At 43.3% G+C, this 277,401-nt stretch overlaps 1 protein-coding gene, 3 long non-coding RNA genes and 3 pseudogenes across 5 annotated transcripts; 5 read left to right on the top strand and 2 right to left on the bottom strand.

Annotated features, from left to right (window-relative positions):
- Positions 1–7,212: 7,212 nt before the first annotated feature.
- On the top strand, positions 7,213–149,676 carry LOC116235174 (uncharacterized). Its single transcript, XM_090152028.1, has 7 exons — positions 7,213–7,272; positions 16,413–16,555; positions 18,584–18,683; positions 34,056–34,115; positions 131,755–131,997; positions 134,040–134,145; positions 147,148–149,676. Exons 4-6 carry the CDS (start codon positions 34,057–34,059, stop codon positions 134,107–134,109), a joined length of 372 nt encoding a protein of 123 aa, XP_090008154.1. The 5' UTR covers positions 7,213–7,272; positions 16,413–16,555; positions 18,584–18,683; position 34,056; the 3' UTR covers positions 134,110–134,145; positions 147,148–149,676.
- Positions 55,482–66,481, top strand: LOC149915594 (uncharacterized). The gene is made up of 3 exons (XR_016471991.1): positions 55,482–55,636; positions 62,328–62,378; positions 65,727–66,481. It is a non-coding gene; the product is annotated as an uncharacterized LOC149915594 (long non-coding RNA).
- A 143-nt stretch (positions 149,677–149,819) lies between the features above and the next one.
- LOC149915595 (uncharacterized) lies at positions 149,820–151,173 on the top strand (annotated as a pseudogene).
- Positions 151,174–152,874: 1,701 nt separating this feature from the next.
- Positions 152,875–155,829, bottom strand: LOC149915596 (uncharacterized; annotated as a pseudogene).
- A 1,559-nt stretch (positions 155,830–157,388) lies between these two features.
- On the bottom strand, positions 157,389–159,556 carry LOC149915597 (uncharacterized; annotated as a pseudogene).
- Positions 159,557–241,040: 81,484 nt separating this feature from the next.
- On the top strand, positions 241,041–253,537 carry LOC116235175 (uncharacterized). Its single transcript, XR_016471948.1, has 7 exons — positions 241,041–241,559; positions 241,674–241,772; positions 245,332–245,588; positions 247,117–247,262; positions 248,790–248,895; positions 251,617–251,805; positions 251,920–253,537. It is a non-coding gene; the product is annotated as an uncharacterized LOC116235175 (long non-coding RNA).
- A 1,790-nt stretch (positions 253,538–255,327) lies between these two features.
- LOC116235176 (uncharacterized) lies at positions 255,328–269,793 on the top strand. Of its 2 annotated transcripts, none has more exons than XR_016471880.1 (7): positions 255,328–255,405; positions 262,868–262,985; positions 264,426–264,486; positions 265,095–265,208; positions 265,533–265,610; positions 267,637–267,750; positions 268,523–269,793. It is a non-coding gene; the product is annotated as an uncharacterized LOC116235176 (long non-coding RNA). The 2 variants fall into 2 exon arrangements; XR_016471881.1 differs by having other exon boundaries at positions 269,262–269,793.
- The last annotated feature ends 7,608 nt before the right edge of the window (positions 269,794–277,401 follow it).

A 277,401-nucleotide genomic window follows, 5' to 3' on the forward strand; every position in this document is an offset into this window, starting at 1 on the left:
AGTTGGACAGGCCAGATGTGTTTGTGATGGACACCTTAACCAACACAGCTTCTTGGGCAGAGGCTGGTGGCACCATTTGTTCTTATACCGTGTTTCTGAATGTAACCCTAAAAAATATTCTGTGCTAACTTGTCCTGAATTTATAAGTAGTTTTGGATCTTTTCCATTTTTTATTTTACCAAATGTGCCAAATGTGAACGGTGACTTAAGATAGTCTCACATTTAGAGTTAACTGTTGTGTAACATAATGGGGAGTCGCTTTGAAAAAATATATATGTAGATCTTTTCTGTTACTTACTGAAACTGGAAATGGCACTAATGGGAAGAGCCAGTGTGCGTTCAGCTCAACACCGACTGTTCAGCTGGGACGTTCTATGTTGCAGAAAGACTTGCCTTGCTTCAGACTTGCTGATAAAAGCAGAGGAGTGCTGTCTGTATCAAGATTTATGTTATCTGTGCCCAGGTGATAGCATTGCTGAGCAAAAGCCAGCTCTCAGGATAATCCTCTGGGGCTGAACGTACAACATGTGTTCAAGTTACCACAAGCTATTTTCTTCCAGACAGTGCTTGTTTATTTGAACCATTTGGCAAATAAGAGCTTACAGTGAAAATCTGTGATTGCTTGAGGTTGGTTCATAAACTGAACTGGTTAGATTCATTAACGTATTTATTTTCATTATTGCTGACCATGTGTTAATCTGGAGAGAGCACTAGTGAAGATGATTGAGTTGTTAAGCGATGTAAAAGTTCTCACACAGTATGGTTAGTGTGTTCTGTTGTATCTACATTTGGTGCGGGGAGAAAAGCAAACTGGTGCTTCGGAGCTGCTGTGTTAAAGTGAGTTGCTGTCTGTTTAAAGGAAAGTCTTGTTTTTGACATCAAATTGTTTGTTGAATTTCAAGCTTTTTCTGACAGCTAACATCTTTGATGATGTTTTTTCATCAATAAGAAAGGTAGAATTTTTAATCCAGCATGAGAGACAGATAATAGCCTGATTGAGTCAGTCAGAACAATGACATGACCCTAAGTCTCTACATTCTTGAAAATTCTCTGCCCACCAATTTATGCACTATTTTTGACTGTAACTCTTATCTCTTATTGAAAAAGGGCAGAATGTCTTTTCTGCACAATGTGCCCATAGTTGGTAGTATGTGTTTTTCTTCTCCGTTTTCTGCAGAACATGAAAATTGTTTGCAGCCCGTTCTTAGTTTTTCCTTTATTTATTTATTTATTTGCTTTTATTTTTTTTTGAGAGAGAGAGAGCCCTGACACTCTTTGCGTGGAAGAGAAACTGAGAAGCAAAAATATGGATATTTTGCTATGGAGAAGGACGTGTGTAGGCTTTGTATGTTCCCTAGATGAATGGCCACAAATTCTTATTTATTGTAATGTGTACAGAAGGTGCCAGGAGCTATAAATTGTCTGCTGGACACAGCTAGAATAGCAGTACATGCCTTCCTCATATTCCTCCATGATGCGACTACTGTGTGGTTAGCTTTTTTGTTGTTGTTAAAGAGGACTGTTTTGTTCACAGGGGAATATCTGAAGCTTATTCACTGATATCTTTGCTCAAATTACCCCAGGTGTAAGCATTTCAGTGACTGCCTGACTGGCACCACTGCACTATTTCACCTACTGCCCTCTGAATCAGTAAATAAGAAATTATGAGTCGCCTCAGCAAATCTGATCCATAAGCCTTGTAGTCCAATATCCTGCCTCCATCAGTAGCCAACTTACTTCAGAAGAAACCCTACATGATACCCCGTAACTGTGGAATTGCGTTTTGCACATGAGGTATTTTTATCTCAGGCAGTTAATACTTGGCACGTGCCCAACATATTTTTTATCTTTTTGTTGTAACTTATTGTTTTGATTATTGATGCCAATGACTAATCCTTTTTGGACCTTTATAAATACTTATCTCGGTGTTATTTTATATGAAGCAATCAGCTCCATAGCCTGGCTGTGGGCTGCATAGGAAAAAGAATTTTGTTTTATTGGTTTTGAATTTGTTTTCATTCGTCTTTACCTGCTGTTCCTTTGTTTCTGCGTTAGAAGAGTAAAAAAGAACACATGCGCTCTGCTCTCTGCTGCTCACTCTGCCTGATCTTCTCACTAAATCAAATCTTTTCACCAATGTCATATGGAAGTTTTTCCCTCGATCTAAAACCCTTTCTTGTCCATTCTTAGGCTGCTTATTTCCGCTACATCTGGTTTTGAAATGGAGTGAGGAGTGAACATAGCCATCCAAGGAAGGGTGTGCCATCAATTTACTGAGCATTATTAATATTGTTATTTGCAGATTGTTACAAAAATTTACGTATTTTCAAAATTGCACTGAAGTCAGTGTGTTGGGGGCAGAATGAGAATTTCAAATACTGTGAAATTAATTGGAGATATTTGTCAGCTGTATCTTAGTGACCTCTGTTTGGATTGGCACCTTAGCTTGATATCACCAGGGAAATAGTCTACTTTTCCCTAAGGGTGAGCTGGATGCTGGGATGTATGATGGCAGAAATTAATCAGAAATAAGGGCAGAGACAAAAATAATTCTTTCTCTGCCTCTTAGACGCAAAAAAATCCCCGGACTGGATCCTCAGCTCAGTGCGTGGTGGCTGGCGGGGCGCCATGTTGTGCCACTGAGGGAATGGGCCGTTCGCCTCAGCGGTCCTCGCTGGGAGGAGTTCCAGTCACAGCACTGCCGGTGGTTCGGGCAGTGACAGAAACCTGGCTGCTCTTGGCCGGAGGGAGTGTGGGATTTGTGAAACTTGAGGAGGGTTATGGCAAAAGTTGCCCTGAGATTGCTGATTCCATTCCTGCTTTTTGTTTTGTTTTAGTTGGCTTGCGAGGATTGTTTTCGCTCTTTGCCAGGTGCAGAGTTGAATGGCAGGCCACACTCTAAAGCTCTTCTTTCACAAATCCACCCACGCTACAGATTTCTGTGTTCATCACGTTCTGTGACATGTAGCTCTTGGAAAGATGCAACTTGGAAATAATATCTTTAAATCTGAGTGTGCTTGGACTAGTAAAAGATAGATTTCCAACTGCCCAGAGAGGGCAGAAGGAGAAAGCTGTCGGAAGGTAATGAACAATCTTAAATTCCCTTAGAGTAGGCCTGAACCCAGTCCTATGAATTTAGAAGATTCAGAAGAAAACATCTGAAATGATGCTCATATTTAAAATAAAGGTGAGATGCGGTGCCAAATGAAGATATCTGCTGGGTTTTCAGTCAGAATTTGAGTTCCTCACAACTGTGTGTCTTGGTCCTGGCATTCAGTCTGTGTGCTTGCCTTTGTCTGGCTGCCTTTCCCTCCAGCCTTTCATGTTTGTGATGGATCTGCTTCCAGTGATGTCTTTCTGTCTGCAGTCAGCAGTCAAACCCAACTCACAATATCCCAAGTGAAGTTCCTATCTGAGTTCATCAGAAACATGCACAGTGAACTGAAATGCGAACAGTTGATTTTCTACCAAGAAACACCTTGCTGATAAAGGAAACAGAAAAAAAAACAAACAAAAAAAATATAAAAAGAGCTGAAGATGTTCTATTTGGTTTAATAAAAGTCTGCCTTAACTGTCCAGATTTGGAATATGTCTCTGGGGCCCTATGGGACCTGATCTTCTCTTTCACACTTAATTTCACTACGTAGAATTCATTGGCTTTGCAGCGACTTGCTTAGAATTTGCACTGACGGAGAAGAAAATGAGCAGTTATTTTCAGGGGAAAATATGAAATTCAAGGCAAAATTCAGAAAATGGGGGGTAAAAGGAAGAGCATAGTTCAGAGGATTTCTTGGTGTTTGAAACAAGACCCATTCAGACTGCAGTGATCGTAAATTATTACCATTTAGTTACTACTACCATTACTCAAGATGAGGAAAATCAGCAGACATATACTGGAAACTGGATTGAATCCAGCGTGTTCTTATATTAAAAAAAAACAACAAAAAAGAATTGCAGAAACCACAATTTACATGAGGCATGGTCCTCCATAGGTTATTTTGGCACAGATACTAATGCTGCCCTTACTTCTGTTTTATCTTCATGGTGACTGTCTCCAAATAACAGAAGAGACAGGCAAGGGAGGCTATGCTTCATTCAGCAGTGTTTATTTGTGGCATTAACTATATATCTTAAACTGTTAAGATTGTTCTGTTTCAGCCTTTCTTATAATCTACTAAAAAATCGCCTAGTAGGAGTCTTTTAATGTTACCCTTTTGACTGGAGCTCTCTGATTTTGATTATGCATTGCACTGAGGGTGAAATTTGGGTTAAAGATAATTGTAAATATGGTATTGATATTAAATGATGTTTTCCCAACATTGCAATAATGCTTGTTTTGTTTGCTAGAGAGTTTATTACTTTTTGATCAATAGCATGTGAGATTTGTGAGGGAAATTAGCATAGTGAATAACAATTAGGAGAAAAATCAATGGCATTCAGACAAATAAGTGACTTGAAAAAGTCCCAAAGGCACACATACACTCACACAGATTCTTTAAAGTGTAATACATCTCATTTTGAATTCTAGAAGAGGAGAGAGCTATTTGGACCAGAACTGAAACTGATGGCAGTATAATTGAACTACTGTGGGACTATTTGTTGCTATTTATTGTTTCTAATGGCTTGAATGTACGAGTGTTTCATTCACTGGCTCTGCGAACTTTCTTTGACTTCTGTCATGTTTTTTCTCTGTTCTCTGCTGGCCTTCTTTCTTCTGTCTCTTAATATACTTAGAGGACAATGCCATGGTTACCCACACTGTATTTCTTTGTGTTGCCTAATATGCTTGCTTTTCTCCTACAGAGAGTAGGTTCTGTTTCTCTTGCAAGAACCAGGAGGGCTTCAGATGAGACAGGAATGAAAAAGTTCAAGATAAACAGATGGAACTTATTCTTTAAAAAAGATTTAAGCTATGCGACTCTTTGCCATAGCATGCAAAGCTTATAGATTATTTAATGGAAGAAAAATCCATCTAGGTCAGTTAAATTCAGTAAAATCTTTCTGGCTTAGGAAGTCCTGGTACTGGACATAGGATCTCAGAAAGTATTTCAGCTCTCTAGATATGTGCATTCAAGTACATGTGTCTCAGTGCACCCTTCTCTTGCAATCCTGTTCAGGAATCAATGTTTAGAATAATGACTCTGCTTTCCTCTGAATTGAGCTGGTTAATAACTATTGCTGGGGAAATCAATCAGATCTATGATATCTTATTACTTACGCTAATTTAATCACAAGAAATGGGTCATTGCTTCAGTTCAGAGGGCAAAATGAGTGTGAGTGGATGTGTGACTGTATAGAAGTGGGAGCGGAGGAAGGGAGACTTCATGATGTCACATAAGGAATAGAAATGGAGTGGGCACTCCTAAGGCTGTAGGATGGACAATACGGAGAAAAACCACACCCATTCTCTATAGCTTCTGGAAATCTGTAGATTATCAATCTGTAATGTTGCTTTCATATTCCAAAGAATCTGCTAGGAGATAAAGAGAGCTTTTCATTTTCTCATCTCTGTTTTCTCTCTCTGCCCAGGTTAAAAGAAGGTAGTCATCAAGAGAAGCAAGCAAAATGGAAAGGTGTGTGACTTCTATCAGGGAATTTGGAGCCCATTTCAAGTTATTGCATCCTCAAGAGAAAGGTAAATGCAAAGGAACTGTTCATGTGTTCAGTGTGTAAAATTCAAAAAGAAGGAAATGGCATCTAAGCAAGCTTAATGTACAACATGTGTAAATTCAGCCTTGCAAAGATTGTCATAACATTTTCAAGCTCTTGTCCAAATTCTGCTTGCTTTCCTGTATACGTAATTATGTTAGGTAAAACCCTTCTCACACCCTCTTGTTTGTAGTGAGGAGTACATTTTGTCAGTCACAAGAGAAAGCAGATAAATAGACATTTCTACACACTGAATTGTATTCTACTGTAAATATTTTCTGCAAAGATCTTTCATTCAGAAGAAAATTGGAAGTATGTTTTCTAGCTGTTGAGTTCCAGAAGCTAAACAAATGCCAAATACATTAACTGTAGCTATTGTAGAAAGTCATATGTCTTGCATGATTTAGGCATTTTTGATTAGGTACTTCTTTTACGCATCTTGAGTTCTTGCCACATAGAGAGCTGTTGATTTTACTCAGATCCTGTTGGTTTTGTATGGTTTCTCCTCCAGTACAGAGGAGATAGATAAGACTATTTACAAACTCTGAAACCTAACAGCTTTCCTGGATTGAAACCTTTCCAATGTTCCAGTATATTTTAAAGAGCAATCCATGCTGGAGGAAAGGCAGTGAATATGAAGTGTGTGGCAAAATGTTAAATAGAATATAGCTTTGTGGGGACAAAACCAGATGTGTTTTTAAAACGGGTCATGCTGAATCCTTTAAGGAATTGCTTTCTCTGAGCTAGTGAAATTGCTGTTAGAGTTGTTCCCATGCTAGAGGGAAGAAAAAAAAAATTAAAAACTGACCCATCACATTAGAAACATGTCAGGCTGTTACTAAATCCACCGTGCAAACAGCCCTACTTTCCTGACAAATAGATCTTGAACACTATTAGAAAAATAGAAAACACCAGTGCTAATTGCTGCACTAACATTATCTAATTCACTTTATTAACTAGGTAATGAACTGAAGCCATCATGGTCTAATTGAAATAAATAAATACATTAAAACTGTGAATTAAAGTAACTGCATTTTGATGGTTCTGGGTTATTCATATTACTTGAAAATGTTATTTTTAATCCATACACTGCTGGGTGCATCTCCTTGTGCCCCAGGGATAGTAGAAAGTATGGTATTGGCCTCTATTTTTGTACCCCATTTACTTCACATTCACACTGCTTCCAGATGATTTTTTCCTAGCAAGATCTGGTAACTTTAAAAAACAATAATAAAAAAGAATGAGGGAAACTTCAAATAACATTAAAATGAGCACCAAAGTATAGGACTCTAGTGTTAGGCATCTCTACAGTGCCTTTGACGTATGTTAAAAGATTTTCAGGAATAGTCATGCTTATCCAAACTCAGCTTCTGCTGACCTTGATGGGGATTCTACCACAAACTTAGGAACAAGTTGGCTGATGCAGAACTCTTTTAACATGTCTACCATGAGCTTATTTTTCATCAGCTGCAGCATTTGATGCATTAATATGAAATACAAAGGTAAACTGCAGTCATGAAAGGCTCCCTGATAAAGGACTGTGTTTTTTCCATCCAACACACTGCGTGATCCTTCAGTGCTACTCTTGTGCATCTGCTGCTTGGGGATCCATGTCAACTACAGGTTTGTTCATTGTGTTGTGGTAGGCAGCTGAAAAATATACTAACTTTGATCTTCTGGGGGGTCAAATTCTGCAGTTGCTACAGAGATGCTTTTTCATCAGGAAGAGGGCGGGAAGTGGCCTCAGTGGTTGTAAATGGGAGGAGAGTGCTTTCAAGGCTCTCTTTGTGAAGCTGTATTCTGAACTACGGCTCAGAACTTTGTCTCTGTGGTCTCTTTCTCTTCTAACAACATTGTATGGCTTTACTTCATCCCCTTCTTATTCAGCTAGTGATCAGCTGGGCAGGTAGTAGACATAACTTCTGTTCTTCTCCACTCTTCTATTTTCATCCAAAAGTGCTGTTCTGCTTACAGCAGGATATGCAAGCACACGTAATCTCATCTTATTTTCGTTGGCACAGGTTGAAAGCTAAAGAAATTTTAACTGTTCTGGGTTTACAGCCATTTAAACAGAGATGTAACTTACCCCTCTACAAGAGTAAGTGGCTGTTTGTTGGTTTTAGCCTGTAGTTATTGATAGCCTCCTGCTTTTGTGGAAGGAGTTGCAGGGCACAAGTCAGGATCCCTGCAGCACCTGGGAATGCTGTGCTGTACTTGGAAGGTGAAGGAGTAAGTTCCCACACTACACAAATGGATTAATGCTGGTTTTAATTTCTTCTTTTCTCTTTTGGCTGAAAACGAGGGCGGTTATATGTTTGGCAATTAGCAGAAAGGAGAATAGCCAAGTGTTCAAAAATGATATATAAAAAAGTAGGATCCTGGAATAAGCACATTACTTCTGTGTGAAACAAAAACATAAAACTGCACCCCTGGGAAAGCCTTAGTCTATAACCTACTACACTCCTGAGATATTCCAGTGCCTCTATTAAGTTTATTAATGAGGGCTGTGAGATCTTAACAGGAATGCTGGCACTGCCATTCTGCTCTGTTGCTTTACAGTTTGGGGGAAAGATTAATAATATAGATGATGAATTGTAGGGCAGGAGTCTGTGGAAGTTTGAGAGCAGAGAAGAGTTTCTTTTTTTTTTTTTTTTAATACATTCTAATTAATTCTGTATCACCTGTTATATGGCAGACTCCTGATATCTGCAGTGTCAGAAATCAGGGCCTGATCCCACTTCCCACTGAAATCGATGTGAGTATTGTCATTGATGGAGCAGCTAAGCAAGTAACTTGCAAGAATTCATTTATTCAACAAATCTGGCTGCTGCTTCTGCTTATCTCTATTGATTGTACTCATGTCCAATCAGGTTTGCAGCATTAGCTGCATTACTTTACAATAACAGCGTAATTCACTTGGGGCATGTTCTTACCCAGTCCTAGAATCCACACAAAGATTAACAAAAGGTGCATCCCATGCAAGCTTTTTCAGGGGCAGATGCCTTTTTAGGTAGTCATATGACTCAAGAAACTATGTTCTCTTTTTGCAGTTGCCAGAATAAAAGCAGAATGGTGACTCGTGAAATTATTGCTGGTGTGATACAGAGAAGATGCAGCAGTGTATATAAAACTTTGGGCTTGGGAAACCTTATTTCAGATTCCAGTTCCTCTCACAAGCTTCTCTTCTGTCTGTCTGTCAGATGGGCCTCGGGCAGCCATTCCTTACAGGCTGCGATGCTGGTGCACAGATCTGCTGGTGCAGCAGTGCTGGTTGGCATTTGGGTGAGGACTTGGGCAGGCAGCCTGGGAAAATGTGTGTCCTGCCCTACTGTGCTGCTGTCACCTCATACCTCTGACCACCAAGAGGAGAACCAAGAATAGGGCTGAGGCTGCTGTGGGCAGCTCTGCTCCCTGTGTGCGCCAGCCTGGTGGGATGCATGCTCTGAAAAGGGGGAAGGAATGTGATTTTCCATTTTCTAAGTGGGCGTTGTAAGCCACAAACACTAAAAAAAAGCAAATATTTAAACATCTTCAGTAAAACCTTTTCAAAAACATGGAGTTCTGACCTGGACCTATGGGGAGCTGAGCGTGCCCAGCGAAGAGCCCGGCACTGTTGCTTCTCCATGGGGACCAGGCTGTGTCCCACTTCTGTCACTTGATGGGGACACAACAGCAGGTTGGTTGTGTACGAAACATGAGCAGCTGGATGCGCTGCAAGGGCAGGAGATTTGTGAAATCAGTGCAGAACATCCTTTGCTCTGCTATGGAGGTGCTCTCCAGACCCTTGTGTGGATCCTTCTTGGGAGGAAGTGGTTTTAGAAGGAACATGTATGACTTTAATTCTGGTTTGTAAATAAACCATCAAAGGGAAACGTCTGCAGGAGCGATTTAGCCAAGCTTAGCACAACACATCCTTTTGCTGCAGACTCTTGCCTTGTTCATGGGTCTGAAATCCTTGATGACTATTGCTTGTTTTAATTTCCTTTCTATTTTGCTGATGTCCAGAAGCTTTTGTTTCCTAAATTCCTTCTCCATTTTCTATAACTTATGATCACAGACAGAGAAAGCGGCTTACTTATTAACCACTTGTAAATGTGGTGTAAATATTAATCTCCTAGACATTTATTTTTCATGATGTCATTCAGATCTTCCTCTGTTTAGAGTTCATTTTATGCCCCAGCAACTTATATGATGGATTGTAAGCATCATTCCTCTGCATCTTACTGGAGAGATAGTGATTGTGAACAGTTTGACGTGTGAAGAAATCCAGAGTTCCTTCCAGGTGATGGTCTTTAGCTTCATAGCAGTAACTGATCTGGAGGAGTTACCTCTGGATACATCAAATATTTGAGTTCTGAGGGTCAAATCTGTGTGAAGTGGTGAGAAAGCAAGTTGTGTGGGCATGCAGTACGACCTGTGCCAGCATTGAGTAGATATCAAACCATGGCTGTCTGGGTGATTATTTTTTGGATTATCTACTGGACCATCAGCAGGCAGAACAAGTCTGAATCTAATCTACCTTGGCACACTGCTTGCTGGAGGAAGAGAGGAGGAGCTGGTCACTGTTCCTGAGATAGCTAGAAGCTTTTGTTCTCTCTGTGAATTTCTCTACCAGGCATCACCCTCCCTGGATGCCAGCCTTCCCTTCCCTATAAGGCCATGTTTGATAAAAAATGTGCTTGACTGGGCAGCAGATCACGGGGAATAGCTGCTTCTTTGTTACTTTCCTGTGTTGTCTTGAGAGGTGTGTGTGTTGAAGTTATCAAACCTTTTACTTTTAATCCACAGCTCACTTTTGCTGATACTGTCGTAATTCCTTCCCTTTCAACTGTATCCCCCTCCTTTTTTATCTGAAGAAAAGCAGAGCTAAGACATGATTTAGGACCAGTCAAACCTCTGTGGCTTCCTTTTGCGTAAGGAACCTGAGTGCAAGATTCTGTGCGAACTTCTTTCTGTTTATGTATATGAACTCATTATGGAGGCCTCAGTCCTCCAAAGAGCTCTGTGTATAAGCCAATGAAACACCAGAGTTCTGCAGAGGGCAGAGCTCATAATATAAATATGGCTTACAGCCTTGCCTGAAAACCATATTGCCTTAAACATACTGTTATATGGCAAGTCCTGAGTCCTCTGCAGATGCAGTTATATGAGGTTGCTTTCTAAAGATGTGTTTATTCTGCATTCATACTGGCATAATAATAATCTATATAATAAAATAATCTTCATACAAGTATAAATCTGTCTTCACTGTGATTTTTATCAGTATAATTTCACTGGTTAAAAAAAAAGAAGAAATAAAACACCATAAAACTAAATGCAGTATCCATCCTTAGCCTTGGATGTGGTGCTCGGGGACATGATTTAGCAGAGGGTTTTTAGTTAAGGTAGTATGGTTAGGTTGTGGTTGGACTCGATGATCTTTAACTTCTTTTCCAACGTGAGCAATTCTATGATTCTTTGTTTTTACCAGTAAGGTCTAAATATAGATAGAGACTGAATGCCAACAGTGCTTCACAGTTAATTCCCAAGTTACATTTTGGTGTAATAAAAGCAGTTGTTCAATAGGATTTATAAACAGTAGTAAGTTTCGTTGCCTTCTGGCTGGTTCCTGGAGTCACTTCTCCACTATCAGCAGAAAAATGAATGAGAAGCATCATGTAATGGGAGCAGGGCATCTCTGCTGCAGACTACCACCCTGTGCCATGTCTCCTGGTGGCACAGGAGGAAGCAGTTGACAGCTCCACTTTCTGCCTTGTGCTCTTGCAGAAGCTTGTTAGATAAGCAGTAAGTGGCTGAACACTGACAAAGAATAGTAATCAATAATTAATAGTTATAGTATTGTAGTTTAATTGCAGTCACAAATAGGTAACTGGTGATGGGACAGGTAAGTATTTATTCCTCAAGTTGTTATGTAGTGCTTTTTTTTTTTTTTTTTGATATTTTGCAAAGACTGTTGCAGATACATCTTTTCATTTATGAATTTCATTTACGAATGCAGTGTGTGAGCAGAAAGACAAACGTGTCTGGAGAGATCTCTGGGCAGAGGGCTTTGGGTCAGGCTGATGGAGGAAGGCTGGGCTCAGCTCTAGCACAGAACTGGAGTTGAGCAGAAACTGAATCCCCACCAAAGCTAGGCCTATCTTCAGAAAACTCACTGAAATTCATAATAAGAATATACACTAGGAGGAAAACATACTTCCTTCCTCTTTATTCTCCCTTCCTTTTTTAACTTCTCTCTCCATTCTCCCCAGTTCAGTTTCATTTCATGAGTTCTACTCAAGAGGAACTGAGCGGATTAGATGAATTCTGCTGGGGAGGGATTGCTGGTTTGGTGTGCGATTGCTACTTCAGTGTGCCAATTATGAGCACATTTACAATATGAAGAGAAGAGAGAGAGCTGGTAGACTGGAAGACCAGAACTGCTTTCAGATCAATAGATGAGCTGACATTGAGGCTAGAGGACTGATAGAAGCAGTGGAAAGGATAGACATATTTGGCAGCTTTCTGAAGGCATTCAATAGCAACACAGAGATGGAGCTGATAAATCAATAGCTCTTTGGGGAGATTAGATTGATATTTTAAATGTATATGGAACTGTCCTAGCCAGGAAGACTGAACAAGCACTGGAAGAACAGATAAGCAGAGAAACATTAATTAATATTTCTGTATTGTTTTTGTGTGTGCGTAGTTTTTTTTTTAAGGAACTATATGCAGTTTGAAGCTGCTTTCTTTTTTGCAGCTGGGAGGCTGGATCGGATGGAAGCCTGAATTGCACTATTACTCTGGAATTCCTCAGGCTGGAGTGGGTTAAGTTAGCATTAATGAATAAATTATTGTTATAATGAAAAAGCACTTAACACAGAGGCTGTTGGTTGGCAGAGGGACAGGACTGGGACAGCTCTGCAGCGCTGCCAGGGCTGGAGGGGAGGTCAGCCTGGGCTCACCATGTGTGTTATCTATGTGTGGGTGTTCTGGAGAGGTTAAGGATGCAAAGGAAGGCATTATAGCAACTTTCAAACCATGTGATCAACAAGACTTAGAATCTAAATTATGCTTTATTGCAAACAAGGGTGCTTTTGTCAGATTTCAGTGGGAGCGAAGCTGTGCCCTTTATGCTGGTTTTGTCCTGCTTTGGGCCAATCAGACTCTTTTCTCATGCCACCAATTATATCAGCTGTCATAAATTAGAGACAAAATGCTGTAAAGTGTTTTTAATCATTCTGGCATTCCTGGGGTGAGCTGCAACTTCTGCTCTGTGCTGCTCAGTGTTGGGTTCTCCCACAGTGCCCCTCCGTCTTCCCTAAAAACCTACTAAAAGTTCAACTTGACAGGTTATTTTTGTATGTGATACTGTTGTGTTCACCAGATGTTGTGAAGCTAAATTAAAGGATATCACGTACTAATGGAATTTCCTAGAAGTGTACAAGTGAATTATTATGGCTGGAAAAACTTAGGCTATTTAATATATATTTCCATAGAGGCACGAGGGAAGGACTGCGATGAATAAAGTAAATGTATAATGATAAGGGAGGTAAAGGATGTCCTTGGTTTGCCTTCCCTTAGTTTGAATTTGATAGAAATTGGATCAACCCAAAGATAACTCAGCTACTTTTGCCTGTCCCACTTGTCTTGGTTTGTCTGGTGCTGCTTCCTTGGACTCACTGGACTCCCCTGTCTAACAGGGACCTGTTATGTGCTGACATATTTTTAGAATAATTTTATTTAAAGAAAAAAAAAAAAGATTGCTAAGAGAAAACCAGTTCCATGACAGCAGGGTTAGAGTGATCTTGTCTTTAGCAGCAAATACTACTTTATTATATTTGCATGTAAATAGATGCCAGATAAGTGTTTCAGATGAAGAGAGCGTTTCAAAGTCATTTGCTTTCTGGAAAATAGAATAGCTCAGCAGGACTTGGAAGGCTCTGAACTTGAGATGCATTATGTTCAATGTTGATAAAATTGATCTTTGCAAGTTTATAACCCCTCAGAGTTACCCTGGAACATGGCTGCCTTCTGCAATGCCTCTTGCTGATTGCTGTTAAATTGCAGTATGGTGTAATTAAGAGGAATGGGGGAATGAGTGCTTATAGGGCTGACAAAATGGATTTCTTCACTCAGGAAATCAGTGCATTAGTAAAGAAACTGGAATATCACTTTCTCCACTAGATATTTGTGGTTGGACATTTGATCTTCCTCCTTTTGACACAAATACTTGTTTCTCCTTACATATACCATGATTGCTGAAATCATGATCATGTATTAACATGAGACTGGGCTCAGGACCAGTTGATTACGTACCTGAATTATTCCCCAGGCACTCCCAAAAGCTGTGAGGCCAGCCAGGCTGTGCTGGCTCCGCTGTGCTGGGTTATGGACCTTCCCCTGCAGCTGGCAGAGGGTCTGGTCTGGCGCTTAAAGATCTGGGTGGACCTTTAAGTGTACCTGTAAACTAGATGACTGTCAGTGCTATGTAATGTGTGCGCCTTGGGCTCCCAATGGCTTGAGCAATCAGCATGATAGCCCACACCCAAAACAAAAGGCTCTGATAGGAAATGTTGGATTAGACCAGAGTGTTTTCAGGCCAGAATATTGGTATGTATAAAATAGTTATTTTCCTTGGTGATCTTGTCATTCCCAAGTGTGAAATATGAACCATCAACTGGCTTCAGTCATCTCACAAAAAATGCAAAGAGATTGTAAAAGTTATGGGCAAATGTGAACCTAATCCAAAGAAGTTTGGAACCAGACCTGCTCAGATTGGGAAATCAAAAGCAAGCAAAGGAACAGAAGAGCAATGCGACACCCACCACCAAAACAGAAACTCCCAAACACCATGAAACGTAAGTAAGCCTGGGGAGAAAACACTGCAGTGCCTTAACCAAAGTGTTTTGCATTGCTCCAGGGCAGAGTTGAAGTCAAGATACTTTAAGTGTACGTCCAACCATAATTCGTCTGGATTTCTTTTTAGCCGTTTAATTTTCATAAGACTGATTTTTAAATGATTTCAGTATGTCAGTAATTATCCAATTTTAATTCTAATTTCATTTCAGTTTAACTTTTCAGTAGGAATATGTGTGTGTACCTGTAGCATATATGCACATGCTTGAGCAGGTTGTGTGCACATGATGACATGCAGTGTGACCTCAAACCTGGGGGCTGTTCTTGCTTCTCCTCCTGCTGTGTCACTTTGCAAACATCCTTGCCTTCTACATGCCCTCTTGTGCTTCTCTTTTGCGATGGCCATAGTTTTGGGAGAGGCTTGCAATTCTTTTCTATTCATGCATTAGTACTGGGGGTAGTTGGTTGATGGAGCTGGTGACTTTTGGCACTGCCCAACACAGAGTGTGGGGGAACTTTAGGGAGCTTTCAGCTGCAGGCTTATGTTAATAATTAGCAAATTTGTGAGCACTGGAGTTAAAAGGACATCTGCATTGGCTTAAACTGATGCTGAAGCTTGACAGGACTAAATACACTCCTTGTGTAGTGCTCTTCTGGACTGTGTGTTTGACCTTTCAATATTTAAAGGGAGCTGATAAGCAGGAGGGAGAGCTTTTTACTTGGTCTTATAGTGATAGGACAAGTGGGAATGGCTTTACACAAAGAGGGTTGAATTTATGTCTGATGTAAGGAAGAAATTCTTTACTCAGAGACCCTGGCGCTGCTGCCCAGAGCTGTGGGAGCCCTATCCCTGAAGTGCCCAAGGCCATGGATGGGACCTGGGCAGCCTGAACTAGGGGTCAGCCAGTGCACAGCAGGGGTTGGGACTGGGTTTGCTTTAAGGTCCCTTCCAACCCAACCATTCTGTGATCTCTTCTGCAGTTTAGCCACTGATGGCCACATGCTGGGTGTCCCAGCCCTGGACATCGCACCCTCCTCTTGCACTGCTGCCCACCAATGTGCTGTGGAGCAGCCCCACGGGTTTCATCACTTTTCCTAACAGTGACAGGTGCCTGTCTGCTGGCTTCTCAGCACTTCAGCTTTCCTGATATCTGAAGCAATAGATGACACATCTGTCATAATTGTGCGTTAATTGGAAAGCACGCTTCTTGCCCTGCAGTCCATGTGGCTATCGATGTCGGCTCACCGTGCTGCTGTTCCCCAGGGGCACTGCAGCCATGGGGAAGCAGAGCTGCTTCCAGAGAGCCTAGCAGCTGTGCCCTGTCTGCCTGTTGAAAAGCAATCTCCCTTAACAATGAGCTAAAAAATGCACGCTACTGTATAGACATCACAGGCTTACCCTCACTGAGCAGCGTGTTTGTGTATCTTGTGGCTGCCACATACAGGACCTTAGCCATCCATCAATATCATCACTTTAAGAGGAGAAAAAAAACAGCAGAGACATGTTCCAAATGGTTTCACACTAAAAGGAAGCGTCAGACTTTGTGTTTGGCACGGTGTGCTGGAAGTTCCCATGCTGGGCAGCACCTCTCCCCGTGGATGGGCAGGACAAGTTGCCTTTGGGACGTAATGCCTTTGATTAAAATTGGCAATTCTGAAGCTCCTGCTGGCCCCAAGGCAGCTTGGTGACATGTGACTGCGTGTGACAACACAAATGTGGAAGCCTGTCATTCAGCCTCCAGCCTGTTGTAGTGTCAGTGCAAGCCTTGCCAAAAGTAGTTCTCCTAGCAACACTTACAGTAAAATACCCTCTTGTCCTGCAACCTTTGCTTTAATTAAATGAAAATGGATCAAGCAAAATCAGAGGTTTTCTTTTGTTGATTAAACTGTGATTTATTTAGCAAATATCCTCCATCTGTTTACAGAAAATGTTGGCTTCTGACTCGTAACTACGTGGACCAACTGCAACCACAGGCTGTGCCAGTGCTCCTGAAACCAGACCGAGTTCTGTGCTGTGCTGCTGCATCTCCTCCCACACCTGCCATCCTCTGGGCAGTGCTGAAGCAGGGTGAGCTGCAGAACAGAGTCTTAATGAAAATATAAAATGAATATCTAATAATAGGGCAATTTAATTGAGCAATTCCAAATGGCTGAAGCAGATTTATATCAGCACATTGATTAGTTGCTGGAGACATGCAGAATCCTGATGGGCCCCGGCCAGAGGAGCTCTCTGCTTGATGTAAAACTCCTGTTGAGTTTTACACAGATTTCTTTTAGTGCTCCCATTTCCTCTCAAAGAAAATCTTCAGGTATCAAAAGTCTGAGGCCTGTGGTCAAGGCCTATCTGGCATCTATAGTATTTGAGACATATCTAGGAAATTCTGACTTAAGGAGGGCAAAGAAAAAAGGCGCACAAGCAGAGGTGAGAGAGAGTGAAATTGCGCTTCCCTCTTTAGATTTTCCTTGTGAAGCCCAGATTCTAAGAAGACAAAGGTTATCAGGCTAAACCTAAAGAGTAACTAGAGATGAAAAGTGTGAATGTCAGTGCAGACCTTTTAGAGCCCTCAGTTTTCTGTTTATAGGGATGTACTGGCATGGAAATAGTGAGCATAGCTAATAGTTCACTACAAGTTGTTATTTGCAAAGATTGGGGCATACTGTTGGAAAAGATACAGTTTTAGAAGTCAGAATAATTATAGGATCTGCAGGTAAAGGCCACTGTACTGAAATCATTTCCAGAAGAAAATGCAGGGCAGCCCTTAGGTACTAGGAAGAAAATTGGGCTCCCTAATGCATGGAATGCTTGTTTATAGCACGTGTTGATCTCTAAAGATTACTTCTTTGTTTCAGCTGCTCATACAGTGAATCTAGCTGAGGCTTTGCAAAGCTCTTCCTGTGCAACAGTGTTGAATCCAGTCTCATACTAAATCAGAGTTCTTACAGGTGTTTTGATCTTATAGGAGCAAATGAATTGCCAGATGTGAAACAGGAAAATAAAGAAGTTTTCAGACTTTATCAACACTTTGATCAACACCTAAACCCACTTTGAAGCACATATATCCTGCCCAACTCAATGAGACCAGAGCTAGAATACAACCAAAGGAATTGCACAGAAATCTTGAAGGAAAGTTTGATAATGCAAAACTGTAGATTATCTTGGACTAGCCTTTGCTGATGTAATCATATGTGCATACTGAAGGGTGCATACAAAGCTGTTGCTTTTCCTCTTTATTAAAGCCATAGGCTGTATTTTTCAAGCTCTCAAAGCTGTTTTTCAGGCTGGATTTGAGTGCAGGCACCTGAACTTCCTGTGAGTTCAGACATGCAGGGATGTGTGCTGGCTTAAATCACGTGGCAGGAATGGCTGTCTGCTTCCCTGGGCTTTCTGGTAGCTTTGGGCTTCAGCTCTGGGCTGCAGCTGAATAAGTACCTCCAAGCAGTGTCTTTTGAGCATCACCGCTCCTGCTGTGTGGTACCACTGCACTTCCCTCCCCACCCAGCTGCTCAGCAGATCATGGTTCAGCTGCAACTGACATATGGGGTGATAGAGCAGAAAAAAAGATAGTAGTGTGCTCTGTGCATTCATGAGATGGCGGTACCACTGCAGGGAACTGTGGTCTCCAGATGTCACAGGCAGCTTTGAAAATTCCAACTTCTGAGATGCTGGAATTTGGATCATAATATACTTTTCAAGGCCCCCTCTTCCCCTGACCCGTGCTTAGTGTGTTGGAATCTTGGACTAAACTGTATGCAGCAGCCCATCCTTCTGTGTATGGGATACCTAATGTCATGGGTTCCTTGGACCCCAGTGGTGTCACCTGGGATAAGAAACAATTGCAGCTTTCTAATGCAATGACTTTGATTTTGGATTGTAGTTATCTTGTTTTTTGTCTTTCTCATCAGTACCACTAGAATTTCAGATTCTCTCACTCAGCTGTTGGATAAAACTTTGAAAAGAAAGGAAAAAAAGATCATAAAGTTCACACAGAACTTTTACTGTGAACTTATTTGACCTTTGAAAAATAGATTCATAACTTTTCTAAAAAATATTTTCCATTTTTACTCTGCTTTCTTCCTGGTTCTGCCTGGGAACAAGAAGCAGGAAGCACCATAAATCTTGTGAAGAAGCCTTCTGGCAAGCTTCCTAGCCCGGCTCTGCTGAGCGCTGAGTTTTGGATCATTTGGATAAACTTCGTGTAAGTAGCCAAGCTCATGTGCTTCCCCAGCCTGTATGCAAACTCCAAATCCCAAGAAGCCAACGTATTGCTTAGTCTAGGCAGGCTGCACTCTGCCCTTTCCTGCCCAGCTTTCTTTCACATATAAAGCACATTTTGAGAGCTGCTTTGTTTTTTTGGATGAACTTGGTGGTAATGTGACTTACGGTCTTACAGCCAACTATAACATATGTAGGCGTCCTTTACATTGCTTTGCTAATACATCCTAATCCTGTCTGGTGATACCGTGTGCTGTTCAGAGCTTGTATTAATTCTGAGCGTAGCTTAGCAGTTTCACTAAAACACCATCATGGGGTTTAGTTTGAAGCTTGCAATTTGTTCCTTGTTGCAACAGAACAAGCAGGTTTGGACCCCAGAGAGAAGGAGCTCGTGAGACTTGACCTAGGAGCAGATTTTCCAGTTCCTTCCCTTCTGACCTCAGGGTGGCACAGGGCCTTGTGCCAGGCCTGCTATAGAATTATGAAATCATTAAGGTTGGAAAAGACCACTAAGATAACTTAGTTCAACCATCGACCCATCCCCATCACGCCCTCTAACTGTGTCCCTCAGTGCCACACCTCCAGAGATGATGACTCCCCTACCTTCCTGGTGAAGACATGCTTCCTAATTTCCAGCCAGAACCTCCCCTCGTGCAACTTGAGGCCATCACCTCTCATCCTATTGCTGTTACCTGGGAGCAGGTACCTGCCTCACAATCTCCTTTCAGGGACTTGCAGACAGCAATAAGGTCTTCCCTGAGCCTCCTCTTCTCCAGACTGAGCCATCCCAGTTCCCTCAGCTGCTCCCCATCAGATCCCATAGTCCTCCGGTCCTTTCACAGCTTCATTGCCCCTCTCTAGACATGCTTCAGGACCTCAGTGTCTTTCCTGCAGCAAGGGTCCTAGAAGGCTGCGGTATGCTGGGACCAGGGCAGTGCCAGCAGGTAGGCAGGCATGTGTTTGGAAAGCCCATGTGGGCTCAGTGGGGTGCTGTTCTGGCAGGCTTTGGGTCCTATAGTCCGAGGAGGAGCGTGGTATGGGTGAGGGCAGCACGGTGCTGGCTGTCAGCAGGGCCTGCTGCTGTCACACCTTGACTTGTTGAGCAGAACACAGCATGGGGATCACAAAGCTGTCATTACAAAGCATTAGCATGAGAAAAGGAGCGCTCCTCATGTTTTGGCATGTCACACCCGAGTGACAGGGAGCACAAATACAGTCAGGCATGCAGAACAGTGCGAGTCAGCGTTGGCTTTGACAATGTTGGGCACCAAGGCTGTCACTCCTTTGACACAGCCCCTCCCTCCCCCTGCCCACGCTGCCATTCGCAACAGCAGCTCGCCCACTGCTTTTCTTTCTGCACAATGTGTCAATAATTACTTGTCAGGCCTCTGCTTATAGACCTGGGATGGTGAATAAACGCTTATTATGCCTGAAAAATGTTGCAAGCTTTACCGTAAATCTTATGTTACAAATGCACACAATAGGGGCTATTGGCACAGAGGCAAACACTCGCATTAACATGGGAAGTCATGCTGCCGAGAATGGAGTTTGACAAACTAACTTGCAGCACAGGAGTTTGTTGACCTTTTCTTTGCCTCCCTGGCAATAGGAGTAGGATTCTGTGTATTAAAATGTTGGATGAGTAGGAGATGAGAGGGGAGACCAAGCATCTCCCTGTTAGGGCTCCGAGAGAGAGGATGCTCTGAATCTGTGAGCACTTCAGAGCTGGTGTTATTGGCTATCATCCTTCCAACACACCGGAGCTAGGCAAACATTTGAAAGCTAAATTTAACTGTATTTTAATTCAGCAGCCCGTGGGCTTCTGCATGTGCCTGCTTACCCAGTAGAGGCCCAAAACAAAGCGTTATTTTGGGCTGGCACATTCATGGCATGCCCCTGCAAATTGCAGCTCTTGAGCTGTTTTACTGATCTGACTTTAAGATGGCTTCTTCTGTGGACTGAAGGTTTGATTTTGAGGTACTGGAATGAATTGTCTAAAGGTATTTGCCAAATGTGCAGGTGCCATCAATTGAGCATAAAGTCAGAATGTGTGACAGAAATTTTAGAGAAGTGATAATTAGGGCCTGAATTTAAATACGAAGTAACCAGAGGCTTACAACAAAAATCTGTCCTCTCAATGTTGTTAGCAGAGACAGGTGAACTTCTCTAGAGCTGGGTTCTGCCTGTCCGTGATCTAAGCAACTCCCTGCAGCATCCCATTGTTTTCCTTGTATTTGTAAGATTTTTCATGGTTCTCTATCCAGCTCATCTTTAAAATGTTCTTGTTTAGTTCCTGCATCTAGTGACTGAACATATCTCATACCTGTTTAACCCTTTCATGTTTTCAATATTTTTCATTCCACAGCTGTTTTCTATATTTATAAACCTCCTTCCACTTTTTTACTCATTGTGGCAATGAAAGCTTAATTTCATTTTTGCCAACCACTTTGCTGTAAGCCTTCAGTCTTAGATACCCTGTCTGGATCTAGCAATCAGAGTTTTGAAATGGGAGAAAATAATACTTTTAAAGAAACACTGTTTAAATCACAACATTACTTGGGAAGTAGAAACACATTTATTTCTGTCATAGTGTTCAGAAAGAAGATCAGCTTATTTAAAAAAAAAAAAAAACCAGCAACTTTTGGATTGCTTTTAGGAAATCCTAAAGCATGGAGTAAATTTGAGCTATATTGTTTAAGCAGTGAGAAAGCTCTTTGGCAAACAAAAATGCAGGTTGTATATGTGAACTGGGGATTTACACACTTGTTGTGTAAAGCCCTGTGCACCAACCACAATCAAAATTTGACATAATGAATTTTCATCCCTTTTACCTTACATAGATGTTGCCAGCTTTCTTTTAGATTATGCTGATATCAGTTTGAGATAATTGCATTACTGGGTGCCCAAATTGCTGCTGAGCTCACCTGGTGTGAGTTTTAAACCACCTGTCTGTATTTCAGTAAACCTGATTGATACCTGTTGTTTTTTTGGCCCATTGTGCCAGCCTCCAACTTTATGGAAAATTGAGAAGATCTTAATAAGTTAATTATTTATTCATAGGCAGATTGACAGCGTTCTTTCTCTCTACTGCAGAAATAATAATAATAAAAAGCCCTGGAGAAGAGCATTGAAACTGTTCAAGTGAGTGATGCTTTCAGCGTTAAGGATGGGGAGGGAGCAGGATTTGATTTAACTCTAATTGCAGGGGAAATTTGAAGAGGCAGAACTTGATGGGAAGCGATGGCACTTTGGCCTGCAAGAGAAAACCGAGCCCATCTCTCAAATAAGTAAATAAATAGCTTCTTGGGTTTGTCCCAAATATAAGTGCTCCGGAATTCAGTCTCACGTTAAACAATTCCAACTGAAAGGGCTCCAGTTCTTGAGCTCTGCAAATGTTTATCCCTGCTGGAGGGATCGAGATGCTGACAATTTAAACTGGGAAGTGTTCGTTCCCTACCTTTCTCCCTGAGGCTGGTTCCAAAGTGAATCTGCTACCATGAGGGAAATTAGAAGAAACAGCTTTGTTTTTTGTTTTTAATTTTTTTTTTTTCTCCTCATTCTACAATTTCTGAGTTCAGATTTGATTGCTGGTTTGTTTCAGGGCTGTATTCTGTAATAGAAAACCTGTTCTTATAGCTTAGCAAACAGAGCCTGCATTGTAGTACTGATGTCTACGAGCAGAGGACAGCGATGGGCTGGTTCATGATTTTGGGCCAGCTTAGCTATTCCAGCGAGGCACTGAGTTACGAGTAGTTATACCAAGGAGAATTCCAGATTGTAGTTTTGTCACTGCTTATATGGCATGGCCTTTTCCACCCCAAATAAACATAGTATAAAACCTCAGTAGTTGCCTAATAGCCTCTGCCTCCTGTAGAGGATCCTGAGATTTTTCATGTGAATTTGTGAGTGGAAATTGGGTACAACAATAGTTCTGGTAATTGCGTGTGTAGTGGCATGCTTTGTCTATGGCTCCATGAAATGACCTCTGGAAATATTACACTTGTGAGTTGAATCTCAGCATTCACTCGGAGTTCTGCTTTTAAAAAAGAACCTCATCATTTACTCTTGGCCTCATTTTGCCTTTTTAAATCTCTGGAAGCTAAGATTTTTAAGTGATGTGTCACTGTCTTCATAACAGCAACAGCCTTCATATTCAAACTGTTGTGAGATACTTTATTTTTTCTAAATCATAAGTCATAATATATCATAATATCATAATAAATATCAAAATATCATAATAAATAAGTCAGCATAGCCAGAAAGTGTTATCCTGTCATCAGACCTGGCCTTATGGTGTTGGGGCTCATATTCATTAATGGGAGATACTGAGATGGGGCAAAATAAAGTTGATTGATAGAACCTTGGTAAGAGATGTAGTCTGTGGAGAGACTGACACTTTGTTTCTGGAATTCTGACGTGAGATGCTCCATCAAGATAGTGAGTGGTGTAGAAGCAGGTCTCTAATAACTGATAGGAACTGCTTAAGGCTGCTAGGCGTCACAGACACAAGGAGATGATCAGCTTGGGGACAGTATTTTGGGGTAGCTGGATTGCCCAATGGCTGTCATCTGTCTACTTTCATTCACTTTGGAGCTTTGATTTGCAGATTTGTTCACATCTGCTCTCCCACCCTCAATACAGAGGCAGGCAATTCAGCCGTTTCAGATCCATGTCTAGAATGGGGTCTGGGTATACCACCAGCTGAGGGCTGTGGTTGAGATGCTGTGGTTCATGGCGCCCATGAACAATGCTGACATCATCCCACAGAGGACAAGTATCTCCCTGGAAATCCAGGCAGATGCGTCAGTGTGTGGGGTCAGGTGTCCATTGTATGTACCAGTGGAGTCTGGGCTTGGCCTTTCTATATGCTCCCAGGAGTTTCTCTATGAATTAAAGTAGGTGACAGACTAAGTGCAGATAAAGACGGGAAGAAATCCCTGTTCTTATTTTTCATAAGCATGCCGTGAGTCAGCAGCACATGATGTGTCCTTCAAGGTTACGTCTGCGGTGAGGACAGCGAGCAGAGCGGGCAGCTGGGCTGGGTTGGCTGGGCTGGGCAACATCCCTGCCCTTATCTTGGGCTGATTAGGGCTCCTCAGGGAGGCTGATGACCTTCTTCTCCCTTTCACAGAGGGTGGGTTTTGTTTTGAAAACATCCTATTCTGTGGAGCTGTCAGTTGGAGACAATTTTATAAACCTTTCTTCTCAAAGTGTACTACCAGCAGAAGGCTGTTTATTTATCTAACGTACAATAGTGACGAATCTGATAACTATGGAGTGCATTAACCTCTCTGCTTCTGAGATGTTATGTGTTTTGTTGTTTGTTTTTTGAGTTTATTTGTCTGAATCAGAGCTAACCACTGTGAAACTGAAAACCTCAGGTTTAAGTGCAGCCTGGTATGAACTGCTGCTCTCCAGTCTCTTGTACTGACATACCAGGGCTGAAGGGCAAATGTATGTGTGGTTACTTCTGATTACAGTTCTGCTCCTTTAACAGTTGAAGACAAAATATATAGTTTTAACTGGTTTGTGCATACCAGACCTAATTCCTATGATTTCTGTTAGGAGTGGAAGCTATGCTCTTTTTGGGCTAAGTTATCTGCTAATGTAGTCCCTCTGCAAATAAACTTTCCAACAGAATGCTTCTATCTCAGCCTCGTCTGACGCTGAGTTTTAAGCATCTCTTTCAAGAGTGGTCCTTAGATTTCCTTGCACCTTCTCAGCAGTCTGATACAGGAATGGGACAAGGTCCCGTGAGATATGGTTTCTTTCTTTCTTTCTGAGGGTTGCTGTTGTTTTTTTTTAAGGCTGGCCTTCTTGGTCCTCTAATTTCAGAAATGCAGCTTGGAGTTCTTGCTTTGACAGCTGCACTGTGCGTTCCTCTGTTTTGCAGTGGTGGTTGATGGTTTTAAGTGGCTCATCCTTGGTCTTTGAGTCTATAACCACTTGTTTTTGTGGGCTTGGATTGTTTCTGCATGAAAAAGACCTTCAGCACGTGTCTCCTAACTCGTGGGTAAGTGCTTCTGAGTTTGGACTGTGACATAAAAACATGCTATTGATGTTACTAGTGCCTCCTCCCATGCCATGTGTTTGGTTAAACAGAGCTGTAGTTGTTGCTTTGCACTAACCACAGTGCTGTGGTGCCTGTTAAAGAGCACCAAGGAGCAATTTCTCTGTAGGGCTTCTTGTGGTGCTTTGGGCCTGCGGTCCCTGGTAACAGGTCTGGAACTGTTCAGGTAAGATAAGTGCATAGATGTAATTTGTGTGGATTGCTTTTTCAGCTGGATGCCAACATCCTGGTGTGAGTGAAAGTAAATATCGGCTCTCCAATTTTTCATTTACTCTTGGACAACCAGACCAGTGGGTTAGAAGAAACCAGTGGTGTGATTGGCCCTAATTTTAATAAGACTTTTGACAGTGGATCTAAATATCAAAGTAGAGAAAAGTGGTCAAGATTAAGCGATTATAAAATAGATATGTGGTTGTGGGTGTGGCAGACATTAATGATTTAACAAGGTTTGATGTCAGACTTGGAGGACATATCAAAGGGTGATTTTGTAGCTGACTGTCCTGCGCTCACATATGGTCAACATTGTTAGTGGGATCTTGGATAATGCGCTAAAAATATGAAGTATGAGATTTGCAAATAGGAGTGAGCTGGGAAGGGCTGCAGATGTTCTTTAGCATGATGCTGGAATTCAGAACTTTCTGATAAGTAGAAGAGAGATTTAGAAACAAAGAAGCTGAATTCCAGTAAAGCCAAATGCAAAGTGTTGTGCTGAGGCCTGGCAAGTCAATGAGAGGGAAGAAAAGGATGTGGAATTTGTAGAAGTTCCCAGGCCAAAATTGAGTCAAGTATGATTACGAAGTGAGCATCATCTTGTGGTACGTATTTGTGAGACTACCATCCGCTTATCTTAGGAGGTGGTTACATTTACTTTATGTAAGAACTTATATAAAGAAAGCATTGATTTTTTTTTTTCTGTCAGAATGTGTTTGAATTTAATTACTGCAAAGTTGCGCGTTGATTTATGTAACATATTAGGAAAAATCAAATGATGAAAGTTATGAAGCACTGAAAGATGAACCCAAGGAGTCTTAGAATTTCCTTCACTATGCATTTTAAGCAACAAATTAGATTGAAATCATTCAGGAATAGTCCTGAAATATTTATCCAACTTGCGTAAGGGATAGAACTTGCTGACCTTCTGAGTTTTTCTTTTCTGTGATAAAATGTCTCAAAAATCAATTCCTGCTATTTTGCCTACAGGAAACTCAACTTTTAAAATTCTCATGTACATTAAGTGGTTTTGTTGCCATTTAAATCTGGTTATTTTTTTGCTCTTACATGTTTTGTTTGATTTTCACCTAATGCTTGTGGATGTGTGTTAGCTTTGAGACATGCATGGAGCTGGATGGAGAATGATGTTTTCATTCATTGAAAATACAAAGATTTCTAGAGCGTTTCTATCTACTTGAAAGGAAGGAGACTATTTTTATCGAATACATTCCATAAAATTTGGGAAAGGTCGATGCAATATATTCATTTTGGTATGTTTGACATGTTTTGATACCTACCAGTAATAACACAGGGAAAGACTGATATGGAATTAAGAGGGAGGAGGAAAATATGAATGTCATTTTTAGAAGTTTAGGTTCACGTCATCAGTTCTGAACAAACACAACAAAGCTTCTACTCAGAGCAGTGCTGATCATCGCTCGGACAGCAGTGTAAGTGTGAGAGCTGAGGTTGGAGCACGCAGCTGGCATGTAGAAGCAGAGCAAACCACTTCAGGCCATGTTGCTGTTTGTGCCAGTGCCCCTGCTTTTGATGTGGCTGCCACATGTGCACAGCCTTGCCAGGACTGAATTAGGCAAACATTTCATTAGAAAGAAAATTGTCAGCCGCTACTTTTACGTGATTCCAAGAACAAATCTTTCTCTCCACCCCACCCCCTCCCCCAGTACAGCTATTTGGTGGGAGCAGAGGTTTCTGGATAGAAATCTGAACATTGCTTGATCATGTGAATAACTGGTACTGGCAAAATACATTTGAAAGAATTTGCACCTTGACAGCAGCAGCATGGATAGTGAGATCAGGACTTCTTGAGACCCCAGTGAGAGTGCTGGGTTCTCATCTTCTTGACAGATAGACAGGTTTCTTGGTATTTTGATAACGTTGTCAGAGCTTGGGATAGCTGTAGGACAAGAAAATAAATTAGTTCCTGACTTTGTGTGAGTCATTACTGGGTATCCATGTTAGAATTACACTTTCTCACCCTCCTAGTAGGATACATGACCTCATATGCCCACAGGAGGCTATCTGTTGGATTTGTTCCATTTTGTGTAATTTTGAAATTCATGAAGGTTCATTGGAAGGATTAATTATGTATAAGGCATGTGTCTGCATGTTCTTTTCATCTGCGAATGTTATCCTGCATGCAGTTATTAAGGGTCTGATTGGACTGAACGTTTTGACAAGAATTCAGTGACAAAAGGGGCCCATTAGTCTTTGAAGTCATGGGCCAAGGAAGAGGAATGCAAGTAACATCAGTAATGACCTCATTTAACTCATGACAGAGTACAAGATAATCACGAAAGGTCATTGTAATAGCTGTGCTGTGCTCTGTGCTGCAGTGCCCGTGGTGCAGCCAGTCTGTATTGCAGCTTTAATGCTTGCTGAGATCTTCTTATGTTCAAGTACAGGAAGGATGGGCAGAACAAGACAAAAACCAGAAGGATCTTTCCCTCTCTCACATACTTAAAAGTGAATTAGCAAAGAGCTAGAAACAGTGAAAGACATCTATTTTCATGGAAAATTGCATTTTTGACTAAAAGAACTATCTTGCTTAAAAAAAAAAAAAAGAAAGAAAGATTGTATAGAAAATATGTTATTTTCATCACAGCTACAGAGCAAAACTACTTCGTTTTTTAGTTGAAACTGAAAATCTGTGGGGAGAAACACTCCATTCAAAATTGCCAAGGAAGAAAAATACATTTTACATTATTAGAACATTTCTGTGAACCTCTAATGCAATTATCCAGTTAGTTTTATGAGAAGCACACAGAGTATCCAACAACCAACTTTGGAAACACGTCTCCTTTCTTCCTAACAGTTACACCACAAGTAAATAGAATTTTGGGAAAGAAAAGAAACAAGGAAAACAAAATAAAATTGACTACCTGTTTCACACTCTTTACTTTTAGTTTGCCCTTTTATGACCCAGCGTAATCTTAGTTTTTTGAATAGACTTACCTGAAAGTACAAAAATATCATAAAATAGACCATTCTCCCAGTACTTTTGTTGTAATGGGGGAGAGGAATCACTGGGAATCCCTTGGAAGGAACCTCTGAGATAGCAGCAATCCCTGCAGTCCTCGGAGATCTGAGTATTTTACAAAAGGCTTGGTTTTGTTGCTCTGGTGGCTCAGCAATAACTCCATAGTGCATGGGCAATGTAAGCAGTTTGCATTAGATGTTTGTAGGCTGTTTTCTCTCTTTTGTTTTCCTTCATAGCTGTGTCTTGTCAACAGTTAATTCGTATGGTTTCACTGGAACTCTGTGGATATCTTCTGCTCTGGATGACTCGCCAGCCGTACGTATAGGTCTCTTATATGAAATGTTTGGAATGGAGAACACTTTGCCATCAGCACAAGAACGGATGCTAGTTCCTTTGTTTAGCCCTTGCTGGAAATTTTTTTGGACAGATGCAGTCCATGAGGGCCTGATTTCCACAAACAGCTCTACGTTCTGCCATCAGCTTATTTCCCTCCCGTACAAAACTGGCTTTGTGTTTGTGTTTTAATAAGCAAGCCTTCTAACGGCCAGAGTTGCGTGCACAGTCAATTATACACGGATGCATTTACAGAAGACAGCAAATCTAAATCCATTCAGACCTGGGATTCATTGGAATTGGGATACATCCACATTGTGACTACATCAAATCTACTAATTCCCACTTAAGAAATAAGTAAACCATCCCATTATACTCAAAAGTATGCCGAGCTTAAGAAACCAGCCCAAGCACAAAGATGTATGTGAAGCCTGGTTTGCACTTATGCACAGCTGTCAAAGTTATTTGGAAGTTGGTGTGCTTTTCTGATTTCTTCATGCTGTTTGATATGACTTAAAGTGCCAACGGCAGCAATCCCTTTGTGCTCAGTGCTCTCCATTGATCACATCAGCAGCAATGATTCAGCTTTGAGATACTGCTTTGGGGTGCACTGATCACAGGGTAAAGCACAGTGTGGTCTTTTCAGGCTAATTCTTCCTGTCGGTGCTTCATTGTCCTCATCAAGAGCTCTTGAAAGGGATATTTCTCATCCTGACCCCTGAAATGTTAAGCAAAGCTACAAGTTTTAACTGCACAGGTTTGCTTGAATCTCCAAACAGTTGGCTTTGTTTCACAATAGCTGGGTGTTTGAAAACATTCAAGTGTGTAGAAATACTATTACACCAATTTCAACGTCCACAGTCAGGCCTTGCAGTTGTTTTCTTGCAACACGTGTCTCATGGTGTTGTTTTTTACTGGAAGCCAAACAAGAGGGGCTAGTGGAAAACATGTGACTCTATCTGTTATTTACATCCCCTTCCAACCCGCCAGCCAACACAGCTCGAACATGAAAGTCACTGCAGAGCAGCAGCCTATAAATATTCAGAAAAATACAAGCAGGGCAGAAACATTGCAAAAACCTTTGCCTAACAGTTCACAGACCCTAAGAGCTGGGACTAACCGCTGCTGGCTGGGGACACGGGCTGCAGTCAAACAAAGACTGATTGTAATTTTGTGGTTGGACATGAATGTTTTGCACAACACTGATTGAGGCCACTTTGAAAACTGGGCCAGGATTGTAAAATAACTTATTTACTGCAGTATGCATTGTATTTGAAAACACAGCAAACTCTTGCAGGTTCTGACTGGGCTTTTGCTGGAGACCTTATGGCTGAAGAAACCTCTGCTGGCTATGTGGAGCCATGTGGGACCTTGTTTATTTTATTTGTTGCCTTTGATTTGGTGAGGCAAAGTGGATTAAACATGAAGCAAGGCATTGGCTATCTTGTTTTAGTTCTCATCCCAGTTTTTCCATTGATTTCTCTCCATGGCCTTTGGCAAGTCACTTTAACCCTTTGGCCCTTTGATTTCTTACCTGAAGAACAGCATAAGAGTGCCCTACTGAGAGAGCTTGGTGTGACGACTAGTGAATTAATGATAGTGAATTAATAATTGTAAAGCTTTTACTACGTGAAAAGCCTCATGTTAGTGGTAATTGGTACAGGAATCTCATGAGTCTGTGCATTACTGTCTATGTGTGTCAGCTTCCACTGGTCTGCTTTGGAGCCTCGAGTGAACACAAGCTTGAGCTTGGGGGTTGAACTTGTGACCTACAGCACCAGCACTGTGATGACCTTGTGCCTGAGGCAGAATGCTATGGGTTGGGGTGTGCTGGTGATGGCAGATGCAGATGGGCTTTCTTTGAGCTTTCCACAAGGACATCATTGCCTGATGTCCATTGATTGCCATGGGGCTCCATGAGCATGAGCTCTCTGTGAGCTGCTCTACAAACCAGGTACTGCTCATACAGTTGTCAGGCAGCTGGCTGCTCCTGGAATGAGGTGAAAGCCATGTTCTCCTATGAGTAGAAACTCAGGCAGCTCAGGAACAGCTCCTGGTGAGGCTAGTGAAGGGGGAAGGCAAGGGCATGTACTCTTTGCTCATGGGAAGAAGGCCTAAAGCATCTCCCTAGGCTTCAGCGTGGGAAACGCAAAATAATTTGTGAGTAGGTGGGTTTGCTTCCTTGCCTGAAGTTGTTGGTCAGTCTTTTCATTAAGCAATTTGTTTGACTGCATCCATCCTTTCTGTTAACGTCTCACGCAGCAGATCCAGCACCTGCCTGCCCCAGAGATGGGACTTGGAGGAGTCTCTGCCTGTGGAGGCTGAGCCCCAGCAGTGGGACTGCTGCTCCTCATTGCCGTGTGGGACCTGCTGGCTGGGTAAGCTGGGCAGACCCTGCTCCAGCCACTGCCTGTAGTTACTTCTCTGGTTGTGTTGGGCTCTGAGGGAGACCTAATTAAAATAGTTGCTTCGGTAAGAAAAAGCAAGTCTGACTACATTTTAGTGGCAGAAGCAAGAAGTAGGTAAAAAACAGGTGTGGGGAGATGCAAGTCATGTAGGTAATTTACTATAACAAATTTGCTTTGAGATGTAACTCTGGCTTCTCACCTGTTTAGGGCCTAAGAGCGACAAATCTGCTCTGCTTGATTTGCCTCCATATATTTATATGTCGTCTGTGTGACTTCCACACAGAACAAGCCATGATAGAAATCTTTCATTTAATTAAAATTGATTTTAAAATTCCCTTGATCAATAATGAGTTAAAATTCATCCCAGCAGTGATGGGAACAGCAAACCTTCTGAGAAAAGCTTTCAGGCCAGTGGTTTTGGCTCTGGAGACTGGGTCTTGCCTGAAATTATCCCATTCTTGGCTCCAGGCTCCATGGTGCTTGGCACAGGGTGGTTTACCCTATAGCCCAGCTTGTCAGCCACCCATATGGAAAGCCGAGACATTCAGGCTAAAGGTCTCTTTCTTATTTTGCCTTTTTCAGTACAGATGCTTTCAACATCGAACTCTTTATACTGTCTGTAGCCATCAGGTCGGTAGTACCTCCTATGCTTCAAAATGAAATGAGCATTTTGTGGAAAATGACCCAATATTTCTTCTTTGATTCCTACACCATAGGCTATGTGATGTTTTTGAAGTGATCACTCAGATGGCAACATGGGCTAAGTTATTAGTGCAGCTGTGATTAACAGCTACATTTAAAATATTGCAAAAGGGCCCTTTTGCATCTAAGCTTTATTCCCAAGCAGAAGGAATACCAAAGCAAGTATGTATAATATAAAATATCCCTGTGTGTGTAACCTTTCCTTACAGAAATTTGAGAGATTAATAAAGATTGGCTTCAAATGGTGGTTAAGGTCTGTTGTTCACACTCCAGGGTGCTTCCTCATTAATTGTCTCAAGCCTTTGCTGAGAGATACTGTAGCAAAAGTGCTGTGATCAAGGAAAATTAAGAGGCTGGAGCACTCACTTGGTGCTGCTCCTCCCCTGAGAGTTGGTGCCATACCAGCATTTGATGAGAACTTTGTTCCTCATCGGGCAATGGGGTCACCCTGCTTGAGTTCCTTTGAAACTGCATTGACTTGAAACAGCAAATTGATACAGAGGATCTGATGGCAGGATTGGGGCTGTTATTAGCTCTGGACTAGAGTAAACACAGAAGGTAACACCGAAGGGTTTAAAAATTAAAATAATACATTGTCAATTCTGTAACTAAGGTGTAAATAATAGCGGTTCACATCAGTAAACAGATGAAAACTGAGGTGCTGTAAAGAGTGCCTTGAACAGAAGTAGCAGAATATTGGTCCAGACAGATGCAGTTGTGCCAAAGAGGAAGGAAACGAAATGGTGCGTGTATTATAGAGGACTGGTGTGATCCCTGACTTGATGGGTGTGTTACCATTTTAGTCCCTAGTTAGGGAAAGTTGGTTATTGAATTGTTAGTTCATTTTGTATTGAAAATACTGTGAAAGGTTTTGCTGTCCTTTGCTGTCTTTTAGAAATATAGAATACCAAAGGATGCCACTATGATAAAATGTTTTTGGAAGCAGAGACACAGAAACCACCCCCCAGGCATTGGGAAATGCATATACAAAGCAGCATAGAATGTAATTATCACTCAGTTTACATTAATTCTATGACATTGAAAGTGTTGAGTAAAATTTGCAGACACTGTTGTGATAGTGGAAGTCTTTCTGCTCCTTAAAGGAAAATTTAGACAGCATCTTCATGTTAGTAGGAGAGGTAATAGTTTCTTACATCCCTTGAGAGAGATAATAAATACTTTGAAAAGGTCTTTAGCTTATATGTCCATCTAGAGTCTGCCCTTGAATGATGATAAATAATAATATTTATTGCAGCCTATTACAACCACTGAAGCACTTCTGTCAGAAGGTCTCAGTTGCACCCTGCAGTCATTCATTACTGGAGCCACGCAGTCGCACAGTACCTGACAGTGCAGCTCAGTGTGCTCACAGCACCTGTGTGACAGCAGACCGAGCCGAGCCACAGCGATGCTGAGCCACCTGCTCAGTGCTGCTGCAAGCTGATGGCACTGGGAGCAGCCTACCAGTCTTTTGGCTCCTGTGCTCTCACCTGCAGACAGCACTGCTCTGCTTGCAAAATTCCTTTGGTTTTCTTTTTTTCTTTTTTTTTTTTTCTTTTACACTATCACACTTCTACAGGGCCAGTAAAGCACCCCAAACTTAGTCATTTTACTTTATGATGAGAAACACTTTCACAGCTCTGCTTGGTAATAGAATGAGATGCTTGATGCTTTTCCAATCAAGCGTGTTGTGAGCATCTCTCTTAGTTTCCTTGAGGATCTAGGATGCAATGCAGGAGAATCCCACAGATGGGATTTTGGGCCACCTTGCATCCCGCTACCTGTATTTCAATTCTGTGCTGTGAGATGACTGCAACTCTTGCTTTATAGTTTCCTATTCTCCCTTTTCCCCCTTTTTCTCATCCCCAGAACCCTGAAAAATATGGTAAGTAATGCGATCTGACTTGATTTCTTTTGCTCATCTGCTGGAATTAGTGAGAAGAGCCTCTGAAACAATCACTAGGATGAAGCAGAAATGTCTTTTATCTGTATTAAAAATAAAATTCAGCAGTTGTCCAAATTGTTGCTTTCCTGGTTCCTTCTGAGGGAGCATCTTCTGATTGCACAGTACTCGCTTATTTCTTGTGGGAGGAAGAGAAGGATAAAAAAAGGAAGAAGGACAGGAAAAAAAACTAATGAGTTTTTTGTCTTTCCTGGTACAGAGTATTGCACAGTGGAATTTAATGCTGTGAGATCCTTGCTAATAGTGTAGTTCCAGTGACTGTGCAATGAGATGTCAAAATGTTAATATAGTCATCAAGCTCCATGATGCTCTTTCAGAAAGAAGGTTTAGATCAGAGGAGCGGTTCCTTGCTCGGAGTTTAAAGGTGCTTTTGTTTCCATGAAGGCATTTTGGAGCCTCTGCCTTCCTTCTTAAAGACGTAGTTGGGGGAACATCTGCCAACTTAAACAACCCCCCTTTCCCCTCCTCTCCCATGCACCTGCTCTTTGTTTCTCTGCTGTTCCATCCTTGTAATGGTCCCATTGCCTTCATTGCCACAAGGGAGCTGGGTGTGGAAAGCCAAGGTAGTTTAAGAGAAATGGCAAACTCACAAATATAATTGCTCAAATTTTAATTTCGGTCAGTATGCCAATATGTACGTACTGAAAAAAAGCATTCATCTATTTCAGGATGAGGAATGGCCAGTGCCTGGGTGTCATAATGTTGGGCAGAGCAGGACGTGGAGCTCGGTAAGTCCCACGTGGCAGCAGAGACTTGTGAGTGAACAGCAGCCTTTGGGGAGAGGTGTGGTCCTGTTTACTTACAGCTGTAACTTCATCACTGAAGGCAATGTTAAGCTTCCTAGGAAATTTAATTAGAAGGTATGAGTTTTGTTCTAATGAAAACACAGTTTGTGTGAGCTATGGAGGAATGGGCATTATTCTGTGCATTTACCTGTATTTTGATTGGAGATGAAAAAGGATAATGCTTCCCAGAAGAAAATCTGACCAAGCACAGGACTATGCTGAAGACACTTTAGGGCTTATGCTTTGTGTTTTCTGCAACAATTATCTGTTATATGGAAAATTCAGTTTTAAGAAAGTCCACAAAATTGTCCAGAGAGAGAGAGAGAGATTCCACTGGTTTCAGTCATCAAACAGTTGGCTTTGATGGAGGACTTTGCTCTCCTTGTCTTATGATGCCTTCCTCTGCCCTCTTACACATGAGCTCTGTGTTTTTAGTTTGTAGGTCTGAAGGCAGCATGGACAGCTTGGCAGATCCTTTTGTTTGGTGATTGTGGTGTGTCTGATATGCTGGAATATGGCTCACAGAGCTCACCTACTTCTGAGGAAGCAAGTATAGGCAACAATTTGAGAAAGCTGAAGGAACAGAAAAGTGGCAAAACAAGAAGCAGCTGCTGTTCTCGTGCATCCTTTTCTGTGGTGTTGGTGGGTCCCTGCGACACACCTTGTGTGATCTGTTACCCTCTGGATTTCTCCTGTGGTTGCGTTTTGTCTCTTCCTCTCAGGACCCTTTTGACCATCTGTGGCTTGCGGAGAATATGAAAGCTCCTTCCTGTGTCCAAGATCAATAGCTTTAAAAAGAGAGTACAAGAAGCCACTAATCATCTTTTCCACCCGGCATTAATTTCTGAAGTGCTTCAGCGAGTTCGCTTTGAAGTTCTGTTATTTATTTATTTTTAACAAGTGTCCAGAACACAAGGGCCCACCCACATGTCCTGCAACAGGCGATGGCTCCTCCAGTGCTGTTTGGATGTGGGTGGGCCACGGCACTTTTTGGAAAGCTCTCCCAAATCCTGGAAATAAGATTTCAAAAGCCAATTGAGAAGTTTCCCCATGTGCCCTGGCTGCAGTGGAAAGTGGTGCTGCTTTCCCGTCTGAATCTTGGATTAAGAAAAGAAGGAAAAAGGAGGGAGGGGGGGATGGGGTGGAACTCAATAGCAACTCTACGGGCTTAAATGTGGTTCAATTCCTCCGCTCTGCTGCAGCTGAATAGGAGGAGACTGACTAAGGGAAGCTGTGTCCTTACAGCCTCCTCTTTGCATGAGTAAATAAGACATTCCAGCACTGCAGAGGCAGAACTAGTGGAAATATATATATTTAAGTTACTAAGTCATCCACACACCTACCTGGTCTCTCTTCCTGTTTCTGCTGCACCCCATGGCAACACCGAGGGCTGCTATTACCACAGCATTGCACAAGCCAGGATTACACATACAGCATGGGAATGGTTCCTCTGGAACTCTGAAGCAACACAAACATTGGTCCTTTGCAAATAGCAAAAAAAAAAAAAAAAAAGCTGTACTGCAAAATGGGTGATGTGGTATTGGCTCACTCAGGGGTGAACCTGCCAGCATGCTGGAGTGGGTAAGTACATGAGCCTCGACATTGCTTCCAGTTGTATTTGGCCAGGATTGTCTAATCCATCCTTGGCACTCAGAGATGTTCACTTGTACACACGCCACAGATGACTGAACTGTAATTGGCTGTTGCTCAGTTTGTAGGTACAGATAAAAGCAACATGCATATGTTTTGACCTTCGTACAGGTACATTTCTAATAGTCAGGCTTTGAAAATGGGTTACTCCGTGAGTAGATATCGAATATATATGCCAACCCTGTAAGTCTGTTACTGAGTATTAGGTAAGGAAGGAAGGCATCTGTTGCTGGGAGATCCCTCTTTGAAAACAGAGCATAGCTATCCTTTATTTATACACTGGATTTACTTATTTTTTGTTCATGCACATCTCTGTCAAACCCACTTCTGGCTGCCACAGAAGTGCTGAGGCACTGTGAGAAACTCTGTTTTTCCTGTTTTGCAGCACTAGTTTGGGTGGAACCAAAGTATAACGAGGAAGCTTGAGCTGGCAAAGTTTCTTGCCCAAATGCATCAACATGAATTTCTGGGCATCTGTGCTCAATGTGAAGCACCTGCTCATGTAAGGTATGTTCTGTAAAGATTGGATGGTGGCCCGATTAGAAAAGAAGAATTCCCACATTAGAGAAAAATTACCTGTTGAAGGCACAACAGTGATTGAGGAAATCTGAGGCTCGGCAGTACGGCAGAATAACAGAGCTAGGAGGAAAGGCTGTACAGCAGGGAGAGAGATGTCCACAAGAAATTAAAAGGTTGTGTAGTGATTGCAGTAAACTGCTAACATGCAGCACAGAGGAAAGTGGTTCCCTTTGTGTTTCTGGAAATGCAAAATGCATTTCAGGCTGTCTCTCGAGGGTGAAGCACTTATAAAGCAGTTGAATGATGACAGTGGATTTCAGTGAAGCTAAAACTGAATAGGGACAGCTGTAGACATTTCCATAAAGGGAATCTCCCAGGAAGTAGTCTGTTAGGGAATCCAAGCTTTGTGTTAGTAAACACTAGATGCAGTGCTGCTTAATCTTACTGGGGATGTGTTTTCCTCAAATTGAGTATAAAAATTATGCTCCCTTTATTCCATTTTCCTCTGTTTCTCTCTCCTCCTTCACATGTACAGTTGTTTCTGTTGTATTTTTGAAGGCAGCTTTCCATCTACTGGTGTGGGATGAAGTCTGTTCTCTGGGCACTTGATGTCTCAGGGTTCCATAGCTGATGCTTGTGCCTCTGGTGTCTCCTTCCTTGTGGCTGGCCAATGGGACGATGACCAATACCATGATTGGGTGCATACACACAAACTGTGGTTTTGAAGTCCTTGTACGAGTTGGACAGATGGCAAAAGACAGCTTTGATTGAATTAAAATCAATATAGAAGCATTTCCAGAATTTTTCACATTGAAAAAAACACAAAATCTTAGTTCTCATACGAGGTTTCCTTGTGCTGAACATTCAGTGTGAGACAGTTCCTGACACGATGGCCCAATCTCTGCCCAGGATTACGCAGCTGATGTGATGTGAATTTGGCTGATACTAAAAAAAAAACAAAAAACAAAACTTAAGGTGGAGTTCTGGCCCAAGGAAGACAGTGGTAGCATTGCTAAGTCAAGGCTTGGCCAGTCACTGAGGTTCCTTATGGATTCATTGCTCAGGAGAAGATGATTCATAAATCAGCTGTCAGTACATTCAGCACCATCAACTCCAATTACTTTGCCCTCTCCTGCTTTCAACCCAAGCATGTGATTTTTCTGTCGTAATTTAGAATTGGGGAAAATATTTGGTTTTGGGGCCATGACCTTGTCTTACCAACTAAGCTTCATTCTGATTCAGATACATACAGATGAGTTATAACCCTCTAAAGCCCACCAAGTCCCCCTTGTAAAGAACACAGCCATTCAGTTATTGAGAGGGAGAGCAGAAGAGGCATGCTGGCCAATCCATTTACTCCCCACTTTGTTGTGTGCAGTGCAGCTATTCCTTAAGGTATCTCCTGCACAAGGGAATTCATTGTTAGTTGTATGCTTACTGCAAAGGCATTTTTGTGCCTGTTGCAGCAGCTCCTGGCAAAGAATATGGGGTACAAGTGCCTGTGCTGACATCAGAAGTTGCTCAGCCTGTTGGGGATTGTACTTTTCTTGCCATCTTCTTTCATCGTCCTGTTTCTTTGTGTTCTGTGGATGAAGCTGGGGCCTTGGTGCATGTAGTAAGGGCAGGGTTTCACCACGCCCTCAGAAAGGATGTACAGCTGTCTCACTGAATCGTAGCCATCGTACTAAGCTGCACAAATGGCTTAAAGCTGTGTGGCAAGGGAGGATTTCAGGCCCTTCAAATCTCACCCCTACCCCCAAAGAAATTAATGATATTATTGAAGAGTTTGGATGAGAAAATAACGCTAGAGAAATTTGCTGTGAAAAGCTATGAATGTGAAAATGTAAGAGTTTTTCCCTATGCTTGTTTTGTGTCTTCATCTTGTGTCCAGCAATGCTATTTTGGATGCATGTAGGAAACAGCTCTTTTTTTTTTTTTTTTCTTTTCCCTGTAACAATATTTCCTTCTTGTTTGCAAACAGAAAGGAAATAAAGGGAGGGCTACACCACTGTAAGGGGTAGATGTTGGAGTGTTAGTGCTGCCATGTGTACAGCTCTGTCTCTTGTTTGTGGCTAACTGAAGTGCACTGGGTGCAATCTCTGCAAGGCAGCGTCTGCCTTGGCACAAGAGCTCCCTAATGTTCATGAAACTTATAAAGCACATGAAGATACATTCTTCTCCTCCTGTCCCCCCCTTCTGTTGAAACCTGAAGGTGTTGACTGGTGGCTCACTGTAGCACTTAGGAGTTCCCACCCATTCACACCTCTGCTTGTCTGCTGTCCCCACCTACTCTCACACTTCTGTTGCTGTAATGGCGTGTTGCAGAAATAAATTGTGTCTCACAATGCATGTGTAGAAAGAACAAGGGGGTATTTAAAAGCTGAGAAACAGGAGAACTAGGATGGAAGTGGAGAGGAGGGAAGTGCTTTTGACACGCTGAACTGGTAGCATATTATGTACCATATTATAATTCAAGCTAGATGCTTGCTGCTGCACCATGGCAATTATAACATTCATTTGGATGCTGGAAGTTAAATTTGGCAGGGAGGGATCGGGCAGCCCAGGGGTTGGGGTGCTGTTAGACGCTTGGGGAGATCCGGATTCCCTGTCTTGCTGTAGGATCTGTGTGCAGAAGGAGTGTGGGTTGTGGCTACGTCTGAAATGTGCATCCTCAAAAATCCCACTCAGCACTTTGGAGATTTTCGTGCTAGAGGAGGGAGACTTTCTAACCGAGAGAATGGAGTTCTGTGTTTCAGCCTCAGTGCAGCTCTCCTGTAGCTCCATGTCTCTTTGGGAACGTTGTGCCCCTTGACCCTGCTCCGAGGCTGCGCTTTGCATTCCTGGCACCGTTGGCACTGCGCTGCTCTGCATTCCAGGTCAGAGCTCTTCAGAACCTAATTCTGCTGGAGACAGTGCAGGACATCATTATTTTCTTTCCTTTTTCATTAAATTTCTGTGAGCCCGGGATTTGAAATGATGGCTTGCCCTTAAAGAGCTGGTTGCACTTGACAAGTGTGTGGCAGTGCCTCATTAATTACCAGCAGCACAACCTCTGTTAGGTGGAATATTTGTTCAGCGCACGTAATTATCTCTCTGTCGTTCTCTCTCTTGTATTGATTCATGTGGAAAAATATGATTAAAACATGAACATCTACAAATGATTCAGAATAACAAGAGAGGAAAGGCCGTTGGTTGTTTTTTTTTTTTTTTTGCTCTGACTATGGCAGATTACTGTAATTACAGCTGAATGGTGATACACTTCTGCACCAGGCTGCACGCTCTTCACAGCCCCAATGGACTGTTCACATGGAGGGATGCTTCAAAGAAATCCCCTCCTAAGGATGTTTCCTTGACCCATTCAGAACCCATACCTTGGCACTCGTGCATGTAAGCTCTGGTAGAGGGTCGTGTGAGTAGGGGACAGGGAAAGAAGCACCGAGCCTTCAGACATCTGTTGTAGTGTTTGGGCCAGGAGCGGTGGGAGGCTGTGCCAGTTGGGCAGCCGCTCTGCAGATTGCAGTCGGTTTGCTTTCGGTGCCAGCGTTAATAATGTGGGCTTCCCGCTGCGGGGTGGCACTGCCAGCTTCCTAATTAGAGCCCAGTGAAAGTAGCAAAAGGTGAAGTGGTCACTCCTTCCCTCCCCACATCTTCTTCTCTTCTCCGTGGATTTATGCTGCCTTCTTCATTCGTTCAGCCACAGAGTGCAGCGGGGAAGAGCAGGGCAGGGCTCTCTGTGTGCTCTCGCCTTGATCTCGAATAAAACAAGTGGAAATTGTGATCTGCGGAGCCCCTCAGGAAGGCCTGACTGGCTGTGCTGTGTGCGGAGATGACAGAACCAATTTCACACCTCATCCATTGCACGCAGTGGGCTCGCTCGCTGTTTGCTCGCACAGCTGCTGCAGGCTGCGGGGACGGCACTGCTTCCCTCCTCACTTTGGGTAGGGGCTGCATTGGAAGGGCTGGTTCAGAGGCCAGGAACACTTGAAGTGCACTTTATCAGCAGTTCTTGCTTCTTCTTAATGCTGTAAATACTCATCCAGAGGTCTCGTTTGATCTCAGTAACTTCAGGCCACGTTTTGCTCAGTTCTGGATCAACTGGCTGATGTGGGCGTACCCAAAAAGGCTTTGGCAGCTGTGGCAGGGAAACAAATGTAAAATCACCGGACTGCTGGCCTGTTGCCTCTGGTGTGGGTGTCTGTGCCATGTCCTCTGGGCACAGGCAGGAGGAGCAGCTCCAGGCAGTGCAGGGTGCCACAAAGGAAGGGTGGCATGTCTGATGGAAACTGGAAGAGCAGTTTTCAGGATAAGGGCTATCTTTTCTTCTATTTACTTTCCTAAGCAGAGGCCTTATGGAAGTTTATTACAGGTCTGTTTCTTGGCTAACTGAGGAGGAAATGGGATTTGTTATATGAAAAAACAAGTAGGCAAAATGCAACCTGCAGAGTTCAGCAGGATCCATAGACCTGAGCCTGAGGTCACTGTCACCAGAGCCCTCGTGATCAACTTGCAGCACTTTTTTTCCTTGACAAGAAACAGGGCATTCAGCTTTTGCTTGCAAGGTTTAGAATTGCAGACCTGGAACGTGGGCTGCACAAAGTTGCTTATGAATCAGAACTGAGGAAAGGAGTCCCATGAACTCTCACCAGCTGAAATTACTGACATTTCCTTGGCTTTTTCTATAATTTGCTGTTAGAAAACCTGTGATCAAGTTTTAGCCTGTGAGCCAGAAGCAGCCAACTATCAGCAGCCTCTCTCACTGCCTGATTAAAGGAAGTCCTTTAAACTGCCCTGCTTTTTGATCGGCAGTGCAGTGTGCTGTATATCCCCGTGATTGCACAGTGCAAAACAGTGAGGCTTCTGCCAGAGGTGTTTAACACAACTGCACTGCCCACTGCAAACAGCCCTTGGTGAACTGACCTGCACAGGGGAAGGGACGTTGTCTTTTTTGATGTCCACAAAATACTTACCCTGAGCTGGTGAATAACTTCTAGCTTCATCGTGGCAGTTCTTTCCTATTTGAGTCCTATGAAACAAAACAATGCCAACACTCATTTTGGCTATCTATTAATAAGAACATAATATTTACAATAAATATTAAGGAAAATTGCTGTAACATATGTACAAATATGTTTGAGAAAGATTTGAAAAGCTGAAAAAGCTCCAGGTTCCAGACAGGGTGAGGGGGAGAAGGAAAGAATATTCTTCCAAGAGACAGCAAATGTGCATCTTTTTGTTTGGTAATATGGTATCCACATAATGTGTCTGAAATGGCCACAGTTAAGGTTCATGCTACATTAGGAAAGCAAAGTGGTTTACATTGAAACTTAATAGAAGTCAATTGTGTTTGAAACATCTGATGCAGAAATAAAACACCTTATGTTTTATGGAAGCTAGGAGCTGCATATTTGGCGCTGGCTCTCTCTAAACACGTGTGCTCTCTCTATCAGTTTGAGATGATCCAGGCCTGGCTGCTGCCCAGCTCTGCTCCTGCTCCAACCAGAATTACGCAGGACGTGCTGCACTCCCTGCACAGGGCTGCACGTGTTCCCTCCTGAATCACATATTAACGTGTGGAGTTGGCATCATTGCAGTCCTTCACCTTTCCAAGAGAACGTCTTTAATGATGGGTATCGCTTTCTTTATCAATGTGATCCTTTCTTTGCTTGAGAAAAGCTTGCTTTTTCCCCCGTGTTTTTGCTGTTGCTTGATTGAATATGGTTCCTGATGCAGGCTGCACATTCTTGAAGTTCACAGCAGAGCACAGCCCATAGGATTGCTGTCGCTGTGTGCTATCCATTTATCTAGGCAACAGGGAAGCGCGGGTTCACTGACCAAACAACTTTATTTCATAGATAGGTACGGTCATGAACTGATCCTCTGCTTGAACTAAGTTTTCATGTGAGCATGTTCCAATATCTGTTTCTGCTTCTTCTAAATTACGTGCTTATTTTCCCGTGCCTTATGCGTCTCCTCAACAAGCACAGATTTTATGTAGCGTGGGATTCAAACTGAAATGTGAGCCTCTGTTCTTTGCTGGGTCAGGTGTATGCAGATATTTGCTCATCCAGAGTGCAGGGGGCCTAAAGACAGGGAGCCGACCTGTGAAGTGTAATCCAGAATTTACAAACACAACTGCATTTCTGCACCTTCTTCCTTCTGAGGGTCTACAGTGACCAGCTGCTGCAGTGTCCCCGATGGAAGACCAGTTAGAGTTCGGATCTTGCAATAAGATTGTTTTGTTCCTCCCAGGCCAAATCTGCAGCAAAACTGAACATCGTAGCCAGAACTCCAGATACAGAGTATTGTGCTGTATGGTACTTAACACCTCTTCTCTTTAAGTACACAAAGGATGCAAGAGGCAGATAAAATGACATTATCCATTCACATATTGCATTCAGACTAAGTTACCCAGTAACTTGAATGTGTTTTGTCCTTGACAGGTAAGCTGATCTGTGAAAATTTATAGGAAAAAGGTGAGAAAACATGGGCTTGTTGGCTGCAGTTAAGGTTATATGCATTTAGTCTCTCTCTTTTTTTGTTCACAATAATTATTTACTTTTTGAGTATAAATCCAACATTTGATGCAAAATTAAACTGAACCATTTTGTTCAATAAATTATGGTTTCTTGTTTACTGACAGAAGGTGAACCCTTCACTTGCATGTTAATCTGTTCTGTACACCTAGTGCTGCTAAGATGAAGTGATAGTTTCTGTGCTTTCAGTATAATTTTGTTAGCTATTAGGAACAGAATTAGTATAGGGCTTCTGAAATTCACATATTCTACATAATTATGTGAGCTCCTGGTTTTGTTTCCAATTAATTGTGTGTTACTGGAAACCAGGATTTGTCTGAAGATAGAGTTCTTATAGTTCATATACCAGTATGTTAAAGTGCAGTTCCTCTTATTGGTGAATAGGAACTGGTCAATTTTCTGTTATTCTATATTAAGCCAGTTTTGTAAATAGGAGAACAATATGTTCTGTGAAATAGCCTCAAATGTGTGGAAAATAATCCCAGAGGAGGATGTGATAAAGTAATGAACTTAGTGCCAAAATGTTTAACTCTGCTCCCACTTCATCTTTCCTAAGGGATTAATTTCCATGGAACTGATGCTATAAGTCACCTTCCCTCACCACGCTTTGTTTGTGTTGGCACTCCTGCAAGTTTTCCTTTTTGTTTTTCAAACTTCAGGTGAGTGGTGATGTGTGATGATGACATGAAGGCAATCTGGTTAGCTATGCTGAGGCTGGGAGGAAAGGAAGTCTGCCTGTAAGGAGGAACGGGCATTGTGCATCCTTCTACTGAGAGTAAGGAAATAGACTGCTCCAGAAAGAATGGAGTGCTGAGCTCAGAAGTGGGAGGGGGCTCAGGTGCAGAGCTGTGTTTTGAAGGTCAGATCTCTCCGAAGAAGTTTCAGAGATACAAAAATCTGTGCTATGAAATTGCTTGCTGGTTTTAGCTGTGGCTGCTCCAAGCTTTAATTTTTTTTTTTTTTTTTAATTTTTTTTGTTTTTAATAGAAGAGTGATTTGATCTGACGCATTCATCTTTCCCCGTTTCTGTCCTTACTTGCCCATCTCTTTCCATCTATTTTCTTTTGCAAGAGCAACTCCAAAATAAACAGGGAAACGAAATAATAGTGGCCCTCCCCCCAAGTTAATGCAAGCTGAAAGCTATTTGTTTCCAGAGGATAGTGCAGTAAAAGCAAGCTTTCCTACATCAACGTTAGCATCATCCTAATAATCAGAAGGTGATGCAGCTAAGTGTCAGTCTTAACCTGCGTTTTATCAGTAGTTTTGCTAAAGCCAGAGTTCTTGGCAATCTAGAATGAGCTGAATGTATGGTCCTCCTTGATAGAGGAAAACATGCAGGAAGTTGATCAGAAATCGTGGTTTAAAACTCGGAAAGAAGGCACATGACTATTATTTTAAAATTGAGTTTAAAATTTTCAGATGAGCTCCATCCTTGAAAGTTGTGAGTCCTGATTTTTGAATGCTGACATTTAGCAATTCTGGAGGAATCTGAAATGGAAAGCTCTGCCCCATAGGAACCCTAACACCCCAATTCTGTGTGCTGCTTAAGGTAAAAGTGAGAGTTAATGGTGACCTGTGCCAAAGCCAGAGGGAATGACGTTCCCTGGACAGCCTGTGCATTCCCCAGGGCAGGAATCCTTCCTCTCTGTGCTGCTTGGCCATATGGCCAGCTTATGTCTCAGTTCGTGTCCCTGGGGGGTTCTGACTGGGGGGAGATGTGATGGCCCTGCAGCTGGCCAGCATCAGTGCTGCTGTCAGCAGCCACCAGCCTGGAGCACACGCTGCTCCCATGTGCACATAGAGCCAAAGCCCTGCATGGGTCCCTGGCCCAATTTGCTGAAGACAGTCGGCCTCTCTGAGCAGTGAGCTGTTGTCTCTACTCTCCTTAATCATACTGACATGGCTGATAATTACAGATACATTTCATGTACGATGTCTATGGAATTCATACAGCGGTGCAGACCTTACTGTTTCCTGACTCTTTTAAGTTCTCTGAACTGGCTTTGCATTCATCTAGAACAGTCTATCTTTACCCTTCATCACTGCAGTTACAGTGTGGCAGGAAATCCTTTCTTTTGGGCTCAATCATCACTGTCTCCTTCTTCCTCTCCTAGCCCCACACTTGAGCAATCCTGTTCCTTGATTGCTATCTGAATTGTCCTTATCGTATGCCAAACACTGAAAGAGCTGCAAGGCATCATTTCCTGTGGGGCAGTGCCAGGCACATAACATATGCTAGACATCCACAGGCAGATGGGGTTGGTTAGGGCCAGTGAAGCATGAAGAAATGGGAGCTTTGGTAGGAAGAGGCTACAACAGAACTCCACAAACTGGTTGGATGCCATATCCCAAACAACATTAACAGCTCATTAACATTCCCTGCAGGGCTGGCAGGTCAGCACAGGAGGTCAAAAAAATTAAGAACTATTTTCTTAAGGAAACAGAAGGCAAAGAGGGTTAGATACATACAGCTGGTGTAGGACACAATGTATGGATTGGCCTGAGAGAAGGCAAAGGGGAATGCTTCATCTCAGTCTCTGCCTGCTTAACTAGGACCTGCCATCTGTCCATTTTCTACCTGGGATTCTCCCCATGCTGAACTGAAACTTGCTTTATTATTCAAAAGCAAACTTGCCCAATGGCACAAGATGTTGGGAGGCAGCTGATTCGTGACCTAGCCAAAGACATCGGGAGGAGGGAGAGAGGTTTTCCTTTGAACCAGGCTCTGTAAGCATATGGTAGGCCTTGTACTTCAGGACGTGATCCATATGCTGCTCTTCAGTGCCCATATGCTTTCTATATTTTCTGTATTTATTTATTTTAATCAGGATTGAGTCTGTGATCTTGATTTTCCTTTTGCTGCTGGCTGTAATTACATTTGGTTGTGCTACCGGAGGTAAGGCAACGAGGTTAAAAATGAACACCAGGGCGTTCAGTTGTGTCCTTGTAACGTTGTCTTGTTCTGTGCATTTCGTGAAGAGAATTGTATTCTGGGTTAATGATCTATAATGCTGTTACTTTGAATTTCTTCTTTTTGTTGCAGCTCAGAAGTGGAGTTTCATTGAGTCAGGGTCAAAGGAGGTAGGAGCTCCAGTGATAATCTTCTCCAGACACGAGCTGATGCTCACAGTTTCTTGTAGAGTTAGAAGCTTTAGATCAGTGTGTGCTTATAAAAATGGCAAGAATTATAAAGCAGCTCTGGTCTCTTCTCTAACCGAATGGCAGAATGTGATCCAAGATAGCCACGACTTATTCATACAGGAAAGTGCCATCGCTATTTTATCCACTAATATGAGATGCTTTGGGTTCAGTAGGGTAGCATTTTGTTGGCTCAACCCTTCCTGGCACATAAGCTACGAGGTGGTGGCAGCAGAGGTGGCTCCTAGGATGTAGAATGGAGCAAGCACCCGACCTGAGCACCCCGTGGTGAGTGCAGCCCAAGGCATGGCCAGCCCAGCCCAGGATGCGTTGATGTGCAACAGGAGTATTCAGAAAAATGTGAGCGTGTAGTCCAAAAGGAAGAGCTTAATTACTGCAAATCCATTCCTCAGCCTGTGAGAAGTCTCGTTTTCGTGCTGCTGGAAGGCCGAAGCTGAAAACAGAAAGTCGTATCTCACAGCCAAAGGGTGCTCAGTTATTTTAACCACATACTTTTTGTTTTCTCTTAAACACACTAATCTAATTAATGGTGAAATCTGATTTTTTTTTTTAATTTTCTCTCTCTCTCTCTTTTTTTTAATCTTTATAGAAAAATAACTGCTGACAAAAAATAACTCCTGTTCTGATTTTGTGGTACTGTGACAGGGGGCATTGGGGTTTTGGTGTATATTTTTTTGTGGGAAAGAGTGCTTTGTGGTATGAGTCTAGTGTTAATGAAACCATACCCTTCTGAGGATTCACACCAGTAATTAAATGCATATTCCTCAGTTTTTGTTGCATACAAATAGCAAATGAGCAGATTGGGTATTTCCTGCATGAATTGATAACATCTGCGTATTACTGGGAGATCAGTGGGGAATACTCAAGCCCTTTATCACTGTATAGTAACTCACATTAAGATTATTTGGAATCAAGGACCATTTTGTATGAGCAAAAGCTATGTCCTGGCTTCTTCAAGCCTTTATCATTGATGTGTTTTAAGCCACAAAACTCTTAGATGCTGAGAAGATCTTTTAATGTCAAGGAATGGTGACAAGGCGAGGGCTTTCTTGCAAGAGCTATCTCAAATATCTTCATCTAGATCTGATGCTGAGAAGTTTTCAGGTAAAAAAAGTTAGCAGAATTCATCCATAAATAGTTTTCAGTTTTATATTTTTCCGAATATTGTATTTGGAGAATTGGAAGCATCAGAATACTGCAAAGGGAATATGGGTTTTCTGATCTCAAAGGAAGAGTGCTTTATTGAGAATTTGGAGAGCCTCTTCCAGAACGAAGCTTTGGAAAAGCTGCTCAGGAGCTTCCGATGAAGGTCTCTTGGTAGAAAATTGAGTTTTTGAAGATCAAAGATTTTTATAAGGGAGGTGTAACCAAGTTTTTTATAGGAGAGGGGACCCATGCAGCATCAAACTCCATCTAGACATCTGGACTTCACTGTTAATGGAATCAAAATTGGTTCTAACAGAGAATATTGAAATACTTCTTATTAGCAAAACAAAGTATTTCTACACTCTCCAGTTGTTTTGGAACTTCATGTTCTGCCCTTTCTTCTTGATGGATATTTCATTTTTGTCTCAATTAGGAAAGAAAATCAAATGAAGAAATGCTGGAGTTTCCATAGCACATGAATTCCAGTGTTTAATAAACTCCAGTTAGGAAAGATAGCCTTTTAACAGAAAGCATAGGAAGGGTCATATTTCAGATCTTCTGACATTCAGTCATTTTTTCCACTTTAGAACTTTCACTTATTAATAGAAGTAGTTCTTTATTCCCTGTAACATTTTTCTGAGGTGGGGAGTAGAAACCAAATCTTGTAGATTATCATGAGATAATTCACTTGTTGATTCCTTTCTGTCATAAATAGCTGGGGAATGCCTCAACATCAAGTGTTTTTTCCAACCTGGGGAACAGGGCTCTGCTTTTTTAATCTGTAAGAGCCTCAGGCTGTTGTCAAACCAATTGCTAATCCTGATGGTTATCATTGCTTAAATGATGGTCTTCCTTATGGGTCTGAAAAGAGCATCCTTACCTTGCAGAATACTGTGGGAAAATTTACATTTTAACCCTCCTGGAGAAGTCATGGAAAGTACCTGTGTTATTTCAGGGCAAGACTTGGGTGGGATTTTCCAAGCTTGAGTAGACAATAGAAGGCAAAACCGGTCTTGGCTGAGTTTTGTGAAACCATCTCAGGCAAGATGTGTCCTTGATACAAAGGAGAAAATAAACAAGGTCGTGAATGTTTGCTTGAATGTGTTGCTCACATGCTGAGCAAACTGTCTTATTGGCCATGAAGTAAATCAGCACTGTGGGCTCCAGGTAAACTGACACAGAAACACCTGCATTGTGCAGCTTCAGAAAATCCATCTTTCTTGTCTGCTCTGAAGAGCCCAACTGGGTGAGATGTGGGGAAGGCCCGAGATCCAGACCCCATCTCTCAGAATGGGAAATGCTGGCATTTTCTGTTTGGTCTCCTAGGGAAATTTCAGTGCTTCTGTCATTTTCTCTTCCTTCACCATTTAAATGATAAGAACCAAATGGATCTGAAAATGTCTCCTGCAACTTACAACGCTGAGCTTTGATTCACACTTCCTTTAATTCACTGCTGTGAAAAATGGGCTGGCATCCTACTGTGAATTTAAACACTCCCAACCAAGGAATAAATGGATCCCATGGCTCATTTATCTTTCAGCTATTAATTAATAGTGGTTAATTGTAGTTATGAACTGCAGCATTCCAGTCTCCAGCATCCATACATTTTATTTAATATATTCTGATTAAGGTGGAGTCAGCGAGTTGGAGAATAATTAAAACAGCTCCTTGCCATCAGCTTCTTACAAAACTTCAGCTTCCTCAGGATTTCTTTCCTACAAGAGCTGTAACATGACTACATTTATCTCTTTAGAGGGTTGTTGAGTGACTGTAGCACAACAAGCTCCATGGATAGATGCTGCCCTGGTGTTGTACACCAACTTCTTTGTATCTCTCCCAGCATTGCAGCAGTAGAGTAACACTGCACATCTGTACCCTTGTTCTAGAACCATAGGATGAGAACAGTTTCAACTTTTACTTCTGTTCCTTCTTTGTTCAAAGGCAGTATGAATAGGAAAACCTAATGGCAAAGTGAAAGATATGGAGATAATGTAATGACTATTTCCTCTTAGTGATCTTTTTCTGAAACCTTTTGGTACCCAGAAAGGATAGGCCATAGAGCTAGAATAGTTGTTTGCTTAGATGAACAGCATTTTCTAAAATCACAATGCTTATTTCCTTTTTCTGGACATGTTTAAGTAATATTTTTGTGTTCGATTGAGATTTTATTTATTGGTATTACAGCAAATAGATTTTAAGCTGGTGACGATACAGAACGCCATTTAGTTGTATGTATTAGAGAGCCTTTGTTTCAAAGTTGATTTCTGAAGTTTTACTTTGGGTGTGGACCTGTATTTGAGGCACTCTAATGCTAGGCAGAGCGGGGACCATCTGACAGGTGTGTGGGCACATACACTGCAGGCTGCAAGGGCTTTTCCCTGTGAGACTTTGTCTTGAAGGCAGCGATTGTTTGTTTAGGAGAAAACCATATCCACTCTGTTCCCAGTGGCATCCTGCAATGTACTCGCAGCGCAGAAAAAACGATGACTCTAAAATTGATTTGATGATAAAGCTTCCCCCATCCCTCCTAAATGCTTGTGGCTGAGCTCTGGCAGGGAGATGTCCTGTTGGAAACTGAACTTCGTTCATCTGTACTCTGGTGGGAACCCTGTGTTCAAGATAAACATGCTAGTGCTCTTTGAAGTCCTTTGCTCATCAAAAGCACAGTTACTTTGTTTGTATTATGTTTGATACTCCCGTGAGATGCAGCTCAATTTATGGTATAAAATCTTGGCTGAAAGAAGGCAGTTTTGAGAGAAAAAAAAATCTACACTGCTGGGAAGGTGGGAATATTGCCCTCAGAGTCCATCATATCTTTCTTATCATATTATTAACAAATTTTACTCATACTGTTTCCATAGCTCTTCTGAAATACCTTCCTCACTCCTTCTCCCCTTCTCCCCCCCCAGTTCATCTCTCCAATATTTTTTAAAGTATTCTGATGATAAGTTGCATTGAAAATATCTTGAGATTTTAAACTGAACCCAGAGACTGTGGTCCCGTGATGAGGAGCTCGTTGCCTTTGTTTGGACCCTTGTCAGCCATTGTAGGAGTAGGAACCCCTGTGTGGGAGCAATCCTTCTCTCCTTTCTCTGCATCCCATAGGATAGAAGCTACTGACATATTTTTGACAGCAGTTTTTAGAGTTCTGTTTCTTTCTAGATCTGAAGATATCCCTATACATGATTTCTGAGCTTATGCAGCATGTGAAGGTGAAGTCACATTGCAATAAGAGCATCAGGAGGCACTACTGAAGCGTTATGACAGGATGGCAGCATCCTCCCCTACATGTTCCAGGACATGCACAAATGCTAATGACTGAAAGTATTTGAAATATATTTAGATCAAACTCATGTGGTTCATTTCACTTTTGTGCCAGGATCAGAAAATGTTCCAGCTTTCAGAAACCGAGTTTCAACTGGGAAAACTAAGTGTGTCCCCTACCTTTCTTGGTCTCATGGATCCAATATGGTTTCACTAAGCTTGTGTTTTGGAAACACAATATCCTGCACCTGTAGTGTGCTTGTTCTCACATGCAGAGACTCCTTTCACAGGCTTATAGCTGCTGTTCTCAGTTTTTTTATTCCATTTTACCTGCAGCCTTCTAGGAGTACTCTCGTGTAAGCTGTAATGGCTGAATTGCAAGGACACCGTTTTCTGAGATTTAGAATGTAATGCTCACAGCTTCAATAGATGTTGAGTGCCAGCAATTTTTTTTGCTAGTGGCAGTCTGAAATTTAGACCTATTTTTATCACAATTTTGAAAAATAAAGCTTCAGAAATAACTCCTAGGAGTGAACTGCAGTGAAATGTGAATTTGTGTGTTTTGTGCAGGTTTAATCACATGGTTTGAGCGTGTCAAATCTGTATCAGCAGTTTGTAGCAAGAAGTGTACAGTATTCATATGTCGGTTCATATATTTGCATTAGAAATTAATACAAAGGAATTCTAAGCAGTTGTAGTTGAGTTGAGGCAAGTTTGTCATGATTTGCTAAATACTCAACAAGATAGGAAAAGAATAGGACTTTCTTAATGTTGTGCTTGCTTATTCTTTGAGGGAAGTGTTACATTCCTCTCCTGTCTTTCTAGTCCATATTAATGGTAATTGATACCTCTGAAGAAGTACTGATAAATTAAATATAATTTTAAGCTTCTCCAGTGCCTCCTGGGAATCCTGAAGTAATTTGCTTTTAGTAAAGAATTAAAGAATGCTGCCGTTATGAAAATGGCCATCGTTGTAACAATGATAATTTTTTAAAAGGTAGGAGAACTAAATCACAGAACAGCTAAGCCCAGGGTTTTCAGAGCACTTTAAGGACATTTTTGTGGTTGCTTGCTTTGGAATTGCTTAATGTAGTCATCTAAAATTCAAGGCTCCTAAAATCACCCCATGGAATCACTGCATCACTATGTGGATTTTGCCCAAGATCACGGTGGGAGTCTGTAGTGATGCTGGGCCCAGAATCTCCATGCTGGTTCTGACCTTGCTTAAGTTGATCTTAAATCTTCTGTAGCTATTAATGTCAGTAGATTTACTTTTGATACAATATTACTGTCACTGAGATGAACATTCAGATTCCCAGTCTTTTCATCCTGTGCTTTAGCTCAGCAGAAAATAATTCTTTCTCTATGTGCTATTTTTTTGGATAGGCCTTTAAAAAAGTAAAATTAAGTGCTCATCTCAGTCTCTTCTCTTGACAGAAGTGAGCTGGTAATCTCATAGGGAGTTTTGTCTTCTGGTTGTGTCAGAAGTGTCTCAGGAGCAGTGTTTCAGTGCTGCCCATTCTGCTTTCATTCACAGTGCCATTAAGCATGAAATAAAATTTACATTGGATAGTTTAGACTTAAGGAAGATACTCTATTTGATTTGTTCAGCAGTTATTTGATAACGTTCATGTTTTTAAAATAGTGCTGCATAGGCTGGAGACACAATCACAAATGATTTTAATGTTTTTTTGTGTATCTAACACTTAATGCCAAAGGAAGAGCTTTGGCAGCCAGCAAAAGCAGCCAGCATTTTTCATTACACATAAATCTGTTTTACCTTTCTCATTTTATCTTTAATTTCATGTGCGTACCTCAGTAGTGATGCTACAAAGAGGTCAAGTTCAGCTGTGTACAGATTTAAAATTTTACCTGATTGTTCAGGAGATCATCCCTTTTCAGGGAGACTGGACTTACTGCTGACCCTAACCACCAGTTACTCAGTTATGGTCTCCATCATTGTTGGAAATAGGCTTCAATGAAGAATGCCTCTTCTCCAGCACTCGGGTTTTGTCTGTGCCTCTTCATTCTGATCCAGTTTGAGGGAACTGTGAGAATATTGCTTTTGCAAACAAACCTCACCAGTGATTTAAATGAAGGTGGTACTTTAAGCTCCTTCCAAGGGAAGTCTCTACATCCTCAACAAGGACCTCCTGAGTCTTGCTTTATCCTCGGGTATTAATGTCGACAGGCAACTGGCTATGAGAACAATCTCATATTCTGCTAATGGGAGACAGTGCTGGACAGCCTGGCTCATTCCTTGAGGTTATGTATGGCCTGGTTTGTGCTTGGATCTCAGCTTATTTCATTTTGTGTGTCATCTTGGAGGCACTTGGCAATGAAATTAAGAGATGATGGGAAAAAGTTCACATAAAAGAACAAATGAATGTTTCCTATGTCCTGCCCATAAAGTCTGGTTTTGGACAGTGCATCTCCTGAAGTCTGTACCATATGTAAGTACTCTTTCATGCTGATTGTTCTCTAGTGTCATAACCTGGAGAACAAATACAGTGTTGAGTGGATCTTTTTTTCTCTTTCTTTTTGCCTGGTATTTCTCTGTTTCTACATGCTGTTTTTATTTGCATGTGACATCAAGCAGACCTTTCAGTCCTGTACCTTCAATGAAAACCAGGAGTCACCTTTGTATCGATAAACACTGAGTTCAATCAGAAGGCAGTAAGGGAAAAGCATTGCCTGTGATTGGGCAGCTTATAAAACACAGAGCAGTGAGGGGCTTGGGGGCCTGCTAAGGCCAAAGAAGGAATTTTGACCTGATTTGGTACCAAGGCCTGTCTGGTGCCCATGGACCTGCCATTGAGGTCTGGCCTCCTGCCTCTCATGCTGCAGCTTTAGGGTGCTTGGGTATTCTGATGCTGTGTAAATGGAGCAGAAAGGTGGAACATGCAGTCCTGCATTGTTCCTGGCTGTCCTGTCCTGCCTTCCTCTTTACTATCAGTTAATTTAGCTAATTTCTTCCATCCTAATTTGCTCCCTTCTGTCTTACAGCTTTCACAACTTGTTTGCAACCCCCTCACAGTCGCTGTATTCTTTTTTTTGTATTAGACTGTTTGTTTAGGCTGAAAGCTGCTAAGAGAAGGTTTGCAACTGTGTTTTCATGCTGTCTAGCACAAATAAAGCCTGACCACTGTTTATTTTCCAAATGCACTGCAATGAAAACTATTGATGTTGCATGCATTAATCAAAGAAGTTACAAAACAGTTATAACTGAGTCCCTTCCTTGGTTTGTTGCACCCCAGGACTCTCTGAATGTACAAGGGAACGTAAAGACGTTGCCTGCAGCAACTCCAACACGTGGCATATGAATTGCTGCCCCAAAGGGACCGCTTCACCTGCTCACTGCTCCTTGCTCCTTCCTGCCAGCAGCTCCACATAAAGCTTGGACTCGTGGCTCCAATCAAGCGAGCACCCAAATTCCTAGAGGTACCATTTTGCAGCAATGTGAGCCTAATTGTTTCTAGATTGAATATTTTCATGGGATATCAGTCTCAGTGTTCCCGGAATTAGCATGCTCACTGAAGGATTGAAGATGCTTATCGGGCCCGACAGCTTTAGTGTCAGCGGGATCGTCGACAGCTCTGCGAAACTTAGCTGGGCTGGCGACAATATTTATTTATGTGGAATGGAGACATATGGCCAGAATCATCCGCTCCCTTTCCTCAGTAATTAAAACATCTGGGAGCACAAAAGGGCTGTGAGAAGTTAAAAAAAAAAAAAACAACCAACCCTCTCTCTGCTAAATAAAACAGGAGCGCGGTGCCTTTACATAATTGCCAAGACTTTCTTTTGCTGTAGTGGCAGGGTCTCTGGAGGACCAACCGTCTCTAATGTTTTTTGAATGTGTGACGGTCAATAGAAGCACAACTGAACTGAGCACAGCGCTCAAACTTTTTATTAATACTGTATCTTGCTTTATTTTCCAAAGGACAGATTTTAATGCTCCTGAGAGGAATTGGGGATTATTTAAAGAGTAGCAAAAGCATACTGAAGTCATCAGCTGTTTTACAGACCGTGATTACACATTGATAGCTTCTCCGTCTGGAGTATGCTGTAGATATATCTTTGATAAAACACTATTTCACTGAGAGCTTTGAGGTTCAAATTCAGACCAGGGCAGTATGATGACAGCTGTTATCATTTGATGGATACTCAGTTCATTGTGCAAAGCGTGTTTAATGCAGCTTTATGCAGTTTTCAGAGATTAGGTGTCCTATACAGAACCATCACAAAATGAAGTAATTTTCTAACTTCATGGCTCTTTCCAAATCCCTGGTGGAGCTGTACCTTCTCAGCCATGCAGGGCTGGATTTTAGAGGAGGGATTTTATTTTTGATATATGACTCATCTGAATCTGTCATCTGCAGAGATGGGTGGACATTTGGAGAGTTACTGTTGTTTTATGATACACAGGGCTCACACTGTGCTGCCTTGCAGAGGCTTTACTTGTATTGTTGTCCTCTAATTATTTTATTTTAAGCCAAGTAGGATCATGATGTGAGTGATCTTCATCTGCCTGCATAGCCTCCCATCGGTTTTTTGCAGGCAGCAGTGCATTTACCTCTACAGAATCTCCTGTGGGAAGACTGAGAAACTGAGGCAAAGAAATGGGATAGGATTTTCCCATGATCATCTAAAAAAGTCTGTGGCTAACCTGGAAATTGAATAGAGCTCCTCTGAGACTCCTACTGCAACAGCTCTCTGTGTTTTGAAGGCACAGCCAAGCAGAGCTCCCAGCAAGGAGCCTGCCTGGAGGGTCATAACGATTTTTTATGATCTGAAAATCTGTTGAAGTAAAAAAAAAAAATTGCTGCCATCTAGGAATGATACAACAGCACATTTCTGTGAAAAAGGCTCATTTGTCAGTCCCAGTCTGTGAGGTCTGCACCTGTGTGTGTTAAGCAGTTTGGGCTGAGAAAGGACTGGGCTGGTAACAAGGTGATTAGTGGATTCACCTGCTACAGGAGCTGGGCTTTATGTCTCTTCCGTGGCCTTCCTAGGCCTCAGGGGAGGGTAGCTGCTTCTTACCTATTTGTTATTGGGCATCTTCTGTGATCAAAAGCGTTTTTGAGAATTTGTGGTACTAGGGTACCTTTGCCTCCAGTACCTGGGGAAGGATTTAACAGTGTTGGAGCAGCATCTCGTGACTTTGGCACCTGGAGAGCCTGGTACTCTGAGGTAAGAACCTTCTGCAGGCAGCCGTGGGGCTGCAGCTTGGTGCTGTATCTCCTGTCTCACTTCTGGCTGTGTTTGGCTGTGCCCAAAGGGACTTCAGCTTGCTGGTGCCTTCTCTTGTGGGGCAAAATAGAATGTGGCCTAGGGTTTGGGAAATGGGCTGTGCTGTAGGTACATGATGGCTCTGGCTTTAAGAAAGGAGTTGGGGAGTTGTAAGGAAGGACATCAAATGAAATGCTAATGCAGGAAGGTGGGTAAAATGGTGGAAGAAGAGCAGCAAGGATGAAAAAAACATGAAGTTCCTTACTGGAGAAAACATGGGAACCCAGGAGCTAACTGCTGCTGATTTGCTCTTGACACTCACACTTCCAGCAGCACCCAAATAAACTAAACTGAGGGCCATTGGCAGTGATCTCCATAGTAGTTTTAATATAGTGCTGGAAGCCTTTGCAGCGCAGCACACCTGCACTAATTTAGCTCTTTGTCAATAAAATTAGCTCTCATGGAGTGCTGCAGCATTTCCAGTAACTGAATTGGCTTCTTGACCTGGCTGGGTCAGGCTGTGCTGCATTGCGCTTTGGGCAGTGCTGCTTGACTCAGGAGTGAGGCAGATATAAGCAGGGCAAAGCAGGGGTGTTCTCTATCCGTGTCTTTGTCTTTTCACTCCTTCTCCAGGTACTTTATGGGTTCCCCCAGCTGCAGGTGGTTAGCCCTGCCTTACTGGGGACTGTTACGTTTAGCAGAATGCCTCAGATATTGACAACAGAAGATTTTCTTCTAAAGAAAATTTATACTAATAGAGGTTGACTTCAATGTATTTGTATGACATGCAGTTGAAGTCTTGGAAATGTCTAGCTCAAAGATTCAATTAAACCTGGTCTTGTTACAGCTGTACTTCCTAATTAAAGTATTTGACGTCCATGCAGATATAAATATTTATGGTTGGTAAAACCCATCTTGAACAGCAAAATAATTTATTCTGACAACATGGGGAACGTGAATGCTCCCCATGTGATGACTTTATTATCAGTGCTAATAGCTGGAGGTTCGGCAGGTGTTGTTTTACAAACTGGAGGAAGCCACAGACGTGTTGGAAGAAGGCTGGAGCCGTGCAGGCAGTGGGAGGGGAGCAGAAGTCTGCAGGCAATGCCTTGTATCCGATTCCACCCAGTTTCTTTGGCTCAGAAATCTGAGCTAGATTCTCAAAGACACCGATGTCCCTTTCTCCATGCCCGTGTGCCCTAAGGACCCTGACTGATTTTACCTTTGGGAGCTGCATGTAAGTATTTTGTCTTGGTGGTTCCACGTTGCTGCCTCTCCCATGGTGACCAATGCATGTTCTACTTCCATGTTTCCTGGCTTCCTAACAAACACATGAACTACCCAGTCCCTAATAAATTCCAGTGTTATCAACCCCAGTCTAGTACAGACAAGCACTTAACAAAATATTTAGGAGCTGTGTTTGCTGCTTGCTTTGGAAGATGTAGCTGCTGGCGTGAGTGGAGTTCTTAATTTATAGCATTATTTAATTTGCCCTGGAGACTTGGGTTTCTAAACTGTCTTAATTCTGTGGTTTAGGCCCTCTTGAATGGCATGATGGGGGTGATGATGATTTAGTGGTGTTCTAGCTGGTGTAAACAAGGGATCTTGGATTCAGAAAGACCCCAGTGCTCAAACGCAAAACAAATCTCAGGAGGATTTGAAACTAAGTTATATACAAGATTAGGAGTTTCTGCTTTTCATCTTTATCAGCCTTTGTTTAACCCCTAATCTTCATTTTCCTCTATGTCTTTCTGCTAGAAATGGAAATGGGGAGGAAAAAAAAGGGGGAAAAAAAAAAAAAGCAAACAACCAAGCCCAAAGCAGGAGACATCCCATAGAACAGAAAATATTCACAATTATTTATTTAGCAGCGGGCATTTCTTTTTTAAGCAGTCAATAATCATTCAGGTCCCTGCCTCCACGCAGGGTCATAAATAGTGCAACAGAGTTGGTGCCAGGTGAACATCTACATAATTTTTCCATTTACCTCCCTTTATTCTGGTGATTTGCCAGGATCTCAGAAACCCAACTCTCAGTCCCCATCCTCACCTTCGCTTCTGTGGACGTTCAGGGAGCTGCCACACATTTCTTCCCTGCCTTGGTTGCTCTGCAACAGGATTCCAACCTCGTGTCCACTGCTGGTCCCTGCAGGAGACTGCATGGCCTGGGGCTGCAGCAGGTGCTGCTTCTGCGTGGTCGTGGAGAGGAACAGGGGAGGCTTTTCAGCTCTACGTTTGCACGAACACGGTTAATAGACCCCTGTGGAGATGTTTATCAGAGTGTGAGTGGTGGGATGGAGAAACCCACGCAGGCTCACCGCAGACTGCGTTTACAGGACTTGTTACTTGGGAGAGAAGCCCTATTTACGCTCCTGTGTAGCTGGTTAGTGTTAACATTGTTCCTGTGAGCATAGGGGGAATTGTAGTAAATCTTCCAAGAATGGAGAGCTAGTTTCATCTTGTTTGACACATTGTTTCCTGATAAGAGCTGCTGGGAAAATGCTTCAGTTTTCTTGTCAGACTGAGCTCGCTGAGTTGCCGGGAGAGACTCAAAATCCATTGGGTCCTAAAAGAGAAATTCAAGCAGCTGGGCTCAGGGGGAGCAAGCAGTGAGCTGTGAAATGGCTGGGCACTGAAATACAGGCAAACGTGGCTGAATGGGGAAGTTAAATGGCTTTGGCTCTGCCTCACAAAGAAAGATGGAACTTTTCCATTTTCTCTATGGTTCCTGGTGTGTGCCTGTTCCTGGTTCCCCTGCTTGGGCTGCAGTACACATGTGGAGCTGAGCTGCTCAGTCATGGCTGAGATGATGGGTAGCAGCCATAAACCCTTGCAGTTCCCCTGGGGAGCAGTGGAGAGTCCTGGTGGCTCCAGTGAGGCTGTGTAGGTCAAGGCCAGGCAGAAACAGAACACAAGGGATCGTCTTCTGTTGGCTTCAGTAGCCTGTGTTCTCCAGAGCTTAGTCCTGCTAAAAATCTGTTCCTGATGTTGTAGTTGGTGTTCCCATGCATCCCAGAGTCCCCGATAATCCCACTGATGCTTCTTGGAATCACAGTTTGCATTATAAATAACTGTGTTTTGAAAGAGCTTGAGCGTGTGTGCCAGCAAACGTGGAGGCCTGTGTTCTGAAACCACATGGCATGCCAAGTGCAGATAAAAGATAAGTCTTTATTTATTTATTTTATGAAGTCAAACCTAGCTTCGTTCTTGGTGGAAAACCCACACTAAAATTTTATGTCAACCTATGTCACAAACCACAGACTGTGCGTGGGCTCCACATCATTTGATTGCTAGCTTTTGCCTAAGGTTTCTTCAGGCTTCAAATTCAAGGGTTGCAAGCTCACATAAAATAAAACAGACTTCCCATGAACCACGGTGAACTGAAGCCACTTATTTTCAGCAAGACTCATGCTGGATTTTGTTCAGCCCTGAACTTCACTGACTCCAGCAGAGGTAGAACATTTGCTGTAAAACCATTGTGGGTGTTTATTCTTAGCAGTGCTGAAAATCTATCTGCTTGCAAAGGTATCTAGTGAGGATTTATTTGGCCACTTGAACTGAAAAGTATTTCTTGTGTATCCAGCAAGGAAAAACAACAACCATGAAAAACAAAAACAAACAAAACAAAAAAACCCACAAAAGCCAGGGATGCAGAGAGTGGAATATTATACCAATGTATCTGCTTAAATAGAAAATATACCTGTATACCTGACTTCTAAAATTTTTTTTTTCAGTCTGAAGTTCTTGCAAGTAATGACTTGTAGAAGAGCAGGCTTGTGACAGACACACACTGTGACAAACTTTTAAAAAATAAATGCTCCTGGTTTTCTGAGCAGCTGTTTAAAACTAGATACGTGTCAAAAATGACCCCAGTGATGTCAGCTCAGCCTTTTGCATTTTTCACCACTTGTCCCTGGGCAAACTCCAATCCCTTGCCTTGCAAAAGATGTATTCCTTCTACAAATTAAAGCAGTTAAACAAAACGGGAGCTTGAATAAAAGAAGTTTATAAATTAGCTATGAAGTTCTGTAAACATGTTTGCTCCTTTTTTGACTTTTTTTTTCTGGTATTTAATTGCAGCTCTAAATGTTTAATTTGAAGATTTCAAGAGCAGACCTAGCTGAGTATTCTGATGGGGCTGCAGCAGTACAGCCTCCTGTCTGTAACATGGACAGTGCTCCCAGAAAGAGCAGCTCAGATTCCCCCAAAGACATCTGTGTCGAATTGATGATGAGCTTGGCTGGCATCTTAGAAAGATCTTGAGCTGACAAGATTAACCCTCAAATGCCGTGGGAGGCAAAGGGCATGCCATTTGAAAAGAGGGGCACACACACGACTTGGCAGCTGGAAAAAGTTGCCAGACTCAGCTAAATGCAAGCCTTCTATCCCGAGTGGTAAGCTCAAAACAGGGGGAGAGGATGCAGTTTATTCTGTGGCTTTCAGTATTTTTTTTTTCTTTGTGGGTGTATGTATTTGCTATGGCAGTGGCCTCTGTGGAGGTTCTGACAGGAGTTATGGGCTGTGTCACATCTTTCTATGCTGTGCCTTGGGAAATTCTAAACATCATCTTATGAGGGCCTTAGTGCTCCTGTTCCCAATTGGAGAAATTCTCCATAGCAGAACTCGATGCCGTATTGGTGGATACTGTGTGCATCTAGAAAATACACCAGCATGTGAAAAATCTTGATGTTTTCCTGGAGAAAACCCACTGACGTGAATGGTGAGCACCCTGAAAGTGAAGGGACATCAGTTGGCTGCATGTGGGATTGTGCAAACTGCTGCTACCTGGTGCCAGCCACTAGCAAAATGGAATGGAAGGAGCCACTGCTTGCATGGCACGTGCTGTGGTCACTGCAGCAAGATTTATTTGCGCTGGAGGAAGAGCTGACCTTCATAAACTGTAAACAGTCCTTGACAGAAATATGTACCTATGGCCTTGTCAGCTCTCAGAGGTTTTCTCGGTGTTGTTCTCCTGGTGAATATGTTGGCAAACTTCCTCTAGCAGATCTAGCAAAATTTTGTCCTTCCTGGCCTTCAGTTCCAGCCCTCTCCATCACAGTGAGAGTGATGTTGGTTAGAATTTGCAGGCCGCTGTGTTTGGGTGGTTGTGTTCTCTGCATGGGAATGACTTGGTGTATGTCATAACAACCATTGAAAGGTAGTTGACTGTCCGGTGAATCTAGCTTCTGTTCCCAATGCGTGCAAGTATTTCTAGAGACATGCCAAAAAAATGTGATATTCTGACTTCCCTCTCTTAAGCATACTTTTAGACCATATCAAGATGTAGATTGAGGCAAAGTTTTGAGTTTTGTCTGATGATATTCCCATGTCTTGGTGTGAGAAAAGCCCTCTGAACACAAATGGAAACTGTGCAAATTGTGTTTTGCTAGTAGTGTTAATAAGGGCGTTACAAGTCACCATGTTTTTCCTTGTTTTCTGGGAATTAATGTGTGCTCAAAATGTTACAAGGGATAAAAATAGATATCTAATAGTGGATAAACACTGAGGTGTTTGTTTTCTTTTTTTTTTTTAATTCCAAAAAATGAGCAATAAATTTTCTAGGAATAGTCATCGAAAATGTAGAATAAATAAAAAAAAAAAAATTACTCTCTGTTAGACAGAAGCTGATGGACCTCGAGGCACTTTATTAACAGTTAAGGAATGTGGCTCCCACATACAGCTGTGATTGATATGAGTGTCTCTGTGTACTGATATGAAATACTAATGGAGGCTTCAGTGCAAGAGTTAGGGCTCTCCTGGGGATTTATCATGTTGCTTTAGACTGGTGAGAGGCAGAAGTTAGCAGAAAGTTGCAAGGGCTGCTGCGTTTTCTTCCCTACTGTATATTCTCATTTAAGAGACACCAATTCTATCGTAGGGAATGAAGAGGAGGAAATGGAGGCCAAAAATAATACACTTTTATGGAAAAAATGCATTTGAAAAACTTGGAGGCCATCTGAAGGCCAGGTGGGGGCTTCTAAAAGTAGAAACCCACAAAGTTTACAAGTTCTGGTTGGGGTTGCAGGCTGAGATCAGGTTCCTAGGACCCTAAGTGAGGGTTAGGGTGGGGTAATGCAGCGTTGCTGCTGAGCCCTCCAGCAACACGGGTGGTGCTTGGGGGAACCGCGGCCATGATGGAGATCTGGGAGATGAGCAGCAGCATTTAAGATAAATGCTTCCTATCAGCCTATTTATTAGGATCGTAAATATAGGTGATATGCGTGTTAGCCTTTGATCTGATGCTGAGTGCAGACGTCCATCCTTGGTTTCGGCTGTCATTAATACCTTCAAGTTCTAAAGTGGCGCGGGCTGGAGTGGTTTACAGCAAGTGAATTAGATCAATTAATTTCCAAAGCAAACCTAATGGGCATTTTAGAAGAGGATTTAATGTCTCATTTACTCTCTATAGCTATCTTGTTAAATGCCAATTAAGTATCTAAATATTTCTTACAACGTTAATGAATTACAGTATAATAAGTAATAAATGATCGCCGGTTCTTGCTAACATGCTGAAGTCTCCTGTTAAGTTCAGTTCAGAAAGAGAACATTTTTCTAGCACAACTTGATTGTGCCAGTAAAACAATTAATTAATAATTAGGTAATGTTTTAGTGATGTGGTAGCTAACTGCATACAGACTTCTTTTGTGCAACAGGGTACTGCCAAGAAGTGCAAGTCGGATGACCATTAAGGGCCATATATTTGGGTAAGTTCTTTAAATTCCTAAATCGTGCAAACGCTTCAGTTTCTTCCCGTTAGCTGCTTGTGTAATTAACGCAGTTTTCACACATAATTGCACAGCTAAGTGGGAAATCTGGCCATGCGTTTGTTCAAACTGAGGCAGACAGCCTCGTGGATTATAAGAGTGCAGAGGTATGATTTCCTTCTCCAGATGTATTTCGTGTCCTCCAAAACCACCTGTGACTTTTTCATTTGCATTGAACCATAACTGAATGTATATGAGCTTGCAGGCACAAATAAAATACTCGCAGGTGATTTTTTTCTCTCTCTATATATACTTGGGCTCTATCCTTTCCTTCTATTATTTGTGAACCATATGCAAACATCAAGGAGGTGATTTTTAATCAGTCCTTTCCGTTATCTTCAAAGAGAAAGAGGTTTTCCTTGCTTTTCTAGACAAACTGGTTTATGCTGTGATTAAAAAATGCACGGAACTGCAACAAGATCATACAAAAAGGGTCAGGTAGGCTGATGCAAAGGATGAACTTGCACCTGCCGCGAGTCCTCAAGGTTCTGTGTGGCCTCTGCAGCCCTGGGCCATGGTGAGCTCCCAGGGCTGTGCTGGTGTGCCAGGCAATGAGATGCTTGTGGGGCAGTAAGTGTTCATATGGGCATCCTTGCATCATTGTGGTCCTATGTGCAATTTGCTCTTGCAAAAGCTGGCTGGTGGGGTTTTTTGTGCTTTCTTCCCAGATTAGAGGTTCTTAAGAGTATTCTTTAGGTGTTATTTCTAAACTGCATCTCCTATGCTTTATTATATGGAACTCAAAGGTTTTTTAGGATTCTTTCTCTCTTTTTTTTTAAAGCAGTGTCCACCTCTATTTGTTAGCAATTAGTTTATTCTTAAAAGAAGGGAGGAAAACAGAAGAGCAGCACACAAGCACTCAAACTGTGCTGCTCCCTAAGTGCTTTTCTTCCAATTTATGAAACAAACAAAACAAAAAAATACCCTCCGAAGTTAAACTAATATGAAACAGCCCCAGCATTTGAACTTGTCGCACGAAGCTGGTTTAAATTTTAATGTGAGCTCTGGAGTAGATTTGTGTAAGGCAAGGTAAAGCAAAGCCCATGAAATATTGATTCTGTACATTTTCTTATGAATTTTTATACTCCAATTTAGTAAATTTTTCATCTCGCCTGCACTTAGAGGTTGCCTATAAAGTCGTTACTACCAATTGTATTAACTGTTGTAAATAAATCATCTTGGTTTGGGCTATTTGTATGAACATGGGCCGACAGGACCCGGTTTTGTTTGAGCTGTGGCATTTCATGGCCTTAGTCTGAAAGGGCTAAAAAGGGATTATCAAAATTTAAAATCTGTCATAGCACAGCAGCGGAGATGCAAAACGCATGAGCAGCTGTCAGAGGAAACATCTTCCTCCTGTGTTTCCCACCTGTATCAGATAAAGAAACCTGGAGAACTCTCCACCAGCAAGGCTGTTGTCTGTTCCATACCTGAGAAACTGGCAGCTGGCATTCTGGCTTGCAGTCCTTAGACTTGCAGATCGATCCACTGAAGATGTGAATAAGAAAGATTCGTTTCACTTGAGGTATAGCCTGGCTTTGCAAAACCAATTTATATAAAATGTCATCTGAAATGGGAGATTAAAACGTCTGATTTCAGAGAAAATCCCTTAACTAAAGATTATTCATGTGGCAATTCCAGATGTTTTAGTCACAGTTCTCTCTTTTACCTTTAGTTTTGTCTTGTCCTCAAATTAATATTTTCCGTCAAACCTAGTTTAGATGTTAATGCTGCCTCCACGTCTCTAATTATAACCTATTAAGTGGGTATGTAGGCAAGGTTCAAGTACAGTGAGATGTGGGCTCTCTACACCTGCTGTGAGAAGTCTCAAAACAACTTCTAAGATATTACGTGATGTTCTCTACCAAGAGAACAGTGAGGTGCTGGAGCAGGCTGCCTGGAGAGGCTGTGGATGCTCCATCCCTGGAGGTGTTCAAGGCCAGCCTGGTCCAGCATTAGATATGAAGGTTGGTGGCCCTGCCTATGGCAGGGGGGCTGGAGCTTCGTGATGCTTGAAGTCCCTTCCAACCCAAGCCATTCTGTGATTCAACTGGATAAATATAACATTTTCTGTTCTATGTGGTTTTCCATTGGAAAGGTTGACAACTGTTAATAGAAAGCACAATACACGAGGAACTCAGGATGTGTTTAGATGCTCTTCTTTATTAATGAACTAATCTCTGAGGAATGCATTTTTTAATATTTCTTATTTGTGTTTGTAAGCCTTTCTTTCTGTGAAGACTGACTCAGCAAGTTGCAGTGACCTTCACGTTAAGGTTGGTCAGGTCTGAACTCCATTGCAGACATAAGGGCAGGCTGTGCACTGCGGTGTTGTGTGGCTGCTTGGACCTCGGGTATCAGCTTCATTGGAGGAGGACCTGGCCTGAGACTGGTTATCTGCACGTGCTTACATCCCTTGGTCTTGAGTGGTGCTCAAGTGAGTGCTTACAGCCAAATGCACGCCTCAGTGTTGTGCTGAAGATGGATGACATGAAGGTGGCTTACTATGCTTGATGTATAAATAAGAGCAGATGGTTTTTCCAGATTCCAGTTAGTGATAATTAAACTCTTAATTTATTATTTTATTCAGAATAAATCTCCATTAATTTTCTGTTTCTGTAAGTATCCTGAAACAATGATTTTTGAAAAGCTGTCACGAGTAATTTGGCTGCGTTGAAGTTGGCCGTATGGTAATGTGATCACAGTGCACACTGGGTGCCCTTTTTCTGCTCCTATGTTGGTTATGTGTAACTCCTCGATCAATTTTTAGTTTGCCTATGAGTACAGGTTGTAAGTTCCTTTCCATAGTGCTGTAGGCGTAATTATTTCAGGAAACAATCCTGTTTGTAAAATCACTTCTCAGGTGTTTGGACACACCAGTGAGACAGCTCACAACTGAAGGAAATTCATTGAGAAATGTTAAAATGAGTCACAAATGTCCCAATAGCCCCTGACTTTCCTGTTCTAACTCTGTCCTGCTCAGAAACCAGCCGTGCTCCATTGTTTTGTGTGTTGCTTCGAGGTTACTTTGTTCAGAATGCTCAAAGCTTTGTTTTTTTGGTTTTTTTTTTAATGATATTATAAATAGCAGTAGTATTGAAACAGAGACTCGAATGTTTTTGAAGCGAGCAGCACCTCGTTTGTTAAATGGCTTTCTGCAGTAATCACCTCAGCTACGGTTTGATTTGCAGTGTGTTGCAGAAGCTGACCTTTCCACTGTCTGTATATTTTAAGTGTTTGTGTAAACAGAAAGGATCCAGCTAATTACCGAGCCTTCCTCCCATTCAGCAGCACGATGTCCGGCCTCCTCTGATTGTGAAAGCGATAGCAGGAGGGCACTCGGAGACAGGAAGGAGCTTGCAGAAAGGGAAAACGGCTGTGGGAGGCACGCGGGAGCACACGGAAATAAGGAAAAGTGAAATGGAGCAGGACATGAGCAGCTCCTTGTGCTGGGAGCTCAGGAAGCCGTGAAGGGATACGTGTGATTGCAGAGCTGGATTGGCTGTGCTGAGGTTGCTGGGGCTGTGTCACCAACAGGCTGAGCTCTGCAAGTTCTTGCTGAGCGCTGGGTTCAGGTTTGTGCTGGGGATGGACCCAGAGCTTCTCCTAACTGCCTGCACTCTGTGTCCCAGAGCTTTGCAGAGTTACAAGCCAATAAAAAGCTGTGGGTCCGCTGCCCACGCACAGGTTGTCCTCTTGTTAAGGTCTGTGAAAGCTGCCACTCCCTTACCTTGATGGCACGTTGCTGTCAGTTTGTGTTTATGATCCATTCTGTGATCGACATGCAGAGAGCAGGACTGGCTGGAGGTTCCCAAGGGACGCAGTGGGATTGACAGCAACCCTTCAGGAGCTGGTTGGTGTCTGCATTTCCTTGGCATACGATGTCAAGACTGAAAAGGAAGATGAAATGTAGAAAACAAAGATGCTTTTTTCTTTCATTCTTTGCATATTTAACACCTTTTTTGGTGTTGATTATTCTTGATTTCCGTGCTAGTCAACTTTGCTATAAACACGGTGTTGCTGGGGTGATGGTGTTTTGCTGCTTTGGGGTGGGTGCTGCCTATCTAGAGGTATAACCTCTGTGGAAGTTCAGAGGCAGCTCTCCCCTGAACCTATATATTATTGATTCTTATTTATTTATTTATTATTTCAAAGGTGCAAGTAAAATCCTGCAGTTGGATTGGAACTGACAGTAATTCAATCAGTTACGTGTGAAAGCCTTTTGAGGGCAGCTAAAAACCAATATTACATGCATTTTAGTTATTTAGACATTAACGTAGATAGCCAAAGTCACATATTCAGAATTTGTTTGAAAGGCATTTGATCATACTGATATTCTGAATCTAGAACCATTACTTTTAATAGTTGCTAAATGCATCACTTTCAAGTATTGTATGTGCAAACACTAGGGTATAGATGCACCTTTTTAATCTGAAAATAGCATTGGAAAAGAAAAGACTTGAATGCAGGGAGGAGACCTTGCATATATTCGACTAAATTGTGAACAAAGTGGATGTTGGAAGTTGTCAATAAAGCTGTAATATTGCCCAGCTTAATAACACAAATTCAGTATAAATGAAACACAGGTATTGCTCTGTGATCATGTAGGGACCTGTTGTATGGGCCTTAGCTAAGGAGATAGCCTGATGTCTTTAAGTGCTTTTAATATTAATATACAGTTCTTATCCACTAGGGAGGCAGAAGTATAGAAAACTTTGATAGAAAAAGGCTTGTTTTTTAAATGCACTTCATTTTGCATTTGTGGTACAAATGGAAGCGTGGATTTGTAACCACTGCTTTGCACTCATAAGTGAAATAGTGAACGTTTAGATACAAACTCCCAACTTAGGCATCAGGGTTGGCATGTATCTGCTTATTTGCTGAGCTCCCTCAGCACCTCATAACTCACCCTGAGCAGACTTGAATGTCGGGTGCTGGGAAGCTCAGAAGGGAGCAAGGTCGGCCCCAAGGGCCTGGCGTTTTAGGAAAGTAGAGCAAATTAAGTTCACCCTTCAACCAGAATCTGCCACTTCTGTAAACCTGTAGCCCCCAGATGTCTGCCAAGCGGGACCCAGAAATATTCAGTATATATTTCTCCGGAAAGCAGGCAGTGTCAAGAAATGCAATTTTGTTAGATGACCGCATTAGCCTTGAACTTTTCAGACAAGTCTAAATGAAGAGAGAGTTTATTCTGGCTTCCACAAACTGATGGGAGCCCTGTGGGGCGTAGGTTCAAATTTTTAAATGTTCACATCAAATCGGATAATGGTATCCACCCCCCCTCAAAAGATCAACGGGTGGAGAAGAAAAGAACATACCAATAAGCACATGCAATCCTTCAGAGTTCATTATACAGCAAGTGTGTTTCAAAGGACCTTGAGAGCATGTTTCCAGGGGAGGGGCGAGGTCGATGCTCGGATGGGAGAAGCCAATTGAAATCAATGGGAATTGATTTAGACTCCGGGGGCACTGTGTTAAAATCTCCAGCCTTACGATGTAGCTTCATGAATATTAACAGGCGTGGGATCGATACGCAGCTGATTTTCAGATGTACAGCTGGCTCCTTTTCGTCTGTAGATTAAAGGAACAGCAATCTTTCTTTTAGATAAGATTGAGAATTCCAGAAAATGACTTGTGACTTTAAATCCCGTTCTCCAGAGCTATTTGATAAGCTCTACGATGTTTTCCTGCTTCCTAAGTGTGCTTTTTCCTAATGGCACTTATCTGTGGTGTCTGTTGCGAGGATTTCTTCCAAAGCAATGAAGAAGAGCGGGTTGCTTTTGGGACGCCGATTCCTCGGCAGCTCTCCAAATGCACATAAAGCCTGGACTTTGGGGCTGCCACACAGGATGGCTCTCCGTGCTCCCACCTGCCAGCAGATGGCTGCCACTCTCCTGCACAAGGAAGGGCTCCGCTACACGTTATCACAGTCGCAGGGCTGCAGAATGCTGTGCTTGTGATACAACAGCCCTCCCTCGGGGCCAGCAAACCACCCATCTGAAAGCCCAGATGGCTGAGAGCTCTGCTGGGCTTGGAGGCAGCAGCCTGCACTGTGTGATGGTGCTCTGAGCCACTCCTCCCAGCCCAAGATGCTGCAAAAGTGAAATCAGGTTCAGAAAGTTCTGCGGGAACAGAGGATGCACATTATTTGAAACATCCTGAACGGTGTTGTTTGTTTGTTTTTTCAAAGAGCAGGTCAGGATCTGGACTTGTCAGCTTGTCCTGACTTCCTCAAGGAGTTGAACAATGCCCTGGGTCCCAGTGGCTTGCTGAACCTCAGGGAGTGTTTCAGGCTCCTCTCTATAACAAAAGTTTCCACATTCAGGCTGTGTACCAACAAAGACTTATATCTTGTTTGTTTTGTTTAAAAAACAAGCAAAGAATCCTCAAGGTGCCACATAACTTACATAAACCCCAGATCTTTACCTAATGGAGAGGGATTTTGGTTAGTCTCTGATACATTTGTTTTTGCAGTGTTTCTGTGCTGTGTCTCCCCAGGACTCAGCAGAGCAGTGCCCTGGGCACAGCCTTGTTGCATGGCCAGCACTGTGCCAAATGCTGCTAGTGGAAAGCAATTCTGGGGGGTTTTGTGGACTCATGGATTACAGGCACTGAGAAATGTGAGAGAGGAGGGGAAAAACCCTCCTGTCAAGAGAGATTCCGGGCAGTCCAGTGTTATTTGGGAGCAGCTGCTGTCACTCTGACTGTGAAGATGCACCGCAGCCCAAAGTCTTCCGTGGGGAATACTGCCATGGTGCCAAAAGTGTTGCTTTGGTAAGGGTCTCTGGCAGGTCAGGTGTTTTAGTTATAGCTATAATAATTAAGCCTCTGAGCTGTTGAGGGTCTTCTTCAATGCAGTGAAGTTCTGTTATGTGTGCTGCTTAAATAGTGCTTGGGAGGCTGTCACATCCCAGCTGAGCCTTTGGATGGATGCGTGAGGAGTCGGGAGCATCCGCTGCCCCCCCCCCTTCCCCTCCTTTTTATCTAGTGAGGATGTATGAAGCTGTAGCCTAATATGTAGTATGAATTTACCTGCAAGGTGCCTGGGAGGTGATGCTCACTGCTCTGCTCCAGGAGCGTCAATTTTGCCTTAATCGGAATTCTTCGTATATTGTGAAATACTTGTGGAAAGCTGGCTGTGTCTGAGGACTACTAGATTTAGTGCTGTTCCCTGTGACTTGAAGTAGGATCTGTCAAACAGTGTATCAGAGAATCATTGGAAGTGTTTGTTTTATTCCAGTTTTATTACTATGGCTGGCGGTGAGGATGTACACGAAGGAGGCAGACACATGTTATCAGACATCAGATACTGGAGTGAGTTACTGGTGTTCAGCAGTTCATCACAGAGCCTGGTGGTTTTATGCCCTTTGGTAACATAAACTATGAATTCCCTGCAACAAGGTTTGCTTCCAGCCACTTCACTGCATCCCCATGCTGAGCAGCTCCTGGGTCCCCTAAAACCAGTGGCTATTGCCAAAGAGCTCAGGCTCCCCAGTGCTGAGGTCTAGTGTTTGCTTGTGCCTCTGAGTGCACCTGTGCCTTTGCACACCGTTCCCTTTGAATTAAGGGAGAGCTGTTTTGTGGACAGCTTGCTTATATTGCTTTATCACTAAACTCTGCACAACTGCGCTTTGGAGGTTGAGCTGATGCTGGCACTGAAGGAAAAAAGCTTGAAAGCTCAGAAATAACACTACAAAAATGTATGTTCCTAAAGGCCCGCACAGCAGTGCTGCAGAGCAGTTTCTGAAAAATAAAAAGTGGGGAAAAACAATGTGAACAATGCAATACAAAACGGGGTAAACTTTAGAGATTTTCGTATTTCTATACATTATTCATGGCAGACAGTGAAAGGCAGCTTGGCTTCTCGCGTGCTTTTGGTGGCCAGTTGGAAGTGGTGAAAATGTTTGTAACTTCTATTGTGTTCTTTTCTAATTAGGCAAGGCAAATAGTTGGAGGAGCAAGGACAGAATTAATCACGGGCTCTTGCTCATCACAGCTGTGCTCTGAATGCCTGACAGAACCACTTTATGGCATATAATTCAACGTATAGAAAAAAAGTATGACAAAAGACGTAGTTTTGAAAGCATTTTTAGTGGTGATCATGTGTGGTTTTTTTTCCAAAGTCCTGAGCACAAGTGATTACAATTGAACTGAATGGGAACTGAGATGCTTTGGAAAGGGAAATTCTTGCTGGCAGTTTTAAAGAGGAGATCTGAATCTGGATTACAGCTTTTTATGTAATTTGGATATAATTTTCATGTCTAATTTGGTGGCTGTATAAGCATTTTGAGTTTTCTGCAGGCAGTTGGTTACCTAAGCACCCAACCATCTCTCTGAGTATAAAAACCTAGAAATCAGCTGATTCTGAGGGTACAAGTCTTCCCAGTGTATCAGTATTAAAGCTAGAAGCTGTATTTATATTCTACGTGAACTACACGTATGTTTGATGAACGATTTGGTGACAGCAGCTGTCATGTGTAACATCTCTTACTAACTTCAAAACGTGTGTTGTTTCGTGTTTGCCTTTTCAAGGAACATTAACCAGTTTGTTTATTGCTTTGATTTTTGTTTTGTTTAACAAAATCTGTAGTACTTCTGCTGCGCTACTTTTTTTTATTTTTCATGCCCTCCCACTTTTGCTTTGGTGAGAGTCTCCCAGCTTGAGAACGAAGATGCTCTTTGAGTTGAAAACTGCTGATTAAGGAGTCAAGGGTGCAGCTGAAAGTGGCTTCTCAATCCCTTATCTGAGCTTTAATAATGATTCATATCCATTTTCACTTGCAAATAGATGTTTGTCAGCCTTGTGCCTATGAGTACAGAATAAGTAATGGACGAGCAGGAATCCTATGTAGACGTGCAGACCCCCTTCATTTGCAGGGCCAGGTTGTGTCCACACTTGAAAGCGATGAAAAGCAGACCTGTAAGCATATTACTGAGACATAACTGTGAATGTAAACGTCAGTTTAGAAAAGGTCGAGTGTGAAAGAAAGAGTACGGCTCCATTACATCATTATTACATTGCAGTGATGATGTCTGGGATGCACACTGCGGTGTGAAAACTGAATTGAATGGAAAAGCAGCTCCTTTAGCTCTCAGTTTATCCTTTGTTAGAAAGACATGTGTAGCTTTCCGCTCTAGCTTGCTGTGACACCTGACTGTTATAAACTCCTGCCAACTGGGGCTGAAAAGCCAAAAGCATTGCAGCTACACAGATTAAGATTTCAGAGGGATTAGGTGAGGGGATGGCTGTGTAGGTGATCCATGAAAACAAACCCGCTCTTTTGTAATCTTTTGTAGTTGTCCCATACGATGTAGCAGTAGCACGTGGTGGTTGTTGGATCAGAACATACTTCTGGCTATTGATTTCTAAAGCAGCAGGTTTTATGGAGAAAATTCTTCTTGGCTTGTTTATTTGTATTATAATTTACAGTTACTGGTGTGTTACTAGCAGACAGATGGCTTTCTCTTCCAGTGCTTGGTATCCCAGGCACCTGCGTTGGGGAGGATTTCAAAGAGTTAGAAACAATTGCTCATGGAAAGCAACATTCTGCTGTTTACTGGTAGCCTTACTTACTTCAATGCAGCAAATCAAAGTTTTACTGGGTTCAGAAATGCCAAAGCAGCACATTCTGTACTCCTCAAAAAAAACACCAGCGTCTGGAAGTGAAGAACATCTGCATCCCAAGCAGGCCAATTAGGAAGAAGACACGAGTGATGCTGATGCTCTTGGTCTATTTTTGGTCACTCTCTACGTGATCAGGAAAAACAGTGAATGCTTATGGATTTGATTAACTCTTTGCATGCCTTTTCCAAATCATCTTATTTTCAGCAGGGAAAGGTTGATGAGTAAAGCTTGCTCATGTGAACCTACAAAAATGTCTAGGAATACTGAGCAAATAAACCATCACTAGTAGTATTCTTGATATATAGCCCCAATATTCTGCAATCTAATGACTATAAGGCACTGCACCCTCCCTACAGAAGCCAAGAAATGGCCAAGGTGTTTTAAGCATGTGATGTTTGCATATTTCAAGCTTGAATTTTCATATCTGTAATTTTTATTTTTGAATTTGATTCATGTCATCTTGCATGGCGTTGTCTTTTAGAACTGAAATGACAGTAAGATGAAAGGTGTATATTTCAAAATAGTTTGAAACCTTCAGTGGAAAAAGGATTGCTTGGAGGTTAGCTTTCTAGTGTCACTCTTTTGGAAGCAATCGTGAATCTTTGCATTACTTGATGGTTTTCTCTGTATACATCAGTGACTGATGCTATATCTAAGTGACTTGTAGAGACAGCAGAAGCCACTGCCCTTGTTTGTGAAATGTGGATGGAGGTTGAGAAGGCTTGGCTTGAGAATCCATGTGACTTCACAGTCAAGTGCAGGACATAAGGACCATCTTGCTGCTTGCCCTTTCTCTCCCTCCAGAGGCTGGGTGTTGTCAGTGCGTGGTGCCCAGCACAGCCTGACAGCAGGGCAGCAATGGCCACGTGCACATCCTGTCCTTATAGCCTGATTCAGACTGTTTGAAAGAAGGCAGAAATTCACATGGGTTCTGATAGAGCTCAGATGAAGCCTGGTGGTTGTGAGGGCTGTGCACCTGCTCGAGCTGCAGTCTGGAGCCGTACCTTTGTCTTTGAAGTCTGTTTATAAATATTTTAGTGGTGTTTCCTCTACAGCATTTAGTGTCCCAGGTGTGGGTGTCTGTAAGCTTCTCATGCTGTACCTGTGGAGCACTGATAATGGGACAGTTATCTTTTTGGGGTGGAGTGAAATCTGTGTTTACTCATATTTGCCATTTCAGTGGAATCCTTCCAATGCTATTTATGAGACCTTGAACAGACCCTGAGATAACAGCACCGCTCGCTGCAGCACACCGGCACCATTCGGTTAATCCTTCACACTGGAGTCCTGTTGCTGCTGTGGTGTAAGAGCTGTGACCTTTTAAAGGTCACTTAAGATAGTTGGCTGAGTATGAGCCAGCAGCATGCCCAGGTGGCCAAGAAGGCCAATGGCATCCAGGCCAAGAAAGGCCAGTGGTGTCAGGAATGGTGTGGTGAGCAGGACTGGGGAAGTCATCCTGCCCCTGTACTCGGGGGCTGTATGAGGCCTCACCTCGAGTGCTGTGTTCAGTTTTGGGCACCCCTGTACAGAAAAGACGTTGAGATGCTGGAGCAGGTCCAAAGAAGGGCAACAAGGCTTGTGAAGGGCTTGGAGAATATGGCCTATGAGGAGAAACTGAAGGAACTGTTAAGTCTGGGGAAGTGGAGGCTGAGGGGAGACCTTATTGCTCTCTTCAAATACCTGAAAGGTGATTGCAGCAGAGCAGGGTTGATCTCTTCTCACTGGTGACAGAATGAGGGGAAATGGCCTCAAGTTATGCCCTGTAAGTTTTCTTTGTGCTGTTGTTTAAGCTTTGACTTGAATGGTGGTGCATTTTCTAAAGATAGCCATTGGGTAGCCCCAAAACTAAAATCACAGGTTTTTAATGCTATCATACTGAAGTGACATTCTTGAAGTTCCAGGCACGTTCAGCACTCCAGATTTTTTGAGATTAAGTATATTTAGTACTTATCCTGTAGATTTTATGGGTTTCTTGCTTAGTGTGATTGACCAATAGGCTGTTTGCATGAGATTATACATGTCTGTAGCTAACACCAAGCCAGTGATATTGCTCAAACTTCATTGGAAATGCTGAACCCTACTGATATTGCTGAAACTTGGATTTAGGTCTTGGATAACCAGATGATGATTGGGCATCAGGTGGTTCAAATGCCTTTACTTTAGAACTGGTTCCTTTTACATGCATATCCGAATATCTTTCAAAATTTAGATCAGCCTGAGGTTTTCCCCCATGCAAAAAGTGAATCCTGCCCTTTGCAAGCTTGAGTTGTTGATTTCAGAGAGCTGTGCCAGTTTGTGATTCCTCTTAAATGCTTGCTATTTCTGTACAATTCCCTCAGGTGTACGATGGTTTATTCTGTTTCATTAACATTTGGAAAGGATTTGAGGAATTGCAAGGTTTGGTCACTACAGTAAAAAGATAATAATGCTCTTGGGAGAAGCTAAATGTAGAAATTGCATGTGAAAAGCTGCATGTCCATCCTTGGAGGCTGTAACAGCCTTTCTCTGTGGGGTGCTATAAAGTTTTAACTGCCCTAATCAGCAGGGATCATCGCCACCACTCAGGAATGGCTCTCCTGGATGATAACACTGGAAGCTTGCAGTCATTCGTGGCCGTGTCTGTGTATCATTTTCTAAGCATGAAACCGTGCCCAAGTCCAAACTCATCGTATGTTGAAATAGTTTGGAGGGAAGGCTGCCATGAGATGAGCACTGGCTGGACTCGCATTGGGCAGGGAAGGCTTAAATTCACGTTACGTATTTTCTTGCGTGCAAGCATAGCTACAAAGCCACTTTTTTATTCCACCAGCTACATAATGCTGTGCAGTAGTGTCCTGCTGCCAGAGCAGACTCATTAACCAGTTTAATTTAAAAAAGAAATAAAAGCAATTAGCAGCTGGGCAGCAGAAGCTGTGGGCAGCTGCTCTATAACCTGCTGGCACCAGGACAGGTGTGTGCTGTGACAGCACCAGGACTCTCTGTGCTTCTGTGAGGACTCTGTGGCACAGTGCATGAGAACTAGCTGACACGTGCTGATACAGCTCCTGCATTTCAGCTGTGTGTTAGCCAAGGTGCAAGGTGTTCTGGCTAATTTGGCAGGGGTGGGACAGCAGTTGTGTGTGTTTGACTACGACGTGTGCCACGTCACCCAGTGCTCTAGGTGTGTTTATGCAAGACTTCAGAAGAGGCTGCAGTGATTCCTATGTCATAAGTTGCTGGCAGTGTTTTGCCCCCAAAGACCTTTCATTGTTGCTTGCAGCCATGGGAAATTACAGTTAAGAGGCTGCTACCGCTGCAGCCTCGGTTGACAGCAAGAATAAAATAGCAGACCCAGAATAAAATAGCGCGTGGCCTGCAGCGTGCAGTGCGCTCAGCATCGCTGCCTGCAGAGCAGCTGAAGTGCAGGAATGCTGCTGTGGGGATATTGAAGAGGTCTCTGTCTTTTCTGAACTTGCTCTTGAGGGTCCCTATAGGTTAACGCTGTCCTGCATGCATTGTCCAGCATTTTGGGTTGAGAGGACGTGATTTTCTCTCAAGTCTTTGAAAACTCCTTTTACTTTGAAATCTAAAATGTTGTTCATGATGCAGCCTTTTCTTGGGAGCACAGTTGCCCTGCTCAAATTAAAATAAAAAAAAAAGCTTTATTCTTTCTTCTAGTGACAAGCTGATTGTGAAGGAGGCACAGAGATGCTTAACACCTTGTTGTCACCATAGACTGAGAATGGGAGCTGCATTCTGCATCCCTCCCTCCTCTCTGCCCTTCTCTCCTCACCCCACCTCCTCACACTGCACTGTACATGTGTTTATTCTTAGACATGGATGTAAACCTATCTATCCCTTATTTTGCATCCTTCGAGTATTATTATAATCAGGCCGGTTTATTAAGAATTAATGCCCTGTTCGTGAACTGAGAATAATGGAATGGCCGCATTTCCTCTTGTGCTGGACTGTGATTTACTAATAGGAGCTTCTAGGGAAAGGATCATAAAAGAGTGAGGCCCCCACCTCTGGATTAATATTTAATCAGGTGTTAAGAGAGCTTGTGCTGGATCCCAGAGTCACTAGCAGAAACCTGCAGGGGAAATGAGAGGGTCCTACTTCTTAAAGGGGCAATGCAGTTATAACTAAAGCCTCGATCTGAAGCCCATGGATGTAAATGAAAAGGTCCTGTTGATTTCAAGACCTTTGGATCTGGCCTAGAGGGAAGTAAAAGTGATCGTTTTTGCATGTGAGACAGAAAAAAAAAAAATAAGAGATGTTCCTATTTTTTTAAATATATATTACAAAGATATCAAACAAGATGAACATGCAGTGGTCTGAATTCAAAATGAACAGGATGGAAAAGATCTGCTAAAGACATGCGTTAAACTAGCTGAGGTTCCAAACTTTATGAGCAGTTGGAATATGAGTTTATGTGGCTTATTTCTCCCATTTGTGCATAGATGAGCTAAGCAGAGCAGTGTGGCAGTTGAGTCGTTCTAAGTCTTAAGCAGTTTGTAGACAGTAGATCGAACACTTATTTTTTAAGCAAGCACGGCCCTGTCCCCTCTGGTATGCAGTCAGAACCTGCCTCTCTGCAGCAGGGGCAAGCCAGGGGCTGCTTGCACGAGTGCCTTTGTGGGTCAGAGCCTCACAGCACCCAGAGCAGAAGGTGCTGGCAGCCCATCTGGTGGTGCATTTTGTGAACGTAAGTTCTGCACTTGAGTGCCATCCTCAATTGCTGTGCCTAATGCCCTTACTTGGTTATGGTAGACGTGCCTAGCTTGGCAATACCAGGGCTGAAAACAATTTTACTGTCTTGGAGCAGTGCTGGGAGTGTCTTACGAAGGATCACCCAGCCGAGCTGATTTGTGATCTCACGTCATCTTTTTAGAACTGAGCCTTCAATCTGCTCAGCATGCATGGCAGTGTGTGAAAGTTACAGGAAGGTGGCACGCAGCCGCTCGGTGTGGCTTAACAGGGACATCTTCTATTTCAGTGCAGGCTGCCACATCCTTGGTCGCTGTGTTTTGATTGATCTGAGTTTGCATCTGCTCTGCTCCTATGGTGGTTTTACATCAGTGCTGAAGCACGGGCAGGGCAGTGATTGGGGCTGGTTTGCATCAATAGATCTTCATCTGTTCGCTGGGTGCGCTCGCTGGGTGCCCTGTGCAATATAACATTGAATGGTAACGTGGCACATTACATCTGGTTCATTTAGAAAATCTGCTGGCATTTCCGTATTGATTTTTGCCTTTTTGCCTTCAAAAAGATCCTAAAACGTAAGCAGACAGTTGAAATGTTTGCCTGAGTAGTAAATCCTATGAGAAGTCTTAGATTGGATGCTTCAAATTGAGACCTGTAACTACAGAAGAATATTTCCACCTTGAATTTACACTGAAGAAAGGTGATCCAATTCTACCCTACAGTCTCCAAAGATACATGCAGGCTATATGGTTTTTTCTTTTTCTTTTTTTTTTTTCCTGTGGTTATTTTAGCATCTTGAGGTCTTTGCAATTACCTCAGGCTCCATAGAAGTCAAGATTTCTGGCTTTTGTGTTTTGAAGTATTGCAGGGTGCTCAATATCTTTGAGGATCAATAGCACAGGAATTAAGAAGGGCACCTCAAAGCAGAGATGGATGCAGAACTGTGCCTGCTGGATCATGGCTGGGTTCCTCAACCACAGGGCTAAAGAGCTGCCTGATAATGATTGCTCCCAGAGAAAAGGCTTTCCCTGAGAATCTCTATCCAACACCACCTAATAGGCAAGGCTTATTTCAGAGTTTTATTCCAGCTCATTTAAGTTTAGGGACCTTCCGCGTGGCTCATTAATCTCAAGGAAAAATGCAGATGAGAGAGGTTCAGTGGGTGTGCAGCCACTCCAGATGAGCCTGGAAGAGGTCTTTTCGTTCCTCCTGCTGGCTGAAGGTCAGGAGCCAGGGCTGGATTAAAGCTCTTTGGCAGAGCGGTGCCCAATTACACTGCATTCTGTAAGGGCTGCGAGACCATTACCATGGGGTGGGAAGAGCTGGACATGTCTGTAATTTGGTGGGATATGAGAAATGGATGGGGAGAACTGAGTAGTGTTTGAAATGGAGTAGGGAAAAGGGGCTTTTGCTTTTAATGAAGCAGTCACGGCTGCTTTGTGATTCAGCCCACTGCCTTCTCTTGAAAATAGTATAGAAATGTCCATTAGTGGCATGCAGCACTGCAATAAAACTTATGAAAATTATTTATTGCTACATCAAGCCGTATAATTCGTTCTTATAAAGCAAGATGTAGCAGAAATGGGGTAAAGGCCAAGCATTTAGCATTTAGTTCCCAAATACTAAGGCCTTACCTAATGTAAAATGTATCCCTTGCAATTAAGAGTAGAAGATAATGAAGTTCATGACAGTCCTTATTTTTTTCTCCAGCTGTTTGGCAGTCCAGGGCTGGCCACAAAGCAAGTACTCTCCAACTCATGCAAATTTCAGCTTTGCAGCACATTTTCCTACTTTTCCTGTGTTCAGATCATGAGGTATCCTTGCCAGTAAGATCTGGGCCCTGGAACTTGGTTTGCTGGCTGCAGGTGAGAGAAGTTGCTTCTTGCAGGGAGTTTGTTGTCTGTATGCAGGCTGGGAACGTCTCCCATCGGCCAGTCCTTGTGCCCTCCATGTGTGAGCATCAGGGCAATGGCTGCTTCCACTTGGAAAGCTTCCTCTTGCTGTGGTCAGTGGGAGTTTTGCCACTGACTGGTTACAGTCTGGATTACAGCCCTCATGTTCATGGAGAGATATTGATTATGAGCGGCAGAAAACATAACAAGGTGTTTTATCAGAAAAACAAGCACGAATGTGCAAATAAAAGCACAGAGATAATAAAGGTCAAAGCTGTTTAATGGGCCTCCGTAAAGTTAGGTTCTACTTAAATCCTAATTATCTCCTGTTTGGGGCATTTCAGTGGGATTTAAGAAATAGGCATGCAGAGAACCTCTGGGTCGAAATTCAACCTTCACAGAGGAAATAGGAGGAGGTTAGTTTACATTAGGCATCTGTGTATTTTGTTCCCAAAGTAGCACTTAGGAAAATGGCCGCAAACAGCACACGCTGTGTTACAGCCAGCAATTTAATCTGCAGGCACGAATAGATGAAATCCGTGATGGGATGGAGAGTATTGCTGTGAGTGTTGGATGGGGGCACTTGGGAGAGCCAGAAGGCAGAGCAACAAGTGGCAGTTCAAACCTCTGAGTTTACCACAGCATCACGTATTTGACACGATGGATGTTTTTCTTGGGTTTCTTGTATTTCAGATGCTTTAATTGTCGTGGAAACAATGAGGCTGCGTTAGCATGGGTGGAGCTGAGTGGTGCTGTTACAATGCAGGGGAAAAAAAATCAATTTATTCTGTGGCTTGCAATTTATTTCATGGTTGGTGAAATGTCATTTTATGTGATGATTATGTTACCAAGTATGCGGTATACTGTCTCTGTGTCTAATATAAACAACTGCTGTATATGGGTTACATGTGTGGCTCTAATGTGATCGTGTGGCATGGCTCTGAGATTGTATTGCATTGGTCACATTACTCACCAATTCAGACTTTCCTTTTGGTCAAAATCCTAATATCTAAGCAGGTCATTGCAAATGAATGTGAGCAAAGCCCATACATGGCAGGTCTGTTGTCATACGTTCTACGGAGGGCACATTTGGGTGTCCACTGAGTTCTTAAAAGCACTTCTGGAATTCCACCTGGAAGGGTTGACTTCTGCGTTGTCAGAAGTCCCATGGAAGAAACGGATGAAAAAAACAAGGTGACTGCTTTATAAAGCAACGCTCTGGAGGTTCTTAATGCACTTGCCTGGTGTTTCTCTGTGTCATCTCAAGATCTTTTGGCAGTACAGATGTAAGCTGCTTATGCCTTCCTGAAAGCAAACAAGAAATTTGCTCTGCCTGGTAGCACATCTAGGCTGCGAGAGGCTGGACCATGCCTGGACTAATGCTTCCATCCTTCAAGTGCTTTTTGAGTTTGTACCACAGAAAATATACTTCCAGAATTGCGAACCTCGAAAGCAGAAGTGCTCATTCAGCTCATTTCTGCCCCATTGCCAGGATCCTAGTGATGAATTTGAAGCTGCATTTGAAGCTGCAGTGTCAAAGGCAGGTGGAATGGCTCAGTGCTTACTTGGCCAAAGGCATTAAAAGTGCCTTGAGCACTGACAGGACTTCATGTGCTAACAAGGATTCCTGCCCCTGCCCTGGCATGGTGTCTGCAGGCCAGCAGGTAAAAGATGGCCCTGATGGGAGCTCTGGGTTGGGTGTGCTGAGTAGCCCAGCACAGTCAGAACAATTGATGCTCTGTTCTTGGTTCGTTGTGGGGGAAGGAGAAGGAATTGATAGGACAGCTGCTCCTTCCTGGCAGGCAGATAAGTTTGCTGTCTTGAGATGGCATTTCAGTCTTGCCTCTTACTCGTGTTCCCTGCCCCCATTCTCCCTTCAGCTTTAATATCTGGGTTTGTCTGATTTTTAAACTGGGTTATTTGAATGTCAAACTTTCAATAACACTTTAATAGAGGTGTCCATTAACCCATGCTAAATTACAGCAGAACATCTCTGGAAATACATGTGACATCCACATGAATACCAAATGAATTCATTAGGATCAGTGCTATTACAATGAATACCAAATGAAACCCACAATGATGGGGACATCATCTTTCTGTGAATAATCGACAGCGTTCCTTTGGCACTACTCAAACACATCAGCTGTTTGTTTCTGCTGATGAGAGGTGGCAGCCTAGGTTTTGGTTAGATAAACAAATGATGACACCAATAATCACTTAGTTGGTGGCTGTAATGCCTGGTAATCACATCCCGCTATCGTGCACCCGAGAAGCAGAGCTGCAGTTTTTATGCATAATGAATCCCAAACACTTCATAAAAGGTGATAACTTTTCTTTGACCACCGAATACATTATTTATAAAAGAGCTCCGTTCCCTTCCCCCTCTCACTCTTGGAGATCTTTTAAATATTTTTTTTTATCATGTAGAATACACTGGTAGCTCTTCTTAGACTATGAGGCCTCTCTTCTTATACATAATTTATAAAACAATTTACAAGTGATTTATTTTTAGCAATAAGATAAAACATGGAGTGAAGGGTTTTGCCAACAGAGATGCAGACAGTTTGGGAGTAATGCTTGTGGAGGAGCCTGGGGTCAAGTGAAATTTATTTTTCTGTTTTCCCCAGAGGTGAACCTTAAGGAGACTGCTTTTGTGCTCATTTACATCGAGTCTCAGAGCACGCTGCCTCCTAAAATTATGTGCAGTTGTATGGCACCATGTTCTGGATGGCCTTGAAAAATATCCCTTAAATGAACATGCAGGCAGGTAGGGCTTGTTGATGGATACAACAGGAGTGTTTCTTTCAGGTGCTGCCTGTCTGTGTGGGTTTCTGCCTGACTTTTCCTGGCTGGAACCCTGCTGGGTGATGGAGCTGCCATAGATGGACACTCAAGTCCTGGTGTGTGATGCACACCTCGGTGGCAAGAGGAGGGACTGTGCTATCTGCTGGTTCCCAGGAGATGGCAGTGTTTAAGAGCAGTAGCAGAGCATCTGGCACGTCGTTAACCTCCTGTCCTTGCACCAAGCTTGGTCCTCAGCATCAGTAATGCAGGGGTGTCCTGATGGTGGGCATGGGAGGAGAAGTGCAGGCTGACCCACGGATAACAGTGGGCTGTGTTACAACAGAAGCTCTTGTATCAGCTGTAGTGGTGCTTGGGAGGAGTTGGCTATTGTTTTGGGCTAGTGTGTAGCACGATGTTGCCAGATGTAGCTCTCTTCTGTCCCAGCCAGGTCTTGTTTCCTTTCAGCTGAGGTTTCAAAAAAGGAAGTTCATTTCTAAGGGAACTTTGTCCTGGAGAGCTGGTAACCACCATAGCACAGACTGCAGTCAGCATCAGTGACTGTCTCTGCTTATTGAATAACCACTGAACGAGGCTCTCACCTTCTGCCTTTCCCAGATCCTTCAGAGGTGTCACAGCCAGTTCCCAGTGGCTGTGCAGGATCACAAAGCTTCCAGCTGGGCCACCAATGGGTGGCCTTTGGAGCTGAAGCTACGGGGTTTTGCAGCCATTTGTAACTGCGGGATGTGCTGCCTGGTCAGCAAGCTGGTTCTCTGCTGGAGCACTCAGACCTTTGTAGTGTCATTTTGTGTAATACAGTAATTACACAGGCTGTGTAATACAGTAGAGAAGTGTCCAAGTGTCTGGTCTCCATGTAACAAACTGAGCTGGTTCTGGCTGTTGGTGTTTGTGTGATGGAGCTGAGTTGGGGGGGAATATGTTGCCTCTGCAGGCTTTCATTAGGATCAAGGTATCAACATCTGAGGGAACGTCCTCCTGGAAGGTCACTTGGGAGGGTAAGCACATTGCTGAAGTGAAGGTGTTTTCACTTCACTTATCTGGAGTTCAGTTCAGCATCCAGACACTGGAACACTTGTGACATAAGGTGAGAGTTCAGGGATTGGGGCTGTTTTGGAGTCAGGATGAAAAAGCCTGAGCCGGAGGCTGGGTATGCAGCCTGGATTACTGTGACCTGCCATGCTGCAGGGTTCTGCTTGTGCTGTCTGCTCCTGGGCTATCGATGGGGCCTCTCTGTGCAATCCCAGCCTTGAAACTGCTCAGCCTCTCAGCTCCTGGGGAACTAATTCACCAGTAAACTATTTGTTTTAAATTAATGTCTACGAAGTTGACTCCGTGAACAGCCTGGGCTTTGATTAGGTGGGACGGGGTACATACACCCTGGAAAACTGTAAATGCGGGCGCTGCTTGCCTGTGCATCCAGAATGCAACAGAGCTGTCAGATAACACATGAGAGATGGTTAATAATAAATTAAAAACATCGCAGCCACGGGGAAACTGCATCTCTCCCCTCCCCCTGAACTCCCCCTCTCTTTTGCTTTTTTCTACCCCATGGGCTTAATCAGCATCAAAGAGTAACAAATCCAATAAAATGTTTCCCTGAGCCAGGAACCAGCCTGAACTGGATACACGCACCAGCCGCGCTCCCCCCGACCGCCAGCCCCTTCTCAGAACAGCTGACAGCCGAGGTGAGGGAGAACAAAGACGGATGGGAATGGCAAATCAGAGGCACCCCCATCCCTCGTCTGGTGTTGGCAAGCCCTGATGGTCTTCCTGCGCTTTTAGGCTTCCAGCTCAGAAAGCTTTTCCATCAACCAACTTGGTTTCTATCCCGCTAAGATCAGAGATTTACAGGGAGGGGAAAAGGGGAGAGCGCTTATTCACCTCCACTTATTCCTCCTTTTTGAAGTTGAATTCAAGCAAAAGAAACTCCTGTCAGATTGCAGTGGGGTGGAGTGGTGCACCATGCATGGCTGCCCTGCTCCCCACACACCTCAAAGGGGTTTGCGTGGCCACCGGTGAGCCGTGCTGGGGGGATCCATCCTCCCTGTGCTGCCCCTCAGGCTCTCCCTGCATGGGAGCATCATCACTGCAAAGGCTGTTGTGGCTGTATCTGAAGTCGATGGGCTGATGCTGCATTTCCATAGCCAAAGGTTCAGCCAAGGTACCCGCCTGCCTATCACTTGTGTGTGGATGCCCCAGTAATGCTGATTGTACCGAGGGATTAGGAAAAAAAAATTAAATTAAATTAAAAAAAGATTGCCAGGAAGAAGTAAGGAGAACACAGTATCAGCAAGTTCTTCGTTCTGTGCTGCTCTGTGTGGATCAGTGCTTGGGGTATGCCTGTGGCCCTGCAGGCTGTAAATCTAAGTACTTCCTACTTATTGATACTGGGAGTGCATCATCTCCGTAGCCTTGGAGAGATGGTTGCCATCATTTCTGTCTCGGAGATGAAAACTGGAGCATAAAGGAAGAAATGTGCATGCATAAAAGCCTGTGGCAGAGTTAAGAAATGAATACCTATAACTCAAAGTGTTCTTCATCAGTTCGTAGCCAGAAGAACATCCTTGCCTTTGGCCTGACTGTGGGAGCTGCAGTGCTTCCAGGTGAGTTCAGGCATCACGTCTACTCTGTGCTGGATCCAGCTTTCCAAAGCTGCTCTGTTCTGCTACATCATAATTGGATATAAGGAGAAAGTTTTTTACAGTAAGGGTGGTGAGGCGCTGGCACAGGCTGCCCGGAGATGAGGTGGGTGCTCGGATCAGGCTGGGGGGCTCTGAGCACCTGATGGAGCTGTGGGTGTCCCTGTGCATTGGGGGGGAGGGGGGTGAACTAGATGGCCTTTAAATGTTTCTTCCACCTGAAACAATTCTATGATTCCATAATGATGATAGAGGTGGGGATTTCAAGTAGCTGGCAGTCAGCTTCATCCCCCAGCATCACCTGAGCAGTGAGCATTTTGTATATCAGAAAGTTTGCCTTAGTTTTCCATACGAGATAAATTGGCCACACGTTTTGCCTTTAAATGAGAACCTACAAACCTGCTCCTGTTCAGTGTACATCACAAGAAAGACCCCTTGGCTTTTTTAGTCAGAATGGATATTCCCAATTGCTGCTTGTTCTGTAAATGTCGTTAGGCACGCTGTGGGTGCCAGCACCTTGTCTCCAAAAAGGTAGCTGGTGTGCAAGTGATATCTGCTTGGTTTGGATGGGTTGGGTTTAGGATGGGTGAGGAACTTGTGGCTCCTGTGTTGCTGCGATCACATCCATAGCACAAACAGTGTTAGTCAGGAAGAGGACTGCAGGAGGCTGAGGTGGTGCTGCTGAAATGATCCTACCATGGTACCAGGAGCTGATTACCTGCCTGCAGAGCACAGCACCTTGGGTGCACTTTCTCAGCTAGAGATGAAGTCTCTCTGCCAGGAGCTGCGCTGCGTACGTCCTGTGAGCTTGTCAGGCTTTAATGAACAGATTCAGAAGCTACCAAAGAATTCCTATGGAAGTACATATGACACCCATGTTACAGTCATAATTAATTAACCAATCAATTATCATGATGGATGCTTTTTTAATGAATCGGTTGCATATAATTTTCAGTTCCTATGGTTTTCATTGGAAGCGTGTGAATCATGGCAGATTCTTTGGGTTGCTGAGGAATGTTGGATGCTAATTCGAGACCCGAGCATCTTTACCCGAGGTGAGCCAGGTCCTGAGCGATCAGATCCAGATGCAAGGATGGAGATCTATCCTGGAGGTCAGAGGCTCTTCAGATTTGGAAACAGTGCCAGCACAAGGTAACAGTTGGCCCAGAGAATGGAAGGAACAGATCTGAAATGGCCCAGGATGGGATTTGGAGAGCTTCAAATGCAGATTTCACTGCTAATCCTGTATGTACTGGGAAAAAAAAAAGGTAAAATAATAAAAATAATACATAGAACTGTTTATGAAACATTGAACCAGTGTTTTGCATTTTTCTTTTTCTGATATTAGTCTAGGATTTCTGTAGATCAGTATAAGTAGGTTTGACTCTGGTGATTCTCTGCTTAGGAGAACTGGGTGCCTGAATGCATTTATCTGAGGGACTGAGGCTTAAATCTGCAAAGGCTACTTCTGCATGTCTGTCCAGGCCTGGGTTTGGTGCTCATTTTGTTCGTGTGCTTGGGTGGCTCTGCCCTCTGAGTGCTTCCAGCGGGATCAGCAGAAGTGCATTACTGAGCTCCCTGGGTGCTCCTGGGATCAGCCAGGAGGAGTGCTGAGTGTTTTGGTGTTCTGTACAACTATGCTAAAGATCCCCAGAGCTGAAGCTGCAACAAGGACCTGCAAGGGATTGTTTCCCATGCCCAGCTGTGCTGTGGAGCAGCAGTGGGAGCTTTTCTTCTGTGGGAAGCAGTGGATGCCTGATGTGGCCAGGGATTTTATTTTTTAATGAAGAGAGAGCTTAAAAAGAAGCAAGGAGGATTGATGTGAATTCTTAGGGGAGGGGGAAAACCTGAACCAGTTTGAGGTTGTTGACAGACTGTGTTTGAGGGTGTTGTACTTCAATAAGGAGAGTCAACATGGCAAAAAGAAACAAAAACAAAAAAACAAAAAAAAAACCACCTAAAACAGTTAGAAAATATTAAGTAATACACGGTGTCAAACTCGAGCATGAGATAGTTTGATAGTATACATAAGCACATAAGCATCAATGTAGGGATTGATGTGTGTAATGTGCCTATTACAAATGGTTTATTACACTTGCAGCTAAGAAATGCACGGATATCCTCTTGCATCCCTTGCATGAGGGAACCTGCTGATGATGGGATGGAATTGGTACATCTTACTATAACATTCCTACTCACTGTGTTAGTGTAGCAGGTTGGAACACAGTGAGAAGAGATGTCTTTTATGAGCTTTATGCCATGGGTGGAAGAGAGCAGTGGTAACCTTTTTTGTAAACACAGCCATAATAGTTCAGGTAGTAGGTTTGCCTTTAAGGTTTATTATATTTTGCAATCTAAGAAGCACACTTTTGGCAAATGTGAGCCTAATATTTGTTTTCTAAAGGTATGGATAGGTGCCTGTTGATTTTTGGAGCCCTGGAAATCTTTATCTTCTGACAGGATGTGGGCACTCAATTTGTGTAACCAATACAAAAGCTTGTGAGTAGTGTAGATGTGACTATCTTAAAAAATGTGGGGAAATATTTGTGGGATATCCTTTGGAGTCTTTATACTGTTTTACTGGCAATCGCATGAATTTTATATCTGTCATGAAATCTCCTGACATTTCCACCAATGTGTTGCAAGGAGGTCATTAGAACAATTACTGAGATGTGGGAAAAGAAGTAGCATTCCGTAGCATCAATTGCCAGCACTGCCATCTCTAAGCAATTAAAAACCATGAGAGCAAAAATTTGACATTTTCTTGGACTTTGTATCCATAGGGTGCACCCGTGCTCTTCTTTTTGAGGTTTTCTGCATTGCTATACTTCTAGATTTATGTTCTTTGAAGGGATAAAGCAGTTTGGGAAAATTGGAGTCAATTGGAAAAAAAAAAAGAATCTCAAGGAAACGTTTTTTTGATCCGTCGGAACTCGGCAACTTTAAATATACTTAAATTTTAATAGGAACTATTTAATGTGAAAAACTTCCCCTGTGAAACAACTTTTTGTTAGAAATCAGCTCACTTTATGATATTGCTATCACTGTTTTTTGGTTTTTTTTTTATATTTATGGACAGAGTCAGGTTCAGTGCAGTTATAGCAGTTGCCTGAGTCCCTGGTCTGGTGGAGGTGGAGGAGAGAGCATTTGGGGATTTCTTCTCCAGAAAAGATGCGGTGGCACAGCTGCCCATGGAGTGATGGGGTCACCATCCCTGGAGGTGTTCAAGAGCTGTGGAGATGTGGCACTGAGGGATGTGGGCATGGTGGCGTGAGTTGGGGTTGGACTTGGTGATCTGATAAGTCTTTTCTAATCTTTATGACTCTGTGATCCTGATGCAGGGCACTGGAACTGGGGGGGAAATGGCACTTGGGACACCTAGCTTCAGCCTGATGTATTGCCAGTGACTCACAGGTTTCACACATTGGGTTCTGAGGTCTTTAAATGCCAAGTGGCTGCAACAGATTTGAACATGAGTGCTACCCTTCTCAGCACTGAGTAGTGACTGGAGAATCGCTGAGAAGCTGCTTCACCTTGGCTTGGCAATGGTGGGCAATGCTGGAGCCAGTAAAAACTTCGTCAGGCCTGGGCTGTAGTGACCAAGGCTGTTTCACTCACTGCAGTCCTCTAGGAAGGTGTGCAGGCATCTGAGAGAGCGTAACTCATTCTAGAAATGACATATTTCAATATTGAAGCTGAATTTCAATTCCGTGACATAGAGCTGATTTCTGACTCCAGATGGAAAAAATTCCCAAACTCAAATAGTTGAATGGAGCTGATATCTGGTTTCCTGACCAGCTCTATTTCTCATGCAGCAATAAGCTGAAGTTCTTGAGAAAATCGCCCAGCATTGAAAGTACTGAGGAGCGGGGCGTGCTGAGCTGGGCTGCTCTCCCACCATCAGTAAGGCACGTAGGGTTATTTCCCCAGAGGCTCCTGCAGAGCCTGCTGGCAGTGTGGCTGTTAATAAAATGGGGAAAATATTGGTGAGTTTTGTCTGAGATCTGCTTTGAGTTTGTAGAAACACCTTTCAGTCTCCCTGGATCCAAGTATGTGATTTATTTCCTTTAAGTCCTAAATAAAGCAGAAGACAAAGCAGACCTGACTTTCCTTACTCAAGCAAGGAATTTCAGTTTGTTACGCTGCTGGATCTGCTTTGTAACTTCCATCATGGGCTGTACAACATGGATGAGTTCTCCGAGCAGCAAGAGCACGTGTTTATGGCCATACGTTTGTTTGATATGTGTGCCCACCCTCTTAAGCTCATGTGGGGAGCACCAGAACTGATGTTCTGTGCAAATAACAGAACTGCATCTGGATTGCACAGAATGGGGTCTGCGGTGGGTCTTGTACAACCAGCTGGGATGTGTGGCATGAGGGCTCTGATGCACCTGCAGTTCATACAGTAAGTCCCTATGGACTGGTCCTTAGCATCCCACGGACCCTGGACACATCTCTGCTGCTGGAGAGGTGATGGCTTGCTCTTTCCCAAACAAAGCACAGTGATGTTTCCTGTAATTTGAAACAAAGAGACAACTTGCTGCTTTGTAATCCGTGGGTGGGGGAGGCACCGTTGAGTCAGGAAGCCCCCAGAGGGTGCTGGCTTTACTGGTTTCAGCTGTGAAATCAAAACATATGCATGACTCAGTCCAGTGGTTAAGTTCTGCTCACTTTGAGGCCCTGGCTTTGATTAAATTCATGTGTCATTTTCAAAGGTCCATGTTTAGCTTGGTTTTTAGATCATGCTTGCATAATTAGTTTATTTAAACTATGTCTCATGTTAAATCAGATTTTGCCTGTGGACTTAAGTACAACTATGTAATAAGATATACCTATTAAACAGATGTTTAATCTTAATGACTATGTTCTTGACAATCAATTGAAATTGAACATCTAATAACTACACTGCAACTAGACATATCTCTTTGCGTTTAATAAGATGCTGTAGTAATATAATTATAGTAATATAGGATATTATAAATAACATTCATGGCAGTACACCAATGTTTGTATAACGCACATAATATATATAAAGCCATGTGAGAAGTCGGGAGGCTTTAGCTCAGCTCATCATTTCCCTGATGGGAGAGAACAAAAAACCCTAAGTGTTATCCTCTTACAGAGGAAACAATTTGTGTTGGCACCACGGCGTGTCCTGCAGCAGCACCGTGTCTGTGGGTCACCATCCCACAGAGCTCCTCGCCCACACCATCATGGCCAGAGCACATCGCACAGCAAAGCACTGAGCTTCCCATGGAAGTCGTAGAATGGCTTTGGTTGGGGAGGAGCTTAAAGATCATCTAGTTTGAACTGCTATAAGGATGGGTTTTGTTTGTGTGTGCAGGGACTGTTGGGTATTTTTGTCGGACTCGATAGAAGAGAAGGGAATTAAGGAAAAATAAAAAGGAAAAGCAAATTGAGGTATGGAAATATTGGTTGGGGGGAAAACCCCAACCAACTCCTTATTTCCTTTTTGCTTCTGTGTTACTTCTGCAGCTTCACACCCATGTCTCTGATACGCAATTGTAACCATACCAATACGTGAGCATTTTCACTACCATAGCCAACAGAACAGCTGACCGTCCCACCAATTCCATCTGACATTCCTGACTTTGCATTCTGTTGTTAAGACAAGTGCAATGATTTGGTTTCTATCCTTTTATCTTGTGTCTATCAGTATGCACTTATGACATTTAAACATAAAACCAAATAACAGGTTCGTAACATTCTTTCCAGAATTACCAAATGTATGTTGAGTAGCTTATTGAAAAAAATTAAGTATTTTGGTAGATATGCAGTATTTTAGGACTTTTTTCATGTAGGCCCTGGTTCAAGGAGGCGTTTAAGCCTTTCAGTAAATCTGTTGCACATGTGTTCAGTATTAAGTGCATGCTAACTAGAAATAAGCTGATTAGCTTTTGTCTTATGGTTGGACCTAGGATTCATTGGACTCTATAGAAAAATTTCCATTGAATCCAATGAGCCCTGAGCTAAGCAGTTAAAAAAGCGTGGAGGAAAGGCAGGAAGAGAAAGTGGGAAACAGGTTGCCTAAAATTAGACTTTGGATTAATTGGTGTCTTTTGGCCTATTAAACATGTACAGAGTGGAGCTCTTGTTGATGCAAATTACAAACATGTTTCAGAATCTGTTTTATAGGACACGTACAGTGAAGTGATGGACTGGTAACATCTGAAAGACGTATTGTTGATGGTAAACATTGGCTCGGTGTTCTGGTCTCCAGCATTGCTCACTGAAATATTGAGGTCCCTTCGAGGCTCCCAGATTCCTCTTTATAAAACAGCCTGGTTTCCATGGGCATCTCTTTGCGAGTGCAATATAATTTCCAGACACCTTTCCATGTTAATATTTGTTAATATTGCTGTTTCCAACTTAATACTAAAAACAAATGCACAAAGGAGAAGGAAACGTGCATGCGTGCTTGTGTTCTCCCCTTGTCCTCAACTATGCCAAAGACCAGGCAAAAAGTAACCCCCTCCCTGCCCAAAGCCAACACTTTAAAAATAAAATAAATGCTTTGTCTATTACCCGTGCCAAGTTTGTGGTGTAAAGCTGGTGAATTCCCCAAAGCAAAGCTCTGATTTTGGTGCTGCCTGGTGTTACTGAAGGAAGGCTCTAGATAGCACTGCACAGGATAAAATAAGGGCCAGAACTTTTCAAGAGATTATTTTTACTGCTAACTTTGTTACTTCTACTTTACCACCTATTTAGGCTGAGAGAGGGTCATGCTCTGTGTTGTGTTACATCTTTTCTTTCATTGTCTTGTATTTTTTTTCTACGCCCCTTTATTGGAGGCAGCGATTGCAAACACATTCAACTTGATATTCAACTCACATGTTAAGTTAACAAGTAGTTCAAAGATTAATTACCATGAAACTTGCAGTTCATAGATTCTATTATGATACAGCTCAAGCAAAGAGAACAGGGGAAAATACAGCTGATTAGCCCATGATTGTGTTAGCATGCGCTGATGGCATTTGATTGGTCATCGCTACATGATGCAAGAACTGCTGCACGGTTGTGTTTTGCCATCTGCATTAATTTTCATGTAGCTGATGAGTTTCTAGGAGCTGGAAGTATCGTGGCAGCGTGTTGGGTTATTACAGTTTGAAAGTATTGCTGACTGAATGGATAAGATGAATCGCCGCATTGCTGGGGCAGTGGGATGAGGATGCCCTGCGTTGGCCCAACAGGAGCACAGCTGAGTGGCATCTATGGCACCTGGGCCTTGGGAGCATCCTGGTGCTGGTGTCAGCACCTTGTCACACTGCAGCACCTGCAGAGAGGAGCTCAGCTCGGCTGGAGCTCCTGTCCCAGCGTCTCTCTGGCAACAGCAGCTCCGTGTTTCAGATTTGCAGGGTGAGAGCTGTCAGAGATGTGATTAGAATTTGCTTGCCACTCTGTTCTCACCTCGAGCAACTGTTCCCCTTGTTTTAGACTCAGTTGATCAGGACTAAATAAAAAGCACGGGGAGAACCTGCTTGTCACTTCTTGAATGTCTCAGCCCGTCTGTGGACTTCGCCTGAATCCCCGGGCGAGCGGGAGCTCCGGCTGCTGTGAATCCCCCACGTCTGCGCTTTGCTGGCTAACAAGGGAGGGCAATGTACGTAGGACAGAACAGGTTTCTATTCAGCCGTGGAGAAAGCACTTGTGAATGTTGCAGGAAATGAGATCTTAAGTCAGTGCATAAAACAATCTAATCCATCACAGCCCCCAGAATGGCCCCTCATAACTCAGGGGCTGTCATACCCCTTTGTGTGCACGAAGGCGGTTGTGGAAGAAGTGACGAACTGCGCACACATTCTGCTAAATCCGTTCTGGCAGCTGAGGTAATATATTTTCAATGCCAAGTCACATAATTTTACTTTAGCTCATTTGACTCTAGGCTACAAAGCTATTCCAGAAAACAAAGGGATGGTGTTTGAATAATGAATAATAATGAATTTAATTCTGTGGGCCTTGTGCTGGGCTGAAGCCTTTAGGAGGTTAAACGCAGATAAAGTAAAGGAAGGCAAATTTTTAACTGACAAAAGTGTTGTTTTGCTCTGGTCATCTTGACTTCATTAGGCATTGGTACCTGTGGATTAACGGAGCTGGCATCTGAGTTTAGAACTGATCCATTCTCGAGTATGATTTACAGACTTGCACCTACAAAATAGCTTATAGTTGCCCTCAGCAGCTCTGTTTCTGCCTTCTGCTTTTTGCTGTTGTTGGTTGGTTACTTGTTTTCCTTGTCTTGTTTACTTTTCCTCTTGTTTTTGGTAGTTGCAGACCTTCCAGGTAATTGCAGGGAAACCTGAGCACATCCTTGCAGCTGTGGCAGTTATACATGTGCTCTTCTTCTGTGTCACTGAGCATCCTCAGCTGATAATTCAGCTGCTTTGCAGGAAGTCAGTAAGGCAGTGCAGTAGCCCTGGTGCTGTTTGATGCTTTTGCTATTAGTTTAACATGAATGACAGGTGGATAGGCAAGGAGGGGGATTCCTCTTGCAGAGAAATCCTGGAAAGCAGCTTCAAGGAAGACTTTGGTATTTGTTAATTTGCCACAGGAAATTAAGCATCATGGTGGCATTAAAGACTCCTCAGCTCTGGGTGCTTAATTCTACTTCATCCCTTTGAAAATCCCCCTTATTTAACATTTTAAGGGAGCACGAATTTGTTTAGTAACTGTTCTGCTTGTTCGTGGAGTAGCTTTCAGGCTCATAAACTCATGCAGGCAGATTCAGAAATGCAGAAAAGTGCTGTAGGTGCTTGTGGGGAAGTCTTGCTCCACGTAAAGAGGAAGCTGTTGGATGCACACATAGGGCTGTACAAACCTTGGTGGCTCTTACGCAGCACATGTGCATGTTTGTGCTCAATGGGAGATGCTGGTCCAGCTCAGGTTCTGCAGGATGGATGTCCTCAGAGCCCTGAAGGGCCTGATCCTGCAAGGTAAGTACATGTACAGGTTCTGCTCTGAGGGGAGAGAGATGAGATCTAGCCTTTCCTGTGCTCTTCCTTTGCAATGTGATGCTTCAGAAATCAGAGGGTTGCTAAAGATTGAATGTCACTTACTGAGTCATGGTTGGTGAGAATAGGGTGAATGAGGAAGGGGAAGTCACCTTTAGAGACAATTTGTAAGTAGTAAGCATTTAAAGGGAAGAAATCATGAGGCTTGGTAGGCGGAGTGTAGATTTACAGAGAGCTCTTCATGGGAAGGAAGTAGATAACTGAGTTTTCTGACCCTGTTTATGAAGAAATAGAGCTATGTGTGGGATGCATGTTCTTTGTCTGTGCCTGTGTGTGGCAGTACTTTTTTAATTTGGAGAATGGGAAAATGAAGCTGATGATAACCTGAAATAAGAGCGTTGTTCAGGCACCATGTGCATGGGACTTGGAGCAGCCTCCAGAGGAGGTCTGGACACTGAGGTCTGCAGGGCTGTGTGCCACCTCCTGGGACAGTTTGCACATTCTAAGCCATCTGGCATACAGGAGTAAATGAGCAGCAGAAAAGATAAGTAAACAGGATTTTAACTGTTTTTTTTTTTTCTTGGTTGTGATGCTATGAGAGCAGAGGAAAGGATTTTTAATTCCTGAAATTGATTAATTTCTGATTACATCTAATATAAAGTTCAGCAGTAAATGTAACATTCCCATCATTCAGGAAGCCAGTTTCCCATTTCCTTTGCTCACAAAGCTGTGCACGTGTTGTCTCCCATCTCTGACTGTGGTGAGAAAAGTGACGACTGTGTCCCTGCCCAGGGCAGCTGTGTTTTCAGGCTGTGTGATCCTCCCTTGTTCGTTGCAACCAGGAATGCAAGGTAGCAAAGACTTGACAGCTCAGGAGGTTAGTCTAAACTGGTGTATTGCCACTAGAGCCAGAGAGACTCTGTCTGGTGTAAAGAAATGGCAGCTCATGGCATGGGATGTGGAGGTGAGCAGCAGGGGTGGGTTGAGGTGTCAGGTCCCTTGCTGGTAGTGGTGCAGCTGGGGAGCAGCCCATAACCAGCAGGGAGTCTGGATATCCCTGGGAGAAGGTATGGTGGGTTTAGTGCAGAATGTTCTTTGATATCCCTGTCTCAACCCACAGCAGTGAGTCACAGGTGTTACCTCATAATGCTTAAACCAAAATTTTGCTACGGTGAGGAAAATAGCATTAGTCTCAATTTGAGTGCGGTGCTTTAATGCTCAGCTCCCATCAAACAAAGCAGCCATACCCATCCTACCTCTGTGTCCTTGCCCCATTTTGCAGGTCGCTGGCATTTATGAGAAGAGTTGAACTGACTGAGGGAGACTCCTGCAAAAAGACTTAATTCTATGCCAGTTCAACCCCTTGAATCCAAGAAAGGAAACTTAATTAGACTGCTGTAGATTAAGGTTCTTAAAACGTGATTTCCATCTTTGAAGATGAAAGACTGTAAGTAAGGTATAGTGAGAAAAAGGTACAAGGTTTCGAAGAGCTTCTACCATTGTTATTAGAGGCAGTGTGAAGTATTCTCCTATCCTAGCCCATTGTTTGTCAGAGCTTAAACTTCTTCCAGAGAAGGAGCAACTGTAAAGCTTTTTGGAGCTGCTTGGTGTTGACATTCTGGTTTCTGAAAGGTACATAATACCTTTTTAACATTGTGAATAGATCCAGAAACGTTTAAGTTCAAGAAAAGGGATGGACTTGGGGGCTGGGAACTGCACTGATGCTCTCAAGAGCTGTGACGGTTCCTCGTGTGTGCGTAAGCTGCAGTTTGTTTTTGTGCATTTGATCTCGTTTCCCAAAAGTATTTCCCAAGCTGTCCTCATTCAGAGGCTATGGGAAGGAACCTTCTGACTGAAATGGAATCCCTCATTCAATAGGAAGTAGAATTATTATTACTTTATTTTTTTGGTAAGCTGTTTCCTGGCAAGGTTTCCCTGTGACATTTGCTGGGAGGGCAACTCATTAATTTGAATCCAGGCACCAGCAGGAGCTAATCTGGATGACACTAGATCATGCTTGGCATTTATTTCCACATTGGTTAGGTGCCATGTGAAATATTTCCAGTGTTGACCCATGTTTCCAGCTTTGGAAGCACTGCTGGAAAGTGCAGTTATGCTAGAAGAGTTGTCTGATTTATTTTTCTTTTTTTTTAACTTTTTTTTTCATATTAACAGTCCAATGGAAATGTTAACTGTTCACAGAAAGCTCAGGTGCGAGCATAATTTCACACCTGTGTCAGTACTGAAAGGAGCTGGCACGCAATTGCTTTCCCTGTTATTTATGACGTTTATTGTGGAAGCACTTAGCTCTCAGGTGAGAGCTATGCCCGTGTCTGTATGCAGCTCAACCTGCTCTGGGGCTTCCCAAGGACCGTGACGTGGTCTGTGTCCAAGTGTGAGGGACTCCTGTGGGAAGCCAAGCGAGCTGTGCTCCGGGGGAATTCTGCTGGCACTCCACATAGCATAACCAAGGTTTAAATACTGAGCAGGGAAATGTTGGATTGTTCTGTGTTCATGTCAGGAAATCGCTCCTGCGCTGCTTCCCATGGGCAGTGGCTGAGCTTATAATCCACTTCCATGCTGGTATGAGATCTCGTGATGGGAGAAAGCTCACAAATCATAGCATCGTAGAGACGGAAGGGACCTTTAAAGGCCATCTGGTGCAACTCCCCTGCAATGAGCAGGGACACTACAGCTCTACCAGGTTGCCCAGAGCCTGGTCCAGCCTGGCCCGGAATGTCTCCAGGGTCGAGGCATCAACCACATCTCTTGGCAACCTGTGCCAGTGCCTTACCACCCTCATTGCAAAAGACTTTTTCCTTATATCTAACCTAATTCTACCCGCTTTAAGCTTGAAACCATTTCCCCCTGTCCTGTTATCACAGACTCTACTAAAAAGTCTATCCCCCTCTTTCCTGTAGCTCCCCTTCAGATACTGAAGGAATGGTGTGGTCCTGTACCGATTTCATACTTATTCTGGTACAGTGCTGGTCAATTCTTTTCAAGGAATATAATGTCAAATGTTTTGTATTCTAATTTCTATTCAGACAAATCATTAAGAGGATTATCAGCAATTAGCAGGGATGATAAAGGAAGAGATGGGGAAATAAATGGCTGTAGCAAAATAAAATAATAATAAAAAATCCTATCTGGTCAAGTTAATGTGTTGAAATGCAGAAGTGGATTATGAGGATGGGATCTTTCTGGGAGTAAGATTTGCTATTGGTTCTATCCATTTTACATTACCTAGCACACGTAACTTCTTTGTGCTACTGCATTATAAGTAATGAATGGGCCCAAGAAGGAAATACCAGAGCAAGAACAGCCAGGAGGCTGAGGCAGTTACCAGAGCTCTGAATTGTTCTGATAGGTGAGCAATGACAAAAGACAGCTTCTCACTGTTACATCTGCTTACGGATGAGACTGATGAACACAACATCCAGAGCAGAGAGGGGAGAGGAGGAGCAGGGAGAGTAGTGCTGGTGCCTAGCAGGTGATACTGGCTTCTATGGCTGTGCAATTGATGTAGCAGGAGGTCAGAGAAGCAGAAACAAAGTTTTTGGAAATGCAAACTTTTCCCTGTGCCCTTTGTGATGACAGCAATGACACTGAGTGACTTGGGAGTGTGCAGCACAATCAGAAGTGAAGTGGGAACATAGGAGCAGCTGTGAGCTCCCTTCCTTACAAGTCCTTGATCTTCAGCTTCTGAGCTCCCTGGTCCCTGTCCTCTCTGAGAGCCAGGAGAAATTTCTTCACCATGGCTTGGGGCTGAAGGAGAAAAGATGATACTACAGAAAACTTCCCTGAAGCAGCAAGGGCAGAGAAGGCCCTCACATGCAATGGACATTCATAAGTCAATTTTAAAGCAGTCATTTTCAGCCCCTGAATTTTTATCTGTGTCACTATCAAACCTAGGATGAGGTTTTCATTCCATTTCGTGAAGTACCATAAGGGAAATATTGGGATCCCATGGTGTTGTTGCATCCCAGGATAATTTCTGGGGTAGGGTGTTAGGAGTGCCTGACTGCCAGTCCTGGGATTTGGGAGTTCAGCCCCCATGGCTTGAGATGCTCAGCCCAAAGTATGGTCAAGATTTTGAGTGACAAGGTGAGTTTAAAATGTGCTAACTCTGCACTTATTTCGTTTTGAAAAGCCCTGGAGTATGTGTATAAAATAATCTGCTTTTGCTCATAAAAAGAGAACCATGGAAACTGGTTTCCCCTGGAATTACTCCTGTTCCAAACTCAGCACTAGGTAAAATCAGTCAACTGTTGATGCTGACAACTCCTGTGATGGTAAATCCAAACTTCCCCATCATCCTTTCTGCCAGTACTGGTTATCTCAGACCTTATCTAACGCTATTTGAGAGCAGTGGGACTTTAGTTTACCATTTCAGAATCCAGGTGAGATCCATGTTAGCTGCTGGTCACGCTGGTACCTGCACAATCTATCATTAAAATGAGAACTTGCATTTGATTAAGAATATCTAATAAATTGCTTGCGTGTTTAAATAGCCCACTTGTAGAGGCTTCTTGTCCCATGATGATAGTTACTGGATGTCCTCAGTAATTGCACTGCAAGATGTTTCACTCTAAGGAAATAATTTCAGCCTGTATTTGTTTTCTTTTTTAACTTTAAAGAGCCTCTTTGTCTTCTCTGTGGTCAGCGCAGCCCATTTGTAACTGCCTGCTACAAACAGAGATCTGTGTGTGCTTATCTCCTTTTCTTTGTTTTTCTCCACCAAACTGTAAGGAAACCCCAAAGTTTGTTCAGATTAGGGATCAAACATTGAATTTCTATTTCTTTCCTTGCAAATTCCTGGGGGGGGGGGGGGGGGGGGAATCAATATGCTAACACTGTTGCATCAAGCTTTCACATCTCTGCAGACATCAATAAGTGGCCGTTCTCCTCTTCTTAGCTTTTGGAGCCAAGTTTCAGGTTTCAAACAGATGGGTGTAAAATCAGAGGTATTTCATAAGAAGTTCTCTGTGCTTACACCACTTGCTCAGGCTGGATCAGGCCGTGAAATCAATGCAGGATCAGCATTTAGATTTCTGTTGACTATTAATTTAGTGATTAGTTCAGTTAGGAGTGGGGTATCTGTGCCTTCATAGCTACTCTCAAGGGAAATTAAAACAATTTTGTGAGGTTGTATGCTGTCCTGTATGTATGGCTTTTCCTGTCTGGTAAATGTATATGAAATAGTATCAGCTATCTCACCAATTTAATACAAAATAAAATCCTTTCAAGCCAGAGTAATGTTCTCTGCTTTGTATTTGAAAAAGAAAATAACAACAAATGAATCCCATGATATGCTGTGATTTGCAATAAGGCTGATCAATGTGATCTCCCTCCACAAACTGCAGAACGTACCCATCACATTCTTTTGAGTAATACTGTTGTTTTGCCTTGAAGTGCACTGCTGTTGTTCCTGGTGTTAAGTATGGCATCTTAAGTCTTTTTAATGGAAAGAAACTAAATGAAAATTGATTGATAAAAGCTCCATCAAGGTGTTTATTGTTTTTGCCCAGGGGTAAAGCAGAAACTTTTGAAAGCTGTGTCGTTTCTATTAGATACTGTTTTTGAAAGTGCATGGGCAATGGAGACGCGAGCATAAAGGTGGGAAATTGCTTTTAATCATTAATAACTTGCACAGGGCACTTGTAGTACAAGGCAGCGTGTCCACCTTCGTGCTGGATAACGATGATTTGTTGCAATAAGCAGCGTAGAAAGGCGTAGTGGAACATTGTGCGTGCAGTCCTAGCGCTGAGGTTGGCACCATGGCAGCTTTGAGCGTATGCAAATGGAAGAGAAAATACCTGATTAACAGCTGCAGTGTGCTCCAGCCGTGTGAGAGCCCAGAGGGGATGTGGCTTGGCAGTACTTGGCTGCAGAGCCAGAACTGGGTTCTGGAGCCTGATGCAGTGAGTTGCAGTGTGTTTCCCACAAGGATGTAGCTGAATTTTTCTTCTCGTTCTGTTCTGTTCTCGCTGGTTGAGGGCACACAGATTTCTTGTTTGAAGTTTTTGTTTTGTCTTGCTTGTGTGATATAGATAGCTTGGAAATGGCACTCGTCCTGAGATTTCTTCTGGAGGCCCACTGGGACGTAGCCACCAGGGCTGGATGGGAAGCAGCACAGGTTTCTTCTTTCATTTTTTTCTAGGGGGAAAAATGAATTTCAATAGGAAAATTTCCTATTGAATGCCACGTGCCTGGTGTTTTGTTTATGTGTTTTTGGAATATTCCATTATTAATCAGTTAAATAATTTTATTTCTTTATTTATAATTTTTAAAAAGGCAAGAAGTTGAGATCTAGCAAGGATACTTACAGTCAGAACTCAGTTTAACAAATACAGTAATCTAGGAATGTTAGTGTAATTTGTTTCCATATACTAGTTATAATCCAAATATATAAATAGATGTATTTCTTTTACACATAAAGAAGAAACTTTTAAATTGAGGAAAGTTCAAACACAGTGGTGACAAAATCCATGTAACCATGTCACTGTGTGTGAAAGTGGTGTGTGCGTTTGTAATCTCATTTTATTTGTTTTGCAACTTTTCAGTCTTGGTATTTCTTATTTGTAGGCAGTTTCTGTAGCCCTCGCTGTGCCTATGTGCTGTTTAAAAAGTAAAAAAGGCAGGGGGACGTACAGTACTTTGTAGCTGTGTCAAACAGAACGACTTTCATGATGGCATATCAGGTAATTACTTGTGAAATAGAAGTTTGGAAGCATAATTGCTCAGTGTGTACAAACACTTGTAGAGGCCATGCACAAATTAAGCAGGCAGAAATGCACAGTTGAGATTAAACTCTTCCAAGGTCAAGCCCCACAAATACACTGTATATCAGCTGTGCTAAGAGCTGGCAATGGGACTTGAACTAAACATATGACAAACATATGGAAGATAGATTCCTTTGTTTTGTATGCTTAAAAAATGGATCATACTCGACATGCTACTGCCTTTGAGGGCTGTAAGATAAAACGTGGCAAGGTTCAATGGCTTTGAGACAGGAATCCTGGGTACAGCCCAGATGGAGGCTTGATTGCAAATGCTGCTCTTGTCTTTGAACGTTAATGGCCCTGAAGAGCTGAAATTCCTTTTAGGCTTTTTTCCCACCTCCTTTAGCACAATATGAGCACAAACAATTTCCACTTGTTTTTGTCTTTGCGCCAACCTGCAGTTTAAGCCACGAGAAAAATGTGTTTCAGGAGCAGCTGGCATTGGTTGAACGCAATGCTGCATCCCTGTGTGATGATGAACATCTCCAGGGAGGAGGTGTGGGACAGACAGGGTATGAGGGGAAGGTGCTGGACTTTGGCATCCATGGGAATTGTCCTCGTGGTGAGGAGCAGCATGCAGCTCACACTGCAACCAAGGGGACCTTATGGCTGTCTGCAGCCTTTGTAGGGGCTCAGAGTCAGTCAGGTTGGAAAAGACTCCTAAAGTCATCCAGTCCAACTCTTGGCCCATCCCCACCATGTCCCTCAGTGCCACATCTCCACAGTTCCTGAGCACCTCCAGGGATGGTAACCCCACCACCTCCCTGGGCAGCTGTGCCACTGCATCACCGCTCTTTCTGAGAAGATTTTTTCCTAATATCCAACCTACAGGGCCCTCCTGTCCCTCCCTTGTGCATTTTTATTTCCTCAACTGTGATCCAGAGCTAAGCTAATTCAGACAGGAAAAAAAAAAATTTAAGGTTCTCTATTTGAATTGATTTTGCTCTGTCACAGGGTGCCAAAGAACTGGGGGCAGTGGGACCTCCCTTCTGGAGACAGGGCTGAACCACACGCTGCTGGTATCCCTCAAGTCTCAGTTCTCCTTCCTGCTGACCTGGTGCTTGGAGCCTGGAAGGTGCACAGAGGCTTTAAATGTAGCTTTTCCCTTCCTTCTCACAGTCTTGCACCAAATAAGGAATGGATAAATTGGCTCAAAAAGCTTTTATTTTTTCCTGCTCACTTTCTGTTATTTGTTGTTTTTCTTTTAAAGTAGACTTCCAGGCCGAATGTATTTTTCCTGTGGGAGTAAATGCTCTGCTCTGTCTGCGTTTTTTATCTCTGCAGTTGACAATAATAAAAATTCCAAACAACTTCCCCCGCATTCCCTGCTTTGCTGTTGTCATGTTTTCTGCTGGTTGACAAAGTCACCTCCGTGGCCTTAATATTTGGGAACGTTTGTTTTGCAAAGTGCTGGGAGCTGCCTGGCTTGTTGATGTTTTCAAAAGCTTTCACAAAAGCTGTTGAAACACTGCATGCAGCACCGTAAGAATTTAGGAATTTTCCACTCCTACTCCCCAACTGCTTTTTCGATGAGTGTTTGTGTTTTCTCTGAAGCACCCTGCAAACACCTCCTGTCAATGGGGTTTGGGAGAGTCATGCGATCTTCCTGTCAGTGCAATCTGCTCTTAATGATCACAGGGTCGGTAAGGTTGGAAGACACCTCTCAGATCACCCAGTACAACCATTAACCCGTCCCCACTTACCATGTCCCATCCACCCCTTCCTTGAACACCTCCATGGACGGTGATGCATCCATGGAAAGAATGGAGGATCTGGTTTGGAATTTAGATTTTCTTTTCCATGTTTCAGCAAAGGAGGCTTAGGAGATGCAGGCAGGAGATAACTGTGGTTTTCCCGGGCCTTACCTACCTATTTGGAAACCACCTATTATTATTATTATTTATTCCTTACAAAACTATTGGATCAATGTTAATCTTAAATCAGTTTGCACAAGGATTTTGCTCTTTCTGCGCGGTTTGTAGCTTTTGTATCTCTGGGTTTATCTGAATAATCACAAAAACCAACAGAAACCAATGACCCATAACAAGATTCACTTTGCTCTTTATGTTCTTACCCTGTGTACAATTTGGAAATGTCTGTTTTTCAATGGAGCTGTGATTGAAAGCCATTTAGGATGTTCAGGGGCACACAGAATACGAGCAGAAAGCTGATGTTACTTCTTCATTTCCAGTGAAGTCAGCGTTTTTCCTTGTATCCAAACGCTGCAGTTTCAAGTTTCCTTTGATGGCTGCACTGCTTGGTTTTTTACGGTATAAGTAAGTAAATAAGGACAAATATGTTATTTTAAATTAGGACTGGGACCTTACCTGGGTCATGCCCTGCTGGGGGAGAGCTGGGAGGTGGGCTCCACTATGCTGCAAAGGAATGGAGTGTGAGCTCACAGCTTCCCTGTCCTCAGGGATTCTCTCTCTTCGTACATTTAGGCTCAGAAAAATCCCCAGTCACGTGTCAACGCTGTTCTTACTGCCTTGATTTGTGTTAATGAAGAATGAATTAACGGGATGATGAAACAGATATTTAATTTTTCTCTTATATTCAATTTCTTTTATATTTTGTTCAGCTTACATCAGGAAGAAAAGTTCACTTGGTAAAACTCCTTTAATTTTTAAAACCATTTCATTTCGGAACGGAATACATCGATTCCATAAATGGGTAGTTACACTAATTATTAGATGTTGGCTTAGTGCTTATAGATTCCTGTGAGTGTGTGCCTGCCATATGCCGAAGGCAGGCTGGTTAGTATTATTTATTCCAGCCTGGATTTGTAGAAAGACTTTTGTGCGTGAATAATGATATATATATATATTCACACTGAATAATTCTTCAGTTTCCCATCAGTTTTTGGAACCTGCTTTGAAAAGCTGTGTTTGCCTGTTGTGCCTTTAATCTCTATTCATTGAGTTTAATAGCCTAACTCCGGGTTATGATCAGGTTGGTGGCTGTGGCCTTCAAGAGCAGCTCTTGGTCCTTTGGATGAGTCACACCATGCTTTGTAGCACAAGGAGTTGAGTGAGAAGGGTGTGTAGCAAGCAAGAACTGGAGGACAGGCCATCTTCATAGTGATGATCACTATCAATGTGTAATTTACCCAGTTAGTTGGTTCGATTAAACAGGTTCAGTGGCCTCTTATTGTCCTTCTGTGTTTTAAAGTGTTTATGTCTTGAATGATTGAAAGATGTATTGTCTGACATGACAGCTTTCTGTGCGTGTGGCTCCCTCTAATTTCAATCCAGTGACTGACAGAAGGTAGGAGCAGGTCTTTTTGATGTAGCATAGGGAATTAGTTCCTGATTTGACATCCTAATTGGATGAGGATTTCTTATTATATTAAGGAATTTTCATCCTAAATTCCTCAGCAAAACAGCATTGGTTTGTTGCAACAGGAAGATAAAAACATGAAGATGTCAAGATGAATCAAAGGAGAACTGTTTAATGTGCTTTTCTGTGCTGTGATCGTTGCATCCAGATGCTAATTTTTTCCCCTTTCCTCTTATTACCTCCAACCCTCTGCCTCTGTTCTCTGAAGTGGCTTCAGAGCTTCTTTTTAAAGACTTTCAAACAGCGCCAGTTGAAATATATTTAGCGTGAAATTTAGCGTTCATGGGGAAAGTTGACAATCTCTATATTTTCACTACAAAACAAAAAAATCTGTTTTGATTTTTGAATCTTCCCCTCTTTTTCCAGTGGGATGAGTGGCATTTAATGGGATGAAAATATAAAAATAAAAAAAATAACGTGAGTGAAGATGGTAAATGGATTGGGGTAAGAGGAAAGAGAAGAAAGGGATGCTGGAGGAGCTAAGGAAAGATGCTGCACGGAGACACCTTCACCCTGCTCGGCTCAGCGAAATCTGGCTTAGTAGCATCACTTCCTTCTTGCTGGGCTGGTTAGACCTTGATGCTTGAGCTGGCACGCTCAGGAATTACGTCCTTAGCCTTGAAGGTGCAATCCATGTACTTACTGTGGTGCAGCAGCAGTGGTCTCAGTGGGAGTTCGGGCTGGTGGGATGCAGGAGGAGGGGAAACACGCTCACTGCACTGGTACCTAACTGTGTGAGGAGGTGAAGTGAACTCATTATTTCTACAGAGATTTTGCTTTAGGGAGAAAGTAAGTGTGGCTGGTGGAAGGAGCTGGATATTTCATCATATTTCTGTTGGTTTGAGAAATAGGCAATTTAGTGATGATGACACTGTTTGTTTTTAAAATGAAATGGTCTGTAGTTATCTCTAGAGATGATAATCCCCTGCTGGTTTAGTGCTTCCTTGATTTTGTTCATATAAATCTGGAGAATGAGGCATGGCACGGCTTCGTCAGCTCCCCCACGCCGCCTCCAAGGAACGCCGCTTCGCAGTGTGGTTGCTAAAATGATTCTGCAAAGTTTTGCTCTGTGTGAGTTTGGTTGGTTTGTTTGTTTTCCTGGAGTTTAATGTAGCAATTCTTCTGTCATTGATTTTAGCTTTTTATTGAAAGCTAATTTCTTTTGACCCTCTGGTTATCGCAGCACAGAAGCCCTTCTGTCATGTCTGTGTGTCGGGGTGTTTTAGCACAAGGGAGATCAGAATGGCTCCTGCCCTCTGCTGCCCAGCACCCCGGTACTGAATGACCACTGTGCAAAGTGCATGTGTGTGGGTGGAAGTGATTTCATAGCTTTCCTTTGCAATTTGCCCAAATGCAGAAGGCCACTTCTGACTGCAGGGTAAGATTCAGGATCTGTAGGCTATGTTCTTTTTGCAGATGGGGTCTGGGCAAAGCAGCTTCTGATGGCTGAACTGACAGTTGTTCCTTTCAAGGAGCAGCTTTGCCTTGTATCTACTTCTTAAACTTATTTCACCCAAAGATCTGGAAGTACTTTTCAATGGTTTACATTCATTATTTTCATTTTGACCGCATAAAAAATTGGAATTGGAGAGAAGCTAAGTATGAAATAGTGTTGTTTATAATGGCACTAGGATTTAAGTCAAGTTTCCCTGTTGCCCAGTGTGGTATAGCTCCTTTGAAGTGATTATGTGAGATTTTTGCCTCTCGATTACTCCATTCTTCTGAAATCAGTATCAGTTGAGTGTGCTGTTAAGAAATAATGGGTAGATCTGCTTTTCCAAAGAGTGATTTTACTTTGATTCCTACCATTTCATGAAAAACAAAATCTACATCTGTGTTTGCTGATGGCTTGGATGTACCTTTGTAATACTGGCAGCTGGAGACTTAGCAAAGGGTAACGGGTGTTACCTTAGCAGAACACATGCAGGAGCCCTCTCTCTCTGTTGGAGACCCTCTGGAACTGGATTTGTAGAGTCCAATTGAATCCTCTTCTCCAAATGATGCCATTCTGTATGGCAGCTTGTCATTGGAACAAGCATTTTCTTCAAATACCAAGTTAGCTAAAGTGCAATGGGCGGATGGATGTGAGGAGGCAACCTCCCAGGAGTCAGATGTGTGATCCTCCCGGAGTGTGACAGCCACGGAGGGGTTAATCATCCCCACTGCATGTGAAATGACAACAAGCTCTTGGCAGCTTTCCCCATTCTTTATATAACACTTCCAAGCGCTGAAGCTTGTATCCTCCTAGTAATGCTTTTAATTTGTGCTCTGTTGGGGAGAGGCCAAGATTTAATCGAAATCATTAGAATGTCTTTGCTTGAAGTAGCTGAGGGCTTGTAGTGAGCTGGAGGAGGTTACTGCAGAATAATTAAAAGAAATACATGAGGTCGTCGTTGGTGTCTGAGCAATTCCAGACACCAGGTTCAAGGGGGAAAGGTTGAGTTTAATGACAACTCCTCTTAACTTAAGTAGGATGCTTGCACGGCCGCGTAGTTTTAATAATTAAACTTTGCCTTTTTCTTTTCCCACACACCTACCCAAGTGGACTTTGTGTCTGCTGTTATGCAGCACAGTGAAGCCGGGCTGAACCAAAGCCTGGAAGCCAGAATTCTGAGAGGTCTGGGGCTTGGGGGCTCTGCCATGTAGATCCAAACCTGAATGCTGTAGTTTACCTTTTATCTCTAAAAAGGAATGAATCCAAATGTGCCTGTGAGTATGTGTGTGAACAAGTGTGCCATTTTACTGCTCCTGTGGAGGTCTGGTCCTGAATTTGTTGGCTGTTTGTTTAAATGAGAGTACAGTAAGTGCAGGTGCTGGTGTTTTCCGTCTGCCATGGATGTCTCTGTATGATTGTAGTCCTGTATGGGCCTGACAGGCAAAGCCCTGCTGTAGGTGTTGCTCAGGTAATTTGGGGGCACGATACATCTCCTAACTGCCTACTGCAAATTACCACAGGCAGTTTTTCTCTTTGGCCGTAGGTTAAACAAAGTACTGAAAGAAAACTTCTGAAGTAATTAATTTCATATCTCTTGCCCTCTCCAGTCCTGGCAGCATATAAACAGAGCAAGAGCAGACTGGCAAGTGATGAATTTTTGTGGGAAACTGTCTTTTTTTTGAATGACTTTTTCTGCCTGCATTTCAATACATCCTCTTAGAGCAGAGTAGGTTCAAATAATGAACTAATGGTGAACGTTAAAGATTTAGGGAATTGGCTGTGAACTTTTGACCCTGGGAATATAAGGAGGTTTGCTTTTCAGGAGAATTAGTCTGGCTGGGCTAATGGGTGCCAATAAGGGCTGTAAGCAGTGTGTCAGGGACCAAATCTTTTAATTAACCGCTGAGTGAAAAGTAGTTTGGGAAATGCAATAAGTCAGATTCAGGTCAGATCAAGCAGAATAATATGTGGGCAATGATGAAATTAACATACCAGGAAATACAAGCTGAAAATCTCCAAACTTTCCATATTAAACCGATAGAAAATGGAGTTTGCTTTGCTTGCTTCGAGAAAACATTGCACCTAGTTGTAATCATTCTAGCAAGGCTTCAGCCATTCTGACCAATGCTGTCTGTAGATCTCAAGGTGCAGCAGGAGGCACAACATGGTCCTGTTTTACAAAGCCCTGCTGCCTGTATCACCAGCTGGCCCAGGAGCATCAGCTCCACTCTGACACCCCTGCTCAGGGCTCTGCTGTCTGCAGGGTTACAGCAAGGGTCAGGCTGGTGGCATGCTGCTGCCCTGGTCCTCCATGACCAGTGGCAGTGTCTCTGAGCTTTTGTTGTCAGTACCAGTGACCACTGACACAGCACAGATGTGTGTATTGTTCTGGTAGATAGAAGGGTTCCATTTCAGTTAGAACTCATTAACAAAATCAGTAGGATCATAACTGCACCTTGAGTGTTTAAAAGGTGACTAACACTGCATCATTGTAGGGTAAGGTTTAAATTATTAATTTAGTTCACCCCTAATAGGATTTTAATCCTATTCTGATTGTTCTCTGTGCACATAAAGTATAATTTTGAAGAAGGTCTATGCCTTACAGTTTGGTCCACAGGGCTTTTAAATTAATAGGAGCAAACGCAAACTGAGCTTAGTGGGCTTCAAATCAATCAGTTCTGCATCATTTGCATCAGCTCTAAGGCTTAAATATGCTTTGGAAATCTTGACTGTGGGCTGACAGTTTCCTAAGAATGTCTATCAACGATATCAATGTGATAGCTGGTCTAATAAACAGCTTCTTCACACTAACTTATACTGCTGCAATACAGAATAGTGTGGGGTTACAGAAGATCAGAAGCAACTTTTGTACTCCCTGTTGCTTTTTCTCTTTGCTTTCCCACTGGCTTGATAGCTGCAATATTTAGGTAGAACAATATTTTCTTCTTTCATGGTTGTTCCAAGATGCAGTTCTTGCCAAAACTGAAAGGGCTAAATTGGCATTCACTGACTTAAAATCAGTCCTGCTGTCAACTGCGATGTATGCTTAATTGTTCTCTCTGCACGTTGTTGGGTTGGAATGGTTTCAAACAATCTACCAATCACGAGCGCACACACACACAAAGTTCATTAGAAAATCAATTTTTGCTTAATTGAAGTTCCTTCTTCCAAATAGGAATGAAGTGAGATTTATAACCTCAGATTCACTGACTGCATAATGGTGGCACATGAGCTTGTCAAGCCCTGCTGTTGGTGGCTGTGTTGTGGACAGTGTTTGCTTTATCCACCCGCTGGGGGTGACACTGTGGGCACTGCAGAGCACGTGGGCAGGTATTTCACACAAGGGTTCCCAATCCTGTCTCTCCTCAAGGCAATGAGAGCTTTGTCCCCACCTTCAGTAGGGTCACAGTTTCACTTCAGCTCTTTTAGAAACTTGATGCCTGATTTTTATTTATTTATTTTTTTCTGTTGCAAGTTGAGCAAATCTTCCAAATGATAACATTCAGTTGTGGCAGGTGAGGAAAGCACAGGATAAAGGAGAACTAGGACAGGAACACCAGAATTCTTATGGTTGCAATTCCCTCCTTCCCAGCTTCACCTGCTGTGCTGAGCAGAGGCAGCATTGTTCTCCTCGAACTTCAGAATGAGAAGATGGAGTCACAGTGTAAATATGAAGCAGTAGCTAAAAGTGAATTTACCAAAGTTCAATAAACATAAAAATGATGAATTTAGATGTCATGTAATTAACTCAGAATTACACGAGCAATAACCGAGTAATTACACCTTTAATAATGCATTAAACTTGTCAGGAATACTTAGTCATTCAACTAGAATATAACAAGATAGCCTATGGCAAGTTACAGTAATTAGATATCACTACTGAAAACATTGACAGTTCCTAATTGATACCTTTTATTATAAAGTTAAATGCCAAACATTTCATTTGAGTGAATTAAGGAATAATATTATCTGTGTTGAAGACCACACCGCCTGCTCTCGTAAGCAGCAAGCAGGTATGAGAAAGCAGTGACAACAGAACTGCAAGGAAAATAGTGCAGAGTGGCTTAAATCCATCAATCACACATTTCGTTCAGGTTCCCACTCCTGGGATTTAAGTTGCAGCCAAAGAGGGTCTCTGCTCCCAGGCAGATTTGGCAGGAGGAAGGGAGGTGGGAGAGAGAATTTAGTGAAATGGGTAAAGACAAAAGCAGTGGCAGCACGTGGAGTTGGTGAGTTGTCAGTGTGAAGTGTGCTGCAGCCTCTGGGTGAGCACAGGGAAAGTAAATGGGCTTAGGAGTTGGTAAATGAGCTACAGAAGCAGGACTCAGGCTTGCTAATGGCTGTGTCAGATTGTTTAGATGAGAGAGTTTTGTATTGAGAAGAGAACAGCTTTGGGACTGCGTGTTCGCTCGCTGCTTCTAAAATCTGGGAGATATTGCTGCCCGTTCCATGTTCCGTCTACAAGGCTGGCAAATATTTTTATTTGTGTTTTTGTAACCACACTAAAAACTACATTTAGTCTAGGAAAACTGGAAAAGAATGTTAAAAATAAAAACAATAATATTAATCCTCTGGGTCAACCTCAAATGTATTCCTTCTGAAATCAAATGTTCCATGTGATTGTGGGTTTTTTGTTACTGCTGTTTATGTGTTTGGTCTGACTTCACAAATATTTTTGTTTTACTAAACTTCATTCTTTTAGCAAATTTCTTAGGTCAGGAATTATGCAACCCTATTCCAGCCATGTGCTGGAATGCTTAGTGGGACCATCTGTGCTTTAAAACAAGGTGAGTGAATGCTGGTGCTGTCTTTATGAAGCAGTTCAGGTCAGATGAAATGATGACATCTTTTATCTTTTTTTTTTTTTCATCTGTGTAATTACAAGTCTCATCAGGCTGCTGAGTTATGTCTCATTGTCAATAAGATCTCTGTTGACTGCAGTTTATATAAATACTTGGGTCAATCTGTAAGATACGAGACCAGAGTCCAAAGGGCTGTATCTTACTCCACAGATGCAAGCTCTCTGGCCTTTTTTTGCTACTTACTGCCTAAAATGTAAGCATTAACTCCCCATTAATCCCAGCCTCTAAGTGGTTAATTCCCCCTGCACCTTTAGTGCTACTCCTCTGCTCTGTTGCATGGTGGCTCTGCCAAGCCCTTCTCTCCAGATGCACCAGATTATTCACAAAAATTGAACTCTTGCATTTATGTTTACACGATTCTCAGCCAGTTGCATGGCAACTGGAATTGCCTTTACTTTTATGCATATTAAAACTCAACAGATACCCTTTCAATAATTAATTGGTAACAAATGTAGAGGCTATCACTGCTTAGGGCTTTATCCTTTGGTTACACTGGATACAAGAGCCCTGTCTTTCTGTGTTGGGGAGATGGGAGATTTAATGGGAGATGCTGTGCACTATTCTTAGAAATACCAACATGCTTGAGGAGCAGCCTGTCCTAAACAGCACCAGGGCCAGCCAGGTGTGTGCTTGCAATGTGCAGACTAGAAACAGTGCATCTCTTAGAGCAGACTACAGAACGTACTGAGGTACAAAGCAACACTTTGTTAGTTCACCTTAGATGCCTCTGATGCTTTTTGACACTCTTTCTGTGCACTGCATCCCTCCTTTACTCTCCTGGCTTCCTGCTCCAGTGTGCAGTTTTCCCCTTAGAACATGTCAGAATCAGAACAACAAGGCTGTGGTTTGATATCACTCTGCAGGACTCGCTGCTCTGGTTGCTGATTGTAAAATGAAGGATTTCCATTACACACAGAGAACTGAGTATTTGTTAACATGGTAAATACTTCTCTTCCTTCACACTTTTTAACGTGGGCTGGTCCAGCAATGAAGTTGTCATATTTAGATTTCCTTGTTTAACCCATATTGCTTTGGTTGGCAGAGCTGCCCTGCCCTGTGCCTTCAGGCTTCTCATAGTGAAATGGGATTCCAAAACCTGCAGTGGCTGGGGCTGGCCACCATGTCTTCCTTACTGGGAGTATGAACAGGACTTATCACAGAATCACAGAATGCCCAGGTTGGAACAGACCTCAAGGATCATGAATCTCCAACCCCCCTGCAGGTTGGAGCCACCAACCTCTACTTTTAATACTAGCCCAGGCTGCCCAGGGTCCCATCCAGCCTGGCCTTGAACACCTCCAGGGATGGATGGGGCATCCACAACTTCTTTGGGCAGCTGTTTCAGCACCTCACCACTCTCCCTGTAAAGAACTTATCCTAAGGGAAAGCATCAAGGGAAGTAAACCTGTGTTCTGAATGGTTTTTATATTTGTTTTAACACAAGATGGAGTAAGAGGTTTCTTTAGTCTCCAGAAGTCAGTCTCCCTATAACTCCTTGAACTGGGTGGAAACAGATTCTCATGCTTTGCAGGAAAGCTGTGTAAAGCCTGTTTGGCCTTCCTGCTGTTAGCACTAGCTTCACGTGGGTGCTCCTGCACCCGCGTCCATTACTCAGGAGCATGCTGTGCTGCTTGTCCCCTTTCCTTCAGTGTATCTGGAGCTTAAATGTCTCTGTTTTGTCTCTATTGCATTTCTGCTTATGGATATGCATGTGATGAGCAGATGCACAGCAATGTTTGCCCTTACCCCGAATGCAGGAGCAACATGTTCAAGGTATGTTTTTGATGTTTCTCTACTGTCACCACTAGTATAATAGATTGTCAGTCACATTCTGTTTTCATATGAATAAAAGCATGTGTGTATTTATACATATACACACCTTGATATACTTATGATGTACAAATGCGTTTTGCTGCTATGGAGGCTGTACTATAGAACATGGTCAAAGTTAATCTCTTGAAGCAAGGGATTCTCAGCAGCTGTGATGGGCACTTGCTCATCACAGTTCCCAGTGGTTTGTGTGGTTCCTCAGGTCAGTGCACAGTTACCATGGCTGCAGGATGCAATCACGGTAGGTCATATAGATGAAGGATCCTATTGATCATTCATTTTTGCACACACCATTACGTGCACTCACATACAATACACACTTCTGACAGTAAGGCTTGAGGCATAATTGGTTGCCAATGGAGCTTCACCATGTTGGCTGTGTGCATTTGGTTTCCCTTACATTTTACATTTTAGAGAGGCAATCATGCTGATTCTCAGCATCCTTCTTAGGGCTTTGAATTTTCTTCTAGATGCTTCTCTCTCTGGATTGTTCTTGTGGTACCTACAATAGATGGCATGTCTAACCTTTCAGATATGCTGGCTGTGTTCTGCTTTATCTGTCCAAAAGGGGGAATTGGGTATTTCTCAGAAGTCTTCCTGGATTTCTTCCTGCAAACAAGAGTCTGGGTGTTTGCTGAAAGCCTGAGACAAGAAGTGTGTGCAGCAGATCTGTCAAAGCAGTTGATGGGTGTACTGCTGCACAAGCTGCTGGCAAAAATGAAGTGAATCCGTTGTGGAGATCTAAAGATTACTCTGTGTATGGAGGATTGTTAGTACTGATCGCACGGATGGGTGGGTGTAAGATGGTACCAGGGTGATACCTGGGCTGTCCGTGGTGTTCTTGACCTTGCTGCTGAGCAGAGGAGGCACCTGTGTTCTCCCAGCCTGCCAACTAATGAAGTGACAATGGGGTGTGATAACTCACCAGCCAGTGCTGGATTATATAGTCACTGCAGCCCATTAACACTTCGTAAAAATCTTGTATGGCTTAGATTCACTGAACCTGAAAGGCATTAGAATAAAGACTGAAAAGCTGAAGACCATATGAAATCAAGAGTTCCTGGGATAGCAAAGCTAGAGACTTTCAGAGGATTTTTGAGCCAGCTTGAGACTAGGGAAGCAGTGTATTTCTAAACAATTTTCTGTACATATGCCCAATATGTCGTATGTGGGAGTTTCCATGAAGGCTGCTGCATGGGTGTCAAAGAATCACGAAGGTTGGAAAAGGCCTCAAAGGCTGTCAAGTCCAACCATCCACCTACCAACAGTATTGCCCACTAAACCATTTCCCTAAGCACCCCATTGCCATGTTTCTTGAACACTTCCAGGGGTGGTGACTCCACCACTTCCCTGGACAGCCTGTTCTAGTGCCAACTACTCTTTCAGAGAAGTTTTTCCTAAAATATCCAATCCAAATCTTCCCTGATGCAACTTGAAGCCATTCTCTCTTGTCTGATTGCTCTACCCAGAAGTGGCCAAGCTCTGCCTTGCCACAGACTCATTTCAGGGAGTTGAAGAGAGCAATGTCTCCTCTGAGCCTCCTCTACTCCTGACTGTGAACAATCCATGCTCAATCCTGCAAGGATCTGAACCTCTCCTTCATTTCCACTGAACATCCTGTAAATTCCTCTTCTAGGGTGACAGACGCAGGGTGCAGTTAACTGAAGACAGGCTGATCTGACGTGTTTGTTGTTGCTGAAAGGAGAAATAGGTTTCCAGTGTACCAAGGGGTTTGGTTTCAGTCCATGCCAGTTAGCTGCAAAGAATTAAAGGATCAACATCAGAAAGAAAACAAGCTGAAGAGAGTAAGACATAAGTAAAGGATGAAGATGTTTTAAGACACTCTGCAATTTCTATCATTGCAATCATGAAAACAGTATATAGAAGAGTCTCTCCAGAGCTATGGAAGTTACTTAGATTGCAGAAGATACCCTTTGCTGTTACTTGCAGTGGATGAGTTGTGGAGCATGGCGAAGCTTCTATAGTTTTTTGTCATATATTAACTATATTCTAGCTGCTGCATAAATTATCCTTCAGTGGTGTGCACTGTGTAATAACCTAGACAGATGGATACACCTTAACTATTATCTTTCCCAAATGGTGCAGGAGCACTGGAGCGGTGCATTACACCATAACTGCAGGCAATCACTACGGAGATGTTTAGTCTGGAAGGATCCACAGAATGTATTTCTCACACCGCCTACTTGCTGCAAAGCATTCTCCAATGACTTATTTAAGACCTAATGAAAAAGACCAAAAGGCTATAATACACTAGAAGAAGAGAGCAGAAGAAATCAAAGTCATCAGCGGTGTCCTGAGGTTTGGGAACAGCAGGTGACTTGCAGGAACTCCCAGGTAATTCTAAGATGAGTGTCAGTAGATGTGTAGGTGTGCCCTTCTTCACGTCTTGTTTCTATCTACAGCCAGTGAATCAGGGGGAAGCAATAAAAACCCTCAGGGTCTTTGTATGCGTTAAAAGAGGAAAAAGGGTCTTTGTCTTTGCAGCAAACTAGTGGAAGCCCTGAAATACGGGATTAACACAATATGAGTAGCATTTTGTCTTTACTGAGAGTATTAACAGCCTGTGACAAGAAGAGGGAAAATGAAGTTAAGACGACCTTGCTGTTTTATAACTAAGTCCAGCTATCTCTGTTTCAGATAGCAGTGGGAGTTTTCAGTGTCCACCAAAATCTGAATTTCAGTCTTTGTCTTCTTAAAGCCCTGACACAGCACTTTGACTCAGCGTCGTTTTGCTTTCAATTACATTATGCACAAACTGGCTTAAATGCTTTGGACTCTCCAGTCTGATTCCAAGGGAGATAGAAAATGGCAAAATTTAGAACATGGAACCAAAAGGTGCAGTAATCCCCTAACGTCCTTAGTGCCAAGATGTGTTTCAAGTCTGGCTCATATGCAAAAGATCTTCTTCCCCTTTTATAGTTCACTTAATCTGGAGTGTTTTTGATAGAAACCAGCAAAATATCCTGGAATTACCTAACGTGCTCCAAGTGATTGTCCGATGGTTTGTGTAGCGTTCCCATGCAGAGGTTATATAAAAATGTTCTGTTGCTATGTGAACCAGAGGTTTGTTTTGATGTAGCATCAATACTCAGGAGGGGAGAGAGGGGTGGGGGAGGGAAGAAAAGACAAGACACTGGCAAAGTGCCAGCCTCTGGAGTTTTTTTGCGATGATAAATGGTTTGCAAGGAGTCAGCATGACCTGCCAAGTAAACCCAAATGCTCTCAAAGAGCCGTGAGCTTCAGATACTGCTGACAGACAAGTACTCCTTATCAGCTTCTTTGTTTAAACATGCATGCAGTGTGCACACACGTAGGATATCTGCTATAGCAAGAGATGAGGCATGCCAGCAACGTGGGTTGTACAGGCAGATAATGTCTACCCAGATGTCCAGGTCTGATTTTTTTTTTTTCCCCTTGATTTCTATGGAAACCTTCCATTCTGCTGGAAGCCTAGATTACAGTAGATACCTCTTGCTGTTGCTTGCAATGGATGGGCTGTGGAGCGTGGTGAAGGCCTCATAGGTTTCTAAGGGAGGAATTCCCATTTCAGATTTTTCAGGTTCAGAGGGCCATGTTTCTGTTGTAGGCGGTTCAGAGGTAGAGCTTCTCTTTGGTTGGTTTGATTTTTATTTTGTTATAATTCTTGTTTTCCATTGTATTTTACTCAGGAGAAAAGTTTGGGAATGATAGTCTTGATGTATCTATTCTTTTAGCCACCTTGCCCTATAAAAGTGTCAGTCTTGTTCTGAGGGCAGGTTTTGATGTGAGCTTGATGGTGATTTGGGCACTGCTTGAGCACCACTTAGAAATCCTGATGGAGTTTATGAAATCTGTCTGCAGCTCTTCCCCTATGGCATATCAAGCATTCATTTGCTACAGAGGCTGTAATGCACATAAGCTGCAGGAAACAATTACAGGACAATCAAAGATATAACTAACGTGGAGCAAGTGTTCCCTAGCAGAGCAAGCTGAGGGAACTGACCAAGCTGAAGAAAAATGTTTTTCTACCATCACCCTCAGAGGACAGTTTTGAAGCAATCATAGATCTTCAGGAAATATTCCTATATAGGAGGACATATTAGAAAAATCTCGTCTATAAACTGATGTTTAAACCTAAACAAAATGAGAAAACAGAACCAAAGCCAAATAAACAAATAAAAACTAAAAAAAAAAAAAAAGCAGAAACTAAGACAGATTGAGGAATTAAAGATGTAAACCAGTGAGAAAAGATTAAGGGATTGAATTGTGACTCTTCCTCTGTTTGGGTGAGCTGGATGAATCATGTCTCCTATCCTGTGTATACAAAGGGGAGCGGGAGAGAGAATAACAAGGATGTTAGGATGTATAAGTAGTCACAAGACATTTGAAAATGAAAATATTTTCGTAGTAGTAGCTGCGAGTGGAGTGGATTAGATTGGTACTTTGGTGAATAGGGTGAGTTCAGTGATCTGCAGGTTTGGAGCTGTGAAGATACTCTTGGAAATTGGTGCTGGCAGTGAGGCTGGTGGAGACATTTCGTAGTGGATTAAGGGGAGCGGAAGAAAACTGGAGACATACTGTGCTTGTGTGCTCTTGTATAGCTCCGGGTGAGCTGGAGAGTACGTGCTGTGCAATTGGGAAGAAGCACTGATGTGGGCTTCAGGAACTTTGTGCCTGAGGTTAGTAACTCACCATGCTAGTAGGGCTGATTCTCATGATGCTGCTCCAGCTGGTCTCTTTTTGCATTGGAATTAGCTTCTTTTGTGTTAGCGTAGGGTTTTCCGTGCTGCTCTTCGCTGGAAGGTGTTGTAGAGCCCTGAGAGCTTGACCTTGAGCTTATTTGATCAAACTGAATCCTCTGTGGTTCATATAAAGCACATGGAGTTAATGGAACAATATGTTGTGGTAAGCAGAATGCAGACATGAGAGGCTTGCAGCCCATACCTGGCTTTCAGCTTGATCGACTTTGTCGTGACACTTTCTTTATCGCTTGGTGCATCTGTAAAATGAGAAGAGGTGGCAGGAGATATCAGTTTTCTGCTATGATTGGAGAAAAATGGGAATCAGATGTTGAAATGGAGAGTCTAGGAGATAGCTTGACACCAGTGGGTGAGGCTCCCTGAGATAAGGTTGGCTGACGGGGTAACTAATTGCTCCCTCTCTCACTTGTTATTATGGCCACAAGTGCGAAGACCCAACATCTGCCATACGTGTTTGATTTTGTGAGTGGGCAGAAAATGAAACCCGTGCCAAGAAGCAGCCTGGAGGCAGGCACATCCTAGAGTGAGGAGCTTCAGAAAGGGATTTGAGAATTCCCCATGGCACAGCTTCCCCGTCCTGCTGCTGTTGATGCACTATGGGCTGTTTTCCCCCAGTTTCCGTGAGACCAAAGAAATAAAATATTGCTCTGTCGAAACTGAAGTGCCTCTGGGTAGCAGATGAGGAGGGGTTTGGAGTTTCTATCTTTTATTGTTTTAATTTTATTTTATTTTTTGCTTTTTCCATTCTGTGTTTGCACTTTAAGAAATTGTCATTGAGTAGGGGGTGGATAAAAAAAAGGCAAACAAAAGTTGACTTTTGTTAAACGACTGAGACTTGGCAGTTGTGTGGAGGTCATGGTGCTCAGTCAGTGTCAGCCTCCATTCCCCAGAGTTGTATCCTGTAATGTATTTATTTATCATTACAGACGGCCAAAATTTTTTTTTCCCTTTCAGTTTGTTCTGTCCAAGGCCGCAGGGTTCCGACAGAGATCAACAGTGTTCCCGCAGTGATGAAGCAGCTCGTCAAAAGCTGAATTAGATGTTAAATCTTTCTGAAGTGGGGAGGAGGTGGAAGGAGGGGAATCACATTGTGCTAAGAATTTATCATGTGTTGTTTCCTGTGAGATAATGTATAGGAGAAGATTTGTTATGGTGCAAGTTTCAAACTGCTGTTTCAGGGCTACAGTGTCTGCCAAGCTTATGATGTATCTGATCTTTTTTGAAAGTCTTTCTTTCCCTTTTCTACCTTTTGGTAAGCAGTACGTCTTGGAGGTAGGTAAAAACTTAAGATACTCTACCTACTGATGTATGTTCAGGTAAGCACCAAAATTTGCATGGATAAGAAGAAGGAACAGAAATCTGATGGATTAGACTATGAGACTCAGTGGGGCTCCAGCCTCTGGACAGAGAGCAAGACACTTGTGTTTCCTCCCAGCTTTGCCATTGAGTACGTTAGACAAATTCTGTAGGCACATCATTTTGTAGAAGCTACAACAAATCTTGGTACAGGAGGAAATTAGGCCTTACTTTTCAAGGGTGCTGCATAACCCGAGCATTTCTTAGAGCCAAGCAGAGCAGCAGCTCTGGTAGCACTTATGATAGTGTTTGCTGAGGGTTTCTCTATCACATTGCCCTTTTCACAGCAGGTCACTGTCTTGAGCTTGCCTGCTTGTGACATGGTAGAAGTGCTCTTTGTGTTCACTTTTGTTCTTTCACTGTGCTCCTCTTTTCCTTTAAGAAGAAGTTTAAATGAATCTCTCATTCACTTATGCTTCTTGATATAATTGTATTTACTACCTGTTGTTGAACAGAGCTCTCAACTTTGTACAGACCAACTCAACTCATGTACCTTCTTCATGGATTATAAAATGAACCTTTTTTCTGCCTAATTGATGGGAGAGAAGTGTCAGAACAATTTTCTCTCTCATTCAGTGAGTAAATATGCTGGTAGAAGAACCTTTTGGATAAAATAGCTCTGTTCCCATTCTTTAATAAAATGTCAAATGCAATGATAGATGAAGTGGCAGTGCTGAAGTTTACTCAACGTTGTTTTGCTCTCAGTATCTAGGTCAAGATATTTCTGGTTTGCTTGGAATGGACAAATTTCCGCACATCTTAAATAACACTGTTAATATTAAAGTGGTTTGGTTATCAGGCAGGAAGGAAGCTTATTGATCAGCAGGATAAGTACTGTGGGCATATGAGCCATCTTTTCCTGCCTAGCTTTGATGAATCTGAAGACCGGCGGTGTGTGTGGGAAGGAAGCAGAGCTGCTGGGGCTTACAACAGACCTGTCTCTCCCTTACCTACTTGCATAGTCTTCTTTTCTAGAGGCATCCAAATAACCTTTAATATATTTTTTCCTTAAAGTGATCTTGGAAGTAAGTGTTCTGCAGATGAGGGAGGTTTACTGGGAAACTCTGTGCTGACTGCATTCTGTTCTTGTCTTTGGACTTAAACCCAATCTACTTCTTGCTGAGTGTTAGCTTGGCCTCTGGCGTGAGCCAACGTGCTTGGCAGGTGCTGGTTCCCAGCTGAGTGTCCCTGTGGGGAAAAGACATGACTGGTTCAAGGCAGTAAGCTCAGAAATCAGATACCAAACGTGTCATGGATGAGAGATGTCTTTGGCACTTCAGCCACTAACTTCATCCAGGGTTTGGGACCTCAGTCAGGTTGCTTGATCTTAGCGCAGGAGGCAGAGCTCAAATTCATCTCTTCCAGGAAAAAAAAAGTTCTGATTTCTCAAGGTCCTCTTAAATGAAGCTTTTGTCTCTCCTTCCTGCTTGAGGTTTGCCCTATTGCCAAAGAACCTGGAGGTAACTTGTTTTTTGCTTGAGCTAAAAGGTGCATCATTTGTAAGAACTTTCTAAGAATTGCTTATATTTTTCACAGCTACAGAGAAACAGCTGACAGACAGTAGTAGGAATCCATAAATGTGAGCTGAATAAGATGAAAGATAAAATCACAGTGTTTCTTCCGCCCATTCATTGAATGAAACTTGAAGGCTTTTTGTGAAGTAGCGAGATTTAACAAGAAGAGTGGAGAGCACCTCCAAGAACAGTGGTAAGAACCACGTAATGACAGCATCCTCCTTGGAAATGAGAGGCGTTTGTTTGGAGTCCTCTGATCGAGGAGTGGAGCTTCTGTAGGAGCTGCTGAGTAACACGGTGCAGCAGCAGCGGCAGCTGCGTGGTGTGGGTTGGCTGCTGTAGGAGCACGGCCCCAAGGGATTTGGGTAGAGGAAAGGCTGGTCTGTTGGCTCTGGCGGGGCTGGACGTGACCGTGGTGTGCAGCCCAGCCTCAGCAGATGCTGAGGTGTGTAGGGAGCGCTACTGCTGGAAACAAAGATGTAAAAAGAGCTTGGCATGAAGCACATCGCCTCTTTGAGTGCAGGCGCCTGAGGGGCAAGTTGCACAAGGTGGCTGATCTGATCTGACAGCTCTCTGCTGCCAAAAAGAGGGAAGTCTCTCCTTACCACCCAGCTCTTGTCAGCTCTTTGCTGAACCAGTTCCTCGCACCGACTGCAGCAGCAGCGAGCTGTTGGATCAGCTATCTCATGGGGCTTCATCCTGTCAGGTGTTTGCTGAAGTTCACAATGAAGCAGAAAATTGAATTCTTGCACCTGGGGCACTGTGCTAGCACCTTCTCTGCCAAGCAGTTTTACTTCCTGCAGGTTCCTGTTTACTTTTCCTGGACAGTCTGGAGGAAACAAGAAGAGCAGTGGTTCCAAGAGGTGATGTGCTCAGAGGGGTGAGACTTGCTACCACATTGCATCTCCCTGGCACAAAGGACATGCTGGCAGTGTTCCCTGACTTTCTTGAGCTCTTGTGTTGCCTGCTAAGTGTGTATAAATGGAAGAATGAACACAGAATAACAAATAACATTTCAGTTTTCAATTTTTTTTTTTGTAGAAGACCTGTGTTTCAGGCTGGAAAAAGCCCCGGCAGCCTGCTCAGCTGGGAGTGCTGCTGAGGAGCTTTTCCTGCTTCTTTATTTGCTCTGTGCTCCTTGGTGCTGCATCGAGTCTTCCAGACTGAGTTTCAGGGAGCACCTAATCCTCGTTCTGACACTGCAGGTCACATAGCAAACCTCCCTGGTAAAGCAATGTATCTGTCACAATAATATGCTTCCAGTTCACAAAAAAGAAATCCAATAGAAAAGTGACATGATAAAAAATAAGCTGCGTTAAACAAAGACGTTTTCTGTGTATCACACCGAAATATGGTGTATTTCATAACGTGGCAGAGCACACTTCATCGGAATTCTAGGGAAGAAGCAGACCTGCTAAAAGAATAACATTTTGGTGCCAGGGAAGTTATACATTTAATAGATCTCTGCTGTATTTTGCAGAGAGATTTGCAGCTACATTCATCCTTGGCTAAAATGTAATGGCAACATGTTGTAGGAGCCAGTTCTCCTTAGGGCTTCATACTGCAGCAGTGGAGCTATAAATGATGTTATTGAAGTGGTAAGTGTCAGAAGGCAAGCGGGATGTAATTTCAATTGGGAGGTGCTTTTGATTAATCAGCCTCTTTAGAAGCAGAGCTGTCCAGGAGAAAATAATCCAGTCAGGTTGCTTTGTAGGCACTTGGAGGGGAGGAAGTGTGTGCTGTTGCCTGGCTGCAGTGGATCCTGCTTCTTCCCCAGACCCACTACGGCTGGAGCAGGACCTCAGGGAGCGCTCCTTTTCCTGCATGCAGCCTCCCCTAAGCACTGTGGTGTGGAGCAGCACGAAGGCTGGCAGCTGCTGCTGTGACACGTGCCTCATGGAGGGGCTAAGTGGATGGATGGGATGGGGATTGCTGCTTCCTTGCTCAACCTGTCTTTGCTGGCACTTCTTGCCCAAGACAAAGCTCAGCACACTGTTAAAACTGGAAACTTTTCCTTACATTTCCATTAGAGGAAGAAATGAATGTGATGTTTTTTGATAGGAGCACAAGTGTGTTTGCACAGAGGGTTTGGAAAACAAGGTACATGTCAGAGAATGACTGTCCCTTTCTACAAGTACTTCTTTTCTGCAACTTTCCGAAGAGCAAAGAGATGATCTTCAAGTTACTTTCATGTTTGCTTTGGAAGGGTGCTTCCTATAGCAGCTCTGGGATCAGCTCTGGGAGCACAAGTTGCAATTACAGGTCTCTGTATGAGGAGAGAAGGCGTGCCTCCTGTTCCTGCCATGTCTCCTCACCTGCCTATCCCCACTGTAATAGCAGAGTGAGAGGGCAGGGGATGGCTGGGCAGGATGGTGAATGGAGCTCTTGGCTGGCACCAGGAGGCACGGTGCCAGCAGCAGGATTGTTTTCTCTTCCCTTTCCCATTTCTGGAGTTGTAAACAACTGTTTTCTGACCGTGCCAGGAGAAACTCTTGGAGTGCAACCGCTGTGCAACGTGCAAAATTGAGAGGTGTCCCTGGGTGTATGTGCAGAGTGTGGAGGAGAGCATGAGGCAGTGGTGGGATGTGCAGAACAGCTTGCAGAGCATCATCCATGTGCGTGGAGTGATGAGTGGAAGTTTTCACCATCAGCACTTAACACTGGTGCTCCAGGACCTGCACTGTGCCTGTGGACTCGAGGGGGAGGCTGAAATAGATTCTTGGCATGAGATCTTGGATCGTAGATCCGCTTTGCTTAATAGAGCGCTCTGTCTCCCTAGTGATACCACTGCAGCTGCAAGCCACAGAGGCATTTTGGCTGAAGTCCTCTCGGTTTGAAGTGGAGAATACAGGATAGGTCTCCTTGGCAGCAGTATGAATGCTCTCTTTCCCTCCTGCCTGGGAGAGTCCAATTCCGCTGACCTGAGGGACACATCTCTTCATGTCCCAGGCTTTGGAGAAGAGTGAAATAGTGTGTGCAAAAGTTTTCAGTTTACACAGAAAGATTTGAGGTATCTGGCCGGAGTCTCTTTTGTGCCTTCTTTGGCTTTTGGAAGTTGCTGAGTTTATTTTTGTCTGTGTGAGTTGGCCTGTTTTTTTAATATATGGCAGAGGTGGCTAGAATCCTGGATAGGCACTTTTTTATATTTCATATAAACCTAAACAAATACATTAAATAAAGGTCCTTTCACCTCTAGGTTGGTGGTTCAAATCCAGTCGTGCCTGGGAACAGAACTGTTCAAGCAGTAAAAATAAAACGTATCCTGATTTATGGATAGAAGTGTCAAGTTTTGACTTGTTCTGATTACTGGCATCACGTTATTTGTGAACATTCGGACAACTGCCAGAAATTCATGAAACACGTTTGTGAATCCCAGAAGTTTCATAAACTTCAGCCTTGAGTGATTATTTGCTTTCTGGTGAATAAGTGGGTTGGCTAAAGCGGTATAAAAAGAACAGCTAAGTAATATTCAGGTCCCATAATAATAATAACGAGATCCAAAAGCTCTGTTTCTGTTACAAAGAAAAGGGTGGCAGTTCTGCCTCCGCTTTACATCAGCGCAGTGCCATCTGCTGTGCTACTCTAAGGACCTGGTGGTACTGGTTTGAGGAGACCCAAGAAAGAAGAGTTTTCCTTTCAAATCCCACATTGTTTTCTGGGCCAGCAGTTGAAAGATTATTTTTTTTTGTTTGTTTTGCTTAGAAGTTGAGTTGTTGTACTGGAGAAGCCTTAACAGCCACGTTTAGGTAGTGCTTACAGGGTATGGGAAGTGGGGGAAAAGTGAGGCTGACCCTGCCACACCTTTTCAGCATTCCTAAGCTTCTGTGAATGCCCACTGCGTGGGACCCTTGACCAAAAGCTATGGCACTATGTATTTCAGAGCTACTTTGTGACCACCTGTAAATGACTCTTTATATACTTCTTACATTCTTTTCTTTCCTCTTCTGGACTCTTTGTATTCTCTTACTTCTTGCTCTCTGCCTGCAGAAAGTAAAATCCAGAGAAGGCTTTTTATAGCTGTGCTGTCCCAGCACACAGTGCTCATGTGGGTAGATGGCTGGCGGAGAGAACATGGCGTGGTTTGCTTCTGCTGCCAGTTTGCATCAGTGTGACTTCAGGACGTTACTTGTAATTTCTATTGGTATTATAAATAATAAATCAGGTCCACAAATTATTTGCTAAAGGTTCCAACAGATGCGATGTAATTAACAGACTGTAATCATTAAGTTTTGGAGAGAGGGTGACATATCAATTTTATAATTGCTTTGCATCTTAGAAATACGTCCAAGTAGTGATGCCTCCAGAGGGATCTGTGCAGGGTGATTGTACTTTTTGCATGCTATTTTATATACATTCTCCTTTGCTTTCTAAGTATTAACATGTGTAAATCCCTTTGGCATGCACAGATACGTGCACTTGAGTTGTGCATCTGTAGCATTTATTTGTATGTGGAAGAAAGCATATGTAGAACAGTGTGCACTGTGCTATGCTTGCAGTAAAGTCCTGCAGACATTTGACCTTGTGAAGGATCTCAAATCTGCAATTCAGTGATTCAGTTCCCTTTGCCTTAAAAAGAATGGCATGGTGGCTTTGAGTAATCATAATATTTTAGGAAAGAAACCTTTGAGGCGTATTACCCTTCTTTAATCTAGTAATATGTAAACCACAGAGATGGAGAAACTGGTTTAGGTGAAAGAATACAGGTGCAGCTCAATGAAGTAGGTACTGAGCTGATAGCCAAGCCTGCAGTGAGCTCACCCCCTCATACCAGAGACTGTTCTTCCTACCTCCAGAAAGAGCAAAGCTGTGGCTGCAGCACGGCACCACAACTGCTGTAGGTCCAATCTGTTACACAGACTTGTCCAACAGGCTGTGTTTAGCTCACGGGGCGTTGGAGCAGGAGGAAGGCTGCAGTTCTGTGATGCTGCTTCCCTGGAGAAGTGTGGGTTGTGGCCCGAAGGGGTGAGACTTGGCTGGCTCAAGGCAGTCATTGTAATTGCTGCTGGTAATATGAATATGCCCACGTGAGTTGGAGAGTGGTAGAAAAATGAAGAAAAGATCTGGGAAGAACTGCTTTTCCTATATATTTTGGGAGAACATCTGACGTTTTTGTCCATCAGCACCTAATTTCTGCAAATAATTATTTTGAGTGCGTGAAGGTAACACGCATAGCAGTGTTTGAAAGCACTTCCTTTCAATGTTAGGTAAAACCCAGGAATTTCTAGCAGAGATGGAGATGAGAACTTTGTGGCAAGCTGTCAGGTTTTCTACCTCTATGTAGCTGTCCATGACTGTTGGTTTAAAAAAAAAATAAAAGAGGTGGTGGGAGGGGAATGAGAATATACTGCTTTTTTCACTCAGGCAAATGTGCTCACCGTGATTTATTTATTTATTTGTTCTCCTATTTTGGATAAATCAGGAGTTTCATTTTGCTTTTTTTGGCTGCTCTCAGTTAGGCTTCCTACCATCCTATTGCTTCACTTAGGGACTGGAAATTGGAATCTGAACTGACTGCGTGGTGCTTAAGGAGGTGAATAATGACTTGGAGAAGACCTTGTGTGCATCTTTTGATCTTTGGGCTTCAGATACCCCTTCACCCATAATTAACTTGTGTGTTGACTGATCACCTGAGTGATCTAGGGAGACTCAGTATGTCACTGGAAACCAGGAAACTATTATTCTATGGCAAAACAGCAATCAAGCCAACGCGTCTATGATACAAATCAGATACCTGCAAGAACAAGTCACGTAATGGTAAGCTGTACTGGAGATGGATGATATCCTAAATCATTATCTTCAATAACATCAATTATGTTTAAAGGCTGAGGAAGGCCCCAGTGCCTTCGTGGCAGCTGCCGCATTCCAGGTAGCAGCAGCAGCAACAACAAAAATTAAAATTAGAGCTTGAATTTCAGGAGGGGCAGTGTGATAGACTCAGCTAGCTGATAAATCAAGACCGTTGGTGGATTAGATGGAGTGGAATGGTAATGGTTATCATTCTGTTGTATAAAATGTGCAGCTTAAGGTATGTAGATCATTTAAAATATATATGAATTTGAAATCAGCCAAAATATATGGCAAGCATTTTTCTTCTTAGAATTATGGTGTTTTTTAGAATGTAAGTGCTTTTCAGGACGAATTTTAGCATGTTTTGCATTCAAATGACATCCAGTATATGGACGAAGCCCTTGCGTGCGCTGCCTCTGAGAGTGGAGGGAATCATTGGATTTATAGGTTCTTCTGCACGATCTGTCAAAGTTAGCCTCTCTGCATAATGCAGGACATGAAATAGGAAAGGGTTTCATTGCACAACTTTCCATAAGAGAGATGGTGTTTACTGTCTGACATCACAGCGTGTAAACAGACACAAAACAAGTCTGTATTCAGGAACAACAACAACAAAAAAAAAATAGAAAAAAGAAAGGAACTCCATCTGGGAAGGGATTAACTTAATAACATTTTCTGTAATCTTTTTATCAGCACTTCTGTGGCCAGTTTATGATAATAAACAGGCAAAAAAATCTTCTTTGAGATGGAAGTAAATTTCAGACTGATATGAGTGATGCACCTCATAACCAGTTATAATTAGAAGGGAGGCTTCTTACACCCCTGTTTCTCTATAAATCATAGCAGATATTATGCCAACTTGTGCAACAGCTACGAAATGGGGAAACTCTTGAAGATCTTTCATTGGTATTTCATCCTCAGAAAAGATGTTTAACAAAAGTTCATATAATTTTTTGAGATTTTGCTTAAAAATGGGGAAACAGCCCCAATGTCTTGAAGAAAAAAAGAAAATTTTCATTTAGTAATAAGTATTATTATTTTTTTTAATAATCCCAGTGTGCATAAAATGAATAGTTGTGTATTTTGGTAGAAAGGAAAGCGTTCTTTGTTAGAAGAGCAGATTAAAAAAGACAAAACAGCAACTCACACATGAACTAGTCTGTGGCTTCATATTGAGCAAAACGTTATATATGAAATCAGAAATGTAAGGCAGTCACTAGCAAGGTGTGTGTTTTTCTTTCCTCTCCTGAGACAAAGTCAGCTTTGACATGGCCTTGTTCTCGTTCAGTTAATTCCAGAGGAGACCTTGGAAAGGGGATGCAGCCATACAGAAGAAGGCCTTGCTGGCTTGATGCCTAAAAAGAAAGCAGAAAACAAATAGAAAGATTCCTTGAGTCTTTTTCTTGTGTTAGATTCTATTTCCTATGATATTTTATTATATTTTCGATTGAAAATGGATGGGCTTATTTACAAAATGTGTTTTCTGATGAAAAACTACCATCCTTTCAGGACTGTTGGTATGGTAGGGCTGTAGCTGCCTTTATTGATCCTAATTTAAAGCTGTAATTGCAAATAAAAACATCATTATATCCCCCAGCTACCTTAATTGAAAGGATTGATTCACAGGAGCAAAGCATGATAAGAACTTTCTACATGGGCCAACTGCTTATGGACAATTTAACACCTTCATTTCAGCATAGCCTGGGTTGGTTCTTGCATAGATGTGTGTTTTGGGGCATGGGGAAAAACCTCTACTCTTCAAGTAGCTGCCTCCCTTCTTGTGCTCCCCCTGAAATAAGGCAAGGCACCCTTCAAGGATGTGACTTAATTGGACTCACTTTGCAGGAATTAATCTGCAGGACAGAAAATATTTTTATAATTCTGATTAAGATCAATAGGAAAAAAAAAAACCTCTACAATTGGCTGTAAGAAAGTGAAGAGCCATTAGTCAAGGGAATGAATTCTGGTGGGCAGGGTTCAAATATGTGGAGCAAATTCTGATCCTTTAAAATAAGTATTTTTAAAGAATTAAACAAGCCTCTTCTTTGTTTGATGAAACTGTCAACTGTTTTGTCTTCCAGAAGTAAACTAACAAATGAAGGGAGTCTCAAATGATCCCTCAGTCTTATGACCTTGTGGTCACTGTCCAAAATACCAGCAGAAGTATTCCATGCTGTAGAGCTAAGAAGAAAAGCAGACACTCAGCAGGGTTACCCCAGTGTCTTTCCAAGTAATCCCTTATTTTTGCAAAACATTTCTACATGGGAAAGTTGATCACTGGACAGAAGCACTGAAAATGGTGTGGTCAGTCCTTTTTGTTGGCACCAGTATTGGTCGCTGAGTACTTGATGCAGTTGACAGACCTTTGCAGGGCTGCTCTGCATGTCTGAATGTGGAACTGGTGCCTGAGGCTGAAAATTGATACATAGTCTTGGTCTCTAACTCCAGAATGGGTCGCACCGTTTGGTAAGGAAGCAGATAGCTGCTATCAGCTGGTCTGGGGAAGATGAGGAGCTAGATAAGGTCCGGAAAACTGTTCTTTGGAATCCTTACATGAATGTTGTGAAAAGGTGCTTGGATCAACATGTGAGTTCATTGCATATACTGAAGGAGCAGACTGGAGATGTAACCTTGAATCTGAATTCTTTCCGTGAAGCAGAGTTGGGATGTGGCTCTTCCCTTACCCTGCAGACAAGACTGTCTGCACCTAACTTATCCTAGAAAGCAAACAGACTTCTCTTAAGAAATATCTCAGACTCTTTTTGTCTTCAAAGAGGGAAAATGTGTTGCAATAATACAGAACCATCATGCTTTCTCTGGTTACAGCTGAGTGCCGCTACATCAGCGGCAGGATATGTACAAATTAAACTGTAACAATGTACCAAGGAGAGGCACGGCAATATCATAAAAATTATCCACAGTACAATATGACTAATGTTGTGTGAAATGCATTCATTGGCAAAATGATGTCTAGGTGTATCTTAAGGAGTTATGCTGATGGAGATAATGGCTGTAGTACATAGATAAAGGAAGGAGAGAGGAGTGAAAGACAAAAGGTTGCAGCAAGGGCAGGGAGGCTGTTTGGCTGGGGAGGGCTCCCAGGGAGGCGGGTTTGAACATGGGAGAGCCAAGTCTCTGTGGAATGCAGGGCTGAGATGTAGCTCTTCTTGCACACCCTGCCTGAAGGTGAGCTTGCTGTTTCAGGCACACACGTGTTCCTGCATTCCCTTGTGTTTTTTGCACTCACACGTTTCCCTCTTCTAAAAACACAAGCTGTGTGTGTTAGACATTCTTCAGCAATGTTTCGAGAAATTTCCTTTGTTTTGCCTTTCTAGGTACAAAAGCAAACAAAAATCCCAAAGTGAAAGGACTGATATTTTATTAACATCTGAAATCAAGAAGCCAGCTCAAACTTAGCAGGAGAGGGGTTGCCTAGAGCAAACACTTCATTCATTAAGGTGCATTCAAAAGTTGTCAGCTCCTTTCTTAGCCTGAGACTCTTTTTAAAATGAGCAAATGCTTTATCTGAATAAGGAACTCAAGTATTGGTAAATAAATTTGATTTTACTCTCTGTTTAGCATAGATTTGGAAAAAAAATATATCTCTGCAGTGACCCATTGTACTTACTGACAGGTCTTTACCTGGTACACAAATATTTTTAAGGGAACTGAGGGGATACCCAAATAAGTCTTTTTTTTAATAGCAAGGTCCTCTTTCCCAGACAGACTGAGGTGCTTCCCGAGTGTCTCTTATAAACCTCTCTAAATAGTTGTTAAAACCAGAACACTGGACAGCAAAGGGAATGTGAGCTGAAGTGGGTCTCTGTGTCCTGCATTGCTGGAGTGCAGTCTGGTCTCTGCTATGGTCAGAAATCCTCACGTTACTAGAAAATGAAGGGCATTTATAGCATTCTCAATTAGTTTGCTACTTGTTCAGCTATCAACTGATGGTTAAGGCCAAAATCATGTAAATTTCTTGTTTCTGATGTGTAACACCCATATTGGCTGTTTTATTTAATTTTATTTTTTCTTTGTGTGCAAGAATGGGAGATTCCAGCCAAGAAGGTTGGAATCCAAATATTCTCAAATTCTTGAGATATCCAGAAGTAGGAGTTCACTTTTTCCCCTTTCAAAGACAAAATCCCACAGGATTTTCCTCTCCATGAGAGGAAAAACTCTGTGTAGATGTTAGGCGTGCTGGGCCGTGTGCTGCCGTTGCACTCCTGCTGAGGAGGGGAAGCTGTTTTAAAATCAATACCTTCAGCCCCAGGTGTGATTGGATTTGGGGGTTCTTTGTAGACCTCATAAAGAGCTCTGCCTCCAACCAGCTGCCCCTGCCCCCCACCAGGCACACACCAGGAGCTCCCTGTGAGGCCGCCATCACCCTGCTCAGCACCGGGCCTAGCCAGGCGTACCCCACGGCCAGGGATTTTCTCCCTTTCCACGCCACAGTTTTCTGTTTTTAAAGGTTAGTGATGCTTCCACACAGACAAATTTCTTTCTGTCCCTCTCTGTTTGGGAAATAAATGTCATCTGTTTTCTCTCTGCAAGAGAAAGCAAGTTTCTCCTTAGCTGTGACAGGAGGGTGTGCAGCAATACAGACAGCTCAACCTTGAAAAGAAGGAGAGGCACTCAGGGAGATGGGCTGGTTTATATCTCAGCTGATTCTCTTCTTTCTCTCTTCTGTATCCCCCTAATAGCTTGACAGGAGAAATATAGGGAAGATACAGCCATCTGATTAACAGTGCTGGGGCTGGGGGCCGGGGGGATGACAGGGAGAGAAGCACGGGGTGGCTACCAGCCAACTTCCAGCGAGAAGCAGAATATCTGGCTGCCTCTAATCTCCAGAGGAAAATTAAGTTACAAAAACCTTTAGTGGAAACTTTGCATATGTTCAGTACCATTGCTATGCCTCACAGAAAAAAAAAAAAAATCAAAACAACAACAAAAAAACCCTAATCTATTATTTGGTTTATAGTTATAGAAATAAAGGCATAAGCTTTCCCACCAGGAATGAGGAAAAAAAATTGCCTTAAAATCCAAAGACAAAACCCCATAAAACCCCCAGAACATTTGTGCTATCAGAGCTGTTGAGAAATTCTCCTTTTCGCGTTGATGGATGATGGTGTGTGAATTGCATGTCTGAACGTCTTCCCATGTGAGCAGGGTGTATTTTTGCCCTTGCCTAGGGAAAGCCCTTTGTGTTTGTGCAGCCACTTTATGTTGGAGCAGCCCAGGGCAGGGGGGGGCTTCAGGTTTGCTTTGGGTAGACCCCAGTGCTTGGGGCAGGGGTTCAGGATCCTCTGCCAGGGAGCCGAGGCCCTTACTTTACATGAGCTCTTCTCATCCTGGTGTTCATCAAGTACGTGCATGCTACACAGGCAAGAGGGATTACTCCCCTGCTTTGATGCCTGTCATCATGTTGATGGAAAATAGAATTTGATTTAAAAATATTAGTAAAATAGCGTACATATTAAGTGAGCAACAAGTCAGGGCCCACGTGTCGGAGATCAATAGCCTATTTATTGAGTGCAACACCTGAAGCAGTCATGGTAACCACAAGGAAAGTAATTCTTGGGCCTTTTTTTTTGAGAATCTAATGTCAGGTTCATGAGGTACGTGTGAGGAGAGATTTCTTTCATGTTGAAACATTGATTAAAGGTCTGAGAGCACAGCGTGGTTCAGTAGCATGCACTCCTGACCACCTGCACTTTGCTGCTTGCTCAGGCTGGTAGGACACGGCCTGTTTGCTCAGGGAGGAGATAGAAGAGATGCGTTTTGCAATGTTCTCCTCTCCCTGGTTGCAAGCAAGCTTGCTTTCAACCTATATGCCAACAAACCTTTTCTCATGTGATTTGCTCAGCAGCTTCATCTGAAAAAAACATTTTCCATGTGGGGAAACATAAGAGCTGTGTTTACATGCTGTTTCCCTTCTAAGAGCTTTATTTCTCTTCAGCCTCGGGGACCTCAGCACCAGCCAGAACTCAATATGGGGCTGAAATTGTATGCTGGCCATCCCTGCAGCAGGCTAAGGGTGTTTGCGTAAGCATGCATGTGTGTGTGAAAACAGATGTGTGCTGTCCAGAATAAATGAGGCTATTCACAGTGTCACAAATGAACAATTTATGTCCAGCCTTAGTAATTAGTCAGACCAAGAAGTAAGGTGGGACAGCATTAAAAACGCATGGTTTTGTTTACTTTAAAAAAAGCAACGGGGAGTTCCACATGATGGGCAATGATTCTGAGAACGCATAATTAAAGAGAAACAATCTTTGATATTTATCTGGTTGCAGTTTATCCTCATTTTGTTGTGCTCCCCTTCCTCTGTCTTGAAAAACAGAGCTGCTGCTTGCTTTTTTGGGAGGGTGATGTGGGGGCAGGAGGAACTCCATAGTGTTTGCCGCCAGGCTCTCGTACCTTGCCAGGAGTTAAGGTCCTTTGTGCAGAAGTGCACAAATTATGAGCAGCCCAAAGCTTTGAGGTATCTGGAAGCAGGCTCTTTCGACCTTTTTAACTGCAGGTCTCTGGCATGCATTGAGTGCAGCAGGTCTTGTTCTGCGGGTCACCATAATGGTTGGACCCTCTGAACTGATATAAAAAGCAGGGAGGCTTTTTCTGGCTTGAGCTTCTTTGGTGAAGTTGGCTTACGAGTGCTTTCTTATGTGTGTATGAGGGTGAGAGCTAGAAGGTGGGATGGAATGGTTGGGAGTTCTTTAATGAATGTTCTAATGAGACAAAAGATGACATTTAAGTATGTGGTTTGCTTCATTGCAAAATTTTGGCAGTAGATGGGGCCCTTACAGTAATAAAATGCTATGGAGTTGGGAAGCCCTTGGGAGATTGTGCCCTGATGCACGAGATTGGTGCTGCCTCCTGGACGATGAGCTCCAACTTGACAAAGGCACTTTCTTGTTTCTGTGTAACTGGCATGAAAAGAAAAGAAGGGGAAAAAAAAGCAAGGCAAAGCATTGTATGTTCCTCTGTGCCCACTTCTCACTCCAGTTTGTCCTACTGCATTCCTTTCCTTCTGTCTAGAAAGCTGCAAACCCCAATTTTCACTTTGACTGGGCAGCGTGGCTCTCCTTCAATGACTGCAGACAGGACACCAGCTGTGAGCAAGGACGGGCAGGAAGGAAGCAAACTCTGGTGTCGGATGGGGACACAACCAGAGCCTCGGCCTTCTGCTGCCATGCTGTGGATTGAGCGTTTCATTCACGCAAATGCACATTTCCTGGCAGTGCTGGGGCTGGCCTGGAATCCAGACCTGGTCTGCTCAAGGTAGAGCCATTACCCTAAAGTGCTTTTATTGATCTGTTGACTTTCTGTCTCCCTCCTTCTCTTTTTCTCTTCACCCTGCCAGACTCCTAAAGACTGATATCTTGTCTCATAAACCAAGATATTTTAAGGAGTAAACAATGATTTTGAAGTCAGATTAAACAAACTGTACTTGACTAGTGTGAAACCAAATATCCTTTGAATGATGTCTGAAGTAGGACCTGTCTCCTTTTACAAGCAAGCCTTCTTCCCCCCCACCCCACTCCCCCACCTCAGCTCTTTCCCCTCTCTGCATGTTCTGATGATCTTGAAAAATCTGGAAAAAAATGAGATTAATTTCGGGGCAAGTACACATATTCTTTGTGGCATCCCATTCCCTGCTGTAGCAGTGCCATATTGTTGTACTTTACTTTTTGTTGGTTAAAGAAAGCTACAGTAATAAATCTATATACATGCTTTGAAATCTAGTGGTATTAAAGGCTGAGATTTACAGAGAGTCCTAAAAGGCTTAGTAGTTGATGCCCATAGAAAGCTCCCCTCCCTCCCCCAAAAAAAGCTGCCTGCCTTACTGGAAATTTCAGGCCAAGGGTGTGAGCATGCAGTATATTACAGTCACCTAAGCTACAAATCCATTTGAGTTGAAGATAAAGGGAGAAAGAAAAACACTGGAGAAGATGCCTACAATCCTGTGTATTAATGAATACTAGGAGAGACAGGTGGAAGTGGTTTGATTTATTTGGATTTGCTATTTCAATGTTCGCAGTTTTTCAGGTTTCTAGAGAGTTGTCTTTCTTTCCTAATAACGTCGCTCATTAACTAATTGGTTAATGTGTGAGCGTTTGCTTAATGGTCTGAAAAGTATGCAGGTAAACACAGAGCAGTTACAAAAGGCTAAATAGAAATGCATTCAACTTTTTACATCTAAAATGTACAGGAAAGCTGTAGATGAATACATCCCCATTCATGAGTGTAGTATTTGGAGGATGAAGAGGTTATCAGTACTTTATAGTCAAGTAAATATAACAATGCAGAAAACCTTTGACAGAAAATAGCCTTTTAATTTTGAAGTGTGGAAACAATATAAATAAAACCATATTGGAGGAAAAAAGGTGGGAATTTGTGTTGTTCAACATTGTGCAACTTCAGAGAGCAGTAGTAGAGAAGATCATGGGTCGCAACTGGTGCTTCAGTCAGTAATCAGTGGAAAGAGTTTGCAAGCAATCTGCTAGCTGAAAGGCCTTCCTTATCTAAGAATTTGGGGAAAAAAGTCAAAGCCTGCTTACAAAATACTGAAGGGTTAAAAAAAAAAATTTGTCCTCAGTTTCTCAGCCCATGGGATGGCCCTGTTGTGCATTGAAGACAAGGGACCTTGATTGGTTTGTAATGAAAAGCAGTTAACAGTTCACTGTGTTGCAGATGATTTAGCTAATTGCAATACTATGTCAGTAACAGTAAACTTTCTCTGCAAGGGAATGGGAGTCCTGGGGATAGAGAATCTTGAGAGATTGAGGCTTGGCAAGCTCCCCTCAGTCATTTACTTTGTTGGAGAAACTACAGCAGGACCGCAGCTTCAGCTCATGTACTGAGCTGCATGGCTTGGGAGTCGGCCCGTGAGCTTAGTATCACACAGTGAGCTGGTGGGTAGGAGCCAGAATTGTCTTTCCTGCCAGACAATAGTTCACAGTGATGCTGCTGATGAAGAAAACATAATTCAGTATATTTCAAGTTAGAGCCAAATTTGCAATTTTTTGTCAAAAGCCACAAATTAGGACTCACAGATTTTAAGGCAGCACATTTGGTCAGTTCTATGGAAATCTTGATCAAAGCACAGACAGCTTGTATGTTGCTAACTTCTGCTGGTGGCTCATGAATATAGGTAGACTGAGAAGTTTGATTCTGTGTTTCAAAACGTAATTACTAAGTGAAACTACCTGAATAAACAGGTTTCGGGGCCAGAAAATGTTCTTAATCATGCCTGTCTGCTAAGAGATCTAATAAAGATGATGCTGATGTTAATTATAACAAGCACATATGTCTTTATGCAGAGCAAGGTCGATCTGTGGACTGCTCTTCTGGAAGATGCCATCAGGAGAAGGCATGGAATTGTATGCCTAAAACAGATGAAGATGATTTTCTCAACACTGCATCCAAGTAAGTGCTGTAAGTAGTATGCAAGTTAGACAAAGTATGCAGAAAATCACATTTCAAGACACAAAGGATGTCTGAGCAGAATTATGCAGAACTATCTCAAACAGCAATGCTGAGTACCAACAAATGCATCTTGTAATGCAGCCCTGCTGAGCCTGAGCCAGCATGAAGGCAGCTGGGCAAGGGAGCTGCTCTGCTCTGCAAAACCCTGTACTGGGAGCAATCCTCTCCTTTCTAGGCTCTAACACTTCATGTCAGAGATGTTTCCTATACGTTAGGACACTGTGTTTGGTATTTTCACTTACACAGGATTAAAGACAGTCCCAGTGAAAGGGATGATCTACTAGTTAGATGAACTGAGCAGCTGTACGCTTGGTCTGTGGGACATGAAATAGGAGAAAGAAGGAGGGAAAACCTTGTCTGGTAATGTGGGTAGAAGAGAGAGACAGGAGGTATCCCACATACTGCTTAGCCTGCCTTGAGTATAATTGCCAGTGGAGTGGTTGCGAGTTGCTCGGTGTGAATCCCACAGCAGCCTGCTGTAATTAAGCATCCTGCAATGAGAGGAAGGATGAGTGCTGCAAGAAGCTCATCAGCAGCTCTGCAGCACCTCTCCGTGCACCCTGCAGATGCCCTTTGGAAATCTTTGCATGTTTTGTGTTTGTTTCAGAGCCAGGAACATATGTTGGCAAATGCAGAGGTGTTAAGTGTTGGCCAACCTATCCCAACATGCTCTACAAGGTACTGAAGGGAATATTATTCTTAAGTGGATGATGAGCTCACTTCAGAGGCTGTTAAGTTAAAGCTTATTACCCTCATTAAGAGATGTGTGTAATGTGGTTTCAGGCTTCTGATACAGGAAAAACAACATTTTCCAAGTGTATTGTTGTCCCCCCTGTTATGCTTGGAAATGAATTCAGTTTCTATTTTCCATTGGGTCAAATTTAGCTTGGAGATAAGATTTCTTCATAAAGTTTAGGGGTCGAGGTTGCTTCTGTGAAGGCAGAGGGCTGATTCTGAGACAGGGTGCTTGGACAGAGGCAGGAACGCTTTTTGTGTGGACAGATGGAAAGCAAGGAGTGGGGTACAGAGATGGGGGCTTAAGCAGTGGAGATTTATCAGGTATTGTTAGCTCTAGCTTAGGACTGGCTCTGCAGGACTGGACAAGTTTGCTTAAAGAGAAGTGAATGTCTTTGCCGTGTGCTCCTCATCATCTCAATTGTGCTTTTCCTTTATCAGGGGTACCACAGCTCCTCCTAATGATGGAGCATTGGCTCTCTAGGCTGCTTTAATCTCTAGCTGTCTTTGGAAGGTCAGGTCAGGAGAGGTTTGAGGTCCTCAGACCTGAAGCGAAGCCCTCCCTGCTTCAGACAGGGCTGCAATTGAAACCAGCTGATCCCAAGTCCCTTGCAAACATTTCCATTTCAAACCACTGAAGTTTTATGTCTTTCTAGTAAATTTTTTTCTTAAGCCTTATAAATCTCATAAAGATCTGGAACAGCTAGTAAATTTGGCCATTCAGATGCACGTTTTCCAGTAAAGAGGATAATGATTGAAGATTGTTTCTGATGCCACCTCCCCTCTCCACCCCCTGAACTGTAGAAGTTCATCTCCCAGCAGCTAACTGCTGCTTGCACGCAAATTGGATCGTAATATGAAAGGCAACACGCATGGGTCCCATGTGCATCATTTGTGGTGCTGGGAAAATGGTAGTGGTCAGTGTTTTGGCAGGGATCAAGGAGTTGCTGCACTTCTGCTAGTTTTATCCGTCTGTGTATATAACCTGAGCCAAATTATTTGTCCTAATCTCAAAATAGGAGAAACAGGTTGGTGCTTGCCTGCTCAAAAGGTTGGGAAATCTTGCTCAGTTCAGGCTAGACTGCATGCTTTCACAAGAAGGATGATGGGAAGCTGCAAAACTCTGGGCTGGGGACTCCCCCTCCCAAAGCTGCCCCTCACGTGTCAGACACAAGGAGTGTGTGATTCTGCCAACAGGACCACAACCTCAGCAGTTTCCATTGACCAGCTCCAACCAACTTTTCCTGTGTTGGTGCCCATGAGGAATGTGTGGCTGCAGTGGTCTCGGGTCCCTGAGACAATCCAGAGAGAAATCTTCTGCGTCTTCCCCATGGCATTGGTGGCAAGTCTATCCTGGTCTCTGAGGCTTGAAAGAACATGAACCCAAGGGCATTATAAACCTGAGATTTCTCAGACCCTCATTGGAAATGCCAGGCAAAAGTGCTGAAGACACATGGAAAAACATACTGTAGAAGAAGAAAATTGGGGGGTTGGAACTAGATGATCTTAAAGGTCCCTTTCAACCCAAACCATTCTGTGATTCTGTGTGATTCTGTGAGCATATTTTCTCTTTTATTTGTTGTCTCTCAAATCCAAACAAGCTTGCTTCCTTTCCTGTAATGCTGTTTTTGATAATCTTATGCCAAAGGCACTGAATCTGTTCTTGTTGCTGTCAATAGCAAGATGCCTGTTGCTTTTAATGGCTCAGCTCTTAAAACACCGCATCCCAGTTGTCTGGCTGTGAGCAATCCCAAGATACTGAAATGACAGTATGGAACCTTTTTCCTCTCCGAATGTTTCTCTGCAAAGCTTGACCATTTTGGCTGGGGTAAAACATGTGTCTATCTGGGATTCTTTCCAAGGATGAGATTTTGACAGCTGTGCTCATGTTGGCAAAAATCCTGACATCTTGCGCTCCGTTGAAATAGCAGATTCTTAGTGGAGAGGGGTGGGAATCCGATTTCATAGATGAACACTTGTGAATTGGAGGCTGCGAGCCTGGCTTAGCTCTTTTCACTTGGGGAAAGAGGTTCAGCCCATCCACTGGGAACAGGGCGGAGCCTTTCTTTCTTTGCATCCCCACCTGTGGGCACAGATGGCTGCTGGGCAGTGGGGCTGATAGGAGCCCTCTGTGCCTCTGCCAACTCTGTGCAGCAGTTTGGGACATGCCTTGGACTGCACCCATGGAAGTGGGTGTCAACCCTTTTTGTGTGCACGCCTGGTGATTTTAATTTACGTATTAGATGCTTGGGCATGGCTGGTGGGTGGTGTTAGCATGCTCTCAATGGAAATTCACCTTTGTGGCTGCGATCAAAGCTTGGCCTGTTGTTGATGCCAGTTAGTTCATGAAAAAACAAGGCCTTGGTGTAGCTTGAAATAGCCTGTTCGCTTTTGTTTTTTATTATTATTGCTACTGTGATGATTAGGTGGGGTTTTTTTTGTTGGATTTTTATTTTTATTTTTATTTTTTTGTAAAATCTCCGTCTTGACCTGGTGAGAGATTCCTCATAAAAGCTATAAGTATTCTAAGCCAATATATTTCTGCGGTAAGCTTCATTCTGATGAGCTGTCATTTATTTCTGATGAGAATCCACTTATTTGGAGACTGTAATTCCTATTTCCTCCACAAACAGGGAATGGTGGCACAGAAAAATCGTGTCACAGGGTCCCCCAGGAGCTTCAGCCAAGCATAGACCAGAGCAGGTTTGGTGTGAGGGCGTACTTTCTAATGGCCAGTTAGTTCCTTTATATTTTACCAAGAAAAATAATTAAACAAACTAAAAATACATGCTAGGGTTTAAAACCATGTCAACCAAAACTTTCCCTTGCTGGTGTTTCACTGAAAATAAGGAAAAATTATTTTTTAATACACAAATAGGACAGTAAGTAACAAGAATACCCCAAACCAAACATACCCCCTGATGACTGCAATTTGAATAACTTTGTTGAGGAAAAATCACACCAAATCAAGCATTTATGGCTTTAGTCTGTGGCAAATGGGATGTCTTCTCTGTTACTTTGACTTTCAAGGAAGAGCAGCTAAACAAGCTTAAATTATATACTTATGGAGCATTAAGTAACATATATGTACATCAGAAGTCACTTGGTGGTCTTTTTGTATGCTTTTAAGCACCCAAGCTTATTTTCAGGATTTGTCATGCTTCAGACCCTGTTACATGGCAGATGAGTCAGATTTGAAATGGTTAAATTTGGGGCAATCCTAGAAGGAGAAATCCTGCACGTGCTGAGAGCCTGCATGCTCTGCTGTGATGGCAATCAGACATGCAGACGAGTTGGAGGAGCAATGAGAAATTAATATTTATCTGCATGCAGCCTCACCATGTGAGCTGAGTGACCAGAGAAATGTCCAGTAACTACAAAGTTATTATATGGAAAAAACTGTAGCCCCTTCTACTTTCCTTATGCGAGATGGGGTTTAAAACTATAAAGGAGGATGTGTTACATGGGCCCTTTCAAACTCCTGCCTTAATGACAAGGTCTCCCATTCATTTTTCAAGAACTAGGGCAAATATCAGTACTTCTGTGAGTACTGTGCTGCCACGTGTAGAATGCTTCTAAAACTTGTATTAACAGGATTAAAACTAACATGTCCATCTCTATGCTGAGCAATGCCAGTTGCATGGCTACCATAAATTAAAGTGAAATTCCAACTTTAAGTTGTCTTGTAGTTCTGCAGCATATGTTTACTTGGGAATAGCATAAGGCAGATGTCTTCATCTTTGCTGATTCTTAACAGGTCATGGGCCTTGACTTTAAATAACTGAAAGCCTTTAAAATAATTTTTAAACATGCTTATCCCCTTTGACAGACCTTAGCCTTTAGTTGGCCTTAACCAGAAACATGCAGGATAACGTGATTTGAAAACCGACCATCCTAAACCACACAAGAGCTTGAAATATATAGTGTGATCATTACCTGGAACCAGTGAAGAGGTTGGAATAATCATTGCTCGTGTTTACACTACAGTATCTCAGTGGGTTATGTTCAGTCCCTTAATGCTAATGATTAAAAACCTAGTAGAAACACATAGTAATTAGAGAGAGCACTTATTTCTGGAAGCCAATTTTGAAAGCACGGGGATGGCTTTGAAGTGGGACTGGACACAGCAGCTGCTGACAAAACATTGTGAGAGTTGGGAGCGTTATGCAGCAGGTAGCTGGTAACTGTACGTATGATAACCCGTCTGTTCTGCAGAGTGCAATATCTGCTTTCTGTCCACCTTCTAATTGGCATCTTGGACTTCAGTGAGACTTCTACAGCTTGCAAAAGGATCCCATTGATTGTGTGAAGGATTGTGTGAATGCTTTTATTTTTTTAGTTTGTGTAAGGTTGAGCTTTGGTTTCTTCATGGAGGACTTTTTGCAGGAAGTTAAGGAGGGGCACTGGGTCAGGCTCTGTGCCCTGCCAGTGTTTTAACGTGCCTTCCAACATAAAAGAGTTCTTGAGGAGCATGCTGTAATCCTCATGCTCTAGGAGTGTTTCTGTGGGTGAGGATAGGGGTGTGTGTAGTGGAATGTATTCATTTGGTTTTCTCATTTAAACAAACAAAAATACTCTCATTATAATAAGAGGAGGAGCAATAAGGTTTGTGCCATAAAATTGTTTGCTGGAGAAGTTGTCCTGTTTTCCATTACTTAATTTCAGCTGAGAAGGAGAAAATAGCTACTTTCTTGGATGTACTTTTATGAGCACTAGAGATGATCCTTCTCTGGAGGGAGCAATTCAGCAGCATTTAAAGAAAGTGGAGGTAGGAATAGGCACTCCTCAGCATTCCTTAGCACTCCTTTGAGGTTCACAGGGACTCGTTTGGGTCACTGTCCCTCTTATTTCTACACTGAATCTCACTGCTTTGCTCTGTAAACACAAATTCAACGTTTATCCCCATACTGACACTGTGGAGACCTCCCAGCTTACACCTGGTGCCTTCCATTTCAGCAGTGCTCCTGTCCCCATGGTGTGTCCCCTTGCAGATGACCAGCTGTCAGCTAATATTCATTGTGGATCTTAATCACTTCCCACAAGCCTGCTCTTTCTTAAACACCACTGACAACATTCTGATCCTGACTGTCACTCAGCCATGGACGTTACCGTTGGCTCAGATGTCTCTCTTGGTTCATGCCTCCAGGCTGTGTCTAACTCTTGCCACTTGTTCCCATATAACCTCTCTAAATACTGCCATTTGTGTCCCCCCTTGTGGCTCACACGCTCGTTTCAGGCTGTCATTGCTGTGCGTCTCAATTCCTGTGACAACACGGCTAATGCTGGCCTTGACAAATCCAATCTCACCCTGTTCATGCACGTTCTTTCTGCTGCAGAGAACATTTGCCTTGCCTGCCTGCCACCCTTCTCTCTACAGCTCTCTTGCAAGTCTGCATTTTATCATACCAAGCATGATCTGCTTGTCTTCACTCTCAAGGTCTTTATGGCCTTTCTTCACGCAATGTAATATTTTCCTTTTGTGGTTAAGATATCAGTTATGGCCCCTGACAGGTTCACTATGCCACTCTCTGCTGCCCAGTTTTCAAACTTTCAAAGCACCCTCGTGTGTTTCTCTGTGCTGTTAAGGAAGTTCCATTGCACTCTTTCCACTTTCAAACTTTTCTCAGATGCCTGTAAAACCTTTACAGCAGTGAAGCTGTTGTGCTGAGCCCCATGATGTCTGTGCTAACTTCCATGGTTTCCATGGGGCTCCCTTAGCCTCTAATTCATCTGTTGGCTTTTGGCTTTAAGGTTGCCTGATTGGGAGCCATCTGCCTGTTCTGGCTTTGCATGCTGTTAGTTGCTGTGGGATGCTGTCCCACAAACAGAATCTACGCTGCAGTAATAGAAAACTGTAAAAATAGACAAAAAAAAAAAAAAAAAAGCAGCACCATGTGTTTCTTGTCACCAGCCTGTCATTACCCTTGTGACACTGAACAAGCACTGATCCTACCGAACGTTGAAAGTTTTTAGCTTGCTTATGGGAAAATGTGGAGGAATGGAGTCTTGTTTCTATTCTGTGCCACTTGCACAGGGCCCTTTGGTCCATTCAAGTGAGAGGAATAGGTTTAAAAAGCAGGATGCCAGAAGAGTGATACCAGAATTTATGCAATTTCAGTTTTGTGCCTCCTGCCCACTCTGGTGTAGTCAGAGATGCTGCTGATTGGTGGGTCATCAGGGGAGAGCAGGCTCCTGAAGCTCTGAGCTCTAAGCCACTGTGAACAGTGGCTTCAATCCTTTTATTTTGCCCTTGAAAAAAAAAATTAAAAAATAAAAAATCAGATGCTGAAATGTCAGTCTGCAGTGCCTGGCTGACAGACAATTTTATTTATTTTTTTCTGGTGAAAAGTAGGAACTCTGGTGAAAACCAAAGCAAAAAAAAAACGTAGCCCTGTGTCAGGAATAAAGGTCACTGCCTCTGCAGCAGCCAAGTGTGCAGCCCAAGGGCAGTCAACATCTTGAGCCTTCCACCGTGGCTTTGGGACCTTTTACAAAAGCTGGGCACGTTTCCAGCACCGAGCTGTACGAAGGACAGTTGACCCATTTTGCACCTGGGGCATCTCAGCTTTATTTCAGTTTCACATAAGGCTTTGTCTAGGTTTATTTTATTTAATGGGCTTTTTTTTTTTTTTTCCTGGTTTTACTGTCACAGGAAATTCTCACTGTTCTATTACTTTTTTCCTGTTGGAACCGGCCTTAAAATAAAATGAATAAATAAATACATATGCATACACATAAAAACATGCAGACAGGAAAGCTATTCAGATCTGGAGAGACCTTGATAACGCTGCTGATGAGGTTGCCAGAGTTTGCCTGAGTTGGAGCTCAAACAATTCCCCACCACCTCCTCAGCGCCTGGGAACTTGGGCTGTGGAAGCTGTCAAGCTTCTAATTCTGACTACAGGTGTTTGGTTTGAAAGACACCGCATGGCACGTTGCAATCTCATTTCGGAAAAGGCTAATTAAATAAAAATACAGATGTGTTACAGTCCCAGTTCCTGAAATCCAAAACGTCTATTGGTTTAAATAGAAATAACCTCTCTAAAGGGATGCTTTCCATTTGTCTTCTTAAATATTATCTAGTATCAGTGATTTAACTAAAGGGTGTTCCAGCTGCCAACATTTGTTCTAAACCATCTCTTCACAGCAGGAATGTTCTGTTTTCACAAAAACAAGGCAGGAGTGCTTAAACTGCTGCTGTTGCTCCATATATTCAAATCTTCTGCTAGTGTTTACTCATTGTGTGTTGTGTTCAGTCATTCAGCGCTCAGCACCATCTCCTTACAGTACTCTGTATTGTCAAAATCATGCCTGTGGTGCAGAGCAGTAGCTAGCCCTGGTCAGCTTGGTCGGAACAAATTGTGTAGTTGCTCAAGTCTCTGGACTCCTTAACATGACAGCTGTAAATACCTGTATATTCTGGACAAACTGGATGAAAACCTTATTTTGAAAAAGGTTAGCTAGCTTTATTATGGACTGTTTGGGAATAGTGATGATAGTAGTAATGATAACAATAAGCTAACTGTGAAATTCATCTGCTCTCAGTTTAGCAAAACATTGAATCCCATACTCAACTTTTTAAGCATGTGTTCCTGAACATTCCTGTTCAGCAGGGTTAAGCGTACGCCATAGCTCCTTGCTTTTTAACTGCTCCATTCCAGCAGGTGCTCTTACTGATGTGTATTTGAGGTGTGCTGCTATTTCTGGTTTGGACTTGACAGAATAAGCCTTTAGAACTAGCAAATGCTGAAGAATGGCTGATATGTTAATCATTCCATATGATTCTGGGGCTTGCTGAGTGGTGTTAACCTCTTTGTTTATTATGCATTTTGCAAGCTGGTTTGTCTGTCTTTCCCACTGTTTAACCCCTTTTCCACAGTACTGCCTCACAGGGAGCAGACTGAGCTGTGTGGGGTCTCTGGTGGCCTTGAAGGAACAGTATGAATGTGGCTTTGCTGTTCAGCCCGGGAACTTTCTTGAGTCTTTCCAGTAATGCCTTCAGTGTCTCTTAAAGGCTGAGCTCTTCTGAGTTTGCTTTTTCTTTGGGCTCTATTAAAAAAAAAATAAAAACAAAAATCCAGCACATTTCTTCTTTCTACAGATGAAAACCCACACATTTCTTGTCTTTGTAGTGTGGTGGATGACATAGATGCTATGGTCCGGCCTCCAAAATCAACAGAAATTTAGTACTCTACCCTTTCTGTTCTTTCATGACTTTCAAGTCATTTTAAGCCTTTTTGAGGCCTGAACCACAGGTTTTGAGCACTGAGATGGAATTCTTTGAGCTCCTGAAGACAAGTTTAGAGGGAGTTTGTACACTCATCCTTCCTTGCTGTGTACTGAGCCTTATGACAACACTCCATGAGAAACACTCCGGGCTTTAAGGACCATGGCATTTAAAATGTTAGTCAAAGAGCAGGAACTGCAACAAGTTTGGTGATCTTAGAGCACATTTTGCAGCTTCCACCTTGAGATTATAAAGCCCCAGTGCAGCACCCAGCCCCTTATGTGAAACATAAAACAGCCTGGGTCAGAGGGGACCTTGAGGGCCACCCAGTCCCAATCCCACGTGGCCCTGAACACCTCCAGGGATGGGGTACTCACACTGCTCTGGGCAGCCTGTGCTGGAGCCTCACCACCCTCCAAGTAAAGAATTTCCGTATATCCAACCTTAATCTCCCCTCTTTTAGTTTAAAACCATTCCCCCTTGTCCTATCACAATCAGATAGTGTAAAAGAGTTGCTCTCCCAGCAGTTTATAATCTCCTATCAAGTAGCAGAAGGCCACAGAAGGTTCCCTGGAGCCTTCTCTTTTCCAGGCTGGACAAGCCCAACTATCTCAGCCTTTCATCACAGAAGTGCTCCAGCCCTCTGTGTACATGGCTAAAGCTGTAGGTTCAGGCCTCAGGCTGCCACGGGATTTCCTGGGGCTGCCGTGGTGTGAAAGCAGCAGGGATGGGATGGGGAGCCATGCAGCCCCACGGGCAGTGCAAAAGCAACAGCAAGCAGAGGTTCCCTATGTGCCTCTAACAGTATCAGCTTTCCATCTGGATTCAGTGGTTATTATTAAATGCCTACAAAATGAGTGAGAATCCTGCCATTGTCTCAACTGGTCTTTGAACTGGGCGCTCCTAAGCAGGAGATACACTATTCTTCTTTTGTTCTGTATTCCCATGATGCTTTTTTAAAAAAAGAAACTGAAATGTGGCAATGCTAGTTTTACCCTGAACGTCAGAGTTGGAAGGGATGCTTAGAGGAGATTAAAGTCCCAGGTTTTGCAGTTGCTATAGTAAGTTACGACTGTACATCAGCAGCAGTAAGCAGAACACAACACACTAGCTAGTTCTATTCAAGTACCTGGGGCCCCAACTGAAATTTAATAAGCAAACATAAGATTTTAGTGCTTTGGAATGGAAACTTTATGGTAACCTCTTTCTGCAGACCCTTTTTAAATGATGTATCACTTGTACTGTTTGTGCAGTGCACCTTAGATGCTGAATCCAGCCTGCTGTTGTGCCATCAGCACTACCCCTTCCCAGGGTCAGACAGCATCCATGCAGAGCTGTGCCTGGTTCTTGCAGAGGAATGGCACACAAGGCTGAAGCTAGGTGAATTTTTTCTGCTAAATGCAATTTTGAGTTGGGATATCTTCCCTGCAGCCCCCGTTCACGTGGCTTCTGATGCTGACAGGTAAGACAAGTGGGGAAATCTGCATTGGAGATTTTTTTAAAATCAGGGATATTTACATAGAGGAGATCCTGGCTTTGATGATGGGACCAAAAGGGCATGACTTCTCCAAGTGCTGGATGTTCTTAATCTGTAAGTCATTCTTCAGTTCTCAAAATACAGAAGATTTCTATGAAATCCTCTGAATTCATTATCGTTTTTATTCCTCTCCCTCCCCCCCCCCCCCCAAGGCAAAAATTCATTTATTGCTGAAGGCGTTGCCTGTCAGAGCATGTCTGAGTCACCAGAGAGGATGCAGAACTATCTGGTGGGAAATCAGAAAAAAGATCCTAATTTTAAATATCCATTGCCCCTGTTTCCTGTGCAGCAGTAGGTGAGAAATGTGTGCTCTCCTCTGTTCGTTGCTGGCTTGTGTTTCACTGTATCTGGTATTCAGAGCTTCTTCATTGTGATGGCTCATGGAGACTTGTCATAAGCTGTTCCTTGTCTCTCTCCAAGCATGAAAATCAAGTCTTGGGAGTTGTGCTTAGAATCAGATCGTATCAGTAGCTGTTGGCAGGAATTCACTGAGATACCAAAGAGAGCTTTACTTTTTCCCCAGTTCCCTACCACTCTTTCCCATTGGTAACAGCTGGTACAGTGCATTTATTCCAGTTTACTCAATACTTCCAACATCCCTTGCTGTCTTTAGGAGATGAGGAGGCTGACTAGCACTTACTAAGCGCTCAGCATCTTAAACATGGTTTTAATGTTGTACCTAGGTTATCTGTATAAGAGTTGGTTGTGGCACTCCTGGGGTACCTTCTGATGCTTTTTCTGATTTGGAGCCCAACATGAGGCTCTCATTCTGCATATTCAGGTATGGATACTGAGGACAGAAATTGCATCTACTTTTTCAGACTCTCTTATCACACTTCTATTTATTTCAGTTTGCTCCTTTCTCTTTTGCAAATGGCAGATAAATCTTGTCAGTTTTTTTTTTTTTTTTTTTTTTTTTTTTGGCTTTGCAGCATTTTCTTTTCATTTATATCTCCAGTAATGTGCAAATCTAATGGTTTGCTATTTCTGCTAAGTGTATTTATTTCCAAGCTCTTGAATTCTTGTGCTTTTTTTTTTTTTTTTTTTGGTTGAGTAAGAAAAGAGACAAATTTCCAGCAGTCAAAAAATAAATCATCCTCAGTTCAAGAAAAAACAGAACCCTTTCTAATCATTGATATAAAAAGTAATTGTTGCGTGTGAGTTCCTTGTCAAGATTGGAAGGCTGACCAGTAGGTCCCCAAGAAGCCTCTAATGATGTGTCTGCTGGATTGGAGTTGTATCGCAGGTGAGCAGAACAATACATGAGCCCTTAAAGTTGAGTGAATGCAGATGACACTTTTATTCATTCTCAGCCAGATTGCTTGGTATTGTATCCTTTCTGTGAAAAATGACACTCTGGCAACAGGCCACTGACTGCAGAGCAACTTGGCATGTGTCTCCTGTTTGTCTCAGCCTGAGATGAACATCACCAGAGATGCCAGACTGCTAGCCACAAGCTGAGAGTGTTAGAGAATGTCTTCCTTTAAACACATCTCTGCCATTTTTAGAGAAAAATACTTGAAGGAGGAGGGACGTTTCCTGTCTGTTTGGCTCCTTGGTGGCACCAGTGGTAGTGGTTTTCTCTCCCTCTGCGTAAGCTGTCCTAGCTGAGACCAATTGGTAAGCTTGGTGCAGTTTATCTAGCCCCAAACATGAATTATTTTTCAAGGCTTCTCATTTTCTGCTTCCCATTTTCCTTTTATTTTATTGTATCTTAAGGGGAGTTTTTGAAAGCCCTCAAGGGACCAGGAAGACAAAACTGTTCAACTTCCAGTTGCATCTGAGCCACTATAGCTATTGCAGTGGGCACCAACATGGCCAGAAACACCTTGGGATGTTTCATATGGAAACTCCATGGTGTTTAACTGTGAGCTTTCACAAGATGGCTGGGTACACCATGAACATAATTCACAGCTCAGTCTGGCACTGTGTTGTAACTGATGTCTTGGTATGAAAACCTGTGTGGCCACAGGGGATTTTCGCCTTTATCCAATAATCTACATCATAAATAATCTTTCCAGGCTCCTTGTTGAACCCTTCTATGAAAAATAGTTTGAAGAGAGAAACTGGAGGAAGATTTTCCTCTTCAAAGAACAGTTAAACTATTAATTTTGTAGGATGTCTAGATATTATACAATTTCAATGTTTTTTATTTCATCCAAGCAGTAAATATACAACAGCCACTGCTCTGGACTGGGAAACAGTGGACTGAAAAACTGGAGTTTTTGTTCTGCTATCTGTGCTATCTGGGTGCTATCTGTGCCTGCCTCTATGGGGTGGGTATTTCCCTGATCAAATAGTTGCGTTTTTCTGAAGTTAGGGCAGTATCTTTTCTTTCAGCATTGATGCAGCATGACATGTACAGTAGGACCTGTCATAATCCATGAAGTCAGTTCTGTTTCAATGTTAATAAGTCCTTAATCAAGCCGTTTGTTTCCTTCAGGATGTCACATTTAGCAGCGGATTGTGAAATGCTTGAGAACGGGAATTATAGGAGCATTATTTAATGCTAAGTGTTACCCACATCATATCTGAAGCTTGAACATGCCAGGAAAACATCCTTCACACACTGCAAATAATCTATCCGAGCTTTCAGGATCAATCATGAATTGGCTGGGTACGTACACTATTTTTCTTTGTGTGGCATAATATTATACACCATATTCAGTAACACATTCTCACATTGCTTATCTATTTTCTATGGCTGGTGCTTTTGCTTTATATAATGATACTGCACAGTGTTTGACCAATCACTTTAAATCAAGATTTGCACTTTAAATCCAACAGAAAATCACCAAAATTTAAAACCAGTAGTCCCTCATGCTCGTCTATTTGTGCTATATAAGGAGAAAGAAGATGCTCAAGCCAAGCAGCTGCTGGTGGGTTTTAAAGTGGGAAGCTATCCAGAGAGACCAGATTTATGATTTTCATCTCCTGTTCTTGATGCTGTCTTCAAGAGGAGCAGAATTAAGGGCTAAAATTGTACCTTTAATATCTAATTCCCAGAATTCTTTTTCGTTTCTGAAGAAATAAATAACACCATAGTGAACTCATGGCAAATATTTTCCCAATGCATTTCTCTTCTGTATTTAAATTACATTTAATGATATGCCACTTTGTCTTATGAACTTGTTTGTCTGCAAACAGATGTGATACATACTGTCAGCAATGATTTATTAACAAAAAAAGAAAAAAGAAACTAGAAAAATAGCAACACAACCTTACCCGAGCACTATATACACTACATATGTATCTATAGAGCAATGTCATTTAGTCCGAAGTTTCTGCAGAGTGAAACATGGAACAGTTATGGGTTTTCATAACTTAGGGAACAGTTTACATTGGTATCATAAAGCTGTGTTGTTGTTATGCCCTTCTTGTGAACCGGAATCCTAGTGGTTGGTGTTGTGTAGACACAGGAGGAAGAGACCTGGTTGCATCTGTGAGGACAGTGTTTTTGTTTGGGTTTTTCCACACTTTCTGTTGTGAAGTAGTAAAGAAAGGTGAGGAAAGAAAATAGGAATTATGGAATATTTCTCCAGATTTTGTTTCCACAAGTTCTATCCAAATTAAAACAGCTTGGTTTCAACCAACTGATCAGAATTGGAGTTTCGAGAATTTGTGTTTGTCGCAGAAATGTTGTGCTCTCCTAAAAGCTATTTTTCTCTATGAAATGCTTTCTTTGAATTTAGTCCAAGTCATAATGAATGCTGGAGCAATTAAAGTATCAGCCACTATAAGGAGTCCTGGGAGCAAAGGAGACAGACAGGATCAGAGCTTAAGCTACGGAAATACATTTGTGCAAAATAAAGGGTTGATAAACCTCAGTTGCAAACAAAATAGTTTACATATACTAAGCTCCCAATACTAAACATCTCCTTTGCCCTCTCCCACTAAACAACAACAACAAAATTAGATATTCAAACTTTATATCTGAAGAAAGAAAGAAAACAGTATTTCTGTTTGAGTTTAAAAACCATTTGAATGTGGTGCACAGGGACATGATTGTTAAGGGTTAGGGTGCTATGGTTAGGTCATGGTTGGATTCGATGACATTTAAGGTCTTTTCCAACCTGAGTGATTCTGTGATTCTATTTTTAATTTTTTGGCAGGTGTTCATGAATTTATAATAACAGAAAAATAACACAGCATGGACAGGTTTGTGGGAAAGGTGCTGTGAAAATATAGATCATGACTTTATAAACTGTCTTAATTATTAAACCTTCAGATTTTAGGCAGGTTTATGTTCATTTCCATGCATCATAATGTGGATGGTCTGGGCTTTTAAGCAAAGTGTTTGTGTCTAGGACTGAATCATACCTTCATATTCTGCAATCAATTAAGTTGTTTTCATTTCATTCTTGTAATTGTTGACTTCTTTTTGGGGGGATGGGGAGAAGGGGGAGAAACAGAAAAGCCTTTTAAAATATTTTTCATTAGCACATACTATTAAGTGGATAAGTACCCTAAGTATATTCTAATTTAATTTAGATTTCACAGCAATTACATGCCAGTTTGTTATTAAGAAAATATTTATTGAAGTTGAACTCAGTGATAGATACATATCTATCAGATCACTGTTAAACCCCATTAAATAGTGTTTTAATTGCAATTTGTTTTTAATTACTGCTCATTAAGCATATTATTAACTCTAAATTGCACACTTATGAAAGACTGGTTTACAAATATAAATGTTTTAGCCTCTTAATCGTAGAACTATAGAATGGCTTGGGATGGAAAGAACCTAAAAGATGGAAGTTTTTAGGAGGAACCAGCAGGCAAACTATTAATGCGACAGCAAACCACCCGTGTGTGGAGCACAAATGATTGCTGTACTCAACTCCCCACATGAGACATGTTAAAAGTCTTCTTTATGAGGGGAACACATTAGGTTAGGATGTGAGGGACCTGGAGGGCCCTGGAGTGCAGACGAGGGGCGGGAAGAGAGACTGAGAAGGCAAGAGAAACAGAGAAGCTGTGCTGCCCCTTCCCCACCAAGACAGGAATCCTTCTTGCTAAGCACTGCCCCTCCACTGCTTGGTGAAAAACACCCAGCAGAGCATTTACTTTGCTAGCACTGCTATCAAACACCAGCACGGTCGCAGTACAGCACTGATCAATGGCAACACCAAATGCATTCCATTGGTGGCTTCCATCAATATTTATTTGTCACTGCTTGTGAACATGTCCCACTGAAAGTCCTTGGATGGACTCGGGCAGGCAAATGCCAAAAATAGGAACGCCGCAACAACCGGGCAGCAAACCTCCACCTGTCTGTGCTCTTGTGATGGCATCGCGGAGTCACACTCAGCCCATGACCTCACAATGGCCGGGTGCCTATAAATACCCAGCGGGCCCAGCCCGCATTGAGTCTTGCTGGCGACTCTCGAGGTGTGCGCGTCTTCCTGTGGGAGCACGAGACACTGAGACCTTGCCAGTGCGTGAGACAGCAGTCTTGCGAGTTTATATTGTGAGTGGAGGCGCGGAGACTGCCGACTGCTCTGCAAGAGGCAGCCTCCAGCAAATCCATCCTTGGGGCTCCCACTCCATCCTTGGAGCCCCACAGCGCCAGGGCAGCCGCAGCCATGAGCCGGGAGGCGGCTCCCAACCGGAGGCGCAAGGCGTGGGTCTGGCCGGTGGAGGCCCGCGAGGAGCGGTGCCCCATCTGCCTCGACCAAATAGTGGACACCATCCGCGCCCTGCCCTGCAGGCACATCTTCTGCAGGGTCTGCATCCAGCAGTGGGCCGCCAACAGCGCCCACTGCCCCCTGTGCCGCCAGAGGATCCTGAGCAAACAGTGCCTGGACTGGCGCCCCTCGGGTCGCCCCCCGACCCGCCGGCACCCGGGAAGGCTGCAGCGCACCAGGGAGCGGCAGGAGACAAGATCGGCCCACCGCTCCCGCAGCGTCCCAGCACGGCGCAGCCGCTCCAGGTCCCCCCGCCCGCTGGTGCGCAGCTCCTCCTGGCACGGGGAGCCCAACCAGCGCAGCCGCTTCGAGGAGCCACCGCGGGAGGACGAGGACCGCGAATGGCTCAGGCGGGCGGCGCGGGAGCGGCAGATGGGCGCCGGAGAGCACGCGCGGCACCCCGACTTGTGAGCGGGCGGCCCGACCTCAGCCGGGAACGGCACGGGGACGGAAAGAGCGGGCGGGGAGAGGCTGAGGCACCGCACGGCTCTTCCGCCTCAGCTCCGGCCGACCGTCGCTTCCCCGCGCTGCCGGAGAAGACCACCGGCAGCTCGAGCTCATCCTTCCGTCCCCCGCTCATCAGCCTCGGTCAGCCCACAGTGCCCGGCTTTGGGCCGCCGCTACCACCGAGCCGGGCACTGCACAGAGCCCAGCAAACAGCGCCGAGTGCCGGAAGAACACAACACCTCCGCTACGACGACAGCTGGGATGGCCCTCCTGCCACAGAGAGGGCGCGGGGGGAGCTGGGCACTGACAATAAACATCCACACACCCTGAAATGAGCAGTTGTTGCGCCTCTTTCTTTCTGGAAGCTAAACTGTAAGCCTGGAATCCCAGTGCAAAACAGGGATGGGGAACAAGGAAGAGGTCGGCTGGTGAAACCGCTGACTTCCAGAACCCTGAGAGCCCGAGCTGTGTGACTGCGTGGCAGCACGCACCAGGGGGGCAGAGGGCTTAAATGGTACAATGGAGTACCATAGTGAAGATAGAGCAGGTTAGGTGTGCCCATGGCTTTGTGCAACAGCACACAGACAGCTGCCCCTTGGAAGCAAGGCAGTTGTGTCAGTCAGGAGTGTGCTGACGTGGCTTATGTTCCTCTCAGAAAACAGTCTGAGGTGCTACTGTAAGCCATAACCTGGATGTACGAGATGAGCATTTAACCCAACACAGCGAGCACGAGGCCTGGCATCTGTTTTCTTTGGACAACTAAGAAAAACTTGGACATGATGTTACTCCAACCTTGATTTTAATCATCGATCAGTAACAGCATTTCCAAACACCTCCCCTCAGTGTTTTCCTCCAGAAAGTAAGAAAAATCGCCTTCCCTTGCGTAAATCTGGTCACTGCTGTTGCTACTACACTTGGAAGATGCATAATGTGAGTGCCACCCTACACACACTTTAGACTAAGCAAACCTCCCTGGGTTTTACTGCCAACAAGAAACACTACAGCGCGACCAACTTCTCACGCTGCATTCAGTGGCAGTAATTCCCACCATGGCTGTACACAGCTTACCTTTGGCATTCCAACCCGCAGGCACGCAGCCCAGCCCATCCTGCAGCCATCCCCTGCCATCACGGCACTGACTCTGCCCCACAGGCGGCTCATTACTGCTTGTAAGGCTCACCTGCCCATGCAGGCATTCAGTCTGTACCCAGCTATGCTTACAGACCAATCTCATGCCTCTTGCTTCTGGATTCTAAGTCTTCCAGTACTTAAAGGGAGCTTAACAGGAGGGAGAGCAACTGTTCACACTGTCAGGCAGAGACAGGACAAGTGGGAACAGTTTTAAGCAAAACAAAGGGAGATTTAGGTTCCAGGCAAAGAGAAATCTCTTTACTCAGGGGGCGGTGAGGCCCTGGCACTGCTGCCCACAGAAGTGTGGGTGCCCCGTCCCCACAGGCATTCAAGGCCAAGTTGGATGGAGCCTGTGATGCCTGAGCTGCCGCGTGGAAACCCTGGCCGTGGCAAAGGGCTGGAACGGAGTGGGTTAAGGTCCTTCCCAACCTAAGCCGTTGTGTGAGTCTAAGACACAGAGAGATGCAGCAGTGCTGAGAATCGTTACCAGGGAAGTCTGCTGGGGAGGGAAACCTTAAAGTTTCAGACTACTAATATGCAGTGATTCACGGCAGAGATCAGGCTACAGGAGTGAAATGCCAGTTGGTGACGTGAGGCAGGGACCTGAGGTAGGTAATGAAGCTAAGAGACAGGGCTGCAAGCTGAATGACCACATTCAGATGGCAGCATGAGATGCTTACATGCCAGCAGGGCCATCAGCAACTGTAGGCATTTGGGATACAGTTGTAACTGTGCTGTGAAACAACTTCAGCTGCACCTGGAAAATGACTCGGGGCAATCTGCAAACAGTGCAAGGCTGAGATACCCGTGCCCCTCTGCACCTCTACAGATCTGCTGCTCTGCCTGAATTTGGAAGAACTGCAGCCACCCTGCAGGCTCTTCACAGGGGTCACAGGTGGGTCCAGTCCCAGAGAAGAGCCTCAAGAAGGATCTGGGTGCCAGAACACAGCGTACCCTCACACGGCCGCCGAGGATCCCAAAGTGGGAGGAGCGGCTGATGCAGCAGAAGGCCGTGCAGCCGTCCAGAGGGATCCGGGCGGGCTGGAGAAACGGCTTGAGGGGAATCTCAAGGATTGCAGCAAGGGGAAGTGCAAAGTCCTGCCCTCGGGGAGGAACAACCGAGGCACCAGGGCACGTGAGGAGTGACCAGCTGGAAAGCAGCCCTGCAGAGAAGCCCCTTGGCCACCAATGCTTTCCAAAGCACACCTGGAGGCGGCTTTGGCAAAGGATGTAAAGACTGACAAAGGCTTCCTTCCTCAAGGACATTGGCCAGAAAAGGGAGAGGAAAGCAAACATTCACCCCCAACCAACCCACAAATAAGACAAGAGAACTAATGACAAACAACTGACATGGAGGTGGAAGAAGTTAATACTAAACTTCATACCCCTAAGGAGCATAACACACCCTAATAGGAACATGCTATGATGTTCATGGCTCTCCATGACCCAAGACATGTTAAAAGTTACCCCAAAAGGGAACAGATTAGGTTAGGATGTAAGGGAAAGTCCTGGAGGGTGCAGAGGAGGGGCGGGAAGAGAGAGATTAAGGAGACAAGAGAAACAGAGAAGCTGTGCTGCTCCTTCCCCACCAAGACAGGGATCCCTTCTTGCTAAGCACTGCCCCTCCACTGCTTGGTGAAAAACACCCAGGAGAGCATTTACTTTGCTAGCACTGCTATCAAACACCAGCACGGTCGCATTACAGCACTGATCAATGGCAACACCAAATCCATTCCATTGGTGGCTTCCATCAATCGTTTATTTGTCACTGCTTGTGAAAATGTCCCAGTGAAAGTCCTTGGATGGACTGGGGCAGGTAAATGCCAAAAATAGGAACGCCGCAACAACCGGGCAGCAAACCTCCACCTGTCTGTGCTCTTGTGATGGCATCGCGGAGTCACACTCAGCCCATGACCTCACAATGGCCGGGTGCCTATAAATACCCAGCGGGCCCAGCCCGCATTGAGTCTTGCTGGCGACTCTCGAGGTGTGCGCGTCTTCCTGTGGGAGCACGAGACACTGAGACCTTGCCAGTGCGTGAGACAGCTGAGTCTTGCGAGTTTATATTGTGAGTGGAGGCGCGGAGACTGCCGACTGCTCTGCAAGAGGCAGCCTCCAGCAAATCCATCCTTGGGGCTCCCACTCCATCCTTGGAGCCCCACAGCGCCAGGGCAGCCGCAGCCATGAGCCGGGAGGCGGCTCCCAACCGGAGGCGCAAGGCGTGGGTCTGGCCGGTGGAGGCCCGCGAGGAGCGGTGCCCCATCTGCCTCGACCAGATTGTGGACACCATCCGCGCCCTGCCCTGCAGGCACATCTTCTGCAGGGTCTGCATCCAGCAGTGGGCCGCCAACAGCGCCCACTGCCCCCTGTGCCGCCAGAGGATCCTGAGCAAGCAGTGCCTGGACTGGCGCCCCTCGGGTCGCCCCCCGACCCGCCGGCACCCGGGAAGGCTGCAGCGCACCAGGGAGCGGCAGGAGACAAGATCGGCCCACCGCTCCCGCAGCGTCCCAGCACGGCGCAGCCGCTCCAGGTCCCCCCGCCCGCTGGTGCGCAGCTCCTCCTGGCACGGGGAGCCCAACCAGCGCAGCCGCTTCGAGGAGCCACTGCGGGAGGACGAGGACCGCGAATGGCTCAGGCGGGCGGCGCGGGAGCGGCAGATGGGCGCCGGAGAGCACGCGCGGCACCCCGACTTGTGAGCGGGCGGCCCGACCTCAGCCGGGAACGGCACGGGGACGGAAAGAGCGGGCGGGGAGAGGCTGAGGCACCGCACGGCTCTTCCGCCTCAGCTCCGGCCGACCGTCGCTTCCCCGCGCTGCCGGAGAAGACCACCGGCAGCTCGAGCTCATCCTTCCGTCCCCCGCTCATCAGCCTCGGTCGGCCCACAGTGCCCGGCTTTGGGCCGCCGCTACCACCGAGCCGGGCACTGCACAGAGCCCAGCAAACAGCGCCGAGTGCCGGAAGAACACAACACCTCCGCTACGACGACAGCTGGGATGGCCCTCCTGCCACAGAGAGGGCGCGGGGGGAGCTGGGCACTGACAATAAACATCCACACACCCTGAAATGAGCAGTTGTTGCGTCTCTTTCTTTCTGGAAGCTAAACTGTAAGCCTGGAATCCCAGTGCAAAACAGGGACGGGGAACGAGGAAGAGGTCAGCTGGTGAAACCGCTGACTTCCAGAACCCTGAGAGCCCGAGCTGTGTGACTGCGTGGCAGCACACACCAGGGGGGCAGAGGGCTTAAATGGTACAATGGAGTACCACAGTGAAGATAGAGCAGGTTAGGTGTGCCCATGGCTTTGTGCAACAGCACACGGACAGCTGCCCCTTGGAAGCAAGGCAGTTGTGTCAGTCAGGAGCGTGCTGACGTGGCTTATGTACCTCTCAGAAAACAGTCTGAGGTGCTACTGTAAGCCATAACCTGGATGTACGAGATGAGCATTTAACCCAACACAGTGAGCACGAGGCCTGGCATCTGGTTTCTTTGGACAACTAAGAAAAACTTGGACATGATGTTACTCCAACCTTGATTTTAATCATCGATCAGTAACAGCATTTCCAAACACCTCCCCTCAGTGTTTGCCTCCAGAAAGTAAGAAAAATCGCCTTCCCTTGCATAAATCTGGTCACTGCTGTTGCTACTACACTTGGAAGATGCATAATGTGAGTGCCACCCTACACACACTTTAGACTAAGCAAACCTCCCTGGGTTTTACTGCCAACAAGAAACACTACAGCGCGACCAACTTCTCACGCTGCATTCAGTGGCAGTAATTCCCACCATGGCTGTACACAGCTTACCTTTGGCATTCCAACCCGCAGGCACGCAGCCCAGCCCATCCTGCAGCCATCCCCTGCCATCACGGCACTGACTCTGCCCCACAGGCGGCTCATTACTGCTTGTAAGGCTCACCTGCCCATGCAGGCATTCAGTCTGTTCCCAGCTATGCTTACAGACCAATCTCATGCCTCTTGCTTCTGGATTCTAAGTCTTCCAGTACTTAAAGGGAGCTTAACAGGAGGGAGAGCAACTGTTCACACTGTCAGGCAGAGACAGGACAAGTGGGAACAGTTTTAAGCAAAACAAAGGGAGATTTAGGTTCCAGGCAAAGAGAAATCTCTTTACTCAGGGGGCGGTGAGGCCCTGGCACTGCTGCCCACAGAAGTGTGGGTGCCCCGTCCCCACAGGCATTCAAGGCCAAGTTGGATGGAGCCTGTGATGCCTGAGCTGCCGCGTGGAAACCCTGGCCGTGGCAAAGGGCTGGAACGGAGTGGGTTAAGGTCCTTCCCAACCTAAGCCGTTGTGTGAGTCTAAGACACAGAGAGATGCAGCAGTGCTGAGAATCGTTACCAGGGAAGTCTGCTGGGGAGGGAAACCTTAAAGTTTCAGACTACTAATATGCAGTGATTCACGGCAGAGATCAGGCTACAGGAGTGAAATGCCAGTTGGTGACGTGAGGCAGGGACCTGAGGTAGGTAATGAAGCTAAGAGACAGGGCTGCAAGCTGAATGACCACATTCAGATGGCAGCATGAGATGCTTACATGCCAGCAGGGCCATCAGCAACTGTAGGCATTTGGGATACAGTTGTAACTGTGCTGTGAAACAACTTCAGCTGCACCTGGAAAATGACTCGGGGCAATCTGCAAACAGTGCAAGGCTGAGATACCCGTGCCCCTCTGCACCTCTACAGATCTGCTGCTCTGCCTGAATTTGGAAGAACTGCAGCCACCCTGCAGGCTCTTCACAGGGGTCACAGGTGGGTCCAGTCCCAGAGAAGAGCCTCAAGAAGGATCTGGGTGCCGGAACACAGCGTACCCTCACACGGCCGCCGAGGATCCCAAACTGGGAGGAGCGGCTGATGCAGCAGAAGGCCGTGCAGCCGTCCAGAGGGATCCGGGCGGGCTGGAGAAACGGCTTGAGGGGAATCCCAAGGATTGCAGCAAGGGGAAGTGCAAAGTCCTGCCCTCGGGGAGGAACAACCGAGGCACCAGGGCACATGAGGAGTGACCAGCTGGAAAGCAGCCCTGCAGAGAAGCCCCTTGGCCACCAACGCTCTCCAAAGCACACCTGGAGGCGGCTTTGGCAAAGGATGTAAAGACTGACAAAGGTTTCCTTCCTCAAGGACATTGGCCAGAAAAGGGAGAGGAAAGCAAACATTCACCCCCAACCAACCCACAAATAAGACAAGAGAACTAATGACAAACAACTGACATGGAGGTGGAAGAAGTTAATACTAAACTTCATACCCCTAAGGAGCATAACACACCCTAATAGGAACATGCTATGATGTTCATGGCTCTCCATGACCCAAGACATGTTAAAAGTTACCCCAAAAGGGAACAGATTAGGTTAGGATGTAAGGGAAAGTCCTGGAGGGTGCAGAGGAGGGGCGGGAAGAGAGAGATTAAGGAGACAAGAGAAACAGAGAAGCTCTGCTGCTCCTTCCCCACCAAGACAGGGATCCCTTCTTGCTAAGCACTGCCCCTCCACTGCTTGGTGAAAAACACCCAGCAGAGCATTTACTTTGCTAGCACTGCTATCAAACACCAGCACGGTCGCAGTACAGCACTGATCAATGGCAACACCAAATCCATTCCATTGGTGGCTTCCATCAATCGTTTATTTGTCACTGCTTGTGAACATGTCCCACTGAAAGTCCTTGGATGGACTGGGGCAGGAAAATGCCAAAAATAGGAACGCCGCAACAACCGGGCAGCAAACCTCCACCTGTCTGTGCTCTTGTGATGGCATCGCGGAGTCACACTCAGCCCATGACCTCACAATGGCCGGGTGCCTATAAATACCCAGCGGGCCCAGCCCGCATTGAGTCTTGCTGGCGACTCTCGAGGTGTGCGCGTCTTCCTGTGGGAGCACGAGACACTGAGACCTTGCCAGTGCGTGAGACAGCAGTCTTGCGAGTTTATATTGTGAGTGGAGGCGCGGAGACTGCCGACTGCTCTGCAAGAGGCAGCCTCCAGCAAATCCATCTTTGGGGCTCCCACTCCATCCTTGGAGCCCCACAGCGCCAGGGCAGCCGCAGCCATGAGCCGGGAGGCGGCTCCCAACCGGAGGCGCAAGGCGTGGGTCTGGCCGGTGGAGGCCCGCGAGGAGCGGTGCCCCATCTGCCTCGACCACATCGTGGACACCATCCGCGCCCTGCCCTGCAGGCACATCTTCTGCAGGGAGTGCATCCAGCAGTGGGCCGCCAACAGCGCCCACTGCCCCCTGTGCCGCCAGAGGATCCTGAGCAAGCAGTGCCTGGACTGGCGCCCCTCGGGTCGCCCCCCGACCCGCCGGCACCCGGGAAGGCTGCAGCGCACCAGGGAGCGGCAGGAGACAAGATCGGCCCACCGCTCCCGCAGCGTCCCAGCACGGCGCAGCCGCTCCAGGTCCCCCCGCCCGCTGGTGCGCAGCTCCTCCTGGCACGGGGAGCCCAACCAGCGCAGCCGCTTCGAGGAGCCACCGCGGGAGGACGAGGACCGCGAATGGCTCAGGCGGGCGGCGCGGGAGCGGCAGATGGGCGCCGGAGAGCACGCGCGGCACCCCGACTTGTGAGCGGGCGGCCCGACCTCAGCCGGGAACGGCACGGGGACGGAAAGAGCGGGCGGGGAGAGGCTGAGGCACCGCACGGCTCTTCCGCCTCAGCTCCGGCCGACCGTCGCTTCCCCGCGCTGCCGGAGAAGACCACCGGCAGCTCGAGCTCATCCTTCCGTCCCCCGCTCATCAGCCTCGGTCAGCCCACAGTGCCCGGCTTTGGGCCGCCGCTACCACCGAGCCGGGCACTGCACAGAGCCCAGCAAACAGCGCCGAGTGCCGGAAGAACACAACACCTCCGCTACGACGACAGCTGGGATGGCCCTCCTGCCACAGAGAGGGCGCGGGGGGAGCTGGGCACTGACAATAAACATCCACACACCCTGAAATGAGCAGTTGTTGCGTCTCTTTCTTTCTGGAAGCTAAACTGTAAGCCTGGAATCCCAGTGCAAACAGGGACGGGGAACGAGGAAGAGGTGAAACCGTTGACTTCCAGAACCCTGAGAGCCCGAGCTCTGTGACTGCATGGCAGCACGCACCAGGGGGGCAGAGGGCTTAAATGGTACAATGGAGTACCATAGTGGAGATAGAGCAGGTTAGGTGTGCCCGTGGCTTTGTGCAACAGCACACGGACAGCAGCCTCTTGGAAGCAAGGCAGTTGTGTCAGTCAGGAGCGTGCTGACATGGCTTATGTACCTCTCAGAAAACAGTCTGAGCAGGGCTCTGCCTGCTGCTGCAGCACAGCCCGGCCGTGTGCCAGCTGTACCTGAGGCTGCACGGCCACCAGCGACCCAGGCAGGGGCTTTGGCACGGCACCTGGGGAGCACAGAGCCCAGATGCTGCTGCTGCCTGTCCTCCTCTGGAGCTGCTGCAGACGAGGCCTGTCCTGCCCAGCAGCAGCCAGCCATGCAGGCTGAGCCTCAGGGCTGCTTCTGGGGCAGCTCTCCTTCACATCTGCTCCACAGAAGGTGCCACTTGAGCACCGTCCTTGAAGGACTTGGAGCTTTTGGAAGGGTCTCAGTGGAGGCCATGAAGATGCTAAGGGCTGCATCACCACAAAGACAGGCCTAGGTAAGATCCATAGGAGACCTCATTGTGCCCTTCCAGTTCCTAAAAGGAACTTATAAACAGGATGGAAATAGACTTTTTACACAGATTAGTGCTGATAAGACGAAGGAGAACATTTTTAAACTAAAAGAGGGGAAAATCTTCACTGAGAATTTGAGGTCCTGGCACAGACTGCCCGGAGAAGTTGTGTATGGTTCCTCATCCCTGGAGGTGCTCAAAGCAAGGTTGGATGGGACCATGGGCAACCTGATCTTGAACCTGACTTACTGGTGGGGGGGCTGGAACCAGATGATCTTTGAGGTCTCTCCTAAGCCAAGAGATTCTGTGATTCTGTGAAGAGGAAAAGCGAAGTCCAGTATAATTGCAAAACATCACTGTATTGCATTGCTGAACAGCACTTGTTGCTTTTCATTTACATAGCCGTATTTTGACTTTAAGAGTGGAGAAATAAATACAACTGTACAATGGTGATGCCAGGAGAGTGCTGTGTCCTATTGTTTGCAAGGTTTGTTCCTCAGGGAGGAGGATAAATTCTGCAATTTCGGTGTAAAAATGCCCCATTTCTCAAGTTCTTCTTTCACATGCAGAGAAGTCCTTCCAGTTGTTGCTCATCTGGTGGCTCTGGAGCCCCGGCAGAAAGCTGTGACCAGCAGAGTTGGGGCTGCAGCCGCTGCCCTGACTGCTGGCTTGTTGGGATCACTCCTCACCTACACACTGCTTCCTCTGTTTGCTTTGGCAATAGCTCTCTTCTGGCCTTCTGGGTTCTTCAGCTGTGTGGGGAGATCAGTTTGCCCAGCTATGTTAAAGGGAAAAAAATAGTAATCACTTTCCTGGATGTCATCTTTTTTTTCTGTGGACTAACAAATGCTTTATAATTTCATCAGCATTGTTTTTGCAAGTCCTGTACCCCAGGGATGCTCTCTGATGTCAGCAGTCTCCCAGTAGCACCAACTCAAAGAAAAGCACTAGGTGCGTGTAGCAAAGGAAAGAAAGGGGAGATGAGCAAGCCTTCGTTTCTTTGATGTGGTTGCCATGCTTTTATTTGATATTTAAAATTTAGAGAGCAAGGCAACAAAATCAATGATGCTCTATGAGCCTTTGAAATCACAGCCCTTCCTGCAGGACCAAGTGCTTTTTCTGTACAGAAAAAGTTTGATCCAGAGGCTGTGGGAATGGGCATTTCTCTTTCCTTCGGTGTTTGGATAAGGCCTGGGGAGGTTTGAGTTTTGTGTGGTCCTGTGGGGATCCAGGAGTTGGACTCAGTGATCCTTAACTGCTGCCTTACTTCTGGGCTTCCAAAATTTGACCAGAAATTAAATAGGACATTGCAACCAATTATCTAAGTAAAAAGAAGTAGAGGATTGGAGCTGTGTACCTGAAGGATGCAGAGGGATCCAAGTAATGGTTTGCAGAGCTTTTTCTCTGTGTTTGATCCTGGCAAGTCTGGCTGAGCTCCGTCACCTTTACCATCTGATGACACGGTGGTAGCTATTCAGCAATGTGAGTTGGTGATGTCAGTCCCTGTGATGCTCACCTGCCATCAGGAGCAGGCCCTGGGATCAGGACAGAGGTGTGCTGTTGGGCAATTATGCCATATTGGCTCACAAGCTACCTCTAAAGAAAGCTCAGAGCCTTTCAGTATTTAGCATTGTGTGACCTGCTACATCTTTTCTAGAGGCAGTGCTGCTCTATAATGCTAGAAATGCCCCTAAAAGAAGCAACTGTGGTTAAAGGATGCATGAACTTGCTTTTCTTAAGTCACATTTGCCGGATTGCTTACTAGTAGTTCACGAGGTTAATGCAGGCTGAAAAACTCTGAAATATAAAGTCCTTCTCTAAGCATTTCAGTTCTTGTTTCAACACAAAGACCCTACTGAATTATCTTTTTTGAAAGCTTTTTTTTTTTCTTATCTTTTTTTTTTTAATCTTCAAGAAAGATAATATTTTGGAGCTTTTCATCTAGGAGTGAAGCACTCTGCCAGAAGGAAGGAAAGGTTAGGAAGAAGGGTGTGAGGATGCTCTTCTGATGAAGATCAGCTCTTCATGTTTGACCATGACTGGAGAGCCATTCCCAACAGAGATAGAGAGAGGGTGGCAGACAAAAGGTACAGTCCCTTGTGGGGAGCAGTGTTGGTATACTGTAGATATGTAAGGACCAGGAAATGACTTCTGACCTGTCAGAGCACTATGGGAGGAATTAACAGGGACAGGGACTGTTGGGCAGTGCTGTAGTGATGTTAAGGCAATCGTATGTTGAAAACAGCTGAAGTAGCCTGAGCAATGGCAGACTTTCCCATGGGTTGGACAAGAAAATGAGATAAGACTCTGTATGTAGACACCCGTTGGCTCCAATTTTCCTTGCACTGACAATGATTTTGTGCCAAGTTATCTCCACTGACTCCAATGGATTTTCTCCAGTACACAGTGCAGTTTAAATCAGATGCAGGACCTCTTCTCTCTTCTTTCCAACTAATGAATCTCTTTCAAAACCTCCTGTACCAGATGTTACAATTGTAAACAAATCATCCTGACAAACAAAAGTATCTTCTCATATGTTAATGTCTCTGTCACAGTAGGTGAGGTTCTAGCATCAGTGCCTCTATCTGCCTCTGGATCTGCTCATAAGACATCAGTTATACGTTTTTTTTGGCAAATGGGTATCTTCCATGAAGAAGCCATTTCCATTCCAATACAACAGTGCTTTTATATGGACTGTTTCGGTCCATGTTGTGCAACCCTTTTGCACAATGATTCATTATGCTGTCTTGCTTCTTGATATGCTGAATCACTGCATGATACTCTGCCAGCTTCTTTGTATGCCAACAATAACTTGCGCGTGTTTCAAAGATATAGAAGGCTGCAAAAATCACTGCAGCACAGAGAGCCTGAACATTTGGCTGAGAGGGTTCTCAGCAGGCTTTAAACTCTTCCACATGGGTGAGGACATTATCTTTCAGCTCCTGCTCTCTTTGGATGGTTGTAGGAAATTGCATATGGCTTCCACTTGTCACTAGAAAGCTGGAGACGGCCCAAATTCCTGTTCCCTTTACACTAGCAGCAATTAACAGTTTTGCATTGTGGCCCCTTAGAGTAAGTCAGTTCTCTTGTGCATGGGGAGCCATCAAGCCATTCAGAGGCTTGACCTACTGGAACCATTCAGCCACAGAAGAGACTTAGGAAATAGCCCTATAACCACTTATGGTGGCCACTGTGGGACTTTTTGTGTGCTGCCAGAGCCTCCCCATCTCTGGGGTGTTGATGTGAGGAGGAAGAGGGTAAATTAAACCCTTTTGTACCACACTGGCTGTAGCAGTGTAAATTCCTCCAAGTGTTCTTCTGTAACTCTTGGGTATGCTGAGTGATGTGTTGCTTATGTACTGTGATGTGCGACTTATTTTTCATAAGTCAGGGATCTGGTAGTGATTTCCAAGTTTCATTTTATAAATTAGTTTATATCACGGATGCACAGGACTGGATTGTTGTAGAGACAAGTGATTCTTTCCCTTGGCGATTCTGGAAGTCTTTCTGAGTTCCTTTTTTTGTTGAGAGTTCTAATTGGAAGTATTTTTTGAATCAGAAAGAATTCAGAATTGACTGCATATATTCATAGCTATTCTAAACATAGGACAAGATTTTGATCTGAAGCACATTACACTGCTTGAAAACAGAGATTTTAAGCATACGCACTTTTGTACTTTTAAAATATATTCTTCTTTCAATGCTGTGTTGTATTTCCCAGTGTAGCTCAGTTAAGTAGCACAGCATAGTACTATGTACATTATGTACTTTGGAGAAGCATGTGAAAAACTGTGTTTTTCCTATAAGCAGATTAACTTTGAATCCTAATGGAAAATCCTTGGTTTTGAAGGAGGTGTCATGAAAGACATTAAGAGTACATTTTCACATCTGATTTTTAAGTGTAATGATGGCAGCAATTTAACTTACAAAAGTATCTGCTGTTTGCAGGTATCATTACCTGCCTGGGACTTGTATGAGACAGGCAGCTAGAATACCTTTTCTTCCTTCCCTGTGTTATTTGCTTGCTAAATTCTATAAGGATCTGTCCACGTGCAGTTAGGCTTCGATGTGAGATATAATAAATATCAGATTTTAAGGCAAAGTGCATACGTATTTATCTGATGTGTATTTATAGACAAGGTCAGGGGACTTACTGTAAGTGGTTTTATTCCGAGTCCTGGATATGTGAAACATTCTTCATATGGATGCTATAGTTACCATAATATTTATAACTCTGCTTTGTAATGCCTTTATGTATATCTAGTTTTGTCTCAGTTCTACTTATGTAATGTCTTGCATTATTTTTCTATATATTTTTTGTGTTTGTTAGTCTACGTCTTCATTCCTGATGCTAGCAGCTGTGTGCCACCTTCTTGTCTCCCCTCTCCTGTTGTACCCAAACACTTTTGCAGGGCTGCCCTGCCACAGAAATGGGTCAGACAAGTTACAGGAACCGTAGATTGGCTGGATGGGGATCCACCTAGCAACACCACCACACTAATGCTGGATTGGGAAATTTGCCCTACAGGAGTTTGTCTTGATTAAAGGCTTCAGTCTGTCTTTGCAACACAAACATAGGAGCCCCCATGCTGCTCTCTGAAATTTACAGCGTATTTTCTTTTTACTCAAGCATATTGAAGCAGAACAGAAGAAAGGATCAAAGGTACCGTAATGTTTCTATAAACAAGTACTACTTAGTTTGGTTTTTTATTTTTTTATCTGGGGTTTATTTTTTTCCAAACAAATCTTCTAGGCACATTAGGCTCAGATTACATTTTATTGCCAAATCACCAGCTGGCAACAAAATCACATATGTCTGTGTAAATAAAGTAGATGAGAAGCTGAACAGGAGATTGGGAGATGATTCAAGCAGTCATATTGGCATCTACACCTTAAAATGTGAGTGCTTTATCTGTCTATTCAGCAATGTCCTACATGGACCCCTTTTCAGCACGAAACACAAAATTACCCCAAGCTGAGATTCTAGTTTGTGGTTTTCCTCCCTTTTAGTGAATTTACAGGAAAACAGATAATTCTCTGGGACTATAATCCAAAACTTCATTTTTTGTTTGCTCATCAGGCAATGACTAATCCACTCTCTGTTACTCAAATATAGGTGTAACTCTTGTGATGACTGATGTTGTTATGAAGGATTTTCACTTTGAGAGCCAGATCATCCTTCCTTTGAAGGTAATACAGTTTTGCAATTGGCTTGAGGGTTCAGTTACTGTCTCTTTTGTGTATTTGGATTCACTTGTCAGTGAAACCTCAAAAATGATTAATTTATCTTTAAAGCCACTGTTGCTATTCCTTCTCCACTTCTAGATCGTCAACATTCACTTTAGTCTTCATGCCAGCATATAATTCCCAGGGAAAAAAAAGATCCTTTTTTTTTTTTTTTTTTTTTTTTTTTTTAATGCAAACATATCAGGAAGTTAGTAATCTTGCTTCTACAAGCCAATAAACTAAAGCATCTTTTTAGATGTGGGTTATCATGAGACAGTTTTCCCTCCACAGTCATGAAAAATAGGTTCATTTTGGCTAGAATTATGCTCCTTTCAGGTCTTTGGTGAAACAAAATTAGAATTTCTGCTAACTACTGAATATTAAGATATTTGGGTGTAATTTTTTTGTTCAAATATCTCTAATCCAGGGGAGATTTGCTTAGCAGAGCTGAGAGATACAATTCTCTACGTTAGAGCAGCAGCACAGAAATGCCACAGCAGCTATCATGGATGTGTTTGCAGAGGCATTTTTGCCCTCAGTCAATAAACTCTGAGAGAGCCTAATTAATGTATGGGGAAAGAGCTCCATTATCCTTGATGTGGAAGACAGAAATGAGAGGGGTTAAACAGTACATATGCTTTGTTTCTGGCTAACACTTCTTAATCCTTACATCTTTCTTACCATCCTCATCACAGGAGATTTTTCTGTCAAGAGATCCAGTTCTTTTCTTTCCCCCCTTTACTTCCCTCCACAACCCGAATTTTGGGGTGAGATGCTTAAGTTTGGGAAATATCAGTGTGTACTGACTAGCTGACTTTTTTTTTCTTCCCAAATTGGACAGAATGGAGAACACTTCCTGCCCTACTCAAAATCATCTGCATAGTAAGATAAAATGGGAGTTAACAAGGGTCAGGTTTATGACAGGGAAGGAAGGCTGCTAATGACCATTATCTATGCCACAGGTTTAACTTCATTACTTTTGCATTAAGTTCTTAATGCCCAAAGTAATAAGCAAACTGAGTCCTGTTGAACTGTAGTAAGCTAATCTCTCCAAAAGAAATAGAGGGGAAAGCAGAGTCATTTGACATGGCCTTCATTTCATCTTCTCTTTCCCCATCCCCCATGTGCATCTCAGACATGTTGTGAGTTTCCCTTCCTTCTCACTGCCTTTCCTTTTTTTTTTTTTTTTTCCTGTCTTCTCTCCTGAGTCTTTCCTGGCTGCCCAAAACTGTATTTGAAGTAGGATTTACTTTGATGTGTTCAGGCCTCCCATAGTACTGTGTGTGGGATTCGTCACATATAGAAGTCTATCCTGGTAATAAGTATGGAGCTATACAAACTATGTTCAGAATCAAAAACTTTAGAGGTAAGGTAACCTTGAGATGTCCATGGTGTGGAGGGTTGCAGGAAGGTAGAGCCCAGATCCAGGAGAACATATTTACTGGGTGCTTTGCAGTGTGTTGTGCCTGTTCTCTGGTGATGCTGATGCTTATTGCTCTGAGCATGCTCTGCTTGATACTCACCAAATCCAAACAATTTAGGTTTAATGAATAAAGAACAAACACTACTAAAGAGAATTAAATGTAATCCATGATTTAGAATGAGATCAGCTGTTTTCCTACTCACCCTCAACTGTGTCAAACAGAATACTGAAATACCTTCTTCTGGTGTGACCTGGGGACTTCTGATCTGTAGATGGAAAAACAAAAGCCATTCAATAAGAAATTTCCTAATATGAGCTGTTTCTGGGTCAGCAGCCTGAAATAAAATCTCTAGTGCATCTTCTTTTGAGTTCCTCAGCATAACGAGAGGGAAAGAATCCGTGGTGGCAGTTAACTGGGGAAACTGGTGGGTAAGAAATCCATTACTGCTAGTAGAAAAATGAAGTGGTAGCTGCTTGAGAAATATGATAGATTAGCTATATCTAGGAAAATAGTAGAAACTGAGGAGAATTAAGCAGTGAAAGTGAAAACCTATGAAAAAAAAACTATCAGCAGTGCAACATAATGTGATACCATGATCCAGTATTATAAGGTAACCTCCGTATTAGCACCTTGCTCTCTGAGTAAGAAGTGCCAAAGGCTGAGCATCTATCTTATGACCTGTTCCCTGTTCAGAGCGATCAGGGTTACCACATACTAGGGATGCTGAGAAAATTGCCCCTCCATAATTACGTTTTCATGCCATTCAGCACAAAGAGTTTTAGTTTCCTTGTCCCTCTCTGTCTTGCAAAGAATGTATCAATGTTGTTTTCTGTAGCCAGGAAACTGGTGAGTATCTGGTCCAGTGAGGCTTGATGCATCAGTCTGACAGCCATCATCTGTTTTAAGCAGTGCTATCTCCTCTCTACAGACCACTCTGCCTCCTGATGGCTTGGCTTGACGTTACTGCTGTTTTTTCAGCTTGTAGTGGTTGCAGGTTCTTCTTTAGATTGCTAACATCTGTCTTCACCTTACTCCCAGATGAGATTTTTTTTGGTATTTTTAAAATGAGAGGATCAGGTGAGCTACATGACGGGGCGTATCAATTGAAGCTGATGGGAATGCTTGAGGTAGGAAGGAGTAAATGGTAGTCCTACCTCAGGTATGTGTAAGTGCCTGCTAATTTATGGTCTCTACTGCATCTTTGGGACTGACTTGTAAGGAGGAGGAGGGTTAGTCAAGCACTTGTTTAAGAAGTTGGAAATCTGCAAGTTTGCTGTTATCAGTCACCGAGCTGGTCTTGTTGGGGAACTGAACTTCACCTCTCTCCTGTGGAAGGGAAAGGAATGTTTTTCATCCTTGTGCTGGGGCATTTAAGGTTGCCAACCATCAAATTAAAATGGCTCTAAGTTTGATAAGTTCCCGGCCTTTCTTCTCACTTTCCTCATGTTCTTTCCCATCATTAACATCTCTTGTGTGACAACATCTCTTGCTGGTTTTCGACTCACCATAGTTGAAAGGACCATAGAGGTTCCATGTTTATTAAGATACCATTACTCTGATTCTGGGGAATACAAAACAAAACAAAAAACTAAACAAAACTTTCTGCTCAGGTAAAATGCTCTCCTCCTTCAATAACAGAATTGAGTGAAAATGCAGACTTTTAAAATTCTGACTGCAGTCTCCTTTCAGACATGGAAACAACTTCATTAGATGCCAAATTAAGTACTTAGGCACCAAGAGCTGATTTTTAGAACAAACAAGCTGCCACAGTTCTGAAGTTTAGGGTGAAGACGGCTAAGGGACAAGCAATTTTATTTTCTTGGAGCACAGAACAGATCAAGGGCTCCTGTGCAGTGAACTATAGCTGATTCAACACAGCCTGCAAAATTAAATTTTGTTCAGCTTAAGCATTTAATTACTGCAGATGTTCAGGAGATACTCTGTGAAGCATCACCTACTGGGGCCCTTTGGACAGATGCTGTTTTCTTTGACACTCCATCTGTCACTTAGAAATAATCACTGAAGCTTTAACTGGCATAACCCTGCAGGGCTGGTCCCATCAGGGCATGGCATGGAAGAGGTTAAAAATAAGGTCAAGGTCATCACATGCCATGAATTTTAGGAGGTCGATGAGTGATGATTACACTTTTTGCTCTCCATGATTTTCAATGAAGAGCAGTGTGTATGTCGTTAGAAACAGGCTTTTGCTTTCTGGAAACTGACCTTCCAGAATGATGATGTTCCTATAGCTTGTATGAGCCTTGCATTACAAGCATATTTTGGAGGAGAGCAAGATTTGCAGCACAAGATAGGAATTAGGTGTGTTGTCTTGAAAAACATCTTACTCTGGTCTTTTGCATCTCAGTGTTAGTTCTAAGTACAAATTCCATGGAAACTTCTGATTTACTCTACTTAATGCTTTGTCCTAATGGCTATACAATTTCCCTTGCTTGTATTAGGTTACTGTAGTTTGTTAGTGCGGAATAATTAATTGAGCAGTACTCTCTTCTCTAGGCTATTGGTCTGTAGTGTCTGGGGCTTGTAATAAAACATTCATCAACAATTCCCACTCACCAGCTATATTTGGACAGTGAGATTCTTCCCTCCCCTGAATTGCCCATAGCCATTTCACAAAGCTGGAAACTTTTCAAGGACCCAAGTGTGCATCACTATTAGTTTGGGCTTGCCTCTAGCAAGTCTGATTGGCTTGATAATTAACTATAATGCTGTTCCCCCTATGTTTGTGGTGTGCTCGGTTCCTCTCTTTGTCAAGTGTAAGTTTCCCAGGCTGGTGACTTGCTCCCAACCTTGAGGCTAGTAGATTAACTTCTCATCCTACTCTTCATAAGCAACAAGTTTTATATGTCACTCTTTCTGGCGTGATTGTAGAGTATGCCAACTAAAATTCCATCTTGTTGCTTTATCAGGTAGAAAACATTCAGGATAGCTTTTTTCTAGGCTGGTGACATTGTTATATATATAGGTATTGCCATCTTTTCCATTCATTTTCTTCCAAGAACCCATCTCAGTATGTTACAAGCACTGATTGGAACATTCAGTCATGCAAATCATTCTTTGAGGCCCAGTAATAGCAACTATGTTAAATTAGTGCTCATTAATGCCTAATTTCATTTCCTCTTGTTTATTACTCAGGCTTTGGGCATTGGTGTTGTATGGTAAAGTATAACTGATTAAATAATATCTTCTTCCCATCCTCCCTTTGCATTCAGTACCTTCTTGACAATAGTTCCCAATTGAAATCCATCAGGGACTGCATTTGCTGATGACACTGTTTGCAGATGATGGCTGGGTGCTCTCCTCCCCTCCCAGGGATCATTCCAGATGAGAACTGAGTACTGCAGCACAAGAATCTACCACCGCCTCTGCTGTTCCTGTCTTGTATATTAGCAGAGAGCTGAGATTGAGGTTAGGGGCTTCACTGAGGCTTTTCTTTTGTCATATACCATACAGTTCTGTCTCTTCTTTGTCTTCCTGAATTGACATATTATTGTGCATTGCCATTTTTTTGGTCCATACTCACTGTTGAAAGAGGTTGTTGGCTTCCAGGGATGTGCTTTACATCATGAGATCAATTAGTCTTGTTTGGCAGCCCTTCTGGAGACTCCTTTTTGTTATGTCCCAACTTATACTTCTGTGTCTGATTTCTGTTCCTACTTGCTCTTCATATACGTTCTGATCCCTTCTTCAGCTGCGGGAGAATATTTTTTCTTTTTCAGGTTGGCTGCATCTCCTCATCCCAGGATTTAAATAAACTAGCATTTTCTTCTGTTTTGCCAGCACTGAATTCACACAAGATAACAGAAAACCAAGCATACATTGTCAGCCAGTCACGCTCTAACAGTGTGGTGACTCCTTCACCTACCACACTTCTCATGCTCAGCCTACAGCTGTGAAACTGTATTTTCCACTCTCTTCCAAGAACAGAGTCCAGAGAGCACTCCTCAGTTTGATGCCTGTCTCAATTTGCAGAACATCCTTGGACAGAACTGACATTGATAACAGTGAGAGAAGAATCCTCACGAAAGCAGCAGCAGCCTTTCATTGCTAGCTCCTCCACTGCCTCTGAGCTAATAACTGCCATGCTGCAAACATTATTTAATTTGTATGGGCCTGTTCCACAGCCTTCCTATTGACTTCAGGGGCACTGGATCAGTCTGTATGGTAGCTACAGCTTTGCTTTATGACTCAGTATCACTACCTTGGAACACTGTCTGACAGATCAGTCAGATTTTCCATTAGAACATTCTCTGAGGAGAGAAATAAGTGCTCAGCTAGCTGCCTGCTGACTAAAATGTCTGATTTCTCACTTGTGTACTTTTCCCATATAACCTTCCTCTCTACCATCAGAAAATTCTGGGTTTCAGGTGGGACACTTTGAGGGTGTTTTACGAAGGGTGGAGAATGCCTGCTTCAATCTTTGCCAGCCAGCCTTGCCTATTGTGTCTAAATGAGAGCAAACCATGGTGTGCAGTGCAAAGTCGGGATGTGAGCAGAAAAATCTTTTGAGCATCTCAGTGCTCAGAAGAAGAAGGGAAGTAAATAAAAAATTATTAGCAGTTCACAGTTTTGTCTGCTCCTTTTGTTGGTTTTCTTCCTCTCTGTTCTACGAACTCTAAAGTAGTGCTATGAGGAATAATCAATTAATGCTTAGAAAGCAATTATAATGACTCCCAGTTTACACATGAATAGACAGAACGCAGCTTAGGTGACTGAGTCACAATCATTTTCTGAGTCTGATAGGGCACGGACGGCAACAAAGAGCCTGCTCAGCACTTGTGCTCTAATTGCTATTTTGCCAGAAAAGTTGGGGCTGGAGATCAAAGAGACAGCAATGAGTTATGAAGCTCTCTGAATGTAAATTGCTGTGCACCGTGTTTAAAAACAAAAACAGAAAAGCACTACATGCTGTAGTGATTTCACAAGTACTACACAACTCATGCAAGACTTGCTTGAGGTTTCACAGGGTGACCATGGGTCATACCAAGGGCAGGATCCAAGCACTGTGACTCTAGTGCTGAGCTTAACCACAAGACCATCTTTCTTCCTCCTGAGAACTTGATATTTTATTATTGAGTACTTATCGGTATGTGAAACTTTCCCGTGTTCAGCCTGAAATGTGGTTAATGTAGAAATGTCTTTTTTACTTAGGTCATAATTTATAACGTCTTGCTTTTCTTGGAAAATACACAGCTTCAGTTCAGATGAGTGGTTGGGTGCTGTAACTCCTCATTGATAATATTCGCAGTTCTGCATGTCCAGTGAGAAGTGCCTTCGGTGCTCTGTGGTCAGACAGGAGAAGACATGTTGGAAGGATCTTTTTTTTCTCTTTTCACCTCCTAGGATGGAGATGTTACCATGATGTAAAAACAGGTCAGGATGAAGTTCCCCCTTCATGTCTGGGGACATATTTTTGCTGTTTGAAAAACCACAGTGACCATATAACTGTAGAAAAGCAAGCATGAGCCATGCTATCCTACTTCATATCCTATCAGCCAAAAGAGCAAGCCAGCTTTTGAGTCCTCCAGGGTCATTTTATTTTTAGGGCTGATGCCTGAAGCAGGAAGAAAACAGCTTGATCTGTAGGTTCTGCTCTGAGCTTCCAGTGCTGGCAGCAAAAACAACTTCTTTTGACATGCAAGCTGCCTTTAACCAATGGAAAAAGCTGTATGGGCCAGTAAGTTGCCATATTTCGAGTCTTGCTGTTCAGAGCCACAGTACAGTTCCTTGTTTATCACAGAGCTGCTTTACTTTTGATCTCTTCGGTCTATATTTGACATTCCAGCTGTTTTTCTGCCTCTTTATTTAATTTCAGGCTTCTTCACTCCATGCTTTTTCAGGTTTTTCATTTTTCCTTGTTTGTCTGAAATCCATCTTGGAGACACTTGTTGCCCTGTTCTCTGATCTGTTTTGAGCCTCTGCCAGCTGCTGCTGCCAGTGGATAAAATGACTGAGTCACCACTTTGTGAATTTTGCATTTGCTTGTGGGGTGGCAGAGCCAAGGCCATCATGAACAAATCAAGCAACCACAATAAAGGCCCAAAACACAAACACTGGAACTTAACCTCAAAGCATATGCTGGAGCCCGATGAGGTGACAGCCAGCAAAACACATACCAAAGGGCCTCAAAGCATTACTCAGTCTCTGTCGTGCTTTAACCACATCAGAGGCCTACACCTCACACGGCTCCACTCAGGGTGGAAGGCAAAGGTAGCAGTGACCAAAGGATCTTCTTGAATGAGAGCAGTGGGGGGGGGTGGGATTAAAATCAAGCAAGGGTTAATGAGCACAGCTAAGCAGCACTGAGTGCAAGAGGGAAGGTCCAGCCTGCAAACTGGCTCCTTCTCTGCCCTGTCTTCTAAGGCTTTGGGCCCGGATGACTTTTGCCTTGCTTCATCTGGGCAGGTCACTTCCTCAGAGCGGCACCGTCTCCATAAAGCAGTGGCAGGGCACAGCAGGTGGGCCATGCTCCTCATGGTGTGGCTGGATCTGTACCTGCTCTTATCAGATTGTCCCAGAGCTGACTTGTCTCAGTAGTTGTTTTCCATGCTTTCTAAATGTCCTTCTTATTAGTCTAAGAAACATTATAACAGGAAATAGTGATTCTGGGTGACCCCAAGGCCAGAAGGTGTTTGGGCTCTTCACACCTCTGTCTGCTGGGACAAGGGCTTGCCAAAAGGTAATTTGTACCTTATGTGCCAGCAGTGGTTAACTAAACACAGGGTCAATAAGCACTATGATGCTGAAGCTGGTGGATGTGGTGGATGTTTTGTTCTTTAATTTTAACTAAATCAGAGTCACCCTTGTGCTGCCAGCAGAGCTGCATGGGCATTTCACACAACCCAGGCTTGGTGTACCCCCAGGTTTGGTTGCTTTTATTTCCAGCATGTTTCATTAGGAATGGACAGCGAACAGGCTCAAAGGCATTCATCTGAACTGCAAGCACAGGGCAGGGATGTATTGGTGTGTTTAAAGTATCCTGGTCTGTTCAGTTGGAAATATCCCTATAGTGAAAAGATTTTTCACTCTTTGGCCCTGATGCAAAGGGGAAATGGGCTCCTATTTGCATTGTCCCCACAGTGTTTGTGTAATTAATGTATGTGGGGGTTCTCCCTCCCCCGCCCTCTCCCAAGGTAAAAAATGACCTTGTCAAAACTTAGATTACAAAATCTTAGTTACTAAGCAATGGGTAGGGCCCCACTGGGATGGCATCCCAGCTCCTGAAATGGTATGTATAGTAGAAACTAATAAAAATGGTGTCAGAGGCTCTCAGGCTTCCAAGTCCCCTGCTGTGTGACCCCCTGATCCCAATTTATTAGCTGAACCCAGGGAAGCAGACAAACCTCACTGGCTCCAGACTGTAGGCTCCAAGAAAGGAAATAATGTGAGCTCCAGGGCCGTGAGCAGGAGGGAAAGAAAGGAGGGAGGGAAGCCCTGGTAGAAAGCAGGGAGTTGAACGTTGGCTGGATGGAACCGATGACAAGAGCCATCTGAGCAGAATGGGGAAGGAAAGCTCACCCTGGGATACCACAGTACCTGGATGTTCAGATGCTTTAAACATGTTGTAGAGGAAGGAAAAAAAGAGGGTGGGGAGAGGGGGACAGTGAGGCTTGTGAGCAGCAGCAAGCCAAAGTGGTTTCCTTCCATGTGTTAGCAGTGGGCTTCGCTCTGAGATCACCTCGTGGTGGTGATGAGGATTTTGCAGCTGGGGGTGGCAGATGGAGTGGCAAAGAATGTGCCCTGCGGGCCAGAGAGGATGTGCCATTCCCTACCATCTCCTGGATGCACGAGTTTTCTCTTTGAAGCATGAAAGGTGATGCAGCTCATCACGGTACAGTGCACTCCCTGGATTTTCTCGTTGGTGTGTGATACACATAGCAATTAACGCATGTTGCACAAGAGGAGCCTGATTCTTCTTTCTCTTTTTTACTTTTCTTGAAGAGCTGCCAAAGTAAAGTGATATTGATGAGGATGACTCGCTTCGATTAGCAGAGGCTGGCTGAGGAGCACCAGCCTGCCTCCCTCCCCCTCTTCTGCCTTGGACAAGAAACCTCTGTATTTTCTCTGCTTCCAACAGTTGTCTCTGAACTGCCCTTCTAATCAACACCCAATCGAGCTTAAGTAGGGGCAAGAAGCACAACAATAACCCTCCTTGTTTAATGCCAACCACTGCATTTGAAGTGTTTTGGTTCCCAAGGGTGATCTTATCAGGAGAAGGCTGCACTTTTGTAAAGGCATGATTAGGCAGTCAAACAGCTAATGATGAAAATGAAGGGATTAAGGCTATGTGGAAGGTAAGCCTACAGGAATAGAGCCGGCCTGACCCATGTGCCAAGTCTTTGTACCTGTGTAATTTGCTATTTAGAAATATGTCTGGGATTTCCTGAGGAGGAACCAGCCCAGTGCTACTCCTGCCTCGTGGCCTCACTGTTTGTTTCTGAGCAGACCAGGTCTGGTTGTACAGAGCAGGGCTGTGGTCATACTCTGGCTTATCTAGAGATATTTTGAAGAAATATCCCTGGATGTAAAACCAGTACAGATGAAAGATGTGAGGGCTGGCAAAGCCTGTGCATACAGGCAGGTTTTCTCCTATGTGCTATTAAGAAACAGTCTACAGCTCCATAAATCTGGGTTTTCCTGGCTCTGTGTTATTTCTTTTTAAATCACAACCGGGGTGATCAGTTAAAAAACCACATTTGTGTTTTCTGTAGTCAAATGCAGGAGTCCTTAAACGTAGCCTGAAGAAAAGAAATGTAACATATTCCTCCTCTCTCCATCCATAACTGTGAATCTGATGGTTGCCAGTGGTCCTCAATAGAAGATCAAGATGTGCTTTGTCCTCTTTGGGTCCTGCAACCAAAGACATCATAAACGTGCATCTGGACTGGGCTCAGGTGTTGCTGTGGGCAAATAAGGGAACCTGCAGCCAAGCAGCTGATGTGTAGCTCTGCCTCATGAGAGAAAGGTGAGTGATGCAGGGCAGCTGGGAAAGGATGCTGGGCCTGCACCTGCTGGGGCTGAGGGTGTGAGGATACAGCTTTGTCTGCTGTAGCTCATGGCTTCATGTGCTGTGTCTGTGGGGCTGGAAACAGAGGAGGAACTATGCTCCCAAAAAGGTATGCTTGACTTCTGCACAGGCTTCAGTAAGAGCAGCCCCAAACCTAAGCTAATAACATAGTCACACTGCTTCAGGACACGTTAGGCTTTCCGGTGTGAATGTATCATCTGGATGCTGGTGTGGGGGTAGCTGCAGCCATGCCCTAAAGTCCTTCCTGAGACTGGGAAAGGCAGCTCCCCTGGATGAATGCTCCTGCACAGCTGGGCTGTGTTAGAGCAATGGTCTGCTTGCCCACTTGGGTACAGAGTAAGCACAGGGCTGAGGTTGGAGTTCTTAACATGCATCTCCTGTAACCTTGGGCAGGCTGCACTTACTGCATGGCCCTTGCCATGAGTGGTTGATGTATCATTTTTCTTACAATAAGCTGAAATTGTGTGCATTGTTGGATGATTTTTATCTTACCATCTCAGGCGGTGTGCACTTTAAGGGTGAAAGGAACTGCTTTGCTTTATATCTTGGGCATGAGAAGGGATTATTTTGCAAGAGGTCACGGGAAAGTGAGAGAAGTTACGAATGAGTTGTGCCCTCTGGAATAAGCTGTGGGATGGAGATTGGAGTGTGATATCTTCACTTTTCTTCCTTTCCCTTTTTTGTTGATGATTCAGAGCAGAAATGATCTGGGTTGTTTTCTGTTAGAAAAGATGCTGGGATGATCTGAAACAAAGGAAGAAAAGTAAGTCACAATTTCAAGTGAATTTGTGGTTCAGTTGAATGAAAGCCCAGTCTTGCCAACTCATGGCTTGATCATCAGTGCCGCAGTGCACAGTCCTTTCTTACAGCTCCAGCTCTTGAGTTATGGAAGATCTTAAAATAAATCCCTCCTTCCCCCTCCCCCTCCCTGCTCTGTAGGCTTTATGATTACAAAGAAAATATAGGAAATGTGACCTCAGTGTACCCTGAGGACTGAGGAGCTGGAAGGCAATGGATTAAAAGCTGGCTTAGACTGGGAAGTGTGAAGGAAGGTGATGTACAGTTCAAGTCTAAAGACAAAGGAAAAATGGGCTTTCGGTATTGCTAGTCCATACTTTGAACAATATGCACAAGAGGTTCCTCTGTTTGGAATCTGAACAGGAGCTTCAGATCACCTATTTGTGGTCACGTTTAGAAGTGCCGTGGAGATGAGCTTTGCAGACGTGAAGGTAGGAGGTCAGCTTTTGTGAATTTTGGCCATTGATTGCTATCAGTCACATTCGTGGAAATCCAGAGGAATATATCAGTAAAGTGATGATTTGTACTCAAATTGTGGACTAACGCAAAAAATGTGGAAGGAGGTCCCCTTGTGCTTGCTTCTGACAGAAAGTGAGATACAGGGTTTTTGGGAGAAAAAGATTTAAATCTCTGTTCACAGTAGGATACTGAGGATACAAAGTCAGGTGCTCACTAAACTACCAGTGCTGTTGGATGTTCATGTCCAGGGCTGCTGTCCCTGCACAGAAAGTGCATGGATCAGTACAACAGTTACTGCTCCGGGAGGTCTGAAAGTGACACGTGGATTTGGAGTTATGGCAAATGCAGTCACAGGATGCCAGAGAACAAACTGATACTCCAACGTGAAGGAAACACCTCCTCTTTCCATCCCTGACCTTGAAAGTAGGCTTGGGAGTGCAAAAGGTATTTTGTCCCTTTCTGCTGTGTTAGTTGGTTTAATAAAGAGATTTCCTTGATAGGGAAAAAGACGTTGGGATGTTCTGGGCTAGTTTCTGGATGGCAGCAAAGGGCAAGCCTAGGTCGGACTGTGGCAGGGGTATTTGAGCTTGCTGACAGGGAGTGGAGCAGTCAGTAAGCATGCCAAGGAGCATTCACCTGGGCTTTTATAGCAAGCTCAGTGACCTGAGATGTGATGTAGGCTAGCAGAGCTGTAAAAGACATGAAAGCAGTGTGGGAGCTTCTCCCTCAGGTCAGTTTTTGGACACAGTAACCTGCTCCTGTCAGACTGTGTTAAAGTAAATAGGTTAATTACTGTTTTGTGTTTTCTCATTAATCCTACTTCTGCTTTCTACTTCGGTGTATTTTAGAGTTTGCCAGATAATGTCAGAGATGAATTCAGGTAGAGGAAAACCGAAGTTCAGCAATTGCTGTAATTTCAGTGCATCTTAATGGATTATGTGGACACATTGCTACCACTGCCCAGCGAGACGGTGCTGACCCATCACACCTTGCCTGTGTGCAGGGCAGTGCCTGGGGGTCCAGGAGCAATGAGTGCTGTGCTCCCATACAGCTGGTAGCTCCCAAACCCTGCTGAGCCCAGGATGCATCCTATTGCTTTGCTACGAAATGCCCGGTGTCTGCTGTGCTGGTGTCTTGCCCAAGAAAGAGAGAAATAGTTCTGAATTAACCCGTATTTGCCTTATGTTTAAGGAATTATACTTTTAAAGAAGTGCTGCAATTTTTTGTTTTAAATATCAGTCTCGCTATTTGAAGAGAGGATAACTTCCTTAGCTTAGTTACTTGGCTTTTCTTAAACTAAACCCATAACTAAACCCTTAGTTATGGGACCAGGATGCTGTGGACTGAGGCCCAGACAAGGGCAGAGCTGAGCTGGGGAATAGAGAATAGCATTTTTGGTATAATCATGCTATTTACACAAACACTGCACCCCACCTTTGTAAAGTTTGAGGTGTAGAGGGCTAGAGAGATAAGAGGGGCACAAAAGCCAGGAAAAGTGCCTGAGTACAGGTTATACGGACCTGAAGGAAAGGGAGCTGTTGTGAGTGGGGTATGGAGCCTGACGTCCATAAATGGATGGGTTTATTCCCTCTGGGCCCCATTGCCAAAAAAGACTTCCTTGCCAGCCAGAGGCAGACAAAGCACGGGTGGGACAAAGCATGTGCTGCTTCCCCAGGGCTTGTCACAGCCGTGGGGATGGGGCATGGCAGGGAAGGGTGGCTTCCAGAGGGGCCTTCTCAGGTGGACTGACTGTCACTTCAGGGGATTTCCAGTAACCGTTTGTAGGCAAATGTAATGTCTTTGTGCTGTGTATCTGGGAGAGCAATAACAGCCTGGTCATGTGCTGGAAAGAAATGACTCATTTCATATTGGATCTAAGTAAAACTAACGTTATTACTCATTTTTACGCAACTCTAGTAAATTGTACTTATTAAAAAGGAGGGGGAGGGGTGGGGGGGGAGGGACAATTACCTCAAGTTTAACCAACATGTACTAGAAAATTAATTTAGAAATACGATTGACCTCAGCTTCCTTGTAATGAAAATCTGCTGACAAATCTTGTGATTTTGTTTCTCTTTTTAAAGCAGCCTTCGGGGTTGTTTGCAGTTCAGGCACTGGGACCAGCTACCGATTCCTATCTGGCTGGCTGATTTTGCCATTGCTGTTCCAAAGCAATTGCTGTTCCAAAGGAGCACTGTGGGTCAGCTGGTTTCTGGGCTTTCTGCAGTGCTTGTTGATACAGCATCTGAGTCCATCCCCATTGCTGATGATCACTGCTGGGCTGCATGCAGGGCTCAGTTGCTGGAGCGCAGCAGTTGCTTGCTTTTCCGGTGATACCAAATTCTTGTGAGGTGTCCACAAACCAGCACACACACGATCCCACACGATTCCTCAGTGATTTTTTTGTGGACTATATTCTGTTTACAGCACACAATCCAAAACCTGTTCTCAACTACAAAACTGTTAATTGCTGAACTTGGATTAATCCAGAAGAGCTAGGAAATGTTCAATTAGGATATCCAGAACAATTAGAATATCCAGGATAGTCTTATCACCCCTTTCATAAGCGTTACTTCTATTTACAAAACTCCAGCAGAGCCCATGGACTCCTCCAACTCAAGGGGTTTAAATAGACTTGTCTTGGTGACTGTGCAAGATAGACCTATGTCAGAGAGCACCTGGAAACTTATGTACTTTTTGCAGCTATTCTGATTGAACACCTGAAAGATTTTATTTCTCCCCAAAAACAGAGCTGGGTCAAGGTCAATGCTGAAGCAACGCACTTGCAATATCTGCAAGATGAAACGGAGATGTATTTTCTTCCTGTTTGCCCCAACCTTACCCCAGTTCTCAGAGGGCTGTGCTCTATTATTGCTCTGATAGTGATGGAAAGTTATTGTTCTTGTTAAGTTTTGTATTCAACTTTTAGTTTGTTATTTAAAAAAAAAAAAAAAAAAGGCTAAGATTTGCTAGGAAGCTAACTATGACATATTTTCAAAGGCTTTGGTATGTAGCTTAGATCCCAAAAACAGCTTTGGAGGTCCGGGCAAAGCAAACTTGGAGTTCAACAAATTCACTGCTGCCTTATGAGGCTCACGTCCATGAGTCAGCAAAATAAGATTCTCTTTCATCCAAAAATATTCCTCTTGGAGAAGTTCACAGCTTCTGCACGTCTCGGCTGGTGTGGGGATGGAGTGAGCCACTGCCCTTGACTCTTGCAGAGGTGCAAAGGGGTTCATTGTGCCTCATGGCTGCTCCAAGGGCTGCAGCGTGGATTGTGCTGACCCATTGCTTGTACTCACGAACAGGAGCAGCCATGGGGTTCACATCAGTGTGGGTTTGTACTCTGGTCATGGCTAGGTTTGTACTAATCCTTTGTTGGCAAACAAAGCATAAAAAGATTTTTATTATTTTTTTTTAAATGCTGTGGAGTGACTCCAGGCATCTGACTGACTTTGTCATCCTTTCCTTGGCACAGCAGCCTCATCTCCCCAGCAGAGTGACTCAAGATGCTCATCTTGCTGGCTAAGGTTCTCTCAGCCTCCTTCCATGGTACCATACACCCTTTTCCTCTCTCCTAGCCTCTGCTCCCTGGCCTTTTTAGCAGTGCAGCTTGTTGAGAAACAGAACCATCTTCAGTGTTGGTCTTTGACGTTTTCTGACCCGTTTCTCTGAACTGTGCTTCTCTGATCAGAATCCCAAATGAGTTCCTCCACCTGCAAATGTGACGTTAAGATGATCAGCACTCAAATCCCTGAGACTTCTCCTTCTTCCCAGAGGTTAAAGAGAATTATTTTTTTGAAAACGTTAACTTTCTGCCAGATTGCAAGGGAGGAGATCAATGGATCTGTGAAGTCCTTGAGGCTACTCCCAGCCTGCAGATAGCATCCAGGCTGCTGAACCCTTCCAGCACAGCCTGCATCTGCCCCAGCTGGAAGGGTTAGGGGAAAATCACATGGGTGGGAAATGCAGGGGTGTCTCAGGTAGGAGGTTTGGCAGGAACTGTTTGGCAGGGAAGCGGGGACTTAGCCTGTGATTGTGCACAGCTCAAGCAGAGGACATGCTGCCAGCAGCGTGCTGCCCCTGGGATTTATAGGGCTGTTTGGCTGCAGAGTGAGCCCATAATGATTTACACCAAAGTGTGAATAAGCAAGAAGAAAAAGTGGGCAAAATGTTACCTAACCAGCAGCTGTGGCTTGGTAGGTGAAGTGGCACGAAGACTGGCAGTAGCAGTAGGAGCAGTGAGAAGAGCTGATGGTGTCACTGACTGCAGTGCTGTCCCGTGGCAACCTTGCTTTTTCTCTGTGTTGGCTCCAGCCACCCAGGAGCTGGGATTTCACAGTGGAATATTCATTTATTTTTCAGTTTCCAAACATAGAGAAAATGCCTGTATGTTCTTTAACATAAATTAGCCTGCAGGGAATCCACAGAGCACCAGCAAATTGTTCTGAGGGGCCAGGGCAGAGGGCTGGCCTCTCTCTGTTCATCTTGGCATCAGATTTGAGAGGACTGTTACTGAAAAAAAGAAAACAAAAACAAGGATGAAAATACTTCACAACGGTGAATTTTGACTTTTTTTTTTTTTTTTTTTTTGGTGAGTAAATGGTTTTCCCAGGTTTTTAGACTCATGCTGGAGCAGGCAGTCGCCTTGAGTGATGTTAAGCAGGGCTGGATTTCTGGGTTTTCTGTTTGCTAGCAGTTTTGTTGTGTGGCCAATGTATTCTGCTTTTATTTGATAACTGGAAAAGGCTTTATATGTTGACACCTTAGCTACATTGTGCAGGGCAAAAAGACTATCTGTTCACTGATTACATTTCTGAGAACATCAGAAACTCAGGGCTACCTGCCGTCCCTGAAGGTCGGCCCCATGGGGCTGCAGAAGTCTGAAAAAGATCTTCATTGGCCATACGGATGGATGCTGTGTTTTTTTTGTTGTGTGGTGGAGAGGAGCCTGCCTGGCTCCTGGCCAGGGCTGGTAGATGAGCTCAGGTGCATACCATCACCACAGGGATCATGCCTTCCTCTGGGCTCCCTCTGTGCCCTGGTCCATCAGCTGGACATCAAGCTGCAGAAGAGCAGTGGAACAGGGAGTCCGATCCAGATGTAGAGGGCACAGCTGTGTGTCTGCATGTTGGGACTCGGGGAGGTGAATGGGGGTGGGTGTGAAGGGGCTGCAGGAAAGCAGCATGGGGCAGAAGCTGGGCATCCCTAGGGATTTATGGTCTGGGTGGGAATGAGGCAGCATGCAGTGGAGGGATGCAGATGAGGAGACGGTGAGCTCATGTGCCTGTGTTACTCTTTTAAAGGCTATTTCTGTTAACGACAAATTCATTGTTAAAAAAAAAAAAAAGAAGAAGAAGACAAATGGCAGAGGCTAAATGTAGTTTAAGCTAGTCAATGGCAACAAAAATAGAGGGATTTATTTAAATTGAACTGCATCTGAAAGTCTATTTTAATCTAGTTCCAGTGCTCCATTCATCATGTTGCTGTCTGGGCATCGTTTTCAGGGCTGCTGACCCCTGAGCACGTAGATGTGTATGCAGAGTTGGGAGTGCATTTCCAAAGCAGCCATGCAGGCATTCATGTGAAAACCTTTCTTAGGGGAAGGCAGTGAAGGGGACCATGGAGCCTCACCAGTGGTGTTTGGAGTAACGCAGTGGTGTACGGTGGGGCTGTGCCTGGCTGCCAAGTCCTGTCCCTTCGGTCCTAGTTCTGATTTTTGGAGAGTAGAGCAGTGGACTCAAAGGCAGAAATCTGGTTTCTATTTCAGGCTGTGCCACTGTGACATGTTTTTAAGAGGGATGGTGGATTATGTGTTTCCCACAACCAAAGGGAAATGTGCTCCAAAGGGAATATGAAAAGGCAGCCAAGGGAAAGAGGAAAGGGGTGATGTGATCTGATACCAGATGACCTCTCTTGTACAGGCATATCTCCCCTTCTCTTGGGTACCCTGAGAAATGCACCATTATCCACAGAGCGGATATTCTCCAAGTATGCTCCCCCACACCCTTTTTCCCCTTCCTTTAGCCCTTGATGTGTTTAGAAATTCCCATTTGTTTGCCTCTCTGGTTTCCATAACCTCACTGACACCGGGGCGATGAGGGAAGCCTAGCGTTAGCAGTAGAAGTTCAGCTCAGTCCAGCTGTGGGCAGCTCTGTGCTCGCTCTTCTTTGTTTTAGTTTTTCCACTACCACGTCCATTTCTGCAGAAGCAGCTGACACCTTAGTCACAAGATCGGAGTCACAGATCTACCAAAGCTCATAATACCTACTTGTATGTTTGTGCGTGCATTTTCTTTTTCAGGGTAAGTACATATTTTAACGATAGAATAACAGCTTGTCCAAGAATCAACAGTCCACAGGGAACCAACGAGACGAGCAGCCAGGACTTGTGCTGTTTCCTTTAGGTTTGGGGGATGAGTTGCTTGCCTGTCCTCTTACATAAAAGCATAGCAAATTGTCAGAATAAACACATTTTTAAATATATGACACCATCAGTCAGAGCTTAAGAGAAGCTCATTGGCTGGAAAAGAGATCAAGGCAACCAGGAGTTTGGACGACCCGACTCTCAGGCGTTTAGACTCAAAGGTTCTTTTTCATTCACTGCAGCTAGTATTTTTTTATTATTATTATTTTTACTTTAGGTAGTCAGCCAGGAAAGAAAGAAAATCTTTTTCCCCTTCTTCCAGGCACTCACTGAATCTGGAATCAGAATTCTATTGTATTATTTAATCATTCTTTTTTATTTACTTATTTTTGCTCAGGATAGATTGCTACTGGGTTTGAATCCTTGCCTCAGAGCTTGCAGAAAAAGGAGCAAACTAAGGAGTGGCTCATTGCTCACCAAGCCATAAGCCTGTTGTTAATTTAGATTAGGTCTTATCACCTGGAGTCAGTGCTCCCTGGGTATGAAGTTGGCTTTAACCAGCCCTGCCCAAGGAGGGAGCTCTGGGAGGAATTACACTGAACAGAAGAATGGGCTGCTGTGTTATGCTTTCATTACCTTTGGGTGAGCTGTGTGATATTGCTGTGGGCCACAGTGGGAGGAGGGGTCCTCAGCCTGCCCTTTCCCATGAGGTGCCACCAGGTTCTTCCCAGGTCCAGTTCTTGCTCCCAGCTCTGCCCTATTTCCCTGTGATTGTAGGGCTGGGGGAGAGGTAAGGTGGGACTGCTTGTTGAGTTGTCTTTCTTTCCTCTGTATCCTCAGAGCAGCAGGGTACTGCCTGTGCCATAAACACAAATGAGTTTTCTACAAAATTTCATTAAATTTGCAGGCGGTGATCATTAATCCAGAGCAAGGAGAGGAGATGGAAAGAGGCTGATGTCCAGCTGGGATTGGCGAGACTAGTTCTTGGATTGTTTTCCCCACTGTGTGGTTATCCTTATCTGCATCTGGAAACTGGAGTGTGTTGTATGTGTCTGTAAGTGCAAGCGGATGTGTGAAGTGTTCTGGCAAAGTCAGAAATCTCATCTTCCCTTCAATATAATGCAGCCTGATTAGATTGTTATTGACGTACTGAGAACCTGCTAGGGTTGTTACGTCTCTGTGGAAAGGCATCTGTCTCTTCCTCCCCTCCCTTCTGCCTGGAAGAAGTGCAAGGCTGGAAATGGGAAGGACCTTCCAGACTGTAGATTCCAGCTGTGAAATACATCTATTGGGAAAGCACGGTGTGCCCGCCAGCTGACCAACAGCTTGACAACGGGAGTGGAACTGCAAGCCAATTAACAGCAGAAAGGAATAATTAGTAATTTTCTAACAAGAAAAAAAAACAAAACAAAAAAACAAAAACTAAAAGGAGAAAAAAATAAAGCAACAACCCACAGTAAAAACCTCAAAACAAAACTGCTGTAGTTTGCTGGATGTTTTTCATCCCATAGATCACAGCTGATGCAATTTACCGGCAGTGTTTGGGTGACCAGCTGGGAATAGTGAGGGCTGGATTCTTCCTTGTCTGTCTTGATTCCAACCTGTCAGAAACGTGTTGGTTCAAATGATCTTTTATCAGGGTGAAGTGGACAGACATATGCTGTCCGCAGAGGACTGTGCAGTGTCACACAGGTGTTACCCAGGGCACTTGGAGGCTTGTGCTGGGGATCTTTTCCTGATTAATTTGGGTAATTTGCCGGGTTATTGTGGCTTAAGCACCAAGAGCAGTGCTGACAACACAGTCAGTATTGGCTTGGTGTTTCTGCATGGCATTGTGCTGTGGCTTCTAGCAAAAGCAAGAGAGGGTATGGGCTCACAGCATTCTCTTTCCCAAAGAAGACTCTTGCCACCTGTGCACTATGAGGTGATCAGGTCATGGCAATTCTCATGTTCAAGATTTGCCTTTGCAAAATGCAGGGAGGGTCTGTCACAATATTCGGGATGTTGCTGTCTTTGATCAAAACTGACCCAACTTCAGAAAAGCTCTCCAAAGAGTGATTTGTCTCCAGGAGTGATATTGGCTTCAGTAAAATTGCATGTTTCAGTGAAATTGTGTTTCTTCTCTCCAAGCTTATTTATATTCATCATAATTGTCTCACCATAATGCCTCCTATTCATTTGGTGGGTCCACTTATCTTGCATCTTGTTCTGAGTGCTTTTCAGGGTAACCCTACCTTTAGAGTGTGCCTTATTGGTGCCATGTAAACGTTTCCCTGTGCTCCCAGCAAGGTAATCTAGGAGAGATGAGTGAACAGTAACTACATGTAAAAGAGGAAAGAATTATATATGGCAAGGAGTTAATCAAGTAAACAAAGATCCTTTTAAATCTTTTCATTTTTAAAAATAATTTCAATCTTATAATGATTGCACTGACCAATCCTTGATGCTCTTCTTCTGATTAGAGCTGGGTTGTAGTGGCTGTGATGAGTTACCACGACGGTCTGTTACTGGCACTGTTAACCAGTGTCCCTCGTTACAGTAAATTAAAGGGAGCTGGGAGGAAGATCTTTTCAAGGTGTTCCTCAGCTTGTAATTATTTAAATTTATTTAAAAGGATGAATGTATTTTAATTTATCAGAGTGCCCTTGTCCTGAAAATGTAATTTCTTGTTCTTTAGTTTTAGTGGTTTTATTTTTCTTTCTATAAATGCGCACATTGAGGAGAATTAATTTATTATGCAAAGATTTCTTTGAAAGTCACATTCAGTGCCATTAGTATTATACAGAGAACCTTTACAGAGAGCTGTTTGTCTGTGCAGGTATTTCTGTGGCCATATATTGCTCTGTGTACCAGGTGGCATTTAGCTACAAAAGCAGTGTGCATCTTTCTGCTCACTGGGTTCATATACAAGAGATGAATTTCCTGTATGTTAAAATATAAAAATATCAGAAGGACATAGTCATTTTCACCAGTCTTAGCTTGCAAATCTCTGAATGAGGCCAATTAGGTCTGGGTGGAGAAGGAGCTCAAGAAGAGAAGGCTATTTGAAGGAAATACCCCTTTGGTGAGTTCAGTAGAAAGACCATCTGCTGAGGTTGTGCTGTCTTTCATTCTGCAAATCCAGTTAGAAATTCAAGGGCATGTTTCTGTATTTACTATACCAGATGCATTTTTCTTGTGGATGCAGACCTATAAGGTGACAAATCTGTCTGGTGATGGGGAAAACCAGTTTGCATCATCAATAGTTGAAACAAGGTAAAAAGCAAAACAAACAGCAGGTACAAGAAAAGTAAAAATCAGACGTCTGAATGGATTTTTTCAGGATAACAGCTTTAATCTCAGGATTCCTGCAGACCTCTTTGGTACTATGGAGCTTCCCTTCCATGACCACAGGTCCAAGGAATTGCAGAGGAACAAAGCAAGGATCTGCTTTGCAAGGAGAAGAGCCTTGAGGGAGAGCACCGGGGTCCATTCAGTCCCTGTGAGTTGGGCTATCATCAGCAATATGGTTAAACCAGAAAATTCCCAGATCACCTCTGAGATTGTGGTGTAGACAACAGAAGGTGCCAAATACTTCCTCGCACTCTTGAAAGGAAGTGTTGTTTTAAAAAAAAAAAAAAAAAAAAAGGCTACCACTGTGAGTCTGGAATCACATTTGTGAACTGTTTAGGAAAGAAAGTGTGATCCGAGATCATCTCGTTCCTTTTTTAAAGTCTGCCCTGACTTCATTTCATGTCGAGTGCAGGTTTTCTCCTAGCATAAGGCAAATGCCATGTTACGTGTGCTTCGTGCTGACGTATACCAGCTCTGCCATATGTTTCATGGGAAACGGCACATTAAGTTACTCTTCCTTGTAACTTGCTTTAAAATCAAGTACAAACTGTGTATCAGTCACCATAAATAAATAGAGAAACCTCTGAGATTTGAACCATCTGTGAACTTAAGGGTGAAAAAAAAATCCCACTGAATCCTACATCTGCCTGTGCCCCTTTGCTTTCACATGTTTTTATTTAGGGTTATGGTTGCCCAGAAATGTAGCCTGGTGCCACACTGGGTATCAACTTACTCAGTCTGTTGGCTGTGAGATTTGAGTTTCAAGCATCCTTGTAGTGCTTTGCTGATTCCCTCCATGTTAATCTGTGATTACACTGGAATGGTCAAAGACACAGTGTTCCCAGTGTGAGGATGAGGAAAGTAATAGGGGAGATGGCTGCTATGCATCTCAGTGTACAGATCACTGTTATAAAATGCTAATGTACTTATTGATAAGGCTGATGCACCAATCTGAAGTATGGCAATTTGGTATGTATGTGCTCACAGCTATGCCTGGAACCTCTTTTAGATCTTACTGTTAGGATTTCAGAGCCATTTGTTTCATGAGTAGCACTCACCTAGCCCCGTTGTACCTGCTAACAGCTCATTGCTCGTGCCTGCTTGAGGGTCTCAGGCAGTGGCTATCTCAGATCTGGATTTGCCATCCAGCCTGTGTCTATCTTCACCTGGCCCCACCTGTATATATGCACCTGCAGTGTGATAAGTGCCTGCCCTGTCCTAAAATCACAGATAGGACCATTGTCTGTTGTATGCTGGACCTTAAAAGGGAGAGATATGGAATGATAGAGGTAGATATGGAAATTACCCTTTAACAGTAGGGATGTGCTGCTGCGGCATCTTGCATTGCTGTTCTCTATTCTGTCAGGCTTATGGAAGGAAGCAGAAGGCTTGTCATTGTGAGGGGCTGACGACTTGGTATGCTTCACCAACCACTTAGTTCCTTAAAATATAAAATGTTGCAAATGCTCTATCTGTAGAAGTCACTAAGTGACTGATTGGCAGGGCTTCTCTGAAGGCATTGGATGGAGCCAGGGTAAAGGTGGTCTGAGATCTTTATTTTAAGGCTTTTGATCAATGTTGACAATGTGTGGTAGAGATAGGTTTGAGGGGAATGCCATAGCTTTCTTTAGACAGTACTTTTCAGCTGTTGGCATTGAGTTTGTGTGGTTGAGACTTAGTCTCCCTGCATCAGTTGTGCTGCTTGTAGCTTAGCTGAAGGAGAAATGCAAGGAGAGCCTCTGACAGTGTTCTGTTATGAAGAATGCACTCAAAATGATATCATATGTTTATTCTTCCTGTTGTCAACATCAAAATGACACAAGGTAAAAACGTGACTCTGTTGATGATGTGCTCTGTTGGTGATAGGAGAAGCAGAACCGTACCTCTGCTTTGGGTTTGATTGGATGTGGAACCAAACGTGAAGTTGTCTGAGTGGCTTTTGTTTTAGTTCACTTAATATAATGGAAAATAGTGAGAAAGAGAAGTAGTAAAATCTCTACAAGAGTTTCCTGTTACAGAATCAAGAAGGAAAACTAGAAAGTCTTAGTAGTGGTAGGTGCTTGGGCAATACCTAGAAAATAAGTCATTAGAGCATCTTTGCCTTGTTAACTTCTGCCTCAAAAATGTCTGTGTTCTTGACTGCTTTCCTTCCTGTTAAAAAAAGTGATGTGGACATATGATTTGAGCCCTGGGACTTGAAGAATGTAAGCATGTACATGAAATTAGATGTGTTTATGTTTTGCTGAGTAAGGGTGTCCGAGTCAGGTATTTAAATTTTAAATGCATTGAGACCTTCACTCATAAAGTAAGCAAATTTCAACCTAGACAGCAGTGGAAGGTATAAATATTAAGCTCAAAACAATCTGTTACCAGAGTTACTCTTTGCACCACTTTGATGGGCAGAGCATCTTTGAAACCCTTTTGCAGTAGCTAAGAGCTCATACATTAGCTTTCATGAGAGACATTACAGACGTCTGTGAATATTATATAAACACAGGCCTGTTTGAAACAGTTTATAAACCTAAATATTTTATAAGAAAATACTGAACACTTAACTGGCCTTGTATTTTTTATGCAGCAATAAAAACACCACTTCTATCAAAAGATGCTGGAAAACCTGACTAATAATGAGACGCTTTGTTATAAGCTGAGAGAACAGTTCACTGGTGTAGAATTAATAAGATGTGTAATCTGCACAGTAATTTCTACATTACACGTGGAAACAGCTAACTTTGGCTGTATTTGCTTTTGCATAAAGATGCATGTAATTTGTGAGGCCCTTCTCTGATGTATCTTTGTGTCTGCGGCTAAAGAGATTAGCAACACTTGAGACTGTTACAGTGCTTGTGGTGGTGTCCAAATGAAAGCCTCAAGGAAAATGTGTGCACACAATTTGATAGATGCATGGCATTTCTTGCCTTTGCCAAATGACTTAACTGCAAGGAAGCAGCAAGTTTTATACCTAAAACTATTCTCCCAGAATGTGTGCAGCAATTTCAAGGAGACCAATGCGTGTTTTGAGAAAGCTACGAGTTGCTTTAATCCAAAAGTCCCAGGTGGACTCTAGGAGGAATATCTCCTCCTAAGACTGAAGTACAAAAGGCCTTTGGCTGTATTCCCAAAGGCACTTCATTCCGATTTTCACACGATATGGACACTTAGAGGTAGCACATCAAAGGATGTGCAGGCTGTAATGCAGCAGCCCTCAAAGGCTCATCTCCATAGTGGGGTTAACTGAGAAATCACCCACCTTGAGCACTTGGGTTTGGGCAATGCTGGGCAGGGAGCAGACTCAGCTCCAGGAAGGGGAGATTTTTTTGCCTTCTACCACAGAGGGCTGTAAGCATAAGATATTTAAGGCCTTCTGTGTTCTGCAGCTTACCAGGATGCTGTGCAGTGGGGCTTTGCATGACAAAGAGCTGGTGCATCTGAAAGGGAGCTGCACTCCTGCAGCACAAGGAGAAATTCCTTAATCTGTGAATGAGAGAGATTTAGGATGTAGCCCTTGTTCTGCATGTTTGTCTTAGCATCTCAGCTGAGAATGCAACAGCTCTGTCACCTCCAAGCAGAGATATCAGGCACTGATGGAGCAAGGTAGGCTTCTAAGTGTGGGTGTACTAAGTGGCTGTGTTTTTCAGAGACATCAGGTTTAGATAGCAGAGAAATGGAAGCTTTGAAAAATTACAGCTTGAAGGGCTGGCTAGGAGGAGGAAGAGTTTCAACTAAACCTTCTTGAAGTTGTACAGTATTGTAGGGTCATAGTTTAAGTTTTTTATGTCTCTGATGCTGAATATTTTCCTTGTTCTACTGATCTGACTGATTGGTTTCATTATTTTTACTGCTTTTATTGCCAAAATATATTTATGAAGCTTGACCTTTAATGCTAGCAGTCAGTTGGCTTTCAGTGGAAATTCAACTTCTAGTTATGCAGGCATTTAAAAAGTTGCTTCCTTTTTATACTAGAAGAATTGTCCAAGAGTGCTGTTCCATTAAAGGTAGTAGTGCCCCAAGAAAAATCCTTCAGCAGCAAGTGCTATGAACCAAATTAGGAGAACACAGTGGTAGAAATGTTTGCCCTCTTTAATTGCAGTTCTCCATGACTGATAAACCTGAAAGGACTGTAAATAAGATCTCACTCTTATCCTTTTTTTTTTTTTTTTTTTTTCCCTTCCCTCCAGGACAGTAATCCGTCTGTAGTGAAATTATTTTTGTAAGCTGACTGCATATTTTTTCACCCCAAAATCTGCATAGCACTTGGTCACCTGGAACAGAGGAGTGAACACCATCTGAGATTTCCAGTTTGAATAATTCAGGACTCCACCTTTACTCACTGGGTGTATAAGGCCATCCCTAAATGACCAGCCTGCATGAGGTGTGAAAGAATTCTCTTGTGTCCCAACTGGAGACCACAACATTAACTGCAAAGATCCAGAGTTACCGGAAATCTGTACCTCTTAATTCTTCCAGGAATCGTGGAACTGGCTCTGTTTAATGGAAGATCATGTGTGTGGAAGGGGAAATTCCTTTCAGATCTGCACAGACATCAGGTCAAAAGTTTATACTGGCCAAAAATGTTAGTGTAGTTGACTAGATGAGGCTGAAAAATGGTGGCCAAGAAAATGCATATGCTGGAATAAATGATAAGGTTGTCGTGGCCACATTTCATACAAGAATGTGCCAGGACTGATTCCTTGGTGGCCTACAGTTATTACCGCTTTACGCTTGCATAAACAATGTAGAAAAGAAGTTTAGCATTTGTGCCATCTACAGAGCAAACTCCAGTGCCTGCTTGAACAGAGCAACTTTTTTCAGGTCTGTTCTCTTTCCCCTAGCTGGATCTGGAGTGTGGCTATCTCAAAGCACAGCACTGTCAGAAAATCTATCAACAGGCTTGTCCCTATAGCCTTAAGTGTTTTGCAAGCAGTTCATTTCTATAATTGTATTTCTTTGTTTCTATTTTGAATAATTCAGGAGGCTATCCATTCTCCTTATTCAGAGTATCAGGCCACTTGCAAGTCATGAGGCTGCAAAAAGGTGAGTGAGAGTTCTTTTTTGGTGAGCTCTATCCTCCCCACAGTTTTTTTATTTTTATTTTTAAGAAGGCTTATTATTTGATGAGTTGGAAGCTGAGACACCAAAACAGTAAAGGACTTGGCCAAGGTCATGCAGGAAATCTGGGATGGAGAAGCAAACATATGATTGCTTCTGATTTCCGAGCCAGCACTCAAACCACTGGACATCCTTCTTAATTTCCAGTCTCTTCTGGCATTGCTACCAATGTTCTGGGCCAATTCCTCAACCACATTGTACCTCCTTTTCCCTGCTTTTATAAATGAAGTCAATCTTGCAAGGTAACACACCAAAGCAATCTGTAAGAACGTAGTAATTTCCTTAGTTAGTTTCACATCTCTTTCAGTTCACAACTTGTCCACCAACAAATTTATTCCTTGCTTGAAGCATTGTACTGAATCATTCCTGTTCAAAACTATCTGTTAGCACTATGCAGAGTCTCAGAATGAACATCTTTGATCCACCCATTTCAAGATTAGATGGATGACAGAATCTTAACTCTAGATCCAAAAACATCTATGTTTTGGAGGTATATTCAATGCCTGTGCCTGGATTTGGCTCTAAACATGGTTACTTTGATCTGGCTGCAGATCTGAATCTTGTGTCCTGTCCCATCTCTGTTCTTGGCACCAAATCTTGTATTCCTATCTCTGTGAGAGCTCTTAGCCTCGATTAGTACCTTGGTGTGCGTGGTGTGGGAAAGGACACCCACTGATCCCCTCACACTTCACGCAGGTTTCTTTAATGGCTGTTTGTTTGTTACGTATCTGGAGGCCTACAGAATTTAGCATTTTTGCAGAAATTTGTAAGAAATGCCAGCTTTCTGTGTTCTCATGCTGTGCTCTCTCTGCTGCCCGTGTTCCATGCAGGATGTGCAACTGCTTCCCACTTCCTCGAAATCAAATCATCACCGCTCCTCCCCATTTCTTCCCCATCCCCACATGATGAGAACATTGCATGGTTTTCCCCTTTGGATGGGAAAGCCAGGGCAGACGTGGTCCTGTGGTCTTTTGCACTAACAACACTTCAGCAGCAATTCACTCTTTCCAGGGAATTATTCTAGATTTATTCACCACAAAGCATCCAACCATAACAACTCAGTAATTTTAAGGCCTAAGGAAAAAATGTAACAAGATGTTCAAAATTTTTGGTTTGGGATAATTGGGAGTTGTTTATATCCTTGTGCTGCTGATTATGTTGTCCTATACCACCATTACTAGTGTCCTCAGGAACAGGATTATCTTTGCTTGGAAACAAAGCCACTGCTTTAACCACTTAAATGCTGGCTAACGTGGCTGATAAATGGGAGGAAAAAATAGCTGTTACTGAATTTAAAGGCTGCTCATACAACAGGGTGGAATACATAGATGTATAGATGAATAAATAAAATGTATACTCATTGTAGGTTTTAGGAGAAAGACAGTGGGACATGGCTATTTTCATTTAGAGCTTGCAGGGCAGAGAGTGTCCCCAGCACAGCAGAATACAGCTCTTGCTCTCTCTTTGGAAAATAACTTTCAGTGCATTCAGATAGTACCAGTCCATTAAAGTTGTTTCTTGCTTGCGTTTTATACCCTCCTACTGCTTCTGTGTGAATATGGAATTTACATAGCTGGCCCACTGCTTTTCCCTTTTATGGGAAAGAACAGCCAGGGCTACCCATAAAGTCCTTCGGATGTTTGCTTGGATGGAAGTGCATCATGTCAGGTACAGGGCTTGACAGTGCTGTTCCTATGCAGGGTCCATGTAGCAGCTGGGATGGGCACCTCCTGCTGCTCCACTGGAAGGGGTTGTACCAAACAGGCTGAGCTGAATGCTCTTTCCATTACTTTGATGATTTAGAAGAAGGTGAAACCAGTAGAAATTACATTAATGCTCATAACATCCTTTTATTATATTAAAGGTATCCTTTGTTTAAAAAAAAATCTACTAAAAAAGGCATGTCAGTGATATGAATAATACGTTCTAATGTCTTGTACCAACATCCAACGCCTCTGATGTTTTTACCAGCAATTTTCCTCTGATTTCGTGGCAGCTGGGATGTGGAAGGCAACATGCTAGATGCACTTTGTCAAGAGAAACATTGTCTGCATCCACAATTTTCATAACATCTAATTTAAAGTGCATCTTGAATTTTTTGGAAAAAAAATTCTCAGCAACTGTAGAGCTATTTCTTTAGTTCGAACCTGCGTGAATTAGTGGTGAAGTGTTGATGTCTAAGCATGCAGTTTCTGAACCATAAAAGCTGTTTATTTTGCCCTATAAAAGAACATTTGAACTTATATGGCTATTCAAGTTTAAAAGCTATCATAGAAATGGGTGGGGAGAAAAGAAGAGGTTTAAATCAGTAATCCAAGCTTGTAATACAATCTTCATTTGGTGCATAGCTTGCATAGAAATCCCCTTCAATGTGGGTTTTCTCTGCTTGTAGCAGTCCCAACATACAGGAAATGTACAGTATGTATTTCCAACATTTTCCATAATTGTAGTAAAGTTTATAAAGCAAGCCATTCCTTGTGCACTCCTGGTGATCTGCAATACTCTTAAGTGTGCGTTTAAAGAAGGAAAAAAATAATAATCTAACAAGGGCTGCCAGAAGTAAGCATCTCCCCCCGAAGTTGGGGGGAGGATTTTATTAACATCCTCTGACTGCAGGAATAGCATCAGCTTTGAAACCTGGATGGCAATCTTACTGCTTATGTGGTTTTTGTTGTTTGTTTTTAAATATCTGAATTTGACATGGTTTTGTTTGTTTGTTACTTTTCCCCTACAGATTAAAAGCACTGGGAGTGAAGTCAAATTGAGGAAGAACCTCCTTGGGTGGGCAGAACAAAGTCACAGTGCCCATGGGAAGGCAGTGCCGCGTGATGAGGAGCTGTGCCAGGGCTGGAGAAAGCCTGAGTCCTGCTGCATCCCGAAGGAAGCAGAGATGATGGGCTTGTGTGGCTTCAAGCATAAGGTCAGTGTTTGTCCTTCATCCTTGGATGGAGTGCAGGGAAGGAAGGCTTCTTGCACACGTGCTGTTTCCCCTGCCTGTACACACAGTTGGCCATATGCGGGCAGCAGCCTTGCTACAGCAGTCACCTTCAGTGAAAGGCAAGAGAGGTTTTGATTCCCTTTCTGCAAAATTGATAGAAATTTGTCAGTGCTTTGAGAGGCTGTGCTTCACTTGAGCCCTCGCTATCCCTGAACTCACAGTACCTTGCTAAAAATAGTTCAAAGCGTAGCCATGAGTTCCCTGAACTGTGATCCTACCAGTTCTGCATTATTCGACTCACCATTCCTTTGAAAGTATTCATCCTTTCCCTCGTAAAACTTAAATCAGCTTGCTCCCTGGTCCAAGAGTTGACATCATAATGATGTTACATCCTATGTAATGGTGTGAGACCTGGAAAAGCATTCACAGCAAAACCACTTGGTGAATTGAATTTGCAGTGCCTCAGCCCTTGCTTGGAGCCTAACCTCCCTCCCAGCCCAGGTTCACTGGTGCATTTAGAGCCCAAGCAGTCCCTTGGAAATAGCCCCTGTAATACGGCAATGTGCTGCTGAGGAGCTATCAAAGCTCTTCTTAACATCCCCGTTTTTCTTTCTGTGTGACCTCATTTCTTTTAAAGTGTTTGTGAGAGCAAAAGTAACTGGTTTACCAAATTAAGTTAGTTTTCCTGCCAGGAACAGTGGCTAGGATCTTGTTGACAGATTTGGAAAAGATTATTCTTTTAATATATTTTGAATGAATTTTTAAGGATGTCTGCCATATACTGTTTCCAAGCTCAGTCTGCATTTAACTGTTCAGCATTACACAGTGACAGGGACAGATTAGCACCTTTCATTTGCCTATGAAAATTAACACATCCTAACACAACATTTCCTGAGCTACAGATCTCCTATGTCGAAATAAATGGAGCTATGTCGAATTAAAAATCTTGGCCTGCATAAGGTTGAGAGGTTTTTTTTTATTGATTCCAGAGGCCTTAGAATTTTACCCTTTTTCCTTATATGTGTTTAGAGTTACCTTTTCTCTCATTTGTCTTTTATATGATGATTTTTCATTTCTGATGGAATGGTCTCCTCACAGCCTGCTCTGAACCCCACGTCTCATCTCTTTGCTCCAGGGCTTCCTCAGGGCCATGAAAGGTTTTTTTTTTCTCCTCCTTTCATGCATAACGTGGCCTCTGGGTTTGTTTGTTCTTCCGTCTTCCTCTGAAGCATTAGGAATTGGCCTCAGCTGGAAATGGGCTGTTGGGTGGGGTACACAGATGCTTCTGGTGGTAGTGAGAAACTTCTCAGGCTCCTGGCTGGTGTGTATTGCCCCCGGTCACATAGCCAGGGATCATTGCAATTTGCTTTTTGTTGTGCTTCTGTCTAGTGAAGGACAGAGCACTGGTGTGGTATTCATGGCTTTTGGTCTTCTGTGCTAAAAGTCTGAAGCTTGCTAAAAGGCAGTGGAAGTTCTTGGATGACTTGTAATGAGGCGGGTGCTGGAGTTGAACTTGTGACTTTAGCTCTGTGATTACTGTGATGGCACAGGCACTGTGGTCCAGCCGGTCACTCTAGCTACGTGTTGCGGTAGTGTTAGCCGTGGTGCTGTACAGGGCTGGTATAACTGAGATGTGAAATGAGTCTTTTGATTCTTTGTGCTCATTGAAGCTGCTGTGCAGCAGAGGAGCATGAGGAGCAGTGTTCTCTCTCCCAGTTTTAGTCGATGCACGTACAGCAGAAGGGAGCATAAGAATCCAAGTCAGCGTGTCTGTGTGTTGCAGTTTTCTCTCTGAGAATATTAAGGCCAGGTTCTCATTTATGCTAAGCCCACTTGCAATATTCTGGCAACATAAAGATGCCTTAACAAGAATGTAAATTAAAGCCTCCTTATACTTTTAATAGTGTTTGTAGTTTCACTTGGCTGCAGTACAGGAATGACACATGTCTACACAAACTACGTTTGCCATCCATTCGAGATGGTTGCTGATATTCTTCATGCCCCCTAACTAGCTCAACTACCAGTCTGCTACAGTCCCAGCTTCCAACCTCCTTAATATGAGCCCTTTACATGAAACATCTAGACCAGAATTTAAGATAAAAGTAATTTTTTCACCCTTTTTTCCACTTTATATGGCCTTATATTTGCCCATATAAAACCTATAATGAGTGCCCAGTTCCCAAATGCCCAGTCAGACTCTTCTTACCATATATGCTGCTTGAACTGGAACTGGAACTTTTGTCTCAGTATGTCTTGTACAGTGCAGGGCACCCTGTTATTTTTCTAATTAAGAAAATCTCTTGGGAGAAAGCCTGTGTTATGAGCTCCTGGAGCAAGATTTTATATTTAACCATCCCAGTTTTTACACTTTAAGGTCCATTTTCATTTCTGGCTATTAAAGTAACGTGTACCAATGGGAAGTATTATGCTGGCTAATCTTACAGCGGTGCAGTGGGAAGGAAGAACATTGAAAATCCCAGCAATGAGGGACTTGATAGAGAAGCCACACGTGAACTACATAGACTTCTGAAAAAACGTCAATATCAGCATGCACTTAATATATTTCAGAGAAAATGCTGCTTTTGTACTGTCTGAAAGCATTTATAAACATTTTATTAGTTTCATGGTTGTATTCTGACTGTAAGTTACCACATGTCTAACAGTGCAGGGCTCAGAAGGGATATAAAAAAAGCCTCCAGAAGAATCCAAAAATGGGTTTTTGTTGTTCAGACTTTTGGTTTTATTTTGTTTTTTAAGATAAATGTATAGTGAGTGATGACTTCAAAGTGCATAGCCTTGAGATTGCCATAGAAAATATGTAATGCTGTTATCCCCTGCGGAAATCTAAAGCTCTCCAGGGTTTAGACTTCCCATTCCTTCCTTTTCAAGGTCATGAGAACTTAGTCTAAAACCTGTTTGTGGTCTAGGACTGACTATTAGCTTGTCAGAGTCTCCATCCTTATCAATTTTAGAGAGAGAAAATTAAACATGGAGAGAATAGAAATGGCAGCGTTTGGAGAGCTAGGGAGACTGGGAGCTTAAAATAACTTATGTAGGGGAGAAAGCTTACAGATCACAGTGCAGGTGAAATGGCCTTATGAAATGAAGATATTTAGGGGATTTTGTTATTTTCTAAAAGGACTCTCAGAAACTAGATGAATAGCATCTCCACATATAATAATGTTGTGGCAAACCTTCAGAGAGCATAATTTGTGGTGCAACAGAATTTCTATAGAAATAGTAGAGGAAATATGCGACGGATATCTCCTCTCTGTTGTGAAGTGTCTGCTTCTTCCCATAGGTGGTGCACATCTTCACTTCCTATGCAGACCAGTTTTTCTCTGCACTTCTGCTTCCCAATCTCATCTGAAAGTCCATATTTCTGCATTTCCTGATTCATTATTCATCCTGTGTTGGTAGGTGACTCTGGAAGAATCTTCTGAGTGACTGACATGATAAAGTTATGCTTTTTGGGAACTGCTTGCATGAAGTGTACTGTGGGGCTGTTAGAATTGAATCTGTCCAGTTCTGCCACCGAAGCTCAGCTGTCACAGGCAGTTTACTTATCACACTGCATCGCTATTTGCTGAAGGATAAAATATTCCCAAACCAAACAAACTCGTAACTCAAGAAGAAAGAAGGCCTCCGCAAAGAGTCCCTGGCCCTCTGTGTGCTGGAGGGGAGGGAACTCCACAGAGGCCTTGGTCCTCTCAGATTGAGGCCTTTCCCGTTAGTCCATTGCTTATTGTGGTCTGGCAGTGCCCGGGCCGCTGAGCGCGAAGCTGATGACAGGGGAGATGATAGAGTGTCTGCTGAAGCTGTACGTGGCTGCGGGTCACTGCCTCAAAATGTGAAAACAAAATGGGTCCGAGCGTTAATGACTTTCAGGTGTGCACGCCAGGGCCTGTCAGGGCAGTCAAGGAATTAGTGCCTGGCACAAGGAGCAGACCTCTTGGCTGCCAAGTTAAACATAAGTGGGGCCTCATGTAAATAAACAAGGGCAAAGTGAGCTTTAACTTGCGATGGATTGTATATCAATCTTGTGCACATGCATGGAACCCATTGCATGCATGCACATGCGTCCCCTTTCCTAGGGCGGTGAGGAAGGACTGAGTTTGACCGGGAGGCTGGGTGAGGTGGGTGCCCCAGCACCATTTGTCATTTCCATGCCAACGGGACAAGGCCCTGCCTTGCTGGAGGCTGCTAAACCTGCTCTTTCCTTTGTTTCCTCCCATGCAGATAGCCAAGTGCCTACTGGCTGGGGATCACCTTGGTTTTTACCTTGAAAATATCCTCTGTGGTCTCTCGGGGATTCCGTTCTCAGCCCACCACCTCTCCCTTTGCATTAGCAGCCCTCTCAGGTGCACACAGAGATTAAATGTCTGCTTTGGCCTGGATTATGTTTTCCAGGCCGATATATTATGCCACTTCCACGCTCCCCTCCCTGCCCCATCTGGCTTCCATCCTGCCCCCATAAAGATTATTAATATAGCCTGTTTGCAAGGGATTTATTAGCAGGGGCCAAAGTGGTGCCATTTCCCATTTCAGCAGAGCACCGAAAATAATCCTGAGGAGTGTGCCCAGCTATAAAATTGTACTTATGCTGTCATATTTGCAGTTTCAAACATACACCACTTGATAGTCTCAAAAGTGCTGTTTAATTGGATTTTATGGATTCTAATTAATTATGCCATGTAAAAAAAAAAATTACTTGTCCCATTACAGCTCTCTGTGGTTTACTCTGAAGAGCAATGTAATTTAGAGATGAATTGTCCTTCTGCATCTCCCTGACCCCCTTTTCCCAGCAAGTTTTGGGTAGGTTTAATTCTCTTTAAACATAAGATAGAGGAAAAGAGAAAGCTCTGTTTCATTCAGGGGATGCAACTTTTTTCCCAATAACTATAAGCAGCTTAAAATGTGACTTGAAATGGTTCCATGTTCCTTCTGCTGAGTCAGGCTGGTGAAATTATGAATAATCTCACAGCTTTCCAAAGCTCAGAGCTGTGGTGGCTATGATTTTGCAAAGACTTGCATGTTTGCAGCATAGTGTGCTGCAGACAATTTCCCCCAGTTACACTGAGGTGACAGTAAATGAAGCTGAGCATGTGTACACCTTTTTCCTGGATGGAAATCTAGTTTGAGGCTTGAGGAGAAATCATTTGAGCTACCTCTCCCTTCTCAACACTGTGTGAAAACAGTGTGTTAAACCATGAGAGGCCTTGATGGCATTTTGATGGGACTGGAAGCCCGAGAAAGCTCTCAAGTTGACTTTCTATCCTATCCTGCAGAATCACAATGTCTAGATTATTCAAACAAATTCTGGGGCAGTCTTCTGACTTTTAAATGCTTCCTGGAATGACTTTGTGAAAAATGAGCAGCCAAGCAGGTACACTCATGGTTGTTTAAAATATACTCTTATGATTCATCCATCACTGTAATAAATTGGGTCTCATGAAGCAAAGCATGAAATATAGTAGAGCTGAAGTAGAAAAACATTCTATCTTATGGTCTATGACTTTATCTGGAAATCAAGGAGTCAGAATATTAATTAATGGGAAAAGACAAAGCAAAGAAGCCTCTTTAATCTGACTTACATAGACAAAATGTATTTATTTCAGAAATGCCACATTGCACTTCAAATAATGTAAAGCTTTTCATGTGACAAATACCTCCAAAACAACACTACCCAGCATTAGGAAGGAAATTTGGTGAAACATCCCAGGTCACTGGTATTACTCCTAGCCCCAAATGGATACGATTCTGAATGAGACTGCATAGATGAGTGTTCCCTGGATCAAAAAGTTCATTAGTCATGCTTCACTGATTTGCTTATTTTATAAAATAAATCACCAGCATGTCAGTTGCTGGAAACTTGGACCATCCTGGGTGTGCAGATGAGTCTGCTTCATGCTCCGGAGCAGGAGCAATAAGAGCTGCCAAAAAATAAAAGCTACCACAGTCACACATATTATTCATCAATCTGAAAAGTACCAAGATTAATGTTAAGGACTGTGTTTTTATAAAGTAATCCTCTACTGTGGTAAAAATTAATTAAAAAAGAAATTATGGTGTGTATCTAGCTAGTTAGGTTAATGATTGCTAAAATCTGCAAAGTTTTTGTGGGATAGGTTAGCAAAACAGCATCCAAACCCAAGTATTAGGTATATTGAGCATTTCCACGCAGCGTTTGGATAAGCCCAGACACACCTGAATATGTTGGTGTTTGTCTGGTGTTTATGTTTGCTTTTCCATTGCTTTTACTGCCTTAGAAAGCTGTTTGTGGAGAGGAAGCAATGTGAAATCTGCTATTCTCATGCGATTTTCATCTTCCAGAGATTTAAATAAGTGGGATCTGCTCTTTTCATGCTATTGCTATTCTGTCCCCATAAATTACTCCTGGAGGCATTAAAAGGGCCTGTGAAAAACAAAGCAATAAATATCCAGAGCTCAAAATACAAATGTTGCAAACTGCTCACACTGCTGTGGCAGCAGCTCTGTTATTAATTTGAGTACAGCTGACGAGAGCTCTCGATGCCAGTTTTAGCACTGCTGCACGCAGAGCCTCACTTTGCACTGCTGAAACTGATGATGACAGCCCCACGGGAAGCTTTGGGGCCACCTGGGAGCTGACAGTTACTCTGGTTATTCAGTAAGGGCAGGGGCATGAGCAAAAGAGAGATTAAGGATTGTTATCTGTCTGCACAGGGATGGACGGTGGAGCTGGTGCCACCTGCGTGCTGTCACTCTGGGCAGTGAGTGAGGGCTTGAGCAACAGGGCTGCTCTGCCAGTGCCTTTCCCTTGACACATCCCAGACCACAAACATGGCCTCTACATCTGAGGGAGAGAAGCAGCAGGGGCAGGCGTGAGTCATGGGCCTCATGACAGGGGAATTCCTCGCTGGTTGCTGGCAGCAACGTTGGGACTGAGCGGTTTTTGCTGCCTGACTGTTATGGAAAGAGCTGCCCTCAGCTGAATGCTTAATTCCAGTTTCTCATCTCCCTTCAAAATAGAAGATCCCGATGTATGGATTTTTGACCATATGGTTCTCTTCACATTCCCTCAGTAAACGAGGAGAGTCCCAGGTTCACAGCAAGCCCCAGAGTAACCTTTCAAGTCATCTGCATCAAGTTGGTGCTGCGCTCTGCTCATCCCCTTGATAAGGAAACACAAAAGAACAAACTATCAACCAGCAAAACAGCCCAACTTCCCATCTTTTAGTCACAGATAACACTTGGTGAGCCCAAACCCTGGTTTCACCTCCTGAAAGCACTCTGGGTCTGCCCACAAGTGCAGTTCCCTATACGTGGAACAGCACAGCTCTGCACACTGCAGTCATTGCATGCAGGTGCTTCCTGTGGTTGCAGCTTCATCTTGGTTCCTTGAAAAAGGTTTGGGTCTTTTCAGAAGTGTATGAAGCATGCAGGAGAATAGGGCTCCCCTCGTTGCTCTGCTGTGCCTGAGTGGAAGGCAGTAAAAGTGTCTGGGGAAAAAAAGGATAGTTCTGCTGAAGGCTGCTTTGGTGTCACTGTATTGAAAATAACCCACAGCACAAGTTTTACTCAGTTTGTTATTATGTGTTTTATATTCTAGTACAGTGGTATTTTAGAAATGGCCAGAGATGTAGCTGTAGCTATAACTAAGGTTGCTTGAAACTTTCCAGGCTTCTTTACTTCCTTGTAACTGTCAAACTGTAAAGACACACTGAAATTTCTCATGTTGGTATCAGCTCTGGTTAATTTATTTACAACAACTTAAACCCAACATCAGTAAAATTTCAAGGGAAATTTGAAAGTTGGAGGCATGGAAGGAATAGGTGTTCTCCCAGTTCAGAACAGAATAAAGTTATGAAATAAATGAATTTCTTGCACACTGGAAATTTGGAGTGTTGTCTCTATGTATTGCTTCAGCACAGAAATCTACAAAATTACTGTGGGGCTGATTCAGCTAAGCACTTCTATCCCTTAGAAGGAAAAGACATGGGTAAAATGCCGAACTGGAACCTGTAGGCAGGTTGTGATCGGCTCTTATTTCAGCTTGAAAACTTTAATACTTTGGGTTTAGTATTCCATGACAGGGCAGATATTTTATTTCTCAAACCTTTTTCAGTTTTTGGAAAATATCAGCTGATATAAATCAGGAACAAGAGTATATATAAACTTACATTATTTCATTTATATAATAATGTTTATATCATATGTATTATATGTATGGTGTGCATATATGTATTTTGGTATGTATGTTTATATGATGGAGACAGCGTTCTTCTAGAAAAGCTTATTATTTAGGAAAGAATAATGGGAAATCATGAAATTAAGGTTCCCATATAGTGTTTATTTGGCTTCCTTTTGTACGTGCATTTCTCATAGTCTTTAATTACATGACCAGGTGCTATATTTAGTGCAGGACTCTGCTCTCATTCCATGCAGAAGATGGAGCTGAGCAGGACATGAGTCACGGCTGGGTAGAGAGGGAGGTTGGTGTCTAAAGGGCTCCGCCTGGTTTTGGTACAGGAGCTGTGTAGGAAATGGACAGTTTTCATGGGTAAGGCCTCTGAACAGTGTAAAACACATGTGGTGTGAGAGAAGTTCATTTAAACTAACCTCTTCACAATTTTTCCTTTCTGTATTCCATTTGCAGAACATGTTAGCAGTATTTCTCATGACATGTGATGTAGTACGTTAAATGTTCTAAGAAATCAATTCACAGACATCTCAGTTTGGGTACCCAGTGCTAGCAGAATGTTTTGACCTGAGTCTCTTTGTGTTTCAGTTTCCCATCTGTTAAACAGAAATAGTAATAGCCTCTCATCTTAGGCGGTGAATTCAAAAGTTAATGTTCCTGAAGCACTCATATGCTGTATTGATAAGAGCTCTAGAAGAACTCATGAGAAATTAGCAGCTGTGTCTTCCAAGTAGGTTTTGAATACTATGCAGTAAATAAGACCTCAAGCCACATGCTGAATAATGATGCTATAACAAGATATTGAATATCTGCTTATTAAGTGAGCACTGTCCATCCTGAGGTAGAATATGGGGAAAAATAAGACATGATGTTATCCATAAAGAGCGAATCATAATGCAGATGTATATGGTTTTATGGTCAACTTTTGTTCTCTTGGTTTTATAAAAGTATAAATGGTTCATGTGCAAAAGGAAATCTGTGCCTGAAAAGAAAGAAAATCTGAGTTCCGAAGTGCTTGTTGTTTAATCCAATATGCAGGATCTTAATTCTTATCTTTGTAGACAGAGTGCTTCTTAGTGTCTCGTGGGTTTTGGAGAGGATGATACATTGCAGCTTATATCATTTGGAAGGCAGTTCTCAAGGAAAGGTTAAACTGTGGCTTGCTGCTTCTCTTTGTTTTTTTAAAAGATGGGAGAAGCCTTCTAGCTGGAAAAGATGGTAGTGGAAATGGTTTTGAAATTCGTACACAGATTCTTGTGCGCATCCAGATGGGCTCCTGCAAAATTTGCATGAAATATTACAGCATGGTCTTGCATTCAACACTTTTTCCTACAGCTTGTGGAAGAGGAAATTCCTAGGTTCTGTAGCAATCAAGTATATAGCTTTCACAGAGCTAGACAAACTACTTGTTAAAGATAAAAGAATTTTTTGGCTCAGGAACAAATGGGTATTAATTGGCTATGAATACATTTGGACTAGAAATTAAATGATTTTTTTTTTAAACTAGAGCAGCAACATGACTCTTGAGTGGCTTCCCAGTGGGAATAAATATGGACTTCCCTAGTTCCTTCACGTGGTGTGGTGTCTGATCAAAATAAACAGGAGGATTTCAGGTCTGAAGAGCTGCATCTGAAAACAAATTGGGTTTAAGAACTTAGGAAGTTTGTTTCTAGTCCCATATCTGCCATTCCCTCTTCCTAAAAACAGCCCCTGCAAGGTTAATATTTACTTTTCCCATTTCTCACGTGGAAAGTCTGACTCCTAGAAGGATGAAAGAATAAATCCAATCTCCTCAACCTCATTAATGTGGACTCATTAGCAGATCAAGAATTCCAAAGGCATCTTTTCAAATGAAAGAGGTGTTTGTGCACCTCTACAAACCCTTTCTTGTTCTCTGAAGGACAGAGAGCATCTGTGGAACCAGAGTTGATAATCAAGCAGTCCTACAGTGCTGCTCGTACCCCCAGTGTTTATTCTTCTCGTCCTTATTCTTCAGTATTTGCAATGTAGGTCTGCTCTGGCTTTGCCAATGAAGGATCCTTTGCAGACAAAAAGGACAATTCCAGGCTACTTTGCAAGGCACAGGGGACAAACACATAGCTGCCCCTGCACCCTGTCCATTATGAGTGGTGTAAAGTATGTCTGATTGCTTAGCCATCGGCAGGAGGCAGCTTAGGGTGAACCATTCCTGCTGGTTTGCCACTATTATGATCCAGCAGTACCTTGATGTTTCCTCACTGGCAATAATTTGCAGGATTAAATACTTCAGCCGCTCCAAAATTAGTTCCAGGAGGCATTTTGTGCTTTCATTTCAGAGCTCTCATGAGCCTTTCCTACTTTGTAAGACTGCTACAGCTAATTACCTGATGGTTACAGTGCTCTAGAAGATTTCAAATATCTGTCTTTTCCACTCACCTAACGACCCAAGTGGGGTTACTGTGTAGAACTTGGACCAGGAGTATTTGCCAAATGCTGTAACTAGCTCAGACAGCTTTGTGAGATGGGCAAATAAACCACTGCAGACAAAATTGCCTTTGTCCAGTGTCTCCATCCAAGATTCAGAGCAAGTTTATTTCTGAACCTTTAAAAACATCTCAGAAACCTGTTGAAACAAGTGTTTTTGTGTAGAGAGAGCTATATCTATCTGATCCATTAGAGAGGCTGGAGAATCACAGTAGACATTTTCAATGCCATTGCCTGCGGTGCTGAGGTTTGAGAGTTTACAAAATGCAAACATATAGCTATCAGAAGCAGAATTAGTAAAATTTGGGGGAAAGCAATGAATCTCCTTGCATCAGCAAAAGAGCACGGCCCCAGGAAGAATGTGAGTACTCAGTGTGCAGAAATCTACTGGCAGTGGTATCCCTTTCTAGATGATACACTTCACCTTCATCTTGGTATTTCTGGTCACCTCTCAGGGCCCATGCTGGCTATGATCCTACCGTGCTTCTATTTTCTTCCCACCCTTTCCTGGCTTCTTTGATATTATTCATATTTTGTGTGTTGTTTATAAAAAGCCTTAGTGTCCTGACTACAGCAGACATCTAGAGGGCTTTGTTTCCTTACTTCTGATTTCACAGGGTGATTTATCGATTGATTGGCACTGTGCCCCAAAGGAATCATAGAATCATTAAGGTCAGAAGAAACCTCTTAAGATCACCAGGTCCAGCCATCAACCCGTCCCCACCATGCCCACTGACCATGTCCCTCAGTGCCACATCTCCACAGTTCTTGAACACCTTCAGAGATGGTGACTCCGCCACCTCCCTGGGCAGCCTATGCCAGTACCTCACTGCACTTTCTGAGAAGAAGTTTTTCATAATCTCCATCTGAACCTCGCATAGCACGTTGTAAGGCTTTCACCTCTTGTCCTGTCACAGTTACCTGGGAGAAGAGGCCAACCTCAGGGAGTTGTAGGGAGTGATGAGGTCTCCCCTGAGCCTCCTCTTCTGCAGACTGAGCAATCCCAGTCCTCTCAGCTGCTCCCCGTAACACAGAACATAATAATGACCCCAGAGGAATATCCCTAGAGACCAGTTGGCTGGATTTAATTAAGTCCACCACAACTCTTTGGGCACAGCCTATCAGCCAGTTTTTCACCCAGCAAAGAATGAACCTGTCCAAACCAAGGGCTACCAGCTTCTCCAGGAGAATACCTTGGGAGACAGTCAAAAGTTTTGCTGAAGTCTAGGTAGATTACATCCAAAGCTTTTCCTCTTCCACCAGGCTGATGACCTGGTCATAGAAGGAGATGACGTTAATCAAGTGGGATCTGACTTTCATGAATCCATGTTGGCTAGCTCTGATCCCTGGTTGTCCTACATACTTCCTATGATCACAGTCAAGGCAATCTGCTCCATGACCTTCCTGTATACTGACTGTATAAAGGCTGACAGGCTTCTAGTTTCCTGGATTATACTTCTAGCCCATCCTGTAGATGGCCACAACATTAGCAAGTCTCCAGTTGTCTGGGACCTCCCAGATTGATAAGAGCTACTGATAAATGACAGAAAGCAGCTTAGGAATCACTTCTGCCAGCTCCCAGAGCACTCTTGGGTGGATCCATCCAGTTCATGGGCTTGTTCAGGTGAAGAAGCAGATTGCTGTTTTCTCTTGAACTGTGTGGGGGCTTATTCTGCTCCCTATGCCTGTCTTCCAGCTCAGGGGGCTAAATACCCTGAAGGTAACTGATCTGACTATTAAAATACAGAAGTAAAGAAAGCAATGAGAACCTTGATGTTTGAAAACTGTATTCTAAGGTTGAGACCTAATTTCCTTTGAAGTCAATGGAAATTTCAGCCTTGACTTCCAAAGCAGACAGGTTGGGCTCTTTGTTCTTTTGTCTAGTGCAATTTGTGAGTAATTATCATGATTCAAGTGTCAGGCTGGATTTTCTAGCTTGTTTCCAAACTGTGCTCCTTGTAAGACGATCCTCTTCTTTTGCCCCTTCCAAACAAAATGCTGAAGGAGCATGGATAGAGGAAATCCTTTCAAACTAAGTAAACAACTAGTGAGGGTAGGCCAGCAGCATTCATTCATGCTCATTCAGCTCAGGCTGGCTGGTTTGATTCCAGTTGGAGCGCTCTCTTCATTACAGGCCCCCTGGGGAATGTTAATCTGTACAGTATAAACATTTATAAACATCTACTAAATCATTACACTTCAGCTGCCCCATAAACACTCATGAATGCTTTCCTTAGGCAGCATTGGTTGGGCAGCGTGTGGTTTTTAGGAATGAGTTAACGTGTGTTTGGCACTGGTAGAAATATGGGGAGAGGGCACAGGAGGTTAAATAGCATTGTTTAAACTCTGTGACTTATTTAGGATAAAGACAGAAGCTGTTTGTGAAGGATTGAAATGGGACTAAATGGTAGCTGTGGAGGAAAAACTCAGGTTGTAGAGGAACACGGGCAGCTCTTCAGCTTTGTGCGCTGGGTCGATAGCGGTGCCATTGGCATCAACAGCACAGAACGCACTTACCTGTAGGCCAGTTCACCATTTTGACATTTCTTGACCCAGGCAATACATCGTGATTCATGTAGGACTGCAACTTAATAATAATCAGCTGGGCTCTGGATCTGGGGTTTGTATGTGCTTACAGGACACATGAGTACATACACAGTGGTAAAAAGTATGTTTGTGAAGCAAAATGAGTGTGTGCGTATATTTTTCTGTGAAGCATAAGAAGAGTAATCAGGTTTGTATGTACATGTAGCAAAACAAAACTTGAGCTCTAGGGTGTGATCTGTCCCTTTGCCTGAAGTTGCCAACGTGAGTGAGCATTGCTAGGGCAAGGGATGCTGTGACCCCACAGCTGGCTCTTTGAGATGCAGGTGAATATAAACATAGTTAGTAATAACAAACAAAAAACTCTCATGATCTAGTCTCAAATGGGTAAAGGATTCTTCTCTCTGTTGCTACTTCTTCATTTGTTTGCAGAGGTTTCAAAATGATATAGAGTTATCGTTAAGTGCCACGAGGATTGTGTGAGTAATGCTACCTGAACAGAAGTTAAACATGTTGTATGTGAAAGATGTGTTTACTGACAGTCTGATGAACAGATAACAACTTGATTTTTAAAAAGCGCCTAAGAAAAAAAAAAACAATTTAATTGGCTATAATTATATCACATCCTACACTTGAGCAAATATGAGATTGTATGTATCAGTGGTATGTGGCTGGAGGTAATATTTTGGTTCAGGGTAACAGACTTCAGCTGTTAATAGGAGCCCCCTTTTCTTTCTCTTCTTACACTCCTATACATAACGCAGAACCACTGCCTTGAGCTGTAACCACCTATTTCTAAAACGAGGGCAGAAGAAAACAGGATTTTTTCCCAAAGTGGATCTGGATGCACAGTGCAGGCAAGCCAGGGGAAAGGAATCCTCCTGACAAACACCGAGCCCTGGCCCTGGGGCTGTTGTTGCTAAATTAACAGCTAGGCTGAGAACTGGCACACAGAAGGACACCAAAACCCTTTGCAAAGCCTGGAGGTGATGGGGTGGTGGCCTGCGAGGTATCCAGATACTGGCACCAGGCCTAAGGCCCATCCCAAGCTCCTCAGTACCTTGCAAGAAAAGTGGCACTGAAGACTACTCACATTTACTAAACCCTCTTAAAACATGAGATCAGACCTAACCCAAAATGGGCTGGAGGTGTTTTTAAAGTCTCTGCATTTCCCAGTTTGCAAATCAACTCATATACACATCAGTAGTAGAAGCTGGATTTTCCACAGATCTTGGTGGTGTTTTGTGTGTAATGAGGTGGGTAATTTAAAATCTGCTCCACGTGGTCATGGATCCAGCTTGCAAAAGGTATTGCATGTTATTAGCTTAACATTAGTCTTAAAGGGTCAGTAAATGAGTTTGCCTCGAGGTGAGCCAGTTGTTATCATGCATAGGGTTAGGGTCGCAGCTGGAGGGCACCGGCAGGGCCAGGCTGTCTGTCTGCCTGTGCCGGAGACATTCGTCTGTAGTGCTGGTGTTCTATTAATTTTACAGTACCTTAAATTCATATTGTGATTATGAGAAATAAGCAGAGAGAGAGAGAGAACTCCTTTTAATAGAAAATGGGTTTTCAGAAATCTGGAGCCTATTACCCTGCCAAATCCTGTTGCTATCACAGCTGGACTTTTATCTCCATACACTACAAATAAATTCAGATGGAGGGAGCTTGGCCAGAGGTTACCCAACTTGACAACAGGAACCTGTACAGGAGGAGAAAGAAGAGCTGAGCAGAATAACTAGCATGAAGCTTTGGGGGTGTCAGATTTAGCTTTACCTTTAAATACCTAAGCTAAATTTTGGTATTTAATTCAAAGCAAAACAAAACAAAAAATTAGTGGTCTTGGGCAAGCCCTCAGTGGACATCATTTATCCAGTTGAGAAGAACACATGTGTTTTAACATCATGAAGTCTCTGATTAGAAGGTGAAGCTTGGCATATGCTTAGTTAGGAAGACTGAAAGACAGAGAAACTTTTAAAAGTGAAGGCTGATGTCCATCATTCCGTTGCTGTCTGGGATGAAATGTGATGTAATACAGCAGTTGCATATATGCAGAGCCCAAAGCTACCAAAGTGATGGAATTTACTGTTGGCTTGGTGAACATTGACTGAATTGTGTTCAACCTAAAACAGTGTTATTTGGGTACTTCATCTCTAGTTTGAAGTGCTGTATAGGGGAACTACATGTGGCATCTGATCGCTAGGCAAAGCTCTTCTGTTTTAATTAATACCCATGCTTTCTGTATTCTTAAAAAGCGTTCATGAGAGAAGTCTGAAAGCATCATTTTATGAGGTAGGGTCAAAGACATCAGGAACTCAAGACATTCTGTGAACACAAGGTTGGTATTTCACCCTTCCTCCCCTGTGAGCAGGACTTTCAGTTGGCAGAGTCCCTGGATGTTTGCTGGTAACATCCAGATATTTAAGAAGGCTGGTCTCATCTAAGCTCCATTAGAGGCATTTAATATTGCCTTGACATGATCTACTGCAGCCTTTGTTCGCATTTCTTCATATCTCTGAGGGATCGGGTGGTGGTGATGGTGGTGGTGAAGGGGGAGGGAAGAGTGTGGAATTGAAGCTGTAACTTTTATCAGAGCTTTGCCAGGAAGGCAACATAGAGCTCTGTCCTTGCAAGGTTAAGAATAAGCACGTGGTGAATCCCTGTATGTGTTCTCCTGGCTCCTGACCAACAGCAGCCTACACTAATGTGTCTGGGGTTTCTCCTGGAACCTGGCTCATCTGAGCCCCCCCAGTTCAACTTCTCTGTTTTGTTTTTCTTCTTCTTTTTCTCAGAAACAACTGCTTCTGAAAGGACATTTTTTTTGCAACACCTCAAAAAGTGACGTCCATTGAATGACCCTCGCTCTCGTAGCAGGCACTGTTCATATTCAACTGAAGAGAGCCTTATTTGTTCCTGCTAAAGAGCTTGGTAGGTTGTATATAGTCCTTAGTTTGACCTAGTGCATAAATGCGAATGCTGCAGCTAGCTCTGGAGATAAGCACAGATTTGGAGTTCTCTGGACAGTGTTTTCCAACACTGATGTGCAGTCCAACCCAGAGACTTCAAGCAAATGAGAGCAGATTTGGCTCTTCTGAGTTTTGCTTCCTCTTAGGAGTTTGGCTCTAAGAAGTTTAATGCTACCAGAGTGATTCTGACGAGCTGTTGTGCCTGTATGTCAGCTTTCAGCAGATATTATACAGTAAAACAAGAGTATGGCACAATGTCCAACTCTTCCCCACTCTTTTTTGCCAGTGATTTCAGCAGTAGCCATAAGCACTTGTTTGGTAAAATTATGCAGAAGAAGGCAGGTCTCTCAAAAGCAGTCCCCTACAGGCAGCTTGTCCCTATCACAAAATCTGTGATGTGCTTAGCCTGAGGTGGGATACTTTTGGCAAAGATATGCAGGCCTCTGGCTTCTCAAAAGCATCAGTGGATGCAATTAATGTGAGAAGCAATTGGAGAGAAGGTCAAGGGGAAGGCCACAGTAATCTTTCTTTAGCTTTTTGCAAAGGTGTCAGTTCAGGACCATTCTTCAACAAGAAATTAGTAAAGGATTTATCCCAAGACTATATGTCTGTAGGAGTTTTGTCTGTTGACTGTACTGGGTTTTGGATGGTGCCCTAAACCCTACAGCTGTGCCTATTAATAATTAAGTAAAAATGGTTGGCAAAGTTTTCCATCCACTGTAAACAAAAATGTTCCCACTATGAAGTGCGTTTAATGGAGTTTTGCAGCAGTGGTCTCCCAGGCAAGCACATTAGTCTCTGCTTTCCCTCTGAGTCTTAATGGCCACGGCTGGGAGGGGCTGTTTGAACTATGAAGGAGGCTGGTTTTTATCCACATTGAGTGGAGAGGCATAAATTGGCATTCCATATCATCATAAAAAAAAATTCCCAGCAATTATTAAAAGATTCTTATCTCTTGCTCCCTACATGGATAATGAGATCCCTCTCTGCTGGACTGAGACAGCCTGTCTCTCAGCTCACTTAATGAAATGGACCCAAGTTTGCAAATTAGCATAGCCCTGACTCCAAACATAACCTCTTGTTGTCTAGTTGTACATCAAGGCCCCTGGCTTATGTCTTTTCTTATTAACACCCCGTAATCATGTCAACTCTCTTTAGTTTTCATTTCCTGTTTCCTTTTACAAATTCACTGCTGAGCTTTGAGCACATTGTTGGATCCCTTTGGATGAGCTGGGACTTTATTTTTATCTCATTTTTAACATTATCGAAGCGCAATCTGTGGGCACTGGTTGGGATCAGGGGAATCTGTTTTCTGTTTCATATTTTTGCCAGTCTTCTTCCATGCGATCCTAAAGCAACTGATTTCATGTCAGTGCTTATTTCCCTTACACTTTTTGATTTCTTTTTTTAATGTTTGAGGGGCAGAGATTTTTGCCTTTGCAAAATCTAGTTGCCTGTTGCCTATTTAGTTGGTGCCTGGCAGGGTGCGTTTCTGGTTTCTGTGAGGGTGTCTGCAGTAGATGGTTATTAATAATAATGAGGAACAGTGATTTTGTACTCCAGCAAACAATATGCTAAAGGATTTCTAAGAAGTTCTAAAGGAAGACTGCTTTGAAACTCCTTCTCCTTCTGTCTCCCCTGATGTGAAACTTCATCACTGGACGTTCAGAGTAATAAATCAAAGCAGCTGAAAGAAGTGAATCATGATTTTGCTTGCCCATATCTAGCTGACCCAATCTGTCTGTATTAAGGCAGTGTCCTTCCACTTTATCCACCACCCTGCTAATTACCCCTTGCTTTCATGGGCATTGAAATCCACTGACACATTAGAGTAATAATAATAAAGAAACAGGGAAGTGATCAGTTGTGTACAATGTTGGCAGAGTAATAATATTTTTCCAAGATTTCTTTTTTCTGGAATTCATTTTCTCTCACCTCCATTGCAATAAAAATTACTTACAGTTTGTAACACAAAAGATAACTCTTCCATGCAAAGCTTTACTGTATGTCTTTAGGAGATTTATTCCTTTATCAAGTATTAATTTAAGAAGGGGTGCCTTGTAGGTAAGGCAGTGACATCAGTGGTAGACTACGGGGCAGCAGATTTATTAATTTAATAGGTTTATCCATTTTACAGCTTGGATAATCATATTTCACTAAACTGGTACGCAAGGAGTCTTCAGCCCATCTGACAGCTTTATTCTTGTGTAAGTTAACAAGCACATTTTGTACTCATGACCTTGTGAATTGTAAAAGTGCGAGGAGCTAGAGAGGAATGACAGACCCAATCCAAGAAATGTGTTAGCGTTTCAGTTTTCCTGAGCTAGATTTATACATTGAGCAGCGAGGAATCTCAGCTGCAGAGATAACTTAAACAGTTGTTAAATTATTTGCTTCAAGAAAATATGCTGCATTTGTTTTAAAAGTAATGACATGTTAACTTAAAAAGTGGGAACCTAATTTGTTTTTCAAAGACGGTGGTTTTACAACAGCATTGCTCTTCTGATGGTGGATGAGCTGTTGTTGATCTGGGACATCCAGGAAAGGACTGAGACAATTCAGTCTGAAGTGACAACGTTTGGTACATACTTGTGCTTACTGCTGGTGACATTCCATGCTTGCTCTGGCTACTAAATTCCTCCTGTAAATGTTTAAAGTTCTTGAAACCGGCTTAGAAATAATGAGATTAAATAAACAATGGACCGAGGCTTTAAAAAATGCATTGTACAGTTAAAAGCCTCGTGTGTATATTTGTGGTTTCTAAGAATTTCTTGCTTATGATATAGAAAAAGAAATAGAAAGAAAGTGTGCACTCTTTTTTTTAATTTTTAATTTGAAACTGTTCTGAGATAAATGAAATGTTTTTCTATTTGTGTAAAAGCCATCACTTAAAATCGAACCCTTTCTGAAAACCATGTTTCGGTTTCTTGTGGAAATGATGACATATTCCAGAAGATATTCTGCTTGGGCAAAATAGCATTCAGTGGAGATCTAACTTCTTTTTGGAAGATAACATAAAGTAGGGGCCAGCTCTGCTCTGCCCTTTCAGTGAAAACAGAAACTGAGCCACCTTCTTACTGCATGCTCTTCAAATGAAAGAGCAAATACCTCGGAACTCATGGTAAGATGGTACATTAGGCAGCACAGGATGAATTTTAGACCTTAGGATTGTATTTCATTTACATTCAAACTCCTTTACACCATTCTTGACAGGTAAAAAGGAAGATTTTGCACAAAGCAGGATTAAGCCGTGAAGACAGAATTTCAGAAGTGCAGTGCAGCCCCCGTTTCATTTCCTATGGCGCAGAGGGCACGCAGCATTCAGGATGGTCACATCTAATAGAACATACCATGAGCACTCTTGTTATAATATGGCAAAAAGACACTCCTTGTTACATGTGAGGACACGGTCCCAGCAGGCTCCAGAGGCTTTGGTTGTTCCCTTCTCTGTTCTTCAAAGTGGGGAATCTTGCTCCTGCAGCACGCTCAGTCATGGAGATGTTTTGTGGTTGGCTGTGGACGTGTTATGGGTTGGGATTCCTAATTATTGTCAAATTGCAGATTGCCTTGAATGTCTTATTAAGATTCCTGAAGAATGATTGATCATAATCAAAAAATTAATCACCAATCAGCCCTGGCAATTAACATTAGCAAGTCTATTTGCATATATCTAATAATTTATGCTGCTGCTGGAAGAAGGGACTTTAGCTGAACGTTATTGATTAGGGGAGGAAAGACAGATGCTTCTATCATTGGGATCACACTCTATTAGATAGGGCTACTAATGTGCAAGAAATTGAAGACCATTACTGCCACAACATAGGCATCTTCCAATGGAAGATGGAAAAAAGATTTTCATAAATATATCCATTCAAAATTTCTTAAATATCAAGATGTTGGATAGCGCACTTTAAAGAAGGTTTGATTTGTTTCTTATTTATGATTTAAATATGTGTTATGTGAAAGAAAAGCTGTATAATGTCAGGTATTTACCTTAGAAGAATTTACTCAATAGAAATAATTATATACTGTTACAATTAATGATTTGCAGGCTTGTGATTAATTTACAAATTATCATACCATTTAAAGCATCAAGCAATACATAATAAAATCCTGTAAGCTTTCTTCGTCATTTTTTTTTAACCTGAGATTTTTATTAATGCATTTTTTAAGATAAGTCTATGATCTATACCATCAGCTGTGTTTTTGTCTTGAAATTGCCTCGCAATTGTTTGTAGGTTACTGCATTTGTTTTAAATGACAAGATCTGGATCAAGTTTTCTGATATTTATAGTCTTTTTGGCAGAGTAACTTAGTTTTGCTTCAGTACCCTTCGTACCTGCTGCTGTAACTGCAGATACATGAAAATGTGCAGTCTGCTATCATAAATTCTGATCTGACTCTCATTTATAGCTGCTTAAAGATTAGGGACAAATTCATTTAAGGCAATAGGCAGAGTGATAACTGTTTATCATATCATCGTTAGCCATCTTAGCCCTAGATATGATAACTGAGTTAAATATGTGCCCACTAACTGGAGACAGTCTGTGTCTTAAGTGACAGAGTTGTGTTGGAGGCAAAGGCCAAGTAAAATAATTCTCTTTCCAGGTTCTGAATGGAAAAGATGGATGAATTTGAAAGATGTTTTCATTATGAAAATTGAGTTATTTTGATCCATTTTAATGCTAAATTGTCACTTTTGTAAGCTAAAAATCTTCATAATTCAAATAGGATTTTCAGACAGCCTTTTGTAATGAATCTCTGAAATGCTTCTGCTTTTAAGACTAAAAAGTTCTCTCTAAAGACATTGGTGAATCACGGTAGAATCTATTCTTATTGTAGCTAGATTTATTTATTCTCTGATGTTAGCTCTGTGCTTATCTCACTCTTTCTTATTTATCTGTTGGTGCACACTAATCTGTTTTGCAGGCTGTGAATGCATGTTCTTAATGTAATTAATGTATTTTTGTGGGATCTTCTGACTTCATTTTCCTCCTATTAATGAATTCTGCATTTGATTACAAACGCGAACAGAATCAGCCCCCAGCTCCCATACAGTAATCAGACCTCAACTCTAATGCAATAACAGTGTTAAAGAAGTCTTTGAGATGTTATTCACTTTTCTTTTGGTGAACACTAAGAGATCTGAAAGAAGATAATCAAATCTCAACTACATGGCTTTCGAGGACTGGATTAACCAGTTAGAACATCTGCTTTTTGCTGAAGTTAGTTGGTAACCATGAGATCTTGTCACTGTGAAGTTCAGAGGTTAATTGAAATCAGAGAGGCAGAACCCATTCAATTGTCCAGTTAATTACGTCCAGCTCCCTCCTCCAGTCTGCAGCCCTGGCTGCTCGCTGCCCAGCTGTCACCTGGTGTGGTGGCTGCAATGTGCTGAAGGCTGAAGCCGATAAAAAATGCCTGCACTGGGCAAGGGGTACATCCCCATATGTCATCCCCTAGCCCTGATGTTACAAGCTTTCAGCAAAGACTGCCGTTAGATTAATGGCAACTGGGCTTTGCTCAGTGCATGGCTTTAGCTGGGGAAGCTTGGGGCAGGTCGGTTGGGGTCCTGTGGGACTGGTGGGGATTTCTGAGAGTGGTTTAAAAGGGTGGCCTTTTTGCTGTGTTTTGCATTGGGCACTCACGTATTATGGTTGAAATATATAATTTTTTCTTCCTATTTTCTCTAAAGTAGTATAAACAGTGGAATCTTGCTAATGAGTATTAAATATCAGATATTTGTTGGGCTGGTAACTTTCTTCAGGGTTTCTGCAGTCAGCAGTTGTGTTCTATTTACATTACAACAATCAGGCAAGCAAAGCAGATTTCAGAACTGGAGGAACATTAAGGTACTAAAATAGGTTCAAATCCTGAAACCCCAGCCTGGCCTGGGGAAAAAAAATCTCCATTGTCTTCAGTGGGAGCTGCCTGGGTGAGCAGAAAAGCACATGCCCATTTGAGGTGCTTTTGAAGTTTTGAGCTTAAAGGTGAAAAATAATGTTGAGACATGATACTCTGTGCTAGGTGGACTATGGATGTCTTAAAAACTGCAGTACTCAGATGAGTCTAAAAGTCTTGTTTTGCATGTTTGTCCAAATGACCTGTTTGAAAACCTAATCTACCTGCAGGATAACGCATTGTTGAGCATAGGCTTGCAAAATGCATCCTTCCTTTTCTTCTCACAGCCTTCCTGTTCTATCACAGCCGAGTTCCCAGGCATTCTCAGCTTGGTCAGGGGTCCCCCTTCTTCCCTCCCTCTGTATGGCTTTCAGTGCTGCACCACCTGGGAAAGGCAGGACCCTACTGTCATGTGCTGCACAAACCTGAGCCAAAAGTACCGTGTCTTGAAGCTCCATTCAGTGATTTTAATCTCTGTTGTCTTTAATCTAGGTTCAAGTGAGTGTTCTTCTCCGTGCTACTTCTGCCTGTGGGTAGAAATGAGAGTACTGCAAAATGAGGTCCTTGTTCCAATCAGAAGAAAGTTCATAAGAATCACAAATGATTCTTATGAATATTTCTCCAATATCTTGTTACTCATCCCCCAGACATAACAATGTAGCAGTGCTAGTAAATATTTTCTTCTGTAAACACATTAAAATGAAAACAAAACGTCTTTGGATCTTCTTTCAAAAAGGCAAAAGCAGAACTCAAACTGTTGAAATCTTGTTAATGAAAACTTTTTTGAATTTCACAGCCCGCATTAGCTTTCTGAAAACAAACAAAAAGTCTTAAAAGTGCACTGGTTCTTTTTACAGCCAGCAGCATTTTCTGTTTGTTTAACTAAGAACTCATTGAAATTACTTGGTTCTGCCTTATTCTGATTCAGAGTTCTTATTTTGAAATGAGACTTTATTTTTGTTGAGCAACTGAAAGTGGCTGTATCTATTCCATGTACACTTGGACGTATTACTTCATAAAAGATTCTTCCCCTGATGGGGTGACAACTTGTACACTGTGCAGAACCATGGAAGGCGTCCTATGTATAATTTATGTGCCTGTGCCATAGGCTGAGCCCATATACCACCGAGGAGGAGAAGCTAAATCAATCACGAGTGATTTCCTGTGAAAGCCATATCACATCTACCACCCATTTGCTCTTGGCTGGCTGAGAAATGGAGCAATTTAAAGCTATTGGGTCACGCTGAAATGGGGGCAAAATCTTATCAGAGTGCAGCACACAACAGAGCTTCATTTCGTCTTCATTTCCAGAGGTCCCTGGGCTGCAACAGTTCCACGCAGCCCAGCAGTGCCTGGCATGAGTGCTGGATTCTTGGCCGCTGGGCGGCCCCAGAGGTAGGAAAACTTGTTGGTAGAAGTGAGGGGACTTGAACTTTTTATATCTGTAGAAAAATATTGAGGAAAATGCAATTAGTCTTCATCTGTAATGTGGATGTGGAGATAAGCTTGAGAAACCTAAGTTTGCTGTGGAATATTCGATGGAAAATAAAAGTTTTCCATTTACTTCCTTAATATTTCATACAATTTTGGAAAGGTTCCATTGCCTGGCTCTCATATTTTTCAGATTATTTTCAAATCTGTCTCAAAGCCATACCCTCCTCCAATGAACCGAGCAGCTAGTTTCTTAGTTAAAATAATAATAATAAAGTGTACGAGCACCCAGGCGTGCTGAGCATCCCATTGCTTGTTCTAGTGCAGAAGGCTCAGATACCACCCCGTGCTTGCAGGCAGATGTAACACACGGCATGTGTTCGCTGTTGGGTTTTCTTATTTCTTTTTGCTTCATATAAACATGAAATTCCATATGGCACTTTTAATGGTTGCTTGGAAATGGGAAGTCCATCACCCCAGAGGGATGCATTGGCATTCTGCACCTGATTGCATTTCTCCCTTCTCCCCCAGAGGACGAGTCAAAGGTTATGGTTCAGAGGGGAAGGAGTTTGTCGACAGCAGGTTCTCCTCAAGCTGAGAGGAAGATTTTTTGCTTTAATAGCATAAGGTCGGTTGTGTGTGGATTTAAATTGGTGTTTGAGTTTGCCTATGTGAATTTAGGAATCTGATCCAAAGTAAACTGACATGAACAAGAAAGTTAATACTGACTCCAAAAGAAGTTGTCCCCATCCTAAACATTGGAAAGAGGAGTAAAGCAAAACAAACAGAAATGAAGAAGCAGTTCCGAGCTAGGCACTTTCTTCTGTCCACATTTCTCTTTTCCATACCTGGTTAAGGAAAGAAAAAGTGGCTTGTCTGAACTTTAATATTTCTGAATACCTTTCTGAAAACTGAAATAACTAAAACATTGTCAACATCTCTTGCAATTTTGTTCTCTGCAGCGTGATGTTACCACAGCGTTGCTCCATCAGCAGGCAGCGGCACACAGCAGGGACGGAGCCAGGCATGCAGCATGGCCAGCACACAGCCCTGCTGAGAGCCCACCATGCACTCCTCTGCCTTGCGTCACCACTTCAGCCCAAGCTCCTGAGCCAACGTCTCTGCCCCACATTCAGCTCCAAGCATTCTGAAGGTGAGTCTGTGCCACCTTGCCCAGTGTGATGCACTGATTGATGCTCTGTTGCAGTCATTACATGTCCTGGTGGTTTGCAGGATAATGCTGTGCAACTTAACGATATCACAGTTGCACAAATCAAGTGGAAGAAGCCAAGGTCTAGAATCTCCAGCATTCAATTCTTCTAATGGCCTTGGGCTCATCTGCAGCAGGCAGGGTCACAGGGCATGGTTTATAGCAAAATCTCATACCTGAACACCCCAAAAGCTGTTGCAGTGGCCTGGGGTGCTTGGCCTTTCAGGGCCCTCAGTGAGACTTACACAGAATGTATGAGCAGAAGACTGAGTGCCAACATGTGCTCTTGGATCTCAGTTACTAAAGTGTGACTCTGCAAGTTGTTTCAATAAATCAACTCTTTGAAATTTAATGAGGGAACTGAAATCTGCCCTTGGATCTGGATGATGCTGCATGAAACAATGATGGCCAGTTAGCAGCAGCATTTCCAATCCAAGTATTTAGAAATCTTGAGTCAGTCTTTCCAAATCTTGGAAATAATGAAATACGTTTTTGAAAAGAATATTCTAGGATATGTTCAATTTCTGCTTTCTCAACTTCTTGTGTGCAATTGCTTCACTTGTGAAGCTTCTTCAGCAGAAATACATGTTTTTTAAGCTTGCTTTTAAAAGCTCAGCTCAGCTTCTGACATATTTCTGTGTTCTAGATGTGAGCTCTAACAGCAAGACCAAACATTCCTGGTGAATTTATATGTGCTAATAAATGCCAGCTCCTTGCCAAATTTCATATCTCCCACAATATGCAATGAGCGTCAGAAGTGAAAAATAAATCTGTGACAATTCCTTCTTCTGTACTACAGGTTGCACAATTTTAAGGCAAATGTAGATCATATGCAAATTCTGTTACTCTGGTTTCATTCAAAGATAACTTTGCTGCTGTCAGCTATCCAGAAATGTCTGCTCTAGCCTTCAGATGCGATCACTAAAAATTCAGGATATGTAGGAAATAATAGCTATCGTAATCTTTTTCTTTCTTTCTTTCTTTCTTTCTTTTTTTTTTCTTTTCTAATTTGACTCCTGTATTTCTGTGGGATTTACTTTACTATTTTTCCTCTATTTTACTTTTAAGTTTTCATATTTTAATTTGAATACCTTTTCCTTCAACGGTGACAGCTAAAACTTTGAAAAATGAAAGTTGAGCTTCAAAACAATCACCTAATGGCTGAGGCCAGGGCTGTAATGAAAGCATCAGTCATCTTGAGACCTGAGATATATTCACTAGAATTAATAATTTCACTAGAATTGGCAACAAAGAGTTGCTCTAGACTTACGTGATTTAATTGCAAGACTGCTTTTGGATTCCAAGGTCTTTAAAGACTTGCTCTCCATTCTGATGGACCATATCTTGTTTCCATTTTAAAATGTGCTCTTTAAAATATGTCTCCATGAGTGTTTGTACACAGACAGGCCCAATCCAGCTCAAGGCTGGCATTACTAACACAGGAGAGACCTTATTACTGTGTATAATTCCCTGAAAGGAGGCTGTGGCAAGTAGGGGATGGCCTGTTCTCTCAGGTAACAGCAATAGGGCAAGAGGGAATGGCCTCAAGTTATGCCAGTGGTGGTTCAGGTTTGATATTAGCAAAAATTTCTACACAGAAAGAATGCAGATGGGTCTGCCCAGGGAGGTGGTGGATGTGTTCAAGAGCTGTGGGGACGTGGTATTGAGGGACGTGGTTGGTGGGCATGATGGGATGGGTTGGGATTGGACTTGGTGATCTTAGAGGTCTTTTCCAACATTAATGATTCTGTGATTTGAGTCCCTCAATGCACGCAGGCAGAGGTTGGTCTGCAGCACAAGCAGATTGCTCTAGTTCTGTTGTTGGCAAAGGTAAACTTCACTTGATGTCAGTTGTAGTTCTAACTCTTTCCAGACACTGAAATCTTAACTGATTCTTGAGTATATGAGCTTCATGGAGTTTGGTGGGGTTTGCTGGAGTCTGTCTGCTCCAAGGACCTATGCCAGTGTTTGGGAAGATTTTTTTTTTAAATGTGTATTTCAATTGTTAACCATAATTGAGATAATGCTGCAAAAATCTGTGTAGCTTATTGACCTGACAGGGTGTAAACAGCTTTTTGGAAGCCTCCTGATATGAAATATTCCAGTCCCTGTATTGTTCTTGTACACGAAGTACATTGAGAGAATAAGCAATAAAATACCAGATGGATTTCCTTTGAAACATAATTACTGTCCAGGTGCAGACTCTATTTTTCATAGTCAAAGATTTCCATCATTTTAATAGGGTTCTTTTAAGTCACAGTGTCAGCATCCCCTGGCCTGAACTATCAGCATGCCCACATACAGTAAGGATGAACAAAGAATGGTGTTCACCTCTTGGTCCTCTTTGGCCACTGATGTTTTTTGTGAGAATGGCAATCAGATGCCTCTTGTGCCTGTCCTGGCGAAGGCTTTCTGCGGAGATACACCTGTGCTGAGACTCATTTCTTCTTTTCACAGAGCCAAGCAAGAACATTTTTTAAAATTTATTCCCTCCCACCCCCCATCACCTTTTTTCCTTGCAAGACAGCAGAGCAATAAAATAATAATAATAAAAGGCATAGCCGGTCTGCCCTCCCATTCTGACATGATGAGTGCCAAAACTCGGATCAAGTCTTTAAGGCAGAGTGGGAAGGCAATGAAAACAGGGGCTTCATTATAAGGCAGGGCTGTGAACTCTTTAACTCTCGCCCTGCTCCCGGATGTGACTCTTCACACTGTACACAGCTGCTGAGCGCTCCCAGTGACTGTGGGTGGTGGGTGAGGAAAGGGAAGAGGTGGGTTAGCTATGCACAAAATTTCCCATAAGAAATAAAGCAATAGAGTCTCACCTCACTGCCTGTTTTTCCACATATATTGAGATGGGAATGTATTTATATAACCCTATTAAAAGCGAACACTCGGTAGCAAACTCAGTCTTTAAATAGCTACTGTTCTGCATACTCCAGTTTCCAAACTCCTCAATTTCAACTCACACCCACTTACATTCTTTTGACATATTCTTCAGGTTTTTTGTGACTTTGGGGTCAAATCCAAAACTTATTGAAAGTAGTGGAAAGACGCTCTCCGAATTCATTGGAATTTGGATAATACTCTCAGAGCTCAGATACCATGGTGATAAACGCAATAAATTACATAGAAAAATGTTGCCTGTTTTGGACTAGCTCTTCTTCTGTGGCCACGAATGGAACCATTGCTACTGACCACCATAGGAATCAGTTCTCTCTCTTGCCTGGCACTATTATCTTACAAACAAGGAGGATATCTCTATCTCTCGTTTACAGATGAATAAATGGAAGTGTGGAGCCATGATTAAGGCTGTGTGTCAGGCAGGCTGTGCATGGAGCTAGAATCAGACCCAGATATGAGTCCATGGACCACCCAGTGGAAAAGGGGACAGCCTTGAGCTGCTGGCTGTCTCCAGGGCTTTCCTGTGGCTACCAGCTCCCACCAGTGCCAAAGGAGTGGAGGGCAACCAACATCCTCCCGTAAATGGTTGAGCGCTAATAAATGGAGCAGCTCTTCAGAAGCATTTTGTTTTTACCACCGGGATGCATTATTTCATCCTCTTTTTTTTCCCCCCAACATTCATATTTTCCCTTTGACTCCTGTTATTTTGGTTCCATTCAGCAAATACATTCTTGTGTTTTTTTTCCCCTGTGTCCCTCCAGCCTCCTTAGGTTGCCTTTTTTTTTTTTTTTTTTCCTTCTTTCCTTAAAAACTTTTTTCCTCATTCAGTGCACTAAGTGGATTTACGACCCATTTAGGCAGCTTACAGTGGCATTGCTTTTACAGTTCAGAGGCAGAAGGGCCATAAAAAGATTTACAGTTACAGCAAGAGTCAGTTGTATGGAGGTTCAAGATCCAAATTAGACAAAGGGAGCGGAGCTGTGTGAGTGGCCAGTAAAAGAAGCTTGGAAACAAAAACAACTGAAACTGCTGCTGGAGAAAGAAGGTTAGGGCAGGGGGGGAGAGAGGAGGAAAAGCTGCCTGTTAACTTCATGTTACTATTGCAACAGCTCTGTTAATTCTGTTATATAAAGCTCTTTTTCCTCCTTTTTTTCCTCTCTCTCAATGTTGTTGTTGGACAGATTTCCTTTGCAAACACAGCTCTCGAACTGGAGAGCAGCAGCTTCACACAGTAGTTGAGATTCCAAGGCAGATATTCCCAGGATGCTGGCAGCTGCTTTTGCTGCTGCTGCTGGGACTCCGGGATGCAAACTCCAGAGATTAAACCTAGAGGCTGAAGGGCTGGGGCCAGTCAGAGCGTAGGTTTTAGGATTACACTGCGCAAGATTAATCTGACTTTTAAAAGAAACCAGAAATCAAGAAGAAGACATTATCCTGTCCGTCTCCCCCACCGTTGGAGTTTTCCTGCTGACTTCAAAAGAAACAAGACCAGGCTTGACCAAATCCATAACAAGCTGAAGCAAGGGGAGATTTGCCTCCGACATGGAGGGGACGTGTCTGGGCACATAAAGGGAGGCTGAAGCTGGAGCCTGCTGAAGGCAGGGGCCCAGCTTTTGTGAGACCCAGACCTTATGTTGTGAGACAGGGGTGGAGACCACTTTGGAAAGAAACGTGTGCTTTATGGCAGCCTGAAAGGAAGCCATGTTTGTTTGGGCCTGCAGCTGTTTGTAGCCGAGTGGGTACAGATCACAAAATCATAGACGTGTAGGGGTTGGAAGGGACCTCCAGAGATCATCGAGTCCAACCCCCTGCCCAAGCAGGTTCCCTACACCAGGTCACATAAGTAGGTGTCCAGGTGGGACACCACAGATGACCACATCTGCTCTCTGTGGGGCTCGGACGGGTTTGGTGCAGGCCATGTAGTTATACCATTGCACTGCAGCTGTGCCACTAAGGGTTTTTCTTTCCATGAACCTAACTTATCAGGAATAACACCATGGGCCTAGAAGCTGCTTGGGGTGCAGTGGAGAAGCCCAGGGCTCATTCACCCACAGAGAGTGCAGCATGAGAATAGCTCCAGCAATGCTTCTAATAAGCCTGTGTTTGGCTTATTTACTCTGCTTTGTTGGGATATTACTGTACTTAGGTCAGTCTATGGTGTGGAAACAAGTGTAAATAAACCATTCAGATAAGAAAGCCAGTATTTCTCAGTTCTTCTCTAAACGCTAATTTATTTTAGAGAGTTGGAAAGCAAGCTATTATTTTGTTTTTCTTCTCTTTGACACTGTTTTTATTCTGCTGCTCCCACTCCTAACCCGCTTCCTGTTCAAAATATCGCCTTTGGTTTCACATAGATATGGCACTCTTCATTTCCTGAGCCCATCACGTAGCGATGCTATCAGATGGCCTTCTGGGCGCCACTGGATCAATGCCTGTGTTTCAGGAGCTGGTGATCTGTCTATTAGTTGCTTCATTCTTGATTTCTGTTGGCTGTCAGTGCATTGTTTCAGAGTAGCAGCAGGACTGGAGTTTGTATTTCCGAATTTCTGGTGCTTCACAGGTGAAGTTCTTGATGTTGCTGGGTCTGCTGCACCTTATTTCCTTGTCTCCTTGGCTGTCCTCTATTCACTCATGTGCTCATGGCTCTCAGTGGGATTAGTGTTAGTTGTGGTGGAGAGGGTGCTGGGATCCTCTGTGTGAAAAAGCACTCCATAAGGATCACCTTTTAGTCCTTGTTCCTTGCTCCCACGTGTTCTCACACGGATGTTAACGCTCAGGTTTCAGATTATCTGTAAGAGGAAAAAAGTAATTGCGACGCTTTCCTTTTCATCCTTTTTAGAAGCAGTCTTTCCTTCCTCAGAAGAAAAATCTCAGAAGAGTGGTAATATTTTAGAAAGATTTGGCAGGTGTTCTGCTTTCTAGAGGAGGAAGCAGCCAGCCTCAAAGAGAGACTTTGGTTGAACGTAAGAACAAAATATCACCCAAGCCCCTGTTAAAATGTAAAATCTCACTGACAATAGCCAGACGAGCATCCCTTACCCCTTTCCTCCTCCCAGCACAATCCCCACATACAACCATCCCCTTGCAAGCCAGGATTTTGCTGGCTGCTGCTGCAGCCTGTGGGGCTGAAGAAATCCCAAGTGCGCATTTGTGCGGGACACTGATGGATTTCTGTGGCCACACTGGAGATTTGCAACAGGACATGGAACTGCTGTGATCCTGCTGTGTCAGGGCTGTTCCTCCCCTGTGCACACGCCTGTGCTCTTGCTGCTTCCTCTCCCATTCTCCTTCTCCCATTCCTTTTTCAATGCAAAGGGCCTTGAACTTCTGGTAGCGACTTGACAGATGAGAGAAAGCACTGAAATGGAGAAAAGAGTGTATTTTATGAGCAATGGTTAAAATGTATTCTTCAAGTCCTATTTTTTTAGGTGAATATAGACGTGTGGACAATACAGCAATTTCCATGAAAAATTGTTACAATGGAAAACTGCATCACTTGGGGGGAAAAAAAGATTGTGAATAAATAGGCTTTTTTGATACTTACCAGATCTGTATTTCTGGTCAATTTTTTTCTTCTTGTTTTCTCATTTTGTTCTTTTCTCTTTACTTCTATGTTTATACAATAAATATATATATTTTTAAGAAACAGCCACAGAGTAACATTTAGACTTCTTTATTATGATTCTGTTATTCTATTCATTTTAAAACCAAATCAGTGTTTCCAATTTGATTGGGAAAAAGCACTTTGGAAATATTTTGGAAAAAAAAAAAAAAAAAGCGTTACTGTTGGGATTCCTTACAGAAAAGGATTTGCAGGGGGTGGGCCAACCACCTTCCTTCTCTGTAAAGCACAAACAAAAGATTTTTAGGGCTCAGTGTTAATAGTGTTACAGTTCAGTACAGCCAGCATCCACTGACAGGGCTCAGGTCAACAGAAAGGTGAAGTTACTTAATTTATCCGTTGTTGAAAATGTTCAGTTTTCTTCCCTCTCTGGTTTTGCTTTCCACTCACCACTGAAAACGGGGACTGTGCACAGGAGCCAGGCATGCTCTGTGTCATTCTGTGCCATCCCCAGCTGGTGCCCCAGTGATGTCAGGGCTCAGGCTGTCCGAGTGAGCTGCCCATCAGAATGACTTCTACTTAACCCAGGAGATCTCTGCGTCCTCTTTAAGCTGTTTTCGACTCTGTCTTCGAGTGTGTAATGTGCTCCGTAAACAAATAGGCTGTGTTTTTGTAACTGGGTCAGTCCGAATGGAGCTGTGGGATGTGAGGAGGAAGCGATGGGACCAGGAGCAGGAGTGGAGGCAGCGGCAGCCTCAGACCCAGAGATCTGCAGGGAAGTAAAATATGGATTGCTGCCAGAACAAATGCAGAGCCCTTTGGGAAACAGCTTTAAGCCCTCAGGAAAGGTCGGAGAACAAAGAGAGAAGGGAAGGCACACACAGTGTCAGACCTACAGGAGAGGTGTTTGTCAGGGACAGGTAGCTCCAACCGGGGCTTGTGCGTGCTTCCACATTGCCTGTTAGCAATGGGGCTGTCTGTGGATGCAAAGCCCAGAGCCTTGGGAAAGTAAAAGAGGTAGTTGGGCCTTGCCAAAATGAGTGGGGAAAAAAGGAGAAAAAAAAGGTGTATTTGCTTGAAAATAGTAAATCTCCATATGTGGTCCAACTTTTGGGGCTGGGATGAGGATGCTCAAAAAGGCATTTATGTGGTTGAAGGTCCATGAGGCCTCATCAAGGCATGGTGTTGTATTAGAGAGAGCAATGTCTGGAAAATTCCTGGGCCTGTTTCCTCCCAGGTTGATCTGCCTGACTTTATGGCCCTTGGGCTTCTTTATTAAGTTTTACCTTTTCACGTAAGTCATTGCTAAAGAAGAAAAAAGGAACATACTCTGTCTACTAAAAAACAGAATGAGAAAAAAAGATCATATTTTCACACTTTGATTTCTCCAGGAATTTGTGTCATTAGTCCTTTTTTCTTCCAGAAATGACTGTGTTCAGCATTGATTTAGAGCAGTTATTAGTAAGCTGCAGTTCCCAAACCTGCAGGCGGCACCCAAGAGCACTGAATGTGACTTCTTCCAGCTACCTGTTTTCATCGGCCAGATTCTGACCTCAGTCACTTTAGGAAGCTTTGCTGGCTGATGTAGATGAGAATCTGGTCCTGTATTTTAGTAAAATGTGGAAAAATTATCTGTCAGAGCTTCTTTCTCCCTAGAGTTGGCAGTGTGATTTTTCAGTGGTCAGTGGAAGGTTTTTTGGGTACTGCTTCAGGAGCAAGCATGGGTGTAGGACCAGATAGGTGTAGGACTGGGGAGCTGCAATCTGCCCTCACTGCCAGCAGCAGGAGAAATGGCTCAAGGGTGAACCGAAGCAAAATGTGCAGTTCCGGGGATATAACAGTGAGACAGTAGATAGGATATCCTGCCAAAATGCTGTCTAAGTAGCCATTAATGGACATTTGAGTTTTGTTAAATAATTAATGTGTCTCTTGTATTTTTTCCTTATAGATCTTTCAAGGAATTTAGTTTCTATTCCTTTGCATTTAGTTTCTGTTCCCTGAAATGCTTCTTTTGATCCTATCTTCTCAAGCATTTATAGATACTGTCTGTATGGCAGTTTTCTAATAGCAGCTCATGACTGTTACAGCCAGAAACCATTTATCCCAGCATGTAAGGAAGGAGATACCCCTGTTCTCTTGGTGCTGTTAGGACACCAAGGCATAACCTGCCAAAGTGGGTTTGCCAAAGGCAAGCCATGGGTCTGTATAACAGGCAAGAATAAGTCTTCTTCTTTGACCAGCAAAAAGAAAAGTTCAAACAGAGCTTTCAAAACTAGGGAATGAACCACTCTGAGTAATATACCTTAGTCCATCCATGAAAAGTGCCTGTTCTGATATTGTCTGTCCCAAACCATCAGCAGGTCTCACTTTGCAAAATCCTGCAGTGCAGAAATCTCAGATAACCAACGTGTCATGGAAGTACCAGTAAGAACCAATCCCCCAGAACAGAACTGGTCCTTTTACAATTTTCCCTTGGTGTTTCTGCCACCAAGCTGTCTGTCCTGGATGACCGGAGAAGGCTCTCTAATTCCTCCCCATGCCTGAACATTGAATTTTGCCATCTTCTTCCAAAGCCCCAGCTATCAGTGAGAGAAAGACATTGGCTGCCATACAGCAGCTTGCATCTTCTTATCACCAGCCATATTCCCTGGATGCCCAGTGACCGCCTTGGCTTCAGCCTGTGCTTCTCAAAGGGCAAGAAACCAATATAATCATAGAATTAGTGGCTAGATCAAACACTTCCCGAAGGCTGGGAAGTAAGCAGAGCTGAGTTCTTGGTTTGGCCGGTGCTGGATGTGGGGGATAGTCACTGAATGCAGCTGCAGATGAGTGTGGATCCAGAACACGGAGGAGGCACAGGGTGCAGTGCTTGGTGCTCTCACACACTGCAGGTAGGGCACAGGCAGAGGGCTGAGCTGAACTCCAAGTGATGGCCTGTTCTCTGAACAAACCCAAACCCTTCCGCGTATCCGCTGAGGACAAGGTGTTTTTCCTCTTCTGAAGCACAAAGGAAGGAAATGTATCTTCAGGAAATGTTTATTTTACCGCCAGATTGTCCGAAGCAAGGTTCAACAATACCCGGAAAAAAAAAATCCCCACAAATTTAATATAAAAATAAGAGGGGCTATTGACAAAATGTATGACTTTTATGAGTTTGTGTGCAGCGATGCTCTACACCACTGCCAGCAGCTGAGTGTGCAGCCAGGACACCCTGACCCAGGCCAGCCAGGTCCCCGTCCTCATCCTCCCAGCTCTCCCTCTGCCTCGAGGCAGCATTAGCAAGCAGCATTGAGGGACTTCTCAAGGTAAATGTTGATGTGTTGGAGGGAGAGATGCTTAGCACCTCACCTACAGCAGGAACCTAACCCCAAACCTGCAGCAAGCCTCCTTCCTCCTGCAGGCCCCGGGAGATGTGTTGTACATATTTCTTTGGAATATTATGGCTGTACTCCCCCTTCTTATTTCCCACCCTGATTTTTCTTAGGCTCGGGGAGCTGGGGTGTAAATCTTGCATGCAGCTGGTCTCTGGAAATGAAACCTGTGAGATTTAATGCCTAGACTAAGGATGAAGGAGTTAAAACAAAAATAAAAAGAAATATTTAATTTAGTTCTCTAAAACAGAGCTCTGCCCTGTCCCCTCCTCCCACGCATGCCACACCGACACCCCACCACAGAACACAAAACCCTGGCTTATTGCACAAGCCCAGCCCAGCGTGTCCCTGCCGTCTGCCGCAGACCTATAACCCCCTGCTCCTCTAGGCTGGCTCCAGCCTGCTCTGCTCTGAGCCTGAGCTGGCTCAAAGAGGCATGGAGAGAGGCTTCCACAGAAACCTCTAAATGGGCTTTAATGTCTCCCCACCGTAGGATTCCCGGAATTAATTTGCGTCTGGCTTTTGAAATCAGGGACGCTGTGTTAAAGAAGATGGATGCCCCTAAGAAGTATTGAAAAGAATGAAGGGATGATAGGGGTGGTTTATTTAGTAAGCCCGGCTACGGATGCAGAGTAGTAAATGTGGCTGGCTGATTGAGATCAGATTTTTTTTTTCCAGTGGCAACACCCACATAGCTTATTTATTTATTTTCTCCTTTCACTTCAAGGCATCTCACAACAGCACAGTATTTTCTAAATCTCTGTGATTATAAATCTAGAAGGATGGCATTCTTGGTTTCTTCAGAGGCCAGAATTCCATACCCACAGGAGACGGGTGGGAGAGGTAGCCAGCAAGCTTTCTATATTATTGCACTGAATTGCAGGGACTGGTTTTGGCTTACACTGCATGGGGGAACGCAAAGTCTGCACGGAGCATCTCCATTTACTGCTTCCTCTGCATGCAGCCAAGGCTGTATTGCTTACATCCCTGTGCAGTTACTGGTGAGGGAGCGATGCCATGCCTGCTTTGCAGCTATTTCCCCCACCCTGCTGCTAGGATGTGGCCCAAAAAGTTTAGAAGCGCTTTGTGTAACTGCAGAGCTGATGTGAGCCTCGGGGCTGGGCCAGTTCCTTCCTCCCCTTGTAGTGCTATGCCTTGTGGCAGCAGAACAACTGCAGCATCTGAAGCAGCCTCTTGCTTTCTCTTAAAAGGCAGGAGTAGCTTTCAGAGACGCCCAGAAATGTAGACAGCGCATACAGATTGCTGCAGCACAAGTCGGGTTGTGCTGTAAAGTTTGGAAGTGTTCTTCTGCAAGTCTAGAAGTTGAGTTTTAAAAGTCAGAGAGTTAGTTTGCATTTTTTCCATGGGTCACGAGGTCAGCTGTGGGGTAAGAGGTGGATTTAGATTTAGAGTCATCTCTGAGCTTTGAAGAAAAAAAATAAATAAATCAAGGTGTTTGATTTTGATGCTTTGCTTCATCTCGCTGCCTTGGGAACAGTGGGAGGGCCGCCTGCGGTGTTGGGGCAGCCCCACACGATCTCTGGTCCATCCCTCCCTTTCCTATCACTCACCTCCTCCCCAGCCCGGCCAGAGTCAAATATAAACTTTCCTAAAATGAACACAAGATTCATTCCGCTTGACCAAGTCTGCCTTCCCAGAAAACAAACAGCGATGGCAGAGCCGGCCAGCCCCCTCCTTCCGCTGCTGCCCTCCTCCTGAGCTGGGAGCGACACTGCGATGGATGGGCATTGCTGAGGGCAGGAAGCTGACCTAAGGGACTTCCCAGGGTCCACTGCAAAATAGTAGTATTGCTGAAAGCCTTCATTTTCTCAGCTCTGGTTTCTTTTTTGTGCCCTGGCTAACTGGGCTCAGCTGTTTCCCTGCCCTGATGATGCATCAGAAGGAACCAGGTCAGTAGCACATGTCAGTGCTGTTGTGAGAGGAGGGCTCTTCGGAGCTCAACATTTAACTAATCTGAACGGGGCAACAGTTGATTCTCTTTTCTCATTTTTCTTGTTCCCGTCACCCTTTGTTTTCTTTCTGTGCTTTTACCAAAAGAGTGCCAAGTCTGGGATGCTTCCTCCCTCAGTGCCTGGCACTGTGTTTGAGGCAGCTCTGTGGTGCAGCTGCCCTAAAGCCACAGCCGTGACCTCTTGCACTTGAAGTCCATGAGTTCTCCATGCCTCCCAGCCCCACAGGCACTCCCTGCTCATCGGGTAATTCCTCGGACGTTTGTTCTGGGAGCAGTGTGTGTGCAGGTGTTGCCTGCGGAGTTAAAACGATTCCCTCTCAATACCATGGGAAAGAAACAAGCGTAGACAAAATAATAAATACACCTGTATAGGGCTGACTCCTTTTCCTTACCAGGCAGTAGATGTTTTGGGACCGAGGTCAGAGTTATCTGATATGTCCCGGATCCCCTTCTCCTGCACTTGTCATCTTCTCCCACTCTCGATGCTTATCTGCCCCTCCTTTCCCAGGACAGGTATCTTTGATCTCGGCTGCTCTCAGTGCTAAGCAGTCTCCCTTGCAATGAGAGCATGAGCTTCTGATCCCCTCTAATCCCAAAACATCCTGTGCAATTGTGTGCGTCTCTCACTTTCTCCCTCCTACCAGCAATACTTCTTTTTTTATTATTATTAAACGTATATATATTTTTAAAAAGAAAAGGAACGCACCAAACCTGCTTTTAATGGGGAACACCAGAGCAGCTCCCTGCGCAGAGCTAACAGCTGTAGGCACACGGTGCTGAACTCAGCACTGTAGCTCACATTGCTTTGTCTGTGCTGATGCACACAGGCAGTCTTGATGAGGACAAATGTAATTAATGAAGATTGGCCACCACTTCTGTTAATTGAGTATCTGCTGCTAACGATGACTTTTAAAAAGTTTAAAAAATAGAAAGTAAGGAACAATACTTTTTTCCCCCCCATCTGCTATTTTTCACTATAAGCATAATCTATTCAAGCCAGAACAGATTAATTGTCAGGCCTCTCTGTTTTTCCTTCTCACTGTTTTATCTCCTAAGCAACTTTATTTGGTACAAGACAAATAATCTGAATTCCTGAAGGCAGAAACAAGGAGTGGGAGTCCGGGAAACTGGCTGCTGATCTAATGCAGTTTTTTGCAAGTGTGGTTATGGTTAGAGGCTCTAAATATGGCACCATGTTACTGTACACACAGCGACTGCACCCTGTGTGTCAATGTCTGAGTCACAGCCGTTTAATTTACTGACAAAAACATGTTTTACTACTCTCAGCTGTGAGGAGCCAATAGAGCTGGGAATGAATGAGCTGAGCTCGTGGCACCGGCCGCTATCAGCCCCAGCCCTGGGCTCACTGCGCATCCAGGGCTTGCTGTCATCTTCTGCCTTTGTTTTAGTGTTCTTTTTGACTTCTGAACAGACAGACTTGGTCTGAACGTTGCCGACAGAAACTAAAATATGAGGCCAATATAATGCTTCTCTCTTTTTTCCCCCCCCAATCTTTAAAATAAGAAGTATTCACAAAGGAGACCATTCTTGCACTGTACACATTCATCCAAACCTTTTCTATTGACTGACTCACACAGCAAGAGTTATTAATGGAAAGTATTAAATGAATTTGGTTTAATATTTGGTAAATAGGAGGTGTCTTTTCTTGGTGCTTGAATTTGTGTTTCAGATGTCTGCGTTTGCGTTATTTATATTAATCTGTTTCATGGGCTGCTTAATAATAGCAGCAATTAAGCTAATAACAATAAATACTAATAATACTGAGCTCTCCTGCTTTTCATCAAAGGGAGGTCAAGGCTGAAGGGTACACCTCTGGGAGCACTATAATGTAGATCTGATCTCCTCCCGGTATTTCTTTTTGTGGGAAGTCAGGAGTATCATGCAAAGATCAAATCTCCCGTGTTTTGGCCTCTGGAATGTCTCTTAGGCATTATAAATGCCAGCGAGAAACATAAAATTGGAAGGAAAACAAACACCAGGACATTGAAAAATGTAACCACAAATACTGACCTATTTGTTGTTTTTTTGTTTTGTTTTGTTTTCTTATTTAGCAGAATGCTATTAATATTATAATTAAAGCTACTTTGTAGCCTGGGGGACTGAGCGCCTGGCTCTTATTAGAGCTGGATCAGCAGTATATGGTGGAAAGAAGAAAAGAGGACAAGAGAGGGGATGGCCAAGAGGAGAACACAAGAGGGCACAGTGGCACCTGTGGTGCACTTGGTGCTCATCGGACTTTGGAAACGTGGAGGACAGAGGGAAATTTAGGCCTGTGCATGTGTGACATAAGTAATTAGGGCCATTTTATTGATTAGTTGGAATGATAAAAACGTAATTTTACCAGAACTATTTTTTGGTTAGTTACGGGGGTCAAAGGTTAAATGTGTTGACTGTGTCATCTGAGGGCAGGATGATGACTTCTGAGCTCTGTCTGACAGTGTTAACCCAGGCAGTCTCCAGAACAGCAGCCTACACTGCTTTTCTGACCCATTCTACTGTCTCGTAGCAAAGTAATCTAGTTATGTGACTTCAGAAGTAAAGGGTATCAATGCCACTTCTCAGTTTCCGCTCAAGGAAGACATTTCTGCAAAGCATTGGATGTAGCCGAGCAGCACTTTTCTGACTCAGGGAAAAGTAAGAGATGATGGTTGTGTCTGCCTCAGCCCTGCGGTGTTCGGAAGGAAGCAGCACAGAAATAAGCAGGATGGTCTCCCAGCTCTGAGGCTCAGAGGTTGTGTCCTTCAGGCAGAGATGCTTCAGGCAGGGTGTGTGCTGGGCAGCAGGCAGCCTCACTGGTCAGTGGTGTTGTGAGGGAGGTGTGGGGTCAGAACTGGCCCAGGCAGAGCAGATCCAGCGCAAGGCTGCAAACAGTCTGGGATTTCTGCAGTCACTTTAGCAGCAGGTTGCAGACCAGCCCTTTGCTATGGGAACTCTGCTTGAACCCTCTGGATGCTGTAACGCGTGACCTGACATTACTTCACGATTACAGGTGAACAGCCACCTTTTTTCCTTTTTTTCCCCCCTACTTTTTTGCAAAGAACTCCTCACTGTCAGGTCCCCAGCACACACATTCATAAGACACACTTCTCCCACCCCAACCTGCCCGCAGTGGTCCCTGCCCTCCCAGACAGAGCTGCAAGAGGAAGATGTGATACTGCACTGCGTGCAAAAAAGTAAAGAAAGAAGATCATTAACATCTTAATATCCCATCCTGACATCTCACAAATTATTTTAGGCTTCGAAGCCAATGTAAACAGGTTTGTTTTCAACTCCCCTAATTGCCTGCTAATTGAGAGCAGATGCAGGCCTTAACTTTCAGCAGATAAAGAACAGCTTCTTCTCCTGGGTTCCTCATCTATCATGAGGTCTCTGATGTGTGCCTGTGAGCTACCCAGGTTAGCAGTGCTGAGGCAGAGAGGGATCAGAGCTGCTCCTCTTGGAACTGTGGAGATGGGAGGGAAGGCAGAGCTGTGGGATTCATCAGTAACATCATCATCATTATTGTTTCATTTTGTACTTCAGTGCACTTTCTACAGTAGTGCAGGTTTCCTTCTTGGGGGGTGGGGGGAATTCTCCGAATTATAGATGGGCTTCTTGTTATGATAGAAATCACTGGGTTTATGAAAAATGCATTGCTGTCATATTCCATTATCTACTTCCTCCTGTGTTGCAATTCTGTAGCTTGCAAGTCATTAGATTCTTTCTCAGAGTTCCTTTGAAATAATCCTTTCAAAAAAACACCATTCATTGGGTATGACCCAAGAGAGATACTGTCTGGAACTAAAGCTCTCTTTTAGTTCTGCAAGGGAGACCTGTAACAACAAGATAAGTGCACGTGTATTCCAACTAACGTCTGGAGTTTGCTCCCTCCATTAAATGCAATGGGAGCCCACAGTTCAAATGGTAGAATTTTGCTTTGTAAATGTAGGAGAAAATTTAGTTCAGATATGTAGGTAAATTTGCATTTGGTAGTGATTTAGTGTTCCATGGTCTGTTTTAGTTCCAACTTAAATATTACATTAAAACCAGCAATAAAAAGAAGAAAAAAACGTGCTAACTGCAGGGCTCAGAAAGAGCGGGGATGATTTTGTTCTTGCTGTCAGCTGCCTTTTGCTCTCTCCTCTTCATTTAGCGAGTCAGCAGCGGTGGTGAAGTGACAGCCTTCAGGTCTTTCTTCAGGACTGTTTTTGCAAATGAAAGCAGCTCCTGGTGTTCTCCGTATCACTTACAAGGTGCCTGCGAATTTGAAAATTCTTGCATCTGGTCGTGAAAAGGCGGTGAGGATTAGCAGTTCCGTGGGGTAAGAGGCCCTGTGTGTGGGGAGGCTGCGTGGGTTGGTGCTACCTGGGTTCAGAAGGTCAAAACAAGGATAATTTAAATGCAATTTTTTAAAGAGGCAACAAGAAACCAGTTTGGTGATTTGTGGATCATAAAGGAATAGGGATTAAAAAAAGAGGGAAGAATTTGCATCCCAGCATCAATCAGAAATACCTGAAAGCACCTGGAAACTGCACTGCTAAGGGTTGCTCTACCCCAGAGCCACAAAACCTTCAGGTTTCTACTGTGATCACTTTGTGAAGCCCTGCCTAGCCACGAAGCCCCTCTTCCCTCCCGAGGCCTCGCTGTGAGCACAGAGTCACCCCACCATCACCGTCGCTCCCGGGAACGCTGCCATAAAGCTGGTGAGCCGAGTCCCGGCCTCGCGGCGACGCAGGCAGTTTAATAGGAGGGCAGGGGGCCTGCAGTCAGTAGCAAGAGGCATAGCAGAGTAAAGCAGTGGTCCATTAAATCAGCGCACTGGGGCCGAGGCATTTACAGTCACACAGTCAGATGTTTCCAGTAATTATTTCCCCATAGCATTTTTATTAGGTGCTCCATAAATAACGTTCACTGCCATGCTCCTCTCATGGTCTGCACAAAAAAAAAAAAAAGAAAAAAATAATAATAATGAAGAGGGGAGAAATATAACTCATTTTGCCTTCAGCTGGATTTTAGGGTAATATTGACATTCAGCCCTACTGAAGCAGATGTGAGTTTGGAAAACAGCAGCAAAATAGTTCTTTGAAGACCAAACATAATTCCCTGTCACCATCATGAGACTAACACAATGCGAGGCAAGTTCCTATTTGAGATTTGGATGGTGTTCTGGGCTGTTTGATCTAGTGCTTCATCTAGCAGTCAGCATCTGCCCGTGGCAGGGGGTTGGAAGTAGGCGACCTTTGGGGTCCTTCCCAACCCAAACCGTTCTATGACTTAGATCCATCTCCTGGCCATGGATCCCATGCAGACCTGGGGCAGGCAGGCAAGGAAGTAGTGGGATTGGACTGGTGTTTGTTTGTTGTGAATGTGTTGTTATTTTTTATTTTTAGAAGAGCTTAGATAGTTCAAAGCCAGTTTCATCAAACAGCACTGCCTCCTCTCTGGGAAGACCTTCCCAAAGCTCATCACTGTCACCGTGTGTTTTATCCAGTCTGGACATGCAGCATCTATTGATAGATCCTGGCTTTTTGATGGAGGTTTTTGTGCAAAGGCTTTCTCCAGAAAAGGTCTTTGTGTGGCCCGAGTTGTTCTAATGTCAGGCAATAGAGCTTCCTTCCTGGCACTGGGACTTTTGTATTACTGAGGCTACTTTGATTTTCAACATAAATTTTCTAGCCAAAATAATATTCTCCAAATAAACTCAAATACTTGGGGGCTCATTGCTGTATAACTGGGCTGTGATATCATGGCCAACTTCAAGCTGAATTCAGAGGAGAAAGAGTAAAGTTAGGTGTCAGCAGTCATAGTTCCAGTTTGCTACTGCAAGGATCAGCAGGTGTGTAATACTTGGGTCTAAGCTTAAAATCCACGTATCAAGTGTAGATGTGCACAAGCTGCGAAGAAATTGCTATTAGTTTAGCAGAAAGCTCAAATTTTAAAGCAGAAAGTTTTAAATATGAAGGGTTTTTGTTTTGTTTACTTACAGTAACTATCAGTGTCTCCTTGGGTTTGTGCCCTTGTTCCTTGATAGGCCCCATCTGTGTACATGAAGGTACAGTGCCCCGTGGCTATATTCCAGAGGGAATACAATATTTTAGTGGAGGTGATTTTCAGTGGTCTACAGCTATCTTAGCAGCCCTGACTGCAAGCTAAGACATGTAATTTGTTCATCTGATATACAATCCAAGATTTGGGTCAGGCCCAGTGCAGCCCTCACACACTGTCTAGAAGAACCACCTGGAAATGATTCCCCTTGCCCTCCTGGAGCAGGGTGCTGACGCCTGCCATGGCTGAAGGATGCTCTGCTGCTGGCCATGGATTTAGCAATGCCATAGGGTGTGGGATTAGTAGAAAAAGGCGAATCATTTGTTTCTCAGAAGTTATCTTTCTCAGTTACTTTTGTTCTGATTTGTTTCTGCACTACTCAAACTGCTGTTCCCCTCAACTGGGGAAGTTGCAGCTTGAAATAAGATCTGAACCCATTCAGTACAAATTTATGTATCTGTGTAGTGGTATCAGAAGACTTGGTTCAATGAAACCAGGCCAGTGGCATTTTATAATTTCCTCTTGCTCCAGCAGGTTATGGATTAACCCATTGTTATTTCTCTCTGAGGGAGCAGACAAAAAGATACATTCTGCAAAGACCATGATTTTAAAGAATAAAATCCATTGGGTTTCTGAAGGAATATTTTATTGGAACCATAAGGTTTCTTTTTTTTTTTTTTTTTCTTTTTTCTTTGAGAGAGAGGGAGAAAAAAAAAAAATTTGAAATCCGGAGTTTATTTTTCCTTCAGTGTCTTTCCTAAGAACCAACAGGAATTGAGATATTTTTTTTCTCTCTTGTGTTTGTGCCTACTTATTAAACACACATGTGGCCTGGATTCCTTGCGTAGGTGCAAAGGGGTTTGAAAAAAAGAGGGAAAGAAAAAAAGGTGTAACCCAGTCCATTGACCTGTCTCTTTGCCCTTAGGACTCTTTCGAACAGCTGTGAGAAAAAGAAAAAGGAGGGGGAGAGAGAGGAAAAAAGGAGGCAGTTTAACAAGCCAAATCCAGATGTTCATTTCATACACACACCCTGAACAGCTTTTGCATGGTTTATTTCGTTTTCTGAAACCATTTTTCACCAGCCTGTTTTCTCAGCTGGGAAACTTCTGGTGTAGTGTTTTCAAAAAAATATTGCATTTGGCATTACAAGAAAACAGAGCCTTCAAGACATTAAAAGGACAATATCCTTGTTTGACTTGGCGCAAGGAAGCAGGGCTATAGGAATTTTAGATTTTTGTACCACCCAAAGAATAGGTAAAAGAAATTTTCCACTCTTAAACCCAGTTTACATGGGAATTTGAGAGTTGATTTAGCTTTTTTTTTTTTTAATTATTTTTTTTCATTTTACAGACTTCTCTGAGGACTTTGTGTTGGAGTAGTGGGACTTTATCAGCATGAGGGGGATAAGTAAACTGACAGAGATTATTTCACATCCACGTTTTGACAGTTTGTGGTCCGAAACTCAAATTGAAGCTGAGAGAACCTTGCTTTCATCTTGCAAGGATTAGGCCTTGATGCACTTGCTCACACCAACACAGCATAGCCAGGCAGCAGGAAAAACTTGACGTGATTTAATCCTGATGCACCTTCGCTTAAAAGCAGCTGTACGATGTGAACCACAGCTGGTAGGAGCTCTGTGAGTGGCACTGGTGGCAATGGGGATGGTGAGAAGTCAACAGGACAGCTCTGCACAGAGCTTGGGGGTACCCCAGTGGTTGGCAAGGGAGGAGGAAAAGGGAAAATCAAGTGCAAACAAGACCTATGCTTCTATCACTTAGCTGATTAGAGGGTATACTGCCCTTCAAAAAACAGCACAAAGCTGAAGGCAATGCTTATTTGCTGTTTGCTGTCACAGCTTTAGAAGCTTTCCTACCTATGTTTTTTGCCTGTGGGATCCCACGAATGCTGTTTGCTGTTCCTTATTGTATTAGAGAGTTGATTTAAACTTATCTGTATTAAAAAAAAAATAATAATGAAAAAAAGGGGGATCTGTAACTCTGGAATACATTTGAGCAGTGGTTCAGTGCTCCCATTGTTCAGCTGTTGTAAAACAGGAAAAACTGGAGATATTCTTATCAGAAATCTCACCATCCTACATAGGTTTCAGGCCCAGTCAACTAAGAATTAAAAACAGAAGACTGGAATTGTTAGTGAGAAAAGGTGGAAATCAGACAAGTTCAAATATAGAATTTGAAGACATGTTGTGATTAAGTTGAGGACAAACAGAAAATGGGGAAAAAAAAAAAAGTATAAAATATCCTAATTGGAAAAACTGCAACGTTACTTAAGTAAATAGAAATGTTTCAGATATTAAAATGTTCCACACGGTGTTTTCCTTTCACTTTGCTACTGCTAAAATAAGGGCAAATCATCAAGTTTCTCTCTTTTGGCATTTCAGAGCATTAAGGATATGGTGTTTGTGCCTGTAGATGTGTGAGTCCTTAGGCCTTGGCACTGCCATGCGGTGGAAATACTGGCATTTGGTGTCAGAACACCACCAAACGGGCTATAAATACTTGGTCCTTGAACTAATATGCTCTTCAAGCAGAAAAAACAAGAGTCAGAAAAATCTAATTAAGGCTTAAAATGCATTAGGCAGATTATTTGGCCAGCAGAGCTAGAGTGGAAGGCTGCCAAGGAGTACTGGTGAGTTCTGTTGAGCACACCGGTAGTCTTTTAAAGCCACTGACTTGGTACACAATCTGTATAATCCTGGGGAAAGCTGATATTGCCTGTCCAGTTCAGGAGACCGCAAATTTCTTATGTAAAGCACTACCCTGATGTGTAGTTGCTTTTTTTTCACTCCATTTTCTGGCAGCGTGCGCAGCATGTGTGCATGCATACATCTCTGTTTTTGTGTGTTTGAGTACTTACACAAAAATTATTACACACACCTATAGAAAAGCATGTATTAATTGCCTGATCTAAAAGGTCAGTCTGTTTGTGCAGCTCTCAGACCTAGGACTAGGCAGCTTCATACCTGGCTTAGAGTAATAAGATCTCCCAACAGCCACGCTCAAAGGAAGCTAAATCTACATGGATATTGTCAGGACTCTGTACTTGGAAATACTCTGTTGGTCAATAAATGTACAATGCACATGTTTTCAGAAATGTCATTTTGGGATTTCTTTAAAGTCAAGGTGAGATGCTCACTTGCTGTAACTGAGCATCTGCAGTAGGTAAAGGACGCTCGTGTACTATACAGGCCTGCAGTGACTGGCATCCTACCAAGCACCTGGGTGTTCTCTGAAAGTTGTGTCCTGCAGTACTTTCCTACCACATCTTTGCCACCAAGGCTGGCTGAGATGATAGCAAATACTGGATACGTTATTTGGGGATTTTTGAATGCAAGCCTTTATAAACGAGATGAGTAACAAACCTTCTTGTTGAGGAAGGTTGTTCCCTGTAACGTATTTCCTCTGAGACTCTGGAAGTTTTGTTCAGAATCCAGTTGGACATATTTATTGTAGGTAATGGTTGAATCCCCAGCTGTGAGGTGCAAGAAGAGGTGCTGGATGCTAATGTGGAAACCAGGAGGCAGGTGTAGTCAGGTCCCTTTGGAGCCTGCTGTTCTTGTTCAGGGCTTTCCTGAGCTCAGCACCATGGCGCTGTGTGCTGCGTGTCCCAGCCCCAAAAGATTCCCTTGTGGAAGAACGGCGAGGGTGCAGGATGCTGAGGGCCCTTTTGTGGGGGCCGGCTCCTCTGTGCCCTCTTGCTTGGCGGAGAGAAGGGCTGCCTGCTGTGCACAGGGAGTGCCTTCTAGCTACCATCCCATGCCCTGTCCTCCAGCCCCCTCCTCATCCTATGTGGAACGCCAGTGCCAGCAGTGCGGCTGCCATTTTAGAACCCTCACCAGCTGTCACCTTGGTCACCGCTGCCCCGGACAACGCACTCGCCTCTGAAAGCTCTGGCAGTTAGCAGCCATGTCAGGAGCGAAGAGTGCGAGGGGCAAATGCTGCCCTATTTTAAATGGGAAGAGGGAGCTTGGGTTCCCAGAAGCGAAGAGGAGGAGAGCGGCCACCTTTAACATCAAGTGGAGGAGGGGGAAGAGAGTCCTTTTCCATCATGCCTGGACCGGCGCTGTGACCACCACGGTGGAGCCGATGGAGGTGGATCCACCTCTGGATGAGCCCATGGAGGTGGATCCACCTCTGGATGAGCCCATGGAGGTGGATCCACCTCTGGATGAGCCGATGGAGGTGGATCCGCCTGCGGCACAGCTGGCCTGGCACCACACCACCGTGCCAGGCCCCTCATTGGCGCCGTCACAGCTCCACCGTCGCTGGTCCAGGCGCTCGGCTCCTTACCCGCTGCGCGGCCCCCGCCCCCAGCATTAGCTGGGTGGCATTACTTAACAGCTGCTCCTCCTTCGAGCCTCCTCTGGAGCCAAGTTCTGCAAGCTCCCCTTCCCATTTAAATGCTGCAGGAGTTACATTTCAGTTCTTGTTTTTGTTGTTGATTTTATGTTAAGTTTAGTTTTAGTGTTAGGAGTAGATTATTGTTTGTATTTTAGAGTTAGGCATAGGTTACTTTTAGTATTTTGGTGTTAGACATAACTTAATGTTCTTATTTTAGAGTTAGGCATTGGTTACTTTTAGTATTTTGGTGTTAGACATAACTTACTGTTCTTATTTTAGTGTTAGGCATAGGTTACTGTTCATACTTTAGAGCTAGGGGTAGATTGCTCCTATCAACTGGAAGTTAGCAGTGCTCACTCGGTAAGCTCACGTCTGATTTATCATCTGAAGACATGAGTGTGACTGCCGTGAGAATGAAGGTCTGATGGCATCTTTGATTAATTGAATTTCCATCTTGTGACTTTTCCACCGCAGAATGTCAGTGAACAGAGTCTGAGTGTCCATGAAATTAATGTGGGATGCAGAAAAACAGTATCAAATTGTGTCACAAATGTCCTGCGTGGCCACTGCAAGGTAGGTATAAACGTGCGCCGAAGCAGTGTTGGTTAAGCACAGCTCATCCCACTGTCCTCAACAGATCGGCTTTCTGCGTGCTTGATTTCTGTGCTCGGTGTTGTACAGCACAGCAGCAGCAAGGCCATGGATACATACACAAGGAATGTGAAAATAATATTGTTAGTTATTAATAAACCAGTCATCACGCATGTGTGATCAACCTCAGGGATAAGTGTCATGATCCATCATTAGGTTGTAATACAATGTCAGTAAGGAGAGTTTGAGAGGAGGAAATGAGAAAGGAGAGGGGCTGTATGGGGCAGTTTGCAGCGCTGTTGCCTTGTACTGTCAGGCTGAATGCTTCCAGTCATGTACAGGGAAAACAGTAAATCTGCCAAAGAGTGAGAGTGCTTATTTTCAGCAAAGTAATGACCCATCCTGCATAGCCTCCCAAAAGTACATTCTTTGTTTAGCTCATATATATGCCCTGTAAACATTCCCAATCACTTCATTTAAATGGCTGTATTTAATAACACAGACAGGTGTAAGCATTGGTTCAGTAATCTATTCTGAGAGGGGTTCATACCTGCTCAGGAAACATGCTTATGAGCACCGAGGAATCTCAGTGTTAGCCCCTCTGATCTCATCCACTGCCACTTAGCACAGGAGAAGCTTCATATTACTGACTGCATCTCTCCTGAATTTCCCTGTAACTTCAGCCCACGTTTGCCTAACACTTTGCAAAGCATGGGGAAACATTTCCCATCTTATTTAGACTGAGTTCAAGGAGAAATCATGACGTTCCTCTTTGGCATGCCCTGCTAGACTTGTTTTGATACCACTACTTGTTGCTTTGGGGAGATTGTCCATCCTGAGCTGTCCTCTCCAGACCCTCTACCATTATGGCTCTTCTAGCGAGAGTAGATGCATCAGGCTTTAAGGGTATTTCTTTTGACAGTATAGTTACACTTTTTTTTTTTTTTTTTTTTTCCCCCCCTGGAGAAATAAAAGTAGCAAAGCTACTTTTTGTCCACAGTGTGCGTCTGTGCCCCTGGCATAGAGACAATTGAGGAAGGGAGTGAGGTTTATTCACTTCCTGAGGTGACAGTGCAAGCAGCATGCAGAAGTGAACTTGGGCATCCATAAACAGGACTGTGTGTTTGTGTAGCTGTGTGTTTCCTAGTACAGCACTGTCTTCTTGACCTGTTTGTCCCATAGAGATAAAATATGGGGAGAATGACAGAGTTCACAGGGAATGGAAAGGCCTGCAATGAAGTCACAAATGGCAGGTGGTACAGATCGTATTTTCAGTTATGCTTTATTCTGTCTTCTATTCTGTGGGAGTGAGAGTTTAAATCAGAGGGTGGCATTGTGGATGAGATAGGAGATGGGGATTTCTGAAAGGGACTGTCTGTATCACTGCAAAAATATAATTGGTATTCTCAGAGTCATGGACTGGTTAGGACTGGGACTGGCCTTTACAGATCCTCTGGTCTGGGCCCCTGCTTAAAAAAGGACCAACTTCAGAAGGCTGCTCAGGTTGCTCTGCACCATGTTCTGTGAGGTTTTAAATATCCCCAGCATTGGGTATTTCGCTCTGCAGCCTGCTGGAGAGCTTAGCTGTACATTTTGTGATTCTTTTTTTTTCAGTGGAACTGGAATTAGTTTTGGTGCAACTAGTGGTTTTTGGTTTTTGCCTCTCATCATTGTTGCTGTACTTATCTGAGACAAGTTGGATGCTGCCTCCTTTGTAATTATCCACTGCCTTGGTAGCAGGTACAGTTAGGATCCCCTCTTTTAACATTCTCTTCCCCAGGCTGAACAAGTTCACCTCCCTCATCTATTCAGCTGTCTCAATAGCCCACTTCTGGGCTCACCCTGATTTGCTGATACCCTTCTTGCACTCTGAAGGAATGCGATCCCAAGGTGGAACTGTATTTTAGTTATGGTTAGTACTTTCTATTAACTGTCTTCTCTGTTGTCATCGGATGCTCAGCCTTTGGCCGTAATTGTTACAGTGGCTCTCATTCAAATGTTGGGAACATCAGGGCGTACCTGAAGCCTTCTTGGAAGAGCCTGTTTCCTGAGCACACTGTACCCAACACATCCTGTCCCGTTCATTTTGCTCTCTGACAGCAATACCGCTAATTGCCTTTTTTCCCATTGCTGAACTGCCCGGATCATCCTGGAGGTGCTGCGTTTGTTTTCTTCTTTGACCAACTGCATGCACTTCTATTGATTTAACAGAGGACCCAGGAACATCTGGGACAAGCAGGAATGGAAAGCCCTCAATTTTTCTTTTCTATGAATAATTTAGTGCCAAGCTAACTGAAACACGTGAAAAAGATTTTTGATGCCTAGCTTCTTTGGCAACCCTCTATTCCCAAACATGTTCTCCATCACTGTCACCATCCAACACTTCATCTTGTCCCACTCACAGGAAAGGCCTTGTGGAAATAAAAGGGGAAGGGAGAAGAAAAGCAGATTATTGTTGCCATTGTGCATGCCTGTGTGTGCACATGTGCTCTTTAAACTTACATTAGGGAAGAAAATGGATTCTATAAGAAAAGGAAGAATGAAACCCAAGCCATATTAACCTTCCAAACTGTATACTCCTTTCAGGGATACAGGCTGGACTCTGTCACACTATAAAGCACAGTACCACATTCCAGCTCCCTTCTCTGGAGCAAGTGTTTTTATCAGAGTAGTATATTCTCATCCACTATGCTCTGAGCAGCAGGACGAGCAGGACCTCCTTGCCTGGCAGTGGTTTCTGCAGCTATTTCTGTGGGAAGGCCCTCCTCCATCTGGTGCTTGGCAGCAAGGGGAACTTTCCTCTCAGATGTTTTCCCTCTTTTTCTTGCCCTGTTTAAGGTATACCCTTTGGAAGTCTGCAGCTTCCAAGATTTATTTTTGCACGGGGCACATACTTTGTGTTACGTGGTCTGGCTTTCTTTTCTTTGAGGAGAATGCTGCCCCATGCCCTGCTTATCCTGGCAGGGGAAGAAGAATGCTGTTTGCTTTAACATTACCTTCAGTCTCAGTATGCAGCAGGTCAAAAGATGTGACAAGTACACATGCTAATCCCTTTCCCTTTCAGTTAATAGAATAACACAGATGGGAAAGTTTACATTGGGATCTGATGCTTGCTCCAAGCTAAAGTTAAGAGAGAGACGGGTTGGGCAGAGTGGATCCTACACAAACTCACCTTCCTACTCTGCACTGAAAAGCTCCTGTCATCCTAAACCCTGCTTGCTCTGCTAAGAATTTTCCCCTTCCCCTTTACCCTCCTTTTGAGAGCGGTAGCTAGAACTGACTAACGTACTGAAAGCTATTGTAGGATGAAACATTCCCGAGAATCAGTGATGTTCAAGTGAATAGAAGCCAACATTTTCCATTGAAATACAACTGTTTATTTTGAAATGGTGACTTTTTAACTTCTGACATTCCTGAGCATTGAAATATTGCATAGGAAAATTGCCACTAAAATCACGTATTTTCTTAGGAAACATATTACAAGTTTTGTTACGTATAATTGAACTATTTATGTTTCATTTGATTTTCTGTTTCTTTGTAGCCTCCAGAGATGTCCTCTGATATGACATATCCCATCAGTAACTCTTGCATACCTGAAGATTTTCCGATTACATGACCACCTCAGGAAACAGAGAGGAATAAGACCTGGGATTGCACCTCTGATGTGATGAGCTGTAGCATGAACTGGAAGGTCGATCCATTGCCCACCAAAAATCACCTTTTGCTCACTAGGACATCAAACCTCACAGCATCCTCATACAATGAGAACTTTTTGATGGATCCCCACCTGGGAGCAAGGTTTGAATTTACCTGGAACTCCTTTTAAAAATTTAAGATTTGGAGAGTGTCTCCAAGGAGACGTTTAAGATATCTTAATACCTACAATCTATTGTGATAGATATGGGCATCAGAATGCATATTTAAACAGAGAAACTATGTCTTCTCCAATTGTTTATTCTTTTTAAAAATCCTGATTTTTAAAACTGAAGTTATGTGCTAATTAATGAAAATAAGATTTGAAATGTGATTAAAATGTTCTAAGTTTTACTAACAAAGACACATATTTGCACTGAACTTGCTAGCAGTGAAAATATTGGTGTTAGCTTGTAATAGGAACTGTACCTATAAGGTTTGCATAACCACAGATGTATTGCTCATGGGAAGCACTCCACTAGCGACCTGCTTTGTGATTAGAGAACTACTGCTTGTATTTGAGAATGACTGCCTATCTTTTTCATCTCATTTCTTTCAAAATGTGCCATTTTGGTGCCTTTTTCACACTGCTTTAGATATTTCTCTCTGATTTCAGAGCAGACAGGGTTATGCCTCTTTCAGCCTGCTGCCTATTGATAACATTGATGTTTGTTTTATAGGTTAAATTTTGGCTTGTGTTTGGTTTGGTCTAGTACAAGCTCTGGTATAGATGGGTCTAATTAACGGGAAAACTACAGCTGAACCCCTATGAAAAGGCAGTATAAAAGGACCAGGAATAAATACTAGCAGTGATTTGACACACTAGGATTACTGGGCTTGGAAACACACAGTGTAAGGGGAGAGAGGCAAAGCTGGCAGTCCTGTTGCAGCCATACAGCAAAGGACCCGTAGTGCTCTCTATCTCTGACAATTGTGTGGCTGAAGCCTGAAGTTTCAAATCTGAGTGAAGCATCCATCTCGATCAGTGGAGAGATGCCTCCCCACAGTGAGCAGTTTGGACTAGAGACTGACATTGAGGTGACTAGCACGAGTTGAGAGAGGTCCTGCCATCAGTTGAGAGAGGTCCTGCCATTAGAGCTAGTACACAAGGTGACTTGGATACACAGGCCAAGATTCATGACTACCCATTTTGGCCAAGTTTTGGAGGTTTTAGAGTTGGAAGGCAGACTTCCAGTTCTTTATCTCCAACTGATGACTGAGATGAATCCCTGCGGAGGAGCTGAGTGTTCCACGAAAGCTCTGAGCAAACTTCTGGAGATGCTTGTTTTCCCCTCCTCTGCAGACAAATTTCAAACAGCAACAACATTTTGACAATCACTGCAGTGATTAAATGTGGGCCAGGAGTGTCAGGTCCTGGTTGCTACACAGGCACCAACATTCACACTGGTCACAGTGGAAGTTCAGGCTCCTTTTATTTGAGGCAAGAAACCCAAATACTTCTGTCTGCCTGACCTTTACTCTCCATTGCAATTTCATTGCTGACTTCTTTGCTAAGAGCATTAACAAGGGGGAACAATTAGTGCCCATCACAAGGAAAGCTTTTGTAACATGGGTGACTGCCCTCAAGAAACACTGTTGAGACCACCAACTGTTTTATTTGTTTTTGTTCCAGTTTCTGCTGATTGAGAAGCTCATGAGATACATCTCATTTCCCCGGAGGTCCTCGGGGAAGCAGTGGTCAGACAATCCTTTCCTAGCCTGCTTTGGGCAACGCTGGTGGTACAGCACTGCTGGCACTGCATGTGGGCTGCTGCACTGGTAGGTCCTGTAGGGCAGGGAGGTTTTTCACGTAGGTTTTTAAAGTGCCCCAATGGGGTCTGAATCAATGCAGCAGGCAGCTGATGTCAGCCACCAAACTCTTGTTCTTAAGTAGTAAATGCTTTATTCACGACAGATTTTGAACAAGTGACCTCATAGCAGATGGCTCTGTGCATTGAGCTACAGGTTTTGGAGGGTAGACGAAGATCTCCCATAATGGGAATGGAGCTTAAGAATCTGCTCCTGGGAGCCACTGCCCGAGGCTTCTTAAAAATAGCTTCCATGCATGCCAAGGTGCCACGTGGAAGTTTCAGATCTATACCTGCCTACAGACCTTTGTTTTAAAATACCAGGTGCCTCTGTATCTCTCTGCATGAAGTTGTGATCACAGGCATCTCCCAGGGCAGTAGGCAGCATGCAAACTGCATCACCCTTTAGCTAAACTGAACAGGAAATTCGGTCCTCTTGGAATCACACTCCTCCCTACTCCCTCCAGTTTGAGGGAGGCCACTATTTTGCTGCTGGCCATTAAACCTCAGGAGGCCTCTTTGCCTTCCCTTCTCCTACCCCACACAGCCTAAGCTGCTCTTGCCAGCAGGCTGAGCTGAGGTTGGCCTTGTTTCCTCCCCCATAATTCCACTCCCTGCTTGGAAGAGAACAGTGGTGAATGGATTAAACTCTCCCCTTCCTCTGTGGCCAGTCTATCTGTCCTTCCTGTGTATGGGAACACAGACTGAGTCACACTGTCTTGTAGTGACAGACAGAGACACAAAGCCTGCACTTTAACTGGACTTTGCATCCAAATATCTCAAAGAACTTCAAAAGTTTACAGTTCTGCAGTGTAAATCAAATATGCCAGTACCTCCAGACCATCAGTCTATATTTAGTACTTGCCTCTACTGACATTATTTGGATTATTTCCACCGAGTACAGCTGAGAGCTGGATGATCTGAGAGATCATCTGATGTTTCTTTGTCAACTTCTTTTATTCACTTTATTTTCATATATGAAAGATCTTTCTTCCTAATGCAGATATAGCACAGACTTGCAACCTCACAAGCTAGAAACAGTTACAAGATCATGTCCATAACCAGAATGTGTCCTATAAAAACATCCATTCTACCCAGAAGATGTATTTTCATAATGAGGATCAGACATGGCATGAATACCAGTGAATTTAAAGCATACAATTAAATGTGTGTGTGCGTGTGTGTATTATAAAATTGCTTGGGAGACCAAGCCAGAAGATAAATATCCTATGAGTTATTTGTATGCTAAGATAACCTACGTTTGTTCTCAACTCAGAGATCAAGTGAACGATCAAAACAAATTTATAACAAAACATTCAAAATACAGATTATTTTTTGTGTAAGAGAATGAAACTTTTCCTTTGCCATGATGCTTATAGAAAGGGTTGTCAGTGCTGGGGAGCATGATGTTCTGAGATCACTGCTTCCCATGATTGTCTCACAGATCTTTCTTATTTCTTGTTTGTTTGTTTCTGTCCCTCTCTTGCCCTGCATTTAGGCACTGGGCTCCATGGGCAGAGCGTGATTCAGCCTTCAGTGTTACAGCAGTCATTATTGCAAAGGAGCAGTTTGGAACCAAACAGTGATGGTCACAGATACTGAACGTAAGTCACAAAGCAAGCTCCACAGATCAGTTTGGATTTAAATACACAACTGCATAAAAGGTTTATGAGAAAGCACAGATTTTGTATAGTCACATTTAGTTCCTCTTCTGTTTCCTGATGAATGATGGCCATGCATTCCAGGAAAGAGGTGACCATATATATCAAGCTCAGTTTCCTCCTGGTGAAACCCTCAAGAGCACTCAGTCATTCCCGGAGATGGCAGAGAACGCTGGGTTCTGGGTTCATATTTCATGTGAATTTTGCTATGAATCATATCTCCTCTTGACAACAAAGCATCTCATCTCATTGCTGTCTTTCTGAGGAGTTAGTTGACTCATCACTCCCAAGTTTTTCTCCTTGGTGCACTTCTCTATCTCTTCATCTGATATCAGTCCTGCTTTATTCCTTAGCACCACTGTGATGCACATATGCATTTCAGTGTCATTTGCAGAGCTCATATGCCGTTGGTGAAAGGGAAGGAAGAGTAGAGTGGCACCATTCCTGGAAGAGCAGCAGCAGATGGAAAATTTCTGTGAATTCAAGGCTGTTTTCAGGCAGCCTAAACTCTACCTGTGTTCTCATGCCTAATGTTATCCAGAACATATTCTGGACCTTCAGGGTTGCCAAACCAATAAGAAACCAAAGCTGAACTAGGTGAATTAGATGGAATACAGCTGTTGCAGGACATGTGAGTTGTGTCCTTTGTAATCACGGAACTTACTAGCAAAGCTATGTGAATAATGGACTATTTTTGTTTTCTGACAATTCTAAAAACATTCAGCAAAAATATTTGTAAAGGTTGTTTGAGTGTATCCAAAACAAACTGTCTTTAGGAAGCGTGTGAACTGAAAAGCTGTCTGCCTTGCTTCTTTGGTCTCATGAGAAGTTTTACCTCCTTTTTTTGCATGTAATTGTTTGTCTTAATTTAATATTTCTTTAAATTTTAAGTAAAAACCTCATAGAATTTGAAGTAACTTTAAAGTGGTTAATGAAAAAATACATATGTATTGGTCACCAGCTGTTATTACAAGCCTTCCATATTACTTCATGACCAGAGGAGGCTTTAGGCAGCCAAACAGGGGCTGTATGGGCCCTTAGTGCCCCTCCAAGTCTTGTAAAACCAAGCCATGCTCTTGCCCTCTCATCTCTAATGCTACATGGAAAACAAAACATGCTACTATTTGGCCTGCTAACCACAGGTGCAAACCACTGCAGATCTTGAGGGTGTTTTGGTATAACTCCATTAAAAACGAACAATTGATTAAAAAAAAAAAAAAGTCAGAATCTACAGAACAAAACCTCATGAGATAAAACCCACCCCATCCCCTTCCATTTCCTGTGCGTATCAAGTGTGCGGTGCTTTAAATCTGTGACTACTGCAACTGTTAGGAGTGGCAGAATACTTTTACATATCTATTTATGTATTTAAATGGTCTTTAAGCCCTGCACAGAGCTGGCTTTGGGCTTGTGAAAAAGAGTTATCAAAGCCTTGGCATGGTGTTGTTTTGTTCTGCTTTTCAATGCTATTTTATCCGTTCCTGCAGTTGGCTGTTCCTCTTTTAACAGCCAGGCTCTTCAAACCAAGTGTTTAGGATAGCTTCTAAGCTGCCAGGCTGGTTAGAGATGATTGTGTCTGGCAGAATGTCCTTATGGTGTTGGTGGTAAGGGAAAAGCATACATAGTGCTATTGACCGCTGCTGGAAATCTGAAAGCTGCCTGGTGCCTCGTGCCATCCATGATCTGAGTGAAGGCGGTTCTGAAGTGGCAGTCTGCTTGATTTCAGTTTAAATTATTTTCCCCTAGAAGTCAGTGGTATCTAAAACAAACTACAGGAGAATTTAAGACAGATGAACTCCAGGGTTGTGTTTTGCCTCAAGACAAAAAGGCCTTAAAGCACCTCTCGCCTGCGCTAGCACTAGCTGGTGAGATATCTGCCTGTAGCTGCCAAGTAAAAGGGTGAAGAAAGGGAGAACAGAGCACTGCTTAGATATATTGGAAGAGGACACAGAGCTGGGAGGGCCTGCTGTCATCAGGAGCAAGGTGAGATGTTCCACATGCTGTCACTTGGATACAAGTGGCAGCAAACCAGAGCCACCATGGAGCCACGTTCATAGCAGTGGTTGGATGGAGCACCCAGGTTCAGCACAGATAACCTCTGCCTTGCTCATCTGACATCCTTAAACTACTAAAATGGCTCCTTCATTCTGAAACTACCGATTTCACCCGCTAGTCTGCCCCACATACAACAAATCAGCCAGATAGAAGGGCAGTATTCTGAGAGCACTTACATTTAATGCTGCTTTAGCAGTCACCTTCGGAAAGTCAAAAAGATACAAAAGTTCACAGAAATTTTCACTACTGAGATATCAGTATGATGTGTCTGAAACCATTTTCTTTTCACCCATCTTTCTTTTACCATGATGAATTGAGAATTCAGGATCTCAAAATACTTGTCAAACCAGATGCTAAAATCTTCTGAGATATCCTAACCCAATCCTATCGAAAATTTGTGTTTGATCTTTATTCTTTGGGGTCCTTAGTGTGTATAAACAAATAGTTTATAAAATAGTTATATTTTTTAGATATTATAAACAAATTCAGATTTTGAAGTGAAAAGCTGGTTATACAAAGAAAAAAATAATTTGCCCAAAACCTGAAAATGTTTCTGCAGCTTTGAGATTTTTTTTTCTGATTTTTTTTCTTTTTTTCTTTATTTTTTAGCAACTAGATAAAGCACCAGTCTAATACATTTCTGTGAAGAGTTTCAAAGCTGGTGTTTCCCAGTGGAAAAAATATAGGAGCACACTTTTCATCTCATTCTACTTGACCCAGCAGATTGAGCTGGGCTCCAGGAGTGACACACATCTGAAATGAGCTGTGAGGTGCAGCCATGCTCTCCCTATCACTCAGGTACCTCGCTTTCACAGTTCCAACCTGGGGCTATGGTGTTTTTATTATGCCTAATAGTGTTTGTTCCACATGTAACTCCATTTTGACTTTTTTCTTCCTTCCTCTCTTGGTTAGGAAGCCCACTGCTGGGGCACAGCTGTGGGACAGGAGCTGACGCCCGTGCCCAGCTGATGAAGTGAAGGGACCGTGTGCTGCTGGCTCTGAAGTGAAAACAATCACTCTGAAATCTCAGAGCTTCCTCAGAAATGTAAAAAAATGGGGTGGGAGCACAAGTTAATTGTGCTTTTACACACTGTTATACTTGTCACCGTGCCAGACTCTACATTTCTTCCAAGGGTGAAATGAAAACTCCAAATTCATGTGGTTATGAAACAATTTCAGTATGAGCACTCAGTGAAGAATTATAAAGTGGGAAAGACACAGTCCTCTGTCTCAGCTGGTTGAGAAGGCTCTGAATTGATCAAGGCTTCTTCCAGCTTGGAGGAGTTTTCTGGAGTGTATTGAAAACATTCTGCATCTGCATATTGAATGCATATAAAATACTGCAGAAAAGCTGATGTGTTATGACATTACTTTGATTAGAAGATGAGGCAACTGGCAGAAGGCATCGTTGTCATTCCAAAAAGTCTCATTTCTTTGCATCTAGAAATTAGGAAATGAGTCTGGTTTGCCTGGTTTACACCAGAATAGACTCATACGTTGCAAATATGGCAAGAACTCACTGGCACTACAGGGTACTCCTGGAGATAAGATCGTGCTGGGAGACCTGGACACCTTTTTCTCTGCCTACAGTGTATGGTAACTGTTGAGTCATGGCCTGAACCACTGATTGATCACCTGAGGCAAGGACTGGGTCAGCCCTGGGGGCACAGGTGAAGGCAATTCAACTGTGTGACCGGAAGGGGTGGAACCAGGTTCCACCTCTCCTAGACCCCATTTAAGGGCTGACTACCGCTTTTCTGGGGAATCTTTTTCTGGGGTTCCTGTGGAGCTTTTCTTCATGAACCTAAATCTTTGGATATGGGTGAGCATTCCTTCTCTGTTTGTTCTTTTGCCATCTCTCTACAATGCTCTTTTCAACTATAGATTTGTTGACTGTGTGTACACTAATGCAGCTGAGATACTCGAAGGTATTTGTAAGCTTAGCTGGAGTCGGCCCTACTCTCCGTTAGTCATGAGACTAATGAAATGCAGTAAGGTTAACCCTTGTGCTTCCATGTGCTTCGTTGAGCATGGAAGTATGAGGTCAGTCCTGATTTTCATCACTATGAAAGGAGAACCAGTTCAAAATAACAGTCTCATTGGACAAGTAGTTTTTTGTTTATTTCTGTTATTAGAGATGAGTCAAAGGGTCAAAGTACCCCCAGGCTAAATCAAAACTGGAACCAATCCACATTAAAAACTTGGGTGTGCCTAAAGTTGGCGCATATTGAACTAGTCTTGTATATGCATAACTTCATATCTTTCAAGATATTTGGTAGTCTCACTCCTACTTGTGTGCTCAGCTCCCATTGATAATGCCATGTGCTAATTCAGGCACCCAGGCTTCCATGTAATGTTCTTACTATGAAGAACAGTTGGTTTTGAGGGAAAACAGTTACACAGATGACACTATTTTCAGGCAAATGAAAAGTACTGGGTGAAAAAGGACATTTTGACACTGTGAGGTGTAGAGTTTACACACAGTAGTTTTTGTTGCATGTATACAAATGGGTGTTTTACCATATTTAAATAAAATAAATTCATACACCATTTGTGTCTAATTTATGTATTTGTAGAGATAAATGGAAACCTTGGTTTGAAAAGCAGTTTGCATAACATCTGGTATGTCAACAGTGTAACCTTCCAATTTACCCGTTGGTGAAAATGTCAACAGAATGAACCTGTACTCAGCATTGGTTTACACAGATTTCCTGGCAGACAAAGCAGTAATGATTTGCATGTCAGTGTAAGTGACATGTGCCCTCCAGTTTTGAGGAGTTTACTCAGCTCAGAGGTATAAAAAGAACGGAGCACATGGCTGGTTCTTTGCAGACGTATGCTGGCAACACAAACCCCTCATATTTGTGAAGTGTGAAACACTATCTCATTTTGACTTCCAAGTTTTCAAAAGTGACTTTTGATTTTTCACTGAAACTGCTTCTTTGGCGTTTTTGGGTTTTGTGGACACAGGAAAAAAGATAAGAGTAAGATTATAGACCCATAGGTAGCTTAAACACTCGTATACAATCTATGAGCATATTTTTTCAATTACTTTTATGTGCTTTCTTTACACAAATATACTGTGCTGGGATATGAGAGAGGAACCTACTGAATTCTTGATTGTTATTAATAATATGACAATGGAGATGACAACATTAGGATATTACACCTTGTATATTGCCTGCACCAGATTGGTCACATAAATCACTGCTGTTACTCGTTCATAGAATCGAACCATAGAGTGGCCTGGGTTGAAAAAGACCACAATGATCATCCATTTTAAACCCCTCTGCTATGTGCAGGTCGCCAACCAGCAGACCAGGCTGCCCAGAGCCACATCCAGCCTGGCCTTGAATGCCTGCAGGGATGGGGCATCCACAACCTCCTTGGACAACCTGTTCCAGTGCATCACCACCATCTGTGTGAAAAACTTCCTCCTAATATCCAACCTAAACCTCCCCTGTCTCAGTTTAAAACCATTCTCCCTTGTCCTATCAGTATCCACCCTTGTAAACAGTTGTTCTCCCTCCTGTTTATACATTTGTTTCAAATATCAGAAGGCCACAACAAGGTCTCCCTGGAGCCTTTTCCAAGCTAAACAAACCCAGTTCTCTCAACCTTTTCCCATAGGAGAGGTGCCCCAGCTCTCTGATCATCTTAGTGGCCCTTCTCTGGACCTGCTCCAAGAGCTCCATGTCCTCCCTGTACTGGGGGCCCCAGGCCTGGACACAGAACTCCAGATGGGGCCTCACAAGAGCTGAGTAGAGGTGGACGATCACCTCCCTCTCCCTGCTGGCTGCTACTCTTTTAATGCAGCCCAGAATGTAGCTGGCCTTCCAGACTACCCACACTGTCTGGTTTTGGTCTGATTAGAGTGGTGTATGTCCATATGGGTAAGGGGAAATCTTTTTGCATCTGTACAGCTAACAGCTTTAAAAAAAATGAAAGCCACACACGACCCCATGCTTGCAGCTAGGAAAGAGGCACTCCAGATCTGTGGTGCAGCACTCTTACCCTGCAGTCTAAGCAAATCCTGACATGCTCTTGGATTTCCCAGGATTTGATAATCTGATTTCTTTTTTAATCGCTTCTTTAAGAATCACATTACCTGGGTAAGCTGTTCTGGTTATCAGAAGTTTAAGGAAAACTTTATTGAGGCATGCTGTGCTTTACGTGGCTGTGTCTGCAGCAGAAATGCCGAGTCACAGCTTGAAGCAGTGATTGAGCACCTGGTGGGTGGGAAGGCAAAGCCAACCCAGGGGAGCTCAGCTGCATGCAGTGTGCAGGGTACTGGAGGGGGTGGAGCCAGGATCCATTTAAGGGTTAGAAGACCTGATTTAAGGGTTGATAGAGAAGGCAAGGGTATATTGCTCCCTTTATACCCAAGGCCTTCTGAAGGTAAGCAGCTTGTTTCCTTTGTTTTTGTGCCTATGGCTGTTGTATTTGAGCAAATCCTTACTTGCTGCAGCTTAGGACTCATGCTGCTCTGCTGTCATTGCTGTGCTTTCTGTCATGTTACAATGTCAAATGAACACACTCAGTGTTTTATCTAGCAGATAAGGTGCGTGTGAAACTGCCCTGGAGAAAGTCACTGTAAAACTCATAGGAGAAGGAAGGAAGTGATAGAGAATATTGACTAGGAGAAAACAAGGCAGGATGGGAGAGAGCAGATGAGAAACTGATGCATTTCTAGAGAGGTAGTCACAGAGTGCTGTAGGTTGGAGGTCGTCTTGTCTAACCCTGAAATGCTAATATATAATGAGTACTGATTGCATGGAAGAAATATAACTGAGGACCTTACTGGCTTTTGTTAGTCTTTTAATGCACCTAACCATTAATAACAAAACCCCTACAAATATGCAAAGGCACTGAGGTTTATTTATTTACTGCTGCGCAGTGTGGGGTTCCTGCAGAGCTTTCCCTCCAGCTGTGACGGCTCCAGATCCTGAAGTCAGAGCTCTGAAGCACTGTGTACAACACAGAGCATTACTGGAGTCCTGGGCACACTGCCCACTGCATTAAAATCCAATTGGGTTCTCACAGGTCATGCTGCTGGCCTAGCTGGTACCTTTCAGGGTCTTTTCTCTTTTTCCTCTTTTTGCAGGGTGTTTGTTCTTTTTCCTTTGTGTGCTTTGGAGGATGAGGTCACATCTGAGTTGGAGCCTTAATCCCATTGAGTTTCTTTGCTCTGTGGCCAAGACCTGCTCCAGCTCTCTTTCTCTCTACTGTATTTTCCCTGCAATGTCAGCTTGCTCTGCTCCTTGTTTACACAGATGGAGGCTACACGTTTAACTGTGAAAACAAAAGCACATAACTGCATCTGCATAACTTCGGCACGAGCGTGCGGCCTCCTCTCGTGACCCCTGCTTTGTCAACGTTAGGCCAAATTTCAGCTTTGTGGCTTTGGACTCCTGGAAAGCTCTGAAGCCCTTCAGCATGCACTTGACCACTTTCTTTTATTTTAATGCTTGTTTATCTTTACTGCTTTTCGTATCTCTCCTATGAAGACAGGCTGTGAATTGGCCTTCTTCAGCCTGGAGAAGGTTCTGGGGAGACCACACTGCAGCCTTCCAGTACCTGAAGGGAGCTTATAAACAGGTGACAGAGTGACTTTTTGCATGGATAGAACGCGATGAAATAAGGGGGAATGGTTTTAAAATAAGAGAGGAGAGATTTAGGTTAGATGTGAGGAAGCTCTTTCACCAGAAGGCAGTGAGGCTCTGGCACTGCTGCCTGGAGCTGTGGGTGCTCCATCCCTTGTGGTGCTCAAGGCCAGGTTGGATGAGCCCTGGGCAGCCTGAGCTGGTGGGGCAGACAGCCCACTGCTGGGGCTGGGACTGGGTGGGTGGTAAGGTCTCTTCCAACCCAACCATTCTGTGATTCTGTGGTGCTCATCGGCAGGGAACACAGTTCCTTTTTATTCTCAGAAACACACGAGGGCTGGAAGCAAAGCTTCTGCTCAGTGTGCATGTGGAAGGAGAAGCTTGCAGCTGTCTCCATGTCCTCAGGAGGTAGCTCCAAAAGCAAACTGCAGGGACTTATAGGAGGGTTTGCTTTGAATGCGAAGGGGAAGAGAATAAAAGAGGGAGGAAAACTAGAGTTGGGCAACAGTTAGCTCAGAGCAGAGGTTGGTGTGGCTTTGAGTTTCGCTTTAAGCCTCTGATTTGTCTGAGCTGAAGATGGCATAAGCTGAAATTCAGAATGAAACTAGGACACAAACTTAATTGCAAAACCGGCTGAAACCACAGGATGCAGTCACAGAAAACTCTCACTTGTTTGAGGCTGGCATAGGGTTTCACTCTGAGCTTCAGCAGGAGTTTTTGGGGGCCCTGAAGTAGTTTTAGGGGGTTGAAATTTGACTATTTTCCGAAGTTGAGCACTGGACTAGGAGATGCATTGAAGGGGGTGGTTGTGGAGCATCTGGATGAGCAGCAGTGATGTCTGACTGGCACGCTGCTTTTCCACCTAACAGTGAAACACGTAGGGGATGTTTCGTAACTGTTACTGTAAACAGATATGATCATCCTAAATACCTCCATTCAGTGCCATGACAATGAGTTGCACTGCAAATCCTAAGGTCAACAGCTGTTTCCCTTGCAAAAATAATGAACCAAGAACCTCAGATCTACTGAGACTGGCCTGCCACAGTGCTGAGGCTGTTCTCCTGTCAGCTGGTGATGGCTGATTCCTGGAAATAGCCAGAGAGAGAGAGAGAGAGGTCTGTTCTTAACGTGATCAGACTTGTGGTTGCGTTGACAAAGCCAAAACAACAGCTTAAAACAAGTCATTCCAGCAGTATTGCTCCCTCGCCTGTCGCTCTGCTGCTCCCTAAGAGAATATCTCTGTTAAAGACATTTATCCCGCTTTGCATTTCTTCTCTCCTTCCACTGTCCTGTGGGTTTGTTTGTGTTTTGGGTTTGTTTTTCTTTTGCCAAAAAGCTAGGCTTTTGCTGACTCTCAAAAGCCCAGTATACACTTTTTCTTTACTTTCAGCTGTTGCCTGACTCCATTATTACCACAGGGGCAAAGACCTGCAGGAGAGAAGCTGCAGAGTTTTTGCTTCTTCATGGTGTCTGGCAAAACTGAAAATCTGTGAAGTTGAGAGACTTTACTGCCTTCAGCTCTAAAGTTTGTGCAGTGGGGGAGACCAAGGATCTAATGCAAAGCTCCTGTGTGTCAGGGAAGTGGGTGCTGCTGAGCTGAGTCAGGTTTTTGGGAGTACATTGCCTGCAAGCAGCTGAAGCATACAGATATTTATGAAACATACAGGTTTTTTGTGAAGGGTGCAGATTTTTATGGTGCCTTGGATGTTTTGGGTGTATGGGAGTGAAACTGGATTTCTCACTTCTGCTTTTCATGTGCATATTTAGTGTGATGCGTGTATGGTATGGAGTTTTGTAATCAGTAGATTTCCCCACCAGGGTTGACTTGTTTCTCTGAGTTTTCAAGGACTAAATGGGGCATTGCTTATGGGCAAAAAATACAGTACTATATTTGGGGGAAATCCAAGTGAAATGGTATCTGAATGCTATTTGTCTTACAAGCAAGAACATGTAATTCATAATTTCTGAAGGTTTTCTATCAATCGGACATTGAAGAATTTGTTGCAAACTGTTGTCACTTGGAGTCATTTCACAGTTTTGAGTTTACCTGTCTTACAAATGGAGCCTGAGATGGTCTCCCTATCCCCACAGAGGCAAGCGGGAACCTCCTGGGAAAATTCCACAGACTCCAAGCAGGGGTTTAGCAGAAGCAGGGAAGTCAAGCATCCCTTGCCCTACCAGCATGGCTTGAGCGGTGGAACCCCGAACCACGGAGAAGTCCATGGGAAATAATAAAAAAAAATCATTTGGATATAATGAAAACTAAGATCCAAACCTTCTGAAGTGCTGTTCGTGTCTGGGCTGTGTTGGGGATGTTTGTGTTGGTGTTTGCAGGTTTGCACCTTGTTGACACCTGTGGGGCTGCTGCGGGCAGCTGGCCACAGTGCTTCTCTCTTTCAGCCCATCTGCCTTAATCGGGGAAGAAATACTGTCTGTTTGTTTAGGTGAGATATGACTTTGCTCTCAGAGCTCCAGGTCACTGTAAATGTAACACAAGCCCTATTTCCTGTTAGGAAAGGGGAAAAAATATGCCTGTGAATTGTCTCTGATGTGCTGCCAATTGTCAGAGAAGATTCAATTTGGTGGAGAATTACTGTGCTCTTAAAGAGCTGCACTAGTGACAGAGATTTAGGGCATCTACTCCTTCCAGAGAGGGGAGGTTTGCCTTTGATCTCCATAGCTGGGGTGGTGACTGGTGTCCAGTTACCCCTGTGCATTGCTGCAAGGGAAACGAAGCTGCCATTGCATTTAATGGGATCGCATTGGACAGGGCACAGTGAGGAACTTAGGGCTACTTAGGTGCTGGGGCAAAGGTGTCTGTCCATGCTCTGCCATGGGAAAGAAGTGGAGTGTTCTTGCCACCTAGCCCATAAGCCAGAGCGAAAGAGACAAGAAGCTGCTCAGTGTGTGTGATGCATACGTGTGTTTGCTGATAATCCAATAAAGCAAATATTTGACCTGTGGAGTGACCCAGAGCTGCTACAATAAATAGTGGTATAGATCACTCATATATTTCCCTTTCTTTTTGCGTTTCCTGGATCAAGGCCAATCTTGGCTGTCATCTAAGTGGGGTATGTCTTTCACAAATGCAGCAATGTGATGGCAGGCAAACTAGATTCTTGACACATTTGGTATCTTTTATGATAGAGAATAAAAAGACAAAACCTGATAATGAAACTGTTTCCCCTTATTTGCCAATCTGTTTTCTGTATAAAGTAACAACATCTATATTTAGGCCTAGGTAAAGGCCCAGTGCCATTACAAAAGCTGCTGCTGACAGACTAATATAAGCAACATCCTTGTCTTCAGAAACATTTGTCCTATGAAACTGGCTGTGCTAAAAAGTTAAAGAAAATATGTCTGTGGTCTATGCCCCATAAAGTTTCCCATATGCTGACTATCTCTCAAACAGGTACTTTGCAACCTGGCATTCTTGGGGTATTCGTGTACCAGTGCTAAGTCTTCTGCAAGAGGCCATCTTTTTCATGCTTGCCTTAATGGCAGAGTATATCTTTAATGAAAGCTGTGCAATCCATTAAAATAACCCTAAAAAGATCTTTTTTTTTATTTGGTGTATTACCACAACCAACAATAGCTTGCACAGTGGTTGGAAGGAGACCAACAGAAATGCAGTCGGGGAAAGCAAAAGCTCTTTGGTCTGTTCTGTCCCCTCTGCTGGCTGCTGTCATAAAGCTGTTGGGATGATAGAGGTGATCAACCCCATGCCTGATTCTCTCCCTCCCCTGGCCTGGACCAGAAGGCATACTGTAAAAGCTGGCTCTTGGTCTGTGGGCACTTGCCCTGCTCACGTCTGAGTATCTCTGAATTGACAAAGGCTCACCTAACATCAGCAAAATTTTCCTCCTTTGAAACCACATAGATGCATCCTACACTCTGGTCCAGGCGATGCTGTGGAGCTTTCCCAAATTCTCTGGAGCTGCTTTTATAATTCATCAAGGTTCATCCCAGCATGCTGGAGCTCAGTGGGATGGGGCCTGGTGCTGGATTTCAGCACGGCGGTGCACAGCACTGCTGGGGTGGGATGTTCTGGTGCTTTGGCTTCCTCCAGTGATGCCCTGCGTACTAGGAGCACAGTGACTGCTCCTTCTAGAAATACCCATTTCTGTCCTTTTTCCTTTGTGCCTCTGTTTCAGAGTTGCATGGGGGGGAGGAGAGGGGAAAGAAAATTACTAAAATGCATCATCTTATTTCATCCGCGTTGCTTAACATAGATGTGGGACCAAATCCAGTGCTGCAGCTCCAAACCAGTTATCTATAAGGTGGGGACTTTTCTATGAGCCACAGCAATCACTATGTTGTGCTGATCTCCCTTCCTCTTTGTCCTTTCAGATGTTTGCAGCATCCACCCCCAGCTTTTGAAGGAGCTGCTCAGCTGACAGTTTCTCTCTTGTTCCACCAATATTGTGTTGGCTGCCTCCCAGACTTGCATTAGGCTCCTCATCCTTTCTCGTACTGCATTTCTGCTATATGTAAATACACACAAATACTGAGGGAAGCAAGTGATTGGACATAAGGTTTGCACTAAGTGAAGGTGGGAGGGTATTAACAAGAGAGCTAAATGATAGGAAAGGTCCCTCTCTCCATCTCACTTTGCCTATGTCCTGAAATCTCCTTTAGAGATTTCTCCTCCTTTCCAATCACCTTTAATCTTATTAGACCCCTCTGTTGTCTTAGTCAACTGAAAAAATATGCCATTGTTCCTTGAGGAAGTTCTTGAGATTCCATTTGAAAGGGTGAAATGGTCTTAATTTATTTCTCATATGATAAATCTATTTTAAGCTTCTCGGTCTGTCTGCACCAAAGATGTCAAAATTTAATGCTTTGGAATCAATGTAAGTGATAGATCTTTTAATATATATTTTTCAGCCTAACACTCTAAAATACTATCTGACAGTTGAAAAACAGATGTTCGCAGTAGAACCGATCTGTCTACATGTAGGTGGGCATATATGAAATACCCAGGGAAAAAGTATCTGCTACAAGTGTCATGAACTGTTGGGAGAGATAGCTATTAACACATCTAGGATCCCATTCTTGGGGAAAAGATAATTTCTTCTGAAAACGCCTGCAGGGTAAAGTTTATTCCCCTTCTGTCAGCCTGAGTAGCAAAGCAAGGATGCTGTAATAAATGATGGCAGGGGCTGAAAAAGATGTAAGAGGATGGAAAAGAAATCATTAATCCACTGCATCAACTCTGCTGCACCTGGTAACAGCCAGCAGACAGTGGGCTGCCAGCACATCTCTTTTATCCACAGGTTCATCTCCTGGGTACTACTTCTTTTCCTTGGCTTTGGTGGAGGGTTTGTTTTGTATGTTTTTGTTTGTTTCTCCAACTTCTTCACCTTGTACTTTGAAGACCGACAAGTACGGCAGCACACAGTCTTTGTTTGGCTGTGATCTCAGCATCTTCATATCCTGCATGAGTATTTCCTGTCAGTCTGTCCCTGCTCCTTCCCCGCGTGCTCTGCTGCAGCTCCGTAGGCAGCTCATAGACAACAGCCTAACAACACTGTTATACCAAAAGTAGCCAGCGACTCTTTTCAGTTTATTATTCATGCTGTTAAGTATGACCTGAAAAAATTTGATTGTTGTATAACCAGATGTCAGTTCCTTCGGTTCCTACAAAGCAACTCCTTTTTTCCCCTTCCCCGCCTTTGCTGGCTATCCAGAGAAATGAAAAGCCTGCAACACGAGTTCATGCTGCTAACAAGATGAGTATTGTCAGGAATACACAAACTGTGGTTTTTCCCTTTCTGCATCCTGAAAGTGAAGAAGAAGGACCTTTGATATATGCAAAGCTCTGTTATTCTTTTTTTCTTCTTTGAGCTAATAAAAGGTATCATTATATTATCACACTTCTGTCCCTTCCATGTTTGTTCTGGCCCTCATTCTGCTCTGCAACAACAAGAACATAAAACATCCCATGAGAAACCTTAGGTTAAGTTTATTTTACTTTATTTTTTTTAACCTATGTTGTAATCAGAATTGTTTTGCTAACTTAGTGCACCGAGGTAGTTTTTGGTAAAGGCAAAGATTTGCTTGTGGCCAGGGAGAAAATACGTATGACTGGTTTATGCCTTGCCACCCTGAATTGTAATGCTTTGTTTATTATGACTTTGGGCATGTTTTATTGGTGAGCAGAGAGGTCACAGCCTCACATAGAGAACCTGTATTTGTGCTTTATGGGTTCTGGGATTTGAAACCACAGGCAGTCACTGAACTTTTGGCTGCCTTAGGTAATGGCGTGCTGTGACCAAGTGGCTGGACAGGATCTCTGCTGTGCTCTACCTGATGGGATAGAAGTGTGACACTGGTCTGGGACCCAAGGCTTCTGACAGAAGAGGGAAAGAAAAGGTACTGAAAGCCACACGGTGTGCTCTACTCTCTCTGCCCTTTCTCCCAGCCTCTTGCCCTTTTAATGCTCTTAAATTTGGACCTTCCTAGTCAAACTTTAGAAATGAATGGATCTTCATGTTTTTATAACCTACCTGAACAATATTTTAAAGGTAGCCCAACTTCTGCAGGGATAAATTCCACAGTATGAACTCAAGAGGGAAAGCTTTTCCCTCTGCAGAAGGAAAAGTGAGTTTGGATGAGCCCAAGCTTTGAATTTCCCCAGGGATCAGTGAAGGAACGAAGGCAGTGCCTGAAGATGTAAGAAGCTTGGAAAGACTTGGGGCAGATTGCTTGAAATCCGTTCAAACAAAGGTGTAAGAATTTCCCATATAAAGCACTTAGTGATGTGAGGGATGTTTAAAGCATATGGAGAACAGCCACGTGCTAATTGTTGTGCTGTTTAATTTAAAAGCTGGGCAATTATAATATAACACAAACACGTATTTACTGCAATCAGTGGAATTGCAAGGTTCCACCCTGGATGCTAAGTGTTCAGGTGTTTTCCTGCCATGTGTTTTGTGCACAGCCTGAGATACTCAAAATGAGCTCAAACTGAAGTTCTGTCATACTCATTGTGTGTCCACAGCAGATGCTGAATTTGAAGCAGTGCCTAAGAACAAATGAAATCTCATTAACCTGATGGTTTGGACCTATTTTACAGTGGGGGAAGCTACGGCCCGGAGGATTCTTTTGGCTGCATTATGTCTCTCAAGAAATAGAAACCCTCAGCAACCCCCCAGGCTAATGATTTTCTGCCTTTTTCCTAAGTTTATCCAGTGTGGTTTTTTTTTTTTTTTTTTAAATGTTACTGACAGCAACAATGCTGGTTCATTCCCTTCTCAATCAGGGATCATGGTGAAGCTGCAACAAGCAATCCTCATTGGCCAGCATTTGCTCTGACTTCTCCTTTAGATACTTCCAGGTATTCGGCATGCTGTGTTTCAACCCTTCATTGGAAGATTACATCTGTTAAATACCATTTTCTTCAGAGCTTTGCTGGGATGAGTATAAGAATTGTGTTATTTTGTAAAATCCCCCCTGGGGAAAGCTTGGTTCAGTTTTCACCTCCAGTTGTTTTGTTGGTAGCATGGAATGGACTCCTGAGCATCAGCCTTTTAACCTTGGCCTTTCTCTCAGAGAATGAATGCAGTGAAATTTGTCCTACCTAAATCAAATGATCCCTTCAAATATAGAATTACTGTATTATAAATACTATAAAAATACACAATCTTCTTGCCAGAATGTATTTTTTATTCTGTTCTCTGTTTTCTGATGTTATTTTTTTCATGGCCATTTACTATATATATATACATTCTTCCTACATACTTCAGCATCCAGCTTCAAGACTTCTCATGGTCTGCCCAGAATTGCAGAACTAATTCATGCCCCTGTCCTCAGGGAGAAGACAGCTGAAGGTGAGCCAAAGGACAAGATTGCCCTGCTGACCCTATAGGGGCAGGTATGGACAGACTCACTGGAGGGGTGTGGGGATTGATGGAGGAAATAGGAACCTCCAAAAGGTTCTTCAGGATTTTTGGTGCTTATGTTGCTGGTTTCACAAACTCCTGAGAACTGAACAGTGTAACAGTCCCTTTGAGTCAGAAGGGACCTCCAAAGGCCATCTAGTCCAACTCCCCTGCAATGAACAGGGACATCCACAGCTCGATAGGGTGCTCAGGTTGCCAGTGCATGGACATCAGACTGGGGAAGAAACAAGCTGGAGGAGAACAGGCATAAACTCCTGTGTCTCACAAGAAGACTGTTGGGGACTTTGGTATAAACAAAATATGCTGCAGTACAACGGGGAGTTGCAGTACTCTGGAGCAGCAAAATGGTTGTTTTTTTTTTTTTGTTCAGATTAGGATATTTTTACATTTGCCCCAGTTCTCACTGCCTGATAGTGGTCTTTTGCCCATCAGCCCGCAGTGGGAAAGCTCTTTCCACCAGTCAGTGTACTTTGGCAGCAATTCTGCTTTCCACTTTGAGAACAACCCACTTTCGTTTGTTTTTCTTACCCCCTAAGAGGAGATCGTTCCCAAAAATGCTTATAACTGATTCTCACTTCAGGTATATGTTCCTTCCGTGGCTTCTCGAGCTGTGGTCTGTGGAGTAGGAATAGCGCATGAGGTCATTCCTGCTGATACCCACAATGAAACATTAGAAAAGCATACGCGACAATTGGTATGTCAGTGGGGAAGGACTAATGTGCCGCATTGCCCTTTCCTCATCAAACCGGGCTGTACAGAATTGCTCTGGCCATTGTTTATTTGCAGATCGATATCACTATTCTTTGGGTTTTGTTGTTGGTTGGTTGGTTTTCTTGCTTGTCCCTTCCTTATTTGTACATATTCTTTTATTCCATCTTTTTTCAATTCCTTTTTGGGCTCGATGCTGTGAACAGCAGCTGGCATCGTTGTGTAACCAACTCTCCCAAGTCCCTCGCCCTTCCTGACAAAGCAGCATCAGCTCAGGTCCCAGCTGAGCTCTCGTTTCTCACTGCTGCAGGGCAATGCTCGGAGATGTGCACAGCGCAGGGGATGACAATTTGCTGACCTGGACAGGGACCAAGTGTGTGTGTCCTGGGTAAGCTGGCTTGCACGTTAAGTGGAAACTTTCATTATTTACCAACCAGTCAAAATGATTTTGCTATTGACAGAGGCTTCATTATGTCAGCCATTCCGTTCTTTGAAAACATGGACAAAACAGTGCGAGAATGGAGGTAGGGAGGGGGAAATTCCATTTCTTCCTAAATTGAGTGGAAATATCTTCAGGAAAATTAAAGAAAAACCCAAGAGGAGGAGAAGAGCAAAAGAAATAACTGTAGCCAAAGCCACTTTCCTTTTTCAATCTACCTTCCAACATGCTCCTGGTAAAATCATTACAAAGGCCGTTTATTTTTAAAATTGAAAGATTGGGGAGAGTCATAATGAGATATTATGTGTAAAAGTTGCACATAAATTTCCTTCTGTCATATTTTGGGCTCGCCTAACGCATCCCCTTGGCAGGCCTGAGGGAAGCTGATCACTTTAGTATAGATTGTGTGTGCTTCAATAATATTGCCCAAGGACAGAGCTACTGGGTGGCTGAGTTGGCTACATGCTGATTTAAAAATTAGCTGGGCTTTTATTGGCCACAGTAAACGGTTCTCAAACAGAAGAAAAAAGTTTTATACAAAATGAAGAAATGTTTGGAGCAAGACTCGTCTTCTTTGCTCTTTTGGGAATACAATTCTTTATGCAGAGAGATTTTTTTTTTAATTCTTTCTCACCTCTATGGAGAGCTATGGAAGAAAGGTAATGCGCTTGTGGTGTGTAATATGGAGAAAAAGTCCTACACTGAGTTTTGAGTCCCTGGAGTTTTCCCTTATGTGTCTCCCCACAAAGACCTTAAGGATGTGGTCAGAGCATCGTGCTACTGCCTGGTCTCAATCTCGGGTCAGAGGGCAGAAAAGCTCTGCCTTCCTTCCTTTTTTAAAGCATAAGGACACAAGCTGCCATGTATTTATTACAGAAGAGTCCTAAACTCTTTTTGTTGCCGTGTTCGGGAAGTATTGTGAAATTTGCTGTCACCTATGCAATCCTGAATGTTTCCCTTCTCTCAGATGTGGGCTTGTCCATTCATACTTTTTTTTTTCCTGCTGAGTTTTTTTTTAATTTTTATTATTTGTCATTATTACCCCCCCATCTCTCTGTTTTTGAGGTTTTAGCACTTCCAGGATCTCAGCAGAGTGAGGGATTTCTGCAGCTGCCAAGAGCTAGGGCACTTCCTTTGCCTTTCCTTTCTTGGTCTAAACCAGAAACTAGTCTTCAAGGAGGACAAAGACCATCAAAGTGCTTAAGAATAAATAGTAATTCATAGCAGTCTTTGCTAATGTGCTTAATTTAGAGCTTTGGAGTCCAAGACCTAGCCACATCTCCTCTGTATTCCATTTTTATGGAGCAGTTGACCTATTTATTCACTTTTTGACCTAACAGAGGAAGAAATAGAGGATGGAAAAGACATGACCAAAATGAGAGGTTTAAATAAATAGCTTTAAGTGTGGGAGAAGGCCAAATTCATTGTAACTGTAAACATGTTTTTTTGACGTGAGCCAGATCTGAGCACCCATATACTTTGGGCAAATTTGAGTGAATCTGAACTTTGCAACCAGTTTGTTCCTCAGTCATGTGCCAAACAAAAACCTAAACTGGAACTTGGGAAGTGAATACTGCAGCTCAGTTGGTTCAGATAATCGTCCTCTGAGCAAACCTCCCAAACTCGTCCCGTTGGGAGTTACAGTTAATTAAATTAAATTTCACTCCTCTTCCCCGATATCTTCATCTCTGGGTAGAGCCTTGGGCAAAGTTGAAAGTGAAACTTGCTTCCTGTGCTTCAAGGCAGCTTTGTCTAAAACTGACTCCAGAATCAAAAGCGCCGTGCGCAGCTATTAACGCACCCTCACCGCAAGCTGCTCTGCCAGCATTTCTGAACACTCGGTTCCTACAGGTAACCCGGGGTGCTTTCATCTTGTCTGAATTGTAAAAGAAGGCATTGGGGTTTATTAAAGAGTTTGTGTTGCTAACGTGTCATACATCATGCCATTAATTAAGAGAAATTCTTTTTTCCCCAGTTGGGTGGCTGCATAACGCTGCCAGCATGTATATATTATCCATCTCTCCCCACCCTGGCCTAACCCAGATGCTGCATGACTGATTGTACCCCAGAGAAGCTCCAGCCTCTTCAGGTAATTCAATTGCTGAGTCTCCAAAACCAATGAATTAAAAAAAAAAAAAACAACAAAACAACCTCTGCATTGGGCTCTGCTCCCCTTGTAATTAGTAGCAGAGCAGGGAACGAAGTGGGGTGTGGCGGGTCCATGTGTTCCCAATCACAGCCCACACAATGAAAATGTTTTCTTTCTGGGACAATCTGAAGAAACCTCATGGGGATTTGGGGCTTTTATATATATGTGTATGTAATAATAATAATTATCCTCATTAGAAAGCTAACTCCAAAGCTCGGCAGCGTGCTTTAGGAGTTGGTGGGAGAGCTGGCTGATGCACCAGGTACTGACAGCCCACGCTGGACCTCTCGCAGTGCTTGGGGTGCTCTGGGCAGTGCCTTTGGGGATGGGCGCAGCCCATCCATTGTCCTTTTGTTTTCTAGCTGTGTGCAGCATGTGGAAAATGGTTGCTTTTAAACCATTTTTCCATCCTGCTTCAATCACAGGGTTTCATTTACCCAGGGTGGTCAGAGGAGCAGCACATAGGCACCCAGCTCGGTGTGCAGCCCCTGCAGAGCCCTGGGGACCAGGGATGCACTGTGGGACCCAGGCTGTTATTGTACAGAGGGTAGCAATATTCTCCCTTGGACTGAGCCCCAGGGTATAATTAGAGCTATTCAGGAATTTTGTCATTAAAAGTCTTTTGGTTGGAAAATGCTAGTTCTTTGAGGAAGGAAAAAAAAAAAAAAAGCTTTTTCAGAGTTAAAGGGAAAAATTTCTCATGTCAAAATAGGACAAACTGTGGAATAACCACCAGCCTTGGGTAAAAGAAACATGTGCAAGTCCCAGCTCCAGCGGAAGTGCAGATTTCTTACATATAAAAAACCAGCACAGTAAAATAGGAGCGAATGATTCTGTGCTCACCCAGTGCACGGAAAACTGCAAAGCAAGGCTTTCAGCGAGATCCTCCCTGTGTAAGCAAGGAGTCTATTGTCAGCCTGTTTCCCAGTTCTCAGGAATCAGAACCAGACTTAAGGACTCGCTGTGTGGCAAGCGAGAGTGCTTTTTGAAAAGTGATGTTGAAAACTCGTGCAGGGAGGGACAGCCCTTCCCCATGTGCCCTCACCACAGGGAGTGCACTGCTGGCAAAGGCAGAGCTTTTTGTCAGTGGGAGAACCAAAGCTCTCCAGTCGCAGACAGACTGGGATACCAAAGCCATCCAGCAAACAATTAATAACAGCCTGGTGCTGTCATTGTGTTGCTAACTCAGTTTCTGCACATTAACACGAATCCCACACACCACTAACTAACAGTAACAGTTCTCTCCATCACGGAGATAAAACTGCTCCACTGGAGGTGGGACGCCTGATCTAAGAAGCCACTAGCCTACATACTGCAAATAATAGCTCGCCCGTGAGCATCACTCTGTACCCAGCACTCATCACAGTGATCTAATCCTGCCTGAATGTGGCACTCCCAGGAGTTACTCTGGCATAGTGCTGCAGGTATCCTCCAGAAACGTTGTTCCCTAGGTCGCAACATGTCCTGGGCTGCACGAGGAAGAAAGGTGCTGGAAAAGCTGCTTGGAAGACAAGTGAGTTTTCCAAACTCTGCATTTATAGGAGGTTTAAAAAAAATAACCAGGGTAGGCAGCCATGCAGCAGATGTCATTATGTTCGCTGAGCTCGCTCCCTGATCTATACATGAAGAAAAGACTTTTCTCTGATGAAGATTTTTGCTGCTGGTGAAGGACTCTGTGACATTACACGTTGCATCCTCAGTGAAATTGAGCCAGATCCTTTGGTCTCAATGAATTCTCAGATTTGGAGGAATTATGGAAGAAATTTGGATTTCTGGAAGAAATCTGAAGTGGGACTTTTCAGCACTTCCATACAGAAAGCTTTGTTTCTTATTTGAAAGTGATTTTATCATTCGGAACACGAACACTGTTTTTTAGATAGGAAATAACAGTCAAATGCTGAAACAGTTATTTTCTGAATTTCTCTATTGACTGAATATCATCATTGTATTATTTACAGCTAATGTTGCCATGTGATTTTTTTAGGTAAGTTTTTAAAATAGAAACATCTGTTGAGATAAATGTTTCAGAAATTTCAAGGTCTTGTGTGAAAATCTTTCACCTCTTCTTTCAAGAATCATTTGCTCAAATGGCATTTACTGTTCTTTTTACGTTTGGCTGAGTTTCGCATTCTAAGATTTTTATTTTGCATTAAAAAAACTCAATTTTAGAAATTCATGAGGTGGCCACCGAGGACTTGTGCTACTGGCACACATTGCTAGGAGTTGCAGATCCAAGAAAAATCAAACAGGAAATCTACTCCTAGAACTTCAGCTTCAAGGAAAGTCCAGAAATTGGAAGAGAGGGAGCGGATCTCTGGTCGGTATTGCACTTGGTGTCACAAGGGATGGGAAATGAACTTGGGTTTTAGGGCCAGCTTATCGCAGACAGCAGAAGGTGGAAAGGTGAGAGTACCAAGGCACAAAGAAGAAGGAAAGAAACAAGTGTTGTTCTGTTGATTTGAGTTTGTGTCAGCGCTGTCCAAGGAGACTGGGAGGCTGGGCTAATCCACCAGGAGGTCAAACAGCAATGCTTGCTACGGCGTTTGTTATTTTTAACTCCTACATTCTGCTTATTGGAAACTCACTTAAAATAATGAAATAGAGGAGGCCAGTTTATATGGACTAAATTTTAGCGTGAGCTTCTGTGTACAGGAAGTGTCACTTCTAAGCGAAAATCCCAAGTGTGTGAATTCTTCATATTTGAAGCGTGTCCACCGTACATCAAGACCAAATTGTAATTCGTTCCCCAGTACCTGCTAAGTGTGCACGGAGCTACTATGACTTTTTTTTTTTGCCATAAATCCTTAATGTTTGGTTTAATCTGTCATTTTAAATTTTGGGGAAAAAAATCATCCAAGTTGTAATTTGACAGACATAAAAAATGAGGCATTTCATGCACACAGTGATATTTTCAGAAGCGTATATGCATTTGACTGCCCTATGTTGTGAGGTCTTCTGCAGGAAGGGCTTTGCAGATGGCGAGATCTGCAGTGAATAGATGCTTTGGGAACATATTAGCTGCTATGGAGCATGTGGATTTGGTGCACTTCTTGTGTGCACTATTAACCACTCCAAAATTTTGATGACAAAGGGATCATTATGTTTCCGAAAATGTTTACTGTATAAATATTGTCCTTTCTGGTTCAGCAGTGTATTATTCTCATTCCTTTTGTATGGCCATAAAACTACCCCTGTTCTTGCTTTTCTGAACTGGTGTAACTGGCATGCAGAATGCAACAGCTGGTTAACTCTGCAATGATCCAAGAGCAGCAGAAGACAAGGAGTGCAGAGGGGGCTGCCTTCTTCTGCCAAGTGTAAAACTAAGCAGCTGCTTTATATTTTCACATGAACAAAAATGTTTTGTTAACTGCTTCCCTGCCAAAGGCAGCGCTTACAATGGGATATGGCTGCTGGACTGTGAGGTTACTGGGCATCAACAGGCTTAGTGAGGCTCCTTTTTTTCCAAGCAGTGGCCAATAGCATCCAGGACCAGCGCTTCCATCACAGCAGGAATGCTTGTAGGACAGTATTCAACTGACTTTATTTCTCTTTAGTGCATGAAGCATTCCCATATGTGCAAAAAAAAAAAGAAAAAAACAACCTTAAAAGAACATTCTTAAGACTGCAAATGCTTAAAAGCTGGGAAATGCCACTGGAGAAACATGGTTTCTGCTCATCTTTAATTATATATAATAATAGACTCATAAAAGGATAGGAGTGGAATAGACCTTAATATGTCAACTAATTCTCCCCAACTCAAGCAGAATTGGCTCTATCATCTAACAGTTGTCAAACCTGTCTTTCAATATCTCAAGTCCTCAAGACTAATTTTTTTCAAAGAAGTGTGGCTTTTGGGGATCCTGGGGAGGTTGCATTAAACCTTTCCAGGACTGAAGATCTTCATCTTATTATTCAAATGAAAAGGTGGATGAGGAAACTACTGTTAATTAAAAGAAAAATGAGATTTCTTTTTTTAGAATCAGAGTATCTGAAGTGAGACTGAGAAGAAAGCATTTTGCCTGCCGAAGGATATACAGCCTGGGGAACTGTCTAGAGGTACGAATTACAGAGGGCAGACATTGAGCCCAATGTTATATATTTGCATCTTCCTCTTTTTTCCTACTTTGCTGGTGAGTGAGTGCTGTGGAAAAGGTAATTAAGAAGAGGCTAATCAAAAGGCTTCAGATGATGTGTGCAATGTGCACTTATGTGTAAATAAAAGAGATTATGTATAGAAAGCCACCTCAGAAAGTGGATCTGGAGCAAGTGAAAAAGATGCGCTGCAAATGTTCATGGAGACTGAAGTGCCAGAAACCAGTCCAATACCAGTCAAGGTGGGAGCATGGTGGAACTGCTGGTGATTGCTGTCCCTAACAGCTGGAAAACTGGGAGAGGAGTCCCTGGTGGGACAGAGCACTGAAGCCTTGAAGTGTGGAGCACAAGCCCATGGCCACTGCACTCATGAAATGCGGCACTGAGTTAGATGGGTCTCCCACCTGATTGGGCTGCAAAATGCATTGTGTGTAGCTTAGAGTGGGTTTGGTGCTGACAGCAAGCTGTGCAAAACTAGGAGGTTGCAGATGGAGGAGGAAAGGTGTGCTTCCGATGTAATCTGAAGAAATGGGACAGCCTTCAGCCCTGGGGGCATGCAGCAGGGAATCCGCCTTCTAAGAGCATGAAACCCCAGTTTTCAAGCTTACATTTATCTCCAAACTTTCCTGTGCACAATCTGATGTGCAGAGTAAGGCTTGCTGAATTGCAAAGACAAGGCAATTAGAGAGTGATCTAAATGCAGTGCTATATGCTTGTGCTTTATATTCCGTTTTTTTTCCGTAGCCCTCTGTTTAAAGTCGAGTTTAACTTGCCAAACAACCTTTTCCTACTTATAAGACTTCTTGTTTTGAAAGGTGGAGGAGGAGTGAAGCTGGAGGAGACTGACAAAAACGTGGAACAAGACAGTGGATGTCTTCATAGAGATAGCAGTGTCTCGTGGAGCATCTACCCGAGGATGTGTTCAGGGAAAGCAAGGGATGGAGAGCATTGGCAGCCAGACTGGAATGGGTTGGCGTAGGGGCTGGCAAGGCCCGGTGCCAAGTCTGGGAAGTGCTGCCTCTTGGCAGGCACACAGCAGGAGTAAAGAAGGCAGATAGTGGAGGAGTGAGCTGGGAGGACCACAGCTCCGCATTGGTGCCCAGTGAGTGGGTCTGCAGGGTGAGACTTCTGCCAAGAGCAGCATGGAGGGCACAGCTGCGGTAGGGCTGCAGAGCACTTGCTTACAGCTTAATCATGAAAAAAAAACAAATTCCAGAAGAAAGTATTTTTACTTCCGTAATGTGAAGTAAAAGAGCAGCTCCTCTGCTTGTTCTGTTGTATTCCTCTCTTGCGCTGTGTTAGATGTGGAGATGTGAATGAACAAGAGCCCTGATCACAAACAAAAATTGGAAGTTCTGGGTAGTGTGATTTCCAGAGGTTGGTACGAGTGCTTCTGTTGAGCACTGTGAGATCCATGTGTTCAAACACACCAGTTCATTCAGTTCTCACGGCTTGAAAAAGATGTTTTCTCATCTCCTGACACACCAAAACGGATCTCTTAAGTACTGAGAACGTTACCATTTTGAGAAAAACAGTAAAGCATGTGCTTCGCTTTACTCACACTGAAATACTGTACCACGTACCTAACATGAAGCCCTAACTGAGCAATGTCAAACAGGGAGCATGGCTTGGGATAAATTTAAATAACTGGCTTTGAAGCACTGGTGGATCTTCATATACTTATTAGAACTTGGCCCTCAGGTGGCATCTCCAAGCATCCCCCATAGCAGAAGGGACTTACCACTTTCAGATTAAGTTCTGGCTCAAATATGGTATATAGTTTATCTTTGAGAGCATCATGTGTGCTTGAAGCAGCTTTCTAGACACTTGGAGCTGTGGATACTCAGTGCAGATATGTCTCAGTTATGTATCACTACCTTATTTTGTGACATGGCTTCAGGAAAAAGCGGGGAAATGGTATTGAAATGTACATTTTTTTAATAAAACAAATTTTAGTTTTAAGAAAAGCTTGATAAATTATGAGTTGAATCTCCTTCAGCCATTATTTACTGGACATTTTTAGAGATTATCTATTTATTTATTGCCCTCTGAGACCACTAGAGAGGAAGGAAAATGCAGTTAGTCCATCATATCCCTGGATAAAGAGAGATGCAAACTCTTAATAAAGTATCGATGGCACCCCAAGGGGACAGAGAGAGATTTGCATCCCAGTGGCCCAGCTGACAGACCACATAAGTTACTGCAGCAGCAGCGAGGTCCTGTCAGAGACAGGAGCAAGAAGAGAGAAGAGGGAGCAAAACACGATTTGTACTGGCACGCAGCGAACAAGCTAATCTGTGTAAAAATGAACACACGAAATTAAAAGGATTAATGGGACAAGTTAGTGCAGGGGAACAGGGAAAGTCCCCTGTCTAGGTATTTCTGCCAGGTTCCACCCAGGCAGATTTTTATTATTATTTTTTTTTAAACCTTCTTTCTTTTGTTAGTGAAATTTCATCTGCAGAGCGCCTCGTGAGCAACATTCAGTTCCTCCCCCTCAGCTCTACCTGGACGAGTCCTTTGAGCTTTCAAAATTTGCTTTTATTTCAAAAGTCACGTCTGTTTTCCACAAAAGCCTGAGATGTTGGCGTGGTCCAATGAAAGCTAATGGCATGCTGGCCATCCGAAATCATCCAGCAAGTTCATTTGCATTGACTGCTCCTCTTAACCTTGCGCTGTAAATCACTGGTAAATGGCTGTGCCGTGCACCCCGGGCTGGCTGCCGCTCAGAACTGAGAAGAATCATTTCTGCTTCTGCCGCGAAAGCCTTTGGAATCACTTGTGATAAACGTGTAGAGATGTGAGGTTTTACTCCTTAAATCACAAAGCGGTGTCTAATATTTTTCTACACTAGTGTTTTGCTCCAGAGAGGTCTGTTTTAAGCCCATTCCCTCTCATTTCTGAAGTTAAACAAAGCTATGTGTGTGTGACCAGCATTTGCTCCATTAGGTGGTGAGGGTTTTTGCTTTTGTTTTTCAGTTTTTGGGCTTTTTACTACTGTACCTGGTTTTCAGCTCACAAAAGGCAATCACAAGATGACAGTCATTTTATGCAACAGAAGGCTGACTAATTGAGGGAAAGGGATGATATTTGGGAATGAAAAACAAAGCTGTGACATGTAAAATTGCACATAGAGTGTTTGACTCTTTTTTTTTTTTTCTTCATAAAATTCTCACCAAGTGAACTCCAGATGTCAGCATTTAAACACTGTCAGGTATTACTTGTATTACTGTGGCATCTACACAGGTGTTGCTCACACCTAACCCGAGTGGCATGGTGTGCACTGAAATGCTTGTGGTTTAGGTAGACAAGTCAGAAAAAAACCTGAAGATCGGGATATGATAGCAGTATTTTACTTCAGTTTCTTTCTCTCTTGAAAAGTAATCGCAACCGGTTGCAGATAACTTAGATTAATCAGATTTTAAGATGATGTGGAGATTGGTGCCATGGTTCCATTGGTCATATTCAGTCCAGAATTAGTTATTTCTGTGTGCAGCTGTAATAGTTTGGGTTACTTCACTGTGAAGGGTGAGGTGGCTTCTCTGCTCATTTGGGAAAGAGGCAGCTTGAAAGTATTCCTCCTCGCCTGGCTTTGACAAACATGTTTGACCTTTTCGTGGAGGTTTTTTCATCTGCTTTCCCTTGTTTGTCATTTGTCTTGTTCTAGAAGAAAACTTGAGTCAGTTTTTGAGGTCTTACTACTTCTTGAGTCTTCAGAACAAAGCAGTTAGTACCTGCTAATGGAGATTTATTCGTTGCATCTAACAGCTTGAGGATTTCTAAGTCACTCCCTGTATTATCATAGAATGTTTGGGTTGGAAGGAACCTTTAAGATGATAATTAGTTAAAAGTTCCAACCCCCCTGCTATAGGCAGGGACACCTTCCTCTAGACCAGGTTGCTCAAAGTCCCATCCAGCCTGGCCTTCCTGGGTATTCCTGGAATCTTGTCCCAGGATGCTTTATCATAAAAGCTTGAATGGATCCATTGGATCCACTCTGGCTTTTCTCTACAAGCCTTTCTCCATGCCCATGTGTCCTGGTGGGAGCAGTCAGTAGCAAGTCCTCACACATCACTGCTGGAAAATGGGAGCCAGCACTAATCCTTCACCTTTGTCAGAAGAGAATGCTTTGTCTGAATGTAAAAATACACTTATATATCTAGTGAATAAGCAAATATAGCAAATATTAACGCAAGAGCCTTTCTGCTGAAGGGAATTAAGCTTAAGTGGGGCTCGGCCAAAAGGGTAATGAGAGTCAGAGCTGGAAGAAAAAAAAGAGTTATACTTCAAAAATAATGTTTTGCTTAGGTTGTTGAAGTGTGGTCAAGGGAATGAAAAAAGGAGACAGGGCAGATGCTGGGAGTTTTGCTGTGATAGGGCACGTGTGTGTAGGAACATCTGGTACGTTTGGTCCTAACACTCCAGGTCTTTTACCAGTTCCTGCCCAGGACTGCTCGAGTAAACCAGGTGTAAGTGGTTTGTGCAGCACAGCCAAAACCACATCTTACTCTCCAAAACCGTGTCTTGAACATGAAGGCTTTGTTCTCTAGGGCCAGAGCTCCTCTTTCCCCACTGGTAGTCCATGGAAGTGTTTACAGAGGCCAGCAGCCCAAAGAAATTGAATTTGGGATCTTGAAAGCTTCGGTCTTCACAAAATAAACCTTCAAAGGAGATTCAGAACTATCAGCAACAAAATACTTTCTATTCTCATCCATGGCAGCCCCCTGCATTCCTGTCTCATGTTTATTTAACAATTTAAAAAATAAATCCATTGCTTTGAGCTTGGGGAATTAATTTTTTTTAAAGGTCTGTGGGGTCTTTTTTTCCATGCACACTTCCCATAATATTCTATATTTTCTTTTTCCATTTGTTACTTTACTTCAACCATCAGTTACTCTCATTGACAATTACAGCTCTTGCTGTTGCCTTCTGGTGATTATAGGATAGGTGAGGTGAGGAAGTGCTGATGACAAAAGGTCCTGTACTCCTCCTCTTTCTTTACCTGAGGGGTCCAAGTTGGTTCCTCCTTTCTACATGGGAGGTTTGGCTTAAAACAGATCCAAAAATGCTGTATTTTCAAATATCTGCACTTAACACTGTTCTGCTGTGTCTGTTCCTTGTGCTGTTAGCACTGAAATTAATGTCAGCCCCACAAAGAGTGCAGTCAGGAGGCTGTTTAAGTTACAAAAAAAAAAAAGAAAAAGAAAAAGAAACCCAAATCCCTAGGATCTACTTAATTGTGCCAAAAACTGGACAAACACCAGAGCTAATTTGAACTATTTGCTCCAAATTACTGTTGTGAGTTTAGTTCCTTGCTTGATTACTGTGTAGTTCAGAAGTCAAACCAAATACATGAAGCAGACCTACAATTTTAGGAAAAAAAAAAAAAAGAAAAAAAAAAAAAGAGGATTTTTCACTGCATCCAAGTAGCTGGATTTGCTTATTATTGCCTGATGAGACTGATTGCCAGTATCACATAAATGTGTTTCTGTTCCCTCC

The sequence above is a fragment of the Phasianus colchicus genome, chromosome 17, assembly GCF_987193195.1.
Source record: "Phasianus colchicus chromosome 17, bPhaCol1.hap1.1, whole genome shotgun sequence".
Lineage (NCBI taxonomy): Eukaryota > Metazoa > Chordata > Aves > Galliformes > Phasianidae > Phasianus > Phasianus colchicus.

Coding starts and splice junctions, on each gene's coding strand:
- LOC116235174 (XM_090152028.1), top strand. CDS start 34,057: ATGAGGAATGGCCAGTGCCTGGGTGTCATAATGTTGGGCAGAGCAGGA. Junction 34,116..131,754: donor AGAGCAGGACGTGGAGCTCG/GTAAGTCCCACG, acceptor CCTTCTGTCTAG/AAAGCTGCAAACCCCAATTT. Junction 131,998..134,039: donor CCAGACCTGGTCTGCTCAAG/GTAGAGCCATTA, acceptor GTCTTTATGCAG/AGCAAGGTCGATCTGTGGAC.